Consider the following 281,506-nt stretch of genomic DNA (forward strand, 5'->3'; position numbering starts at 1 on the left):
GCAGAGAATTCCCCTTGCTCTGGCAGCAAGGCCATTTCCTCCAATATTGCTTTTCTTGCTGTGTCACGGTGACGAGACGGACACGCTGCTTGTGCTGGTTGGGGGTTGAGGACGGAACAGACTTTGCAAGCTCTCACCTCCCTTGGCTCCTCCCGCGACACGAGGGGGTTCAGATCCCACTGTGGATAGCCAAAACCAGGCGGCGCCGTTGGGTGGTGCCTCCCTTGCCGGCCAGGCAGCACGCAGAACCATGATTCGAGGCACGAAGCTCTGTCTGAGCACACCAGAGAGAAGAGATTCACACACAGACACGCACACACACACACCCCCCCCCACCCCGCTACCTCCACAACTGAATAGTGTTATCTGTCTCTTAGGCCTTGCTCATGCTGCCACCATAATATCTGAGTGCCTCCCAGACTAATAGACTGCCATAGCGAGGTCCCTACTTGACCTCATGGAGTCTTCTGCTCTCCTCCCTGCTCAGGTGTCGGGGAGCACCAGCCGGGGTAGGTTTTTGTTGTGTTTTTTTCTGCCCAGAGGGAGGCATGTACGGGGGAAGACTGCACCCATCTATAACGCCGTGGTGGTTTTGGTGAAAAGGCTTTGGCTGGATGGTGGACCTCTGCTGGTTGCTTGCTTCTTTGCAGGATGTTTAACTTCACCTTCGGTACGCAGCTTCGAACAGGCTACCTGTGTCATTCTCACCTCTCGCAGGGATCTATTCCAGGCTCAGGATGCAGCGGAAAACACAAACTTGCTCTTTGTTCCTTTTAAGGGGCTAAACACAGGTCTGGTGATGGGTGTCTTCACGTTGTCTAAAATGAAGGCTGTGGTTTTCTTCTCTTCTAGAGTCTCCCAGGGCTCTCTTTATTTCCTCGGGCTCCATCATGTCGTGCTTCACGCATCTGTGGCACTCCAACACGCCGGACTCTCCCACCAGCCCAGTCCCTGCGTCTCCAAGTGAAATCCCCATCCCCATCAGCCCCATCGTTGTCACCTCCCCAGGAGACGGCAAGAGGAAGGCGAGGTCCCCAACTGACAAGCCAGGCTCCCCGAACCCAACCTCTCCGAAGCCAGCCTCCCCTGTTGAGTGCTCCATTTGCTTCAACACCTACGACAACACCTTCAAGACGCCCAAGCTGCTCCAATGCTCCCACGTTTTCTGCCTGGAGTGCGTGGCCCGCCTGAGCAAAGGGCTGCCCCCGAACCACCCAGAGGACCAGCTCCCCTGTCCGTTCTGCCGGCAGCTGACCAGCATCCCCCTGGAAGGTGCCCCAGCACTGCAGACCAGCAAGGAGCTCCTTGCCACGCTGCCCCCTGAACTCCAGCAGGAGAAGGTGCTCTGGATGGAAGGGACCAAGCTCTGCTGCCGCCAGTCATCCGATGACCCTGAGAATCCGGACTCGTGTATCTCCATTGATGTCGCCATGAGCAAGCCAGAAAGTCCCGAGGCCCCCCCGACTGGGTTAGCGGGGAGGCTGTCCCGCTGCGACATGTGCGACGACTGGAAACGCATAGTCCTCCTCTCCGCGTTGATCATCATCCTGTTCTGCATCATTCTGTGGCCAGTCCAGTGCGCCCTGAAGACGGGGAACCTCCGCTGCTTCACAAGGACTGTTGCAATGAGCAGGCCAGAGTATCTTCCCCCGAAGCACACCACGGCGGCAGCCCCCGCGACACAACTCCCTTTCCAGTAGCAGCCAGGCAGCCCCTCGCTCCCGTCCGGCGAGGCTGTCGGCTCCCTCCCCACGGCGCATCAGGGAGGCAGGAACGGGGTCTGCTGCCCTGACGGCATTCCTTGGGTTGCTGGCAGACCCCGTGTCCCGTTCCCCACACTCCTCCTGTGCCGACACTCCAACCCCCGCATCCACCTCCGGGAGCTCTGCTGAAATCCTTGCCTGCCAAGCTTGTCTCCAGCCCAGGAGTGCTCCAAGGAGCCGCCTCGGCATCCTGCTGCCAAACTCTCCATGGAAACCAGAGCTTGGAAAGCAGCAGACAGGCTTCTAGGACTGTTTGCCTCCAGTGGCACACGGCCGTGTGCCGGCTTGGCCGGATACCAGGTGACAGCGGCTACAGTTCCTCTAACTCCCTTGGGGAATAAAGGGCTATTTTTGAAAACTGAAGGATCTACATGATTATTCCTAAGAGGAGCTGGGATTGGGAGGGTAAAGACATGTCGAAGTCGTACAAGCAGATGAAAATTATCCTTATTCCACACGCTTGAAACGTTTCCGCAGTGTTGGTCAATACTGGAGGTGTAACTGCTGCCTCCTGCTGACAAAACACGGATCGATCACTGCTACCCACCTGAGCAGCGTCACCATCCCGATGGGCTATTGAACAGAACAGAGTAGCCATTCTAACTCGTTTTTGTTTTTTTTTTTTTTTCCCCCCCTAAGAAGATGATTAAAAAAATCACTCATCCCTACCTGGAAAGCGATTTTGGACCCAGGGGGTGATTTCTGTTAGGCACGCGGCCCCAGCAGTAGAACCCTGCCCCCAAGTTACTTCATGCGCAAACTTCATTCACGCTTGTCACAGGCAAACTGTTGCCAAAACAATAAAAGTTCCACCTTTTGACAGCTTTACCCTCCTAATCTTCAAATGTGTCAGTATTAAGACACAGGCCAGTTTCTTACACTCTATTTTTATTTAATGCAGCGATCTTCTGACGGTGATTAACAAAAGTCTTCATGATGAAGGCGGCTTACAATTAAATGTTTTCTATTCAAACACATGGATGTAAGACAGTATTGTATGCAAGTACCGTACGTGTATGTATTAAATTATGTTTTATACAATGCACGGTGTCGATTTGTAGCAATTAACTCCCCATTTCCCTTCTCACTTGCCGTGGGAGGCGTTCATGTCGCAGTCCTGAGTCCAGCTGCATTCCCAGATCACGGCAGCTACACAGCGTGCCCGTACGTCAGTCCGTCTGTGCATCAGCTGCCCCAGTGCTGTCAGTCCTGCACACACGGACAGCTTTATCCTGTAAATTCATACTTACTACCATCTAGGCGGTGTTGTCCCGGGCGCAATTTCCCTCTGGGTTTACCCGATGTCGCCTGAAAAAATGAGAAGCCGCAAAGGCTGCTCGTCTCGTGCTTCTTCCCACCCGGATGAAAGACACTTCCAGTCTCCCCTTCCAGGAAATCTAATTTGAAATAGAAAAGGCTGAAGCAGCGGCAGAAGTAACTCAAGCCTGCCGCTACGCAAAACTTCTGCGCGTTGCTGCGTCTGCAAGCCCTTCGCTGGCCGGCGCTATCTGTGCCAGCCACGCGTCTGCAGCAACGGCTCCAGGCACCGTCACAGCTCCCGCCAAAGGCACGGGGATTCTCGCTTGTATCGGCCTGTCCCTTTCCCCCGTGCTTGCCACCGCAAGGATATCTTCACAGCGCCAATTTTAGTCTGTTCTTGGAAAAAAGTGACTCACCCAGACTTAAGGCTGAGAAGGCACTTCCATTTTACCCAGGGTGTGTCTGGGGCTAAGGCCAGCAAATAGACACTAGTAGAGATGAAATGCTTTGTCATTACATCTTTGTCACCCTTCAAGTCCCGCTGATGAGACCCAAGGGCAGGGGAGAGGGAAATAACATCTTCAGCCTTATAAAATCTATTGTTACGCTGGCCACGGAGATGTTCTCACTGTTCCAACCGTTCCTAATAGTCTGTCACGGCATCCTTGTGGGGACTGTCCCTCTGCACTTCCCCTTCTCCCCACGTACTTGGAAGCAAAGGTGGAAGGTTTAGCTCACAGGCAGCTGAACCTCTCACTTACGCACAGCCAAAGGGAAGGTTCAAAGCAAATGAAAACAGGGCCCTGAACAGCCGCGTTTGGTGATGGGAGACACTCAGGACGCCCCACTGTCCACACCAACTGTCAGTCACTTTCCCCAAATTCAAACTACTTAGAAAGAAAGGGGAAAAAAAAAAAAAAAAAAGAGAGCCTTGAGAATATTCAACATTTATTAAAAGTGCAATAAAAATAAACAGTTCTCCTGTCCCTGTGACAAGGGACCAGAAAGACCAGCCAGGAAATACAGCCAAGGTATGTCATTGTGCTTTTGTTCAACCCCTTCTGCTCAATGCTTGGAGCTGGTGCTCCAGGCACTAACACCCCAACCATGCAGCAAGTCCGTCCGGTCCCAGAGACCAATGAGGACCTCGGCATCAGCCATGCGGCAAGTCCGTCCAGTCCCAGAGACCCAGGAGGACCTCGGCATCAGCCATGCGGCAAGTCCGTCCAGTCCCAGAGACCCAGGAGGACCTCGGCATCAGCCATGCGGCAAGTCCATCCAGTCCCAAAGACGCAGGAGGACCTCGGCATCAGCCATGCGGCAAGTCCGTCCAGTCCCAGAGACCCAGGAGGACCTCGGCATCAGCCCCACGCATGCTCTGGAGGTTCAGGCACTGGCACTCCGACCCAAGGCTCCCCACAGAGCACACTTTTAGAGACTGACGACTCCTGCAGGAAGGGGTTCTTTGGCAGGATTATTTGCAGGTCTTAAGGCTGGAACAGCAGGAAGCACTGGCAGTCACAAGTTGAGACTCATCAACAGAGCTGGGACGCTCCACGCAACAACACACTCATCTTCGTGGCACTGGTCAAGTCACAAACACTCCTACAACACTCCTACTCAGCAGGCACAACACTTGCCTTGTCGTATAGTTGCAGGGGAGAAAAAAAATAAAGAGGTCACGCAGCAAGGTAACGGCAGAGCTGCATCAAGCTTAGAGGGGGCCCGGCTCAAAAAGTTCAGCTCAGATTAGTATCCTCGGCTGGGACTCGCTGCGGGCGGCTGAAAGCCCAGCGCACAGCCAAAGCTGCTCTCCTACTCCTCAGCACCCATCAGCTAGGTGGGATTTCACATAGCTCGACATCCAGACCCACCGGGTCAAAAATGGAGGTGCTCACCCCTGTCTCAATTCCACAAAACCCACGTGCGGAGCAGCTAGCAGGCTCTCAGGGACACACACACACACACACACACACGCACGCATCTGCTGTGCTGCAGCAGCAGCGATTGCTCGGTCTGCTTCGGCAGGGTTGCAGAGAAATCTAGGACTGGTACAAGCCATAAAGGAAGCGTGAGAAGAAGAACCAGCAGAGCTGCAGATCCCTGGGCCCAGGCAGCGCTTGCTCTCTGCTTCTCACCCTCGCAGGCAGCAAAGTTACTCCAGGATTCAGTCTAAAAACACTTCTAAGCTTAGAAATGATTGACCTAATGAAAACATTAAATTGTACTACCATTTCACTAACGCCCTAAGCGGGCAACCCTGGGAAAGCTCCTAAGCAAACAGTCACTTCCATTCTGTTTAACAATTTGTGTGTAAAAAATAAGAACCTTAAATAAAAAAAAAAAAATTAAAACTGAGCCTTGATTCCCTAATGAATGTCCAGAGGCACTTCCACATAAATATCAACCTACTGATAGGGGGGCGAATGGGAGATGATCCTTCTCATGAAATAAGTTAGGTCAAGGCATGTTCTGGGGCGCAGACTCTGCTTGTTTCTTACAGTCAGCTTCTTCCTCGCTGAATCCAAGGTGCTTGGGGAAGGCAAGACGGGCAAAAAAAAAAAGAAAAAAAAAATTGTCCGCAATTGCAGAACTTGGAAAAGGGGTGGACGTAAACACTGTAAACCCTGCATTCCAAAACAAGAAGACAAGAAGGGTGGCATGGTTTACAACCGGGAGAAAGGTGCACTGATAAGGTTACAGAGCTGAGACACTCCCGGCGCGCGCGGTCTCTCCCACTCCTGTGCAGACATAGCGCAGTCTGGTTCCCAGAGCCTGACGCGACGCTCCAAAAAGCAGATCTCCCCCATCGCTGTAAATGCGTTTCCCTGTTACGGCGCCCCATTTCCCCCTGTTCTCCCATCAGCAGCCGGCCACAGCCACGTCTTCAGGCTCCGCCACATTTCAAAGTGCAGCTGCCTTCCCCGCTGCGGGCAGAGCCGGGGAGATCTGCCTACGCGGAGCTGGAGAGGAGCTGGGTCAAACGCAACGTAAACAGGCTGCGGTGACACTCTCGGTTAATCAAGGGAAGCATTCCTACCTGCACAGCCTCCATACAGCTCACCTCCGGCTCCTTTATCGCCCTGTATTACTCATCCCTGAAACCTTTGGGCTTTTGATGTTAAGGTTCTCGTAGACGGAAGCTGACTCATCATCAACCCTGTCAAGAAACAAAGCCTTGTTATTAACAGCTCACCACTCCGGATCTTTTCCCAGAGGCAGGTGGACAGTGGGAAGCGGGCGATGGCCCAGCCAAGCTGCCTTTTTCCCTCCCCAGCCTTGTGGATAGGACGACACCAGGTTACGCGCTTTTCTCAATCTGTTTTCTCTCCCTCTGAGCCACCCCTCCTAGGTTCCAACACGGCTTGGGGATGGAGCTTTGAACCTTCCTCCACATGTCAGCCTTTCACGGATCCGAAGTTTCTGCAGGACCAGGAAATACCACAGCTCCTGGTATTTCCTACTCTTACTTTCTCTACATACCCAATTTCTCTGGATTTTCCAAAACCTCCTGGAAGGAGAGGGCTGCTCCAAAGGCCAGATCCAAGTACCTCTGAAGCGGGTTTGACACCCAAAGCTGGACTCGCGGGAGCTCTCTGGAGCCGACAGCACCAGCCACGCAGAGCTCACCTGGGCTCAGTCCCACTCAATCCTCCCCACCCTCATTTATTCAGAGCCGCACTTTCAAAGTTGGGCGTTTTAAACAGCACACAGATGTTTCTAGAGGCCAGCAGGGAAGATCCCAACATGTGACATCTCCTTATGCCCTCTTCTGTTGGGTTTTTTGTTCTGCATGAGCCCGGCAGCAGCATTTCTGCCTCCACTTTAGCACCCACGCCTCTGCTGCTGCCCAGCCAGCTCTTCTTTCAAAACCGATCCTGCAATTCAAGGTGCCCAAAAGCTCTGGTATTGTATAAGAGATGTATAACAGATGCCCCTACCCACTCACCTTCAACTTATAACCCCTTCTCCATCCCTCACTGGTATCCCACGACTTGGGGCAAGAAGGAAAAAAACATAATTTGGGGTTTTTATCTCTGCTTATGTAAGGAACTCATGCTCCTTAGCACATGCTCCCTCTCCACATGGGTGCAAATCCCCCTGCCCTGCTCCCTTCTCGTCTTCCTTCAGAGTTTGCTGTAGAAGTCCCTCAGTGGCAGCAGCAGTTTCACTCTCTGGCCGATTCTCCGGAGACATTCTCCAGAGCCAAGGATACGGGGCACAACTCGCTAAAGGCTAGCATCTATTTCCTCCTCTCCTTTCCAAAAGCGTAGCACACAAGCACGGTGAGCTGCTACCACCAGCGCTGACGGTGTGGTGGGATCGCCTGTTTATTTTCAGCCGTTCCCATACGACAGCCGGCAACCGGTCAGGTCTCAGGTACGGGAGAAGCAGGCTGGCAAAGGATAGATACCGGGGCCTTTGCTCAAGCTGTTCTCCCTCCTGCTGCAGAAGTTCTTAGCCCTGGCAGAGAGACGTTCATCTTACACAGACTGGGTCCGCGGTGAAGGGGGCTGCCCTTTGGCTCTGCCTTTTTCCATAGGAGAGTAGCCGATATTCAAGTAGTCTCGCTCTTTCCTTTTACTCCTCTGAAAGAGAAAGCAAAGACTATAAAAATCCCACTCAAAGCAGAAGAAAGCCTTACAAGATCCCGTATGCCAGCAGGGGAGCGGGTTGGTTTCCACGCGTTCGGGGCAGCGTTTGAGTTCCAGGGAGGAGGTGGGGCTGGAGGTGGTGGTTGGGGTGGCTCGAGTTCTGCCTTTGCTTTTCCAACCGAGCCGAACGGGACTCACCTGTTCTTCTTCCAACCTCTTCTGCTCAGCCTCGATGTACTGCTGGACAGCCATGTAAACGAACTTGTACTGGGCCTCTGTCTGCACCATGCCCGAACGCTGCCGGCGTACCATCTGGATAGTTTTGGGGATGTCGATATCGCAGTCCAAACCTGCTCAGGAGCGAGAAGGTGAGGTTTAGGGAGTGGGAATTAGGTTGAAAAATTATTTCCTTAAGACAGCTTTGAAAGCTTTCAGTACCTCGCTGCACACCGAATATTGCGAAAGGATTTGGTGCATCCCTGCCTAGGAGATTTTTACTTTTATTTCCTTTTTTATCCCCACCAGAACTTCTTGGACTGAGGATGGCTGAGGCAGGGGCTGACTGCCTTGGAGCAAGGGAAGGGGAATCAGGTCTGTTCCGTGGCATCTTCCTACAGATCCAGACTTACCACCCTTGCGCGGTTTATGAAACAGATACAACCATTGCTGAAGAGGGTCCACCTGCCTCAGGGCTCCTGGACCAGACCCAGAGATGCCACAGAGTGATCCACAATGGCTCTAAAATTTCAGGTAAGCGTGACAGCCCTTCTACACAAGAGAGTCTGGGGGGCTTATTTCTAAAAGGGCTCCTGGAGTAGCCAGTAGCTACTGGCGTAGCCCTTACTCAACATGTTTCCCCCCGCCCTGCTGCCCTCAATAAAGGGGGGTTGTCCAGGAGACCTTGAAATCCTGGCCCCACTGATGCCAAGGAGAAGGCTCTCCCGAGTCTCACATTACTGTCCATGGGCACACCCTTTTGGAGAGAGCTCACCTTCCATTACGATAGAGCTCACCTTTCATTACAATAGAGCTCCATCTCTTGGCCCACAGAGAAAGGGGGAACTGGGCACAGTACAAATGCCCTTTTCACCCCACGTTCAGGCTAAGGCTGTGCCCGCTGTTTCCCGGACAAGTCCAACCCACTGCCTGGAGATCAGGTACCCACTGCTTGCACAAGAGCAGGGTTCTCCCATAACTGGTCAGAGCAAGGCGAACGGTGAAAGCCGTGAGACAGGGAGACATACCTTGCCTGTGAATAATATCCACCAGAATATCTATCACTATGATGGTGCCTGTGCGTCCTATTCCAGCACTGGAGAGAGAAAGGAAGAAAATCGTTGCAGGAAGGTATATTGCCCCGAGTTAGTCAGCTCAGCTCCCACACTCGTCTGCACGCCTGGTCCATCCCGGGCGGATTTGGCACGGCTGCTATAAGATAAGCCCAGCCAAACGCTGACCCGTAGGAGATCAGAGTCTAGCAGGCTGCAGGAGAGCCACCGCCTCCAGATCAGGTCTGCTCTTCTTAGGCTGGGGGAGGCCCCATCCCTGGAGACATTCAAGGGGAATGGATGGGGCTCTGAGCGACCTGATCTAGTTACAGATGTCCCTGCTCACTGCAGGGGGGTGGGACGAGATGGCTTTTAGAGGTCCCTTCCGACCCAACACAGTCTATGATTCCCTGCGCTATCACCAGTGAGCTCTAGAGGAGGGCTCTATTTCCCCATCCGTATATCCCCATCCCCCGCCATCAGCTGACACGATAACCCAGTGTCAGGGGTGATGAAAAGAAGAGACACGTTTTTATTACCCATCCCCACTGCAGTGCCCCGCTGGTTCCTACCTGCAGTGCACTATGATGGGCCCCGTGCCTGGAATGCTTCGCTGTGCCCGATTCACTTGGTCCAGAAAGCTCAGAACCCCTCCTGGCTCATTGGGCACCCCGTGGTCTGGCCAACTGAAATACTGATAGTGCTTCACCAGCCTCGGGCGCTCATCCTGCGGGGAGCAGAGACCCACCACCCAGTCAGAAACCCCCTCCCACCAGGAGGCTTCACCTTCCTTTCCTTTTATCAAAGCTGGGGCAAAGTGGCCCAGAACTTAAGCAGTGGGACCATTAAGTTTTTTTTAAAAAAAAAACAAAAAAAACAAAAAAAAACAAAAAAAAACCCAAAAAACCCCCACAAAACCAAAAAAACAACCAGAGAAGCCACAGCTCCTCCAGCACCAGCCCGTTCCCAGGATGGTGGGCAGACAGCAGCAGAGGACTCACCCGGTCAGTCCGGAAGATCTCCAGCTCCCGAAGGTAGTAGCCCTGGGCCTCACGCTCGCTCACGTTGCGCACACAGATGCACCCGTATTCCTTGGCGCAACTCTTGTCTGGCCAGTAACGGAAGCATTTGTTCTGCGGCAACATCAGAGAGCGGCTCGTTAGTCGCGGCTGGGGGAGCTGGAAGGTGAACCCCCGAACACCTTGCTCAGGGATGCTGCTGCACTCCAAGGGCGCGCGGCCCCGGCGCAGAGGTTTAAAGGAGAGCCGTACACACGCAGCATTTCCTTCGAACTGGGGATGTACTGGAAAGGGCCATTCCTATAGGAAGGACGTGATCCCTAGGGGAATTGTCCTCCTCAGCCCCGGCCTCAGGTAGGCATTGCTTTGCCAAGGACACACACCACCTGAGCTGTTGGTCTGGTCATTGCCTAATTCCTGAGCCAAATCTCCATCCCAAGGGGCTCCATAGGCTGTCTACACCCCTCCTGTCCTCCAGCCCGTCCCCTCTTTGCTACAGTGACTTTGCCAACCCAAAGGAAGGCTCGTGAGCAGAGCTATCCTTTATCCCATCTCCGCACGGGGCTGCTGCGAGCACATCCCTCCCCCCCAACACTTATTCCTAAGCAACACTGCTCATGCCAATCATAATTAGCTCCTCTCTTATACTAGGGAAGGCTGTTCCGGCAAATGGCTCCGCAGAGAATTTCACTGTATTCCTCGGCCCGTACCAACCCACTCTTAGTGAAACGCGTACAGGAGGCACACAGGCAGGTTGTGCGATCACGTTTGTCCCGCACACAGCTTGCGACACACACTCCCCCCGCTTTCCAGCTTGCTCTAACAAGCACGCTGCCTTCTCTCTCCCCGTCTGCCACCCGCAAATCCCCACGTGAGGGACACTCCATGAATATTTACAGGCTGCGCAGAGCAGTGGTGTGCTTCTTTCATGAAGAAGAGCTAACGCAACGCCACGAGACAGAGGAGAACTGAAACGAAAGCTAGCCAGGGGCAACTTAACTAAACGCTATTCGTGCTGGTAACGTTCAGGCTGGGGGACAGCACCCTACAAGCGCTCACCCTGCCCCGCTCCACCTCCTTGGTTGTCATGACAATGACGTGACTGTTCTCCTGATACACCATGGCCCAGAAGTCATTCACCGTGGTCTGCAGGCAGCCCTGGGTGGCTATATAGATCTTGCAGTGCTCCGAGTTCCTTCTGTCTTCAGGGATGCTCTGAGGAGCAAAGGAGAGAGGCGGGGGGAAAAAAAAAAGCCAAGGATGCTGGAGTGAGGAATTGAGAGTTGCTTTAGCGCGCCTTCAGCAGCAAAGTCAGCACAACTTGCCACGCAGGATTTCTGAGCTACCCGATGTCCCTCTCCTCATCAGACCCGCGGCCATGAACCACCCTCATCACCAGCTTCAACAGCGCTGCCTGCAAAACGGTCTGCCGGCCTCCAGGGAGCTTTACGCTGCTGTAACGCACGTTCCTGCCCAACAGAGCCTCGCCGGCGGGCAGCTGGCGGAAGGCGCAGGTGGATGTGGGCTGGAATGAAGCCACCTTTGAAGGTTTCCCAAAGGCTGATGCTTAAGTAGCGCCAAAGCAGCGCTGCTGGAAATACAGCTTCAAGCAGCCCTTAGCTTACAGAGGGCAATTATAACTTGACCTCAGAGATAATGTTCAATGATTGAGAGTCTGGGTCAGTCCCCAAGGACCTCCTGAACAGGCAAGGAAAGGAGGGGATTGAGACAAACTCTTAGATAGGGGCAAACAGGACATGGTAGAATGATGAGACCCCTTGGGTTACAGTAGAAAAATCCAGCGTTTAGCCTGGACCCAGTGAAAGATACTGGTCCTGACAGGGCATTCCCTCAAGACTTACACCATTACTGCACTTACCCACCAGAAAACACAGCACTGGGCTGAAGACAGCCCCCACACGGTGCCTTCCCTTTCCCAAGTACCTTGATATAGTTGGCATTGATGTAGTCTGAGCCAGGCACGCTCTCATCTACGTCTTGGAGTGCTACCCGTGTGGTATCAACTGAAGGAGAAGAGAGTCCAGGATGAGCACGGGAGCCGGGACGGGCTCTGCTGCTGCGCAGTCACAGTGGCTCCCAGCAAGGGCTCCCACAAGGCTCCTACTATGAAGGGACATGGGTAACTACTGCAAAAGAGGGCGTAAAACGCTCTCCTGATGCCACAGCACTACTCCACACGACCTGGCTCACAGCTGTGCTGCCGATCTGGTAACTCGGATGGACATTAGCGATACGCAGTGTTACAGACTGACCCGAGCTCAAGTTTTCCAGTATTTCCTTGGGAAGCCCTAGCTCCGGCTCCAGACGACTTTTGAACCGCACTTGAGCTCTGAAGCACATTTGGACTCGCAGCACAAAGAGGGGAGAGCAATTTACCAGTTTCCCCACGCAAAAGGGACGGAACAGGTTAGAAAGGGGACGGAGAACGCCGTGAACTAACTGGACCGTCCACTAGGACAGTGTACACCTCCTTCCAACTCAGCTACGATCAGAAAGCTCTGCAGGGTTAACTAGCCCCAGAGAAGGCTGCAGAAACGACGGTGTAAAACCCAAACCAGTATTCAAGTGTCTCCTTACAGGGAAGGATGTTCTTGTAGCGATTCTTAGCCTTGTTCTCCGGTCTCTGTCCCTCCTTCCTCGGGTAGAGGAGCTTGCACTCTTGCTGCTGCAGCATCTGCGGAGGAGAACACAAAAGAACACACTGTGATGGGCAGACAAGGGGAGTCGGAGGCAAGGGCAGGGCACTCTCGACTGGCTGCTTGGCCTCCTAATGCCGAGAAGAGCAGAGGGAGGGCTGGCAGGAAGGGAAAGGGAGCCAAGAAGCAGCTTGATGAGGGAGTTAATGGGGGGGAGAAGGCACAAATCTCTGCAGGGAACAAAAGGCACGCAATTCTAGGATGAGGAAGGAGAAACTGCCCTGAACATGAGAAAAAGCAATGGGGAAAAAAAAAAGGACCAGGAAGTAACTCAGTTCAACACGGAAAACAGGGAACGGAGAAACAGTGTTGAGAAGAAATCCTCAGTGCTGGAAAACCACGACACTCCCACGCAAATCTGATGTTCTTCACCCAAAGGCACGAGTGGGACAGAGCACAGGAGCGTCCTTGTACCTCAAACTCTTCCCAGAACCCTTGCTTGGCCTTCTCGCTGTGATCTGCCATTTTGTTCAGCTCCTTCACCCTGTTTTCAATGTTAGCTGCATTGATGCGCGTGGCATTGAACGGCTGAAAGACAGGTAAAGGCAGAATAGAAATAACTTTCAATAACAGAAAGACAGATAACTTTCCCCTGGGGCGGGGGGGGGGCGGGGAAGAGTTCCCAAATCCCCGGGGATATTGGCAGGACTTGGGTCCGTTCCTGAGGCCTTGAGTGTGGGGCCAGGGACCTCTCTGGCGAGCGTGAGCCTGGACAAGGAGGACGAAGAGCCAGAGGGATGTTCTGAGGACAGAGGAGTTCCCAAAGAGCAGGGGCAGATTTATGCACTCCCCCAGGTGTTGGGGCAAGCCCAGAACCAACAAATATGCGCCAGAGCCGCTATTACCTGCTTCAGATGAACCACAGCTCCAGATTTCTCCACCATGGGGTTTTTCTTATAATGCTCCACCAGGTCTGTGAGCGTGTCGAACCGCTCACCTCCCCCCACGTCGTACTTCCCGTCTGGCTGCAGGAGAGAATGACAAAGTCACCGTGAGACTCGAACGTCACCCACCCAGCCCCTATGGCGGGGCGAGTGGGGACAGCCCCTTTCCCACCTGGTAGTGGATCATCACGTGGGTCACGTGCGGTTTGCGGTCCCCAGTCTCCATCTTATCCTCATTTGTCAGCACCGACAAGACAAAGTCTCCCGGTTTGCTCTGGCTCTCCCGCACCAGAAAGCTACCTGGCTTCCCCTTCTCTGTCAGCAGCTTCTCTGCCTCCTTGCCAGTGAGGTGCCCATGGTACCACCTAGGGAGCAGCAACGGAGAGCAAGGTCAGCCCAGAAACGCGCAGAGCATCGCTTTTAGACAAGAGCCGCCCTCGCCGCTGGGGACGGCGTTCACGAGAACCCCATTTCTGGGCTCCCAGCCTGACTGCTCTCCCCACTGGCACGACACCGGCTTGAGTTATTTTAGAAACAGTCCCCAGTGACTTTCCTTCGACGCTCTGCAATGTCACATCAATACCTTAGCCCCAGGCTGGAAGCGTCAAGCCTTTGCTCAACCCTCCAGCCAAACGTGAAATGGCATCAGTATATTAAACCGCCACGTGATGTGTGACAAGCACTGTCATCGAGGGACGGGGCTCTGACGAAGCTATGAGAAACACGATTCTGGCAGCTCTTACTTGAAGGTGGCCACGCTTTCCTCTATTTTTTCAACATGGAAAAAAAAAAAAAAAGAAAAGAACGCTTGGAGTCAGCAGGCTGCAGTCAGACGGTATCAGACACAGCGCATGGAGAACGCTGACCGCAAACAAGATGCTTTGACACAGTTTGGGAAGGATTTTGAGAAGGGTCCTCCTGGCCGTAGTTACTGCTGGTCACCAACCTCAGCTCAGGGAGAACACGCTCTCCTGGAGTGGCAAAACCTGGTTCCCCCCTGTGCCCAGGAGGCTTCTCCCCCACCAGCCCTGCCCGCGGCCACCTCTCTGGCCAGTGGCTACTGCAACGTGCAGAGTTTTGTGCTCAGCTCTTCCCAAGCCTCACTGCACAGGCATGAGTTGCTCCACCTCTCTGTCTGTCTCCAACTGGCATCCACGTGCCCCTCTGTCTCCATCTGATCTCTCACAATCCTTTCTCTTGGTCTGCTGACATACTCACACTGCAGCCCCAGGGAAATCCAGGCTCGGTCAGAAGCCTGTAGCAGCCTTGCCACAATGCCTTGGGGGTTCACCACACAATAATCTGCCCGTTCCTGGCCATGCCCTCTGCTTCCCCAAGGGCAGCACGGTTGTCCTGGCTCTGGGCTCCACAAGGCAGCATCTCCCACCTACCCCATAGCAGCTATGTGGGGCAGGCGTGCCTCGCAGAACGGTGGGGGTTGGAAGGGACCTCTGGAGATCACCCCGTCCCACCCCCTGCCAGAGCAGGGTCACCCACAGCAGGTGGCACAGGAACGCGTCCAGGCGGGGTTGGAATGTCTCCAGAGACGGAGACTCCCCCACCTCTCTGGGCAGCCTGTGCCAGGGCTCTGCCACCCTCACAGCAAAGAAGTTCCTCCTCATGTTGAGATGGAACTTCCCATGGTCAAGTTTGTGCCCGTTACCTCTTGTCCTGTCGCTGGGCACCACTGAGAAGAGCCTGGCCCCATCCTCCTGACACCCACCCTTGAAGTATTTATAAGTGTTGATAAGGTCCCCCCTCAGTCGTCTTTTTTCCAGACTAAAAAGACCCAAATCCCTCACGGGCTAGCACTCTGCTACAGCCTTCCAGAGATACAAATTACTGTTAGGAGTGAAGCAGAGTTGGGTTTTTTTTCCTGCCTGGGAGCCTTCAATCCCCACGCTCCATCGACACTCCGCAGAGGCTCTGGGCAGATGCCACAGGTCCCACTTTGAAGACGCTGGCTCCCGGCCTGCCAGCCAAAGCTGCCAGGAATTCAGAGAGGCTCAAAATAACCTTCCAGGGGCGATGCAATGGCATCACGTCACGTCTCAGCAACTTTGTCCCGGAGGACGAAGTTTATAGAACAGTGGCCAGTGACGCTGGGCCTTCTGTGTCCTGACTCAGCACGCTGCAAAGGCAGCCGTTCCGAGCCTGGCTGGGAAGACCTCTGAAGAGCACGAGTCCTTCCTGCAGGCTTCAGAAGGCACGAGGGTGGTGGGGCTGCACAAGTCGCGCTGCCCCAGAGGACAGAACGACCCGCTGCTGGTGAAGGACCTCAGCTGCTCCTTACAGCACTCGTGCTACTCAGGCCCAGGTCCTGGAAACACGGCTACCCTGACGCATCCCGCTATATTCTGACACCATCGTCATTTCGTATATTTAGAGGACTTGCACCCTTTTCCCTCCCTTCCCCCTGATGCCACCAGATGTGTGGTCTGGTGCAGAAATCTTTATGGAGCTTCCTTGGCAAGCCAAGCCAGACTTTCCTTGGCGGGAGAAGAGGGGGAAACCCAGCTGAAGGGGGGTTTCCACTTTTCCAGAGCTTTTGCTAATGTGAGCGGCTGCCCGGCCGCTCTTCACCCTGCCATCTGGAAGGAGCAAAGAAACCTCCCTGGCAACAAGGGAGCACATGAGCTGGAGGGACTTCCCAGGGCCTCAGCTGACGGCGTGGAGGGCAGCGCCTCCGCTCCATTTCAGGAACCGAGACCAGCCACGGCCTCGGCTTTACCCCGGCTGCTAAAGTTAGAGTACTCAGGAGCCTGCTTTGGCATCGCCAGCCGCCTGACCAGGCGTTCCCCTTCCCAACCCACCATGTCAGTCGCGGCATGTGACACTGGGGAAAATGAGGGGGAGGAAAAGGGGAAAAAAAAAAAAAAAAAAAAGGGGGTCACTGGAGCGTCACAGACAACAAGACCTTCACAAGGCGGTCACTTATTGCCTGGTGGAAACATCCTGAAGTCGCCCGAGGCGAGCCGCTTCTCACATCCCTGTCCCTGCGAGACAACAGCGCGTTCCTACGGGGATGAGCAGCGGCTACAGGCTGAGATGGGACGGGGACAGACTTATTACAGGGCTTTTCTACCCAGTGCTCTGCAGGCAGACAAAAGTCACTTAAATGACTTTTGTTTCTTTCAAAGCCAAAGCTGTATGCCTCCTAGGGTACACCTGTAGGACCCATTCAAGTCAGGATACATTCAAGGTTGGGCTTGATGAGGCTCTGAGCAACCTGATCTAATTAAAGACGGCCCTGCTCACTGCAGGGGGGTTGGACTAGATGGCCTTTAGAGGTCCATTCCGACCCAACACATTCTATGAGTCTATGACCCTTTACAGATGGACTCACACCTCTCACGTTCCCCGTTGCCTACCAGCTGGAGAAAGCTCAGCAGCTTCTGGGCCTTGCTAGTGTTATCTAGCCAGCTTCTGCACGCAGAGCTGCCAAGGAACCGCAACTCGCAGATATGCAGCTTTTGGGTCAGGAAAGCTAAATCACACCCGAACACGCTCTGTTTCAGGCTCCTTTCCAAACACGGGCCAGGTGCAGCTGTAAGGTCTGAGCCAGTTGGGAAGACGGTGTCACCACCGCCAGGAGAGGCTGTTGGAGAGCGGGACTTACCTCTCCGAGGTGGGGTCCTGGCAGTTGAGTGGGTACTTCAGCTCGATGACATTGCTGTTCTTCTCCCGCAGCAGCCCCTGCTGCTCAGTGTAGTACTGCACCAGCTCAGCAAGGGTGGCAAACTTCTCGCCTCCGTACAGGTCGTAGTAATCCCCCGTGTTCTGGATCTTAATGTGTGTCACCTCATCGTTTCTTCTGAGGAAGGAAGGCAAACAAGACCGTAAGAGAGAATGTAAACCCAGCACTGGCCTTCACGGTCCTCCTGAACACCACCCTCCACCTCCTTAAGCTGCACCCCGCTCTCTCCATTCACCCGCCTGTTCTACAGCAGGGGAAGGGATGGATGCTCCTTGGCCACGGGTACTCAGCCAAAAACTGACTCTGCCTCTCACAAGCTCCCAGCCCGCTCTGCTTCCCACACAACCCAACAAGGGGGTGAATAATTCCTCTTCTGCCATCCCTTCTGCTTCCTACACCACTCACCCTCCTGGCTGGATGGGGCTCTCACCTCACCAGTTTACAGTGAACAGTTTTCCATGCACAGGGTTACTCGCTATCATCTAACTAGTATTAAAAAAAAAAACAAAAAACAAAACAAAACAACAAAAAAAACAGGGAAAAAAAAAAATCACCCAAACCAATATATTGCCTGATATTTGCAAATCCTATAAACTGTCCCGAAAGGGTTAATGCTTTCTCCCCTCTCCAGTGGTGCCCTCAAGGCTCAAGGGGAATATGGCTGGGTGCCTTTATCAGCCCTCTCACCCCAGCAAAGCCCAGCCTCCTTCCTTAGAAGGCCACTTAGAAGGCTAACCTCTGAGAGGCAGGTTAATTGCATTTTAAATGCACTTAGCAGCAGCCTCCCTGAGCCAGGGAGACATGGCTGGAAGTCCGTTGGTTGACAGATGAGCTGGGTCAGAGAGGGATTCGTAAATCTGGGCAAATTTCTCGTCCTTTACCCGTGCTGAGCTGCTCCCAGCCTCTCTCAATTTGTTGCCAAAGCAACCGTGACAGTGAGATGCAGGAGACGCAAGGTGGTATAAGCAGCGTACCAGGTCAGACTGAAACGCCATTTCACGGAGCGGGGAATTAGCAAAGCGACAGCGGTCTGGGCACGAGGTTAAATGGAAAGGAGAGCTGGCAGGGGCTCTCAGTAGAGGAACTGCCCCCATTTCTGCTATCCTTCTGCAGCAGGGCCCAGCCCCTGTAGCAATGCAGTGAAAGATCAGGTCATAGACTCATAGAGTCGTTAGAGTTGGAAGGGACCTTAAAGCCCAGCCAGTGCCACCCCCTGCCCTGGGCAGGGACACCTCCCACCAGCCCAAGTTGCTCCAAGCCCCGTCCAACCTGGCCTTGAACCCCTCCAGGGATGGGGCAGCCACAGCTGCTCTGGGCAACCTGGGCCAGGGGCTCACCACCCTCACAGCAAAGAATTTCTTCCTAATATCTCATCTAAATCTCCCCTCTTGCAGTGTAAAACCCTTACCCCTCGCCCTATGTCTCCCCTCCCTGATCCAGAGTCCCTCCCCAGCTTTCCTGCAGCCCCTTTAGGTAGTGCCAATTCAGTGGCAACAGCCAACCGAGTGTGAACAGCCAGAGACAGCATCCACAGCATTACCATCATCCCAAATTAAAACCAGAACAAAACCAGCAGGAGACTGACAAACAGGCCTGAGGTGCGAAAACCTGCATCTGGATCCTGAATGGTCATGGTGTACCATGACAACAAGGTCTTGGACACAGAACCCAACTGTCTGCAACACAGGAAGCTGGTGGGTGGCACTCGTGGGTATTTAGAGAGACACGGTTAATTCTTCCTGATACATCTGGTAAGTATAGAATCACAGAATTGTTTTGGTTGGAAGAGACCTTTAAGACCATCAAATCCAACCATCAACCCAACACTGCCAAAACCACCACTAAACCATGTCCCTCAGCACCGTGTCTACACGTCTTTTAAATACCTCCAGGGATGGCGACTCAACCACTTCCCTGGGCAGCCTGTTCCAATGCTTGACAACCCTTTCTGTGAAGTAATTTTTCCTAATGTTTCTGACCTGGCCTGCCACACCAACTCCAGCTGTCCTATGGGCAGAGACTTCAAAGTTTGGCAACATTTGCATCTAGGGTATGAGCAGAACTCACTAGATGGAAATGAAAACTGGCTGTGAAATTCAGATCCCAGCCAGCGCTCCGGCGACAATGCCTCTTCTCCGGGAGGAGCTGTCACAAGAAGTGCTTTGGCCATTCACGCCAGCAGCTGGACGTGAAGAGCCTTTGTGCAGCACAGAAGGCAGCAGATGAAACTGTGTTTTTGCCACTTGGCCTGAGGCTCAAAAGCTCCCTTCTCTCCCCCAGCTCCATCCCCACATCCAACCCCATTACAGACCTACAAAGGCTCAGTTCACAGACCCACCACCCCCACCCTCAAGGCCTTTGAGCACTTCAGGGATGAAAAGCAGAGAGATAATCAGGGTCGTTTATCCCATGAGACCCCAAGGTCACGCTAAACACAAAGGGCATTGATCGATGCCCATTTCCTTCCCATTTTCTTCTCTTAAAGCTTACGTCACCCTCCAAACTGGGCAGCAGAACTGGACTGTGCAGTAGCAGCATCCATTAGTCTGTGCCCTCGACATGCTGGCTGGTGAAATAAAGCACAAAGGAGATGCCCAAAGTCCTCAGCTGCCCCGTGCCGGAGGGCATGGCCGCTTCTAACAGACACACAGCTCTCATACAGCGATGCAGCACTGTTTAATAGCAGATGCCAGGTTTTTTGGCAGTTTCGGAGTCAACAGTCGGAAGAGTGAGAGTTGCCTCGGTTCCCAGCTAAGCTTCTTTACGCTACCAGCACAACTCCTTCGCTAGATTTCCAGGAGCATTTCTTGATCCAAAATATTCCAACTCGGGAATCTGTGACCACACTGCAGTGACCACCAGCGTAGATGCAGTTTGCTCTTCTTCGCAATAGAGCACAGTCAACAAGAAAAGGACACACAAAAAACCCCCCAAAACAGACCCTTTTTTGTCACTGTCGGCAAAAGAATGACTTTAAATGTCAGAAATACCTTTGTCTGTTGCATCCCCCAAAGTCTTCTTTGGTCACGTGCTTTTCCTGCCTGTGTCAGACAGAGAAAGCCTAGAACTTCACAGCATGCAAATACGACCCTTCTGACAAGCTGCAAAAAGCGATGCAAAAAACCCCAAAAGCTCTTGATGGAAAAACCAAGAAGATTCTCCCACGGGGTTTAGAAACATCACTGAATGTTTGCTTTCAATGAAACGAGAGCTTGGGCTCCCAGAGAAAACTCACTGTCCACCAATACACCACAACAGAACCAACGAACATTTGCATGCAATTTCAGAGACACAGCCAAGTGTATTCTAGAGATTAGGAATGGGTTTCAAATTCTTTATACCTGATTCCTAAGAAGCAATTCAGCCGACTGCCTGAGCCCTACTGCTCACTTTAGCAGTTTGGAGCTCTGGAAGGTACATAGAGGAGACCAAGGACATCCAAGTGCTCGGTGAACTCACACGTTGGCACTCTTTACCTATCGGGCATTTATGCTTTTTGCATGTGTGAAGGTGCTTCTTGTTCCAAAGGGACCTAGCCTTTTGCCTGGGGAAGGGACGTAAAGCAGAAACCATTTGCCAACCGGCTGCCATCAAAAGGAAGCTTTCAACGCACTCCTCTGCCTCGCCAAACTTGTAAATAGCAGCAAACATGAGCACAAGCCAGCCATCCGTTGGTATGACATCTCCAACTAACTGAAATAAATTCACGCCACTCCAGGACAAAAGAAAGACACTGTTGTCAGAGGAGAACATGCTTGCTTAAGGGAAGAAGGATCTTGTGATAAAAGCATTTAGCTGAGATGATAGGATGATTTGATGTTCAGTACCTTCTCAAAGGCTCTCAAGGTGACTTGCCTCTGTTGGCTGGCGTACCTTGGAAGAAGCAGAATCAGGCACATCTCTCACTAAATATTTGTGAGAGGCAGGCCTGGATGACAGGGCCTTAATAGGGCTGCTAGGTGCTGTTGTGATGAGACACAAGGACAACTGTTTTAGGAAAGAGCCTCTTTCAAGCCTCCTTCCATTCTTCTCCAGATCCAACTTTCTTCTTGTGCTGCAACTGTATTTTCTGCAGGCAGCAACTCAACCGATGTAACACACCTGGAGTGCTGATTTACTCTTTTTTGCAGAGCATGTATTCTATAGGACATAAAATCCTCCTCGATTGCATGTCTTAACCTGTACCCAGCGCATATTAGTACACACCTTTTTGGGGGAAAAAACCCCCAAAAGTCCAGTTACTTACAGGAACGCTCAATGTAAGTGTTCATAGGGAAACCACTCTGGGAGACTGTAGCTCTAACAAGAGTTTGTTACCCAGAAGCACTCTGTACGGTATCCCGTGAACCAAGATAAGATCTGTTCCCATAAAACGTGACCCAATTACCAAATTAACAGGGTCTCTGATGGATGGTTCTTAACTGTCTTGGCATTTGCATTACCGCTGTGGCCACAGGCCAAGCACCACTTAGAGGCAAACTTTCAACATACCTTTTCCTTTTGTTCAAGCTACTTACCCAGACCTGGCCAAATCTGTAAGAAGCTCTTCACTTTCTTCAGAAGCCATTCTAAACACTTGGTCTTCTGGAAACATGCTCTGGCAGATCCAGGCAAGCACCGAAGGCTGGAAACACGGGGCATATCTGTGTGGCCTCACGTGTTTCTCTTCCAACAGCCCTCGCTTTCAAAGAGGTTTATTTTTTTTAAGAATCAGGGTTAGCATTTGGAAGACTCAATATCAAAAGCAAACCGAGTATCGGGTCCTTCTAGGAAGTGGGATGTGACAGAGTATACACAAACGGAAAGGAAGCTTTTGTAACTCATCAAAACTGCAACATGCAAATAAACTCGACCTCCATCCTCCAAAAATCCCCTAACTAGCAGGCTCTGCTCCCACCACCCAGAACAGCTTCCACAGCTCTCCTGTAAGCCCAGCTCCAATGTACAGCCCCTTTCAGGCTCAGAAGCTGAGGCACTCCTCCAAACAGTCCCATTTAGATTGGATATTAGCAAAAATTTCTTCTCTGAAAGGGTTGTCAGGCATTGGAACGGGCTGCTCCGGGAAGCAGTTGAGTTGCCATCCCTGGAGGTATTTAAAGGATGCGTAGATGTGGTGCTGAGGGACACGGCTTAGTGGTGGACTTGGCAGTGCTAGGTCTGCAGTCGGCCTCGATGATCTTAAGGGTCTTTTCCAACCTAAATGATTCTGTGATTCAGCGCAGGTTTTGTGAGCCACTCTACAGGAAGCACGAAGTGGTGGAGAGCGGTCACTACCTTTGGCTAACACAAGCACTCAGAACCTGCAGGAGCCAATTCCCGCGATGAGGAATATCACCCCCATTGTGACCCACTGATACAGAGCTGTCCCACTGCCTGGGAAGAGGCAACGCTGAAATTCCTGCAGAGAGCAGCGCTGCAGCCACTGCATGGAACGAAACAAGACAGCTCACGTACAGACCCAGCGGATATTCCTACGGCCTTACTCAGAATGACTCTCCATCATCACTACACTTCAGCTGCAGTTGCCAGACCACTTTCCTCCCTGTTGATGCGCTCCACGTATTTGCTGAAGTGCCCAAAGAACGAGGTGAGCCAATAAATCCAAACTCAGTACTCAGTACTGACGTGCCACCAGCACACCAAACAAAGACTCCTCAACGCAGCCCTCGTGACACTGGACTAGGGCAGGTGTGTCTGATCCTCTGGGTGGAACAAGCTCTTGAACTTATCTGCAGAGACGTCCCAAGAAGGAGCATGTTTCTGAAGAGGAAGGGCTGACAAAAGGAGTCAGGTTTGGCCGACTACAAGCTGCCAGCCGTTTGGACTGCGAGCTGAAGATTTTTTTGAAGAGTTTTTTTTTTCCTATTATTTCAAGACAGACGTCATCCGTTCATTAACCACCTCATGTCCCCTCCACAGGGCTTGCCTCTTTCTCTTAAGAGCTGAAAAAACAAAGCCCTGTGAAGGCTTGGTGCTGTAATGGTAAAGGCTGAAAGAGTGCACAGAAGTGAAGAAACAAAAAGGGAAAGCAGCCGCAGAGTTTCGTGGAAACCTTCCCATAACTTCTGCGATATTATTTCCGAGCCTCTCTTGAGGGACACGTATCTGGATAGACACCAGCACACGGCCACTTGGTGTGTGGTCTGGGTCAGCCAGAACTCCATCGCCTGCTTTCTTTTCAGCCCACATCCTCTCCGTAATTAAAAGGAGCTGCATTTCCCCTCGCTGGCTTTCAAAAAGCCTTGAAGAAGCTGAAGGGGGGGTTGAAAGAAGGAGGAAGAGGTTTTGATTGTTTTCCTAAAGGTACTTTTCTCCTGCTGCCACCTCTACCTTAGGTACTTTTTCAAAGCCTAGCCAACAATATCTATATTATTTCCTTTGAAAACCTTTTATTTCTCAGAAAGGAAAAAAAATACATGGCCCTGTCCAGTTCAGAGATAAATAAAAGCTCTGTCAGGATACAATTCTAGGTGAGAATAATAACACACTGCTCCATGTCTGTGTGCGTAATGTAACAAGGTAAGGGGAAAAACACAGGGGGAAGAAAGTTTCCCAAGTTTTCAGCTTTCACGGTGCATAAAGGTACTCGTTTTATACTCTATTGGGTGCTGCAATTCCTAAGAACATTTGTGCACCTGTTTTGGTGCCACCATCAGTGGGAAAAGAGCATATCGCTCGGATGAAGTATGAGCAAAACTGGTCGACCTAACTAGCGACCACGGCCACGCAAATATTCCACACCTGAGACTATAGGACAACCCTTGCCCCAAGTCATGGAGTGGAGATGGGATGAAGCAGGAAGGAGCGAGGACTTGCAGGTAGTCAACGAAAGAATTCTTTCCTCATCTTCAATCCGCGATGCCTCAAAACTCAACGCATTGCCTCTAAGTTCGTGTGTCATGTTTAATGTGCTTTCCTGGAACCATGGTATGTGTCACAGCTTTGGTTTACTCAGAACCGTGAGAGCTGGTCAGACTTTCCACTGAGCCACGATCTGCCCGCGGGCTGTGATGGTATTGTTCAGTGCTACGATATTAAAGCACGCCGCGTTCCTCTGCTCTTAACTTCTATCTCATTATTTCAGGGCACCCACCAGGCATTAAGGGCTCGATTTTATGGCCAAAACCATCCTGTTATTAAACATTTACTGCAACACGAAGGTCTCCCTGCAGGAGGAAGTGGTCTAAACCCCCTGCGATAATCTGACACTCGCCTCCTCCCCCCTCTCTGCCATAGCGAAAGCAGAAAGGGGCAAAGAAATGATCGCAGTAATAAAACCTCTCTGTCACTCCACCGCCAGCTGTAGTTCTTCCACGGAAGGCCGAGCTTTCCTCCACGTGCCGCCACTGGACAAGGGGAGGCAGTGGACCAGCACAGGCAGAAGGCAACAAGCCACAATGGCAGAAACCCACTGGATGAGGCACCAGGACAGAGCTACGGGAAGAAAACTACGGAAACCCGGGGCCTGACTCCGCAGCAGAAGGCACGAGCGCGGTAATGCAGGTGGGGGAACTGGCTCTCCCGGCAAAGTAATTTTCCCTGCTGTTGCAGGGTAATTATGCCGCTCGCTGGGCACCTTTCCACATCAGGACACTGTTGCCCAGCCACAACCTGCATCTGCTTGCACATCGCCTGGCTGAGCAGGGGCTGTCGGTGCTTCGCTTTACGCTCAGACGACACCCTGACTCACAAAATTACAGGAGAAGAGGCACTCAGCTCACATGAGGACAACCCCCCCCCCGTCGTCTTACACGTATTCCCTTGCTGTCATGGCTTGCTCAAGGCAGCTCTCTGCGAGTTTATTTTCCATTCTAATTAGAAGCACTTCCTGCCTCTCTCATTAACTCGCAGCCACTTCTGATCACAAGATTAGCCGGGAGCTCGTGAAGTCGGATCCAAACACTTCCCGCCCAGGCAATGCTGGGGAAAAGATGGACTTTCTCCCTTCTGCTGTGCTGCTCCAAGCGTGAGGAGCTCTGGTGGGTCAGAGCTGTCTGAGAGGTAAAGGGTTGGACGGCTGGAAGCATTAAAGGAAGCATTTAAAAAAAAATAAATAAGGCAGCTGTAAAGCCTCCCTCTTGCCAAGCTGAGAAATGGCCACACTTGGCAGAGAGGAATGCAGGCTCCATGTGGCAACAATCGCAAAGGGAGGGAAGAAATAAGGCCGAGAAGGGTTTCATCTGAGCAGCTGAGGCAACAAGGAGAGGGTGAAGCCTCACCGGCACCAGTCGGCATTGCCACGCTGCTCTGACCTGCCACTGCCTCCCACAGCCCCCAGCTCAGGGGGGGAGAGGGGCTCATGTCCCATTAGATGAGTTAGGGGGGTTCAGCCTGGAGAAGAGAAGGCTCCGGGGAGACCCTGGAGACCCTTCCAGTCCCTAAAGGGGCTCCAGGAAAGCTGGGGAGGGACTCTGGAGCGGGGAGGGGAGCCACAGGATGAGGGGGAAGGGTTTTAAACTGAAAGAGGGGAGATTGAGATGAGATACGAGGAAGAAATTGTTTGCTGTGAGGGTGGTGAGCCCCTGGCCCAGGTTGCCCAGAGAAGCTGTGGCTGCCCCATCCCTGGAGGGGTTCAAGGCCAGGTTGGACGGGGCTTGGAGCAGCCTGGGCTGGTGGGAGGTGTCCCTGCCCAGGGCAGGGGGTGGCACTGGGTGGCCTTTAAGGTCCCTTCCAACTCCAACCATTCTGTGATTCTATGTCAATTCCCTGCCAGGTGGAAACGCTCTGTCCATTCTGCCATTTGCACAAAGTTTCTCTCAACAAAGTGTTGCTCAAAGGACTTACAAACTTACTGGAGTTTCCTAAACAAAACAAGGGTTGTTTAAACTAAACAAAAGCCACCACAACAAGAGAGATCTGTGTTACAAGTGCCTGGAGAAACCTTTGCTGAGCTATTCCCCTGCAAGGCACCAGCTGAATGGTGCTCGCGGAGGGTTCATGCCTTGAACCCACAACCTGCTCCTTTTATCTCAGGGACTCATTGGGTCGATGTTACCCTTTGCCTTTTCCCTTTAGTTCACCTTCAGAGAGTTCTACCCAGTCCATCCGCTTCACCGCATCGTACGGGGCTACGCTCACAAAGACCCATCAGCAAACTGCAGCTTCCCTTTCTGCAATCGCCTTGGTCCCAGAGAACACAAGAGCACTTGAAAGGTGATGCACATGATAAAGGTGATGCACATGTCTAGGAATACGGCCCCTGTGAGGCCGGTCAGCAAGCTCACTCCGATGGAGGTGCTCCTGGGATCCCTTAAAGACACAGAAAACAAGCCTCCCCCAAAGGCAGCCACATTAAGCTCCTCTGAAATTGGAGCGAGATGATTCATCCCAGCTGGGATTGACCATGCTCTCCCCACATAAGCGGGCTCATTATCTTCTCCTCTGGCAACAACGGCTCTGGAAACACGTGCCACAAGCAGAGAGCCAGCCCTGGCAGGATAGGGGCATGTCCAACCCACAGGGATGAACAAACCTGGTGGTGGTGGGGGGGGAAGTAGCGTGTGGTTTTTAGCACAGCCTCTGCAGCGATGGGGGGAGTTCGGTGACCCTTTAACTTCAGAAGTGGTAGCACAGAGAGGCCATCTCCGTGCAGCTCCTCTCCCCTTGCACATACATTCATTGGAGCAGGGTGTGCTGGAGAGCTCGAGACCCCTTCTCCTCCATCCCTCCCCTGCTGTGTCTGCTTACCTGACCGAGAGAGTGAAGTCTCCTGGGTTGCTCTTACTGGGGCGAGCCAGAAAGCTGCCATGGACACCCCTGGTCAGGAGCAGCTTCTCTGCCTCGATTCCGCTGATGTTGGGGTGAAACCACCTGCGAAATGCAAATATGAGATGTGAAACGGTAATTAGCCTGACTGCCTGCCCTGCTGGACACCATCTGCCTATTCCTATCTCGCAGCACACCCACCCGCCTTCCTCCCCATCACCTCGCAGCAACGGCTCTCGCTCAGAAAAGCCCTCCCTTTGCATGTTACCATGGAGAAAGTCTTCTCACCCATCCACCTCGAGAGGTCTCTTCCCCAAAGGGCTTAGTCCTCCTCTCCCTCAGCTCAGGAAAAAGCAAGAGCCCCGCAAGCTTTTGGCAGGACCGACAGGAGTTTCCCCTCTCTGGAGGAAACCACTGGCTGAGAAAAGAGTTCTGACTATTCCGGCTGCAGGTCTGATCCTGGCCGGCCCCTTCCCACCCAGCACCTACCATCCTCATACCCTCCGAGCTGTCATGTTGATGGCAAACGAACTGAGCCCAAGAAAAGACCTGCATCCCTGGGGGCACTTAAGGCATTTCTTTAAGGGCTTCCCGGCATGAAAAACCACAAAAAGCTCCAGTATCAAGGGCACTAAACCTCTTGTTCTCCCCAGCAAGAACAAAAGCCTCAGGCTTTCGGTCTCTCCCATTTAAAGTCTGTTACAAAGAGGGGATGCTCAGAGCTGGAGAGAAGAAAGGCTTTCCTTTGGGACTCTGTCCGGGAAGGAAAGGCACGCTCTGGTCTGCGATAGCGACCAGCCCTTATGCTACGAGAGGATTTCTTCAGCATCAGTGCAAACACAAGGGCCAGTGCGTGTTCCAGGATCTCCCTCTTTGCCTAGAAAATAACAAAACCCAACAAGTCTGCTCCAGCCCTAGCTAAGGCAGCTTTGACTCTTCAAGTCAAGGTGAAGCAGCCACTTTTTGACTCTAACTGCCATAGCTCCGGCCACCTTTCCCAAGAGCACAGAAGAAAACGAGCCCAAGCACACAACTGCTGTGTCAGGAGCAAAGTTCTCCGCAGGGGACCGCTGCGCAGCCAGGGAAGGAACAGCCAAGGGAACGCTGCTGGAGAGCTGCGGTGGAGTTGGTGTCCGTGTGTAACACGACATAGTAGAAAAGGGAAAGAGAGACAGCTCACCCTAAGGGGAAAATCGATTCATCGTATTGTGCGCTACTTTCTGTCATCAAATCATCTCCTGACCTCATTTCTGATGCTATCAGTCTCGATCAAGTTTTCTTGATGGAATCACAAGAACCGGTGTTTCCCCAGGCTTTAACGCGTACTAAGTACGTGTCCTAGACCAAAGATTTCCCATGCGGCACCAGTTCTGTGGCTCGATTTTTCAGAAGCCACTGAAAATCCACTTTCTAAATGCCAGGCTCTTTTGCGTAATCTCACAAGCGCCACAAAGAGCACCCCCAAAAAACGGAGAGTCACCCAGTTCTGAAAATATTGCTCAGTTTTCGAGCATGCTCCAGCAGACATTGCCGCATGGGACTGCTGCAATATTTTTTTTTTTTTTCCCCCCCCACGAGCAAAGAGGAGAAGATGAGCCACAACTGACGCTGTGTGATAACGAAGCGAGCTTATTGAGTGTTTCTGGGCAAGAGAAGAGGCTGCAGACTCGAAACTTCCATCCGCGCAGAGGACGATGCTGTACGAGCTCCTGCACGGGCGGACGGGTCTGCGGCACCGCTCTGAACCAAAACGACTCAAAACCGCAACGCGTAGTTTTCCAAGCAAAGTGAAATGCGGGTTCTCGTGTCTGGAAACATTTAGTAAGCTCCTTTCTTGTAGGCAGCTGTCCCGTCCCCCCCCCCCCCCCAAAAAAAAAAAAGGGTTTGCAAGTTTATCTTGAGTGTTGCAGAGAAATGCATAGCCCGGCATCTCCCTGAGCGCCTGCATTCGGAAATACACCCGAAGACTAAACCTACAAACATAAGCACACGCACGCTCATTAGAGTGTGTTTGTCTCCCAGATACACATAGAAAAGGTCAAGAAATGCCACCATCTCCTCCACAATGTGGGATTTCCTCCCTCCCACCACAAGGCAAACAGTTTTGATTAAAGATCCTTGAATTCTGGAGGAGGAGGAGAGGTCTATTAGGGAAGGGCCATGGAAACAGATGGTAAACAGGAATCCCAGCATTTCCAAGCCTTCTATTCCTGACATCACAGGAGTGGCACCCTTTCATAAACCCACCGTCTGCAGGGCCAGCACTTAACCGTGCCGCAAAACCGCTACTGGCATCGGAACGAACGCCTCTAATGGAGCTTAATGCAGCCCAGGGACAAGGCAAAGCTGCCAAGGGCCACACATCACGTTTCCACTGAATGCCTAATGGCAATAAAACCAGCACAATATTGCTCGCCAGGACATAATAGGAAAAAAACCTAAGGAAGCATCTCCGGTAAAACAGTGGGATGAGAGGTCTCATAGGCGCATACCCAGAGCTGCCAGCACACACCGGTTCTGAGAATATCGGTGTGACAGCAGTGTCCTCCCAAGGGTGTACACTCCTCAAAGGCTGCCGTGAGAGCAGGAACCACACGCCTCCACACCGCCCCTCGGTCCCCCTATCACTCCAGGCTCCCACGGCAATACTTGTCATCCCGGGATGCAGGACCTCAGCATCCTGAGTGATGCTGAGAAGGGACAACTTCGTGCAGGTTGTCAGTGTCAGGACGAGGGCAGGGATGCTGAGGCTGGAAATCTGCCAGCATCCGAGGCACCGGGCTCCCACAGGGAAGAAGGCAACAGGAACAAAAGGACCTGACGTCCATCCTCCCTCCAGTGGAAGGCTGGGTGCTTGGGAAGGGGGGACCATCACCCTCTTCCTTTTTGGCCGCAGCAGCTGCTGACCACAGCTACAAAATCGATTTGCATCAGTCCCTTTTCAGCATCGTTTTGCGGTGAAATACTGAGAGGGAAGAGCAGGGGCCACTTACAAACTCTCTGCAAACACCAGTGGGACAACACTGTATAAAAGAGAGAGAGGAGGAGTATATTGGGGGCAAATATGGGGCTCTGTCAACCCTGATGTCGTCTTTGTTTCACTAAACAGAAACCTAAAATGCTGAACACCCTTAATGACTCCCACCGCTTGGACAGGAACCAATTCATACACGCAAAAAACACAGAGCGCTTGTTATTTAGCTTGCAAGAAGCACAAACAACGAGCCGAGGAGAAAACCGTCGCAGCCCTCACAAACAGAAGAGGGAAGAAAGGCAATTTCCAAATTCAGCGAGGGGGGCGGGGGGGAAGAAAGAAAGAAAGAAGAAAAGGAAGAAAACCCTCTGCAAGCATAGACACCTCTTCCATGGCTTTCTAGAACAAAGAAAACCTTGCACAGCTCATTTTCGGAGGGCTGTGTGTGGATGGGAGCACATGGCTTGGCACCGCCTCGCGCAGGCTGCCTTCTGCAGCCAGGGGAGACACCACGGGCCTGCGGTGCGAAAAGGGTATTTTCAAATCCAAGATCATCTCCGTTTGGGAATTCCGGTCCTGAAATTGAGCACTTGCTCCCCGGAGGCTTTTCTGCCTGGACTAAAGCAGGAATTTGCAAAACCCACGAGGTTTGTTGCAGCGCGCGGCCTCAACCCCCCCTCAATGCAGCTCAGGGAGCTACAAATGACTGAAAACGACTGAACCCCCCCCGCCTCTCCCTCTCGCGGGATACTCTGTACACCTATCAGCTCACTCCCTGTTAACAGTGGAATGAAAAACAACACCGAAAACAGCCAAAACTGCGCTGAAGGCTCTTTGGCTCGTGAAGGTTGCGCCATCCCGCTCGCTCGGCGCACACCGAGAGCCTGCCTGCTCCAAAGACAGACGTGATCAGCTTTCCATCTGCAGAGAAAGCATCTGAGAGAAAAATTTGTGACTGAACAGCAGAAGATCACATTGAAAGTAATACAGTCATCATCTAGCAATCATCTGGGCACTCTTACCACACCCTTCACCATCATTTTGGAGTGTATACTACAGGGGCCTACAGGAAAGCTGGGGAGGGAGTCTTTATCACGGAGTGGAGCGATAGGATGAGGGGTAACAGTCTTAAACTGAAAGAGGGGAGATTTAGATGGGATATTAGGAAGAAATTCTCTACTGTGAGACTGGTGAGGCACCGGAACAGGTTGCCCAGAGAAGCTGTGGCTGCCCCATCCCTGGAGGTGTTCAAGGCCGGGTTGGACGGGGCTTGGAGCAACCTGGGCTGGTGGGAGGTGGATGTTGGAATTAGATGATCTTCGAGGCTCCTTCCAACACCAACCATTCTATGATCCTATGAAAGCTCTCTGCCCCTTCATCCCAGGAATCAAGGCACAACCACTATGGCTGCTACATATCCCAAGGTGCTTTTCCCAATACAGCTTGTTTTGCCCCTGACCTGGAGTAAGCCGGTCTTGCAGAAAGCATCTTTAGAGCTGTTTGTCATTATGTTTGGGGTTTTTTTTTGTTTTGTTTTTTTTTTTACCAGCGTACATTTGTTGGTAAGCAAAACCAACCCACAACAGAGCAGACAAGAAGAAAGCACCAACCCACGCATCTCACTAAATGGCATTAACGAAACGCTACTGCCAGCTCCAGCTGAGCATCCGAGGAGCAAGCACCGCTCACTGGGCTCGGAGTCAGACCTTTTGGACCCACAGGTTGTTTATAGGAAGATCTGCAATATTCTGAGAAGGATAGCAAACAGAGGATCCAAACTAGATCCCCAGCATAGGGGAAAAAAACAAACAAACAAAAAAAAACAATCAAAAAAATAAAGGCGTTACTAATTTCACACCATAGCTTCGATGTCAGCAAATGACACGCATTATTACGCACAGGCAACCGCAAAATTGTTAGCTTTTTTTGCTGGACTGAGTCACCCCTGTAGAATTGCTTTAAATGAGAGTGGGGAATCTAACAACTTTTCATCTCTACCGCTACACGTAAATATTCGCTGTCTACTTCAGGCAATACCGCTTTCCTGCGGAGAAATGCATTTCCCTTCCATCCGTCAATCCATCTAAAAACCTGAACTTAAATTAAAAAGCCACCTGCGAGTGCCTTTCAGGAACCAAAGCTACACAAAGAAATTTATTAAAACAGAGGGAAAATGGAGAGGCTTGGGTGCAGTGTGAAGTCCCCAGCATGGACGAACAGGCGGATATCACTTGGGCTGCCGGGAGGGAGAGGGATCTGGGTAGGGTCCAGGCCAGGCTGAGCTCTGCACTGGAGCAGAAAGGTCCAAGTAGCCAGGAGAACACCAGAAAGCCCATCATGAGCGGGGAGGGGGGGAAAAGAAATAGCTCTGAAAAAGGAAACCTTTCTCTGCATTAAAAATTATAAAATAATTTCTCTTTAATTACTAAAGTCGTCTTTTCCGTACAGTATTACTCATTTCCTCCCTAACACGAGCAGGAATGCTTGCTTCTGCTGGAATGCATCCTTGTGCCCCTGTCTGGGGATAAAACAGAACAAATAGTTGAGCAACACCGTTACACCCTCAGAAATCTATAAAACAAGGCATTTTTAATAGCCTAGCTGGGAATCCCAGTATTCTGCTCCATCAACCATCCCACGGATAAAAAGCACCGTATCTGAAACAGTAGAATCATAGAACCATCTAGGCTGGAAGGGACCTTTCAGATCTTCAAGTCCAAGCATCAACTTAACTCTGACAAAAGCCATCACCAAACCATATCACTAAGTCCCCTTTTCTTCTTCCCTTCTGTCACACAGCTCAAGGAGGACACAACGCGCATCGCGCAGAGAAGAGAAAGCTGCCAAGTGAAGACCACGCTGGCCGCTGGGACTCCGAGACCTGCAGACACAGGATGTCTACCCCCCAGAACACTGCACACACGAAAGCCAGCGTCACCACCGAAGACTTGAAAGCAATTGCCACCGGGCTTGGGGAATGGCGTGCGCCCAGGGTTTCACCGCACTTATTTTGGGGCATCCCCAGAAAAAGTCCGCACCAGGTGCGCATCTACTGCGGCCCCTCAGCTCCCTGGGTTTGGGGTTTGAAGGCCAATTTAGGCCGGTGTCAGCAAGAGAATTTGGAGCATTTGTAAATGTAAAACTCCTTTTTGTTAGGGTTGGAGAGGATCAAAGCAAATGTGGCTCAAGAGACACCGCCTACGCGCTCCGTGTGCGGTTAGCGCTCTTTGGTTCAACACAAACTCCAACCCAGCAAGCGGAGGTGGCTCAAGAGACTGGGAAAGGGGGAGGAGGGGACCCACCGCCACCAGAGTCCCCTTCTGCTGTGCTACAGCCTCTCCACACCAGCCAGGAGCAAGGGTCGGCGTTCACAGCAGATGCTGTCGATACAGGGCAGACAGACAAACCCTCCCCACCTGGGTTCCACCGTGGCGAAGGAAGGGCGGGATGCGGACCCTGCCCTTGGGGGCAGAAGAGCAAATAAACAACTGAAGCTTCTCCCAGCAGAGAAACCCGGGGGCTGACTTGTGAGAGCAGGCGTGACTCGGGGCAACGCAGCGCGTTGCAAGACGAAGTTTCCTATTCAGCAAAGGGGAAGAAATCTTCAGAGCTGCTTAAAGGATCCAGACACTTACTACCCATTTAATAAAGAGGCCCATCGGTTTGCGTTTGCACACAACAGAGACACTCCTTTCGATGCTGAGCAGCCAAGGGCACGCACCATTTGAGCTCTCACAACGTGGCTGGAGCAGGAGCGAAGCTGGGACAGTCACAGCAGCAATTCGCTCTCTGTAAGGTTATTAATCCGTAGAATGGGACTAGTAGGTGCAAGCTTCTGGGCTGAGTGAAGGCTGCTGTCCTGCTCCTGTGAGAGACCTCTGGTACGGAGAAGGAAGCCCCATGAATCAGGATCCTGGCTTGGAGAGCAGAGAAGCAGCTCTTGTTTTGAGGGAGATTTACTTAGAGCGAGACTCCGACCCTGCTGGGAACAGCAGAGCCCCACGCAGCACGGTTTGCTCTCTCCAGCTCGCCTGCGGTCGGAGAACATCGTGCCCATACACTCAGCAAGGCTGCTGTGGCCTCTCGGCTGCATGGCATCGTGGCCAAGGTACAAGGTTACAGCAGGAGACCCAGTGCTACCTGCTGAAGAGACCAGAATCCACCACACTCACCGGTTTCCGAGAGGAATGAAAAAAAGCATTCCTCACTTGCGTGTTTGGGGCTTTCTGCAGGTGTGATTCAGGGTAGGAAGCAGCTCCGGCGTTACAGCTCTCCGAAGAGCAGTAGTGTGAGCTGGTGGTTTCTCACAGACCGCCTGGGGTCAAGCTGAACAACTGCGAGAAGTCGCCAGCAGAACACGTGCTGCCAGCAGCTCCTCGGTTTATCAACCTCCCCCAGAGGCTGCAAAAGGAAGAGCGGAGCTGCTAGAAACCGCTCAGGACCCCCCGCAGAACAGAAAGCATCCCGAGTGCCAGCAGTGCTAACTTCATGCTGATGTATAAAACTAAGCAAGATGCTAAAACATCGGCCATCGGCAAAAATCCACAGCAAGGTGCTGGCATGGCATTTCCTAGACCTTCTCGGGGAAAAAAAGGAGGAAAAAAAAAAAAACAACAAAAAACCGAACAGACTTTCCTAAAGAGATGGAGATAAGCAATTCCCTGTTAGCTGAGGAGAGGTCATACTTGTCCTGTGACCTTAAGGCTTAATTGAGCAATCTGTGGATTTACTACACAGCGAGGCTGCTGTTGGTTTCGGGATGTTTCCACACTGAATTAGTAGCGTTCACATCTTCATTGAAAGCCCTTCGACACAGGCATGGCTGCATACAAAGCATTTCTCAAACCCGACAGAGCCGCAACAGCCTCCTGTGTTGGTTCTAGCCTGGTTCAATTCAAATCCCATCAGAAGACTCATTCTCCCAAGCACAGCCTCAAGGGAGCGCGTTAAATAAATATACCCTGCAAATCTAGTCAGTTCTACGTACAGGTAAATATTTTCATTTTCCTAAAGCAATTAGCATCATGACAGCTAACTGTGCCAGTGCACATCATCTAATATCCCCCAAGACTTCTGTAAACAACTTTAAAACAAACAAACAAAAAAATATTCTCACTGCTTTTCTAAATCAGCATATCCATCTGCAGAGCAGGTACAGAAGCCCGTGTTGCGTTCTCTGGGGTGCAACAGCCATTTCTATAGAAACCGGCTCGTTCCTTTCCCTATGTATTTCACAGAGTATTTCCCTAACGGGTCTCACACGCCGGTGAGAACAGTTAACTACTTTCTCTGCGAAGGTACGCACCTTATTTTCACCATATTCCAGTAGAACCTAGATATGCCACATCCTTTGGCTCATTTAGAGCCCAAATTCTGTGCAAACCAAGTTGTCACCACTAGCACAAACAGCCCAAGCACGAAGAGGTGTTTATGCAGAAAGCCTGGCCCGTTTCCACACGCAGAGCTGCGGGCTCCAACACTTAAAGACAAGGAAGACCATGAGCAACAGTGAAGAGCAGATGGTTCTGCTGGTTGGGCCGAGGCCCTGACCCTGAACAGAGGTTGGTGGGACTGCTCCCAACGAGCAGATTCACGGTTTTCACCTGCTTCTCACATTGTCTCAGAGAGAAGGATGGTGCCCCCGGCCCTCCCACAGCCTCCCCCGATCACTCACTAGGGCAAGGCCTTCAAGCCACCCCATGCTCCTTCGCCAACAGGTTTCGACACCCAAAGAAAGGCTCCAGTGATTAAAGGATAGACCAGATGATCCTTGAGGTCCCTTCCAACCTGGGATTCTATGATTCTATGATAAATCTGGGACAGGGAGGCGCAGAAGTCTGGGTTGCGCAGCACAACCCATACTTCACCCCATGTCATTGAGGTCTGCTGGTTCTTGAGGAACCCTTCAAGAAAGTAACACAGGCTCTCAGAGGAACTCTACAAGAGCAGGCAGGCAAGATAAAACCTGGCCATGCCTTTGACATGAGCAACCAGCTTGAAAGCAGTATTAAACAGCCTGGATGAAAAGGCGCGCTGGGTTGGAAGAGGCCAGAGACCTTTTTCTGCTGCAAAGCAGAAGTCCGGCTCTCATTTCAGGAGGGGCAGATTGGTAGTTTTTTCCAGGCAAGGTCTGCAGCTATTCACAGGGTTTTGTCAACTCTTCTTTTCGACCAAGCGCTGTACCCCACTGCATACAGATACCACAAGAAAGAGGAGATGCGAGCAGCCCCCTTGGTGTGCAACAGCCAGCCCAGGCTGAGGACGCACGCACGTTTCCAACCACCAGCCCCACCTCCTCCAGAAAGGCCAGGTTTCCACTGACACTTTGTGAAAAGAGATGGGGTTTTGCTCAGCAGTTTGTTGGTTTGGTTTTTTTTGTTTGTTTTTTTTTTCTTCTCACCCCGTTCAATTTCAAGGCATAGGGTTAGTGAATGTGTGCGCACAGAGGGACTTCCCCAGAGAAAGCACAACCAGAACACAGCCGAGCACTATGCCGGAGAGAATCATAGAATCACAGAATGTGTTGGGTGGGAAGGGACCTCTAAAGGCCATCTCGTCCCACCCCCCTGCAGTGAGCAGGGACATCTGTAACTAGATCAGGTTGCTCAGAGCCTCATCCAGCCTGGCCTTGAATGTCTCCAGGGATGGGGCCTCCCCCACCTCTCTGGGCAACCTGGGCCAGTGTCTCACCACCCTCAGCGTGAAGAACTTCTTCCTGATGTCTAACCTAAACCTGCCCTGCTCTAGTAGAGAAGAGGTGAGGCAAAGGCATTTGGCAGAGGCTCCGGGATGTGACAGCAGTGGGCACAGACAGCTTCGGGGTGCCAGTCAGCCTTACTGTCCGCATTAGGCATGGCCAGGTCCTGCAGAACTCTTCTGCCAGGCTCAGGTCAGAGAAGGTCTCACCCAGGCCCAGCAAAGCAGCAGGAGAGCCAGAGACACAGAACTCCAAGCCCTGGCCCTGCACACCGGGCTGTTAGCCCACCAGCAAGCCCCAGTGAAGCCCTGGATGAAGCTGTTGTCAAGAGCTACCAACACTGCCATGGAGGTTGACCAGCATTGCTCAGTCGCCATGCCTTACTGCACCGCTGAGACTACTGTAGGATCTTCTCACAGCCCCTGGGCGGCTTAGATACCCAGCCCTAACCTCCGTGTCTCTGGAGAGCCACATTCCCTTCCCAGCACCCGCTGCCTTCTCCGCAGCTTTTCAAGCAAGCTCGCACATCAGAGCTCAACAGCGAGGCAAGGACAACTTTTTCCGTTTCATTCAGCCTTTCACGAGGCCATCCCCAGCCCACCGCCCTTCTGCGGGAGAAGCCACTGATGCTTGCAGCAATGGAAACCTCAGCCTACGCCTCTGCCCATTAGTGGGTGACCTTCATGAAAGGCAAAGCCGAGCAGCTTTGAGCTGCAGAGCAGCAGCGTACCCAACGCTCCTCTGTGTCATGTTCAAAGAGGGGTTTCAAAACTCACCACCCACGTTTTGGTTTGAAACTCGAATACTACAGTCAGGCATGGTTTCATATAGAGCTCTTCGGAAGAGCTTCTCCATAAATGTCACTTGCAAGACAGCACGCTGGGCAGAGCGGTTTCTGTCAAAGAAATGGGTTTTAGCTAGAGATTAGCAGCAGCCTCTGACTCCATGCGTACAATCGGTTTTAGGACTTTGTCATTTAATTCCAGTTTCAGTCCTGTCCCTGGGGGAAGGCGGCTGGACAGACCACAGCTGCCGTCCTGGGGGAGGGGGTGGCTTCTGCTGAAGCAGGAAGAGCGGAGTACGGAGACAAAACCCAGCGACAGCCGTAAAAGCCCTCCAGGAGCTCTCTCCTGCAGGCCTGACAGAAACAGGAGCAGGCAACACCCTCCTGGCGGGGAGCTGGTGCAGACAGTTCCCATTTACTGGCTCTGGAGCCTCAGCTGGCATTAATTGTTAATTCATATAAATTCACATCTGTCCTATCTCCCTGACACATGCAAGATTCTGCACTCATCTGCTCCCTATGATTCAGTCCCTTTATCTAAATTATTCTAGTCCACGCTTGCCATTGGCACCTCTCCCTTTTTTCCACGCGCTGTCCCATTCATCCACCTCCCGAGCCATCCACCCCATCTCCCCCACCTCCTCAAAGCAGCAACACATCCGTGATCCGCCACAGCCCTTTAGCAAAGGGTTTCACGCGGGTTAGGCGTCTAAAGCAATGATTTTGCCTACGAAACCAGATAGCTTGTTAAATCTGGCTGACACCAGAACAGAGAGGAATCACTCCAAGGACAAATACCACGAGAACCTCCTGTCGCATCAACAGCGGGCAGTTAAGGCATCGGTTCCTCCGCCTGGGATGGATGCGCAGGCAAACACATCATCCAGAGGACCTGGCATCCCTCTGCTTTGCAAAGCCTGCAAGGTCTCTGCTTTAATGTGAAACTGTTAAAATTAGCATTTTTTTTTTTTTTTTGACTGATGCTCTTTCCGCTTCAGAAATAGACCCCGCTCTTTTCTCATGTCTCACTAACACGAGCCAAAGCACACAGCTGCAGGGTGCCCTCCTTCATCCCTGGAGCCCGTGACCGGCCACTGAACCACAGAGATGTACCCAACAACATCCCCTTTTACTAATTTGGCTACTGTATAGCCAAGACATGGTCTGGACCCATAAAGGTGTAGCCAAGTCCTTCTCTGAGCTGCCGTCATGTTCAGAGCCTGCAGTGACACACGCAGGTACAGAAGCCCTTCATTCAAGCACGTCCAGGTGGTACTTTTTGACACCTTAACTCCCTTGATAGCACAGTCACAGTCAGGAGCAAAGCCCCACCGTCACAGATTCTGCAGAAAGCTCTCAAAGAGTGGTCCCTGCCGCAGGATCTCACTATGTGAAGCCCGGGAAGAGGGTGGGAGAGGCCAGAAGCAGCGTGGCTTGCTGAAGTTCACCCAGTGAGACCAGGGCTGGGACTCCTATTAAATGCAGCCTCCAAGCTGGGCCTGATTTCCATTCAAGCTGACCAGCCCAGCAGGACAACATGCAGTTTAAAGAACCTGAAAAGAACCCAAAGCTTGCAGGCTGACCTACTGACCACTGATGGCATCCAGCGGCGACCTTCGTGCTGGGCCATGGCTCCCTCAGCCCGGTCTCCATCCCTGCCTGCCCGCCCGGTGAAAGCGGCTCTTGCTCTACGCGAGCCAGAGTGGAAAAAACTAGGGATAGCTAGGATGAATTCCCGCTGACAGCCCAGCAAGGGCCTTCAGCACGCCATTCCTGCCCCATTTCTGGCACTCATTTAGTCACACACCTGTTTCAACGGCATTTCTATCCGTGTCCTTCAGCTCTGGTTTCAGAGACACGGCTCACCCCGCCTTCAGGAAAGAGGGAGGAAGATCAGCAGCTCTGCAAGGCAGATGCTGACTTCACAGCTACTTGTCCCAGTGATCCTTCCGGCAGCCGAGGTCAGTTTAGGCCATATCCAAGCTGAAGTGGCTGCAGGGAGCCCGATCCCCCCCAGCCTGAGCGTTCGGAGGCTCTGCCTATCGTCGGCGCTTCCTTGCAGCCCATCCCGCAACTGCTGATGTGGAAAAACCTCTCTCACCAGCACGGCTTGCACTCCCCAGATAACGGTCCTACAGTGACAAGGAAAGGAAGCCACGGACAAAAATTGAGATCCAGGACACAAAAATACATCATCGGCAGACAAAATGGACGGCAAACAGTAAGGCACTGGAGCACAGGCGTGTGACCTGGCCTTCAACTGCAAGGCCAAGCCGAGCTGCGTTACACACGTGGGTGCACGTAAAGGATGCGAAAGAGACTGGCAGCTGCCTGCTGTGTGGCTGTCTCCTCCTCTCAGCATCTCACGAGCAGCTCCTGCAACCCTCCGGGAGGCTGCCATAGACGAGGGGCTTGTGCACATGTACCAGAAATGAGAGGACTATGCCTGTGTCATTCTGATGGTCTACCATCACTCGTGGTCTGTCGTTTTGCAACCACGGCCTAACAGCTCTGGTCCTTAGAACTTGTAAAAACTCGAGCACGTGTTTGCTCAAGCTCTTCCCTCGCTAAAAAGAGTTCCTTCAACAACATCCTAATACCCAGCGTGCTTGCTTTCACTCAGCAGCGGTTCTGGGTTTCTCTTTGGCCAACTCGTGCGGCCAGAAGAGCCTACACGAAGGGTGCAGAGGGAGCAGTAGGACACAGTGGTGGTACAGGGGACCTTTACCACGCACCAGAGAAAAGTCTGACCGATCACCCCACCCTGCTGTGGAGCAGTGCAAACCGGAGTGCACCCATTTGCCTTTATGTCTGGGTGTTCTTGCACCCACATTGCCTTGTGGCTACCATATGCAACACGCCTAACCGTAGCCACAGAAGGTCACTGTCAAACACGGGGCTCCAGCTGGTCCTCTCTCGCCACAGGAAGAGATGCTTCAAACTAAGAACTGAAGGCAGGAAGGAAGGAGGAGTTGTTAGAGAGCTTGGCCTCCCACCACAAGTGCAAAGTTACATTTTCACTTCCAAAATAAGATATTACATGCTCTTGCTTGGATGCAAGAGTTCCTTCTTTAGTGCATCACACAGTTACCTATCCCACAAGGGGATCCCCAACAATTTATATGAGTTATCAACAGACCCATGTCAGGGCACTCTGAAGATCACATCAGAAAGAAGACGGTAGAAACGCTGGCATATGAGCCATAACAGATGAAAAAAAATTAGTTCAGATATTAGGAAGAAATTCTTTGTTGTGAGGGTGGTGAGCCCCTGGCCCAGGTTGCCCAGAGAAGCTGTGGCTGCCCCATCCCTGGATGGGTTCAAGGCCAGGTTGGACGGGGCTTGGAGCAACCTGGGCTGGTGGGAGGTGTCCCTGCCCAGGGCAGGGAGGTGGCACTGGATGGTCTTTAAGGTCCCTTCTAACTCAAACCATTCCATAATTCTATGTAAAAAAAAAAAAAAATATCAAAAAAAAAAAAGAAATCACCATTTTCAGACCAGCTCCTGTCAAACCTCAACCTCAAAGATACTGCTGTAGACTCAGGTAGATCTAAGCAATAGCCAAGAGAAGAGCACGCCTTGTGAAAAGGTTTCCCCTGTGCTCAGTTTCTCTGGGTGTAGGGGGGCCCTTCTAGTGTGGGCCACCGACACCACAAGGCAGCTTTTTTTGCGGAAAGTGATGTCTGAGCGTGCTCTGCGAGATGTGAGTTTTCAGCCCTCACTTCTGCACCTCAATAGCTTGTGTTCGGAGGTGGAGGATGTAGCATCTTGTCAGCCTTTCCTCTTGGCCCGAGTAACACGGTTTCTCCAGTCGCACCTGAAGCCGGACATCGGAAAGCAGCACGGGGAGTATCCCACGGAGGTTCGGCTCAAAAGAGAGAGCAGGGGAAAACAAGCCCCTATTCTACCTCAGGGTGTTCGGTCAGAATGGACTTCCCTGCCACCACATTGCAGTATGGCATTAAATCATATCTCCCGTGCTTCCCCAAAAGGGCTACGCAAAATTCACAACCCAGCAAAGTATCTCAGCATCTTGAAATACAGCAGACCTGGCACGTTAACACTTCCCCCTACATGTAAATCTGTCAGTGAAGTTTCCCGTTCTTGAGCACTGAAATTAGACGTAATATTTCCATTTGGTGCGCACGCATTTGATTTAAACACTTGGCCACCTCAAAAGCTGGTTTGGCTGCTCAGGAAATGAACTGTGCACACAAATACAGCCCCTCTTTACTGCCAAAAATGTCTGTCAGTTATGGGATACCCACATGATTTGGGCAGAGAGGCGTTGTGTAAACTTTAATTCAAATTCTATGACTAGCGTAGTGACGGCTTGGGGCAGAGACTGCAGGGGAAGCCATCTGTCCACCTTTCCTCAGAGAATGGTCTTTGATAAAGGAGAAATCCTAAACCTGCCACCTCTCCCCTTGAATCATTCATACCAGCGAAGGGTTTGGCTCTCGGCCTGCCACTGAAGTTTCTATCTGGTAAAACCCAGGTCTGAAGCAGCTGGGAAGACCACAGATTAACACCTCTCTCTGTCATCTGCAGAGAAGAACCAACGGGACTTGAAAAAAAGACCACGAGAGGCTGGAACAGGCATCAACTGCTACCCTGGGGAATGGCACGTAGTCCCGTGGGCCGGAGAGGACTTTGGGCAACAAGTGTCTTTACAGATGTTTCCAGCCAGGAACTTGGTAGCTCAGGAAAAGGCTGCTCCAGGAGGAGAGCAAGGTGCAGCAGGTGAGGAGCTGTTAGGTCGGGTAACGCTGCCCGAGTGCCTTTCCCACCTCTATCCCAGGTCCCAGAGCAAACGCATGTCCAATGGCCACTTTCAGGAGCAAAACCTACATTTCTGCCCAGTACCAGCTGGGAAATACAATCCCCACCAATCTTGCTGTGAGTTTAGTGCCCTGAAGCTCTCGCTGAGACAGTCAGGGTTTGTTTTCAAAGCCAGCGTAAAATCTCTTATGGGATACGCACCGTGTTACCTTCCCCGTTCAGACTCCAAATTATTTGCTCGCTCCAGAAATGACATTAACATTCAGCATACTCAGGTTCCTCAACTGCGTTCCGCTTCCAGGCACGTCCCCACCGGTGGTCCTGAGGTCTGTACCCTGCCTGGGGGCTTTGGGACCCCCCTCCAACCTGCACAGCCAGACCCCAGTGATGGGCAAGAAGTCGTAGCACGTGCTAAAACTGAGCCTGGAAGACGGGAAGCACAGCGCGGGACCGAAACCGCTGGGAAAAAGACACTAATTTTCCCTGATAATTCTCAGTTTCCAGCGAAAGGGAGAGGCAGGCCCAGCTGGATCAGGCCAAGGTGCATTTCAACACCCAGTTACACTCACCTGCACCAGCAAGAAACTGGCAGCTGGGGCTCTTCCAAGTTGCCCAGAGGATTTACACCCATGTTCTCTTAATTAAAAAAGGTGTAGTTCAGTCCCTCAAGCTGTTTTGAATGCATCAGGCCCCAAAGGTGTGTGAAGTTATTCTTTTCAGCTGCAGTCTTCAAATTTTCTGACTTAATTCTCTCAATAAAACTTATATTTGAATCAGCCTTTTCTACTCAAAGGATATTCCACTGTTAGGACCACTGTAAACACCGAGCTACGCTTCGACCTCAGCCAGAGAAGGCTTTACCTACTAGTCTCAAAAGGTCTAATAGTAGGAGAAATCTCTTTTGAACTCCCTCCAGCCATGGAAGTTTACTGGCCTGTATATTAAAGATGTTTTTGTTCTCATAAAGCAAGTTAAAATTAAACGGCGGGGCCCACCTGCCAGACAGTTGGGGCATTAAAAATACGTATCACCAGCCAGCACCGAAACTAGCCCAGCTGCTGTCTGACTGACAGCCTTCCTCCTGGAGCACATGAGTATTTGTTTAGCTGCTTCGCTGTGATCCAATGAAGCAGAACACACCCAGAGAAGAGAGCAGAAACTGAGAAACCAGTCACTTCTGCAACACCTGAGAGAACAGCATTGAAATGAGGTTGCTGCAAAAGCCTTGGGATGCTCCTGAGACAGAAGGGAATGCAAACTACCACCAGGATGAAGCAACTTTGATCATCTCAATCCCTGCGGAGTGCTGCGGAGTAGCCCACGCCCATGGAAGGAAGGATGGAAGGAAGGAAGAAAAACCCAAGGCACGTTACACTTGGTGGCAAAGAGCCATGGCCACTTGCACAACACAGAATCACAGAACGGTGGGGGTTGGAAGGGACCTCTGGAGATCACCCAGTCCCACCCCCTGCCAGAGCAGGGTCACCCACAGCAGGTGGCACAGGAACACGTCCAGGCGGGGTTGGAATGTCTCCAGAGACGGAGACTCCCCCACCTCTCTGGGCAGCCTGTGCCAGGGCTCTGCCACCCTCACAGCAAAGAAGTTCCTCCTCATGTTTAGGTGGAACTTCCCATGGTCAAGTTTGTGCCCGTTCCCTCTTGTCCTGTCTACGGGCACCACTGAGAAGTGCCTGCCCCATCCTCCTGACACCCACCCTTTAAGTATTTATAAGTGTTGATAAGGTCCCCCCTCGGTCGTCTTTTTTCCAGACTAAGACGACCCAAATCCCTCAGCCTTTCTTCATCAGACAGGCAGATCTTCATAATGATCCCATTGCATTTAACAGCCTCAGCCACGGCTTTGGACGCAGCCCTGGATGCATTCCCTGCCTTTCCAGAGGACATGATTGCTTTCTCCACACACCCACTTGCCTGCTGTGCCTCCCAACCTGGCAAAGGGATCGGTTCCCATCCCTTCCCTCCTCCAGCAGACCCTCTCTCATACAGCTAATTGTGGAGTTCATGCCTCGTATAACCTTCACCACTTCAAAAACTGCCCTTCCGACTGAACGCTGGCGTTTCGTGCCTTTTGTAAGGACCTACAACGTTCAGCTAGAGGCATCCAGCACCTCGAAATGACAATGCTCCAACATGGGCAAGGTAGTTATCAGCGCCTGAAAGCGTTCTCAGCCAGAGACGCGGCAAGGTAAACACAGAGGTAAGCGAGGACCTATTAACACGGCATCACTAACAAGGTAATACGAGATAAAAATCTAATAACATCACAAAATAACATACTGCTCACAGCAGGCATAACCTCTGCCAGGCTGCAGTCAGCACCAACAGCCTCTTCAGTAATCATATTAACAGTAATCATAGTAATCATATGAACGAATCTGCTAACGCGCCGTTTCCCAGTGCTGAAGCCAGCACGAGGAGAAAGTTACCATCACCCCTGTGCTGCAGAGGCATCTGAAGGGTAGTTTCCACTGGAGAATCTCACACTTCTGCAGAGAATTTGCTCATCTGTGGCTAACGAGCCCTGTTAATCACAATTCCCACCCTATTAGCGCCCACACCTCCGTAGGTGCTCTCTGTTATTAGCTCACATCCTCCTGTAGCACAAGTGGAACCTTTCTCCGCAACCTACACTACAGAGATGACCTCCGTGCCTTCTCCCCTTCGCTTTGCTCCCACTCAGAAATACCAGCTTTGTTAAAAATAGAAGCTCGACAGACACAGAACAGATATCCTACCTCACCATAACTGGCCAAGGCTCCTGAGTACACGCGGAGAGATTCGTTAGTCCACAGAAACCACAGGACAGCTCAAAAGGCAGTAAGATTCGTAGGATATGGGAGGTGGGGAGAGCTTGCTCTAGGATGCGGAAGGCAGTTTGTTGCCCGATAGGAACGTTCCAGCCTCCAGCATCCTTCAGGAGGGTTGGCCAAGGTGGTGGAGCCTGGAAAGTTTCAAGCGAAGAAGTGACAGCTAGTTATTTACCAAAAAACAGCCCAGCTTATTCTGGAAGGGAGTGGGGGTGGAGAGAAGAAAAGGAAGTCATCTCGTTCTCTTATCGGTACAAAGCCGGCAGCTGTGAATTGAGTGTTTAGAAGGGGACCGGGGAGGGTAACCACCAGGCGCACATGGTACGTGATGACATCTGTCTGTCAGCTTATGGGCAGCCAAAGCTAAAGAGAAAGAAAAAAAGAACGGCCGATGGGCAAGGTTATGCTCCCTGGAGCTGCTGTGTCTGAACAGCACTCCCTATGAAACCTTCCTCCTCCGGGCAAAGCAGCAGGAGAGATTTCTGCTCCAGGAACAGCCGTCATGGCCTTCATCGCTGGGAGAGGAGAGCATCAGCTCACGGGTCCGGGCTCTGCTCCTCTCGGGGACAGGACTGCCACACTCTTTCGGGAGGAAACTCCAACATACTCAGAAACATCTTGGCTTTTTTGGGGGGGGTTTCCTAATTTCAACTTAAAAAGCAGTCCCTTCATTTGGCGCTGACTCAGTTCCTCTGCCCTCCAAAGCGGGGTTCAAAACCCCTCACACTTGTGGCACCTTATCTCTCCGCCCTGGGAGCTCTCTGGGGAAACACGCTGCCCTGCTCTCCACGTACAGCTGTACCTCGGGCAGAAGCGTTTCTACACAGCCCTTCTCAGCTATCACCTCCTGGACAGTTGACCATGTAGACCACGTAGCTGTAAGGCACCCAAGTTAGAGTCCGATCTCCTTATTCAGGCGTGGAGAGAAATTGTCCGTTCCTGAGGGTGATGCAGAACAGAACCCGGTTCTCTCCCCTGATGGTTCACTCACCTCAGCCACCCAACACAGGTGCCTGAAGTTAGACGGCCCAAGCATCTCAACATGTCCAGGTCTGGGGTTTAATGTGGAGAGATAGCAAGGTTTACAGGCAGAGATAACATCAGGAAAATTCAGACAAGCTTTCAGGCACACGGACCTTTCCTCAGGCCACCCCTGGGCAGAAAGAACTTGTGTTCTCAGTCCTGCAAGAAGCCAAAGGCTGCGGCGACAGAGGACAACTCCACTCTTCCAAACACAGCCCGAAACCACCACCCATCTCCTTCTCCTGGCTCAGCGAACCAGGGAGGAAGACCACAACACCCAGCCCTAGCAAACTTGGGATCCTTACAGCCCTGCGACCGCATGACTGGCCAAAAATCTCAGTCCTGCCTAATTCATATTCTCATAGAATGGTTCTTCACATCCTTGCATCACCAGCTTCATACAGCTGGAGGAACAAGAGCTCAGAAGGCTGTCCTCCCGTGGGCTGGCAAACAACTAAATATACATCAATCAAGGTATTAAATAGCTGGGAAGGCGGCTGCCTCTCCAGTCCTGAGTATTTAGTCCATTATCCCACAGACACTTAGCGCAATTATGGTTGCTTTGCGGCTAGCCTGGAACGTGCCAACAGAGCAGCTGAGGCACAGAGGAGATTAGGGATTCAGCAGCAGTCCCAACCGTGGGGCAAAGCCGAGCACTCGGGAAGCCCGAGCTGGGAAATGCCGGGCAGGACTGGGGACCGACCCCGCCGGTCCTGCGGAGGGGGGAGCGGGAGGTGAAGAACAGACAGCTTGGGCCGCTTTTAGGGTTTGCCCCCCACCTCGAGTGGCTCCGCGGAGCGAGAGCTGGGCTTCTCACCCTGCTAAAGGAGGAGGAGCAGCCCTTGCGCTCAAGAAGGATGCTTGCTTCCAAGTCACTAGGAAAACCCGATGGCCCCAGAGGGAGAATCGGAGCAACTTGGGGGCGCGATTCCCGCTAACGGAGGAGATCCAGGCAGCCCTCCGGTAGCGCCCAGCTTCCCCCAATGCGGCTGGTGGGACCAGAACAACGCTTCCCGCGGGGGCCTCGGCACAACCCGCTGCTCCTGCTGCATCTGTCGTGATGGTCAAAACGGAAGGGTTCTGGGAAAGCAGTCCTAAACCATGGCTCGTGGCCAACCCCACACAGCACTTAGAGATCCAAGAGGGCTCAGCAGCCTCTTTTTTCAGGGATATTTCTGCATCTCTTCTCATAGAAACCATTGCTGCACTAGCAGAAAAAGAAGGACTCTACACAGCAATGAAGCCTCAAAAAAACCTTCTTTTCTGTCTTTGGGAAGGGCACTGCTTGGAAGTGGCACTTGAGCTCTCTCCTTATCCCTAGAATACAAACAGAAGACAGATTTTCTACTGAGATTACCCTAACAGCCACCAGGCAAACTCCTCCAAAGACATTCAACAAAATATCCAAGGAATAAAACCACGTCTTATCTCTCTCTCTCTGACATCATTCCAAGGCTGAAAGCACCACTGAAAACCAAGCCACGTTCTGCCAAGGAAGAGCTGAACTGGTGTCTAACAGTCAAGGGCATCAGCGATTTCGCAACTAGAACAGGACTTTCCTTTGTTTACTGCCAGCACTTCCGTGCAAACCTGTGCTTTAAAATATACACCCGTTTCCTCCTTAACACTCACACACTTTTTCCTCTGCTCGTGGAGGCAGACAGCACAACCCGCCAATGGCCAGACATCAGAGATGCCAGAGATAACAGCTGCAATGATGCAGCAAAAACAGGGGGAAAAAAACCCAAGTTACGCTACGCTGGCCCTCTGTGGAGCTGTGTCTTCCCACTCCGCAATACGTACATCCCAATGTATTTAGATATATGGCCCACAGGGCTCTTCTGTCGTTATGGCGTTGAAGCAAACTAACATGGGACTAAAACTTGTGTCTCGTTAAATTCATCAGTGTCCAAACCGTGTCAGCCCCGTATGCAGAGACCAGGCTTTCATTCCCTTCCTCTGCGAGCGATGCACACGATAGCAAAGCCTGTGTGTTGAAGGCATGCGTCTTCCATGCCCCAGGACATTTATCGCTTGAAAGCAGACTGCCACAGCGAGGGCCAGCTGTTCGCATGAGATCCTGGTTTCCTCAAGCTCTTTCCTCTACGCTTTGTTACCGTGCTTCATGGCTGCAGTAAGGATTCTTCACAGGGTTCAAACCACATCTCGGCTTTCTTCTGTAGTCACTACCTGACAAGATTGTGCTTTCCACTGCTTTTGAGCCATCCTTTCAAGCAGAAACCTGTTCAGTGTTCCCTTCTCCCCCAACACGCTTGCCAGAACCCTCCGCCATGAGCAAAGTAAACCTGCAGCAGCTGAGGCAAGAAGCCTTCTTCTGGGATAAATATTTGTATAAGCCAAAGAGGAGAGAAGAAATGGCTGTCTGCCTTTACGTTAGACAGAGTCACTGCCCAAACACCTGTGTGTGAAGTACGAGCGAGAAGAGGTGGGAACCCTGCCCTGGCTGATGCCGGGTCTCCTGCTGCGGGAGCTGATGGTTTGCAGGATGGCTGGTCGCATCAGAGGGACCATACGGAAACAGCCCGGGCTACTATTTGTCCCAAGTTCACCAGCTGCCCGCTTCAAGGCTCTCATCTAAAAACCAGCCACGGGAAATTCCAGCCCGTTTTCGTTTGCACTAGTCTGAAGACCCTTAATTCTGTGGTTTACGCGCAGTTCTGCTAAACACCAACTAGAGGTTTAAGGTTTGGAGAAACCCGTTCAAATCCCAGAGATGCATTGCGTCCTTCTCCTCCCAGCGGTCAGGAGGGACACCAAAACCGCGATTTCAGCCCAGCCACACACTTCAAAACTATGCCTTCCTCACTAAATTGTACTTCTCAAAGTACGCCGGTTCCTCTTAGCTTTGACCATCGAGATGGCAACACCAAAAGTTTCCACTGCTTTAAAGCTACAGCAGCAACAAGTACTGACACCCCCGCTCCCCAGCCCGCCCCGGAGCGCAACCGAAACTGGTCTGAGCCACAGACAACGGCAGGCGGTGGGTTGGTTCAGCCCAGAGAGCAAACGGGCATTTGCAGCATATCCTTCCCTCGCACAGGTTGGAATAAACCCCAGCTAAAGACATGCCAAGGAGTGGGAACCTCAACCTGTAGGATGGGTTACGACCGAAGGGCAAAGGAGAGGTTTGCAATGCGCGGGTAGCTGCGCCTACCTGCCATCTTGCTAGGACGGGCCCCAGGACAACCCTCAGCCCTGCGTCCTAGGGAAAGGCTTGGGAGGAGGAAGTCAACGGCAAGGCGCAGGTTCAGCAGTAACCCACGGGGCAGCGGTCACACCTCAGTGCCCAAGGGCAGCCCCTGGCCAAAGCGTCAGCCATGGGTGCTTTAAGTTCCTTTGCTCCATCTGGTGGTTAGAAAGTTTTCAAAGCTGTGTAGAGCTGCCACGCGCTGCGGCTGCCTCGCATGGCCCGCTCATCTTCTGGGCTGTCCCTCTGGAGAGGCTGAGGACAAGTTTGGGGTGGGCCACTTTGGTAAGCGCAGGGAAGCGATCCGAAAGAGCAGAAGGATGCTGAGTGCTCCCATGAGGGGATCACCCCCACGTTGGGTCACCAGGGTCGTTGTGAGCACGAGAACCTGGAGAGTCAGTCGGGCTGCCACGTGCAAACCACGAGGATGGCCGCTTTCTCCAGCAGCAGGCCTCAGGCTGGCACTCCAGAGAAGCGCTTTGAGAGCAAGTAAAGCAGCAGCGGTGGGGCCAGAGGCACTGCACGGTCCAGCACCTGACAACATCAGAGGGAATCGTTTGGCTCCCACCTTTCGTGTCGGATGACGCTTAAGCATTCAGACCTGGGTTGTGGGAAGACAAACGTGCCCCGCTCAGCCAGGGGTAAAACAACTTATTGTGAGGATGATGCCAAGGGCAGAAAAACCCCGACCCATTCTCTCAAGAGCAGAGAAAACCCAAAACCAGCCCCCAAGGCAAGACGGACGGCGAAGGAGCCCAGGAGCTTTCTCCGTTAACCAGGCCCTCCCTCGTTCAGCAGGTTCCTCTCCAAGGCCAGGCTGGATGGGGCTTTGGGCAACCTGGTCTCGTGGGAGGTGTCCCTGGATGGTCTTTAAGGTTCCTTCCAACCCAAACCATTCTATGATTCCAAGTACCGCAATGAAATAAATAAATTAATAAGGCAATTAGGGAGCCAGGCAAGAGCAGAGCCTAGGATGCGAGGGACCAGACGGGTGGCTGCCTGCTACGGCATCTTGGCTTCCCCAGGCTCTCTCCTACTTGGCACCAGGGCCAGCAGGAGGAGAGGAGATTCCTGCGGTGTCGCCCCTACCCTGACACGCCACCTTGGCCTGCCACGATGTGCCTGAGCCCGCCGCATCACGTGCGTTCTTGCTGAGCCCAGAAATCCTCAGCTTTCGGGATTATATAACCCGGCGAGCTAATTAAAAATGAGGAGGTTTATTTCGGACCCGGGCAGGGTGACAAGACAAAAATATAGCCCATAGCAGGCCCATGTCGCCTTTGAAGAGTCGCCAAGGCTATTTTCTACCTACATACATCATGAAGAATTGGAGAGAAAAAAAATACCACGGCTATATTTAGAATTTAATCAGTGGCAGGGCTTGTTACACTTCTTAGAGAGGAGACTGATGGAAATATTTCAGGAGGGTGGGAGGAAGAGGGGAACAAACAAACAAACAAACTACCCCCAAAAAACAAACCAAGGACAAATATAGCCCTGGCAACTACCTTACATGGCAGGGATGCTGCTCAAGGGTGTGAAGGGGGATTATTTTGTTGTTTTGAAATTAAATCTTTGTCACCTTCCCACCCTCTTGAAATCCCCAAGGCCAAATAACGCGTCCCGAGGAGTGGGCTATGACAAGTATTCATAGTTAGCCCAACTCCTGAGGCTGTCCGAGCTCTCCGTTCCCCTCTGTCACATGTGCCCAGTGTGACAGGCTGCGCTGGGGACCGGCAAGCCGCAGCAAGCCGGGGCTGGAGGAGCTAAAAAAGCCCCCGCCTGTGAGCAACCTCCCCGTTACCCTGGAGGTAGCATCCAGCAGAGAGCCCCGGCACAGGGGCTGGTGATACTGATAATTTCTCACTCTCCTGTCACCGCGAGTGGGTCTTCCCTCAGTTTCTCCAACCACAATCACTCCATTTTCAAAAATACTTCAAGAGCTCATTGGAGCAGAGGCCTGGGGGAGATGTTGCACGTTCCAATATCTTGCCTGTCCCCTATTCATCTTTTTAAGGCCGGTCTTTTACCATTGTTTTGCCAACCCAACCACTGCCTTTTTCGACCCTCTCGGCACCCACAGCACCCATCTCCTCAAAGCCATCTCGGTGTCAAGCCCAACCTGCTCAACCCTGCTGCTCCGACAGAGGTGAGCTGCACCCCAGAAGGCGAGGAAGAAGAAACTGTGATTTTTTCAAAGCTGGCTGGGAAGGGGGGGGACCAAAGACCCTTGTGCCACCCTGGAGGGAGCGCGGGGCAATGGGAGGGAGAGGGGACCATGTCCTCAGTGGTGCTGGGCATCCATCAGCTCCCGCAGCCGGGTTAAAAGAGCAGGAGAGAGACAGTTCCCTTGAAAGCTAACTGGGGCAAATTCTTTATTTAGCATCTGCTCACAAGGAGAAGCTTCCTCCTATCCAGCTGTTCTGGTGTGGGCTATCGCCAGCCCTGAAATTTATTTACTTGAAAAAATAATAATAATAAAAATCACTTTTGTAGCAGCCACAGGAGATTAGCAGACACTTAAACAGGGCCGTGGCACCGTCCAGATAGATCTAATGACTGTAGGTTGGGAATGGGAGGAATTTCCAGACCTTATTCTCCTAAGGTCACAGGCAGGTTCTGGCTCAGCTGGATAGGAGAAAGGAAAGGATGGGGTTGCACGAAAGGCCCTTGTGCCTCAACAGCACAGATATTTTCTCCTCTGGATAATATAAAAGGGGCTGCCAAGGCATGAAGATTGCCCGGACTGTAGGAGGAAACTAAGAACTCAGCCTGCCTCAGCACGGCAGCGGAGGCTGCTGCCAAAGACGCTGGAAACCCACACAGCAACCCCATCTCCGGGCAGGAGAGGGCCGGTGGGGAGGTGCTCGCTGCATTCGGCACGTGCCTTTCCCTGCTCTTGGTGCCTTTTCTCCCAGGGCGGCAAGCAGTCCCACACCTGTGCTCGCCTTTTAGAATCACAGAATTGTCTAGGTTGGGAGGGACCTTTAAGACCATCGAGTCCAAGTTCCCTTGGGAAGATCAAGAGCCGCCGGCCCCAGCACGTACAGCCTGGGAACCACCCCCACCACCTTTGTGCACAGGAAACCTTGAGCAGATACTCGCTCCGAGACGGGCTCTTCACCTGATAACGTAATCAGGACGGTCGCAGCAAACACCAGCCCAGCTAGAAAACTCACCCTCGCCTCCCCCAGCGCTTCTTTCGACACCGAGAAGCTGCAAGAAGCAAGATAAACCTAATCACCCCTTGCTGGGAGAGGCTTCCGCAGCCCTAAGCCCTGGTGAGGGGGTGAATGGAGGGAACGCAGCTGTGATTGTCCCTGGCCACCCATCCTCCTGCCACGGCACAGGTGCCAGCAGCCACGGCTGGGCCAGGGGACCTCCTGGAGGCACTGCTCATCCCAGCTAAGGGTCCCTGGAGGCCCCGCAGCCCATTCCGCGGGACAAACGGAGGGGCCAGACAGACAGGGCAGACCAGACGGGCTGGGGCTTCGGTATGAGACCACCCCATCGTTAACAACCCCCAGGGCATTTCAAAGAAGATTTCAAAGAAGATGAGGCTGATCTGTTTCTCTTGTCCACGTGGAAATATCTGGGGCTTGACGCAGGTAATCTCCTCCAAGACAGAGCCAAGGGGGGGCTGCACGGTAGAGTCCCCCTGCTCCTCCCGAGCCCCTAAAGCCTGATACTCACAGCCCCACACTCCCAGACCACCTGAGAGATGCTTTTACTGCAGCTGGATCCCAGCGACATCCTTTCCACATGGGACCTGCCTGGGACACCTGCCACAGCATCTGCTAGAGGAGAGCAGCAGCTCGGAAAGCCCAGGAGGAGATGCTGAAGGCTAACGTCTCTTCCCAGTACGTCCCTCAGCCGCTGCAAGTGGGCAGAGGTCTTCGGAGAGAACCATCGCTACAAGCAGCAGCGTGAGCTGTTTGCAGGGGGGGGAAAAAAAAAACAACCCGCCTATGCAGGAAGCACACGGTTCCTGATTTCCAGCTTGGTTTAATGCGAAGAATTTCCTCCTTCCCTTCAGGCTCATGCAGGAAGCCTGCAAACAGACCAGCCCCATAATCTGATTAGGCTCCATCCTACGCACATTTCCTGGAACATGCAATTGGGCCGCCGGAGCCGCTTTCCATCCCTCCCCACCACTCGTCTCCAAAGGCAGCAAGTGCAGCCCTGCCCAAGCCTCTGCTTGTGGTCAAGGCAGTGAAAAAGCAACGGAATAAACCCATTCCCACTGCAGAAAAAGGATTAGTCGATGCTTAAAGAACCGCAGCCTTAGGAATACTTCTCCCCCACACACCCTCAGAGGGCAGGAGCGTGTTTTTAGCTTGGAAATATTCGCTCTGTTCATCCCTCAGGGCAGGGATGGAAACCCAGATGTCAGCATTTGGGAAATAAGTTTTTGGTGAGCCATTTGGGAATGAAAGGGCATCTACACTTGCAACGGTGAGAGGGTGAACGCCACAAAGACCCTGCCGGGATAACTGTTAAATCAGTGACCCAGCTGGGAACAGAAAAGCCCTCATCTCTGGGTTCCCCACTCATAGGGCCTTCCTTAAGAGGGACCGGGCTGCAGGTTTCATAGAATACCAGGTTGGAAGGGACCTCGAAGACCATCTGGTTCAACCTCCACTCCAAACCTCTTTGCTCAGGGAGTGACTGGCACCAGGGATAAAGGAGCCCTTTGGCCTGGCCGGTCCTTTTCAAGTTGAGGAATATGTCAAAGCCTCCATTGCAGACCACAAACTTTGCCTCCAACTGCCTTAAACTGACTCCACAGCGAGAGATGTGACCACCAACATGAAAATCCAGCCCCTGGGAAAAGCTCCGGGAGAGCAGGGTTTGCCTTGCAGAGCAGAGGGAAGGGACGATGGCCACCAAGAACCATCTCCGGCTGGGCTTTGGGGCTGACGGGTTTCCCGTGGTGGTGCTAGAGGTGCTGAGCTCCCTTCCCCTTTCCGAGGAGCAGCAGCTTCTCCTGGGCCCCCACCAGCTGAGCCGTCCTTGGGGGAGAAGACACCCGCTAGGCGGGCAGCTCAGGTGCTGGGGACACTGGGAGCAGCCTCCCCCGTGCCTGCCCACTCGCTCACGGTGGCCACACGGGTCCACACCGAGCCAGACCCACACCCGGGAGAGTCCAGCTGGCCACCGCTGCTCTGCTGGCAGAGCTCCGCCGGAGCACAAAGCTCCGATTCATTCATCCTTTCAGGTGCCTCCGAGGCTCCCGAGAAGAACCATCTCCTAGAAACCCCGATTAATTTAAACCCTGCTGGAAGCAGCGGCGAGCAGCTCCGGTACCACCCAGCCACAAAGGAAACTCGCCCTCGATATAGCTTTGGCAGGAGGAGCTGGAAGAGCGATTTCCTCCTCGGTGCGCTGCGCCTTACCCCGCCGCTGCAGACGGCGAGGAATTCTCCTTGGCAGCCCGCAAAAGAGATACAGCTGCATCCGAGAAATGCGTTCCAGGGCCGAGAGCGCTTCATTTGTCTCGGGGACCATAACGAGAGCAGCTCACCCTGCCTTGGGGGGAAACCATAGGATACTGGAAAAAAAAAAAAAAATCACGGAGGGCCTGATCCAAAAAACCTCTCCTAGGCAAGGCTAGTTTTCTCTCTTTGAGCGAGGCCGTTAACCAATTCTTATTCCCTTGCTGGAAAAGGGGAGAGAACAGGACATTTACGCATTTCGGGACCTGCAGTAAGGAACTCACCTTATCTGGAAATAAACAGTAGGCTGGGGGCTTGGAATTGAAGTGTGATTTAAAGTAGCCGCCGATGTTCTCGTCCTCATTTACCGCAGTAAAGCCTGGGGAAAAAGCAGGTCTGCTCCTTTCACTAACACAGCGTTCGGCATCCCCCACCTCCCTGCCTGCCCGGGCAGCGTGTGTACGGGCAGTCTCGGCTCACGTTTGCACAAAAACCTTGGAGCTTTGATTCTCCCGTACTGCTGCTAACGGAGCCTGCGTCCAAAGACATCTTCGTACAGCCCGGCCAGAGAGAGAAAAACCAGGGAAAATCTGAGCCGAGATTCAGGTGCAGCCAAGGAGGGATGCACGAGGCACCAGCTGCGGGGCTGGGAAGGGCTGGGGAAGCCTGTTTAGGAGAAGAACCCACTGGACCCACTCAAACTGCAAGAGGGGAGATTTAGATGAGATATTAGGAAGAAATTCTTTGCTGTGAGGGTGGTGAGCCCCTGGCCCAGGTTGCCCAGAGAAGCTGTGGCTGCCCCATCCCTGGAGGGGTTCAAGGCCAGGTTGGACGGGGCTTGGAGCAACCTGGGCTGGTGGGAGGTGTCCCTGCCCAGGGCAGGGGGTGGCACTGGCTGGGCTTTAAGGTCCCTTCCAACCCAAACCATTCTGTGATTCTATGAAATGAAGCTGCTGCTGTGCCCCGTCTCCAGCTGCCCGACCCTTTTCGCGTTGGAGCTGAGCTCTGGAGCCCAGCGCTGCCCAAAGAGATGGGCACCAACAGCTCGTGGAAAACTTCCAGAGGACATTTCTGAGTTTAACACCGGGGGCCTGCACCGCAGAGACGCAGCACGATCCAACCGGCGAGACCTGCAACCCCATGCTTGCAGGCACCCTCGCCCGGAGCTCTGCCCGCGGTGTGCTGTCGGTGAACAGCCAAGACGCCAAAAACACTGGCCTGGTTTTGCTTCCTGGACCAGAAATTACCACATCCCCACCACCACCCAAGTTGCCAAAGTAAGCAGCTATTGCAAATACTTAAGGTTAATATTTACATTTGGATTCAGCGCAGGAAGCGTGTGTTTTCTCGCTGGTAAAGGGAGCGGGAAGGCTGGGACCGCGGCTGCTCGGGGGACCGGCGCCTTATTTTGCGCCACTGCAGAAGATGCTTGAGGCAGGACAGCAAGAAAGGCTTCAGGATACAGGCTGCTGGCTGCATTTGATGCCTCAGACGCGCAGCAACGTGGCCTGCACGAGCACGGTAAACCATCCTGGAGAAAGCATGTGCAGGACTTTGGCCAACCCCAATTTATGAGCCACGCCAGAGCAGCCACCGCTTCCCACCCCGGCCGCTTACGCTCGTAGTGACAAGCGATCTGAGGCTTCAAAGGGAACCACCCACAACGTGCCATAAAAATCGGCGTGCACAAAGTAATTTGGCTAAGCAGTAAACTAGGTTGGAAAACAGGAGAAAAAAAAAAAAAAAGGTTTGTCAAACAAGGGAAAAAAAGGGAAAAAGTTGCCAAACAAATGCGCTCAGAGCTGGATATGGGATACCACGGTGCAGCTCTTTGTCAAGTCTGCTACAGAAATGGAAGCATTTCACCAGATTACCAGTCCCCCCCCAACATCACTCATTGCCCTGAGAACTGGGAACTTGGTCGCTTCAGTCCCGGTGGTCCCTTCCCGGGGCAGTTTCACCCTCACGGTGCTGGAAGCTGCCTGCCACCCCGTGTTTCGCTCCCCAGGGCGGGAGGTGTGCGATCCGGCATCTCTCCAGCCCACTTTGTGCGCTGGGGACACCAGTAGCCAAATGGGGTTTTGCACAATCCCCGACACACACAGTCCCGTTTATGGCCCTGGAGCCACCAGCACCGTTTCACCTCTACGATGGCCTTGGAGCTAAGAAGGAAAGCTTCTCTCGTACACGCACAGGCAGTAAAGAAGAAGAATTGCTCCACAACAGCACCTGCTTCACCATCGGGAGCCATACCCAAAGCACCAGGACCACAGTACAGAGAGCAATGAGGGAAAGGGCCTCCACAACCGTAGACGGCCATAGACGACCTTTAAAGGTCCCTTCCAACCCCAACCATTCTATGATTCTCTACTTTTTAGCAGGGCCTGTGGCGATAGGACAAGGGGTAATGATTTTAAACTGAAACAGGGGAGATTTAGATGAGATATAAGGTGGAAATTCTTTATGCTGAGGGTGGTGAGACACTGGCCCAGGTTGCCCAGAGAGGTGGGAGATGCCCCATCCCTGAAAACACCCCAGGCCAGGCTGGCCGGGGCTCTGAGCAACCTGATGTTGTTGAAGATGTCCCTGCTCATGGTGCAGGGCTTGGAACTAGATGGCCTTCAAAGGTCCCTTCCAACCCAAACTATTCTATGATTCTAACCCACCACCCACAGGCACCAATTCTGCGACAGTACCACTCAGTCCTGCAGAACCGGAGCAACCTTTGGAGACAATCAGGCTCCGAAAGTTGGCATTTACTCATTTCCTCCAGCCTTTCCCTTCCTCCCAGCCACAGCATCCCAGCAAGCCTGGCTGGAAAGAAAAAGCCTGCCCCGCAGACAAGGGCGACGCACAAGCCAGCTGCCATCCACCTCCAGACACCGCACAACTCCTTCCTAGGGAAAGAAACAGGGCATTTGGGATCTGCAAGCCTTGGGGATGGGAGGTTTATCCACTAATATCTCCGTGTCACAGCAAAAGGCCTCTAATCACACCCGAGCGGACGTGAGCACCAAAGCAGAGGAGGGCTGGGGTTCCTCTTGGGCTCTCGCCGTTCCAGCAGAGCCGGGATTTCTCTGTCCTTGCTGGGGGGTGGCACGTCCCTGACCTCCAGACCTTCCCTGCAGTTGAGAGGTCACATGCCAGCAAAGCTGGGAGAGGGAAAGAAACAGTCATTCTTTCCACAAGCCGTTTTAAAGAAACAACGCAATGAGGCCCTGGCAGCAGCTTTGGAGCTCAGCATTTGCAAAAGCTTTGTGGTTTAGGCCGACGGCAACAACTTTGCTTTATTTCTACAGCGGGGCTTGATTCTCCCTCGTGTCACACGCGTGCACTGACACATGGCCACTGCTTTCCAGCCTGGCCCCTGCGCTCACCAGCGTGGCCTTGCAGAAGACCATAAGCGGCGTGACCAGCATCTTCTCCCAGTCCTCCAGACCTCTCCCCACAGCACGGCACGGCCACGAGAGCTTCCTGAACGAGTCAAACACCCAGAAAGAGCTTTATTTCCCCTTCCATGTGCCTGCCTTGAAAAAAAATCAGCCCACATGGAAGTCTGTTGTGGTTTGGGCTGGACTGGCCACCTCAAACCAGGACAGCATCCTAGGTGTCCCAGGGTAGGGCTGTTTCTTCTCAGCTAGGGAGTCACCCCATCTCCTCCCAGTCCCTCCACAGATACGCGGGGAGGAGCAGAGGCATTAAGCAGTGCCCAGCACTCAGCATCAGAGATACTGGTCCCAGCGCTCACACAAGCCTGGGCCTCCCATGAGCTTCTCTTAGAGAGCATCAGTTGTTAAGAGACACTTATCCAAACAGCTCTCGCACTGGTAGGGTCACAAGCCCAGGAAGAGGAGGGTGAAAAATAACCCTTGGGATTAGATATGTCACGGTCTCACCACAGGCTTACGGCCCACCATGCCACCTCCGTCATTCCCCCGATTCAGACATCCCTATTACCTTGCCCCTGTGCCAGGGCGGAAGGGAACGCGGCGTCCTTCAGTCCCAGCAGACTGTCCTGAAAGCTCCACTGCATCCACCAGAGCATCCTACCTCGCAGCCACGGGACAGTGCTGTGGCAGGGGGACAGTCACAGCAGGTCACGCACACTCCAGACCCGAGCGACAGCCCATAGTCACACCTGCATCCACACCAGCTCCAGGATTTTTGGCTGGTGACAACCTCGCAGCAGCCCACTGCCGCAAAGCGCATCCTCAGCCACAGAGGTGGCCCCTGAAGAGAGGAACCAGCACTTTGGTTGGGATGGAGCTCCCCAGAAATCACTGCCTCACAGATGCCCCTGCTTCGCAGCACCCTCTTTCCACACAATGGCCAACCATACACTGGCTTTCAGCGGCTCTACACCACCAGCCTGTGTAAGTCACCCCGTAAGGCTATTGATGCCAAAGTGCCCTTAATTCCAAGGGTTCCCATGCAAGCCTGAATGACCCGCGACAAAGGATGCGGGTACGATGCTGACAAGACACAAAGGATCCACTAGTTAGTACTCCAGTTGGGCCCCGTAGTGACCATCCCTTGTGAGGGACCACTTGAGCCTCTCAACACTCCACCAGCACAGGTGGAGGCCTCAGTAGATCCGCCTGGGCAGAAGCTGGCCACACTTTGAGCCAGAGGGAAGCCAGCATCAGCCAGGTCTTCAGGCAGAAGAGAAAGCTGCCGCACCAAGCTGGTAGGCACCCTACACGTCGCTGGGCAAGAGAAGAAAGGCTGGGGCCAAGAAGAAAAGCTGGGGCCGAGCCAGTCTTGCCACAAGATGGGGAAAAAGAACCAGGAGCAGCAAACCCAGTGCTCCAGTGGAAAGGATGGGGGCAATAGATGCTGGGAGCAACCCACCCCCAGCACAAAAGCCAACCCAGGCGGCTCTGACCCCTCCTAGCAGCAGGACTACCAGGTTTCTCAGGGCTCCTGCAAGGGCTGAGCTGGCAGCGGCATCACAATTTCGCCGTCTCCAGCAGTCCGGTGCCCTGGTTAACTGCCCGCCAGGGTGGAGCTTGCAAGGTATAGGCAGCGTGGGCAAATATTGACTTGCCTGTGGGCACAGGGAGCATGAGCAGAGCCGAGAATAAAATCCAGGGGCCCCCGAGTCCCAGCCCTCTGCTTTATACCCCCTCACCCATCAGCAAGAGTGTTTCGTAACTTAACGTGGCACCGCCCAGATGAACACCGCCTCTTCCTAAACTTCTTCTGCACACTTTGAACCAGACACGCACGAAACACAGCTCAGCACTTCTACCGGGGAGACAGGCAGTGCTGGGCGGCAGAAGAGACCCCAAATAAAACCCATAAACCAACCAAAGCCCTCAATCCTGGTGTTGCAGGAATGCACGTGAGGAGAATCCGGAGTTCAAGGGACGGTTGTGGAAACCCCACTCATGACCTGCCCACTTCCAGTCCTGTACCAACACCAAAGGAGCACTCCCTGTCCTGTAACCGATCCCGTTTCTCGGCTCGAAGTGACCGTCAGCTGGACGGCTGCTCCCGGCCACCACCCTCCTCAGGGCTTCTCAAAACACACTTGACTTCTAATAGCAACAAACGCTTTTTCAGGTCACCTTAAGGCAGCCTCCGTGAAAGGACGGACAAGAACGAAGAACCCCCAAATTAGCTATTAAGAGCCCCCTCTCCGCACCGTGGCACAGGGGAGCCCGGAGCGGGCTGGAAAGGAGCACGGAAGGAGACCATCCACCCTCCGGTTTACCGGCTATTTACCCTTTCTGAAGCCACAGCAGAGGAAGAGGAACCGAGAAGGGACTATGACCCCAAGTCACACGGGCTACTGTCCCCACCGAGGAAAAAAAACAAAACACACCCGAAGCTTTGGGAGAAGCTGGAGGAGGCACCAACGCCACACCAGAGGCACACAAGTAGTTTGGTTTTTTTTTTGCAGCCCGCAAAGATATTTCGAGCAAGTTTCAAAGCTCGGTGGCGTTCTGGCGTCCCCTCTTCAGCATCTCCACCGCAGGTCACAGACGAGATGCTTTAAGGTAGCAGCCGGCTCCCCGCGGGCACGGGGCGACCTAAACCAGCCTGCGGGCTAGTGGCCAAAGGCAGGGTGGCAGCAGCCGGGGGCGGCGAGGGGGGGCGGCGAAGGCTGCAGCTTCAGCCCGGCCACCGGAGCCCCCAGCCCCGCCCGGGGGAAGCGGCGGGAGCCGGGGGAAGGAGCCGGAGCCGGGAGAGGAGGCGGCGGCCGGTAGCCACGGGCGCCCCGGCGGTGGCCATCCGCGGGCGAGGGTTGGGCGCTGGGTCCTTACCTGCGGGAGGTCATGGCTCCGCGGAGCTCCGCACCGACTGCGCGCCCCGGCGGGGGCTCCCGGGCCCGGGGCCGGCGGGGAAACCCCTCCCTGTGACGCGGGGGAATCCCCGCCCCCCGCCCCGCCCGGACCCGCCCACGGGCACCCTCGGACACCCCCCCCCGGGACGGGACCCGGCAGCCCCTCGATCACACACCCCCCCGCTTCTTTCCCCCCCCCCCAAAAAAAAAAAAAAAAGAAAAAAGAAAGGGTTGGGGGAAGAGGGAGAAAAGGAGGGGAGAGGAAAAAACCCACCAGCTCGTGGGCGGAGATAAAGGCAGTTTAATAGAACAACGTCAGAAAAGGAAAATAGCAGTAATAACAATAATAATCAGAGCGGCAATAATAAAAATAATAACAATAACAGCAGCAGCAGCAGCAGCAACAACAACAACAACAACAATAATAATAATAATAATAATAATAATAATAATAATAATAATAATAGGGAGGTCATCCTTCCCCTCTGCTCTGCCCTGGGGAGGCCACAGCCACAGCTGGAGCACTGGGTCCAGTTCTGGGCTCCCCAGTTCAAGACAGAGGAGGAACTGCTGGGGAGAGTCCAGCGGAGGCTGTGAAGATGCCCAAGGGCCTGGAGCATCTCTCTGCTGGGGAAAGGCTGAGGGACCTGGGGCTGTTCAGCCTGGAGAAGAGCAGACTGAGAGGGGATCCCATCAATGCCCATCAATAGCTACAGGGCCGGGGGCAAGAGGATGGGGCCGGACTCTTCTCAGTGGTGCCCAGCGACAGGACAAGGGGCAACGGGCACAAACTTGACCGTGGGAAGTTCCATATCAACATGAGGAGGAACGTCTTTGCTGTGAGGGTGGCAGAGCCCTGGCACAGGCTGCCCAGAGAGGTGGGGGAGTCTCCGTCTCTGGAGACATTCCAATCCCGCCTGGACGCGTTCCTGTGCCACCTGCTGTGGGTGACCCTGCTCTGGCAGGGGGTGGGACTGGGTGATCTCCAGAGGTCCCTTCCAACCCCAAACATTCTGTGATTCTGTGAATAATGACAGAGGTCACTCACACCGCCCGGTGAATTGGCACCGTCCCTGTGCACATTCACGGATCCCTGCCACCTGGCTCAGCCCCTTTCGGTACTGATCGTGGCATCTATGGTACAGAATATTCCATCATTCTGCCTGTGCTCCCTCTCAGCTTGGAGTCAGCGGGGCACAATGTCCCCAGAGTGGCTTCCCTGCTCCCATCCCAACGTCAGACAGGGATGGTGACACCCAAATCTCCCGCTGGGGTAAGCTGGGACCAGGTGTGCTATAGGCCCGCTGTCCGCTATATAGAAATAGAGCGCATTTTGCCATCTGAAGTGTAAATTCAGAGGCTTTCTACAAACCCACGGCAAATATATGTTGCTTCAACCTAAAAGACAGAAATTAACCCAAAGAAATGCCCTGAATCTGGCACCTTTCATGAATGCTGGGTGAGAAAACAAAGCCAGCTGTCCAAGAGAGAGAAAAAGCCAGGATACAGCCAGCGAGCACCCCCCCGCCCCGGCCCTGAGTCTACCCGTAGTGGCAAAAATAGCAGTTTTATAACTATAATAAGACTCAGCGAATTCCGTGTCTATTCGGGGAATACCCAGAGAGTTGGCAGCAGGAGCCAGCTCATTTCTCAGCGAGGGGGGCTGGCGGGGCGCGAGCTTTCCTGCGTGCCACCGGATCGCTCACGGGGCAACAAGGACCACAGAGGCCAAATAGCAACCCTGATAACCATGACCCCCTGTCCTCTCCTTCCTCATCTCCCCTGCCACCGGGGCTCCGGCTTGCTGGGACCTTCTTTCGGAGCACTGAGGCTTCATTGTGAGGGACCGAACTGTGACTTCTGTGTGTGCCCGTCGCCTGGGTCGGCGCGGGGGGAGACACAAGACCCTTTCTGGGGGCGATGCACGTGGTCAGGGAGGGACTGATGTTCTGCTTCTTGATTAGAAACGGATCAAAAGGAAATCCCTGCAACAGATCTCTCCCCCCCACACCTGGTAAGGTACTGGTTTCTAGACTATGCAACTGGGACACAGATAACTGGTGAAAATGGTCCCCTCCTGCGCGATCTTAGCCCTTCTGACCATTGGAATGCTTCGATCCCATGGAAATCACAGAATCACAGAACGTGTTGTGTGGGAAGGGACCTCTAAAGGCCATCTCGTCCCACCCCCCTGCAGTGAGCAGGGACATCTGTAACTAGATCAGGTTGCTCAGAGCCTCATCCAGCCTGGCCTTGAACATCTCCAGGGATGGGGCCTCCCCCAGCTCTCTGGGCAACCTGGGCCAGTGTCTCACCACCCTCAGTGTAAAGAACTTCTACCCAGCAGAAATATCCAGCAGAGACATCCAGGCTTTGGTCTGGGAGCTCTCTGCAGCCAGAACATCCCATGTGGTCGGTGTTGGAATGGTGCCTGTCCCTCAGGGGACCTGCTGCAATAGAAACACACCACAGTGGAGGTGACAGAGTTCTGTGTGACCCCTCTGGCTCTCTAACCTGCTCGGTCTCAGCTGGTGGCCGGCTGGGACAGGCTTTAACGGTGGCTGGGCTAAATGCCACTTGCTAATAGGCAGGACGACGCTGGCAGCATGTCTAGGAGCGAAGACAAGTGAGAACGCTCCTGGGGAGGAATAATGTTTGTCTTGCAATTACAGAGCGTGTGCCTGGGCTGGAGAAATCCCAGGGGGCAGGGCAGAAGGTCCCCAGTGAGAACAGGGTTGAGGTAGCACCAAATGTTGGCCACTGCTGGAGGGGAGAAGCAGTCACAAGGGACAGGAGACTCGGGAGAAGGTTCATCAGGAGCCTTTGTGTCCAGGCTGATCCCTGGGTTAAGACACCAGGCTCTCCACAGGGAATGTCTCTGAAGTTCTGTGGCCAACCCTCCCAGATGCCTTTAATGTTGGCAGAGAGGACAGCTATGAAGATCCCATTTCAGCTGTGTCAGTCGCCCAGAGGAGCACCCAGTGCTCCTCAAAGTCACTTAGAATTGCCTCCCGAGCTGTTCATCGATATAGGCACGGATTCACACGCTTGCTCTTCCCTCTGCAGGCTGGGTACCAGGACACAGCCACATCACGCAGCTGGTGCTGGGAATGCAGAGGGAACAACTGGGATCCCAGTCTGACGGAAGGGAATTCCCCCAGGTGCGCTTTGGCCAGACACCGTGTTGTGGTTTGGGCCAGACTGGCTGCTGAAACCTCAAACCAGGACACACTAAACTAGTCCCATTCCCTCAGGTCCGCGTGGGGCCAGGACCCCCATGTTCCATCCCCCGGAGAGACGGCAGCCCAGCGCCACGGCGCGTGCTCGGCTGTGGGGAGGTGTTTGCGCTCCCAGCCACAGCCGCAAGAGCTCCATAAACCCTTAAATTCAGGGCATCTATGCAGCCCGTGACAGGCTCTGTTGATGAAGAGCCAGAAAGACCGCATTCATGGGCCAAGCTGTCTACTTACAAACATTGCAGTCCCTTTTCTCTCCGAAGAACCACGTTTTCCCAGCCAGAGACGCAAAGGTACGTCATTACAGAGCAGGGTGATGGATCATTTGGCAGGTAAGGAGAGCGCGGCGCGGGCAGTGGACGTGGCCAGCCCCGGGCACAGGCTGTGTCAGCAGAAGAGCAGGGAAAGGAATCCACGTCTCCCGCTCCCCACCACACACGCTGCGGGATGAGGCCACGCAGCCCAGGAGTCCAGATCTATCAAGAGCCACTGCCCCGGGATCCAGGGGAAAAGGGATGTGGGTCACAAATAGCGCCCAGCAGGGGTTTAGGTCTGGTCTGCCCTATTCCAGAAGGACTAGCCCCCACCAGCCTGGCTAGCAGCAGCACCCTCGGGCACAAGCAGGCTGATGGGTCCCTCACTTCTCACCAACCAGCTAAGCACGCAGGAAGCGGCAAAAAGCAAAAGGAGATACACGGCATCAAAGATCCACCAGATCCACCATGGGGCAGCCCTGTGAGACCATTGGCACGATCGCCAACGCAGGACACCCACTGCCCCTCGCTTCCCCCGCACCCCCCCCCACCTTCCCCCCCCAACCCCGCTGAAGCCTCCGCTGCAGAAGGACGGGGTGAGATGCTTTTAGCCCCGGGGTGAAGCTCCTGGGCACGGGAGATGCTCACAAGCTGTCGGGGCTCACTGTTCCCAGAGGTGCCAGAGCAAGCGGAGGATGGCTGAGACCCCCCAACCCCAACCGCCCTCTCCTCCTTGACGATGCCGCCCGGTGGCTCCCAGCGAGAGCCGACTGGGAAGTCGGGTTTGACGCACGTGTGGTGTGTTCCCGAGAGCTGCTCAGAGCAAGGGCTGCCAGAAAGCGTGGCCGGGCCATTCCCCTGAGTCACGCTTGCTGCCTGCCCAAGCGTGCCCCCAGTGTGGCTCCTGTCCTTCTCTCCTTCCTCTTTCCCCTCACAATGGGTTTTTCCAGCCTCTAGTAAAAAAAAATAAAATTAAAAAATAAAACCCCACAACCATCCAGCTGCTGGAGCTCGGCTTTTCCTTCTGGCCAAGACAACGCCAGCTTTTTCTCCTCCTGCTTTGCAGCAAGCTGGCGAAACGCCTGGGAAAGAGGTAGTGACTTTGCAAGCCCGTGCCTGTCGTGGCATAATAAGGTCATTGTCGAGAAGACGCTGCGCCAGGAGGCTGATCTTGAGCAAAACCATGGCCCCGGCTGCGAGTTGTGCAAGCCCCGTGGCTGCTCAGACACTGGCCTCATTGTTCCCTATTGTGAGTCTTCGGCATCTCATTGTCCATTGAAAAGCCGGTTCCTACGGAGCCGGCGCAGACACCAACCAAATCTGCATCGTCGCTGGATATCAAAACGACTCGCTTCGCTAAATTAGCTGCCTCCCAAAGGGCAGGAAACCCACGTTCTTTTCTCGCTTCGCACCACTTGGATGATCGTGAGCTCTCGGCTGAACAAAATTCTCCGCCTCCCACCTTCTTTTCTCGCAGAAAGACGAAGCTGCGGAGACGAGAGCGCCAGGGCTCCGGCCAGGTGGAAAGGCCCCATTAGGAAGACCTGGTTAGAGCAGGAACTCAGAGGCTGGTACATCTCAAACCACATCCTGCTTGCAGGCTTGCGACTGACTTTCCACGGCTCCTCGGCTTACAGAGGGTAAAACCCAGGGGAAACTGCTGCCAGCAGCGAGAAGGCGGACAAAGAGGCATCGCTTCAGTCTTGTTGACGTGTCCATGGGATACAGAGGCTCTTTGGAAAACGCTACCTCGGAAGAGGTGATAAAAGCACGCACGGCTAAGAAGGAAAAGCTAGTGGGTACCTGAAGAAGTGGTATGATTCAGAGCACGATCAGACGGCCACAGAGGAGGGGAAGTAAAGGCACACGGGAGTCTTCCTCCTACGGACGTTGCGTGGGTGGGATTAAGGTTGGCGTTGGTAAAGAGGCAGCGTTTAGGAGATAGAGCAGGTACCTGCATAAGCCACGCCGGTTCTACGGGAGACAGAGAGGGAGGCGCTGGTTTGACTTCACCCAGTACCAGGGCAGAGCAAGCGTGAGGCAACACCGTACCACACAGAATAAAAAAAAGCAACAGGCCCCTTAAAAACATATTTGATCGTTTTCAAACTTTATTTCATGGTGATTGACGAAAGACACAAGTTAGTAATGGTTATATCATGCTGCTCCTCTACTGTGCATTGCCCTTCAGAATTCGTACAGCAGTTCACAATGGTCATTAATTTACCCTATAAATGAAGCCACATGGACACCTTTTTTTTAAAAAAAAAAAAAAAGCAAAAAAAAAAACCCAGGGAAAAAACCAACAACAAACCTCAATGTCTTCTTTTTTTTTTTTTTTTTTTTGTACATACATGTTATAAATGCTATTAAAAATAAAGCCGAAGTTAAGTGCACAGCCCCTAGGGAGCACTGCTGAATCTGACCTTTGTTCAAGATGCTCGACAACGAGGACGCGAGGTCCCGTTTTAAGGCATTTCCAAGCCCCAGCAAAAGCAGACAGAGTTCTTGTTTTATTTGTTTAGTTGGTGGTTCGGGTTTGGTTTTTTTTTTGTCTTTTTTTTTTTTTTTTCCTTCTCCTTGCGGTGAGCCTGGCTTCATTTCAGTGGCATCCTAGAAAAATTAGCAGCTTCCTCTGCGTTTGCCCCTCTCCCTCCGGAGCCCTCAAGTCTCAGCCAACGCGGTTGCGTGGCCCGGCAAGAACTTGCGTCCTCCAAACACAGATGGAGGGTCTCCCGCTTCCCTCCCTTCCCACGGTCCTAATTAGCCCCCGTCTATCTACACCTGGCCATCAAAATACAGCAGGCCGTCCCTCTCACCACACAGTCACAGCACTCCCCACCAGGAGCCACAATTTATGTACAGTAGCCACCAAAAATGTGGTATTGCCACACGAACACCCCCCCACCACCACCACCACCCCCCTGGAGGCTCCATCGCACAGAGGGCGCAGCCCCCCGTGAAATATTTAACCACTGGATTTTTAGAGGAATGTCAATAGGCATAGACCAGGGAGAAGGGGGATAGATTCCTTTTAATTAAAAAAAAAAAAAAAAAAAAAAAAAGAAGAAGAAAAAAGCAACCCAAGTGGTTTTACACTACGTTCTTCCCCTTTGTCACGCCTGTGTCCTGAGCTCACCCTGAGAAAAGTAATTTGACTTTCCATGGCTCTGAATTTAGTGCCAAGAAACAACATTTGCAAAGGGCGCGCTACTTTGTAAAGGTACCCCACACGGCCTGCTAGAAATCTATGGCGAAACTGCAAAGTGATGGCACCCTGGATATTAATTAACACTTGTTACCTGGCGGGATCCTTCAGATTAATTCCGCACGGTCCGTAACGGCTGGTTTAACACAGAGCAATGCCAACTGCCATCCCGGGGGGGGAAAAGGGACACAGTTGTGTCCCAGTGGTAGGAGGGGACACAGATGCCACGCGGCATCAGTAGATTCTTCCCATGGAGAAGGAAGCTGAATGGAGCGGGTCGTTCCTTTCGCAGCTACAATCCATTTGTTCTTCTCCTGCTTCCAGGAGATTCCGTTTTCGCACGCAAACGCGGGGCCCATTGACAGACGCTCCCAACCACCCAGACATTCATTCCGGAACACACACACTGGCTTTGTAACTGGCACCACGGTATTTGCTTTCAAGATTTGCATGGAGGAAGAAAATACTTTAAAAAAAAACCAAAACAAAACAAAACACAACACACACAACCCTCCTCCCCAACACTCCTGCCTCACGCCCCATTTCAGCTCTTGCTGCTGGGCTGGCAGCCTCCGGAGGAGCTTTGATCCCGGCGTGGAAGACCCTGCATTGCACTGGACATTGCAAAAAAAAAAACCCCACCAATTTAAAGTCCAATTGCTCCAATAAACTCCAATTACTCTTCACGGGAGAGGCTCTAATACCAGCTCTACAGAGACCCACGTGCTGGCAAACGTCCTCATGGCAGATAGAGGGGACAAGTCGTGCCCGGAGGCTGGAAAACGGACGTGGGTCATGGAAGGACACATCCAACAGATTATTTTTTTTTCTTTTTTTTAAAGCGAAAAGGGACCCATTCCCTGTGGCCTCGCAGCCCGTTTGACGGCGCTGGAAGAGGGAGAGGACTTCCAGCTCTTGAAGACGCGCTGCAAGTTCTCCCCAGCGCCCGGGAGGGCAACGCTTGGTACACAGAAGCTCTTGGGAAGAGCAGCCAGGGCAAGCAGGTGGTTAGGACATGTCTGGATAAACACAAAGCGTGGAAATGAGGTTTCACAGCTGCTTCTGCACGTGTCCAAGAGGAGGAGGAGGAGGAGAGCCAACAGAGAAATCAACGTGTCCCCCCACAGCACCTCTCAGTCCAGCAAACAGTCATAAGACAACCAAAGAGCAATGCTTCTCTGCCTGCTCAGAGCAGACCTTGGTCTCTCTTCCAGTGCATGGCATCCCTGATTTTAACAGAGCATAAAGGAGAAAAGCACTTGAGATCCTTACACACATAAATTATAGTGAGAGGAAGGGCGGGGGGGGAGGAGGGAGACAGGGTGAACACGGGGCCAGGAGAAGGCTCGGCAGGGTGGCGATTCCCACTTCTCTGATGGCCACTGCCCTGCTCACCCAGCACCGCAGAGGGGGCTTTGGGGGCCAGGCCCGAGGTGGGAAGGCGGTGAATCCACGAAGGCCACGCATCTCGCCAGCACCAGCATCCTTTCCCCCCGCAGGCATGAACAACAACCCAAGAACGCAAGTAAGGAGAGAGAAAAACAACTTCCCCCACCTCCCCCCCCTCAAAAAAAAAAAAAAAAAAAAGAAGCTTCAAGTATGAATAAAGATTTACAATGCAGGTGCAACGGGGAAGTTCTTCTGTCACTTCTTGGAGACTTGGTTCAAGGTTTGTTCTTTGTTGCTGCTGTTTGATTATAAGAGTCTGACTGACCTGGATAGACTGCAACCGAACAAATAACCCAAAAGAAAAGGTGTTTCCTCCCCTCCCTTTCCCCCCTTCCCCCCCAAAATATAAAAAGCAATAAGTTTACAAAAATAGAAAATAATTACAGCAATAGGCAGGAGGGAGGGAAGGAGAAGGAAGGGTCCCTGGGGGTCTATTTGGCTGAGCAGTGTAATATCGTGGGGTTGTTTAAAGCGTCCTCCACCAGATGCAGTTCTTGGCGGTCGACAATCACGTCCCTTATGCAGCCAATAAAGCCGGTGCTGTAGGCCTTGGGCAGCTTGTGAGCCACGCTCAGCTTCTCCATTCCCCCTGCAAGAGACAGCCAGAAGGTCGGGTGGGAAGGCAAAGGACACGCACGAACGCCCTCAACAGCGGGGGAAAACCACCTCCCTCCTGGCCAGTATTTATTTTCACTTAAATCAGAGAAATGCCAGTTCCAACCAATATATACAGGTTTCCTCAAGACGCTTAAGCCACTAACTTGCGTTCTAAAACACCAATCCAACTTAAAATACTTCATTTCTTCGGCGGTTGGTCCCAAATTCAAACTAAATTTTCTTTCAGCTGCTGAAATGTCCAACATGGCTCATTCCAGGCCCTGAAATTACAAAAGGCTGATTGCAAACAAAGACTTTGGAAGAGCCAGTGGGGCAGCCAAGCAAAAATTCCTCATGGAAAAATTCTGCTTTCCTCATAACTTCTAGGTTGATTTCAGAATGAGAAAAGGCGTCTGGGATAGCGTCTTTTCAGAGGTAAGGCTACCTTTTTGAACGTGAACTCTTTGTGCCTTCTTTGTGACTAACTTTCAGGTTAGACCTGAAACTATGGGCTTAGACTGGGAAGATAAGAACAGATGCTTCTGAAAAGCGTGAACAGAATCCAATGCACTGATTCTTCGTTACAGATGATCGCAATCCCCAGACGAACATTTCTGCCCATTGATTTCTGTGGCCCTTGCGGCCCTTTGCAATCCTGCACGCCAGGGCTGCTGCAGCCCCTGCCTGAGGAGGAACCTAGTTGCATTTTAACGCAATTATCCTACGCTGATGGGTGCACTTTTTGCCCATTGGAGCTGTTACAGAACAAACGTAACCTCTGTCTGCGCTGACAGATCTGCCACAGGCAGCGCGAGATAGATGGAACGGGCCGAACTCTGTTTGCAGGAGCAAAATCCTTACGTCAACACAAATGGAACCAACTCTGCTGCACACACGGGCTCGTTCTGGCGTGCCTGCTTCTTCTGTTATGCAAATAAAGCAACATTTAAACTCCGGGTATTTATATATTTCCAGACAGAAGTGCCCTTCTCTCAGTTCAGCCATTTCCCCGTTGGGTACCAGAGTTACCCAAGCAAGAACCATTTGGGAGGCTCGTGAACCGACGGGGGCTCCCGCAGGTGAGGGAATCGGGCAGATGGGAGCGCTCCCGGTTTGCAGAGGGAGAGGGTGCTCCATGCCATGGGCAGCAGGGGATCCAGAGCCGCAGACCAGCCAACGGCTCTCTTCAGGGGACATGGTGACATGGAAAGGACTGGCATTTGGCAAAGCCAACCCTTCATCCCTCAGCTGTCACCAGTATCCTGCCCTAGTAGGCAGAGAACGAGCAGGGGACGTTTTAGGTCAAACTTGTCGACTCCACCTGGCAGGCAAAGGTGTCCCATTTGAACAAGTGAGGGAGCATCAATGTCCCAGCTCCGGCTCTGAGCCTCTCGGCGAGGGGCACCGAGGAGGTTCACGCTTTCCATGCCGACTTACCCAGCCACAGGGCCCCGTCTGTATCTAGCTGTGTCGCACCAAGCGGAGAAGAGCCAGCGATGGGGGCTTCATTGCCGACTTGAAGGGAGCCTTCTCTCTGTACCCTGCTCCCGGGGGGAGGGAAGAAGAAACAGAAGGTGATTAGCAACCTGAGAGGAAAAACCCAGAGCTGGCCGCGGCTTTACGCTAAACCCAGGCACTGGGCACCATCAGCCCTTCTTCACCTGGAGGGGAGCGGGGAGCAGAGGGCATCTCGCAGCCCTGCCAGCGGCCACGGCTTCCTCCAGCCCCATCCGCAGAAATCCCCGGCATGCCAGCCGCATGATCCGCTCACCGCTCCCACCACCAATAAAAATAAAAAAAGACGGCTCGGGCTCAACCCGAACAGAATGTCAAACCCTCAGCCAGCTAAAATAAAAGGCACGAACCTTTCGTACCTCCTTGAGCCTGCCCCTTTGACATTTCCAGGCGTGTCACAACACGCGCCCCTCCAACGCGGCACTGCCCACATGCCTCTCCTCTATTATTATCATCCAAGAAGAGGAGTGACCCTTGGGGATCACAGGGCACGGAGCCACGGCCATGACTCAGGCTCCCTAATCCACAGCTTGCCCATCCCAGAGCAATCCGCCACGGTCCCACTCTCCCCTCCTTCACACCTGTACGCTTTGATATGAATCCACTGGTTGGTGTTGACTGGGACCGTGGATCGTAGGATGACTGGCTTGGAGCCGAGATCGTAGGTCATTTGTACGAAGCCATCCACGATGGCGAGGGCGATGTAGTCTGAGCGCTCCAGCCCTTTCCCGCTCCACAGGATCAGCCCCTGCGTGGCTTCTGTTTTGATGCTTAGTTCAAAGTGGTTCGATTGCAAGGCCTTCTCGCTGCACGGGGAGAAGACAGGGCAGAGTTAACACACGTGGCTACAAAAGCAACAGGCAGCCAGTCAGCTCCTCAGGGCAGCTTTCTCTGACCCCAGCCAACCAGCTCACCTGCTGAGGACAACCTTCAACCAACCTTTGGCATCAGGGGTCTCAGTCCCTACCTGCTGCCCTTGAGGGGTCGTAGCCTTTGCGATAGCCCAGGGCTGCTCAGAAGGCCTGGTGCATGGTGGGGGGAGCAGATGGAAAGCTCTGAACCAGGCCATGGGATCAAAGAAATGGCCCTCTGGAGGTCTCTAACCCCTTCAGAGTAGGACCAGTGCCAGTGCTAGATGTGGGCAGCTGCGGCTCTGCCCAGCTGAGCTTGGGAACACCAAGAATGGAACTTCTCCATCCTCCTGCTGACCTGAGCGGGGGCTGCACAGTTCTCCTGGGGATGAAGCATTTGCCCCAACATCCAGCTTGAACCTCCAAAGACACAGCCTTGGGCTACTGCCCCTGGCTTCTGCCCTCCATGGAGCATGAGGTTCAGACACATCAACCCCTGCAAGCTGTGACACACAAGTCTTGGTTTTGCCTCCTCACACGCAGGCACTGAAGGAGGAGGTCTCTTACGTGGGGTGGTGAATGGTATCCTGCTGGCCCCAATCTGACCAGCAGAAGGGTTTTCCCCACAGAGCTGCCTTTGATTTGAGAGAGGTCAGAACAAAGAGGGCTCTGTTGGCCACATCGGGAGGGCTGCGGGCAGCAGCTAAGCTGGGATCAACACCATTCCACCATCCTGCTGGCAGGTGTCTGAGGCGCAAGCAGAGCTGGGGTCCCTGGGGACCACCGCTCCCCACGCCATCACCACACAGCCATCAGCCTCGGGGACATCTGCTTTACACCACTGCCTCTGCTTCCCCAAAGCCCAACGGGAACCTGAGGCTGGGGACCATGAGGTGATGAGCACCCTGCTGTTTGATGGGGATGGAGACCGTCCCCAGAGGCAGAAAGCCTTCTTTCTCCTGGACATGGTGTCTTTTCCCAAGGGAGGAATGAAGGAAGGAGAGGATTTCCCCCACATTGGCATCCCCATGTTTGCTTGGTCCCTTCTGGAACCGGCAAAAGGCTCTTGGCAAAGGTTGCCATATGGAGTCACCACCCGCTCTCCTGGGATGCTCTGAGACAATGTGCACACATAGACCAGACAACATGGGCAACACAGACAGCTTTTTATTCCCAAGGGACACTGCATCCAAAGGGCTGGATGGGGGCTCTGCGTGAAGCCCGCTGTACCGTCACGGTAACTCAGCCTCTCCCCTCTCTTGTAGCTATTTGCTGTCTCGGTCCCCAGGAGCAAGGGCCAGAGCAGGAGCTGCTGTTCCTATGCTGGAGGGACAGGGCTGGCTTCGCCTTTACTCCCATCATTTGCAGAGCTGTATCCCTTACAAATAAAAAGCTGAGGGTATGGACACACAGAACACGCACAGAGACAGAGACATGCTGAGGCAGCAACAGCAGAGCACGAGACACGAGAGCTGAGAGCCCGGCACAGACTCACCTGAGCTCCGCAGGATAGTCCGGCGCTTCGGGACTTAGATGCGGGAAGAAAGGGGAGCATGCGATAAGCGCAGGACAGCGGAGGAGACCCTTCCCTCCCACCCCGCTCACGGACCGGGAACGGCCCTGCTCCACAGCGACAGCTTTTCACCCTACACAATGTCCAACCTGAGCAAACCGCCCAGCACCAGCCGGAAAGCCGCAGCCAGGGTCCTTGGGGATGAGCTTCCTCGAGCCAGGGAGAAAAGTTTGCAAGTTGTTGCTTAGCCAGGGGGAGCAGAATAATGGCAAAGAGGGAACACAGCCCTGTCCCAGTGGTACAGGGGCCCTGCAACGCCCTCCTGGGTCAGGACCATCAGTGTTCCCCCACTGGGCACCCATTGCTGCCCTGCTGGGATGTTTATCCCAGGGCAGGACAGAGGGTGGCACTGCTGGTGGAAGGGAGCTTTTGGTCCATGAGGACCCTTTTCCTGGGCAATGCCTGCGGGGGTTCTCAGGCTGGTCCTTTGTGATGCTGCAGAACGGGCTCCCATCTAGGCAGAGAGCCGAATCCACACCTACGGCCTCTGAGTCAGCCTTGGGGCACTTGGGGGCGCAGGGAGAAGGGGAAACCCAGGACTACAGCTGTCCTGCCGGCACTGCGTGACGAGCCCAGCATTACGATCAGCTCTAACATGATGTATATATAAAAATGTACATTCAAAAAATAAAACCACCCCAAACCTACAGGCATGTCACGGCCAGCAGAGCCCAGAGAGGCAGTCGGAGTGTTGGTCCTGCCCAAGGCACACCCCGGTGTCTGCCTGGAGGCAGAAGAAACTACTTTTTATGGGCAGCCCAATGGGTCCTTTGGCCCTGGCGGGGCTAGAGAGTGCCGCTGCCAAATCCCAGCAGAGGGATCCGGGGAAAAGCGCTAAGCATCCCTCGCAGGATGGGGCATGAACAGCCAAAATAGGCTGGCGCAGGCGGGGAGGAGGCTGGGAATGGTGAACACCCCCGCCCTTTGCAGAGCACGGGGAGAGGCAGGACACAGAGGCAGCAGCTTTCCGCTCCTCCGCAGGGATGCGGCTCATGCCTGTGCAGAGGGACAGGCTGGGCACTCTGCCACGTGGCAGGGTTGTCCTGCAGGCCACTACATGCCCCTCCTTGCTGTAGGGCACCATCATCTAGCTTAGAAGGATGCTTGGCTCCTAGAATGCCCTTTCGAAAAACACCAGAGCAACCCAGAGCACCTCCCAAATGGCTGTGGACATGCAGCTGACGGGCTCTGCGGCACCCTAGGCGTTGACATGCATGCGTGCACGCAACTCAGCCTCCCCAGCTTCTGTCTGACCCCAGCTTGCAGAAAATGAGGTGAAATGGGGATGTGACCGGCAGGTATCACTCAAAGCCTCCCCCACACCTTGAGGAATACAGCTGCATCAATCAGCGCTTCTCTTCCACTCCTGCTATTCAGCAAGACAGACAGAGAGCAGGTTAACAGCTGTCAAGGCTGTTTGAGGGAAAGAACATCTGCCCAGGCCCTTCTTCTGCCCTACTGGCCACACGGCATGTTGTGAGGGGTTGGCCAGGCCACCCACCCCCGACTGGGGAACATTCTCCCAGCACCCAGCCTGGCCTCCTGGCTACGGCAGCAACGCCACGTTCATGTTGGAAAAACCAGGGCGGGATTAGCATCCCGTACTTCCATCGCCAACGCTTTTGCCGCTGATGGAAGAGTTAAGTCGCAGGAACTTTCTTCCTCTATGCTTACCCAGTTAAACTAAGGCTAAGTTGCAGCATGCTGCAGGGACAACTGACCGCTCCCTGCCGTGTCCTGAGCTGCAGTACCTGCGTCCTCCTCACCCTGGAACGGGAACGCCTGCCCGTGGCAGATCCCTGGGATAATGCCCGTATCCCCCCTCCCACCCCTGCACGGGCTGGCGGTCAGGGTGGCGATGGGAGAGGTGGTGGAGGGCAGATGGCTGGAGGAAGGACTACTTACGCGGGGATCTCATTGGTCAGGTGGCTTGAAAACAAAGAAACAAGGACATTGAGAAGAGACGGACAGACAGAGACTGACAAACAACAGCTCAAACACAGACACCCTCCCCAGGCAGGGTGTTTGGGCAGCCGGGAAGCTGAGGGTGGAAGAGGCAGATGGATAAAGCCTTATCCAGTGCCCTGTCCCAGTGCCGTGGAGCTGGGAATTAGCCGCAGGGGCTGTAGGAGCACCGGGCCAGGCTAGGATGGGTACCGAGCCAGACTGCAGTGGACCAAGAGTCTCCCGCAGGAGAAATACCCATCCCAGAGGCTGAAGAGGACCTCAGGCAGCAGCTCTGTACCGGGCTCTGCCTAACTTCAGAGAGAAGCCCCAGGGACCAGTAGAGCCACGGAGACCTCAGGGTCCAAACACGAACCCCTAGCCCATGGTCAGGGTCGAACAGATGCTGGAGAAAACTGGCCAGGTCCCACAGCAGCGACGACGGCCCGTCCCTGCTGGCAGAACCAACCCTTGCTGTGCAAACAGCCAGGGAGATGAAGGAGCTGGCAGACAGGCGTGAAACCACAGGCAGAGCTCCCTCTCCCCTCAGCACAGCTCACCCAGCCCGCAACCCATTCCTGAGCACCTGGGCAAAGGAAGGCACCAACCAGGAGCAGGGCACAGGCCACAAGAACCATCTTCATGGGGTGTACTCAGCCAGCTTCATCCCCTTCCCAAACCCAGACCATGCTAACCCAGAAGGTGGCCCACACGCTGCAGAACGAGAGCATCCAGACCTGAAGTTGGCCAGGCGCTGCCGTTGTGGGGAAAGCCCTCTGCCAACAAGGCAGCCTTAGAGGGAAGGGCTGGAAGCAAATGCTCACGGCCCCAGTTTGGCTTGCTCCTCTTTGACTTCTCTCTTTGGGCTTCTTCAGTCCTAGCTCTTTCTCCTGCTAACAGCCCTAACTCCTTGGTTTGACCTTGGTTCAGCTCAGCAGCCAAGTTACCTCTTTGTCACGGCATTGTGGTACTCCATATATGTCCTACCATCAAAAGCAATGGCCTCTGCGTCTCCGGCAGCCTTCTCAATGATCACTGGAGGTGGGAAAAAGAAGAGCTGTCAGGCAACGTAGCATGGCCTGTCTGTCCTTGGAGACTAGGAAAAATCCCCCTTTACACTGAGCATTCATAACAGGACGAAGGCATGCAAAAACCTGCCATCCCCTGGGGCATGGCAGCACTATGGCTCTCTAAGCAAGCCCCTGGAAAGGTTTTGCTGTGGCTTTAGAGCCCGTGAGATTGGATCATCTCCCTGTTTTGCAGCCAACTGTCATGAAATCTGCAGCATTGTTGGTTTTCTGGCTGAAGCTGGGGAGGAACCTGGACTTGGTGACGGCCCAAGTCCTAACCTCAGGAGGTAGCGGGAAAGAAACCCTGCTCTGGAGACAGCTAGGCGTTGCTCAGGCCCTCCAGGTGAATCTGCTACGGCACCAAACCACCTTTCCCTGCCCCAGGCTGCTTCAAGCGAGCACAGCAAGCCAGGAGGAGGTGACAGGGCTGGGTGATCTACCCGTGGGCAGCAGGATTTGCCCTGCCCCGTGCAGTGTAATGCCTGCATTTCTGAGAAACGGCGCAGCCCCGACTCCCCGGCAGTGCCAGCCTGCAAATGCCCCAGCTTGTTTCCCCTGGATCCCTCCCAGCAGCCGCCACAAGGACAGGATCTCAGGCGGTGCACTGTCCTGCTGCCACCAGCTAGTCATCGAAGACGTTTCATGGCCGCGTCTGGCTAGTGGGTGAGGGTCCACGTCCAGCCCTACCCTGCCCATCTCACCTTTCTCGCAGTGAGCCCCGGAGAAGCCCCGCTGGCAGGCACACTCGTAGCTCTCTAACCGGGGGCTGCAAGTGCCTCCGTTCTGGCAAGGATTGGGTTTTCGGGTACAGGGGTGGCCTCGGAAGGGGGAGATCTCAATGGCGCTGCGGATGTTCTGCTCCTTCAGCACAGGCACCCCCTTGATGGAGATCTGGCAGGAAGGAGCACAAGAGTGAGCCTTCACCGCCCCACCTCTCTGTAGGGCTGGCGGGGGGACAGACGCCAGCAACACTGGGGGAAAGGGGGAGATGGGAATCCAGCCCCAAGCCCCACGTATTCCTGTGGTGGACCCCCACCACCCCTGCTACCACTTTTCAACTGGGTGCTGCTGGGGCAGCCCTCTCCCAGACTTGTCTTCACCGTCCTCCAGCGATGGCAGTGCAGATGGCACGTCTCCCAGCCAGATGCCTGCCCCAGGCTGCCCAGTAAGGCCTTACCCTCTGCACAGCTCCATCGAAGCTGGTGGAGATGGCAGCTGCTCGAGCTAGCTTGCTGAAATCAGGGGCTCCCCCAACGTAAAATGGCTCCTTCAGGTTCAGGAAGGTGTGAGGCACCTGGGGAGGAGAGGGGAGAAGATGAGATGGAGAAGATGTCAGGCTATCCCAGGCAGCACTGCAGGCAGAGCGGGCACCCTTGCACAACCAGAAGCTGGGCTGGTGGGAAGGAAAGCAACACCCGCCGGTCCCCCATGCTCCCTCCCTCACGGCATGGGCTGTGTCCTGGGGCAGGGCTGGCCGCCACTAGCCAACTCTATGGAGGCCAGAGGAGGAGAGCCCCTTGGAAAGGATGCCAGGGGCAGGCAGGCAGGAGGTGGCCTTGGCATCCCGCCTGGGACCAGGTCCCCACCTTCTCCTCTGCTCCCTGTGCTGCTCCTGCCGGCCGCCCTGCCCTCCCCACCCCGTACACCCTGCAGCCTCCCTGCCCTGCAAATGCTGCTTCAGTCTCACCAGGACTAACGTCTGAACCCAAACTCATACCGGAGGGTTTCAGTTTGGGTTCATCCGGCTGCTACAGGTCCCCTATAGCAAATGGCTCGAGGAGGTTTCTCCTGCATAGACTCATCGCACGTGTTGGGTTGGAAGGGACCTCTAAAGGCCATCTCGTCCCACCCCCCTGCAGTGAGCAGGGACATCTGTAACTAGACCAGGTTGCTCAGAGCCTCATCCAGCCTGGCCTTGAATGTCTCCAGGGATGGCCATCTCACGTGGCTGTGAGTTTGGAGGAGAAGGACCCCCCTCCTCACTGTCACCCAGCAGCCCCAGTTGCCCACCACCGCAAGTCCCAGGTGAGTCTTCAGCCACACGCTTCACCGGGCACATGACAGGAGCGATGTCCCCTCCTGTGCGCCTGGGACGGACCCAGAGGCACAGCAGTGAGGCAAAGATGGAGTTATATGAATCACTAGCTAATGCTTGGTGGAGTTAACACGAGAAACATGACCGGATTAATTGAAATGCTTCCAAAACAAAATGTAACAACTGGCTGAAAATTAATGACGGAAGAGGAAACGAGTGCCTCTAATCTACAGAGATCCTAAAGCTGCTTGGTCAGATGGGAAGGGGAGTGGGTGAAACACTGAGATCTGAATGGAAAACAAAAAGGAACAACGTGCCAATGGCAGATGAGATGGAGGTGCAGTGGGTCATACTTATCTTTACCTTACGGGATTTCTGGGATCCAGACAGCAGGGGAGGGAAAAATACAAATGAAAATCAAAGGGAGAGAGAGAGAGAGAAAGACAAAAGGGAGATCAGTGGGTAACATCGTAACATGCAGGGCTGCAAGACCACGGCTGCCACCAGTGCCCGCGGTGGCCAGGGACGGGGAAGGGGAGCCGCAGAAGACCACAGGAGGGGTTGCTGCCACCCTGCCAACCAGGGGCAACCCTGCTTGGAGAGAAGCTCGAAAAGACGAGAGTGAGGGGAGGAAGACATCATCCCTTCATTTTGCAGGAATGCTGCATAACCTTGATGCTGCGCTATGTGGAGCTTAAGGATGAGTTCAGCAGCAGTTGCGGCTTTTCAGTATCAGCTTCCCCGCTGGAAAGGCGGATGAAAGGCAGGCCAGTGGCTTTGCCATGAAACCCTGGGGAACCGCTGTTTGTGTGGAGACAGAAGTACAGAGGGGACAGGACACGGGAGAAATCAGAGAGGTAAGCTGCCAGCTTGGGAACAGAGGAGAAGGCACCGATGGATTCAGCAGCAAAGGCACAACGGGGCTTTCACTACTCCCTGACCTCCTCCCGGCCGGGCTCCCAGCACTGGGGAGGGCTCTGGAGCATCACGGGCACAGGCTGAAACCCACACGGGGCCAACACAGTGGCTACCGCTTCCCTTGGCTGCAAGGGTGCCTTGCGTACCTGCCCCGGTACAGGGAGACTCGGGGACCTGCAAAAAAAGGGCGTGCGTGCATGTGTGCGAGGGGGACTCAGTCAAACACATCCCCGAGACCAAAGCCCCAAGAATCAGGGCGTGCGTGTCACTGGGAAAGGGGCTGCAGCTCTGTGGGGTGGGGGACAAGGAGGGAGGAAGAGCTGGAAGAGGTGTGCATTGCTGTCCTACAGCTGCAGAGCAGCTAAAGAGGGGCAGGCGAGCTCTGCCCTGAGCGTCCTTTTTTCCCCAGGTCTTGCCCGCTCCTCCTCCACCCTTAAAGCCACGCAACACAGGGATTAAAAGCCCATGAGCCTGGGAACTTCATTTCACACACGAGAGGAGCAGGGCTGGAAGCCCAGAGAGCTCTCCCTTGCTCATCAACGTACCGGTGACTCTCCCATCACCCTCTCGCCGTTGTTGATCCGCATTACCCCTTTGCGCCCATTCCTCTCCAACAAGACACTTATCCAGGTGTTGAGGGGAACCGGCTCTTTGCTCCTGGTGGTGAGAAGAGAGGAGAAGACACATGGGTGAGAGCTCTGCTGTCACCACCTGCAAACACGGTGCTGGAAACATCCCCTGATCAGCTTGGGCTGCCTGGGCCACCACAGCTTGACCAGCTTGGGCTGCCCCAGCTCGCAGCCATGCAGAGAGCCCGGCATCATCCCGGGGAAGAGGTACAAGCCCAGCTCTGCCCTGCCCCACGTCGGGACAGCCGACCAAGAGCCATCACTGCAAACAGCCAAGGCTGGTATGAAGCCTGCTAGCCTCTGCTTCCTTACAGTTTTCTGGGATGGGGAGCTCAAAGCCAGTGCTGGACATTGAAAGCCACCACCGTCCCTTCTCCTGCCTCCGTCACCCACCACCACCACCCTGACGAGCGGGTCCCCAGCCCGCAGCCCACCCTACCTGAGCACAGCAGCCCCTTTGCCCAGGTCATATCTGTACTCCAGGTAGCCATCGTGTAAGGCCAGAGAGACAAAGTCCCCTTTGCCATCTGTCTTCTGCCCGTTGTAGAAGATCATGCCGCTGGGGTTCTTGGCCAGGAACACAACTTCCATGGACATTTTGTCCCTGAGGAGAGAAGGATTATGGATACCCTCTAATCCAGCTGCCCATGTGCTCTCTTCCCTCCACCCCTGTGTGACAAGTCCTCCCTGGAAGACCTCTGCTTGCCTTGAGACTACAGGTATGGAATCATAGAATGGTTTGGGTTGGAAGGGACCTTAGAGATCATCTCGTTTCACCCCCCTGCCCTGGGCAGGGACACCTCCCACCAGCTCAGGTTGCTCCAAGCCCCGTCCAGCCTGGCCTTGAACCCCTCCAGGGATGGGGCACAGAGATAGGTATGGCAGAGATGCCACTCCTGTAAGGCACCCTCGCCAGGTGAGAGACACATCTGCCACGTTCAGGATGCTGCTCTGCGGTGCCTATTTCCCCAGCCCAACCCAACGCCAAGCCCCAGGGAGCGTTGCTGGCTCAGTTTGGCTACAGGGATTCTGGCGATGCCAGTCCCTCTGCACAAAACCTCCAAAACCTGGCGAAAGGGAAGACCTCTAGGGAGAGCCAGCGAGGATCAGCGCACCAGTTCTCTCCCCAGATCAGCCACGCAGGCGATGCGCTCCCCTGCCCCTCTCCCGTTCCCTGGCACTTACTGCAGGTCAGGAACGAAGGTCTGCAGCCCATTCAGCTCCAGGTAGGAGAAGCCATTGAACTCCGGGAGGAAGGGCATGGTGTGGTCCTGCTCTGTCACTGGGCACAAACGAGGGAATGGTGAGGAAGAGGAGGCAGAGCAGCTTCAGCCAGAGCCACAGCAGGCAAGAAGGCCTCCTGGCCACCCAGGCTGGGGAAATCAGCACCTTCAGTTCCACCCCCTTCCCCAGACCCGCTCCTCTGCCAGCTCCCGTCCCACCTAGCTCGCAGAAGTCTCCTTCCCGGCCCATGGGACAGGCGCACAAGGCACCTCCCTCTGGCAGCACCAGGCAGGTGGCAGAGACGTGGCAGGGCGTAGGGTCACAGGGATTCTTCTCGTCAGCACACGTTGGGCCTGCAGCAGAAAAGGCAGTCTGTCACATCAGCATCTCACACCAACAGCCACCAGGCACGATTTTGGCCAGCGACAAATGCCTCTGATGCCTCCTGATGGCCCTGACAGCATCTTTCTCCTGTCTCAGGTTGGGTTCCTGCGACCCAAAAAGCCTCCCCGCAGTGGACCCTTGCCAGACTAAGCTTTGTGCTGCCCCTAAAATGCAAGGGGAAATTTTTTTTGTGCATGAAAACAGACAGATCCCAACCCTCATCTCATGTGCGTATAGGTCTACATCCTCAATTTATGGTCTTCACTGGATGCGGCTTTGTCCTACGCTTCTCCCTCTAACCCACTGCCGGCAGTCCACACCACATCTCCCCCCACTGCAGCTCCCAGCAGGAGCCCCAGAGGCTCTGGGAACCCTCAGGACCAGCCAGTGGGATCAGGACCCCCAGCAACGTGCTGCCTGCAGCCCCCTCCCCGTACCGGTGTAGGTGTAGAGACACTCGCAGTGGAACATCTCTGCCTCCTTGACATGGCAGATGCCACCATGGTGGCAGGGGTTGGGGTGACAGGGGTCGTTGCCGCACTCGCCCACCCCGCTGCCATACAGCACATCACTGCCTTTCTCCCGCAGGTCGTACATCTGGTTGTTCACGTCCAGGAGGCGGATGCAGCCCTTCAGGCCGGTTGTAGCCGCAGTACGATCTGCCACCCTGGGGGGACGAGAGGACAAAGTGGGCCGGGGGTTTTTGTCCCCGAGGACAAAAACACAGAGTCCCTCCAAGCACCTGGGTCAGGCTGCGCTCCCCAGCAGGGCGCTAAGAGGTCCCCCAGACCCAGAGAAGCCCTGGTTCTACAACAACCCTCCAGCCTGGAGCCCGGCGGAGGGCTGCAGCCACCACGGATGCTCTGCCCGCGGTCCAGCGCCCACACTCACACAGCCATTTGGTCCTCCGGCGCTCCCCCGATGAAGAGGTCTGTGTCGAGGTTGAGCCCGTCGGTGCCCGTGGGGCTCTCCCCACTGACGTGGGGCTCCCCGTCGACAGACAGCATGCCGCTGCGGCGATTGCGGTTCACCACTAACTGGTGCCACTTGCCAGGCTCAACGCGGACCTTGCTGGTGATGACGCCCGTGCCAGAGCCGGTGTTAAACCTGGAGCAGAAGAAGGGGAAGCCTTTGTGCCACCCTGCAGAAAGGTGACATCTGTGCCACGGGGCTGCTGCATCCCAGGGAGAAGCCGGGAGCACTCGGCAGTCCCCGTCCCTCCCCACATCTGGACCAGGCTGCACTCAGGACACACAGCCATCCCCTCGCGGAGCATCGGGACCGGAGCATCTCATCCGGACTTTGCAGCCTCCAGAGGTTTGCCCTCCACCTCACTTCATTCCGAATCTGTGCCTTTGGCTTTCGGAACTGGAAAAATCATTTCAGCTCAGATTTCTGGGGCTTTTCTCCTTTTCTTTCTTCCCCCCCACCCCCCCCCACTTCCAGTACAAAAACAGTGCCAAAAAAAGACCTCTCACTTGCTCAAAAAAAAAAAAAATCAACCTCCCACACCTTTTAGCTTTTCAAAATTCAAACTGAAATAAGTGAATTAACTTTGTTGAAAAGTGCCACGGGGAACAAGTCCCCTTAGTATTACTTTGGGAAAAAACAGCCCTCCTCTTCTTGTTCACTTGATGCTACTGTTTCTTAGCCAGCAAGTTCGAGCCCAGCATCCTCCCAGTGTTCTGCAAGAACCATTCTGGCAAGAGGGGCTGCTCCTCTTCCTCCACCCCACACAGGGCTGAGGGGAAGGGCACCCACCTGAGCTCCACGAAGCCGCCCACCAGCGCCAGGGAAATGAAGTCCTTGCCTCGGTTCTGCCCGTTGTAGAGCAGGAGCCCGCTGAGCTCCACGGTCCTGAACTCCATGGCGATGCGCACGGTGTGGTACGCCTTCATCATCTTGAAGGCCAGGTAGGACTTGCCACCGAAGCTGGGGATGAAGTACCTGATAGCTGCAAGAGAAAGGAAGAGGGGATGAAGTAGAGGAGGGAAGAGGGGGACGGAGAACAGACAGAGGCCTGATGTGAGCCTGTGAACACTTTCCTACCCACACAAGCAAAGAGAGCTCTTGAAATGGCAGAAAGAAGCTCACTTTCTCCTCGGGCCCCATGCTCCTGTGCAATTATCCCCTGTCACTGCCTCCCAGACACTCGTACTGACTCCTCTCGTGATGGCATGTCCCCCGGAGACTGCTCCCAGGCTTTAGAGATCTGTGGTATTGCTCCCCCAGGACTGAGCTTCAGTGGTGTCCCAACCAGCTCCTGGTCCCAACCCGTGCTGCTGGTCCTCCCCGTGCCCAGATGTCGCCTCCTCTGTGCCCTCACCGGAGCTCTGCTGCACACACAGTTCCTCCTAACTCAACTTCCCCGCTCCTTAGATAATTTTTATCTCTCCTCCCAGAATCCCACTGGACAGATTTGCATTTATCACCCCAGGCTTTCATTTATTGCAGCTGAGATTTTCCAAGGGATCTGGAAGGCCGAGCCCTATTAAAACTAACAGGGCTGGACACCCACATCCCGTAGCATCTTTGAGCGCTTCAGCTTATAGCTTTAGGGACAAAGCTCTTTGGGAATAAGCCCTCACAACCACCCAGGGTCCCCGTCGTGACACGGAATTGCCCGTGGGAGCTCACAATAAGTACGAGCAGCTCTGGTTAAGCACGCTGCCAGTCTGCGGCTGTTTGCTCAGCAGCTCTGGGCGCTGGGGAGTAGAGCCTGAATTATCAGCACACGTCTCCTGGTGTTCGAGAGGACAGTTAGTACCTGTCTCTGTTAGACTCCAACTAGCAGTCAATAGCTGCAGGAGCTACGAGCGACAATGCCACAAGCTGAGATAACAAAAGCAGAAGCTCACACTCCCCGTGCTTTGGGACACGGGTGTATCAGAAGTGGAGCCAAGGAAGAAATCGCTCCTGGCACCTTCTTCCCCTGCAGCCTTGCCGTGCTCGCCTCTTAAACGCACAGTGCACGCGCAGCCTGTTCTTGGCAGACTTAAAATCCCAGAATCACAGAATGTTTGGGGTTGGAAGGGACCTCTGGAGATCACCCCGTCCCACCCCCTGCCAGAGCAGGGTCACCCACAGCAGGTGGCACAGGAACGCGTCCAGGCGGGGTTGGAATGTCTCCAGAGACGGAGACTCCCCCACCTCTCTGGGCAGCCTGTGCCAGGGCTCTGCCACCCTCACAGCAAAGAAGTTCCTCCTCATGTTGAGATGGAACTTCCCATGGTCAAGTTTGTGCCCGTTCCCTCTTGTCCTGTTGCTGGGCACCACTGAGAAGAGCCTGGCCCCATCCTCCTGACACCCACCCTTTCAGTATTTATAAGCGTTGATAAGATCCCCCCTCAAAAAGCCGGTTAAATTGACTCCTGCAGCGCCTCCTGCCCGGTGCCCGTGCAGTGCCAGTGCTAGTTCTGGGGCTGGGATTGCCTGTGCCCCCACGGCTCTCCATCGCCGTGCAGTCAATGTGGGATGGATAGACACGGGTCAGAGACACTTACGTTTTTCACAGACGGCTCCCCCTTTGCCTGCTGGGCAGCTGCAGGTGAATTCCTTCCCGTCATCCTCACACGTGCCACCGTGCAGGCAGGGGTGAGAGTCGCAGGGACGCGAGGGTTTCCTTGTGGTGGGGGGATGACGCGTGGGTTTCCGCCGGGTGGTGGCCGGGAGGGTGGAGGTGGGTCTCTTGGTGCTCCCGGCTCCTGCCATCTTGGCGTTGGGTCGGCCCGCGGCTTCTGGGCGCAGGACGTGGACGGTGGTGGCAGCGGCGGCTGTGGTGTACCTCCGTGTGGTGGCAGGTGCCATGGTGGTGGCCGTGGTCGTGGTCACGGTGGTGGTGAAAAGCCTGGGGATCCAGTCTGAAACACAGCAAAACGCAGGTAGAACCCGGTGCTTTGCAACCCTCTCTGGGGGCAGGGGAAGCCGCTGGGACTTTTGGGGTGAGATGACAGCAGGGAGGCACGGACCCACACTACTGCACGCTCAAAAGCCCAAGAGCCCTCTCCTCTCCGCTCTCCAGGCTCCAGGGCTCCCACTTAGAGCACGGAAAAGGTGCACGGAAAGGAAGGTGCATGGACCTTTCCTTCCTGGAAAATCAAGTGGTTTGGGTTTATCAGCAGGAGATCGCATGGACCGGGCTGGCCACTCCCTCAGGAGCACCAGGACTGTGGGCAGTGTCACATGGCCACGGTGCAGCACTGCTGCTTGCCATGGGCTGCGGAAGAGGGGAGCAATTTTACCCCCTTTATGGCCTTCCTGAGTTGAGAACAAGTCCAGGCAACATGGAGTGACCTCTGAGCCCTGGCTCTGGAGAGCACCGTCTGGGGAAGCATCGTTTACTGCTACAGATGAAAGGCCCTGGCAAGACCAGAAGAGCCAGCCTGCCCCTTTGAAAGCCTAAACCAAGAGACGGGGACTGACCACAGACAGAGGAAGCTCACCAAAATCCATGAATTTGACATGCTCCTGCTGGGGCTTCTTCACCAGGATGGTCTTCTTCTTGGAAGCTTTGATCTGCTTCAGCAGGGCTCCTTGGACATCAGCTGCCGTGTAGGAAGTGGCTGATCACAACCAGGAGGAGAAAGGAGAAAGGCAAGAGTGAAGATGCAGTCCCACCTAGCCGTTTCCCCCCTCATGACCTCCCCACGATGCATCCGAGTCATTCCTTTCCCTAGGACAATGCTTCCGGCCTTCCAGGCACCAGCTTAGGGTGCACCTCCTCCCAGCTCTTCTCACAGCATCTGAGTTGATTTTGCCGGACATCAGACATAGCCCCAGCAGATTTTAATAAGGTTTTTTCACTCTTACTGGCTGCAGGTGTGTTTCTGTGCCGGCAGCCCCACTGGGAGTGCCCGCTCCCTCCTCGGGCAGACGGTGATGCCGCAGCGAATCACCACTGGGAAGGGTCTTACCAGGGTCAAAGTGGGACTCCACAATGACACGGACAGCGCTGCTCTGCCCCAGGTCTCGGACACGGATGCTCTTGAAATCCTTCTTAACGTCAGAATTGCGGAAAAGCTCATCCAGCTAGTCAGTCGGTTGGAGGGGAAGGAGAAAAGAGAAACAAACTGATTAACGGGGAGATGCTAGGACAGAGGTGCTTTCAGTAAAATATCTTGAGTCTCAGCAAGTCACCTTGGTTTCAACCCACAGGGGTTTGCATCCAAACCTTTGCAAGACATCCCACTGACACCTGCAGGGTGATAATTTCAGATGGTCCCTATTCTTTATGGCCAGGATCCAGAAATAGCATGGGGAAAGGGAGCTATCCCCATCGTACCCGTCGTGAAGAAGAGCAGAACGGAGCCAAACCAGAGACACCTTGCAGTTCATATAGGGATTTTCTATTGTGTGGCATCTAAGTCTTACTGATCTCTTCCAAAGCCGTGTAAACCTGCTTAGGCACTTCGGAAAATCCCATAAGGCACCATTCTGCATCGTTAAGTACCTGACTGCCTTTTCAAACTTGGCTCTCAGATGTTGCAGGATTTGTCTGAAGTCACACGAAGGAGACAGTGACAGCCCAAGGCTTGCAGCAAGTCAGGGCTTTAACACCCCTGCTAGCTATCTGTCCAGCCTTGCGTTGGACCAGCACCCATCACAGCTAGAGGCCACCGCTTCCTTCCCTTGGCTTCAAGGCAAAGGCAGAAGAAAGTAATTAACTGACTAATCATCCCATGGTATGGCCCCCCCTATAAATTCAGGTACAGCGATCTCAAGAGCACATCACAGCCATGGGCATTTTCGCAGGTGGGCTGCACAGGGACAAGAGGTCTCTGCAGCACAGGGCTGTGGCAGGAACTCTCAGCCCAGCCACAGGTGGACCCTGAGACAGAGGGGTCTTCATGGAGGGTCGACATGGACCTGTTGGAGCAGCTCCGGAGGAGGGCCATGAGGATGATCCAAGGGCTGGAGCCCCTCTGCTGTGAGGACAGGCTGAGAGAGTTGGGGGGGTTCAGCCTGGAGAAGAGAAGGCTCCGGGGAGACCTTGGAGCCCCTTCCAGTCCCTGAAGGGGGCCTACAAGAAAGGCGGGGAGGGGCTGTTTGCAAGGGCATGGAGCCATAGGACGAGGGGCAATGGTTTAAACTAGAGCAGGGCAGGATTAGGTGAGACATCAGGAAGAAGTTCTTTACACTGAGGGTGGTGAGACACTGGCCCAGGTTGCCCAGAGAGCTGGGGGAGGCCCCATCCCTGGAGACATTCAAGGCCAGGCTGGATGAGGCTCTGAGCGACCTGATCTAGTTACAGATGTCCCTGTTCACTGCAGGGGGGTGGGACGAGATGGCCTTTAGAGGTCCCTTCCAACCCAACACATTCTACGATTCTATTTCCCCATGCCTTCATTTCCCCCAGCCTGGGAGAGCAGAAACCAGCAGAATTTCCTGCCTTCTCAGGGGGTGAGAAGGGATGAAGCAGTGAATGAAGCTTTTGTGTGCGTGTTTGCATCCTCAGAGAGAAGCCAGGGTTGTATTGGGAAATATTGCTATTGCGATACGGAACTGCACGAACCATATGGTCCATATGCCAGGCACACATCTGCTTATATGACTGTATCTGAGGCCTTGCCAACTTCTAAGTGCAGCTTGGAACCAGCTCTAACAACGTTGATCTCCTTGCAAAGATGCTTTGTGTTTGCTGTGCCACGCTGCAGGCTACAGGATGATGTTGTTACCCCAACCCAGCGCTTCCTTGGCGTACCCATATGTACACACTGCCACGCAAAGCCCACCTTCTCCAAGAGCTGGCAATTGCAGGGGGGTTCTCCTTAAAGGTGGGAGAACTGGATTTACACAAGCTGCTTCCCAAAGTGTAGCTGAACTAGAGGGGCAAAGGGCTTTGGGGCACGTTTTTGTCTAAGGGCTTTTCATGGAGATAAGGACACTTTGGGAAATGCAGGGCATTAAGGCAGAACCTCGCATCTAAACAGCCCCATTCCCAATATCAAGCAAATAAAGGATAATTTTTGACCCAGTACATAACAAAGGATGGGACCCACTGACGCAGCACATGGTAGAGGCTAACAACGCACGTAGATTAAAAAGAGATCGGACAAATTCACAGAGGGTACCTCCTAGACAGAAGTGGTGCATCATCTCCTTACACTTAAGTGCCCACCCCATGAAAGTGCTGGCCCTGGCGATAAGCCGTGTTCACTCCCAACTTCCGTGGGTTAAGTCCATTTAAAAAAAAAAACAAACAACAAAAACCCAAACAAGGAGCAACGCTCCTCCAAAGCGCTCAACACGCTTTGCAGATAGGTCTCTGTGCTCTCATCAATGACAAGGCATGGTCTCCCCTGAAGCCATCACGAATGAGAAGGCAAAGCAGGAGGAAACCCAAAGTGGTTCCCCCGGTGGGGACAGCGGAGCGTCTGCAGTTACAGAGGGTGGTGTGGGCGCAGGACACTGCAACACGCACCCAGGGAGCGGTGCTCAGAAAGCAAGACAGCACTTGGGCCCTGCCTTGGCAGGGTGGTGGAATGAAGCACAGAGGTGGGCAACCTTCTGGCACCTTGGAGGCCACGTGGAGGCGAGCAGGCGAGTGCGCCACAGGCTGGCTCCTTGTGGGAACCCGGCCACTGGAACGGACAAACCCGCATATTAGCAGCAGCTCGGAGAACTCCTGCTCACTTGAGAAGGGGAGGACTGTGTTTCTGGAAGTGAACATTTAGAGGTTTATCATCTGTCCACCACAGTGGGCAGGGTCCTCTCTTGTTTTGCCGAAGCCAGGAAAGCCCTAGGCAGACCCCAAAATCAAGTGCAAAGGACTCACCGCGCTCTCAATGCTCCTGGCCGTCTCCCCAAAGAGCTCTGACTTGGGGTCAGCCATCTCAGGCGTGTAGAACAGCTCCTGGCCTTCCACCTCCTCCAAGATGAGGACTCCTTGGAAGACTTTGGTAGCTATGGGAGGGAGGGTAAAGAAGACAAACGCCTTTAGTCGGCTTGCGGGCAGGGGACAGGCGTGTGGCTGAGAGCCGCAAGGAGCGTTCGAGTCCCTGGGGGGGAAAGGGTGATGGCAGTGTGCGGGTAGTGCCAGTGTTGGGGTTAGTCTGGATGGGTCTGGGAGAGCGCCATGGAGGATTAGTATCAGAGGGTGCTGGAGCAGATGGCAAAGACCAGGCTGGAGATGGCAGCTTTTACCATACGGTTTCCTCTGAGCTCCAGCCCGGATAGCAGCCCCCCTGCACCGGCTGAGTAACAAGAGAAAGACGTTAGCCAGAGCAGCACATAGTCAATACGGCAGGATCAGACACGTGCATGCAAACAGGGGACGGAGGAGGGCAAAGTGCGGACAAGGAGAAGACCTGTGCTGGGAGAGGAAAGTAGAGACCCTGCCAGCTAACAGGCTGTGGCCAGCTTTGCAAAACCAGACCGAAACTGCAAGAGGAACCCAAGGTGTGGTTCCCTTCCAGGGGAGCTGTGGGAGTGCAGAGGCAGCTACAGGAAGATCCTCACTGGGGGTAACCATATGGGAGGATCCCAGCAGCTGTCCTTTCTTAGGTTAAAAGGCGAATGCAGTATCCAGAAGAAACGGGGATGTCCTGCTGGAAACCCCAAGGAACGGGGACAGTTAAGAAGGAGCTCAGGGAACAGCGAGGAAACATTTGGATGCCTCAAAGCAACAACTTTTAGGGTAATGAGGATGTTATGTACAAGACAACCAATACTCTGACCGAGCAAAGGTCGCTCTGTGTTTCCTCAATGTGGACAGTGAGAAAGGCACTCTAAGCAGGCAAGACAGATCCTGCCCAGGTCCTGAGAGCAGCGCACACCCCTGGCAACCACAGCATGGGTCAAGAAGCTCAGACTCCCCAGGAAGCCCAGCAGGGGCACTGGGGCTACAGCTGCTCTCCCCACTGCCCTGGCACCAAACTGGTCCTGGTCCAGCCATCGATGGAGATAAAACGGGTATCCAAGCAATTCCCTCATCCTCCCTAGTGCTGGTTGTGAGCTCTGCAGAAGCTGGGGCAAAACACTGGTCATAGTTTTAAGGCTGCAGCAGTTAAGGAAGAAAGTGGTCACCTAAGTGAAGAAAACCGCGGAGTGCCCTGGCTCCCCATGCGAGCAGCGGCACGTGGGCACATCTGGTGGCTACCATGGCTCAGCACGTCCCCATGAACATCCCCTCAGGGACACGCCAGCCCCCAGACTGGACGCAGGAACCATGCTCACCGCCAGCTGGGCAAGCAGGGCACCACACTGCTCTCCCCGCCGGGCAGCTCCCCGTGGCATCTCTCCCTCTCCTGCACCCTGCAGGAGCTCAGCCCGACTCCTGACCACCCCAAGGGACCCCACGGAACCCAGCCCTGAGGACAAACTCACCCGGACAGTTGCTGCCTTCCGCATCAACAGCCGCGGTCTTGCCATCAGAGCAGCATCCCAGCGGGGTGTTGTAACACGTCGCCCTCTCGACGGCTGGGGTGGAAGTTATCTGGCTTTCCTCCACCTCCTCTTCCCCTGCAGGGCATTAAGAGGAGCAAGACCTCACCTCTGTGCCAGAGAATGAGGCCAAGACAGAGAATGTCATGAGAGACAGGGTACGGTTTAGCCCACAACCGACCTGCCAAGCCTAAGAAGCGCACACTCACCAGCAGAGCCTGCCCCACTGGATTCCTGGTCTCCACTGATGCCCATCTCTTGGTCTCCACTACCTTCTGCACTGCCCGATTCCACGAAGGGTGGCTGGGTGGTGGCCAGGACCACTGGTGCGGTGGAGAGAGGGCGGACGGTGCTCTTATACACCCCATGGGTCATCCACGGCGTAGTGGCTGGTCTGGCAGTTGTGACGCGCCTTGTTGTGGGCTGATCTCTTTCAGTAGGCCTGGCTTCCAACAGCAGGGAGCTGGTAGCCAGCTCGGTGGGTTCTGGAGCCCGGGTGGTGAGCCGCAGTGGCGGAGGAAGGATTAGCTTGTCCAAGGGCAGCGTGGGCAGCGGTGTGGGTGGCGAGGTGTGGCTTGTGTGAGTGATGGACTCTGAAAGGAGCAGCAAGACAGGGTAGGTGAGGAGGGGCAGGTCTGGGAAAGGCTGGCCGTGACACTGGGAAGCATGTCACAAACCATGTCTCACAACCCCGCAGGCGCCTGCCCTGGGCAGAGCATCTGCTGTGCCACGAAGAGTCACGGCGCAGGGAGGAACCGCAGAGGGAGGCAGCCAGAGCCAGGGTCAGCGTCAGGCCAGAGAGCTGGCACTGCCCCAGCACCGGGAGCGGCAGACACTCACCGTGGCACTGCCCCACATGCTTCACTGTGATGACTTGTCCCTGCCGGCAGGCGATGGTCTTCAGCTGGCACTGGTCCCCATAAGTGACACCGTCAGAGCCACACACCTGGGAGGCAGAGGGGAAATGTGAGCTGCACCTCTGTCCTCCCCCAAGCCCTGGGCAAAATAAACCGGCCTCTAAATGCTGGGAATGGAGGCTTTGCAGGGGTCCGTCGGAGGCAAAGAGGTGACAGTCTAGCACAGAGGGACCCGAGGGTGGGCTGTGGAAGTGCAGGAGAGCCGCTCAGAGGTGCGAGATGGGGCACAGAGCACCCAGCTCTGCTGGGAGACACCTACGACTCGCATGTCACCCTTCCCCAGGCACCAAAGATGGTGACCGAACTTGCCCATCTGCTTCTTGTGGAGGGGAAAGAGACATCAGCCTCTCGCGCTGCCTGCCCCCCCCGACGCAGCTGAGCTACCCACGCGTCCCCGCACGTGCCGTTTATCCCCCCCAGGGCTGCCTCCCCCACAAACCTTGGTCATGTTGGCCTCCGAGCAGAGCGGGGACGGGCACTCGCAGTGGGCAAAGCCGTTGACTTCCACACACGAGGCCCCAAACTCACAGCTCATTTCCTCACAGGATTTTGGGGCTGACGGGTCTGGGGGTAGGGAGAGAAGGGGGAAGAGGTGACCAACAAAGCACATAGCAATCATATAGCAACAGGCTGTGCCAAATCAAAATCCATCCCTCCTCCCAGGGGGTCTTAGCTCTCCCAGGGACTCGCCAGTTCAGACCAGTGGACAGGACCGACTGTCACCAAACAGAGACACAGCCGCTTGTGCTCTGCGTGAGTGCACAGATAAGAGGAACCCAGCCAGGAACGGAGGCCAGGGCCCCTTTCCCCCAAGCACAGTGGGTGGGAGGGATGCAGTGCTTTCATGAGCCCATGTATCGTCCCTGCAGCAGTACCCAAGCCCCCATTTTTCAGTGCCCCGCGCAATCCCTCACCTTTCTCACAGCCAGTCATGCCCAGTTTGCTGCCGTTGGGGCACTGGTTGCATTTCATGCCAGTGATACCAGTCTTGCAGGAGCACAGTCCAGTCATCTGCTCACAGTCATCGCGCACTGAGCCCACGGGGTCGCAGTTACAGGCTGGGCACGAAAGGGAAAAGACGACACCGTTTTGCTGGTGGATTTGCGGAGCCAACAGCAGAGTCACGCAGGACCCCAGCAACGCGAGAGAAGGGCGAGGAGAAGGGTCCAGGGGAGGACCACAATGCTGACTGCTACCCTGGACTTACTGACCCCACATCAGCGGCAGGAACCTGCCTCCACCCGCTTCCCTCTGGCCAAATCCTATGGCTTGTGATCCCACCCCTGCCCCGCGTTCCCATCAGCGCTAAAGATTGACGTTCACCCACCCCAGGAGACCTCCTGCCTCTCTGGTGCAGGATAAAGGAGAGGGATGGGAGAAGAGATAGCGGCCATTGGTGTCGGTCTAGCTTGAGGTCAGAGGAACTTACCTACCGATACTTGTGATTCTGCTTTTAGAGTGAGACCCCGCTCTGATTTAAAGACTACAGGTGAGAGTGAATTAAGTACAGACTCGGGAAGACATTTCAGCATGCGATGCCTTTGCTGTTACAAAGCTAACGTCCTATTTCCAGTTCAAGCTTTCCAGCTCTGACCTGCACCTACTGAATCCTGGCGTGCCAGCGTTTAGATAAGCACTCCTTGGGGAGAGGAACCCAGGAGTGTGCCCCCCTGGCCCCTCTCTGAAGCACAAAGCATCCCTCCTACCCTTCAGCTGCGCGATGGTGTCTCCGGACAGAGCTTGCCACCTCTGAGCAGGTTTCAGTCCCTCAGCCGGTGGCTTAGGCCAGGTGAGAGCCTGAGACATACCCACCACTCAGCAGACAGCTAGCCGTGATTTCCGCAAGAGATGGGTAGAATCATATTCCCCGTTGTGTGCAATCCCCTCCCAATAACTCCTTTTTCCCCTGGCTGTTGTGGCCTCTGCCTAGCTGGCACTTGCTGGATTTCTTGTGTGGGTCTCCAATGCAGTTTGAAATAAACAGAGGGCTTTTTTTCTGTTTCACATCGCTATTCCTGCTGGGGACAGCATCATTGGGCAAAAATACACTTCGTTCCTTCCACTGCCAACCCATTCCTTCACTCCTGCCGGTCCTGCCACACGCAGGGCCACCAGGGCTCATTCACGCTGGCTCTAGCAGCCCTGCAGAACATCTGTCCATGGAAGGAGACACCATCTCCTGGCCAAGCTGCACCACGGGGCAGCAACGGCACCTGGTGCAAAGCTTCAGGCCACCTTGTCTCTCTTGCATGGAGCAAGTCAGCAAGCTCTGCAAAAACAGCCGCTGGAGGTATCTTAGAATAGGGCCAACATTGATCTAAACAGCACCATGCCCGGAGGCCCACGGGGCAGCCCGGGGAGATGTGCCAGGAGAGAGATGCAGGGGATGAAGGACGAGAGATGCAGGGGATGAAGGGTGGGGGGACTCACGTGTGCAGCCGCTCTTGCTGTCGGTGACGATGCCACGGAAATTCCAGAAGCCGGGCTCGCAGCGGTCGCACTTCAGGCCCCCCACGCCTGGCTTGCAGGAGCACTGCCCCGTTGCGGGGTCGCAGGCTCCCCCGTAGGAGCCGTAGGGGTTGCACTGGCAGGTGCCTGCGAGCCAAAGGGAGAGAAAGCGCGATGCTGAGTCCTGGCCAAGGAGAAGGGGGGACATCAGGGGCTGCATCAGGGTGGAGGGACCAACTGCTGAGCCACCGAGCTGCTCAGGCAGGGCAGGAACGCGGCCTCACGCCGGGCAGGAGGTTTCACCAGCTGCTCTCAACACTTCTCCTCTGCCCCAGCTACAAGGGGGAACTAAATCCTCAGGGATTAACCCGCTTGCTTTGCTGTCATCCAGAACTCCTCTCTCATTAACATCAAAGGGGGAGGAAGCTATTAGAAGTTTATTATTAATTCATTAATTAGGAACCTGATGGAGGGAAATGATCCAAAGATAGACAGAGAGACTCTCCCTTTACCCACAGGGAGCAGAAGAAAAGGGACATGGGGCAGAGCTGGAGAGAAAGGGAGACCTTGGGAGCAGCAAGTAGAGCGTACGTGCACATCCCCAGACTGCCAGAGGCAGGGAAATGGCATGGCCAGAACAGGCAGCAATGGATAAATCTGCCCTGGGGGCTTCAAGCTGCTGGTTAAGTGGTAATTACCTCCTGATGCGTGCTTGCTGCCCACACAGGGACATAGGTGGGAGAGAAACTGGTGGGATATTGAATCCCAGTCAGCTGGGAAGCCGTGTCCCTGGGCTGGAGGGCAGGGGACAGGACTTCCCTCAGAGACACAGAGGAACATCACTACCAAGGCCACGCTGAAAGCGAAATGCTTGTTGTCTCCTCCCTAGCATCACTCTGACCAGCTTCTCCCTGCTTTGCTGGCCCCTCTTGAGCGCCCACCTTGGCCTGCAGCACACCCCACGCACCCTCTGCCAGGAGATCTCTGTACAGTCTCGGAATGCTGCTGCTTTTTAAATTATATGGCACATTAAACAGCACTACATCCTCATCAAGCAGGCATTAGCCGGGCCCAAGCAGGGCGTGAATCGTGTCTCCACGGGGTGATGTGTTTCCCTAACAGGCGGTCACAGCCTCAGCTGTTAAGAGTTCGCTAATGCCTTTCAAAATGTGCCTTCTGCTAAAGCGCTGACACCGATAATTATTTAATAAATATTAATGAAACATTTTCCAGCCCCATTTCTGGCACAGTGCGGTCACCCACTTGTCACTGGTCCTGGGGTGGCCTGCAGAAGGTCCCCAGGTGAACCCCAAAGCTCTGTCCCACCTCAGCCTGCGGTGCAAGGACACAAGCAATATTTTTGTCGCTCAGGCTGGTGATAAGCCCTAAGCCTCCAGCAATGGGATGAAGGCATAGAGGGCATGGTCTGGCCCTAGGGGTACCTCCTGGGGCATCCAGCACCGACTCAGCACCGGATAAGTTCTGAGCCACCATCCTGTCTTCCCGCATTTCAGAGGGAATTAGTCCTAGAAGTTGACTCAGGGCTTTTGAAAGGACAAGAGCATCACTAGTAGATATAGAAGGCGAAGCACGAGTGCACATGTCCATGTGTGCATGCTGTGAGAGCCTGGAGCTGGGGATAAACAGAGGCTTTTTAGCCTAGGAGGTCACTAGTTAGCTAAGGAATGAGGAGAGTTCACCTTCCTTCATTTCCCCTGGCATGGGACCCCAAGTCTCCCCTCCACTTGATCTCTCCAGCCTTACAACTGTCCTTGAAAGTCCTCCATGGCCCCCCCTCAACTGGGAACACAATATTCACTCACTTGGGCATCCAGCTGCGCCCACTCCGAGCGCCAAGGTCATGTTGTCTGGACAGCATCCATAGATGGTCTGGCTGCAGTGCACAACCAGGAGAGGCGGCGGGGTTGTTGCCAGAGCTGCAGAGGAAGGCAGAGAGGTACGGGTTATCTTTGGCACACAAGCTGTCGCAGGGCAGTATCAACAATGCATGGACCGAGCAGCTAGCAGCATCCCTGCAAAGCCACGCTGTCCTTGCAGAGACGCTGGGAACAGACGCTACCCTTGGCCAGGGAGAGCACAGGGTATGAAACGGGAATGATGCAGCGGGGATCAGCAAACCAACACAGACACCGCCATGTCCTTAGCGAGCGCTTCCTTGCTTAGCCCCAGGGAAAGGGCACGTGTGTCACTGCAGGGCACCGGGCTGGAAACCAGCACACATGGCTTGTGTCAGCCCTGGGGGGGGCTGGCTGCCTTCCGGGGGACTCACCACGGCAGGCTCCTTGGCTAGTGACATAGAGATCCTGGCGTTTTTCACACCGTGTCTTCTTCAGCTCACACTCGTTGGTGTAGGTCACACCATCGGAGCCACACACCTGCCAGGACAGGGAGGGAAGCCGCTCAGGGCAGTCCCTGGCACAGGAAGGCAGGTTCCCTATCCATGGGATGCCCTCTCCTGCCCAGGAAGCATGCGGGAAGGCCACCGGGGAGAAGAGAGGAGGGGAGGGGAGCGAGGACTACTGCAGGCAGCCCAGAACTACTCAGCAAGCTTACCGGGTTGCGCGGCACCGTCAGGCAAGTGAAGTCACACACACAGCGGTCATCCTCTGCATCCTCGTCCCACCAGCCTCCGAACTGCCGGCACCGATCCTGTTCACACTCGCTACCGTCGCCGGAGCCTGAGCCCCCTGAGCCGCACTCTGGAACGAAGGAGGACCATGATGAGAAAGGGGCTCCCACCCAGCAGGGCAGAGTCAGGAGAAAGCAGAGGGGATCAACAGAATCATAGACTGTGTTGGGTTGGAAGGGACCTCTAAAGGCCATCTCGTCCCACCCCCCTGCAGTGAGCAGGGACATCTGTAACTAGATCAGGTTGCTCAGAGCCTCATCCAGCCTGGCCTTGAACGTCTCCAGGGATGGGGCCTCCCCCACCTCTCTGGGCAACCTGGGCCAGTGTCTCACCACCCTCAGTGTAAAGAACTTCTTCCTGATGTCTGACCTAAACCTGCCCTGCTCTAGTTTAAACCATTGCCCCTTGTCCTATGGCTCCGTGCCCTTGCAAACAGCCCCTCCCCAGCTTTCTTGTAGCCCCCTTCAGGGACTGGAAGGGGCTCTAAGGTCTCCTCTGAGCCTTCTCTTCTCCAGGCTGAACCCCCCCAGCTCTCTCAGCCTGTCCTCACAGCAGAGGGGCTCCAGCCCTTGGATCGTCCTCATGGCCCTCCTCCGGCCCCGCTCCAACAGGTCCATGCCCTTCTTGTGCTGAGGACTCCAGAGCTGGATGCAGTACTGCAGGTGGGGTCTCAGCAGAGCAAAGCCCTCTCCCTGACGCAAGGCTGTGTCACAGCAGATTTAACCTCTTCCGCACAGGCAACCCCAGAATCCTGTGCCCACATATATAAGGATGGTTCTGCCTGAACCTCAGAGAAGGTCCTTCTCCCTTGGAGAAGGCAGCTTCTCCCACCGCTTTCACAAAACTGTGCTAATGAAAACTGCAAAGGGATGTTTTAGCAGGTGGCCTGAGGTCTTCCTCTCTACCGCATCACCGCAGGAGCGAAAGCAAGGATCCTGCAGCTACCAGCACCCTGGCAGGCTATGTGGAGATCAGCCAGCTAATAGCCACACACAGGAGGACTTGTCACTTGACTTAGTGACAGCTTAACTCCACGCTTTGATCCGACTCCTTCCCCTTCTCCTGCCCTCCCAACCACGCAGGGCAGGAGGGAGATTGCTGCTGCTAATATAGACATGGAAACCAGCAGAGGAAGGGATGGGGCTTGGGTTTAGTTTGAAGTCCAGTTAGGCAGATATTCTTAACAATATATAACCTCTGTCCCTAGCCTGGCTGCCTCTCCACAAGATGCTCAGAGCTCCAGCAGCAAGAGAGAGATGTGGCTGATTTCAAAGGCTTCCTAAAGGGGAAGGGGAGGGGGCAAGGAAAACCTGGCCCTTTTTATTGAGTGATCAAAGGCTGGGATTTGGCATTACACAGAGAATTATTTAAGATCTTTTCCCAGAGGGATATCAACCTGAAATTCCCCAAGGAGGGCTGTGATCAAACAGCATGTTACGTCTTCCCCTCTCCCTAAGCTCTGCCATAGCACTGAAGTCCTTTCCAGCTAGACTACATGTGCGATGAGCCAGAGAATCTCAGCTCGCCAGGGTCAGCACACCAGAGCAGCGAGGGTTACGCGCCTCCTGTATTCGGATTCAGCCAGCGTTAACCCCCAGCTTTCCCCCTGCGGTGGGAAAACTCAGCAGGTTCTTTGCTCTTAGCCCGGCCAAGCAAGGTACAGCCAACCCCGAGACCCTCCCAGTATCTCAGTCAATAGTGGCCACTGGCCAGGCCCTCGAGCAGCCCCTGGGGCAGAGGGACGCAAAGCGGCAGCCAGGCTCCCTGCCCCAGGAACTGCTCCGTTTCCCCCAGCCAAGGCCCGCGGAAGTATGAAATTAAAGCAGCGATAAATTCTTTGCCCAGCCGATTAGGCAGCATCACCTCTCATTACTGCTGGACGCAGAAAGACAAAGGGGAAAGGGAGGCGGCAAGGGTGTTGGGTGACAGTGGCCAGCTGGCCAGGAGGGAAGGAGAGGGTTGTTGGCATGGGACCTGCTGTGCTGGGGACACTGGGGGTGTCCAGGGCACTATGCCTGAGCTCCAGGCAAGGGGACACAGCAGAGCAGCGAGGGAGGAGCCAGCTGTGTGCAGCCTCAGCCCTTCCTCACCCTTTCCCCCACCTCCTGCACCCACACGGCCGGAGGAATGGCGGCCACCTACCATCCTCACATGGCCCCATCCTGGCAACTTCAATGCTCCTCTTCTGCTGGCAGGAGGCCACCTGCAGTTCGCACTGGTTGTCATAGGTGAGGCCGTCAGTCCCGCAGACCGGAGCGAAGGGCTGCCTCTCGCAGCGCGGGCACATGCACTGCCCACCCACGCACTTGCTGCCGAAGGAGCACACCGTGCTGCCGCAGGACTCTGTGGGACGAGAGGGAGGAACCACAGTGAGATGCCGTCGGGACCTTTGCAGCCAACTGCCCGGCGTCACAGAGCCGGGGACCACTAATCCTGTGCCCTCAGAGGCAAGGGGAGAAGTCCTCCTTCCCCAGAGTGGCTTGTTATTGCTTATTGAAACCGTGCAAAGACTCTGCAACGGAGAGGTGACAGTCCTAAGCATTTCTGATTCCCATCAGCACCCACAGGTGGGGTGTCCAACAGCTTTTTCTAGGACACCAGTAAGAAACCCCATTTACTCTCATGGTGACTTTGGCCTCCTCCTGCTCGCAGTGCCCATGGAGTCATCTGTCACACTCGGTCACCCTTCTCTCCCAAATTTATTGAGGGTCTCCACGCACAGTTCAGCCTTGGAACACAGACCCAGCTGGACAGGTTTTATGAGGGTCAAAGCATTGCTTTTACTATAGTAGCATTTGTCCTAATGAAAACCTAAGCAGGGCTTTTAATTCATTAATTCATTAAATTAGCACAGACGGCTCCCTGTGCTGGGGAGTGGGGAGGAAACACACGGACAAAGAGGAATTAGCCCCAGGGGACGGAGGGAAGGGAAAGCTACTGAGATGAACTGTGTGATCAAATGCTTTCCATTCCAGTGGTAGCTATTAACGTGGTTTTAGCCCAATTTCTTTGCTTGGCCCACTGGACATTAGCCCAATTTCTTTGCTTGGCTCAGGCAAGTAACAAAGCAGGCAGCTACCACTTCTGCTGTATTGCTGGGGCTAAAAAGGAGAAGCTGCTTGAGAGACTCAATTCTTGGGAAGCCGAAAGGGAAGACTATGCCGGACAAGATGAAAAGCCTCAGGCAGGGTCTCCGAGCGACCAGCCAGGAACTGCAGCCCAGGGCCAGGCTACTAGGTGCCCCTGGGCAAGCCCTGTCACTCTGGATGCGATATCCTCCCGGGAAGTCCCAAAAAACAACCAATAAAGGCACCAGGAGGAGCGCTAAGGAGACCCTCCACACGTCCCAACCCTGGGGTTTCTCAGGTGCCTCCAAGGGCTGGCAAACCCATGACTGGTGAGCCTTGGATGGCCACGGCCAGGCCGCTCGCCAGCGGAGCTGAGCATCCGCTCTCCAAAATGCCACCAGCAGGAGTGAGACGAGGGGAAGAGAGGGACCTTGCCAGACTCACTGCAGTCTCCTTGGGCAGCCACCAAAATGTTCGTCTGCTGCGTGCAGGCCCGGACGTGGAGCTCACACTCGCTGCCGTACGTGTTGCCATCTGTGCCGCACACGGGCTGCGAGGAGGGGACGCACTCCGTGGGGCACACGCACCGTCCCGTCTCCGCCTCGCAGATGGCCCCAAACTGGCACTTGCCACAACGGTCTGCGCAAGACGAAGAACAAAACCGGTAGGTTAAAACAACAAGTCAGGCAGGCATCGCTGTCTAACAAAGTGCTAGAGCAGAAATAGTGGTGAGCCCCTGGCCCAGGTTGCCCAGGGAGGTTGTGGCTGCCCCATCCCTGGAGGGGTTCAAGGCCAGGTTGGACGGGGCTTGGAGCAACCTGGTCTGGTTGGAGGTGTCCCTGCCCAGGGCAGGGGGTTGGAACTAGATGGTCTTTAAGGTCCCTTCCAACCCAAACCATTCTGTGAAATAAAAACCCCGCTGTGACATTCTCCCCCAGGCTGAGCCCCTGCAGATGCTGCCAGCCTTGTTGGGAGCAGGAACCTCAGGGCGCAGGGCAAGGGAAGGAGCGGAGGCGAGGGTTGCAGGAGGAGGGAGAGTCAGGTTTGGAGGTAGAAAGGCAATAACTACTCGTAAAAAGTCATCAGGGCTAGAAGTAACGGTGATGAAATGTCACCAGAGCTGCATGCTGTTACAGCTAAATAGGAAGCGGGAGAGAGCACTGGCCGAGCGCAATCACAAGGAGCGATAAATCACCCCCAGCCTTAGGAGGAGCAGCGCAGCATCCCAGGCGGCAAGCGGCCCGTCGCCCAGGGGAGAGAGGCGACGGGATTCACACACGGCCAGTGGGGAGGAGGTGGTCGGCTGGGAAGGGGGATACCCTCTTCTCCTGGTTTATCAGGGTGCCGGCAGTGCTGGAGGCACGTGTAACACGGCAGCGATCCAGAGCACCCTGCCGCCTCCCCAGCGGGGTCCTCAGCCTGCAGACACACACGGCACACGTGCGCACACAGGCTCAGGGCAGAGAAGACGTTTATCTTCGTAATAACTCACTTCCAAAGGAGCCATCACTCCTTGCAGGAGAAACCGGGCAGCACGTCTCCTCTCTCCTGACTCCTGGGTACTCAGTGATTCACGGCTTCATTTTCTCCTTCAGACAAACACCCCTCTTCCCTCCCTGCCATTCAATTCACCGAGAACTTGGCTCAAAGATGGTTTTTCTTATTTTTCCTTTCACACGGCAGCTGCTGCCTTTGCATGGGGGAGGGAAGATGCAAACAACCCCCTGCTCGGTTTGTGCAGGCTGTTGGCCGGGAGGTTTCTATCTCCGGCACAGAGCTTGCGGCCGTGCCCGGGCTCTGCCGGCCGGGAGAGGGGCTGCCGGGGGCAGGCTGGGTGCAGGCAAGGGCAGCTCCTCCCTACAGGGCACTCGAGTGCCTCTGTGCTGGTTTGAGCGACACAGGATTCTTTTCTTTTTCATTAATTTTACTTTTCTGTAAGATCTCTCTTCTAATGCTTGGGAAAACTGTATTTTTAGAAGACTCTAGTGTCTGAATTGGGGAAAATATTTACTTTACAGCCAGCGATGGGGTGCGGGTTTCAAGGTCTCGGTGTTTTTGAGCTCACCAGGTGCGGGGACGAGGACGGACGAGACCCGGGCACTTGACCCAAGCTGCCAACAGGGTTATTTCAGACCATGAATGGCACATTCCATAGAAATTAGAAAGTTTGCTGAGGAGTTCTCTCTCTTTATATGATGGCTGTGACCCTGAGAACTCCTTGCCCCGGTGCCGGAGCCCTGAGCCCTTCCCTTCCTCCCGCAGTGTCCCACATGGGCTGTCCCTGCGGGGAGTGCACGGCTTCTGCTGGGGGAATGGGCTGGGTGTGATCCTCGTGTATTTTATACTGGTATCCAGATAAATATTGGTTCTTTAGTGTTACTAATGTCAATTATTTACTCTTATTCTAGTCAATCTGTTTATATTTCAACCCTGGGGTTTCCTTGTTTTGTTCCTGATTCCCCTTCCCGGGTGGGGACGGGTCATCGGGTGAGAGAATAACTGTCTAAACAAAATAAATCATTGTGGGTTCCTCAAACCATAACACTGACCATCCCGGCAGATTTTGTCCCGGGAGAAGGAAGCCAGCTCAGGCTGTGCCTGTCTGCAAACACTTTTTGACTGGTAAAGCCTGAGAGATGTATGGGTCCGAGCTGGCTACATGGTGGCAACCAAAGCGCAAAGACGCCTCAACAGCCCCACGTCCCAGTGGCTGGGGCCGTGCTCATGGTTTCAAGCAAGCCCAGCTGTGGCCAGCAGCGCGAGGAGGAACCCCCCGAGATCCGCTCTTACCGCAGGGCCCCTTGTGTTTCACTTTGATCTCCCTCTTGAGGACGCAGGCCATGGAGTCGAGCTCGCAGGGGTTGCCGTAGGTGCGGTTGTCGCTGCCGCAGACGGGGTCGTAGCGGCCCTGGCACACCTGCTGGCACTCGCACACGGCCTCCTGGTTCTTCACCACGCAGGTGGCCCCGAAGGTGCACTCCACGCTCAGGCACGGGCTGGGCGTCCCCAGGTCTGCAGAGGGGACAGGAGAGGAAGGCACCGGTTTCAGTCCGCTGCTTCGCCGGCTCCCCCGGGGCACTGTGCACAGCAAGGCATGCCAGCATCCCCCCGCCTGCCTCCCCCAAGCCATGGCAAATGCACAGAGCTCCTGGCCTTGGCACCAGCCCAGCCCCTGCACCCTCCATGCCACCCCGACATGCCCAGCTCAGCATCTCCCCCATGCTTGGCAGAGGTTAGGGATGGGAAGCAGGCACAAGATCTTCTCCCTGCACGCCGCGAACAGGACTCCCGCCTCGTCTCCTCCGGCCCAGCCAGAGGTGGGGATCAGCCCTGCGGGTTTCTGCGCCAAACCCCGATGTCTGGGTCTCCCCAGCAGCTCCCAGCCAGCATCCAGAGCTGAGGGAGGGCAACACAGACTGAGGCCCCTTGTTGCCAGGAGGGGAGTTGGCACTTCTTTTCCCGGCAGCAATAGTGTCACGAGCCTGCCTGTGAAGTCGGATCTGAAGGACCAGCTCTGTGGCAGAGGGCAGGGCAGGAGGCAGCAGAAAGCCCTCCTCGGTGTGGGTCTTGGTGTCTCCAGGACACTCACTACATCGTCACGCCATAGCTGGTGCCGAACCCTCATAGCCCAAGAGCTCACACAGGGATAGCTCCCTTCATTGAGGTCCCCCATCCTCAGAATCACACTGTCCCCTGAACAGCTCATCCTAATACCCGCTGTGGCCATACCCTGGAAGATCTGGCTGGAGAGGATACCTGCAGGGACAACGCGTATGGTTGAGTTTTAGGTAGTCCTGCAAAGAACAGGGAGCTGGACTCAATGATCCATATGGGTCCCTTCTAACTTGACATATTCTGTGATTTGGCTCCACCACACAGCCTGTCTCTCTCCTCCCTCCAGCAGCTCAGCTCCCTTCCCCTCCTCTTGGCGTTGGAAAGGCCAGGGAGCTGCTGTGCGGCAGGATGAAGAGACCTGGTGTCCTTACTTCGGCCCGGGCCTCGGACATGTGGTTCTAGGAGCAGAGCCCTGAGGCTCCCTGGGGACAGGGGGGTTGGATGCTGAGAGGCAGCAGTCCCCACTGCTCACTCACTGGAGCTGCTTCATCAAAGCCAGCCGAGCAGGTGGCACCTTCCCTGCGAGACGCCTGGCAGCGACGAGGTGAGCGGCCAACCCCGATGGTGACACCAAAGAGAAAAGGCCGCGTCCCACTCCCTGGTACAGCTCTGCAGGGAAAGCCCTGCGGTTCCACCTGGTTCCCAGCCTGCTTGCCGCAGGCAGGCATGCCCCTCTCAGGAGCGTCCTCCACCATCCAGAAGCCAAGCCAGGCAGCTAAAAGGCAGAACTGGCCGTGCTGCTGGGAACAGACCCGGCACCACACGGTGACCCCTTCTTGTGACTTAAAAGAAAAGCCCTGAGGACCTTGGGCAAGGAAAGGACACAGATTTAATCCGTGCTGGACACTGACAAGGAGACGTAACAAAACGGATGTGGGGAACAGACAATGCGGCCAAGGCGAGATGGATGCAGCAGGCAGACGCAGCGCAGCCCCACCAACACCAAACAGCGAGGCAAGCACAGAGCCCGAGTGCGGTGGGGAGGACAAAGCCCTCCGGAGCCTGCTGACATGGCACAGAGAGTGGACAGGGGCAAAACAGGTCCATTTTCCTCCCCTGCTCTAGGACCACGGTGGCATATCTACAGAGCAAGAGCACGGCTTGAGCCCTCAGGAGTCTGGCTGCACGCTGCCAAGCAGCGAGAAAATGGGCCATAACATGGGCACAGGCAAGTCCAAATTTTGGAGCTGGCTCTTCGGGAAGCACCTGCCAAGTCAAAACTTAGAGCCAACGGTCTGCAAAGGAACAGGGGGACAGCTCACGGCCACTACTTCCACCCAGCTTTTTCAACCGTGTCCCCAGCTTCCCTGCAGCTGAACAGTTTATGAGCGGCTCCCAAGGCCTCGGAACCGCTCCCTGCTGTGCTTAGCCCTGTGATGCTCCTCACAGCTCCTGCTTGTGTTTAATTTTTTAAAAAAAACAGCATCGGTACCACAATCATGTCCCCCCAAAAGACAGAGACACACTCTTGCATGGAGAAAGCACCTCTGTTGGACACAATTCGGCAATAAGGATGCAACGAGCTAGGCACGAAGCAAATACAGTCGCTCAATTGAAATCCAAATTCACACTCTTGCCTTGGGGAGCAAGTGAGCAGTGAGTGAGAGCGCAGGGAGGTGGCGGGGCCGATGGAGAAGGCTGCCCTGACTTTTCTCACCCTTCGTAAGCAGGCAAACCTGCAGAGATGCAGCACACGAAGTTCCTTCACAGCCTGATCCTCGGCCTGTGAAATTTCCCAGCACAGCCCGGGGCACCTGCGGATGTCAATGGGAGTTTTGGCACCAATTTTGATGTGGGTGGATCTAACGAGGACCTACTGAGCAAGGACCTTAGGCTGTGCTAGAATCAAGACCTGCTTTGACTCCTGGCCCTTCTCCAACTCGTAGGCAGGGAAACCGAGGCACAGAGTAAAAATGCTCATTCTGCACCCCGACTGATTCAAGGGCGTGATCCCTCACCTGCTGCCAAGCTGTGCAGAAACCTAACCAAGCCCTGGGGACACTGAGCTCTCCTACAAGCCTTGCCTGTGGGGCTATGGCTACGGGGAAGAGGCTCTGAAGCTGCTTTGTAACTCATCACCCCCATTGATCTGTGCCCATGACACCCAGCGGGCTCCAGCGCCAGCTCCACCGGGAAGTAATTCTTCGAGAAGCACCACGTCTGAGCACGGACAGCTCCTCCAGTGCTTCCAAAAGGTGCTTTGCCGGACGCTGGGGAGGGGAGCTGCGATCCCTGCAGAGCCCCTGCCCACTGGACTCGCACAGACAAGCGTGACACGCACTACGGAGAGCAAAGGGACAAGCATCACAGTCCCAGGCAGGCAGAAGTCTCTGGGGAAGAGGAGGTGGGGAAGAAAGGGGGGTTAGTTGGGAGCAGAAGGAGAGGTAAGATCAACCAGGAGCAGTCCAGACTGATGTATGAGCCGAGGAGGGGCTTGCTAAGGATTGGGGGGCTCACAGCACCCACCTCTGCTCCCACTCTCATTTGCCTCGAAGGGTCAAGCCACAGCAAGCACCGGACAAGACCCCACTGCACTGCAAGGCATTTCCATTCCAGCGGGAAGTGTTTGGGGCGAGGGATGGGAGCAAAACCAGGGCAATCTCTCCATCCCAGGGGCTCTCAAGCAAAACTAGAGAGGAGGGGAGCAGTGAGAAGAGGCCAGGACTGTCACTGGCTATGGAGAAGGGGAGAAAGCCGACCTCCTAGCAGAGATGTCCGGGTAGGGAGCAGAAGGGTGCTGCGAGGACACAATTCCTTCCTCCAAACAGGCAACACTGTAAAACACAAGACACAGACGAAAAAGGAAAGAGAGAGAAAGAAAGCAGGGGGGAAGAGAGCAGAGAGAGGCAGGGAAGAAAAGACAGATGCAACTACAGACACCTTCCCTCCACCTTCTGTACACATCCGCCTCATCCCATCCCGTCTTTCTCAACTGCCCCGACACGGTGTAAAAGTAGAGAAGGATTAAAAACAAGGCCTGGCCTGTTTTGTTTGGCTTTGCCTCCTTTGGCTTGCTGCTGGAAAAGACGGCAGCAGAACTCAAGGTTCGTTAGACAGGTACGTGTGAGAGATTAAAACGCTGCGACCATACTAACGGCCCATCTTTCTTTTCCTCCCCTTCCCCAGCTCCGTGCATCTCCCGCATCCTCACAGCACAGAGGCGTGGATGAACTCGCCGCGCTCCCACCCTGGGTGCTGGGTGCAGACGGAGCCTGTAGTTCCCTCAGTCCCTGGTCTCGCCCATTGCCAAGTGTCCCACCAGTCCCGTCCCCGCATCCCAAGGAGGAGAGACATTACCGCCACCAGCGGTGCTCATGCTGAGAAGACCTGCCTTGACACACAGGCTGGCAAGCAACATCACCACCACATCCCAGTTTCTAAATCCGTTTCCCATCTTGTATTCAGTCTGAACTGGTGACACAGAGGAGGACGTGCTTTCTTCCCACTGAGCTGAGAGAGAAGATGCTTTCCTCAGCTGACGGGGAGGCCAAAGGCTTGCCCACACCTCATGGTGGCTTGCTGCAGGGCAGCCTGGAGCTGTTGTGGACTTTGAAATGCTAGGCTTTGGCAGAGCCCCAGCTTTGATTTACTTCCCTGAGATCATAGAATCATAGAATGTGTTGGGTTGGAAGGGACCTTTAAAGGTCATCTAGTCCGACCCCCATGATGACAGGCTTTGTTTGCTCCTACCCCACAAGGACGTAGCTCCTGAAAGCAGATGTGCGCATCTGCTGTCCTTGCCTGGGGGAAGAGAAGCTGGGGGGAAGCTAAAATAAAAGACAGTATGATGGAGAGAGGAACAGCAGATGCATACGGACCATATCCTACTGTCCACTGGCCTCACTCCACTGAACATGGTGGAAATGATACATGTCTGACAGCAGGGTAATTAGCAACACCAGTTCTCTGCTCGCCCTAGAAATTCGGGAAGCCTTAGCAACCTAAAGAAGGTCCAGGGAAGGGTTTGTAGAGAGCCCAGGGCACCAGAGACTGGCCACCCAGCTGCAAACCACCACCTCCTGGCCCCACTGTCCCAGGGCCCGGCCATGGACATCCTGCTTCGCCCTCATCCCCCCTGTGCCCTCGCCAGGAGCAGGCCAGGCCAGCCCCAGAGACCAGTCACGCCACCAGCAAAGCTCCACAGCGGCACAACACGGGCAGGAAAACGAGCACCAGGGTTGCCGAAGCCCACGGCTTCCTGGCAAGGCTTCTGGTTGCCATCCAGCACCAGCTCCCCCCGCGGCCCGGGGAGACAGAGGACTGAAAGGTGCCTCTGTTGCCCTCCCTGTAGGGATAACTTGGGGAACTGACTCCTAAGCATTCAACCACCAGAAACACAGTGAAACGGATGATTAAAAATAACAGTTGCGATTACATTGAGTGTGATTTTGGGAGCCTGACAAACAGTTTCCAAGCAGCTGGGCCTGGCAGCGTTAAAAAACCTACTGCAGGAGCACAAAGCCAACAAAACAGACCCACAACACGGGGCTTAATTTGCAAGTACTTCAGAAGGTTTGATACATCTGATAGCTTATAAAACACCAGCTTAAAACAATAGGACACAGTCCTAGATCTAGTAAAAAACAATTTGAGCTGAAATGAACAGTCCTTCCAACTCATACAAATCAATCCAGTGACTGCGTTTAATTTCCTTACTTTTCTGTGCAATAATTTTAAAATTGGGACGTTCCCAACCTCCCTAAGGACCCAAAGCCCCATCCTATCACAGAAGATTGAAAAAGCGTCCATTTGGAAAGGTCAAAAGCTTCTCCCAGAGACGAGACAAAGACACGGCGAGGCTTCCAGAGAGTGGGTGCGTTGGGAAGAGTTCCTTACGGAGAGTACCTGGAGCTGAGAGAAGCAGGCGGGCATGGAGGGGGAAGCATGGAAGGAGCGTGGGGACTGGCACTACCCTGGGAGGAGAAATGAATGGCGTGGGCTGCAGGGGAATTGTGTGGTGGTGAACGTGCACCTGGCCATGGATGAGAGAAACCAGCGGGACATCGACACCTTGGTACTGTTCAAACACAAATGATTCTTCCCCGTGTTACTGAGCACGTCAGACAGAGACGAGAACAAGGAGGAAGACATGCACACACACACACCCCAGGACTGCTGGAAGGAAAAAGAACAGGGAGGAACGGATATTCAGGAACGCAAGACTGAAGAGAGCCTGTGGCTTGCTCAGACGGTGGGCACCCAAGTCACAACTTACCTGCAGCTTTCCAGCATCACAGCGAGCACTGTCGCCTGCACGGAAGGGACTGACGCAGGCTGGGCTTAAAGTGGCTGCTGGGGCTGGGAAGTGAGAGGTGTGGGGGTACCAGTGTTCCTGCGGGCCACCGGCCCAGCGGCACCAGTGCTTACCACAGGGTCCACTGTGCTTTACTGGGATGGCAGCTTTCTGGTGGCACTCGGCCTTCTGGCGCTCGCAGTCGTTGCTGTAGGTCCGGCTGTCGCGGGCACAGACAGGCCGGTAGGCGCCATCGCAGGTGATGCGGTCGCAGGAGCATCGCGTGGTGCCCCGGCGGTTCAGGCAGACAGCGTTGAACTTGCACTCATCCTTGCATTTGTCTGGGAGGAGAGAGGATAGCACCGCTCACACCCGCCCCGGGAACAGGGGAAGGAGGTATATATTGCCAAAAGCACGGCACAGAGCAGCGGGGAAGGTCAGGAACCCGAATAGTCCCGTTCCCCAGGAAGCAGAGAGGTACTTACCCTGATGCTGGCACTGCCCTGAACGCACCTTCTGGATCTCCAGTCCTCGGATGGCCCCCGAGCGCCCCATCATGCACTCGTTGTCGTAAGTCACCCCGTCGTCGCCGCACACAGGCTCCCTCTTTTGGGGACAGTTCTCGGGGCGGGAGAGCAGCTCTGCCTTACGGGTGCGGGGGTTCACCCGGCAAACACGATTCATGTCGTTGAGGACGCCTTTACAAGGGTCTGCGCACAGAGCCAGGGCAGAGAGTCAGACACGCTCACGCCATGCCCAGAGAGGTGCTTCTTGGCCTCCCTCCTCCCTCCCAGCCGGTCCCAAGAGCCTCCGTACCTTTCCCAGGAGCACTCAACGCGTGCTCATCTCCTTGGGACTGGACATCTGTAGGGCTCTGCACACGTTAGGACTCATTTTTTACTGAGCTGCACACACCGAGGACACGCGACCTTTCCAAAGTGACCGCTGGATGGGATGCGCCCTGCCCTTTTTCCCCCATGCTGAGCTGCCTTCCCTCCCCTCTGTCTCAGGGACAGAACCTCCTGAGTCCAGGGGGCGTTTGCTGGGTTCGCAAGATGCTTGGTACTCCCATCCCGCTCCTCCCGCTCTCCCTCCCCGTCTTCCCAAAAAGCTGGAAGAGCCCCGAAGGCAGCCAGGGCCACACGCTGCTTTGCCCCACTGCTCCAATCTGGGATTATCCGGATCAGTCTCTCTGATGAGCTGAGCTCACATTAGCATACCAGAGAGACGGGCAAAACAGCTGCCGCTAATCCCTACTCTAGCCCTGGCTTTTTCCCTTCCTTGTCAAGCAGGTACCTGGAGAGTGCTGATTCATTTTCTGCAATTGCAGAAACACGATCGAACGTTTCCACCCTTTAATCCTACCAGCCTGAAATCCACAGTCCCGGGCTGACAAGGGGAGGAAACAACACGGTACCCCATTTGCCCAGCTTCTCACAAGCAGGCGAGGGACCTCCCTTTCGGTCACCCCCACATCCCTGGGAGAAGGCCAGCCTAGGACAGGGTAGGAGCTGAAGTCTTTTTCTTTGTCCATTTTAGCACATGCAGTGATCATGGAAATGAAGCAGACGAAGGAGCTCCCGCCAGACCTACCCAATCCATCTCCCACTCCCCCTCCGGCAAGAGCTGCCCGTGCTCGCTGCTGCCCTGCAGTCACTCCATCAGACAGCCAGGGATCTGTTACCTCCTTGGAGGCCTCTACAAACCCCACCGAAACCACACGAACATCTTGCGTGGGCTGAACGAGCTGTGGGTAAACAAGGCTGCTGTAGCGGGGCAGGGATGCGGTATAGTTGAGGAGACGGGGACCGCATCAGAGGGGTTGGGGGAGAGGGAGATGCACAGACATCTCTCGGGGACTGCGTGATGAGGACGTTCGAGATGTGCTCTGCCTACATTGCTCATCCCCTCCCTCTCCCCTACCTTGCAGTACATCCTCAAGCCTTACAGCACGCCCAACAGAGTCCAAATCCTTCAAGTAGTTTCAAGTTCCACAGCCCAGCTGCTCAACCTGAGTTTCTGCTGATGCCCAGCTAAAAATCAGGAGGACCTCAAAGGAGCAGCGAGGCTCAAAGCCTCCTCTCTGCCCCAGAAACCAGGAGCACCCGGCATGGCATCACCTCTTTTGCACCTCCCACTTGCACCCATCTCGCCCTACTTGGGACCGAGGAGCGAAAGCGCAATTAAAGCTCTTCGAGGTTTACAGCCTGCCCAAACACACTCCTTCCCCCGGGGACAAACGCTGGTCTGGCACGTGCCTCGTGCTTTTCCTAATGAATACGGTTGCTTTTAATTACAAGTATCCACCAGCCATCATTGGCCAAAGAGGAAGCCATCCTCGGAGTGGCAGTTTGCGCTCTGGGATCTGTGCCTGTCGGGCTCCTTTAATTAGAGGGAGCTGCCTGCTCGCGAGCCCCCGGGATGCCGGCTTCTTGCCAAAACCTGCAGCCGGGGGCAGGGGGGGGTGGAACTCCAGCCAGGGGACACAGCAGGAGGGAAAGGAGGTGGCCCAGATGTTGCAACCACTCTCTAGGTCAGTGGGTCTCCCGAGCAGAAACGCCCGCGGCCAAATGCCACAGGGCAAGCGCTGGCTTAGTCTGCATTTCAGCAGTCGTCACCCACAGCCTGACCTTTTTCTGCCCAGCCCGCATTTTTAAGCCGATGACAGCAGGCAAGTTTCTTTTCCCCAACCCTTGCCATTTCCCGCTGCTCTGCCCTCAATACTCCTGCCACGGGAGGAAACATTTTTAAAGCAATATCCCCGGGGAGGTGGAGAGCGGAGGGAAAAGGGACTCACCACAGGCGCCATCGAACTTCTTGAAAACGTTCTCCTGCTTGTCGCAGGCGTGCTTGTTGAGGTCGCACTCGCTGCGGTAGTCTTTGCCGTCGCTGCCGCACACGGTGCTCTCGGGCACGCCGCTGCAGGACGACGGGCAGACGCACTTGGCTGCCTGGCCGTCGGTGGAGCGGACGCAGGTGCTGCCGAAGCTGCAGGTCACCTCCGCACACGGGTCCTTGGAGCCTGTGGGAGAGAGGAGGAGGGGGCACGGCACAGGCATGAGCACAGCGGCTCCCGTGCCGCCCTCTTCCGCTCCTCTCCCGGGACAAATACGCCCAGACACACCACGATATCTACCTAGACAGCCCCAGTCCCTCCGAGCACCCAGAAATGCACACGATGGCAAGGGATGCCCTCCCTTTCCTGTCCACGGAAGCCAGTGCCATGTAGCTGGTGCTGAGCAGGGAGCTCATCCGCCCCGACGTCTCTGGAGACAGGATCAGCCCCGGCCCCACGGCAGGTGAAGAAGGGACCTCGCTCCCCACCTGGCACTTCAGGCAGAGCCTCTTCGTTTCTAAAGCTCTCCGCCTCGCTGCTGCCAGCTCCCTGCCCCGCACACGCTCTCCCAGAGCCTCTTGCTTCAGCAAACGAGCAAAACGAGGGTCCTTAAGGCACCTCCTGCAAACCATAATTAGAGGAAGAGCTCAAGGAGCAATTTCCTCACTGATGGGGAAGGGCCCAAATTTATTTGCCAGCTTTTTTTTTTTTTTTGCCTTTTTTTTTTTTCCTTTATTTGTCACTTTTTTTATGATTATTATTTTAAATAAATCACTCGGCAGTCTCTCCCCTCTGACAAGAGCCCCAGCAGGAGCGCCGGGTGCAGATTTATTGCAAGCCAGAGCGCCGCATGAGAGAAAGGTCAAGTTAATTTACTCGGAGATGAGGAGACCGGGGTCTCATTTACACAGCTCCTTGGCTCACAGCTGGTGAATGCCAGGCTGGGGAAGGGCTTTCCTCAGCTTCTGCATACGCCACATCCCTCCAACTCCAAGTCCTAGCCGTGGCAGATGTGAGCCACTCCGGGGAGGCAGAGCTGCCCAAGACAGAAGGCTGTTCCCCACTGGGCTGCCACACACCTCTTGAACATCCTTTGGCCATCGTTTTGCCTGCTTACTAAACTCTGCCGATCGCCAAGGCAGAGCTGGGGATTCTCTCAGTGTCCCTTCCCCATCAGACCTGTCCCCATCCGCCAGGACATAGCACTGCAGTGATGACATGAGCTTGGGACAAGTCTCCCTGGTCTCCTCACACAGTCACCTCCTGAAAGCCTCCAGGAGAGCCTGCCCTTGCACTCACCACACGGTCCCTTGCTGATGACTTTGATCCGCCTCTGTTGGTTGCACTGGGCCTTCTCCAGCTCACACTCGTTGCTGTAGGTGGAATAATCAGAGCCGCAGACAGGAGCCACCACGATGGGGCAGGCCGTCTTCTTGCAGACGCAGGAAGCCTGGGAAGGGTCGGTGGAGCTCCTCTCGCACACCGCCCCGAACCCGCACAGCATCCCTCGACACGCTGTGGGCACAGACATGGAGAGACGTGAGCTGTGGATGCTCCTCTGCCAACGGGAGGGCCCACGTCCAGGCACCCACCCGTGTCTCCTCTCCCCACGTCTCCAACCCCACCACAGAAACAGAGGAGCGTCCCCAGGGCTCCGGAAAGCACTTGCTCTGCCTTCTGCTCAAGCCTTTGTGATTTCTCCACAACGCAACGTGTTTTCTACTAACCAACGAGAGGAAGGAAAGTCAAGGAACGGCGAAGAAAACATCCTCACCTGTCCCAGTGCGGGGCAGATGGTCCCACGCGCACGCACTGCTTTATTCATTGCCATTTATGCAAAGCGGCCGCATCACGTGGCTGGTGTCTCTCGAAAGGAGATGCACACATCTCTTTATCACATCCACTAATCAGAGCAGCCAGCACAGACCAGTTCAGCATCTGAATTGCTAATGCGGTAGGAAATGGAATTCTTGGGTTGGAGGGAGGGAGAGGGAGAGGACAGGTGACTCCAGACCCGGCGGTCTGCAGGTGACACAGCGAGAGATGCCAGAGCTTTCCGTCCATAGTCCTCCATTCCCAACACGCGCCATCGGGCACGTCCCTACGCACCGGCGGCGCCTTGTCCCTGCGCTGTCCCTGTCCCGGCACCCACGGCCCCGCGGGCACCTCCTGCCGCCCCCAGCGCACCGTACCGCCCCGCGCTCTCCTACGCACACCGCATACGTTAGAAACGGAGACTGACCTACATAATGAGAGGAAGAGAAATCATAAAAGGCAAAATAAAATGCTCGACAGTGGCTCATTTACACTTCAATTCCCGGGCGTTTGCCTTTGACTGCCTTGAGATTTTTGAGCTCATATGCACAGCAACAATGCACCGCTAAGAGACTAATATCATCACATAAAAAAAGAACTCTTTCTCTCCTGCCCAATATCTAAAAGCAATTCATCATTTTTATGAAGCGCTCTGGATAGTCTCTCCTGCTCTTTCCATTGCTGCTCTTTTTCTCTTTCTCTCTTTTTTATTTTTTTAAATGCAGATAAGCCCGCGGAGCTCTGAGTTTAGAGGTGTGCAAGCGAGGAATGTGAAATGCAGGACAAGCTGGGATTTATCCCGTCCCCCTCCACACTCACGACCCGAGGAGCAGGTCTGCGGAGCAAAAGTGGAACTGCGTTGTGTATCATCAGCTGCCAGTCGCCGGCGAGGCGGAGATGGAGCTGTCTTAGAGAGTGGGGAAAAAGGGACGGGGGGAAAGAAGGGACAGGCGGAAAAAAGGGACGGGGGGCGGAAAGAAGGGACAGGATCTGGTGTGTGCATCAGATGCGGGATGCAGAGCCAGCTTGGAGTTCCATCAGGTGCCTGCTCATAGGCGAGGGGCGAGAGGTGCCCGTCTGCAGGCACTTGCCCTCAGGACAGGCCGGCCCAGGTTGAGCAGCACACTTGCAGATAGGGAAACCAAGGCGGGAAGCACGTCTAGGGTTTCAAAGTAGGTGACAGGGACAGCTCTCCCCTTTCTGGACCTCTTCTGTTCCTGTCTTTTGCCTCAGAATACGGCAAAGGAGCCTCACGCATCCAAGGCGAGGGTTTCCGAAGAGAACGGCCGCCCCACGGGTCTGGTCCCCCCAACACTGAGGGTTTCCAGTGGGACCCGATTCAGTAGCAAGCACCTCAAAAACCCTGTCCTAGGACCCCGGTTGCTATTTTTGGGTGCGTATCCCTTCCCATTCTGCCTTCAGCCCCTTGCCATCCATTCCTCCTCCCGAGCCACCGCAGCAGCCAGCCTGCAAACCCAGCAGGGGGAAAAAAAAAAAAAAAAAAAAAAAAACCCAAAACAAAAAACCACAACAATTTTCCAGGACTGGACAGGACTTGAGAAGAAATTAAAACACTGCTGGTGGTTTTGACTCTTCTTCAAAGAAACTTTTAAAATCTTTCATTCAGATTTGGAGCCAAACTGGGTCTTGTCACCTTTTAAGTGATCCTCCCTGTAATTATTTTGCCCACAAAACAGATTTAGAATCTCTCAGCCTGAAGTGATTAAAGCAGCGGTAAATAACAAAAAGGCCACAAAGTATTATAAAGTTAATTGGGTCAAACCACATAAAGAAAAACTGATATTTTATCAGAAGTTTCAGTCTATCCTTGCCCCCAGAATCGTATTTCATAAACACATCAGGGACATAACAGGCCAACATGTGAGCAAAAGAGATGCTATAAAGGGTATTTATTTATGCCTTGTTCCGCATCAACCGCATGTTGTAAAAATGAGCTTTTACAGCTCCGGTGCTTGACAGACACCTTCCCACTCCCTGCCAACAAGCTCCATCCCCGGGAGAGAAGCTTTCCCACCACGGTGCCTCGGAGCTCATCCCGAATCCAGGGACGGCCCGGCTGCCCCGTGGATGCCCGGGCAGGACAGAGCACGGGGATATGGCAGGGTGAACCCCCCAAACACCCCCCTACAGACAAGGACCCAGCTTTCAGTGATCAGGCTGAGAAGCCGACAAAGCGAGAAAGAAAAATGCTTCAAACCAGAAACAAGTTGTGACAAGCAAATGGGTTGTTTAAGCTTCTTTCACTTCTGATCATCGCTGGTGCTACTGGTGGAGAAACCTATTTGTTCACAGCAGATGATTTTCAAAACTCACCCGTCCGATGCTGTGATGCAGCTGGGTGATGCAAGCTCAGAACACCAACAAGAATAAAACAAAACACCTTAATTCCCCTGCCAGACCCAGGAGATGAAACGGGTTTATTACACCTGCTAAAATGACTCAACCCAACAAGCTCTGCTGCAAAGGATGAAATTCAGAGGGAGCTGCCTTCTTCCCCATCATCTCCCTCGATCTCTCTTTCTCTCTCTCTAATTTTACCTGGGAGGATGCAAGAAGCGTAACCGTCACTGACGCGGAAGGAATAAATGTTGGGAAATTAGAAGCAAAAAGAAGAGGCTATCAGCCCAGTCCCAGGGTACCCGGCACGGACCAAGCCTTCCCAGAGCCACTACAGACAGAACCGCCCTGCTGCGTCCGGCCACGATACAACTAAGGGACCAGCTTTGCCTTCACGCTCCCGAGCTCAAGAGGAGACGGGGGCAGACAGGAGTGCAGAGACGGTTCTCTGGCAAGGAATCTGCCCACCCAACTGGGACAAGCACCAGAGACCAGGGGCACAGACAGGGACCGGGGCTCTGCCTGCCGTCCCTCTACCGACATCCGTACAACATCACCAGGATAGCGACCACACGTTTTCCTACCAGCATGCCTTCTACATCACCCAATAGACATGCCAGTGCAGGGCTTGGTTGAGACCAAGCCCAAATCCTGCCTTATCCACAGCAACGCTGCAGCTGGAGGCTTTGGAGCCTTAGGCTCCAGCCTTAGCTGGAGAGATCTCCAGCCTTAGCTGGAGGCTGAGGATGGATACTGGAAGGCAGTGGTGAAGCAGAGTCAGCGTGAGCTTTCAACAGATGGAGCCCCCACTTGGGATGTCGGAGGCTGCAGCCTATTGTGCTGGTTCCCCGGTCGCAGAGGGGAGGTGGGATCTCTCAGTGCTTGTTCAGGACTGCGCGCTTCAAAACCGTCTACAAAGCACACGGCGAGGCTGCGCAGCAAGGTCAGAGAGCAGGCTGGATCTAAAGCAAAGCACGGCTCCGGTTAAATCATCCCAGCGCGGCAGAGACCAGGCGCAGCAAGGCATCTGGCAAACAATGAGAGCTCCGCTTGTCTGGAGCAGAAAAAAGCTACAGCTAGGAGCTGACCTTTCCCAAACCTCCTGAGCCGCCGAAGATGAGGGAGAGAAACAGCTAAAGTGAGGTAGCCATACAACACTTGAGCAAGCCGCACAGAACAAAAGGGAGGGCTCGGGCTTATTGTAACCACGCTGAATACCAGCCAAGCCTCTCCATGTCTCTTGGCAGCACCGGAACAGAAATGGGATAATAAATAACAATAACAACAACAATGATAATAATAAAAAAAACAAAACGCGCGCTTGCTGGAGAGGAGGGGGAAAAGCAAGAGGTGTTGCTACAAATAATTCACAGCACTGTGCTTCCCACCACAACGGAGTCAGCGTGACTCCATGGGCGGACAGAGCAGTCTCCTCTCAGCCCCAGGCTGAGCCTGCAAAAGCAAGAAAGGCTTTTAGAAAAGATCAAGGGTAAGGGAAAGACCTGAGCGGGTTCAAGAGCCTTGCTCCCGCTCAGCTATCCTACGTTCTGAGGCTCTACCTTGCATCCTCCAGTGACCACCTGGACCTTCAGGGTTGAACTAGACGATCTCTGAAGGTCCCTTCCAAACCCTGCCATTCTGTGATTCTGGATCAGGGCAAAGAGCACAAAGGATCGTTAACATGGGTTTCCTGTCCTCTGGCTAATTGGGGAAGGTGAGGGGCACACTGAAGCGCCGTGGCCTCTCCTCCAAAGGGCGCCGAGCGGAGGAAGGTCAGGGCACTGCCACAGCCTGGAGAACACGCAGCTGCATTCCCCAACAGGCCAGGGGAGCTCCCACCCGGCAAGAGCTGGAGCCATGGCTGGCCTCTGCCTGCCTGCCAGCTGCCTCCTGCCCCAGAGACGAGCAGATGGGGCACTGAACGATGCTACTGTGATATGGCAGGGGGCTGGGCTTGATGCTCTCCAGAGGTCCCTTCCAACCCCTACCATTCTGTGATTCTGTGGCGGCAGGACAAGGGGTAACGGGCACAAACTTGACCATGGGAAGTTCCATCTCAACACGAGGAGGAACTTCATTGCTGTGAGGGTGGCAGAGCCCTGGCACAGGCTGCCCAGAGAGGGGGGGAGTCTCCATCTCTGGAGACATTCCAACCCTGCCTGGACGCGTTCCTGTGCCACCTGCTATGGGTGACCCTGCTCTGGGACTAGATGATCTCCAGAGGTCCCTTCCAACCCCTACTCTTCTGTGATTCTGTGTCCCTTTACCTCACAACCACCTGCAAGGCAGACCCTGCCTGGCCCGGGGGCTCGCAGAGTGGGGTATTCATAAAAAAAACACCGGGGCAAGAGGGGTGACTCCTCCCAAAAGGCAGAGGAGCAGGCGCACCCACCAGACACGGCAACCAAGTGACAGAAGCCACCTACAGAAACACCTTCCCCAGCCCGCCAGTGCTTCTCTGGACTGATGCACAGGAGGCCAGCGTGGGATGCCTCCATCAGAGAACCACAGAGAAGAAAAGGGGAAAGGAGATGACAAACTGAGAGGAGCCTCTGGGAGTATATCTGGCAGCTGAAACTGGGGTGGGAAGAAGGAGAGTCAGGATTATAGAGTGCTTCTCACTGCAGTCTGGGCCCAGAGCTGCTGGCATTCATCAGAACTGAGCTACTCCTGCACAAAGAAGAACGATGTGAGCCGGCAATGTGCGCTCGCAGCCCAGAAACCCCCCGCACCCTGGGCTGCATCCCCAGCAGCGTGGGCGGCAGGGTGAGGGGGGAGATTCTGCCCCTCTACTCCGCTCGGGGGAGACCCCCCTGCAGTGGGCCTGCAGGAAAGCTGGGGAGGGACGCTGGATCAGGGAGGGGAGACAGCACATAGGGTTTCACACTGAAAGAGGGGAGATTTAGAATAGATATTAAGGAAGAAATTCTCTCCTCTGAGGGTGGTGAGCCCCTGGCCCAGGTTGCCCAGAGAAGCTGTGGCTGCCCCATCCCTGGAGGGGTTCAAGGCCAGGTTGGACGGGGCTTGGAGCAACCTGGGCTGGTGGGAGGTGTCCCTGCCCAGGGCAGGGGGTGGCACTGGCTGGGCTTTAAGGTCCCTTCCAACTCTAACTATTCTACGATTCTGTAACTACCCATTGCACCAGGTGTAATGACACCGGCTCAGATCCAAGCCTCCCACCCCATCCATGACACTTCCTCAGGCAGCCCCTAATTAGCACCAGGAAGGGAGCAGGATGCTTCATTACCAGGGAAGCCCCTGCCAAGGTTCAGCTCAGCATTTCCCCGAGCAGGCTGTGCGGGCACAGGTGGCTGGTACTCCACGAGTAGCTGCCAGGGCAGATGGCACCAGCTCCACCTCCTCACGTCCAACAGCGCCTGCAGATGCCCAAAACGGCTGGAAGGACAGCTGAGAATAGGACGGCTCCACTGTGGCCAACAGGGAGGGCCAGAGCCACCACGAGAACGGCTAGAAGCCACTGAGGGTCCCCACATGCGGCTCCGCTCTGCAGAGAGATGTGGGAGCTGGCGTGAGGCAGCTCAGGAGAAGACTGCTGTTGAAGCAAAGGTCCTCCTTGAGCTGGGCCCAAGAGACTGGGCAAAATGAAGATGCTGCACAGCACCCACATGTATAGTTCCCCATCCCTGGAGGTGTTCAAGGCCAGGTTGGACGGGGCTTGGAGCAACCTGGGCTGGTGGGAGGTGTCCCTGCCCAGGGCAGGGGGGTGGCACTGGGTGGTCTTTAAGGTCCCTTCCAACTCCAACCATTCTGTGATTCTATGATCCTGGAGCACTCCTGGCCCAGAGCTGGCAAGACTATTCTGCCAAGTGAGAGCCTGTGACAACACACGTATGCAAAGGGCTCTCTCTGTGCCTCAGCAACACCCTCTCTACCCCCACGGCTTCCACTGTGCCCCTCCGTCAGCCCCCTGCATCCTAAAAACCACAGCACCCAAGGCTTCGAGTTATGTGCTGCCCCCCCCAGCCTGGAGCCAGCACCCTCCACCTCTCTCCAGCTGCCAGGTGCGGCTACGCCACAGCTTGCACTAAAAGCTCCCAAGAGAGCTCTTAGGTGAACTTCTCAATCCATCCCAGCCTTCTTCCGAGCCTCCTGGCCCGGAGCAGTGAGGACAGGCAGCAGGGAGATGGCAGGCAGCTGCAGGCAGGGAGGGTGGAGAGCAGCTTCTGCTTCCAGCTTCACCTCCCCACCGAGTTCTGCACCTTGGTCCTCCCATTTACAACGAAAACGCAGATAATAATAATCACCAAACCCCCGACGTCAGTAGGTAAATAGCTCAATATATACTTGTAGGGCTTAATAACAAGCTGGCTTCCTCAAGTGCTTTGAGATCTCGAGGTGAAGAGCTCTATCTAATAAGCCCCAAGCATTCACATTAAAACGTTTCTCCAGCTTAATAACAATCATCATAAATGTAATGTCAAAATTGCTCTTTTCCACCATACATAAAAGAAAAAAAAATATAAAATGCTACTGGAGCAGCTTGCTGATTACTTATTGCACCCTGCCAGGTTCTCTGCAGCACATGCCTGCCTGCCCCGCGTCCCCTGACAGTGCCCGGCCAGGCCACCAAGAGGGACTCTGGTGGCCACATGGTTCCTCCCCCTAGAAGCTTTCTCCTCGGCAGGAATCCTGCCAAGGGAGGAGGAGGAAGAGGAGGAGGAGGAGGGCCCTGAACCCCCACAGAGGAGGGGGACGCTGGGAAAACGCGCAGGTGATTTCTGGCAAGTCCCCCCCTCCCCAGACCTGCCTGCTGAAGGCGGAACGCGCATTCGCCCAGCCTGGACCCGCTCCAGTTCCCAGGGGGGTCCGTCCCTTCTCCAAACAGGCCGAGGAAAACAATCAGTAAAGCACAGCCGGAAACTTGATTACAGCTCGTGGGTGGGAGATAGAGGGTGGGATGTACCTGCTTTCATGGCTTAAAGTGTCTCCAGTGATGGGAAAGAGGTAGGAGCGAGGAAAGGCTAACAGTACATGACAGCCACGCTGCCGTGCTCCAGACAGACGGCACCATGAATCCCTGCAGCAAGGGCTGGAGGCGGAGATGGAGAGAGAAAGACACTTCCCAGGAAGGTCAGGGCAACCTGCACCTCTGAGGACCTACTGGTAGCTGAATCGCTGGCACTGGTTAGTCTTCTCCATAGGAAGAGCCTGAAATTAAAGAATGAGGGCGTCCGTGCCAAATGTGCAAGGCGGCTGCCTTTTAGTCTAAAGAAATTGGATTAAAAAACTCGCCCTCTCTGGCAAGTGGTGGGTGCTCCCCTGCTAAAGCCATTTAAAGCTCGGGAATACAAAGGGGAACTGGTTAGGCTGGGCGGCAGAGGGGAAAAGCTGTGATGCTCGAATACATCTTTTCAATCCCTAACGCACACTGACTAGCGCCGAGCTGACGTGCACCTCTGCGTCCCACCTACCACCGGTCCCCTACTTGGTCCCTAAGGATGGGGAGGTCACTAGTGGGCCATATTAGTGACTTGTCCTGTCCCAAACCCTGCCTCAGAGCAGTCGCTGTTAAATGACAGAATCATAGAATGGTTTGGGTTGGAAAGGACCTTGAAGATCTTCTAGTTCCAGCCCCCTGCCCTGGGCAGGGACACCTCCCACCAGACCAGGCTGCTCAAAGCCCCATCCAGCCTGTCCTTGAACCCCTCCAGGGATGGGGCAGCCACAGCTTCTCTGGGCAAACATCTACGTTAGAGAGAAGCCACCATCATGGAGCAGGCACGAAGCCACTGAAATTGATGGATAGCGCCCACGGCCGCTGAGGACCTGCCATGGAGAACTCCTCAGCCAGAAGGCAAGAAGCACAAGCGAGGTAGTAGCAAGCACACGTAACAGCAAAGGACAAGGGTGTGTGCGCAATAAACGCCAGGGGCTAAAGTCCCTAATGGTAGATGCCCCATCCTGGAAACATTCAAGGCCAGGTTAGATGGAGCTCTGAGCAACCTGATCTAGTTGAAGATGTCCCTGCTCATTGCGGGGGGGTTGGAATAGATGACCTAGATGTCCCTGCCCATTGGACTAGATGCCCTTTAGAGGTCCCTTCCAAACCAAATTAGTCTATGATTCTATGAGGTCAAGCCTTCCTTCTGGAGCAGGGGCAAGGCCCCACCACGACACCCTACGCAAGCCCGCCCTGCTGCCATCCAACATGGAAAGCCAGCTCTGGTGCAAAAGGCAGGGGAAGGACGGAAAGAGGAGGGCAGAGCTGCTTTCAGGGTTCCCTTGTGCCGAAAGGGCAGAGGGAAACACCGGGGATGGAGCCGCATGTGTGTCTCAGGCCGGCATTAATTCTGCATGAGCGCGAGGCGCCCGTTGCCATGGCGACGGGTTAGGCCGGCGCTCCAGCCCAGCCTCTCGCCTGTGCACATCTACTCCTCTCGGCAGGCCCACTCTCCCTGCCATCAATGTTAATTGCATCAGCCAGGGCCTGCTCGGCGAGGGAGAAGAAGCCGCCTGCCCCGCTCGAAGGCTTCCGCCATGGGGCTGGGAGAGCCAGACACGGGCACCGGCAGCGTCCACCCCGCAGCCCTGGCTAAACGCCGCTTGGCACCTCCAAAGGGATGGTGAATGGCAGGTGTCCACCATCTGGTTTGGATCATAGAATCGTAGAAAGTTCAGATTGGAAGGGACCTTAAAGATCACCCAGTGCCACCCCCTGCCCTGGGCAGGGACACCTCCCACCAGCCCAGGCTGCTCCAAGCCCCGTCCAACCTGGCCTTGAACCCCTCCAGGGATGGGGCAGCCACAGCTTCTCTGGGCAACCTGGGCCAGGGGCTCACCACCCTCACAGCAAACAATTTCTTCCTCATATCTCATCTAAATCTCCCCTCTTTCAGTTTAAAACCGTTACCCCTCATCCTGTCATTACATTCCCTGATCCAGAGTCCCTCCCCATCCTTCCTGTAGGCCCCCTTCAGGGACTGGAAGGGGCTCTGAGGTCTCCCCGGAGCCTTCTCTTCTCCAGGCTGAACCCCCCCAGCTCTCTCAGCCTGTCCCCACAGCAGAGGGGCTCCAGCCCTTGGATCATCTCTCTGGCCTCCTCTGGCCCCACTCCAACAGGTCCATGTCCTTCCTGTGCTGAGGGCTCCAGAGCTGGACACAGTACTGCAGGTGGGGTCTCACCAGAGCAGAGCAGAGGGGCAGAATCACCTCCCTCGACCTGCTGGCCACGCTTCTTTTGATGCGGCCCAGGATGCGGTTGGCTTTCTGGGCTGCAAGAGCACATTCTGATGACATGTTCTAAGGATGGAAGGACCTTAACAAACTGAAAGAATGGTCCACCATCCAGTTTGGGAGCCTCTGTGATGCTCTCAGCTCTCCATGGATCTTACTTGCACAGGTACCTGGGAAACCAGGTATCTTCTCCTAAGACCGCGGTGTGGTAGTTCAGCCCCACAAACACACCCTGTGCTCCTGTGTCACAGGGGAAGCCCAAAAACATGGTCATCACCAACCACATCCTTAAAAGCCCAGCTGCCTGAAAAGACTCTTCACTTCTAAAAGCCACCACGACTGAAATCTAACCCGCGAGCAGCAGAGGGGTCAGCACTGGAGGGATAACACCGGCGACACGGGCAGTACGGGCCAAGACAGACAAAGGAGGAGCAGGAGAGACACCGGAACAGGTTGCCCAGAGAGGTGGGGGAGGCCCCATCCCTGGAGACATTCAAGGCCAGGCTGGATGAGGCTCTGAGCGACCTGATCTAGTTACAGATGTCCCTGCTCACTGCAGGGGGGTGGGACGAGATGGCCTTTAGAGGTCCCTTCCAACCCAACACAGTCTATGATTCTATGAGAGCTGACTACACGGTCCATAATTGGGGGTCAGGAAGGGTGGGCAGCAAGATAAAAAGTTGATCAGTTGGAAGATCTAAAAGCAAAATCATGTGCTGGAGGCAGAGAGATGGCAGTGAGCAAGGCGATGGCGGTGCCAGGGGCAGGCAGGGCAGGGCGGAGAGGGGAGGAGTTGAAAGGATCTGTGTTCTTGGGTCTAAAACATCAAAGTCAGTCTTGCAAACCAAACATCATCTCAAAAGACTCTCTCATTAATCTGTCATGAGCTCCCCCCACGAGAGCGGCCCTGAGCAGACTGTCGTGGCTCCTGATCACTGGAAGAATTCATCAACCTCCATCGGACAGAGGAGCAGTTTGGAACCAGAAGGAACCAGAGTTTGCTCCAGAAGGGATGGGAGGGAGAAGCCAGCCTCGGCTGCAGGCTCCCGACGCCCTGCCTGCCCACCCCAGCGCACCCAGACCCCCCCCCAGGCCTGCCCACCCCAGCGCACCCAGACCCCCCCCCCGGCCTCGCCAAAAGCAGGAATCTGCCCCGAGGAGCCACGCCGCAGCTAAACCCCCAAAGCTCAGCGCACACAAAGAAGGCACCCAGATGGGACGGCAGCCTGTAACATAGCCCACGCGAGGGAGGGAGGGAGGGAGGCAAGGGCAAGGAAACAAAAAATAAATACCTGGATGGTTTTAACCTGCTCCCACCTGCCTGCGGAGGCCACGTTCTGCGAAAGGGAGTGTTTACAAATCAGGGAGATTAGAAAGCTCAGCAAGGGAAGGTGGGCTGCCGCAGGCTCTGGGTGCCTGGAGGGAAAGAAGGCTGGTCCAAAGCAGGTCCAAAGCCAGCACTCAGCTGCACTGTCAGCAAAGCCAGCACGTTGTCCTTCGCCCACCTTTCCCAGGCCACCGGCAAAAGTCTGAAAGGTCTTTCTGAAAGGTCTACTCACGCTCTTAGCGAGGAGCTTGCTCCTGGCCCTGGCATCTCAGCCAGCTTCACACCTCCTGCTCTGCTTTGCTCTCCCTCTGCCCTTCATATGAAGTACTAAACGCAGCGACTCCATCCCTAAGCCCCAGGTCTAAGCCCGGCCTCCCCTTGGCTGCATGCTGCATCCCACCACACAACAGCGAGACTCCGTTGTGTCACCGGGACCTGGAGCCACGTTCCTCCAAAACCAGCGCGCACTTGGCAAGAAATCCTCGGCATCAGGCAGTATTTGCAGTGGGCTAACGCGGGAGCTGGTAGCGATGCACTAGCTCTCTCTGAAGGGTATCGCGCACCACCTTCAGCATGGCACGGCCAAGGGGAAGAGAAGACAAAGCAAGACAAATGCTGTTGCTTTGTCACAACGCTCCGAGACTAAACGCCAGAAGGATAGTCCTGGGAGACGAGAGGCAGAGAGGTGTGGAGAGAGGTAAGCTTGGGGATGGGCAACCTTTGCGAGGCCCCGATACAGGGGAAAACAGCAACACCTTAGCAGTTCTCCCATCTACTCCTCCTCTAACACTTAAGCCACGTAACATGAAAGTGCATAAATTGATCCCCAGGAGAAAGCTCAAACCTCACTGTAAATGGAGAAGAAAATGCTCTCAAGAGATCAAAAGTGGTGTCTAATAACTGCTGCTACCTTATCTACCGCTCGGCTTTTGAAGAGCTATGTTTAGCATCTCTGCTCTCTCCAGAGCAACCCTGAAGCAGTCGGAGCTGCTCGGGCTGTAGTGCGCTCTGCCGCGGTGCTCGGGGTGCAAAACCCAGGCGGGGAAACAGCGGCTCCCGCTGCGGCAGCGGGCAGGAAAGCCAGGCTGGGCCGCGGGCCGAGCGCACGGGGATGACGCTCCACAAGCAGATCCCAGTCCTGGCTCCCGACCTGTTGCCTCACTGCCATAGGATGTGAATAGAAGTAAAGAAAAAAAAAAAGGAAGGGGAAGCCAAAGATGGAACCACGGTGATTTCACCGCTGGACCCCCTGGGCCAGCAAAGGCACGGATGGCTTCTCCCTGGAAGCACAAATTGCCCAGGAGCCCGAGGCAAACAGAAGAGCATCCCGGGTCGCCCCCTGCCCGTGCTGTGGGAGCGAGTGCCGTACCGGCAGCACAGGAGGTCCATGTTTCAGTCCGTGCTGCAGCAAAGCTCCTCTTAGAGGAGGAGCAGGCACTATGTAATTAAAAGTGAGCAGCTGCTGAGAAGCTCGGTATAGAAATTTCACCTTGCGCAGGGAGAGTGATTTCTCTTTTTTTCCTGTTCCGTGATGTGTAACAAGACTCCCCGCCATGCTCCGATGCTCCGAGTCCCTCCTCGCTCAGCAACACCAGCCTTGGCCGCTGGCTGGCACAGCCAGAAGCGCAGAAACACCTCCACCGCTCACGCCGCTGGAGAATCTGCCTGTCTGCCTGGGCTACCCCAGTGCCACGCGGCCGGGCACAAACCTTTCCCAGCTCCCCATCATGCCTCTCCGCAGGTAGCCTCGGCAAAGGAGTCATTCCTCAGCATAACGGGGCTTGGGAGGGGAATACTGGCAGCACAATCAAGCAGGCGAGCACCTCCATGGAGCCACCGTGGTCCTGCGGCAGCCCCAAACACACTCCATGGAGCATCCCTTCCCCACACGCGCCTGTTCCACCTCTCCACACAGAGAGGAGAGGCAATGGCAACCCAGCAGCCGCTGTGGACCTGCAAAGCTTAACGTCAACCCCGTTGTCCCACAGCGTTTGTCACGTGGGGAGCTGACACGGAGAGGGGACACCACAGCCCGAGGCCATAGAGAGATGGATTACTGCCGGAGCAGGTCTCTTTCCCCGCTCCTGCTGCCACAAATCTGCTCCCGACATTTCAAACCGCAGGTGCGGGAGAGGGCGGGGGCCGGGAAAAGCACGGGTGCGAAAGGAGGAGAGCGTGGGTGGTCAGAAAAAGACCAAGGGCTGCGAAACGCATCTGTGGGCAGCCAAAAAAAAAAAAAAAAAAAAAAAAAAAAAAAAAAGACGTGTTCTGCAACACCTTCCCCTTCTACTAACTGAGATCAGCCCCGCCACGAAGCTCTGCGCTGTGAATTCATTTTGCGGCATCCAAGTCTTATATTGGCTTGTGTCAAAAGAGAAATAGGCTGGGATTAGCAGCCAAAGCCAGCAGGGTGTTCCAGTACTGCCACGCACAAAGGGAACGAAATTGAAGAGCTTGTGGTTTATTTTAAGTTATATTTTCATGGCTCTCTTCCCAGGGCAGCCGAGTGTCCCCTCCCCTGTCCCCCTGAGCAGGTGCAGAGAGCCACCTGGCTCCTTCGAGACACTAAAAACCCAAGGCTGCCTCCCAGTATTCCCTCCAACGAGGACTGGAGGAGGAAGGAAGGGCTCAGCGTGGATTTGGCAGTGGGAGGAGGGTACGCCAGCACACGTCTCCCCGGCCCTCTCGCTGCCATCGTGCTGCGAGGTTTAATTTCAGGGCTGCGGGACGGCCGCGGGCAGCACGAGTCCCCGGGCCAGGGAGGTAAGCCCCCCACGTGACTTCTAAGCCCAAGACAATTCTTTCCTCCTCATTACATCCGTGCCAATAGGTTACCGGCCAGAGGAAGCTGGGATAGCTTCCATAATCCTTCCATAATCAGAATTATGGGATGTTAATTAAAACCGATCAAATAAAAGGAATCTTTTCCTGGTGAAGTTCTCAAACAGCAGGAGCACGAGCAGGACCAGGCAGTGCTCTGTGTTGAAGGGCACCGTAGCCCAGTAAAGCATCTCCCCACACATCACCTCCCCGTGCCCGGGCATCCCCTCCCCGTGCATCCCCTCCTCAGTTGCCAACGCACCCAGAGAGAGGGCTGGAAGAGAGCGGAGAGGTCGTGAAACGCCACTTCCCAACACCACCCATGCAGAACGGTCCCCTTTGCGGGGCGGCAAGGCACACGCAGCCTCCAGGCTCCCTTGCTGCCCCAGCACAGCCAAGGTAACACCCAATCTGCCCAAATTTATCGAGTCATCTACGGGTGGGGAGTATTTCCTAACACCCCCCCGGCACAGATCAGATGCTCCGTAACGTGCAACACCGTTTGCGCCCAAGGAAGGCAGAGACGGCCACCAGCAAGGATGCGGGGAACCAGTCGTCACAATGCTGCAGGTGGCTGTCTCTCAATCCATGGAGAAGGGACGCTGGCTGGAGACGGAGGCACTGGAGGAAAAAGGGAGCTGGACCTGATGAGACAAAGCCATAACAGGGTGCTGAAGAGAGGGCATCCAGCAGGCAGGTGAAAGACAACGCACCGGACTAAGAGCATCAGCGGATTAATCCGCTAACTGATTTCCTAGGCGGACGTGAAAAGCCACCTGCACCAGCGTTTTCTCTGCCCAACACCACGCCCGGCCCAGTGCTGCAAACCCTGTATTTATGGGGCTGCCAGGCACAAGAAAGCGTTTTTCCAATATTTAATTTCTCAGATGTCCTCATCTCGTGCATCAACGCTGCTTTTACGCGGCCATAAATAAAGCGTTTAGCGCTGCTCCCTCGGCCTGGCGCAACGGGTTGGGCCAGCATCCCTCTATCCACGCTTCCCAAAAGGAAATGGGTGTCCAGCCCTCTCAGCCTTCTCGGATGTTTCCAAACCCAGCGGAGACAGGACCCACAGCTGGCTGGTGCCATTAACACATCTGCAAAGGCACACAGATGCCAGCGAAAGGGCTGTTTCCCCCCACCCTAGTGAGCTATCCCGACTCTCCCCCTCCATGAGGGATGCTTGCTCGAGACAGGCTGGAGCAAGATGGAGCTCTGAGATTAGGATGCACTCCAGAAAGCTGCTGGGACCAGCAAGAAACCCAAACTGGTGATAGCATCACGGGTGGAAGGCACTGCCCGGACCCTGCCAAGGAGGCCCTAGCCTCAGTTTACCCAGCGTTGCTCTGCTTTTGGCCCCAGGGAACAGGAGGAGATTAACCTGCACCAGGAACGGGAGGGCAGTGTGCGTGCAGGCACGGTGAGAGCCAAAACTGCCACCAGCGAGGCAAAGCCCTGCTCTCCTCACGCGAAAAGGACAGCTTTGTGTCCTGCTGGCTGCTCTTTGGAGCTGCTGCTGTTTGGCCGTGCCATCGTGCTCCACGTGGACCTCGCTGACAAGTACCCCAGCCGAGAAGGCTTCCCGCACCCCTGCGGAGCGCCCGGAGGGGAGGATGAGGGTGGCAAGAAGAGAGGGATGACAGGGAGCGGACCCCGAGAGCCCCATGTCTCATCCTATTGATCCACCTGAGCAGCCAGCCCAGCCCTTGCCGGCTCCGAGAGGGCTCATTGTTCTCCTCGCCCTCCCCAGAGCAAACAGCAAAACCAACCTCGCCCCCCGCACGAGGGATGCTGCAAACAAACAGAAACCAAACCTCCCATCACAGAGGCTGCGAGAACAAGGAGAAGGGAGGAGGTACCCTCCAAATCCTCCCCCCACCACCACCACCATCATTTCTTTCCCCCCCAGGGGATGCGGGGAAGGCTCGGCCCACCCCGTTTGCCCCCCGCACCGCAGCTGCCAGAGCGCTGCTGCCCTGGGCGGGGGGGGCTGCAGCTGAGCCAACAGCCGCCCCCTCCCCACCTCCCCACGCAGACACTCCCCAGGCTCCTGCCTCCCGCTGAGGAGAAAGGAGAAGAATTAGCCAGCTTGGATGATGCCGCGGGCCAGTCCCTCAGGTGGGGAAAAGGCAAGAGCCTTCCTGGAGCACCGCGTTGAAGAAAGCCAGGCTCAAGACCTTAAGAGAGCTTAACAAGCCCCCGCCCAGCTGTGGGAGATTTGGGAGCAAGCAGCGAGTCAACCGCATTAACAGCCTTATTTCAAAACCAAGCAGGGACCACGCTGTAAATCGATGCGTGGCTGAAGAGTTTTCTAGGTTTGAAATCGGTATTAGAAGAAAAGGAAGAGATAAATAGCACACGAGCGCTAATTACAGACACCTCCCCGCTGGCTGGTGAAGTCTTTCACCTCCAGCAGCACCACGGCACCCGGGAGCGGTGGTGGCTGCAGCACCTTTTGTGCCACGCAGGACAGGGTCTTTGCAGAAGAGATGCCCAAAGTGTGGGAAGCCACTTCCTTCAGACGAAAACTGAGGTCTGACATTGCCAGAGGAGACGACGATTTCTGTCCCAGCTTCGCACCACCATTTGGAAAGGGAAAGAACCACAGCAAACCTTCTAGCAGGAGGGTTTCCAGATAGAAATACCAAGTTGCAGATCCTCAGCTGGTACCGGTGGGTAGAGATCTGTTGGCTCCCGGCACAGGCTGCCAGCTGGTAGCAACCCGCTGCTCACCACAGAGCTACAGACTGGTAGAAGATGAGGATCTGGCCCAGAAGATAAAGAGGTGACAATCCTCAGGGAGCCCAGCTGGAGAAGAAGCAGTTGAAGGTCCGGCTGTGCTCGATGCTGGCACTGTCACACTCTTGAGCTGGAGCACAGCCCCTACCCCAGAGCACTCACCGCTTGCTGACACCCACCAAATCCTCGCCCACCACCTTTGTCACACCACCAGGTACCGCCTGGGGAAGGGACACGGTGTGGCGAGGCAGAGACTGTCCCCTGCCTGTCCCTCTCAGATGCAGCTGGTTAAGGGAAGGGAGGTGGGTCTGGAGGGTCCCCAACCAGCCCTCCCCAAACAGCCCAGTTGGACAGCCAGGCACAGCTCCCACTGGCGCAACACCTTGTCCCACCAAAGCCACCCTCGAGAGGAAGCCTGGGACAGGAGAGCCATGGCCCTCACCCAGCAAACCTCAGCCACATCTCAGCAGTTTACAAGTTCAAGCACTGTCTATACACAGGACCGTGTCTCCAAGCCAGCCCAGGTGATGAACGCTGCCAGTCCCTCCAGTGCAGCAGAAGCAGCGGGGACCAGCACCTTCACCCCAGAGGGAACCTCTTCCCCCTGCTCCCCTCTGCCCAGAAACGCTTCCCAAAGACAACACGAGCCATTTGCACCGTGTTAGACTTGCAAAAGGAGGCGCCTCCTTTGGCAGCCCACCAAGGGTGGTAGTTTTCCATCTCCTGTGGGGACCAGAGATCTTTTGGAGTATGTCATCTGGATGGGCTGGGCTGCTAATATTTTGGAGCCCTAAGCTAGGAGTTACACCTACGTTCGTTTTTATTTTTGCCTTTAGATGTCTTCTCTGGTCCAATTATAGATTAATCACATTTTATCTAGCATCCGTTTCTCCCCCGCCTCCTTCCCCACCCCCATCAGAGAAGGAAAGAAAGAAAGAAACAAACGTGTTATTAATTGGCTGCTGTTTTCTGCTGGGTTCTTATCTGTGCACGTGAAACTAGGGAGGCTGGGGAAGGTGACTGAACAGCCTGCCAGCAGAAAACAGGGCATTTTAAGCCTGATTTTCAGAGAAAACAAAGCTCCTATGATGAGATTATCTGAGCATGTGCTTGCCTGCCTGCATCCACCAGCCTTTATAGCCAATGACTGATAATAGCAGTCTGATATCAGCAGATATCAGCAGACTGATAATAGCTCAAAACCCAAAGTTCCTACAGGTCTGTGAAACTGGAAGGCTTTAGTAAGCCCAGAGAAAAGGCACGAGGCGCTGGTGAGTCCACTGCCCGTCAGACACCAGGGAATCCATCAGTGTGAGCCACAGGTCCCGGGAAAATGCAAGTCTATAGGAAACCCACGTGCCGTCCCACCCGCTCCGCCAGGGAAGGACTAATAACTGTGGAAAAGGACGAGGAAAGCACCATACTGCCTCACGACTGGCAAGGTCAAAATCTGGAGATGGGGAAGGAATTGTTAGGAGACCCCAGAAGCAGAAACCTGCGGGACCCAAACAAGGATGGGTGAGGAAGGAGGGCTGCGTCACAGTCCCCCAGAATTTACACCCCCTTTTTGGCAAGGGCAGTGGAGATAGCTGATGTCCAGCTGAATACCAACTTCCATTTTACTCTTGATGCTGACAAGGCTAAAACCTCTTGCCAGCTGGAGCACCAGCCCAACAGAATTTTTTTGGTAGCATTTATATAGCATTAGCAGCTATCGATCCAAGCCTGGATGGGCTGGGATGATTCAACTTTGGCTGCACAGCAGAAGCAGCAATTTAATGAAGCGCCAACACCATCTCAGCAACCTCTGCTAGCCTCAAAACTCACCTCTCCCTGAGCTGCCCACCCCACGTCCCACGTACTTGTGCTGGAGAGATTCCTACCTGCTTTGTGCCCATTTCACCTCCTGCTGCCGAGAGCCAGCACAACCCACTCCGGTCCTTTCCCAGCAAGACCAAGACCCGCTAAGGCCACAGAGAGCCCCAGGAAAACGTCACGTCCCCATCACTTCCCTGAATAAGTGTCCTGCTTGGCCTACGCCTGCTCTCAGGGCAGGGGGGACGTCTGCTGCCCAGGCCACGGCGAGATGCAGTCTCCAGCTCCAGGTTCCAGAAGCTGAAACTGGTCACCTCCCTCATTGTCCTCCTCTAGGTTGCTCTGATGCTACATCAGAAAAAAAAAAGGAGGGACCAAGGGAGGCAGAACCCCATTTCTGGCTATTTCCTCATGCTAACAGCCCATCATGGTCCTTCCCTCACCTGAGACTGCCACATACCATGGGCACACGTGACATTTGCTTTTTATTTTTCCCCTCTGTGCTCACAGAGCAGCAAAGCCTTTCTGCACCTCCTTCTGCCTCCCCCCTCCTTTTGCCAACATCCAGGAAGACACTCAGGTGGCAAACATAGAATAGCCGCTGGATTCGACACTGCTGCTTTTAAAGATTAAGGTCCCTTTCTCCAGTCCCTTCCCTTCCATGGCATCAGCAGATGAACCAGTAAAGCTCTGCAAACCGCTGGAGCACATGGAAGATCCCATCTCCCTTCCCAGCCCTTCCCCACCTCCACCACAGCCACCCAGGAAATCCTCTGCTGTTAAAGGGCTTATGTGCCTCCCAGAGAGCAACAGGGAGAGTGGCTCTGCCCTCCCTCCTCACTCCGGAGGGCATCCCTGCATCCCCAGGGCAGGGGAGAGGGCACGAGTGAGCTGCAGGACTGCCCCGGGCACCGAGAGCCGCCAGTCAGCGGCAAAATAGATCACTGGGTCAGGAGCGCATCCAGCATCAGCTGCAGGGAGCACGAGAGGCTCGAGCCATTTGCTCTCAAGTGCATCCCGAGCACAAGACCCAAGCGACGGTGTACTTACCATCTCGCGGCGTCGGCGGCGTCTGGGTAAAATAACTATTGGGCTTGTCTGCAAAGAAACAAAAAACACAGGGCTATTAGCAGTTCCCTTTTGCAAGCTCTCCCCCCTCTTCCCCCCCCAGACCTCTGTCCGCAGCTCCCCAGCAGTTTTCGGGACAGCATTTAATTCCTTCAGCACACATGCCCTGCACAAACAGGCACCCAGCGAGCGCCCGGGAGGTCCTCGAGCCAGAAGGGAGCAGCAGGAACAGGAGCCAGGAGCTCACCCCCTTGTATCGATGGAGCATCTCCGGCTTGGGATCTGGCAGCAGCCCTCTTCTGCCTGGCAGGGCTGGGGCTTGCCTCAGCCCCTTGCGTGCCATTTCACGGGGGCCGCGTACCCCTCTCACACGCGCACGCGCCCGACCTGGGCACTGTCTCACCAAGTCATTTGGGTTGAGCAGGACAGCAGCAGGGAACGCTGCAGGCTCCAAGGCGAGAAGGTATCGGTGGGAGTAAGGGGTGTGGGGCGGGGGGCCAGCAGAAGATGAAACCTCCCATACGGACATGACCCAGAACAAGGTGGCACAGCCTTGCCACCAGCCAGCCCACTACATTTGGGTAACCTCTGATTAAGCGGGGGCGGGGGGGACAAGAAGAGTTCCACTCAAGCAGGTTGGCTCCACAGAGCCTGCCATTCTGGGTGGGAAACACCCGAAAGTCAGCGTCAAGCTGTGCTCTGCTCTCTATTAAGTGACGTGCCCAGGGGCAGCAAAGCCAGGCTGTGGCAGAGGACACACCGCTCCTTACTGGCCAAGCTCTTTCCCTCCCATCTCCTGGGCGCTGCTCCTGCCGCTGCTTTTTAAATGCATTCGTGTATTTTACGGTTTTACACAGCTTTTTCCTAACCACACCCCCCCACACACACACCATGGGAAACAGCCCATCCCAAAGCTAGGCTGGAGGATTTGCCTGCCCTCTAAAGGTTTTTCTCACAGCTGGTGTTTGACACCTGCCAGCATCCAGGAGGTCAAAGACACCGCTGCACGATGGAGTCCTCCTCCACGGGCTGTGCCTAGAGCAAGCCAGGCGTTGGGAGGGTGAGCACCTGGGCAAGGATGAGGCAAGAGAGCCCAGAGCAGCCGGCGATACGTGGATGTGCCCACACCCAAGCGTGCGATCTACGCAGCCACCCCAGGGACCAGACCAACAGCCTAAGCTCAGGGAAAACTCCCTCTTGCCCAGCCCTCCGCTGATTCTTCACAGCGGGAGAGGGTATAGAAAGCAGGGACCCTGGACCAGCCTAAGAGACGCATCTCCCACCCATCACCTATAGTGACGGGGACACGGGGGTTCAGCAGCTCCTAACAAGGGAGCAGCAGAAGCCCCTGGCCAGGGCAGGACTCACAGGAGCCCATCTTCTGCCCCTCACCCCCCAAAACAGCCCTGCTGAGATCCCCATCTCGCAAAAAGACTGACTGCATTCTCCCACCACCACCCAGGAACATCACCCACGCTCAGACCTCAAGGAGCAGGTTGGGAGACGCAGCGTTTCGGGAGGGGAACGGGATACGGGGCACAGAGGGTGCTGGCGCAGCTGCGAGCACGAGCGCACCGTGCACGGTGGGGAGCTGGAGCCCACGCACACCCGCCTTCGCAGCTCTGCTGTTCTGGGCCAGCACCATCTCAGGGAAAAGTGGGGCAGGGAAAAAAGCTGTCGCCTCCCCAGCTTCTCCCCAGACAGCAGAAGGCACGCGATGAGCGCCTGGGAGCAGAATGAAACCCAAGCTAAGGCTGGCAGCGTTGGGAGGGCTGTCCCCACGCCGGAGCCCCCGTACGTCGTCTGACCTAACCCCTGCCTCTCCCTCCCCTGCTCCTCCCACGCGCCCAGGGACACCTACAGTTGTTGAGGAAGAGCAGGACGGCAAATCCCAGCGTCGAGGTGGCCAGGAGGATGAGGCAGATGTTGCACGGGATCATGAAATACCGCACCACCAAGGAGACCTTGTGCTGGTACATCCGGTCCCGCTCCAAGGCCCCCGGCGCCATGGGGTACTGGCAAGCCGTCATGCTCGGCCGTCACACTGCAGGCCAAAGCTCAACCCGCCACCAACCCATCCAAGGCAGAGCAGCCACAAGGCTCACATGGATCCTTCTTCCCCCCCCTCCCCGGTCGTCTTCGATAGCCACAGGATTTAAGTTTTCCCAGAGGTTCCCATCCCCTGCTCACAGGAGGGCAGGGCGGGCCAGGAGCACCTTCAGGAGCAAGAGTTTGTCCCCACATCTGCCATCTCAGAGGCACAGCCGAGGGGTCAGGTCCAAGCCCGCTCCAAAAAGACACCCGCGGTCCTGTGCTCAGCAATCCCTCTTCCAGCCCGGGAGGTCTCAAATCCACACCTGCCCGCAGAAAGCAAACTAAACAACCCCAGGCGAAAGTGCTGGGAGCTCAAGTTCTGCGGCCAAGCCCACCGGGATGGGAAGAAGCCGCTACCAGTGCGGGAACAGCACCGGCACCAACATGCGCTGGCTCCCGAGAGCAGGGCTGGGACAGAGACGGCGTGAGGGGTGCCGGCATGGGACCCCTCGGAGCCTCGGCAACATCCGTATCCTCTTGGCAGGGATGGGAGGGAAGGTCTCGCCACCCCGGCAGCGTGCGGCTGCCTCTCAGCTCCCCGTTCAGGCTCCGCACCACCCTTGCTCCAGCAACGCTGAGCTTCCTCCGCTGTCCACACGTCTCCTCCGGGGCAGGCAATTCCACACTCAGCGGCTTCTGACCCTCCGGGGCAGCTCCTCGCAGCCGGGAGCAGCCCAAGGGTGCCGCTCAGTTATCCCACCCCCCGGGTGAAGGCAGGCGCTCCCCCTTCCACGCCGGGGCTCCTTTCACAGCCGCCGCACATCCATCCCCGCTCGCCTCCGCTTTTCTCCAGGGCAGCTGATGCACAGCGTTCCGCCGCCGTCGCCCCTCCTTCGGCAAACCGGGAGCCAGCTCTCCGGTACCCACCAAACCCTCCGGTGAGCAAGAAGGGACGGCAGCCCGGCTTCTCCTCCTCGGCAGGCTGCCGCCTCGTAAACCTCGCCGGCGGAGAGCAACGCTGCCCAGCGCGGGGACCGTTGCCACCACGGCCGGGACAGGCCAGGTCCCCTCCTTACGCCGCTGTGACATGCCAGTCCTTCCCGGAGAGGTTCCAGCTCCCGGCGGAGCCCGGCATGGAGAAGCGTGATAGCGATGGTGATAGTGATGGTGATAGCGACGGGAGCGGCAGCCGCCCTGGGTGGGTGGGTGGGTGGGTGGGGGTGCAGAGCGAGCTCGGAGACCTGAATTCCAGCGCCCGAGGATGGCCCCACGCGCGATGAAAGGGCCACGCAGCACCAGACAAGGGAGCCAAGGAGGAAAGAAGCCCGAGCCCCAGCGCCCGCCCCACGCCCTCAAGTTTCCCCGCCCGCTCCACTGCCCCGAGGGGGCCGGCGTTGGGTCCCCCCCCTTCCCTCCCTCCCTCCCTCCCTCCGCCGGCACCGGGGCTCCACGCCCGCCCCCCCCCGGCTGCGGGCTCCGACCCCCGGCAAACTGGGGGGGGGGGGGGGGAGCCAGCCCCTCCCGAGCGCTCCGACGGCCAACAAAGGGGAGGCGAAGGCGAACGGGGCGGCGCGGTTGAAGACAAAGAGCAGGAGGCGGCGGGGTCGCGCTGCCCCGGCTTCCCCGGGGGCGATGGGGGGGGTATGGAGGGGGGGATGTGGGGGGGTGGAAGCCCCTCTCCCCGCCCGGCCAGCCCATTCGCCCACTCGAGATGCTGAGAGGCGGAGAAAGTCCTCACGCCTTCCCCAGCATCGCTCCCGAGACCCCCAGGGAGAGCCACAGAGCCAGGCAAAGAGCAGGAGCAGCCCCTAGTTATTATTTCCTAGGACGTTTATTCCAGAGGGAGGGAGGCACACCTGCATGCCCCAGCACGCCCTGGGTAGCCCCAACACAAATACCCGGGCAGCAGGACCAGGAACCCACTGCGTGCCCCGGATCCCAGCTGGACCAAGGGAGAAAAGAGGTGCTGGGACACAGATGCACCATCAAGCTGTGCTGCTCCCTTCCTTCCCTACCCGGGTATTCCTGCCCTTGGGAAGCCAGAAGTCTCTGGTCACCACTTTCCTTGGGCAGGATGCTGCCAGCAAGGACAAGGAAAGCTGCCAAGAGCAGAGCTGGGCTGAAAGCTAGAAGGAGGTCAGGGCCAAGAGCCAGATTTCTTAAGTGAAGGTCCAGCAACAGGGCGAGAGCAAAGAGCCCTGCTACAGCCCGAGCACTCCCAAAGGCAGCGATATCTCGATATCTGGTGCCCACAAGACAAGCCCAGGCTGCCAGAACCTCCACTCCATAACTTGCTCCCCACGGCATCTCTCCAGGCTGAAGCCCCGTCTCTGGTGAGACGGCATCCCTGGCAAAAGCCACAGCTCCCCGGCAAGCTGTTGCCCTGCCCACGGTACAACGCATCTAGAGCACCGTGGTCTGCCGCCCCATTTCTAAGGCACCACGGCCCTTCGCAAACAGGCTGAGATCTTCCTCACCATGGAGGAAGAAAGCAGTTCTGGAAACTATGAACAAAACCCTGTGAGAGGAAGGCCCTCTGGTTACAGAGATATGCAAACACGAGCCTGGGCTGACTGTACACAGTTTCGGAGGTTGGTTTATCATCCAAGCCATGGGACAGGAGGATCTTGCGGCTTCCTCTGTCCCCCAGGCGCTGCGGAGGGGCTGTCTGTACCCTGCTGTGGCATAAGCAAGGCAAGGAAGGAGTCCTCAAACACCCGTCCCCGTGCTCGTAGGGCGAGATGAGCACTCTGGAGATGTGGCAGCGGGCAACCCCGCTGTGGTCTAACTGGGAAGCTCCCTGCAGAGAAGCTGCTTTAAGTTCCTCCTGTCTCCCCCTGCTCAGCACCAACCGGGCAGCTGCCGCAGCCGGGGGGGAAGCAGAGCTTCCCCACGGCCACTGCTGGCGGCCACCACGCAGACCCAGGCCGTGGCGTCGCCCCATGGCTCGGCAGCGCTCGCCTCTCCCACTGGGATGTCTGGGTGCCGTGTCTCCGTGAGAGGCAGCTGGTCTGCCAGCGCCTCCGGCTGCAGGGACATCCTGGGGGGTGTCCAGATGGGCGGGCAGCAGCATTCCCACCACACACTCCTCCAAAAGGCAACAACAACTTGAGACGGGAGAATAACCCTCGCTGGCGGCACGTATCCCCATCTCCCAGCCCCAGCCTGCTCTTGCCGTGCTGCCCCTCCCTCCCTCACCTCACCAATTCACCTGGAGCCCGAGGGACACAAACACCAAACCGAATCCACCCACTCTCCCCCTCCGGCGGGGAGATGCAGAGGAGACTGGGTGGTCCTTTAGCGGGGCATCTCGGGCACCACGAGTCAGCAGGTTGCAGGGTCTCCTGGTGGGATTGGCGCAAGCTGCCCTACGGCCGCACCACAAAGCCACGCTGCTCCTCTGCTAGAGACGTGGGCTGGGAGCATCCCGGGCGTCCCAGCACCTCAGGTACAACTTGCCAAGAGCAGCACAGGGAAGAAGAAAGTGGGAGAAGGGAAGAAAGAAATCCAAGTCACGTCCCAGACATTGCTCCTCTTTAAACCTGCATCGCTCCCTCCCCTCCCCGAGGACTCGCAGAACATGATCCCAGCTTGCTGCGAGGCACGGGCTGCATCCTAACCACCCTGCCGGGAGGAGAGCCCATGCCAGCAGGGTGCCTGATGGCCTCACGTCCGAGCAGTAAGGCAGGTCGGCACGCACCCCGGGAGCCATCCTCCTCCCGACACACGCAGGGGCTGCGAAGAGCCCCCGAGAGCCCAAGCGCCATGAGTGCTCAGCGGGAAACACTCCACCAAGCCGCCTCTCCCAAGCAGATCCCTGCTAGGAACCCATCTCCAAAGCCCCCCAACAAGCAAAGCCCTCTGCCAGGCACAGTGCTGAGGAGCCAGGCGGAAAAGGGCTCCTCAGCCAGCACCAGAGGCCACCCGGCTGCCTCCTGGGACGTGCCACAACACCGCTCCCTTCACCAGGGAGGAGACATGGCTGAGCAAGTCCTGGCAACTGGACGGAGACCCCTAACCTCAGCGCACACGGAGTCCCCCCCGCCCCCCCCCCGCCTCCAACCCAGTATTTTTCCCTCAAAAGGCAAGCTCAATCCCTGCCACTGCTGCCCCATTTCCAGTACCCTCCCCAGCTACTGCAGTCCCCTGGGAATTTCTGGAGCATCACAAAAGAAGCCAAGACCTTCCCAAAAAAAACGAGCAGAGTGCCCTGGCTCTCTCCTTCACTTGGTCACCAGGTGGCCAGCTTGGCCTGGTCCTGCATCCTTCCGCCCTGGAACAAAGGTGCCAAACTCCTACCCAATGCCTTGACCAGGGCACTGCCATGCTGATGCTGGTCCAGCAGCATCCCTCTGCCCCCCTGGCTTGCTCCGCACCCCTCCTCGGGTAGGGCGTCAGAGCCATGCTCCCCTGGCAATCCCAGCACACGCGGGCTAAGGCCAAAGGCTTGGAATAAAGAAAAAAAAAAAAAATCCCAGAAGGGAAGCGAGGACATTTGCATCCTCCTGTGTGCATGTTTACACATGCAAATCAGCCACCGCACAGTCCTCCCTTTCTTCCCGGGTCTGCCAGGACTCTGTCCCCTCCAGCCATTTGGGGGCCACTTTGAGGGGCGGCACTGCCTCAGATCCCAACAGCCGCTGCGTCCTGGAGGAGGCAGGTTTCAGACTCCAGCACGGGCAGACCGGCTCATCCCCCTCTTGGGAAAGACCAAACACTTACACCGTTGCCCCTTGCGAGTCTTTCAGATGAGGCTTTATAAGCAGAAGTGCCATTTGCACCGGGGAGGCACCACACTTGCCTGGTCCATCTGTGTGGGCTGTTGGTTTTGTCCGTTATCCCGCCTCTCCCCAGAGCTGGCCGCATGGAGACATCCCTGTACAGCTCTGGCATTTCACAAATGCCCGCATCCTTTGGAGCCAGCTCCAGCACGCAGGGACAGCCAGGCTCCCCCCGCTCCCTCTGCAGACCATGCCCTTCCCTTTATGCTTCTGACACCAGCGCGTGAAGGACCAGGCAGGAAAATACAGCACGACCTGACAAGGTGAAAAAGCACATAAAAAGAGCCGCCTTTGGTCTATTACCTCGGCTCAGAAGTGAGCAGCTCGGAAAAGCTGGCCAGTGAACCCAGCAGCACCGGAGGCACACCACCAGCTCCAGGCCAGCCTGAAGTGGAAAGAGCCAAAGCACCCGAGACATGGGGACAGCCCAGTCCCTCTACATCTGGCTCAGTCCGAACTGGGACATCCCAACCCCATCCCGCAGCTGGAACATCCCAACCCAGCCAGCCCCAGGCAGAGGGGACTCGTCCCTCAGCCACGCCAAGGTTCCAGAGCAGTCCGTCCACCGCTCATCATCCCTGCTCTCGGCATTTCTCCCTTTCCTCCTCCTCGGGTCTGGACACAGCCCGGCTGAGGCTGCAGGTGTTGGGAGGAGGGCCAGCCCCAGCAGGGTGCAAAAGGCAGAAAGTCACCGCGTCTGGCAGGGAAGAAGAGGGAGGGATGGGGGACAGCGTAGCATCCCTCAGACACAGCTGCTATTCCTCTGCTACGGGCAAGAAATCATTATCACAGAATCACAGAACGGCCTGGGTTGGAAGGGACCTTTCAGATCATCGAGTCCAACCATCCACCCAACTCTGACAAAAACCGTATCTCTAAGCACCACGTCTGCCTGTCTTTTAAACACCTCCAGGGCTGGTGCCTCAACCACTTCCCTGGGCAGCCTGTTCCAATGCTGGATAACCCTTTCAGTGTCAAAATTTTTGCCTAATATCCAGTCTAAACCTCCTCTGGCACAACTTGAGGCCGTTTCCTCTTGTCCTATCGCCTGTTCCTTGGGAGAAGAGACTGACCCCCAACCTCTCTACAACCTCCTTTCTTTCAGCTCATCCATATTCCCCCCTCCCCGCCGCCCAGTTTTCTAAATGGAAGCGTTCAGTGCATCAAGGCCTCCGCGTGGTCACCAGCCAGTTTAAAGCCTGGTGCCACTAATGGGTCTGCTTCTGGGCTTTCACGGCGAGGATGTCACGGCTGCTGCCAAAACGCAGCAGGCGGGCAGGAGGGGCTGGGCTGGGTGCAGCTGGCCATGCTCGGCGGGGGCAGGACCCGAGTTTTATCCTCTTGCTTCTGAAGCACGGAGCTGGCAGGAGGCACGTCCTCCGCATCGGCGCCGGGAGCAGCACGACCCTGCGTCTCTGCGCTGACCCCGGATGGGGGAAGCATCACCTGGGACCACGCGCCCTTCGGCCACCAGTTACTCGGGAAGGGGCAACACCAGCGGGAGACACCGCTTTGCTTTCCTTCCCCTGCCCGTTTCTGCCCACCAGACGCCAGATACCAGCCCGCGACACCGAAAAAAAAAAAAAATCAGTGCCGCTTTGGGACTTGAGTGACAGCTGTCAATCTCCCCCTCCTCCCCCAGCGAGAGACCTCGCGGAAGCCCCCAGCTCCTGCTGTTGCCAGGCTGACTCCCCACCTGGCTCCCTTCTCGCTAATCCTGTTTGGCAGGGAGCTAATTGGGATTTATCTGACAGCACCCAATGCCTAGAGAGCCATTTTGCGCTTCCTCCAGGGAGGGGGGAAGAAGAGGAGGAGGAGGAGGAGGGAGCCTGCAGAAGGCGTTTGCACATTCTCCCTTCCTCATCCCCTCCTGCAGTTTTACAGGCTAATTACCAGCATTACGGAGAAAGGAGCGGGAGGGGGAGAAAGTGGGGATTTTAATTATTTCATTTAACACTTGGCAGGACCCAGCTTGACTCCTGCTGAGCGGCGCTTGGAAATAAAGAGCTTTTAAACCTCATCAAATGGGAGACGGGGGTTGGGGCGGGGGGAGAGTGGGTGCGGGAGATGGGGCTGGGGTGGCCAGCCTCGCGGCGAGGCTGGCGTGTGCGCTGGGAGCGGAAAGGGGGGTTAATTCACCCCATTCCCAATAAACAGCCATGCCAGGCAGCGCTGGACAAGGGGGGCCGCTTCTGAAGGGGATGCGGGGGGGTTCCCCACTTAATGGCTTTGTCCTGAAACAGCCCCCTCCTACCAGGCGACGCTGGAGCATTTTCCAGCCGCGTTTAGGGATGCTGGAGCATGGAGCACGTGCATCCTGGGAATACAGGTCACCCTCTCCCAGCACTGCGGGTCCTTCTCCGAGCTGGCAAACCACAGGCTGTGCCCAAGCTGAATTGCAGCTGCAAGACAGCCCCTCCGTTAACGTGTCCCCCCTACACGCACCACACAAAGCCCACCCTTCTTCCACCTAGCCGCCCACAGGCGACGGTGAATGCGTATTAGGAGGTCGATGCCTCCTCCCTTAAAAAAAAAAAGCAAAAAAAAAAAAAGCAAGGTTTGCACGCAAAACTCGGTGTTCAGATGTAAAAGGACAGGTAGCGACAGGACAAGGGGCAATGGTTTAAACTAGAGCAGGGCAGGTTTAGGTCAGACATCAGGAAGAAGTTCTTTACACTGAGGGTGGTGAGACACTGGCCCAGGTTGCCCAGAGAGCTGGGGGAGGCCCCATCCCTGGAGACATTCAAGGCCAGGCTGGATGAGGCTCTGAGCAACCTGATCTAGTTACAGATGTCCCTGCTGACTGCAGGGGGGTGGGACGAGATGGCCTTTAGAGGTCCCTTCCCACCCAACACATGCTATGACAGGGCTGCTGCCCAAAAGCAGACACGCAGCAAAGCCAAAGCCACCCAGGGGAGGGAGGCAATGCATCTCAGCACCCACACCACTCCCCCCTGTTCTGCCCAGGGAGCCCAAGCCCTCTTGGCCCAGCCCTGCCATCCTCTGCCTTCACAAAGGTAAACTTCTGCCCCAGGTCACCGCTCACACAAACTGCTGGTACCCGCAACTCCTGGCCCCGACTACCCAGCCTGCAGGCTCCCAGGCAGCTGGGCTTGCACCCACAGCCCAAGAGGACTTTCCAGACCAAAGCACCGGGCTAGGGATGTCCTGCCTTCAGCGGCCGCTGCCTCCCCTCCCGCGTGGTTCCCAGGAGAACCACCGTTTCCCAGGGGAACCCCGTTGCCCGCTGGCTCACTGGACTGTCAGGACAGCTGCAGGGCTCGCATTCAGGAGCGATGCTGAGAAGAGCATGCGGGCTGGAGAGATGCGAGCCAGGGTGATGCTGGGACAAAGCCCCCTCACGCCTGTCCCCTTGCGTTCTCCCGATGCTCCGAGGGTGTCCGGGGCTGGCTGTGTGGCCGCACAGACTGGAGGCGTGCTCCGAGCTGCAGCCCAGGCTGCGAGCCTGCAGCCCTCGGCTCCTCGGCGGGCTCACACTGCCACCTGCCGCTATCGCTAACCCAGCCGGCTGAGAGCCGAGCTGCGAGCCCACGGCATCTCCACTGCAAGCCCACGGCACCTCCGCCACGAGCCCACGGCACCTCCACCGACAGGGCATGGAGGGGGTGATGCCAGAGCAATACGAGGGTGATGAGGAAGGGAAGCCTCTCCCCTTGCTGGGGGACAAACGGACCCTTCAAACACCTCAGGGGCTACAGCCTGCCCCGAACTCAGGGTCTGCAGGAAAGATGGAGAGGGACTCTATCAGGGAGCGGAGCGATAGAATGAGGGAGAACGGTTTTAAACCGAAAGAGGGGAGATTTAGATGAGATATTAGGAAGAAATTGTTTGCTGTGAGGGTGGTGAGCCCCTGGCCCAGGTTGCCCAGAGAAGCTGTGGCTGCCCCATCCCTGGAGGGGTTCAAGGCCAGGTTGGACGGGGCTTGGAGCAACCTGGGCTGGTGGGAGGTGTCCCTGCCCAGGATGGGGAGCATGGAACTAAATGATCTTTAAGGTCCCTTCCAACCCAAACCATTCTATGAGTCTATAATTTACTTTGTCCCGTGGCTACCGTTTCCCAGAGACACCATCAACTCCCTCCCGCAGAGGAAGGGCCTCGCCTGACTAATGGAGTGGCTGAGAGGGAATCGTCCGAGCCTTCAGCCTCTCCGTGTGCCGACGGAGTTGGCTGAGCTGTAAGACATCGCTTCTGCCAAGCCTCTTCCAAACACACACCAGTTGCTTTGCAAGCTGATGTAAACTCGCTCATCTGCAAGGGGGCGTGAGGATCAGCCGGAGTGGCAGCATTCCTCGAGGATGTGACAACATAGAGGGGGTGCAAATAGGAAAAAAACAGTAGAAAACAAATGATGAAACAAAGCTACAGCACATTTCTGGAGCAAACACCCCACAGGCTAAAATTAGAGTGTATCCCTGGCACTCCGGATACCTTCCCACCAGGAAAGCAGCTGTCACCGGAGTGCTTCCAGACAATGAATGACATCCTTCGGCAACGGGGACAGGAGTATGCCTCATACTGGGTCTGCCCGGAAAACCAGCATTGGCTGGAGTTGGGGTACTGCCAGTGACCTCACTCGGGCCGCAGAGTCCTAAAATCACATCAGCGGAGCCCAGCTAGTGAGAAAACACATCATGCAGAGAGCAGGAAAGTAAATATACCTCAGTTAAGTAAAAGAAAGTAAAAACACCTCAATTCCAACCCACGCCAGGAGCTGAGCAGTGGCGGCGGGGTGACTCCGGAATGGCCAGCACGAATCCTGCGCGAAGGCGAGACATCCCGCCAGCAGCATCCCTTTGCCGCGCGCCGGCCGTACGGAGTGCTGCAGGCAGAGGGAGCGCTGGCAGCAATATTCAGGGAAGGAAAAGGGCCTGCCAGCCTTCAACCAGAGCTGCTCCAGAGAGCAGAAGCCGAACGCCACCCCTCGGGGCAGCTCTCTGCCATCTCCTCCCAGCCAGGGTTCCGCAGGAGAGCACCCGCTTGCTCCCAGTTCAGCCGGACATCTCAAGCTGCTCCCAATCCTGGACCGAGAACCGAGTCGCGCCAGCCAAATGCTCCCAGTGCACCTCTCCCAAAAGGCAGTCCGGCCACAAGAGAGCCCGCATCGGCTAGAAATTACACCTGCGCCCTCAAGTGATGCTGCGCCAGCCAGCACCAGTGCCCGCCATGGGGACAGGGCACGGGGCTCCCAGCGAGTGGCTCGGCCGTGGCCGTGTCTGACACCCGTCACAGCCAAGAGCATCAGCCCCGGGCTCTGGTCCAAGCCGAGCTTTGTTAACCGCTTCCCATAAAGCGGACAAACCACAGGCGGTGCGAGACAGGCCTCCTGGGAAGGCGCAGAGCCAGACTTACCAGCGTGGCATCGTCCCCCGCCGCGGCGCAGGGGGGGGACACGCAGCCCGTCGCCCAGCTCCACGGCGGCGCGGCGCAGACAAACCCAGGGCAGGCTGCGTCCCTGGGGAGAGCAAAACTCCTCCGAGCTGCGCGGTGAGGTGAAAAGAGAGAGAGCTGCAAGCATGTCATTAGAAAGGAGAAAGGAAAGACGGCCGGCGCGCTCCTCGGGGAGGAGGGCAGCTGCTCCAGTCGGATCGGGAAGGCAGGGACAGCCGCAAATGCCTACGGGATGGAGAGGAAGGGAAGGGACACCCTCTCCTCTGACCACCTACGGTCCCGCTCGGGGACCGCTCGCAGGCACTGCGGAGGGGCCTGAACGTCGGATGGGGACACAGCAAGGGGGAGCGGGCAGCCCCGGGGACCCAGAGCCTTTTTTCTCCTGCCCACTTGTTGGCTGCGAGAGCCGAAAGCAGGCGGCGTCCAGCTCTCGCGCTGTCAGCCGCAGACGGCTGGAAACAAAACGTTTGTGCCGGTGGTGAAAGCAGCGACCAGCACCCAGCCGGTGGCACCCAGGAGGAGAGCGGAACGCTCTCAGCTCGGCTGATGCGCCTCAGAAGCGAGAGGCACGGAAGCATTAACCGGCAGGGGATGCTGTCGGCTTGGATTGCTTCTCTCCTCGCTCCTCCCGGAGCCAGAGAGGCCCAGGGTCCAGGCCAGGAGCAGGCGGCTTTCAATAAAACTTTTATGTTCCTCTGTTCCCCCTCCAGCGCCTTTGCAGCAAGGGCACATGTCCAAGCACGCCCTTCGCCTGCCCCTCCCGATCTGCGCGCTACAGTCTATATATTATACATAATGAGGGGCACAAAACAGGGAGGAAATACAGCAGCAATGGCTTTAAACAGCTCACCGGCCGCAGCTGGTCCAGTCCTGGCGGGACTCCCTTTTCCTCGGTTCAGCGGGGTTTGTCACAGCCGGCCGTGACGCCCAGACCAAGGTGAGCTGAGCCGCCCCGGCTCCGTCCTGCCCCACATCGCACCCAAAAGCCAGCTCTTATCCAACAATACATGCGTGTGGGTCAGCGGCGAACCTAAAGGGCTGAAGACGAGCACAGTGCGGGCGGAGGAGCAGCCCCAAAAATCAAAGCTGGTGCAGAGAAGCGGTTGGATACCTCTACACCCAGCCCTGGCCGTACACGCAGGGGACAGCTGCCTTGTCCATGGCAAACACAGACCTGGGACCACTTGCCACGGCAGAGCGGGTGCCCGGGCACACTGGAGAGGGGCAGCAGCACGGGGAGACGCCGTGCTTGCCCCATCCTCCGTTCACACAAAGGCTGGTGCATGCAGGGGGAGGGCGCGAGATGAACCGCCAGCCCCAACCGCATGCCAAACGCCTTCCTCACATACGCTCCGTATCCACAGCCACCAAACAAAGGAGCTCGGCCACGAGGCTCCCGGGATGCCAGGATTCCCAGGCACCGGGGATCACGGGGAAGCAGGCACCCAGCCAGCCCGCAGCCACGGACACCCTCAACCCGCCAAGGGCTGCTCTCGCCAGCCGGGGCACGCACACGGTTTGTTTTAATGACTGGGATTCACTGTTTAAAACAACTGTCTGTGCAGATGACGGCTGAGGAGGAGACGAGCCACAGTGCAAGGCAAGTGAGGGGACAGAAGAGCAGGGACAGGAATACCTTGGGGGCTTTACCCGTGCCCACACTTCACTTGTTTTTGCTAGAAAGATGCCCAGAATGGTCTGTGGTGTGTTTGCCCCACACCTGCAGCTTCACAGCTCAGCCGGGGCACACACAGCCCCTGCCCTCGACCTGCTGCCGGCAATCCCAGAACGGTGGGGGTTGGAAGGGACCTCTGGAGATCACCCAATCTCACCACCTCCCAGAGCAGGGTCACCCACAGCAGGTGGCACAGGAACGCCTCCAGGCGGGGTTGGAATGTCTCCAGAGACGGAGACTCCCCCACCTCTCTGGGCAGCCTGTGCCAGGGCTCTGCCACCCTCACAGCAAAGAAGTTCCTCCTCATGTTGAGGTGGAACTTCCCATGGTCAAGTTTGTGCCCGTTCCCTCTTGTCCTGTCTCCGGGCACCACTGAAAAGAGCCTGGCCCCATCCTCCTGACACCCACCCTTTAAGCATTGATAAGGTCCCCCCTCAGTCATCTTTTTTCCAGACTGAAGAGACCCAAATCCCTCAGCCTTCCTTCATCAGAGAGGTGTTCCAGTCCCCTCAGCATCTTGGTCGCCCTTTGCTGTCCCCTCTCCAGCAGTTCCCTGCCCTTCTTGAACCGGGGAGCCCAGAACCAGACCCTGCGCTCCAGATGTGGCCTCCCCAGGGCAGAGCAGAGGGGGAGAATGACCTCCCTCCACCTGCTGGCCACACTCTTCTTGATGCCCCCCAGGATGCCATTGGCCTTCTTGGCCACAAGGGCCCATCGCTGGCTCTCATGGTCATCTTGTCGTCCACCAGGACTCCCAGGTCTCATTCCACAGAGCTGCTCTCCAGCAGGTCACCCCCAACCTGTCCTGGTGCAGGGGGTTATTCCTCCCCACGTGCAGCACCCTGCACTTGCCCTTATTAAATTTCATAAGGTTTCTCTCCGCCCAACTCTCCAGCCTGTCCAGGTCTCGCTTTATGGTGGCACAGCCTTCTGTTGCGTCAGCCACGCCCCCCCCAGCCTTGTATCATCTATCCCTTCATCCAGGTCATTGACGAATATATTGAACAGGATGCTCTGCCCTCCTTCATTAACTGCATCACGCGCGGCCACAACCCGCCCCTGCCCAGGCCAGCCCAACAGCCAAACCCGGCCGCTTTACCCCCAGTATGAGCTGGGGCAGTGCTTTCCCCACCCTCCCCAGGCAGCTGGTGATGGTGAGAGGCTGAGGATGGAGTTGGACATGAGACAAGCACTAGGTGAGAGGTGTTCTTAGATCACAGTTTTTGGTGCCGCACCAGCCGGCGCTTGCTCTGTGCCAGGACAGCCGCAATCCAATTGAGCCCAGGCAACGCTATCAGGCCGGGCAAGGTGTAAGCAGCGGGGAAAAGCAGTTTTTCAAACTGTGATCTAAAAGCAATAGCTCCCTTCCAGGCACACCAGAGTGCACACCCTCTGCAGCCAAGAGGCCGCGGGGATGGGTGCGCCTGTTCCCACCTCCGGAAGGTTTCTATTGCTCCAGCGCATCCTGGGTGGATGGAAGAATGACACGGACTAGCCAGCGAGTCTGATGGTGGATGGAAAAAATGGTTTTGGTTTTTTTGGGTTTTTTTTTTTTGCATGACACACCACCACTTACCAGCAAGAAGCTTCCTATGTTCTTTAGAAAGCAGGGGAGGGGGAGGAGAAAAAGGAGAGAACAAAACAGTTAGAAACAAGAAAACAGCCAGCTAACCCAAAGCTTTCCTCCCCTCTCCCAACCCCCTCCTCCAATGCTCCATGATCCCCACCACCTGGGGCAGCTTCCATCCATCTCTTCCAGCCCTTTCCAGGCAGCATTGGGCACTAGCTCCCAATTCACCCCAGAAGACCATGGCTGGATCGCTGGCCTTCTAAGCCCGTTGATTTAAACACGTTTTCATGGCACAACGGGCTCCCAAATCTCCAGATATCCAGAAAACAGCAGGAGCCTGCTGTTCCTGATGGTATTCCACACTGCAACAGCACAACAAGGTAAAAAGCAGGGAGCCTCCGAACCTGACCACTAAATATGCGCAAACGGCAACAAGAAGAACCCCATCAGGAACATCTGGGGCACCCAACACAAGCTTGCCGGATCAGATACTGCAGCTGATTTGATCCACGGAGAAGCCTGCACTCTCTCCTTACAAGGATGACTGAAGGAGGTCCTGGGGAACGTAACAAGCGCAGCCGAAGACTCAGAAGCCAACACGCACTCGCTGCTAAACTTCACGGGTTGCCTTGTCAACAGATGATTTTTCTGAAACCAACCTCACAATTTGGGAGTATTCAGGCCCCAAGCCTGGAGCTACGCGCAGCCACGCCAGCTTCCCGGTGCAGCCTGCCAAGGGTCAGATGTTTCCCATTCAGCTCAAAGGGGCACATCCTTTACCCATCGCAGCTTGATGGGTACCCACCTCCCTACCCAAACGCGTCACCTGGGCTGGAACTACTTTTGAAGGCTAGGAAACCAGAGCGCAAGATGAAACGAGGTTCCCAACACACATAATGAAAGGTTAACAGTTAAACGGCTGAGCATTTTAATAGTTGTTATGGAGCACAGCTTATTTATCTGTAATCTATGGCAGTACAGAAGTCCTGTAACCATTATGGCATTCATTCTAGATGCCTGTGGAAATTGGAGCTGCCGTCACAGCCAGGTCTGTGTCCCACCAGGACATGGGTATCTCCTAAACCGACATGCAACTCTTAACCCCTCTTTTCTATTCCCCCCCAAAACGGCTCTGTCTCCTCGCGGGACCACACATTCGCTACCAGATAGTTAAGAGCGGGGTGGAATTTGGAATACACGGTGCTTTTCTCAGGCTGGATGCTCAAAGGCTGCTGCCAGAGGACAGACACTGAGCCCCAGAGGAAGCACGGCCAGAAGGGTGGGATGCTGGGGACGGAGGTGGGTGTCCCCAGGGAAAGGGAGGGTGGTGCCGGGCCACAGAGCAGAGGAAACGGAGGAGGAGGAGAAAGGCAAGGATGCAGCTGGAACTGAGATCCTCACCCGCTGCCCCGGTACCCGGGCTGAGGGGCGCTGAGGCCTCCCCCCGTGCTCTGCATGCCACGTTAGCAGCGGCTCCCACAATGGGCTGCGGGACATGGGTAATGCGACACTGTGAAGAGTCCTGACAGCTCACTGAGACTATTAGGGGAAAAAAACAAAGTGAGCATTGAGGGCTGGAGACGGCCCCATGCCAAGGAAGTGACGTGCAGCCTTCTCCATTGGCAACCGGGAGCCCTCTCAGCTCTGAGCTGTTGGGAGATGCAGGGAAGAAAGGAAGAGGGGAAAACAGCTTAAAAATATCCCAAAGCAGCACAGTTATTTTGGGGTTTTAATTTATAAAAAGAGGAAGAAAAACAGAAACGAAAGCCAAGCCCCCATGGCCAGCTCTGGTGCAGATGAGACATTAGTGTCTGGCTGCAGGACAGCAGCACTCCCTCCCTTCCTTTGCTCTGATGCCTTTAAATTAAAGTGACGTGGATTGTGCTATCTCCATCACGTCCTTTTGTCACCGCGCAGAAGAAACTGGTAGGACTAGAGGGAATGGATTAAAACTAGAGATGGGGTGATTCAGATTGGACGTTAGGAAGAAGTTCTTCACCCTGAGGGTGGTGAGACACTGGAACAGGTTGCCCAGGGAGGTGGTGGAAGCCCCATCCCTGGAAGTTTTTAAGGCCAGGCTGGACGGGGCTCTGAGCAACCTGATCTAGTGGGAGGTGTCCCTGGCCATGGCAGGGGGGTTGGAACCAGATGATCTTTAAGGTCCCTTCCAACCCTGACAATTCTGTGATTCTATAAATGGCTCTCCTGGGCCCCTGGACAGCACGGTCTGGGGTTGCCAGGGGGAATGGAGCCCACCTCCTCTTACTCTGCTACCCCTTCTTGCCAAGGCAGCATCTCTGGAGAGCCCTGCTGCCGGGGGGAAAGGAAGGCACGAGAGCAGCAGCAACGCGTCTGGGACAGAAGAACAGACTTAGTTTTGCCACTGTGCAGGGAGGGGTCAGGGGCGTTCAGGCACAGAAGCCCTGGGGACACGGCGTGCTGAGTCGGGGTCTCTACAAAGCAGTCTGCCCAGCGCGTTTCAGGGGATTCAACACGACCACCCACCCTCGCCAAGGGAAAGGAGGTGACCGCGGGTGCAAGACAGAGGCAGTCACTGCAGGGAGCAGCGTGGGCAGCCATTAGGCGCTGCGTGTTTTGGGGGACGTTCCCGCCGAGCAGGGGAAGTCTGGGGTCCCCCCACCCTGGCTGCGCGGGTGCGAGGTGGCTCAGCCCGGGCGGCGTGGCAGGGAGCCAGCAGCTCCCCGATGGCGGCAGCCGCCGCACAACACGCGGTCACACATCATTTACCGCGCACGCAGCGCTCCTCACCCCGAGCAGCGCAGCCCCGGCACCCCGGGGAAACCCCCCTGGCAGGGCACCACGTCACTCCACCGCGCTCCAGCAGACCACATCCCCCCCGGGGTGCAGAGGGCAAGTGACATGCCCAGGGCCACCGAGTGAGGATCCGCGGCAGAGGTGTACGGCGCACACGGGAGAGAGGGCAAGTTGGAAGCAAAGACCTTGTTTCCCATGTGCCAAAGCACGGCATTCCCAAAGCAGCACCTCCTCTTTCAGGTCCCCCCGCGGCACCATAAGGCGTGGAGACCCTCGGGTCCAGCTGGGGCTTTGTGCTAGGTAGAAAAGTGTCACTTCTGCCCACTCCAGCAACTAAAGCTTTCATATGCAGATACCAAAACCTGATGTTCACTGGGACTGTAACAGCAGCTGCTTTTCAGAGTCCGGGGAAAACCAGGAGGAGCAAAGATGGTGACAAAGAGAAGATGAAGTTGCCTGGCGAAGACCCCCGCAGAGCTGCCAACTTCAGTGCTGCAGCCCTCAGGAAACGGGAACTGCAGCGTTGGAGCACCACGACAAGAGCCACGAGTGCTGCTTCAAGCCCAAAGCCCACCTGGCTGCAGAACAACGGGGAAGAGCACATGGGATGAACTCCACATGGATGGAGAAGCGGGTCAGCGTCCCCTGTGGGTGCTGGCAGCTCTAGTTTACGGGTGGGGAACAGAATCCCAGAAGGGTTAAGGGACTTGAGACGCACCCACTCGGGCTGGCGTTGCCCCAGCAAGACTGAACACTTGACCCCGTGGAGTCAGAAGTCGTCTGTGACTCACGGAGGTCCCCGAGCCCAAGGCGGCCCCGCACCGCTCTTCCGCTCAGCAACAGCCAGCCAGGCACCCACGCAGCCCTGCTCCAGCGCCAAGGCCACCCGACGGAGTCCCGGACAGCCCAGCACCTCCCCACACCCGCTGACCTGCAGAGCCTCCACCCCACGGCTCCTGCTCCTTCTTCCCAAGGCTCGGGACGTAACGCCAGCCCGGCTGGGTGCACGCATTCCCCTCTCTCGTTTTTTAGAACAAAAGTGCAATTGAGATGAGTAACCCTGGAGCCTGACCTGCCTTTCAACTCCAGCAAATTTCACTGGGCTTTGATTTCCCCTTCATCGTGCCGTGGCTCAATGCGGCAGCTGTTGACATCAAGAAGGGGAAAATAAGTTTGTTTTGCTATATATTAAATAAAACAAAAAGGAAAGGAGAGCAGGAAGCTCTACTCCAAGGTCAGGCACTTGACTGCAGAAAGTTATCCTGGACAGAAAGACAGCTGGAGCAGGGGAATAAACTCGAGCTTTGCAGAGAAGCAATGAGGAGCGGGACGCTGGTGCCGTGCCATTCCACGCCTGCAGAGCGCAGGCCAGGCACGCAGCCACGGCTGGAACAATGCAGACCTATCTCTCTGGAGCACCCAGGACATGCTTTTTGAGTTACTCCTGCTAGGAGCTGAGCCATTACATCATGAAAAGTGGTACTTCTGAGAAACCACGTGTGTCTTGGACAAGTCACCCAACACAGCTGTTGAAAGGCCGGAACTATCTCCTGCTTAACAGCTCAGTTCCTGAGATACTCGACCAACGCATATGCCAGACCGTTTCCCAGAAAGCAGAATTTTCCAGTCAGAAGAACTCACCAAGGCAAGCTGTGGGGGAACCCTGCCTGGAGATCTCAACCTGAAGAGGAGGGAGGACCTGTGAGTTGGCCCTTGCAGAAAGACCCCCTCTAACCCAACATGGGCTCTATACAGGACAAGAGGGTTCCTCTGCGAGTCTTCCTCTGAAGCAGGAGCCCACATTGTGCTGGTGAAGGACATGGGCATGGACATCACCCACCTGCACCCCAGGTGCACCCAGACAGTGCACCCAAGGGAGGAAGCTGGACCACCTGAAGAGCCGAGCTCTGAGGAGCCAGGGAGGATCCTTGAAGAAGTTCTTTACACTGAGGGTGGTGAGACACTGGCCCAGGTTGCCCAGAGAGGTGGGGGAGGCCCCATCCCCGGAGACATTCAAGGCCAGGCTGGATGAGGCTCTGAGCAACCTGATCTAGTTACAGATGTCCCTGCTCACTGCAGGGGGGTGGGACGAGATGGCCTTTAGAGGTCCCTTCCGACCCAACACAGTCTATGATTCTGTGATCCCTGATGGATCCCAGGAACCCGACAGCACCATGTTTTCTTTGCCCTCACGCTAATGTCCCCGATAAGCCTGTCAGTGAGGTCCAGGTTGGACTGTCTCATTCCCAAGGAAACAAGCCAAGGGTTCCCACGCCACCTTCCCGCTGCTCGGTGCACAAAAGCAACCCAGACTTCCTGAAATCCCTCTCTCCGTCACCCTCCCTACTGTTTCCCTGCATCCTGCTCCGAGGCCACACTCTGGACTGAGATAACAAGGCACTCGGCTGCCAAAACCAGCAGCCAGAGGGGCCCGGGCTCCACGCAAATCTGCATTCAAACAAAGACCTGAACTGAACCATCAGAAACCGGAGCTGAAGCCCCTGCGGCTTGGGGTTACCTAATCCACGTTAAGGCCAGCGTGGGATCTCTGGAAGAGCTCTGGGGACCGGGAACCGAGGTCCCGCTGGAAGCCAGGGGCACGTAGGCACCCGTCTCCCAGCCGGCAGTGGGGCTGACAGCTCAGCCCCGCAGGAACGGGCGGTTCTGCCGCACCTCCGGCATCCAGCGACCCCGACGAGGGGCTGGAGGAAGTCAGAATAGCCAGTTTCCATCAATTTAATATTGAATCCCTACGCAAAGAAACAAAACCCAAGCAATCACACGTTAAAAAAAAAAAAAAAAAAAAAAAAAAGAAATTTCTCCATTGGCACTTAATCAAGAAATTTTCTTAAGTCTGGGGCATCCAGCCGTCCCTGCATTTGTAAATTACACACTAATTAAACACATTACACTCTCTCTCAAAAAAGACATATCAATCAATTGGCATGCGATCAGCATCCAATAATTGCTGCTGCTGAAATTCAGCCTCCCCGGAGAGGTGCAATTTTCTGCGTTAATTGTTTAGGTTTGGCAAGCGAGATGGGAGCTTAACGAGCAGCCCAACTGCCACCTTGGGAGGAGGGTGCTGCTGGAGGGAGAGGAGGAGGCAGGGATTTTCCCACCTTCCTCCATTCCCAAGCTCCGATGAGCCAGTCCCCAAAAAACACTGCCAGAATTGAAACCAGATGTGTAGGAAGTGTCTCATTAGCAGTAATTGCTTTGCAAGGATTTGAGGTTTCCCCTCTGTGCCACCACCAAACACGCTTTTAAGAAGCTGCCGTGGGTTGGGTACTGGGACACGCTGGTCGGGGCAGGGAGAGGGGGGAGGAGGAGGAAAAAACCCACAGGGCAGAGTCTCTACTACACTAACATTTTTATTGAAGCCAGGGAAAGTTTATTCAGCCCGGGCTGGCTGTAGGCACCAGCACGTCGAGCGGCAGAGGATCACCGCTCGGGCAGATTAAGCTGAAAAAACTCAGCATCTCGAACCCTCTCTTTCTCGACTGCGGCTCATCACGGCCAAATGATTCGTGAAATAGCCTCATGATTAGCTCCCTTGCACCCTCCCTGCTTTCAGGAGGGGGGGGAAAAAAACCAGGCACGAGACACTGCAGGAACTCGTCTCCTTCCCCACAACTCGAGGCTGATTAGAGGATCTGGCAGGGACTCTCGGCTGCCCTAACCCCTCCATCCCTGCTTATAATTTTACCCGTGGAGTGATTTTCCTTGGATTACAGGGCTGAAGCCAGAGCAAATCAAAGGCAAAGACACAAATAAGAACAGGTCAATCAGGTCCTCGCACAGAACTGCAGAGCTGGTTCTGTTCTCCGGAATGAGGAGACCCAAAACCAAGGCAGGATAGCCACGAGCCGCCTCAGGGACCGGACCAGCCCCCCGCTACTCAGCCCTTGGCATCGAGAGCCACTATTTCCTCCATGCTGCACCAGTTTCCCCCCGTCAGGTGACAACTTACCACCTATTCATTTTACTAAATCATCCCTTAGGCTGAATTTCAGCTTCTTCAAACAAAAGCGCGGGCAGAACCTCTTGGTTTGTAGCAGGCTATCTTCATAATTCTGCCTTCCTGCACCCCACGCCAGCTCTGAGGGAAGAGGAGGGTGGTTGAGCAGCCAGCACGCCGTACTGCTGCCCTCCACGGCCGGTCCCATCCCCTGCCGGGGGGCCGAGCTGGCCCGCAGACCCACAGCCCCCGCTGGGGGGACCTGGGGTTTATTATCCCGAGAGAGAAAACCCTGGGAAGCAGCTCCTCGTGCTCTCAAACCACACCAGAATCGCCCCCGATGCATCCCTCAGCGAGGGGAACGTGCTACAAAGCCGAGCGGGAGAGGGTGTTGCCTGCCGCACACGGGACGATGTTCACCAGCGCCTTTGTCGCCTCGCTAGAGACGGGGGGAATCCATGCCCAAAGCGAATTCCCTGTCCCTACAACCCGGGTCGCGTGAGGGACCCCAGACCCAGCTGGGGTGTGCTCCCAGTGGGAGACCCTTACTGTGGGACCTCTCTTTCCCCCCCGTTCCCTTCTCCAGCCCGTGCCAGACAAAGGACCCAGTCTTTGCTAGACATAAACTAACTGTAACAGCCACCCCCGGGGCCAGGGTGGAAGAGCGATTCGAATGTCAAAGGAGGAGTAGGCACCCGCATTATTTTTGGTGAGACGAGCATAATGGAGAGCCTGCAAATCTCCCCTATTCCTTGGGCTCCTTTCTCAAGTCCCTTTAGCACGCTGTATCCCCTCCTAACGCCAGCAGAGCTCAGATGGCAGTCTCCGGGGCTAAGACAATAGCTGCTTATGTTCTAAACCGGCGCTGCTTTCTGGGAAGGGAGCCAGGGCTGGCAGCTCTCAGCAGCGGGGAATAAAAGACGTGTTTGTGCTACGGAGCCCCTCCGCACCAGTGGGGCACCCTCAAAGGGAGGCAAGGCATCAGCCGGCCGGGGAGCCGAAAACAGAAACGCCGACAGATGCCCTGGGCTCAGCCAGAGGAGAGCGAGAAAGACCACAGGAGCTAGAAGCAAGCGTCTCCTTGAAGGAAGCGAGCTGCGCAACCAGCAGCAAGCAAGGCACGGGCAGACGCACAGCATCCCCCACACACACACACTCCAAGAGCTCCGAGAGCCAGGACCGCAGCACGTTGGGCTGCTCCAATGGGTGGGAACGGAGGATGCTCTGAACAGCGGGGCCACTGGAAGGAGGAGGCAGGGTCACGGCAGAGCACCGGCGCAGTCCCCACGCCGAGAGCAAGCTGCATCTCAGCGGGTCCCGGCTGAAAGCGAACAAGAGGGATGTCGGCTGCACGGCGAGGAGCGGGCTCCAGAAGCAGGATGACAGCCCTGCGTTTCACCAGCCATTTCTTCACGCTCACTGCTGCTGAGCCTGAGCACGCGGTCTCGGGGGATCTCCTTCTCGGCAGCGTGGCACTCTGAACGCCTGTACTGTGGGCTGGACGACAAGAATGTCCTTTGCTTCCCCGAGAAGTGCCTGGAGAGGCAGAAGGTCCCACCACAGATGTCCTAGTGGTACCCAGGCCCTGGCAGCAGCAGACCAGACCCACCCGAGAGCTTGAACGTGGCTCTGACTCTGTCACGCCTTGCACAGAGCTGGCCAGGAGGTGGTGAAACCGCACACTTGTCCTCTTCACCATCACGGCCACTTCCTCAGCGGGATGGAAAGCCCACCACAACAGGGGCATCCCCGCTGTGGAAGGGCCCAGGGCCAGAGGCACGGGCTGGCATCATGCTCGGTGCAAGCCACGGCCTGGCTCATACCTGCCTGTCCCAGGTCAGAAAGTGGAAAGGCGTTTCTCAGGGCAGGACTGTGTCCCCTGCCACCAGCCGGGGGACACGCAGCTGCTAACAGAGGTATGGCGCGGAACTGGGGAAGCTAAAAGCACAGGGAACCTTCTCACACGGGCAATTTTCTGGGTTGAGCAGCAAGCGCCAGCCTGCAACCCCATCAGCTGCCCAGGATGGATACTGTCGCCCACGTCCTTGGTGACACAGCCTTTTGCCCCACCGGGCTCTTTTGGTACCTCTAGCGTGCCCCGGGCAGTACATAACTCATTTCCTGATACCCTTCCTCCTCAGCACTGCTGTCAGATGCAGTCACCAACACCAGTGCCTTTAAAACGCCCCTGTTTCACTGCAGTGGAACAAAAATGCAAATCAATTAATCTAAAAAATAAAATAAAATCTCTAACTGGCCTCTTATTTTCCTTTCTTTTTATGAAGCTCTAAAGTTGCTTTTCGACTGTCCTGAATAATTGAAGTTAACATGAAAATTTAAAGTCTTTCAAGATTTCATTAAAATTCATTCTCTTTCCCTTTGGAGAATTGTCATTGCCAGAGTCCCACGTAGGGCAGACAGCACACGTGGCTGCCCGCGTTCACAGCATTTAACTCCCTTCTCTCTGGCTAAAGAAAATTCTCTCTCCATCGTTTAATGGAGACCCTGAAATAACATCCTTCGCTGCTCCCCGCCATCGGCCTACTAATCCCGCTCCCACCCGATTCCAGCACAAATCCCGCATTTACTCGACTGCCTCAGCTGGCAGCTGCCCTCCTCCTTCCTAAGGGTGAACTGGAAAGGTTGAAAAGGACCTTCGGAGATCATCCAGTCCAACCCCCGGACAGAGCAGGGTCAGAGGCGGGTTTTGAATGTCTCCAGAGACGGAGACTCCCCCACCTCTCTGGGCAGCCTGTGCCAGGGCTCTGCCACCCTCACAGCAAAGAAGTTCCTCCTCATGTTGGGATGGAACTTCCCACGGTCAAGTTTGTGCCCGTTGCCCCTTGTCTTGTCACTGGGCACCACTGAGAAGAGTCCGGCCCCATCCTCTTGCCCCCCGCCCTGTAGCTATTGATGAGCATTGCTGAGATCCCCTCTCAGTTAACGTCCCCCAGGAGACCATGGGCCTTCTTGGCCACAAGGGCACACTGCTGCCTCATGGCCAACTTGTTGTCCGCTGGCCAATTAAGTTTCTCATGAAGAGAGCGCCCCTAACCCAGGAAACCCAAGACAAATGGCAACGTTTTTAGAAACGTGTATTTTTCAAACTGCGGGACTCCAAGTTGCCTTTAAAAGGCCAAAACGTGCCTCCCCCTCATCCGCAGCGCAGAAGGGGTGGCCCTTGGTTAGGCCATCAGATAACCTCACGCACAGAAGGAAAACAGCAGAGACCAGAAAACACAATTAAAGGCTAGAGCTGGTGTTAAGCGCTCTTAAAATGACGATGATGAGGCCCATCAAACCCTGGTGGGCTTTTCAGTGCGAGTACCCCCGGCCGCTGCTCCGGAGGCTGTGGGGAGAGGGTCAGGTTGCCTATTAAATCACAGCAGCGGACTGGAGGCACTGTTACCAATTACGCGTTATAACCTTCGGCGAAGCTCTCCCAATTTACCCCACTTGACCAACTGACCCTGAAGATTTGGAACAGCCTCTATAAATCCTATTGATCTTTACCGAAGTCAAACCCCACGTGGGTTTGGTTTCCAGAAGGGAAGCTACCAGGCAGCGAGAGTGTTGTGCTCGCACTGACCATTAACCTCACACTTTCCTTTCAAGCGTAAGCTGACCCTTTTCTCCTCTCGGCAAAGGAACGAGCTGGCACTTCAGAACAGACATCCGCTGAAATAATCCTCCCAGCAGCAATACTAGCATTGAACGTTCACTTCTCCGCACGTTTATTCTTGCGTATTCCCTACGAGGAAAACCACTGTCCCTCCTGGTGCAAGGAGAGCCAGGGCAGAGGCTGCCTTCCCTCTCGGGGCTCTCTTCTTGCAGGGGGGCTGGTACATCCCCTCTTCCGAGAAGATGTAACGAGGAGCAAACTACAGCCATCGTGCCCAGCAGTCAGTGCCAAAGCTAAGGACAACGGCATGAGTCCAGGCAAAAGACAGGACATGGGGCAAGGATGCAACGCTCCAGTCCCCAGGGCGTTTCCTCCCGATCTACCAAGTCCGGCACACGAGCAACTGGGAAGAGAAGACCTGAAGCAGGACATCTCCCACTACCGGGAGATCTTCTGGACGAGGAGCGGCAAACCGCCAGAGATTTATAGTCCTTTCCAGGTACCTGATGTACTTAAGGGTGCAGCAAAATCTCAGAGACAGATGCCAGGATGCAGAAGAGCCTCCCGCTGCGAACTGCGGTGAGCAAACAGGGCTATTCTAAGGGATCATTAGCATGAAAGGAAACAGGCTGGGAGACAGCATGGCACAAAAGCCCACAGCCAGGTAAAGCAGGATTAGAGAGGCAGCAGCCAGTCATTCCAAGAAAACAAGTTTCGGGCCAGCACCAGAGGCCGGCAGAGCTGGCAGCAAAGTTCAGTGAAGGACTTGTGGCTGCCCACTCCAGAGCCTTAGGGGTAAAGCAAGGACAAAAAACCCCAAATAAACCTCATTAAAAACTGCCCCCTCCCTACTCCTCTAAGCCACCATACTGCTGGTGGCACAATGCCCGAGAGTATCCAACGGCACTAGCTCCCTTCTGCTTCAGGGCCCTGCAACTCACGGCATTTCCTCTCGCCAGCCCCTAACACGCTCTCCTGCGGGACTTCCGCAGAACTCGAAAGGCTCTGCATCATTTCTGCCCGCAGGAGGGCCAGGAAAGCAAGCTGGGGTCTTCTCTGTGCTCACAGAGCATCAATGGCCCTAGCAGGAAGCTGAGAAGGCCAAGAATATTTCACTATAAGATTTAAAACTGGACAGAGAAGGAAAGGTTCAACCCATCCAGAAGGGATGTCTGGCGTGGGTGCCAGTCACGCAGTGGGAATGCGGGAGCACCGAGAGAAGCCAGCCCTCCCACCTTTCCTGGGATGGAAAGCATCACTACCAACTCCGGCTGCTGGCGCAGAGATGCAGGAGAAAGACACCCCCCAGTTTAAAGCACTCCAGGTATCCTTATCTCCACCTTCACGATCCCTCCCCAGCCACCGATGCCTAGTCAAGCAGTTGATGCTCAGCCACAGGCCCCATCCCACTCCTGGAAAAATGAAATTTTATTCACGCTCCCCTGACCACGAGGAGAAAGGGGCTAAGGCAGTTTCTTTTGGAGCAGCGGGAAAATGGGACAAGCCCTTTCCACCCTCCCTCCCCCTGTGCTCTGCCCGCCCTCAGCTCCCTCTGCCCCAGGAAGCCCCCCCAGGCACCCAAAAACACTCTGGGGCTAGCGACTGCCCAGGAACAGGCTGATCCAAGGAATCGGCCTCCCACGCACACGCACTCCGCTCTCTGGAAGCCGTAAGTTCCCATCGCACAAAGCATCCTTGTGTGTCAAGACCAAATGCATCCCAGCCTCCCCTGCCCCGCTTTCAGGCCAAGAAAGGAGATAAATGCTGTTCTTACCTAGTAATGAATAATCCAGAATCCACGTGGGAGAGGACAGCACATGCGGGAAAAAAAAAAAAAAAAAAAACAGAGCAAAAACAGTTGGTCAGACCGGAGTAAACTTGCCCCACTCCTCCCCGTGCAGCGCAGGCTGGTTCCCCTGGCCATGGAAAAAAGCTTGTTGGAGTCGGAGCGAGGAAGGGGTCACTGCGCTCAGCCACCCCCCGGTCCCACTCCTCACCCCCTACCCACGAGGTTCCCCACCCCTGGAAGCCTGGAGCCCCCCCAAGAACAGCCAAGTGCTCAGTGGACCGGCAGAGCATCATCCCTCACCCACCCCGACCCCAAGGCAGAGAAACGGTACGGATCGAAGCCCCGTGAAGAAAAGCCTGGATAAAAGCAAGGGAGAAACCCTGACCCCTGCGGATCTGCAGGGACGCTCCAGCAGAAGGCAGACATGCCTTATCAGCGGCGCAGAGGACAGACAAGTCGCCCTTTTGTGCCATTCTGGTGACAAGCGGCTCAGGGAGCATCCCTGCCCCCTGCAGAACTGCCCCCCGGCCCCGGCACCTCCTCTTCTGCGTGCTACGGCCAAAGTCAACCCGATACAGGCGAAAGCAGACGAAGTGAGGGAACAGTGTGATGTGATGCACTTGCCCTTCCCCAGGACAGGGAGATATCTGAGCAGGGATTGAGCCAACCAGGCAAGGAAAGAGGTGCCCACCAAAACCTAGGCAAAGAAGGTAAGTGGTGGCAGGGAAGAGGCAGGGCGGTGTGAAGGGTGGTGACATCAGTCAGCGCAGGGTGAAATGGGTCACACACCTCAAGGGCAAAGGATCCACCTGCCAAAGAAACAGCCGAGTGGCACCTAACGAGGAGCCCTGCCGGGATGGAAGGGGTATCGCCAAGGGTAGCCCAGGACACGGAGCAGCCAAAGGATGCACACGTGCAGGGATGGGGAGGAAGAAAGCAGCAACCAAGTTTATTTCTCTTATAGCAACTCCCCTCCGGCTAGATTTCCACAAAGCCTCAGACCTCTCCGCGCTGAAGGCGCAGGCTCTGCACCTGGCAGCAGCCAGGGTATTACACGGCAGAGAGAAGAGACAGAGACGAGCGAGTGAGCGGATTCTCCCACCCCGGAGTTCCCGGGTCCATCTGTCTCACACCACCATGGGCACCAGACACCCGGCTCCTTCAGCGGAGGCTAGCGGGACCTCCGAGGGCTGTTGGTGGCAATTCCATTATCACCTCTTCTTCTACAAGAGCTTTCTGCAGTCCCTTCCGCGGGCTGGGACCAGACGGGCAAAGCACAGGAGGCTTGAGAGAGCCAGTGAACCACCATCAGCTGGAGGAGCTGGAAGCAAGAAACTACTGCTGGCCCCCGCTGTGTCCCTCTCATTTCCTAATAGCAGCTTTTAATCTCCTAATTGGGCTGCAGCAACGCTGCCAGCGCAGGGACAGGGTGATGCAGCTGAAGTCACCGGGATGGCTCGGAAAAAACCTGGGCAAGGAGCCAGGGCTGGAGAAGCCCAAACACCTCCACCAGTGTGCCCAGGACAACCCAGCCCTCTCAACCACCCTCCCCTGCAGACAGAGGGACATCGCTCTGCTGAAATCAGGGGAGAAACCATGGGACAAGAGGGACTCACCTGAGGCGACCTAAGGATGTAAAGGGGAGGCATGAGAAAGGTGTGCTCCTGGTTGAAGCGAGCAGCTGGCTGTCGGCACGCAAAGCCCCCTCCCCACCCAGTGCTGGCATATAAAGCCACAGGAACAAATACAGTTCTTGCGTTAATGCACAGAGAAGTGACAACGGCAGAGGGGACTTGGGCCCTGAGCCTGCCCCAGCCCTGATAAAGCCGTTATGAACCCTGCCATGTCCCCTCGCCACCTATTCCGGGTGACCACATATTCCCCTGCCCATCCCATAAAGACGCAGCGCGGCCCTACTTTTCCGGGCTGAGAAGATGCCCGCAGAGGGGCAGCTCGCCCTCCCCACAGGACGGGGATGGACCCGGACTAACTGTCCTCTGGAGAAAGGCAAGGGGGTCCTCTGGGACCCCAAACAGCCCAGGAAGCAAGACACCAGTAGCTGCTCCCCAGGTCCCAGCGTGGCCCGGCTGCTCTCTCCTTGCAGCTCCGACTGCCCCGGCACAGAGCACGGAACACCACGCTGCAGCCAGGAGATGGCTGGTGCTGTGTCCCAGCAGCGGGACAGTGCTCTGCCCCGGGGACAAGCCCACGCAGTCGGTCCCTCTGGGCTATGGTGTGGCATAAAAATGCTGGAGGTCAGGAGCCACGTCCCACCCCAAGAGTGGGCATGCCTTTGGGTCGATCTCAATCCATTTTAACGTAAGGTCCTAAGCTGAGGGTGTCGTTCTTGCAGCTTCCCTTCCTAGGGAATGAGGGGATACCCCTCTGAGAGGCTGACGAGGCTAAAAATGCAAGATAGAGGTGCTCCTAAATTCCCTTGAGATCATCACGGTGGACAGTAGAGACTCAGAGAGGGGGTAGAAACACCAACGTAAAGCGCCTGGAAGGGGTTTGGGAGCAGTGACGTACCCGTAGCACATACCCTGGCTCCCGGAGCGAGGGAGCGGGCATCTCTCCCAAAGCGGGAAGGCCAAAAGGGCAGCGAGAGCCCGGCAGAGCCGGGGAACAGCAGCAAACAGCTGCTGCCAAGGCTCCAGCCAGCGAAGGGTTGCCAAGGCTGCTGGGCTCTGTATATGCAGCAACAACCTTTGAAGTCAGGGCAGAGGAATGCGCCCTGCTCCGCTCCGCCAAGGCAGGGCAGGAGAGACCCAGGAGAGACCGTCCCCCCGCAGCCACCTCTCTGCGCTTCACCTGCCGCCTGCCCTGGGACCCCGCTCATGGTTCATAGAGTCACAGAATGGTCAGGGTCGGAACGGACCTTTGGAGATCACCCAGTCCAACCCCCCGCCAGAGCAGGGTCACCCAGAGCAGGTCAGACAGGAACATGTTCAGGCGGGTTTGGAGTATCTTGAGAGAAGGAGACTCCATGGCCTCTCGGGGCAGCCTGTGCCAGGACTCCAGTACCCTCAAAGGAAAGAATCACAGAATGTTTGGGGTTGGAAGGGACCTCTGGAGATCATGCCGTCAGAGCGGGATGATCCCGTCAGACCCTGCCAGAGCAGGGTCACCCACAGCAGGTGGCACAGGAACGCGTCCAGGCGGGGTTGGAATGTCTCCAGAGACGGAGACTCCACCACCCTCACAGCAAAGACGTTCCTCCTCATGTTGAGATGGAACTTCCCATGGTCAAGTTTGTGCCCGTTGCCCCTTGTCCTGTCGCTGGGCACCACTGAGAAGAGTCCAGCCCCATCCTCTTGCCCCCCGCCCTGTAGCTATTGATGGGCATTGATGGGATCCCCTCTCAGTCTGCTCTTCTCCAGGCTGAACAGCCCCAGGTCCCTCAGCCTTTCCCCAGCAGAGAGATGCTCCAGGCCCCTCAGCATCTTCACAACCCTCTCCTGGACTCTCTCCTTTAGTTCCTCTGTCCTTCTGGAACTGGGGGGCCCAGAACTGGGCACAGTGCTCCACAGAAGCACGGGTCCATGCTCTCCATCTTCAGCCAGCGAGCCACAGCAGGCCAGAGGGAGCAAGCTGTGACCATCTTGCCCTCTTAAGCACTTGCTTCCTAGGAATACAGCACTCGGGAGCCGGAGCACAGCGCCCACCAGCCTGGATGGGTCATGCCGCTCACCCCATGACACCAGGTGACGGCTGTCCCCTCTCCAGCCCCACGACCGTCCCGTCTCTAAGCTGCTCTGACAGCCCCATCTCCGGGGGAGGGAGCCCACCACGCACATCCCTTAGTGATTGAGGCCACAGGCTCCTTCTGAACAAATTCCAACAGATTTTGGGTGTTGATTCCCACGTAGGCAGCTTTCTGCCTGTAAACAATTATTCCTGTATTTTGACACCCCCGTAGCGTAGTCAGACCATCTGTCTGAGCTGCAAGGCTGTTAACTGGCGTTAAACCGCCATTCGCTGCAGATGCAGAGCTGGCGCTAGGATCAGTTCGAAACCACCACCAAAGCCCCCGAAACGCACAGGCAAGTCCAGATGCAGCTGAAACGAACCGGCAGAGCCAATTATCTCTCCTTTACGGGTATTAAGTGCCACGCAGCCCCACCACGCAGCCTCCCCAGGCGGATTTTGCCCGTCCCGTTGACCAAGACTCCCACGGAGCAAAGCCAATCGGTTCCCACCCGGCTTGGGAGCAGCATCCCAGCTCTCCCACGCCGTACACAGGCGTGATTCCTGTAACAGGTCAGTGTTACAGCGGCCAAGTTTCCAGCCCGGCTCCAGGGCAAAGAACGTAACCCGTTAAGATGTAGAGACATGCAAGATTTACTGTGAAGGGAAAGCCTTTAATCTGAGGCAGCCTGCAAGCAAGTGCCAGCTCCTTTCAACTCTACGCAAAGCTCTGATGGTGCCATGCTGTGCCTGAGTCCCTCCTGCAGCAAGGATAAGCCGTACACCTGTCCTGTCCAAGCAGAAACGATGCAGGTCCCACAAACACCGCGCACATCCCTGGTACCCATCCACAGCTGCTGCAGCATCCTTCCTCCTCTCCCAGTGCACGGTCCCAGCGGGGAGCTCCCAAACCTCCCCTTCCTACCCCTGGAGCTGCAAGAGGCAAATGGGTCTCCTGCATAAAAGCTCCAGTAGCCTCATCCTCCCCTTTCTCGCCCGGACAGGCCAGCGGTGGCCACATCCACGCCCCTGAGAGCCCTCTGCACAGACAGACCGACCCGCAGGGCTGCGGGAAATGATGTGTTCTGCCGCCAAAGTCCTTGCAATTCTGCGTGCGCAGGGTCAGCGTGCCGACCTCTGCGGTGGGGGAGAGGGAAAGCCCCCACTGGAAAGCGGAGGAAAAGGCACAGAATATGTGCGAGGGGGCCCGCCGGCCACCGGCCTCCGCTAGAGGAAACAGAAGGCCCCGAGCGGTATTTTGTCTTATCGGGACAAGACGCAATGGCCAGAGGGTCCCGAGGGGCTGGAGGTTCGCTGGCCGGGTTCACAGGGCAGGGGCTCCGCGCTGCTGCTTCCCTCCATCCGTCGGCAGAGAGACACCAACGCGCTCGGGGGAGCGATTTCCGCAGACAGCGCTTCACCAAAGGGTTCCCACGCTCGGGCTGGGACATCCACCATCCTCGCTTTGGGGGAGGGAAAAAAAAAAATAAAAAAAAAAAGCGCTTATCGCACGCTCCTCTTTCCGCAGAGGCGGCGAAACACAGCGCACGCTGGCAAACGGCAGCTCCCTTTGGGAGAGCCCAGTGCTCCCAGCACCGCCACCAACCGTCCCCACCAAGCGGGATGCTCCTGGAGAGCGGGGACAGGCTCTGCGGGAGCGCAAGAACGCCGGCACGCTCGCCAAGGTGGCACTTGCCGACTCAGGCACGGCCACTGGCCCTCGTGCCATGAACGGCAAGGGAGCAGGGGGGCATAAACACAGGCTCCCGCTTTCGGGGGCAGCTTGCCCACTGACCCGCAACAGCAGGAGTGGTCCAGCGGCCGCCTTAAAGCATCTCTTTCCTTTTGTTCCCTCCACTCTCCTGGTCACGCTCCTGTAGGTGGGGTTGTGAAAGCCCAGCCTGAAGCACAAAGGCAATGCTCCATGTTTCCCTGAGGGGGAAGATGGGCTCAATCCAGATGGACCTGCAGTTCCCGCGCTGGACTCCGCACCACAGTAGCACACGGGTGGGCACGGTGTCAAGCTCAGACGAGTCCAGAGCAGCCACGCAACGCAGAAGGCAACACCGCACACCCTATAATCCCACTGGCAAGGCTGTTCCCAGAACCATACCCCCTGAGTAGAGGATGCTTCCAGCTTTTGGAAGGCTGCACATCACCAACCACACGCCCTGGAGTCACAGCCGGCTTCTCCCACCCGTCCTGCCCCCCTCCCTTCTGCCTCCGTGGCGTTTAAAGGCAGATGCCACAAGCAGAGCATCACTCGCAGCCTCAAGGGAACCAGGCTGCACTTCACAAGGCCTTCGCAAAGTCTAGGAGAGACTCCCTCGGGCAAAGAAAGTGCAAGTCCAGCTGGCTAAGAGTCTAACCGAGAGCTGTCTGGGAGAAATTATCAGTCTAGAAAAACAATTCCAGCCTGGGTTTCTTTAGATTTCCTCTCCTGCTTCAGTGTCTGGGAACTGGGTCCCAGCCAGCAGCTCTGAGCTCAGCAGCGATGGGTTCTCATGAGCCCGAGGAGCATGAAGGAGATCAGCTGGTGTCAGTAGGAAGCTTGGGATGAAGGCAGAGTTTAGGAGGAATTTGGCAGATACCTTCCCCCTTAGCTTGAATCCAAAGCAGAGATGCTCCCAGGCAACCAAAGTTTCATCCTCTAACAAATCTCCGAGCTATTTCTATCTCCCATCAGCTTCGCTTTCACCCGCAAATGGAAGGGTCGTGTTCTGTCCAAACCGATTTGCCCACGCTGCTGTGAAACCCCGCTGAAAACAGACAGGCTCCTAGTGCTTTCCCCACCAAGATCACTCGAGATCTGCATATCTGCCATTCCCGTGCAGCCCTCTACAGCGAGCGGCTGTTTCTCTCCCCTTTGCTGGGCAAACAAGGTGTTCCCCTGGAGGAGGCAGAGCAGGTACCGGGGCACGTCTGCAGCAAACCTTCAAGTGTGCCCAAGGCGACGAGACCAGCGAAAGGAATGGCAGCTTTAAAATAACCGGCTAGCTCAAGACGTATGCCTACCATACCCTTCCATCCCACCGAGGCGGCTCGGGAATCCTTCCTGCGGTTCGTTAGCAAACACAGCCTGGAACGTGATCTGGCCTGGGAACTGCCCTGCCGAGGAGAGAAACGCCCTGCCGGAGCCCCAGCCGGATCAGAAATTGTGTCAGGACCCTGCAGGGAAGGAGGAGGAAGCAAGACGGCTCCTTTCCCCGGGGATGAGACTTCAGTGTCCTCGGAGAGAGAAAATAAAATAAAAGTTCATCTGAAAAGAGAAGCCGCAGCGTGAGATTGGGAAGCACACGTTCACCCTGCGCCACGGCAGCCAGCTCCTACGCAGCACCCTTCTAGCAGCAGCGTGTTTGGTTTTTAACTGGAATCGCAGGCTTATAACGATAGTAAAATCAGGATTAGCTAGCTGGAAAGCCAGCTTGCAGCAGGGAAACAAACTGATGGAGGACCACAGGGAGCGCAGCTGCATGGGCTGCCATAGGGAGCACCGCGCATCGCCGCCGGGGAAAAAGACCGAGGAGGTGGCAGGTGAACCTCAGCCAGCGCAGGGCTTGATGAGCAGATGCAAGAAGAATGTCTCCCCGCAGGTGAGGTGGGGAGAGGCAGCAATCCAAGCCTGTGAGTCCGCGGTGCCAGCCCGAGTCACCGCCCCAGAGCCTCCTGGCTCCAAGAGCTCAGTTCGGAGCCCTCTCTTCTCTCCAGCGATGGGAAAACTGCTGCCTAGAGCTGGGGTGAGGTTGGTTGTCGGACCAACCTGGGTTGAAGACCCTCTCAGGTCTTGCCATCCATCCCTTGTTATTCAGAGGAACCTCAGTAGCCAAGAGATGCCACCTCAGATGCCACCATGAGAATCAGCGTTCTGCCAGGAGCAGGGTCTCCAGCCCAGCGCTGCTCAACCGCTGGGGCCAGCTCCAGATTCTCCCCAGGCTGGCAAGCGGTGGCCCTTGCCAGGCTCAGCAGTGACAGCCCCTGTTGGCCCGAGGAACCTGCCCCAGGTGGTAAAGTGGCCTCAGATGCCGAGGGATGACCTGGCACCCGCAGCTCTCATCCCTCTTGCCCCACCGGGATCAGTCCGACACCAGGACGTGCCATTCGATCTGGGGGCCAGGAGTTTCTCCGAGGAGTCCAAGGGCTCAGCTTTTCAGAAAGCAGTGAAAGCATCCGATCCCTTTAATACAGGGTCTAAACTCTGACATTCTTTCTCTCCCCCAGCCGCCCCATTTACTAGAGCCACTTCTGGAGGCAGAAGCTTCTCTCTCACATTCCCGAGCTTGAAGGCTCGCCCAGGACTCCTGTCGGTACCTTTAAGGTCGGCCTGGGTTATTGCTCAAGATGCCTCAGCGCACATAGAAGCCAAGCGGGCACTTGCTGGGATGGAAGCTCTCGCTCCACCATAAAGCGGCGCTACCCTTAGGCTCCCCCAGCCGCGTACTTCCCCGAATAAGTGGGTGGGAAAAATCCAGCCTTTGATGTTCCACCGAGCGGCTCCAAAACAAAGATGGACTACGGGAGATAAAAAAAGACACCAAACAAACTTCACGACGGGATACATCCGGTAGATAAAATGGGAAAGAATTTCATTTCCATGGAAGGCAGACTGCATGTGGTCCATGGAATAACCAAACGGCAGCTGTTTTCCACTCCCAGCACACACTGCCTTTTACAGACTGGGTGGGACAGACAGCCCGAAACCCGCGTTAGGGTGCCAGGAAAAGCCATCCCAACAAAGCTGCTCCCAGCAGTTTCCCCGCAGCCTTATCTCCGCCTGCCCGGAGCGCCAGAGCCTCTCCCAGGTACCTGCAGCCGGAGATCACCCAGCTCATCGTTCGCATCGGAAGCACAACAGCCATCGGGCACAAGCGAGCAGGTCGAAAAATGCAATTCGAAAAACAGTAGCAATCCATCGCCAGCATGGATTTCTGTCCTAAAAACCAGAAGCAATGACAAAGTAGCGCAGCCCAAGAGCCGTGGCTGCTCAGCTGGAGGAACAGCGTCGCAGGGGAGAGGGGACCGATGCTCTCAAGCACATAAGCAGCTCCTAAGCAGGGAAGGGAGGAGGCAGTTCTCCATATCAGGGAGGACAGGTGAGATGCTGATTCAGACAGGCCACCCCAGAAAGCAAGTTTCCATCATATTTCTGTAACTAGTTCCCCACCTTTAATGATCTTTGCAGCCAGGGCACTGAGAAGATAAAGTTTATCTCCCTCTTAGAATCACAGAATGGCCTGGGTTGGAAGGGACCTTTCAGATGATCGAGTCCAACCATCAACCCAACTCTGACAAAAACCATCACTAAACCATATCCCTCAGCACCACGTTTGCCTGGCTTTTGAATACCTCCAGGGATGGAGACTCCACCACTTCCCTGGGCAGCCTGTTCCAATGCTTGGCAACCCTTTCGGTGTCAAAATTTTTCCTAATATCCAGTCTAAACCTCCCCTGGTGCAACTTCAGGCTGTTTCCTCTCGTCTTACCACTTTTTCCTTGGGAGAAGGGACTGATCCAGCCCATGACACCCTCCCAGGCAGCACAGTGAAGAGAGGAAGGTGTCTGCATCAACACCACACTCCAGATGGGCATTTTCTGGGTTGATGGGGCAGCCTCACAAAGCTGCTTTTCTTCCCAGCTCCCACGGCTGCCCCCTCCCTCTCACCATCCTCTTCCCCCTGAAAAGAGCCCCGGAGCTCCACAGCGACACAGATGAGCCCAACACGTGGGGTTTTGCTGCTGCAAAGCCCAGCTCAAGAAAGACATGGACCTGTTGGAGCGGGGCCAGAGGAGGGCCATGAGGATGATCCAAGGGCTGGAGCCCCTCTGCTGTGAGGACAGGCTGAGAGAGCTGGGGGGGTTCAGCCTGGAGAAGAGAAGGCTCGGGGGAGACCTTCCAGTCCCTAAAGGGGGCCTACAAGAAAGCTGGGGAGGGGCTGTTTGCAAGGGCACGGAGCCATAGGACGAGGCCAATGGTTTAAACTGGAGCAGGGCAGGTTTAGATGAGACATCAGGAAGAAGTTCTTCACACTGAGGGTGGTGAGACACTGGCCCAGGTTGCCCAGAGAGCTGGGGGAGGCCCCATCCCTGGAGATGTTCAAGGCCAGGCTGGATGAGGCTCTGAGCAACCTGATCTAGTTACAGATGTCCCTGCTCACTGCAGGGGGGTGGGACGAGATGGCCTTTAGAGGTCCCTTCCAACCCAACACAGTCTATGAGTCTATGATCCAAGGCAGCAGGGAGGGAAGAAAGCACTAAGGAGTGACAAGCATCATTTGCCGTCCGGCAGTGCCACCTCTGCTACCTAAGCTGCAACCGGAGAGCCCTCTGCCACCGCATCTACGTGATAATTAAAACACAAAAAACTGGCCGAAAAAAAGAAGTTTTTACAGAGCTGAAAGAAGGGCTGCGGTGTGGACAAGTCTAGATGCAGGAGCTTTGTGCACACCGCTGCCAGCCCTGCCATGGTGGGCCCAGGGCTTTGTCCCACTGGGACACAAGGCGGGGACCAGCTGGCATAGCACATCACCGTGACCATCAGGGCTTGCCCAGGCAGCACAGATCTCTCCATCCCACGCAGCTGCTATTTATTGCTCTAGTCCACCTGTCAAGAGAAGGCTGCAGACAGCCAAGATGCTGGCGCTGCTCCATGGAGCATCACGTCCCCTGGGGTACCACATCTGGCCACACGAGACGGACCAGGAGGCTCAGCCTTGCAGAGCCTTTTCTGTATAAGGCAAGAGTTCTCAGGAGGGCTATGAAGACAGAGTAACCTCCATCACCAGAAGCAGCAGGACCTTGACCATTGGCACCCCCATCACCCCCGCTCTCCACTCATGCCATGAACAACCTCACACCTTCAGCTTCTGTGCGCCAACAGGGCGCAAGGCTGGGAACAAGGGACCACCTGAGCTCAGCTTAAGATAGCCAACCGATTTGGACCTTGCAGTTCTTCTGCCTCGAGTGACAGCCCAGTCCAGAGGCAAAGCTGAGCACTTGAACCACCCAACACAGAAGATTTTGGTCCAAGCAGTGGAGCACGGCCCCAGCCAACAAGCCAGTGCCACGAGCAGGAGACTTGACCAAGCAGAGCAGAATTCTGGGGTTTTATGAGAAGTACCTCCAGGGGCACGGGGTAATCCTTCAGCATCCTCCAAGGAAACCGGCTCCAGCCATCCTATTCCACCAAGCAAAACAGGGCTTGTTCCAAGAGCTAAATATATGCGCCTCTCTCCCCAGGGTTTACTGCCAAACCCTGGCAACGGGACTGCAGGAACCCTGATAATATTGTAGGATTTGCCCAGCCCTCGAATAACAACTGCACCGCCCAGGAGAACATCACAGGAATGAGCTCCCTCCTGCCCACTACACCCCTGGTAACCAGGCAGGAGCCAGGAACCCGCTACTCCAGGGCAGGCACTGAAAGACCATGGATTTGCAGACTAGCCCAGCATTGCCTCAAATGGAAAATTTGCCCTTTTTTTTTTTTTTTTTTTTCTTCTTTCTACAGGATTAGAAGTTTCACCCTCAGCTTCCTGCAGAGAACAGTGCAGCGCTGTGCCTGGCGCAGTCCCGCCTGGGTCTCAGTGGAAAATAACCAGCAGTTCTCTCCATAAAGAGATTAAAACCATTTTTTTTTTTTTTTTCTCTCCCCCCCGCCCCGTGAACAACAAGCGATGAGGGAAGGACAAGTGGAACTCTGCGGGAAGCAGGACATCACACTCATCAGGCATGAGCTGCTAAACTGGGGACAGCCACCTTGGGAAGGCAGAGCCTGACCCTTCCCCGACAGGGGCTGCCTCAGTTTCCCCAGTCGTTCCAGGGGAGCTGGAGCTCCGCAGGCATTCTACAACCCCAGCTCCCCACCCCACGGCCTCCCGTGGAGGGAGAGGAATGGCTCCCGGCCTCGCAGCGCCCGAGCAAGTTTGCACAAGACATCCCCGGCGAGGCAGGGATGCCAGCTGCTTCCCAGCAGCCTCCCACCCTAACCAGCAGCTTTACACCAGCACTTCAACCGGGCGCCTTCCCCGGCTCGGCAGAGGCGCTGCCTCCCTAGCATTCCCCTTTGACAAGCTCTGGCATCGCCCAAATTCCCTCCGAGAGGCACCGGTGCCGCAGGAAAGCTACTGGCACGTTACAAGCGGGTGTCTGCCTCTGCATCCAGGGGATGCATAGCTGGCATTCCAGGCTGGCAAAGCTCTGCCCTGCATAATCCACCTGACCAGGGCACATGCCAGAACAGGTTATGCAAACAGAGCACAGGAACGGAGCGAGGGAGAGCAGCCTTGGCCAGGGAAAGGGGGGGAAAAAAAGGCTGGAGAAAGAGCTGTACCTTGGTACGCATTTAAGGGTCCTCAAAAAACAAACAAACAAACAAACAAAAATCCTTCCAGGTGGGGCGCAGAGCACTCCGACCCTTCCAGCTCACCACCAGTGAGCCAGTATGACAGAGCTGACCCTTTTCGTGCACCGCAGAGGGAGAAAGAAGGGATTCGAGCCCATCTCCTCGTCTTGTCCCAGTTCCCCCAGGGGGAGGAAGGGAGCAGGGCTGTTCCGCCAGCGTGGCCACCCTCGCCTGGGCACTGCCGCCACAAGATGGGACACGGGCTCAAATGGGACTCACTGGGATACTGCTGCATCCCCTTTCCTCCCTCCTGACCTGCAGCGTGGAGCAGAGCAGGGAGAGGCAGGCGGAGGATGGATCGCTGCCCACGGTCCACGTGGTCTAAGGTACATTGTGGCCAAGCCATCGCTCACCCCAAAACCTGCAGCAACGCAGGGGAGGACAGGCAGAACTGAAGGGAAAGCGGGCCAGGAGGGGACTGCGGAGAAAGAAGCAGCTTCTTTGGCAAGTTCTTGCAGCAGAAGGACCTGCCCAGCCTTGCGCTGAGGAAGCCGGGCGCCCGAGCATGCACACGCAGGCAGGCGTGCAGCCTCCTCAAGGCTGGGGCACCCCAGGCCATCCCAGGAGGGAGCGCTGCGGGGTGGGACAGGAGCCTTGGAACGTCCCGGATGAGAGCCTGGCTTCACATCCCCCTCCCCGTGCCTGGGGACGGCAGGCAGCGTGTGACAGCCATCGCTCCCACACTGCGGCCCACCTTCTCCCAAGGCTTACGGTGACGATGCTGGAGGAGAGAACGAGGGAGGACACTGGGGCAGGACCTACCATCCTTCTGGTTCACGTCCCGCTGACGGCGGCGGATGTTGAATGGAAGAGTGCCAGAGCCAAGCAAGGGCCGGGCAAGCGCGCCTACAGCCCGTATCGATCTGGAGATCAGCTCTTCAGGGACTCCCTCCGCCAGAACTGCCTTAGCTTACACAATTGCCAAGCACCCAATTGACCCACCCATTGAGATTTTGCCTAATTCCTTTTCAAGCCCCTTAATATTTTCTGGCTCTTACACCATCCACTGGCAACATATTCCTCTAGTTCAACTCATCTCCACATAAGAGCCTGATGGCTAGTTCCCTCCAGCCTTCCTCAGGAGAAAACTGACCTCCCAGACACCGATCCGCATCTCACCTCTTTACACTCACCTCTCTAAAGTCAAAGCCTGCCCCGAGATGGGAGGCCCCAGGACCCGCATGGGCAAAGCTGTGGGCTCCCGGTCCTGCTGGGACATGCCCACGGTGGTGCCCAGAGGCAGGGGAGATGGACGGCGTTTAGAAGACAAGGACTGTCCTCTTTTGAGCAACGCAAGACTAATTTCTCTTCTAATGCTTGAGGAAAATGCATTTTTAGAAGACCCTAGTGTCTGAATTGGGGAAAATATTTACTTTACAGCCAGCGATGGGGTGCGGGTTTCAAGGTCTCGGTGTTTTTGAGCTCACCAGGTGCGGGGACGAGGAGGAGCACTTGACCCAAGCTGCCAACAGGGTTATTTCATACCATGAACGGCACATTCCATAGAAATTAGAAAGTTTGCTGAGGAGTTCTCTCTCTTTATGTGATGGCTGTGACCCTGAGAACTCCTTGCCCCGGTGCCGGAGCCCTGAGCCCTTCCCTTCCTCCCGCAGTGTCCCACATGGGCTGTCCCTGCGGGGAGTGCACGGCTTCTGCTGGGGGAATGGGCTGGGTGTGATCCTCATGTATTTTATACTGGTATCCGGATAAATATTGGTTCTTTAGTGTTATTGATGTCAATTATTTAGTCTTATTCTAGTCAATCTGTTTATATTTCAACCCTGGGGTTTCCTTGTTTTGTCCCAATTCCCCTTCCCGGGTGGGGACGGGTCATCGGGTGAGAGAATAACTGTCTAAATGACAATAAATTGATGTGGGTTTCTCAAACCATAACAGGGACTTTTCTCTTCGAAAGCAGGGCTGGAAGCCCCCACAGTGGGCAACCCCTGTCAGGATCTTCCCTCTCCCCGCCGTGCCCAGAGCCACCAAAGCTGGGACCTGCCAGCGACACAGCAGAGCTGGTGGCCCCACTCCCTCCTCCCTCGGCCCATAGCCGCGGGCACAGGGGACCGCGCACTTGTGTCCCCAGCAAGAAGCCATACGGAGTGACCAGAGATTTCCCTCCCCCCTTCCCAAGCTTGCGAGAATCCAGGAATTTGTCACCCAAGGTGGAAACTGAACCCAAGGTGAGGGAAAGACACCCCAGAGAGCTGCCGGAGACAAAGGACAACCTACGGCACAGGGGTCTCTGCCTCGCCGGGGTTACGTCACCCATCCCAGCATGGGGACAGCATCTCGGTGCCATTGTTTGCAGGCAACCTCACTGCCCAGGAATGCAGCAGCCCGTGGGGGCTGGGAGACGCGCCGAGGGTGGGAAATGCTTCCTGCACAGCGGAGCTGGCTCCTCAGCACGTCTATTAAACAAAGCCACAAGCGACCTGGCTACTTATCCGAGAAAAGGCCGGCCGCCCCCGCAGCGGAGGGCTGCTAGACAGCAGCGGGTCCCAGCCCCAGGACCCCACCATGGGTCAGGTCACAGATGCAGGAGCCGTATCCGCGCACATCCTGGGCTTCCCCGTACCTAAATCCACCTTTCATCCAAATCCACTTAGTTACACAACCTCCAAGATCTTCAAATACCAAGCTGATGCTCTGCTTGCTGCAGAGATGCCCCGTAAAAACCACCTGAGCTTTGGTTTATAGCTTATTGATGAAGGCAGCCCCCAGGCTTTCACGACACATTAAAAATACTGGGGGGGGGGGAAACAAACCAAAAACATATTCTGCAGGTTGTTCCCTGCAGAGAAGCAGGGATGGGGTGAGGGAGAGGGAGCAGCAGGCCGGGGGGGGCGGGTATGGGGCAGGCATGGGGCTGCAGGCCACTCAAGAGACGCGGCCCATGGCCAGCCCATCCCCACCCGCCACCCCAGCACAGGCGAACACCTGTCTCCCAAGGCCCTGCACCCATCAGCGTGCACCGGTATTCCAACCACAAGGGCAAGGCGGCAAGAAATAGGGAATTCCTGCGAGTCTTGGTCTCCGCGCTTGGTTTGGGACAAGCCTTTTTGGAAAGGAACCACGCTGAAAGAAGGAGAAGCGCTCACCTAGACGGAGCTGAGATGGCTCCTCGTGACAGAGTTTCCCCATGCAACTGCCAGGAGCTTCCACTGATCCTAGTTTATCTCTTAGATAAACAGCATCAGTTAAAACAATTTGCTCAGGGATTTTATCGCTACGTAAACAGACAGCCCAACGTAACAAGGAAAGCCGAGAGAGAAACCGGCTGTAAGCAGGAGAGGGACGAATAAAACAGATGAAGAAGCTGCCTTCCCCAAGAGCACAACTGTCCAAACGAAGCTGCAGCCTACCCAAGCTCTCGCCAATCCCAAGCCACACGAATGGCTCCCAAAAGGATTCGCCTGGGTAATTAACTGAGGAAAAAAACCCCACCACCTCAGTTCTGACCCCACAGATTTGACAGATCTGTTTGTCAGGGAAGTTTTCCAGTACCAAAAGAATGAGAAGTGGCAGAAAAAGGATTCAGCCCAAACAAACCCCCTGGCAAAAATATCACTGGAAGAAGAGTTGGAGCCACGGTACAATCCTGCACCGCCTGTAGAGGAAAAACGCTCCTTGGTCACCATGATAAAAATGCCACCGAAAACACTGAAGAGGATCCAGATTATATAAAACGTGTCAGTGAAGGAGCCGTTCCCTCTGGGAAGGCACACAGGGAAGAGCAGACTCCCCAGACGCTTGCCCCGGACTGCGGCATCCCTGGGCACGGCCAGGCGGGAGGTGGGGGAGGCACGGCCAGGCCACTCCAGCTCCTCTCCCACCGGGTGTCCATTTCAAATGCAGCCACCCAGGAGTTACAGGATCAGTCCCAAGTTCAAAGCAAGGACCTTTCTGGTCTGGCTGCACAATGCCAGTCGCTGGGTTTTCCCCAGCAATCGCTGTACTAGCATCTAAAAATCAGTGCGTGCCCTCTCCTAACAGGACAGGAGCGGGGCCAGAGGAGGGCCATGAGGATGATCCAAGGGCTGGAGCCCCTCTGCTGGGAGGACAGGCTGAGAGAGCTGGGGGGGTTCAGCCTGGAGAAGAGAAGGCTCTGGGGAGACCTTAGAGCCCCTTCCAGTCCCTGAAGGGGGCCTACAAGAAAGCCGGGGAGGGGCTGTTTGCAAGGGCACGGAGCCATAGGACGAGGGGCAATGGTTTAAACTAGAGCAGGGCAGGATTAGGTTAGACATCAGGAAGAAGTTCTTTACACTGAGGGTGGTGAGACACTGGTCCAGGTTGCCCAGAGAGGTGGGGGAGGCCCCATCCCTGGAGACATTCAAGGCCAGGCTGGATGAGGCTCTGAGCAACCCGATCTAGTTACAGATGTCCCTGCTCACTGCAGGGGGGTGGGACGAGATGGCCTTTAGAGGTCCCTCCCAACCCAACATGTTCCATGAGTCTATGACAGCCACCAAGAGAAAGAAGGTGACACTGCTTAGCGTCACAGGAGCAGGGACCCAGGAGAGGATCAGCAACCAGAGACCACCCCACCCACTCCAGGGAAGGATCACAGAATGGTTCAGCTCAGAAGGGACCTTAAAGACCATCTAGTTCCAACCCCCTGCCCTGGGCAGGGACACCTCCCACTGGAAAGGATGCCACCCCTGGGTGGCCAGTGTCACCCCTGCTGCTGTTCCAGTGCCCCAGCACAGCTGGGAACCCCTTACTCCCCAAGCCGCCCCTTTCCTGTGAGAATGCTGCTTTTCCTACACCTCGCTCCGCAAATCCCATGGAGCAGGCCTTCTCCTGCCAGCCTACCTGGCTGAGCTATGACTGGAATGCCGCCCCTGGCTGCCCGCCCGGCTGCTGCCCGTTAGCGCAAGAACAGATTAAGATTTATCGGCAGAAAGGTACTGCCAGCACGCAGCGCCCAGCCAAGCCCAGGGAAGCACCTCTCTCCCGGGCTGGCTGCGCAGAGGGACAGGGAAAGGGTTTCCAGATGGAGAAACCCCAGGAAGGGGTCCAAACCCATCCCTGAGCACCGTCTGCTCCTGCTCTTGGGGGTGCGAGACACACACCTCGCACTGGCACTTTGTTCCCTACCCAGAGGTTTCTCGCTCAGCCTCCGCTGGTACCCACGGGAAACGCTGCCTTGGAGGCAGGGTGAGCTCCATCCATCCTGCCCTGGCCCTCGGGGACCGTCACAGACACCCAGGCAGAGCCAGGTTGCCCAGAGAAGCTGTGGCTGCCCCATCCCTGGAGGGGTTCAAGGCCAGGTTGGACGGGGCTTGGAGCAACCTGGGCTGGTGGGAGGTGTCCCTGCCCAGGGCAGGGGGGTGGAACTAGATGGTCTTTAAGGTCCCTTCTCACCCAAACCATTCTATGATGAGGCAGGGTGAGCTCCATCCTGCCCTGACCCTCGGGGACAGTCCCAGACCCCCGGGCAGAGCCCTGTGTGTCCCTGCAGGCGCTGGGAACAGGGGGCTCCGCACAATGGAAAAGGCAACGGGGGAGGCAGCCCACCGTACGGATGAAGGGAGCCCCAGGTACCGAGGCACAGCCCCCAGAACATGCTTGAGCCTCTTTTGGTCCTCTCTTTTCTTCCCAAACTCGCGTGATTGTTGCCTTCCACAGGGAACCAGGAGTCTCCTAGAATCATAGACTTGCCCAGGTTGGAAGGGACCTTTCAGATCATCGAGTCCAACCATCAACCTAACTCTGACAAAAACCATCACTAAACCATATCTCTAAGCAGCACGTCTGCCCAGCTTTTAAATAACTCCAGGGATGGAGACTCCACCGCTTCCCTGGGCAGCCTGTTCCAATGCTGGATAACCCTTTCAGTGTGAAAACTTTTCCTAATATCCAGTCTAAACCTCCCCTGGTGCAACTTCAGGCCATTTCCTCTTGTCCTGTCGCCTGTTACCCCATTTCCAGCTCTGTACGTTCTCTGTTAACACCCCTTACAGCTCCAACCTGCCAAGTCAGTTTTCCATGTCCAACCCGATCGCTCCCAGCTGCTTCCTGGGCCACACAAATCAGGGAAGTTTGTTCGGGGCCATCCTGCCCGAGGTGGGAAGCCAGGGTCCAGCTTCCCTTATGCAGTCAGAAGATCCATTCGGATCACTTTTTACGCTCCCCCTGCCCCACACACTCCTTTGGGGCTGATGCTTCCTTTGCAGTGCAGCCATTCCTTGGTTTTACAGAAGTACCTGAAGGCCTGAACCGATCTAAAGCCCCAGAGTACCGGGTTTTTTTGCCAGAAACAGAGTGAGATACGGTGCTTCTTGGCCAAGGAGAACAGCTTCAGAGCCAAGGCAATCACAATTTGGCAGCTGAATTAGAGTTGGCAAGCGATGTATTGGTTGGGTTTTCTCCCCTCCCCGCCCTCCGGTGACTTCTCTCCTGCAGTTTGGGGGTTCAGAAGCTCTGCAAGGTCTGGAAGGCCACAACTTACTCAACCCTTTGGGTCCCAAAGCTGAGCAACCTGGCAGTTTCTGCTCCAGCAGGAGTTAACATGCACCCAACCAGGCCCACGGCTTTGGCTGCCGTCCTCCACCTGCAACAAACATCGCCACCGCACAAGGGGCTGGGAGGAAGTTTAAAGAGTAGTTTCGAGGACATGAATTTAGCCTCAGAGGGGGGTTTTAGTTCCCCACGACACAGCACGCGCGCACCAGTGGCAAGCGGCTACAAATAAACCCTTGAGCATCCCTCCTGGCCTTCGGGATCTGCAGCACGAGCTGTACTTCAGAGGAACGGATAAATTGCATTGGTGGCATTATTGCTAGAAGGGAGACATAGCTCCAGCCACGCTCCTCTTTAGCTAAAAAGCTGAGGAAGTCTGATTTCAACACTCTTATCGGCTTAGTCCTCCCGACCAGCGGGGATGCTAGGATTTTACGCAGGCAGAGAAAAGAACAAGCCAAGGTATAAGGTCCAAGAGCAGGTTTGGCAGAACCCCCCCCACCCCGGCACCACGCATGCGTGATCAGCGTGCGGTGCTCACAGCAGCCCTGCGCTCCCGCTGATGGAGTCGGGAACAGGCAGATAAAGCCCGGAAGGCTGAAGGAAAAGGCGGCAGGAGGAAACTCAAAGCGCGTCGCCGTTGCTGGTGCATCCAAGGGAGCGTCGTAGCAGGGAGAGTCCCACAAGTCACAGGGAAGAGCCCACAGAGACTCGTTGCTGTGGCCATGAGGAATCTCAACAGCCCCACAAGGGAGATCTCCCCCCGCCATCAGCTCTCCTCCCGGTTTAGGGCCAACACCCTGGCTATCTATCCGTAAAGCTCTGCTATTCCAGCTGCAGCACCAAGTGTCGGCCCGCTCCGTTCCGAGTCAAGATGCGGGTGGGTGACGGCAGTTATCCTGGTGGATAACTGGTGGGAATCTGCCCATGGGGTCCGGACTCCCGGCTCCCATTCTCTGCTCGGTCACAGCTGGGACCATACTGCTGGACATTGTATGGACATTGTATGGACCCAAACTGGGACCATACTGCTGCTTGCTTACCGTACCTGTCTCAGCCTGCAGAAACGCTGACAGCACCCAGGGGAGTAAAATGACTTGTTAACACGGACTTTAACGCACTTAAAGGAAAGGTAACCCCTTCACTCTGTTCTCAAAACAAATTCTGAGCCTCCGCACACCCTTCCCTCTCTCCTCAGGTGGAACAGCTTGGATGAGGCCAATTCCAACCCTGCGTGTCCAAAGAGAGTTGCAAGCTGGTCGGGCTCCGCTCACCTCAACCACACAACTGAGGACTGACCACCAAGAGAAGCACCGCGCTCAGACGCGCAGAGCTCAGCAAAAGCTCCCTCCGCCTTTTTCTGTTCCCCCTTCTTTTAATTGAGTATCACCCACAAATCAAAGACGCCGAGGCACAGCCAGTCCTCCCATTCACTTAAGCTAATTAGCAGCCCGGCGAGACAGAGAGAGCACAGTGCTCTAATATTAGCCAGAAGATGCACTTAGAGCCCATCAAGATGACACAACGTCCTCCAGGAGCGTGCAATTCCCTTCCAACATCCACTACCACGCCAGCAGGGCGGGAAGAAAAAAAAAAAAAAAAAAAAAAGGAAAATGGGATAGGAATAGGCAGTCGGTCACAGAAGATGTTAAGGTTTGTCTTCTGAACGTGGAGAGGGGCAGCAGAGCCATTTCCACCGGCTTTCCTTCTCCCAAAAAAGGCAGCCCAAGAGGAGACACTGGGATAAGCAAGTTACAGAGCGGGGCTATAAGCAAAGCTCAGCTGTGAGAGAGCACCACAAGCCTCTAAACAATTAGTAGCGGTGCCAATCCTTTTTTGGGGGCGGAAATCCATTAAATCCAAGAAATCCAGCTAAATCCACGTGGCATCAGCTTGAGGAGAAAACCCACTGCCCGGTTAGAATGACACAGGCAGGCTCCGCTCTGCAGCACACCAGGCAAACACCAGCCATCGCCCCTACCCCACCAGCTGCTTTCAACGGAGGTAACAGACACCGATACGGCAGTTTGTGTTGCAAAAGACCTTTTACCAGCAGGATCCAGGAGATCTCCCTGCCCGGCACCACCTCTGGGACAGGACAAAGCCTCTGTGTGTCACCGCAAGGCGATGCCAACAGGCGAGGCAGCACACGGCAGGGGGTTGGCACTAGATGATCTTTGAGGTTTCTCCCAACCTAAACCATTCTATGATTTACTGACCCCAAAAAAGAGCAGCTTTGGGGTGAAGCTGCAATATGGGCCAAGGGAGGGAAGGGGAATCAACAGGGCTGGGATCCACCCCAGGCACGAGAGCTCACACAGAGGTACTGGGGTCTCAGCAACGCTGATGGATAAAGCATCCGAGCAAGAAGAGAAAGTGGGTGAGACACCGGGTGGGTGAGTGCAAGCTTAGGAAGACCAGGAATTCACCTGGGCTGGAGGTAGGACGGTAGCACACACTTGGCCACAGAATCCCAGAACGGTGGGGGTGGGAAGGGACCTCTGGAGATCACCCCGTCCCACCCCCTGCCAGAGCAGGGTCACCCACAGCAGGTGGCACAGGAACGCGTCCAGGCGGGGTTGGAATGTCTCCAGAGACGGAGACTCCCCCACCTCTCTGGGCAGCCTGTGCCAGGGCTCTGCCACCCTCACAGCAAAGAAGTTCCTCCTCGTGTTGAGATGGAACTTCCCATGGTCAAGTTTGTGCCCGTTCCCTCTTGTCCTGTCTCCAGGCACCACTGAGAAGAGCCTGGCCCCATCCTCCTGACACCCACCCTTGAAGTATTTATAAGCGTTGATAAGACCACGCTGCTCAGCTCACGAGATTAACGGAGGCCGAGGCGGCTGCTGGACACAGGTAGAGCCAGGGGAGTAAGAATTAGAGGCGAATAAGAAATTCTTATTCACTTTGTAGCCTGCGCTGCAGCCAGACTGAAATTAGCCAAATTGGGTATGAATTATTGAAAGCACTAGAGTCCCATTTCCTTTGCTAATCAAAGAAAATGATTTCAGGGAGCTGAAAGTACGGGAAGAGCAGCAGTTTTTCAAGGGAAGGGGAAAAAAAAAAAAAAAAAAAAAAAAAGAAAAAGGTGCTGCTCGAGTGGCTTCTATAAGGAGGGAGCAGCTTGCGGAGCACCACTCACCTCCTCCTCCGGCCCCTTCTCCCCGCTCAGCTGCCCACAGCCCACCAGGGAGAGGGTCCATCCAGTCCTGGGGGCCCGCTCCGTCCCCACCCTGGCCACCCAGCACATCAAAGAGCTCTCCTGGCTCCTGGAAGTCATCCCGAAGGAATGCAGGATCTTTGCAGAGCGTTTAATAAGATAAACAGACCGAAGTCCCACTCCGGGTAAGGATTAGCAGGGAGCAAGCCCGGGCGGGTGCCGGCAGTCCCAGCGGGCGCCTGGCAGCTCTGAAAGCAGAGCCCCACGGGGCTCACGGGCAAAGACTGGCCCACCCCATGTTGCCCATCGCCCCCGGACATCCCAAAGGCTGGAGAAGGTCAGCTCTGTCCTCCCCACCAGCAGAGCCCAGCTTCTGGGCTTTGTTTGGAAGCCAGATGAGGACTGAGCCATTTCATAGAGTCACAGAATGGTTTGGGTTGGAAGGGACCTTAAAGATCACCTAATTCCACCCCGTTGCCCTGGGCAGGGACACCTCCCACCAGCCCAGGTTGCTCCAAGCCCCGTCCAACCTGGCCTTGAACCCCTCCAGGGATGGGGCAGCCGCAGCTTTTCTGGGAAATCTCTTCCAGTGTCTCAGAGTAAAGAATTTCTTCCTGATATCTCATCTAAATCTCCCCTCTTCCAGTTTAAAACCATTACCCTTGTCCTAGCCCTACACACCCTAATAAAGAGTCTCTCCTCATCCTTCCTGGAGCCCCTTTAGGGACTGGAAGGGGCTACAGAATGCTGCTTCCCGGGGCATTCCCACCAGCCAGGAGGTGATGGACCAGCCCCAGACCAGCACCGATGGGTACCCAGCAGTTCAATGGAAAACACAGGGCAGGAGGCGGCGCAGACCCCACCAGAGCAGCAGCGGCTTCTCCCCTCCGTACCACAGGGAACGGCAAGCCACCGTCCCCCTACAAGTTATTAGCGGAGCAAACAAAAAAATAAAAAGGAAAAAGCAGAACGAAGAGCTCATGGCCAGGGCCCAGCACTTGTCATAACCGCAGGGCCGGCACCCCCGGGAGATACGCCGTCTGTGCTGCGGACCAAGAAGCCCCAGCCGAAGCTGTGGAGAAATGCGGCAGGATGCGCCAGAGCGGGAAGCGGGGCCAAAGGAGCCTTCCCAGACCAGTAGCCTCCCACACCAGATTAAAATTCCATAGGAATTTGCTAAACAAATCGACTCTCTTAGCTACCGCCATAAACCCGTGGGATGTTTTGCATTACTGCCACACAAGAGAGGGAGGAAACAGACCCTCATGCTTGGCCCGCGCACAGGGCCCCCCACAGCAGAGGCTCCTGCAAACACCGGTCCAGGCAGAGCCAGGCTGGATTCTGCACCACCAGCCACAGCACCCACCTCCATCCAACCCCTGAAGTCCCGGCTCTCCCCACTGCCCACCTCGGAGGTGGCAGCCCCAGGAAATCCGCTGCGATGGGGCCCCCAGGATTGTCTAATGATGGATTCTCTCCTCTCCATTTACTACATTTTACAGCTGCTGGCTAACTCTCTCACCCTCCCGAGACGGAGGTGTTGATGCTGCTCTCATTATCTTCAATTCAAAACAGAGCCAAGAAGAGGAAGGAGGGGGAAAAAAAGAAAAAAAAAATCAACTTATTTAAGAAAAAACCCACACACTAACCCTCTTCCAGCCCCCTCCCTCGCCTGTTCTGAAGCACAATGAAACGCCAGGGATGGATTAAGAAGAGAAATAGTTGCAGGGGTGGAGAAGGGCTGCAGAGAGAGCGGAGCATGGGAAGTGACCACGGCCCAAATCACCTCAACACAAACCCATGCCAGCAATTTCCTTGCTGAGAGGAGCCCACTGTGCGTGCCTTACAGTCCCTGCAAGGAGCCTGAAAAGAAAATTTTGCATGGGCTGGTTTACAAGAACAAAACGTCTCAGTTCTATGGAGGCAGAGACCTAAAAAAGAAAGAGAGAGGACAGAATAGAGGCGAGCAGGCAGAAGACAAAACAGAATGGACAGGGTATAACTTAAAGGGAGATGCTTTCAAAGCAGTCCCGCTCCCCAGCAGACGTGGGAGAACGGAGCCTGCAGGATGGGATGCAATTATTCCACAGGAGTAACTAAAAAGGTTGCCACAGAGATGAAAAGTCACAGGAGAGTTCTGGACTGGCTAGAATTGGGATTTCAATAGGAGCTCAGTGACATTTTTAAACATATGGAGCATCTGCAGCACACTGCGTGTTGAACACAAGCCAGAGTCGCTTGACTATGGGCATCTATACGGAAAAGCGTTTCTGAGACCAGTATATGCTGGAGAGAGAGCTGGGGGGGTTCAGCCTGGAGAAGAGAAGGCTCCGGGGAGACCTTAGAGCCCCTTCCAGTCCCTAAAGGGGCTCCAGGAAAGCTGGGGAGGGGCTGTTTGCAAGGGCATGGAGCCATAGGACAAGGGGCAATGGTTTAAACTAGAGCAGGGCAGGTTTAGATGAGACATCAGGAAGAAGTTCTTTACACTGAGGGTGGTGAGACACTGGCCCAGGTTGCCCAGAGAGCTGGGGGAGGCCCCATCCCTGGAGACATTCAAGGCCAGGCTGGATGAGGCTCTGAGCAACCTGATCTAGTTACAGATGTCCCTGCTCACTGCAGGGGGGTGGGACGAGATGGCCTTTAGAGGTCCCTTCCCACCCAACACATTCTGTGATTCCATGCTGTCCTCACAGCAGCGCCCCGAGACACCACGTTGCCCCCTCCAGGTCCCAGGCAGGGTGACACACAGCACCCAAAGGTGACCGTGCCAGCACAGCACGCACCCGCCTTGCCGCGTACCCAGAGAAGGCACCGAGTGCCACAGAAGCACGAGCGCAGCAGCTGCCACGACCATGCTTGGCAGCCTGGAAAGCTAACGGATAGCCCAGAAAGGGTCTGGGACAGCTGCTACACGTGTGCATAGAGGGTCAGTCCTCAGCCTTGCTCTCATCGCTGGAATTGTTCAAGTATCACCCCCAAGACAGGCAGATCCATCCTTATCAAAAGGCCTACTAAGCCCCCAGACTTTAAATCACAAAATATGATCAAGAACGCCCTGAAGTCCTCCTTGATTGCTCTTGGTCTACAAGTCACAGCTTCGTCTGGACTTGATCCACAGGCCCCCTTTTCCACGTCACCTGAGCAGCTGAGCTGACACCGCACTAGTTAAAGCCCAGAGCAAGAGTTTCTTGAAGATATATTGGACACACTGCCCCAGGACAAGGGTCACAAGCCACCAGCAGGACCTTCTCTTACAACAGCGTGTGCTTATTGTACCCAACACTTCAGGTTTCGCTGTGGCCCTTACTTGTAAAGCCAACGTACGTGGCTTTTCCCAGGAGGTTCAAAGTCCACGCGCACCTCCAGAGCCAGCAAAGCAGCCTCGGCTGGGGCAGCTGCACCAGCGTCAATGCAAATCACGCCACAAGCAAGCCACTATTTAAAAAGGAGCCTTGGGTTCTCATTAACCAAGGCTCTAACAAAGGTTTAATCTGAACTTCCTCCCACCCAGACGGCTCAGCGTGGAGTCAACACGCAGCCCCTCCCACACCATACACACACAAAAAATATCTTGATTTTCTTTAAGTGCCATCGCGATCAAAGTGAAATATGAGACACACACACACACACGGGAAAGAGCTCGCGGGGATTAGTCAGCTGTTGAACTCCAGAAGAGCGGGCGCGATGGCGAGGAAAGCGAGGAGAGGAAAGCACCCGGCACGGAGCCTGCTGGTGGTGTGCCTTGGGATGCTTTAACACCTGCGCGGTGATTCCGGCCCTCTTCTTGCAGTTCAAGGCACAAATACAGCGAGGCTGCTGCTTATCAGGCTAATTCTTTCCCCAGGAAGCATCATCCAGATGTCCTGAAGAGGAAATCCACTCCTGCTGCTACACAGCTCCGCAGGCTGCTGGGAGCTGGTTCCCTTTCCATGCATTCCCCCGCAGAGGCACCGGAGCAAACATCCTCCTTCACCAGGCACCCAGGTCCAAGCCTGTGTCCCAGCCTCCCAGAGCTGCTCCTCTGCCCCCCAGCACCCAAAATCTTCCCTCCAGGCACCCTCTGAGCTGACCCAGTTTGCAGAGCTCAGCTGGAGTCTTGCATTTTGACTACAGCTGGTCAAAGCAATTTTTTTTTTTTTTTTTTTTACACTACAATTAAGTGTAATCAAAATACACGGGGTTTACTCTAACCTGAGCTGTTTCACAGAGCTGCCCTGGTTTGAACTCCTCTCTTAGACAGGAAAGATTTTGATGTCTAGGATTTTTCCAAGCTGGAGCGACAGGAGATGAAGATACTCAAAACATTCATGTTTTTCCACTCAGCTGCCACCATTCTTCCCATTCTTTCTGCAAAAGCACTCAAAGGTTTGTTTTTTAAACTTAAAGTGCAGCAAGAGAGCAGCGTTCTGGGCAGCTTTGCTTTGAACCCTCCTGTGGGGAGCTGATGGGAAACAAGTCCTGGAGCTAAATTCTCAGACTCGGGAGCTCAAAAATGCTTCCCAGGGTGACAGGAGCAGGTTCTCATGCCTGGTTTTGCATCGCCTCCCAGAAGGGACTTTCACAGACCTCAGGAGAGGCCTGAGCTTTGGGTAGAGCTCAAGGGAAACCAAGGTTTTGGGGGTCAGTGTGTTCCGTGCTCACTACGGCAAACCTGCTAGCACCCAGCGCGTAGGATACTCACGCAACGACCGGGTTTCCAAGATGCGGGAAGAAGAAAAGCCAGTCCACTGGATATGACAAGCAAGGTGGGTTTATCAAGGCAAGCGAAACAGCTGCCAAGTCAGGGGATACCAAAATAAGAACCGCTGCATCTCCCCCGAGCAACGCTCTTTGACCTACTCAAAATATAGTAACTCAAGGTTGCCTTGGTTTTTGTCATTTCTCAGTGACACAGTCCGAAAAGGGCTCCTCCAGTTTGGAGAAATCGGCTCCACCACAGACGGCAAGCTGTCCGCAGGCTGTTTTCCAGCCCTCTCCAGTCCCCACTCTCCCAGCACCAGCCCAGTGGCCCTGAGCCACCAGCCAGGCTGCCAGCCCACCTCTGCATGCCAACAGCATCCCCGGCAGCTGCCGGGAAGAGGGGCATAATTAGTTAAAGCAAGCTATATATATGAAGCAAGCTATTCAACAAGTGTTCTTCAGAGAAGAGGGGAGTCCCAGAAAGAACTATCCGCCACCTGGCATCAGGAAAGGTTAACATCACAGGGAGGAAAGGTAAACCCACCTATAACTGCACGGACCTGGAATTTAAGCACACAGGAGGGAGAGAGTGAGTTTGGACATGCCCAGCTTTGGCACCTCTGATTCTCTTGCACAACAGCATGGGAGCAACACCAAGCAAGTCTTTCCTACCGTCCAGCATCAGAGGACATGCCTACGGACACACGCATCCACCTACTGCTTGGTGCACACAGGCGCTTCCCACCTCTCCCCTCCTGGGACAGGACACCGGTACGGCTGTAGGGTATAGCGCACTGGGAATGACAGTCCCGTCACCACCCTGGCCCTCTGCAAAAGCTGTCCCAAGCTGGGACACATCCCCGACCGCAGCAGGTCCCAGCCCAGCTCACCAAACCCAGGCAGCCCTGACACAGCAGGAGCTGTAACGAGCGTTACACCAACACAACACAGTTTTGAATCTTCCCCCACAAAAGGCAAAAGCAGGAATGGGTCCCGGTGACAAATCCTACACGGAATCTACAGCATTAGGAGGAAGACTTCATCTCTCATCACCTCCCAGGGGCCTTGAGGGACAACATCCTTCCCCACAAAGGGGAACCATGTAGCTCTGCCACCCCAGCTCACACCCAGTGTCTGCAAAACGAGCAGGCTAAAGAACGCAGCCAACGAGGTGAAGACAGAATTCTTCCCAATGTTTGCCCAGGTTTAACAGAACCAGCCACACACACACTCTTCTTTCTCCTCCCTCCCTCTCCACTCGGTGCAAGGAAGGAGCCAGACTGATACCATTCAAGTGCAAGACGGAATATAGGCAGAATATCTCCAGTGTCCCACCCTTTTACAAAAACCACTCGAGACGGGTGCCTCTTGTGAGCCACTTGGCTGAACCAGCTCTCTCCCAGCCCGAGACTTCGGTCATTTACCCCGTCAGCATTCACAGCTGGAAAAAGGGGGTTATGGCCTCTCCTCTGCACGTCCAAGGGGGAGGAGGGAGCCAATCTGCATGTTTATTTGTTGTCTGCGCAGAATTCCTGCATTCCTTCCCTTGTTTACTCATCTGCTCTCAGGACACACTCAGACCCCAGCCAAGGGCTTTTGGGGCACCGCGTTCCCCTATGAGCTCGGAGCTCTCGCTGGAACACAGGGCAAGCACAAGGCGGGAAGAGAGAAGCGAGCAAACGGGCAATCACAGAAGGATGTTTTCAAGGTGGTTGGGCCACAAGTAGAAGAAGTATCAATGCTCCTCTCCATAGACGCGCATCTCCACACCTGGAGGTCTAAGACCTTAGTAAAGAGGACATATGGACTGTCTTCCCCCTCAGCCCTTCCCAACAGCTCTGTTGTTGCACCCACAGCAGCGCTAGTAACTCAGCCACCCTCTTTGGCAGGGGGATGCCAGCGCTCCTCACATTGTCCCACGGACAACTACAGGTCAACCCACAGCCCCTGCGCTGAGCATCAGTGCGATGCACGAACCTCCATGGGCACAGCACAACCCACCTCATCTGAGCTCTTCTGGGAGCAGACACAGAGGCTCCAGAGAGGTTAGGGTGCAAGGGCTTCACCAGGACAATACAGAAGCACAGCTCGTACCCCCCAAAAATCACTTAGCTCTTTGGGTTGGTTCTGATTTAGTTGTACCTCGGAGAAGCAACCTTCACCCCCGAGCAGAACTCAGCTGGCTTCTTGGATCCCGGCAGGAGTCCACGAGGCTGACTTCGCAAGTGAGGAAGCTAGGTGTGACTACCAGGAAGGACAGGCCTTCACCACAGCATTAACCCATTAACTTAATTAGCTCTAAACCTACAGGAAAATCTAACTCAGGTGTGTAAGGAGTCTAAATTCCCTGGTAAGTGCCTGCCACACACTTGTGTCAGGACAGGACTTGCCACGGGGATGCTCCCAACCACACAAGGCTCATTGCAGAGGGGACTGAGAACCTGCATCAAATCTGGGGCACAAAATAACATAAAATACCTTCACTTGGCTGTAATCACTGCCTTTGACAACAAGGTCAATGCCAGGCACTGTCCCCGTGACAAGCGAGTCCACAGAGCAGTATGACTCTACCCTGGACACGCGTAGAACGGCAGGATTGATCCGCCCCATCACCAGCGAGACCGTTTGCTGATCAATCATTTACAAGCCAAGTGCACAAGGTGGCCAACAGAGCCAGGGCTTGGCCACTGCTGCATCGGGGCGCTCAGAGCACCCCCGGGGAAAGCCAGGCACCCTCGCGCCATCCAGCCTCACCTTCCACGCAGTGCTCCACCTCCTCCAGGTTGCGCAGCGTTATCCGCATGAGGCTGGAGTTCAGCATCAGCTCGTTGCGGTGCGCCGGCCACATGTACTGAGGGGCCGGGTTGACGAAGAAAATCCGCGTGTCCCCAGTCGAGACTTGGTTGTCGCAGATTAATGGGTCCCCGAAGCCACCGATAACCACCTTGTTCCCACCATCCAAGAGGATCTCGTGAGTGACGATGTCTTTGCCTTTCAGGTAACGCCAGACTCTCACCTTGAACGAGAGGGAGAAAAGAGCACATGAGACCATTTCGCAGCCACAGACCGGCACCTTCTGGCCCAGTTAGGTTTTTGTCATGTTGTCACCAGATGCACCGGAGTGGCTCAGGCTGGCAAAGCCGTCCAGCCGAGCTAATTCCATTAGCCATTCCTCTAAAAGCACAAAGTGTGTGGGCAACAGACTAAAGCGCATACTCCTCTTCCTGCCAAAGCTGCACCCAGCTCTCCACCCGTCAGTGCTCCTGGCAGCCTCGTGTCGCGAGGGGTCCCTCAGCCACACAGGTTCTCCAGCAAGGGACAGAGTCCTCTTTGCATGGTGACACACCACCCTTGGCGCTGAGACCCAGGATTTGCTTTCCCTTCCCACTTCTCTTCCCTTGGAAGCAGGCTCCGGGCTCAGCCGAAGCCAAGCGTGCCACCAGCCCAGTCGTTGCTGTTTGAGCCTCAAGATGAAGGGTTGCCCCGCGCCAAACCCTACCACGAGCTGCCTTGACTCACTTCCCCGGAGGCCCATGAAACCAAAACATCCTTCTCCTTCCTCTTCTCTCATCACCAACCCTGGGGAGGGCTCGCCTTCCCCACCCCGAGTGCAAACATGGGGCTGGAAGAGGATAGCGATGCCCCTTTCCTTTCTTCCTGCAAGAGCAATCCTAGAATGGTTTAGCTCGGAAGGGACCTTAAAGCTCCTCTAGTTCTCCAGCTAAGCAGCCACTTCCCAGCAAACACTGGAGGGCCACCAGCAGGCATGGCTGCTAGCCAGAAGCCAGCCTCCTGCACAGCACAGAAGAGCCCAGCAGGGCCAGCAAGGTGGTGGGTCCCACGGGAGAGCGGGGCAGAAGGAACCGGGCAGAGGTAGGGTGGGAAGAGGGGCGAGCAGAGCCCGGCCGCCTCTGCGACACGGCTCAACTCCGACCAGAAGCCTCTGCCGCCGTCTTGCCTCTGCTGTACACGACCAGTAAAGCCAAGGATGAGCTCATCAACCTTTTCCCTCATATTATTCTAACCTTTAGGCCCACAACAAGCCATTTCAGTCACAAGATGACCGGCTGCGGCAGGGAATGCTGCGCTCCGACAAGGGACACCGCACATAGCCAGGGGAAGCTGGCAGAGACTCAACCAGGAAAATAATTTATATTTTAAAAACCATAAACCGTAACTGACCTGGTCCTGCCCACGATTAATAATGAATTCAAATTCATAGCAGGAGATCCACCTCTGGTTCCCGATGCTTGGACAGGAGTGAGAGCCGACTCACCTGCACCGACCCTTTCCACATACACGAGCTGCAGACACTGGCCACAGGGCGAGGGACACGAGTCCAGCCCCACCAGGGCAGCAGACAAACCTCAGCCTTGCCAGAGGAACCCCCTTCTGCCCCCAGCCAGCATCATTCACGGTGACAGGCTCCAGCTGGTCCAGTTCTCCCACAGGCACCCCGACTCGCAACAAAATCTCGGTGGTGAAATGTATCAAAGGAGGAAAAAAAGAAAAAAAAACAAAACAACCACTTCTAAATAAAAACAAAAAAAATTAAATAAGCTTTGAAGGGAACGTTAAATGGCTGGAAGTCCCCAACCGGGGTAGGCGAGCAGTGTCCATCCATGGGGGAGACTCTGAACGGCGGCACAGGAGCCTTAAAAGAGGGGCAGGAGGAGGTAAGTGGGGTGGGTTAATTAAAAAAGGGAGTCTTCTGGCTCCGACAAGGCACTGGTACCTTGAGAAGATGAAAGGCCGAGCAGATACACTCCACGTAGAATTCTCAAAGGCAACTTCAGTTCCTATAAACGACTCAAGAAAACCCCCGTGGATTTGCTAAAATACAGGGCAGGATTTGGCAGGAGGAGCCCGATTTCCCTTTACTCATCCAAACTTCAGGAAGAAAAATAAACCCTGGCCGCAAGAGCGAGTGCCGCTCTGTCCCCAACCGCTGCCAGTGGTTCTAGAGCAGCGCCCTGCACCTCGCTGCTGGCTCGTCCCCTGGCCCAAAAATTGCGAGAGATCTGCACAGAACCGCAAGCCGTCCTCCCTCCGGAGCCACGCTTTCCGCCCCGAAGAGAGGGACACCCGCACAGGAGGGAAGCGGCAGCCCTAAAATGACACTTCAGCGCACGCGGGACACCAGAGACGTGTCCCCATCCACTCCCGATGGGTAAGGAATCCTCCCGCCGCTGCTGCCATCCTGTCGCGGGGGAAAAGGGACAGGGAGCCGAGTCGGCGAGTTGTGTGTAATGGGAACAGCTCATCAGAGCGCTGCCTGAGGTTTCGGCTCCGAGCGAGGGCGGGCTCCCTAGCCAAGGGTATTGCCGTGACCGCAGGCATCCCAGGGCTGGCATGCTCAGAGCGTGCTTTATCATGCTCTCTGCCAGCAACTCCCCTCCTACCGCCCCGCAGAGCGCGTTCACCTGCATTCTCCAGCTGTCTCCGGGGCCCAGAGAGCACTTCAGCACACCCTGCCCAGCGCCAAAGCACCCGGGGAGGGGGCGGCTCAGAGATAAGGGGGCTCTCGAGCCCCTCTCCGGAACAGGCACGCACGTAGGTCCTTTCAGAGCGCAATTCCGAAGGGAACGCAAGGGGCAGAGGAAGGATGCTCGGACGCGTGCGGGCAGACAGGTCTCTCCCGACCTTTGGGGACACGGGGGTGGCAGGGAGGCAGCGAGTCGTTGGCACTGCAGCTTCTGTGCTTGACACAGGGGTTGGGGCGGGGGGGCTTGTTGCAGGTGAGGAGGAAAGCACAGAGCAGATGTTATCCCGCTCCAGAATGAACCATTTTTATAGATAGCCGCAACTGCGGCTCGCTGGCCTCTGCCTTGCACGGCCCTTCAAGTGCATCATGTTCCCCTCCAGGCTTCTTTGAGGCCATCCAGACAGACTCTTTGCCAAATACCCCCATCCCATTACTCAGTGACTACGGAAGACACACACCAAGATCTGACGTTGCGAAGTTCACATAAGAGGGTAAAAACATGTCAGGGGCTAGGGGGGAATGCAAGTCTCGTGACCTTTAATCAACCTTGTGACTTTTCAAAGCCCTAGCTCCAGAATTTCAGGGGTGAGAGCTCAGCACCGCCTCAGTCCTCAGCAAGAAGTTTCAAGGTCCACGATGATCTTGAGCTGAATGCTGCACACGCTGTCCCTACCGCGACTAGGAGCAGGCAGCTACAGGTGCCGGGGCAAGGGAACGGGGCCATTCCCACCGCCACAGGAGCCAGCAAGCTGGGGCAAGACCCTCCTGCTCACTGTTGGAGACCAGCACAAAATTCACCTGTCCAGCAGAAAAAGGGAACGAATTTAGTGTTGCTTGTACTCCACAGGTGCGACTGAAGGTTAAGAACAAAGTTTAGGAGTGCATTTTATTCTCAAATCACATCTTCTCCTTAAGGTGTACTATTTGCCAGCCTCGGAGAAGGACTCTGGACTTGATGGGTCTCAGCTCCCATCCAGCCCAGCAGCTCCCGTCATCCCAATAGCAGCCACCGTATCTCACCGAGGTGAGCCCCGTTCTCCTGCATACCTGAGATCCAAAACCACCCCAGGTGTAAAAACCACCGTGACAGCTCCTCTTGGGAAGCCGCACATGCCCTACCTGCCCCAAGACATTGTACTCACATGCTCGCACCCTCTTCCAGCATGAAGGGGGAGTCACCTCCCCTTGGGCCAGCGCTACACAATGCCACAGCAACCAAAAGACAAGCAATAACTTATCCACGGGCTACCATCCCTCCCCACACAGTCCAAGTCCAAGCTGCTGGGGAGGGGTAAGGGCCATGAGGATGATCCAAGGGCTGGAGCCCCTCTGCTGTGAGGACAGGCTGAGAGAGCTGGGGGGTTCAGCCTGGAGAAGAGAAGGCTCCGGGGAGACCTTAGAGCCCCTTCCAGTCCCTGAAGGGGGCTACAAGAAAGCTGGGGAGGGGCTGTTTGCAAGGGCATGGAGCCATAGGACGAGGGCCAATGGTTTAAACTAGAGCAGGGCAGGATTAGGTTAGACATCAGGAAGAAGTTCTTCACACTGAGGGTGGTGAGACACTGGCCCAGGTTGCCCAGAGAGCTGGGGGAGGCCCCATCCCTGGAGATGTTCAAGGCCAGGCTGGATGAGGCTCTGAGCAACCTGATCTAGTTACAGATGTCCCTGCTCACTGCAGGGGGGTGGGACGAGATGGCCTTTAGAGGTCCCTTCCCACCCAACACATTCTATGATGGGCAGAGAAAGCAAAGCCTTCAGAGCCGATTCCAGCCCGAGAAGAAGGCTGCTGGGTTGTACACAGCCCTGTCACCAGGAGCTCTTCTCTCTCGAGAGGTGGCACTCAACCAGCAAACAGAGGGAGCTTCAGATGGCAAGGAAGGGTAGCTGTGACAGGCAGCTTTTCCCTTGTGATCTGACGGGAATCGCGGTGTTGACACGGAGACATCTGCTCCGCCATGTGCCGGCGGTGCCACCCAAGGCAGCAGCCCCCCCCTTCCAAAGTGCCACCTGCGAAGGTGGCACCCCAGGTGAGCCCAGGGTGCGAAGGAGCACAGCTTGCACGGCTTCAGCCCAAGCTTCCCCCAGCCGGCACCAGCTGTTTTCTCCAGCGTCTCGCAGCACCTCAACTCCCTGGGGTTGTGCTTCTCCCCACAGTCAAGTCCAGACACCTTCCCGCAGCCCCACCAGCTCCACCTCCGCTTCCTTCGGCGGCGGCCTGCGGGGCAGGCGCTCCATGCGAGGTGTGCAAGCAACCAGGGCAAAAAAAAAAAAAAAAAAAAAAAAAAATACACACACCCAGGAATACAAAGGAGACAAAAGAGGAAAAAAAAAATAAAATAGGAGAGCCAGGCAGAGAACACAGCCTGAGGCTTGCGCTGAAAGGTGGCAGTCGGGCATTTTCACAGCTAGGTCTAAGGGGGAAGAAAGGCTAAAGCCTACCCTCTCTTCTGAAGCAGATGGTAATTTGAGTTAATTAGCATGGCTGTTCTAGTCATACACCTCAGAGCCAGGCCACAGCATTCACAAGCAACATCAGAGTCCACCAGCTTTCTCCCCACCCTTATCCTCCATAATGAATGGATGTGAAGGCACCAAAGACCAAGCAATTACCTGTAGGGCATCCCATTCATCATCACACACAATTAAGACTTTGTCACCGGTGACTCACCGGCTACATCAAGGATTGGGGAAGAAAAGGGAAAGAGAGAAAAAAAAAAAGATTAGGCTGGAACCAAGTTCCAAGAGGTCCCTTCCCTATAGCAGACTCACTCTTTTGCCAGCGAGCCCATAAAATACTGGATTAAGGCTGTTTTACAAGACTCCTGGCAGCTACAGGGAGGCAGAGCGAGAACAGCGAAGACTTTATCTAAGCAGATCCTTGCAAGGGTATATTTTAAGCGCAGTACAAAACCCCAAAAAAGTAAAAGGATTTTCCAATATGCCATGGGGGCAATCCCATGGTAGGGAATGGGACCACCTGTACAGGCACGTGCAGTGCCCGCGAATTCCTGCCAGGGAGACGCTTCGAGAAGTCTCAGGCTTGGTCTTGTAAAGAAAGATGAGAAGTTAGAGCGCAGTCTCCTCGGGAGGAGAGCTGTCACTCTGGACAGAAGTAAAAAAGGTCACCCCGAGCATCGGCTCTGCCTGTAGCTTCACGCACAGCTCTGCCAAACCCTTCCCTCCCCACCGCACGCCGTCCCTCTCCCCTTGCCGGTCACTCTCTGTCCCTTTCCCTGGCAGGAGCCAGCAGAGCACCAAACCCACCTCCCCCAGCAACTTCCACATCCAGCCCTGCCTGGAGAACGGCCACCGTTATCCCCCAAAAGAGGGGCTCTATTGTCTGGAACAGGATCCACATCCTCTACACCACTTCCTATAGCACATATAGAACCTGTATGTGTCCTATAAATAGATGTTCCCTTCGTAAATACCAGGTCAGACCAGAATAAGGCACGCCAGAGGACTCCGAAGCAGGAAGGGACAATGCCAGGCTGGATGAAGTTTGGGAAGAGGAGCCAGCCCAGCACCCCGGTTCCCCCCTCAAATCCCTCGGTGAAGCAGCACACCTCAGCCAGTTTCAATTTCGGGAGTTCTCTCAGCCTGTTCTTCCTTATTATTCATCTCCTCCAGCAGCAAGCGAAGGGCTGGTGGCTATTTACAGGTGTTTATCTAACATTAACTTCGCATTTCTTCTACATTGCAATGTGCTTATCTTCATCTATCAAAGGCTTCGGCTGGGAGGGTTTGGAGTGTAACTAGGAAGAACAATACGCTAAGGCAGCGCTGGCGGAGAGTCAGGTGCCCGCTCCCTCGCAGACCACCCAGCGCCGATAACGCTCGCGATTTCGGGTGTGGGCTCTAGGGAACTCCTACCGCACAACCCGGCCCTTGCCTTTCCTCTTCAGATAAAGAAGAACCCGACAAGAGATAACGGTGGTATTTGTAGGCAACCCCAGGGCCTGGTTACTGGCATACGACAGCGAGGAAGCGGCCGGTGAAGTTTTCTCACCAGTTAAGCAGCGAGATCCCTTCTGAGAGGGCACCCGAGTCGGTGCGAGGCCAGCAGGAGCCAGCAGGGTCGGGTTTAATGCCCCAAACTACCCTTTTGGAATCTGGGCGCTTGGTAAAAAAAAAAAAAAAAAAAGAAAAAAACCAAACCACACCACAAAATAAACCAAAATGCAAGTATGTATAACCCAGCGTTAGCAGAATTTCAATACTTTGAGAGATCTTAGAGCGAAACAGGCCAACAGCTGCCACAAAGCTACGCATTTGCGAGTCGTGAGCACTACGCCCCGCTAAGTCACAGTTGGGAGAGATTTATCTGCTTTCAGGTCCTTAAGACACTCCAAGTCCCGTTTCAAAGCTTTTCTTCCCTGCAAACACACGATGAACATACCATAAAAAAAAAAATTTAGAAAGAAGAGACTGATGCGGAGGTAAAAGGACCGAAGAACCGCGGTTCTAAGAAAACTGCTAAATGTCACAGCGTAAGCCGGGAGAGCCAGCAGCGCTGCCACAATGGGATGGGATGGGATGGGCATTTCCATCCAGGGTAGGAGAGAAGGTGGTTTTTTCTCCTTTCACTTTCTTTTACAGGACTCTAGGACTGGAAAGGTATCTTAGGGCCAGGTTCCGGCCTTCAGGTGCTGTTATGAAACTAAACCAAAAACCCAGAGTTAACTCCCCAGTGAGCAGCACGAGCCTTCTCCACAGCATCGCACGGGATAGCTCAGGGAGAGTCGGGCCAAAGACTCCCTTCAATGCAAACTGCATTTCAGATAAAGCCACCCACCGCCTGCGGACCGGGTTCCTCCCCACACCTGGCTCCCTAGCTGCTCTTCCTCGGACCCCACGGCACCCTCTCAAAGGCAGAGCTGCTGAGCAAGCAGGTTTTTCCCATCGCATCCCAGAGTCTTGCTCCGATGCAGCAAGACGAAGCCTGGATTTTATGCTAGCCGGACACTGTGCTGCGTGTCCGCAAAGAGACCCGTTTCTCAGCTGAGCATTTCTGCCTCGTCACTAGCCTTCCTGGACCACCTCCTGCCTCCTCGCATGGCAACCCTTGCCCCGGCATCAGGTGGCCCGCATCCATTCGGCCATATGCGCCCCAAGCTGCCGCAGGACACCGGCTGCTCGCAGCAGCTTATTAGTTTTCTAGATAGCACCCAGGATGTGCCAGACACTTTGCAAACATACGGTCTCTGCGCTAGCCTGGAGGGTCCGTGATTTAATTTACGAGAGCAGGGTACAGATTGTACCACGCAGCATCGCATGGGGCAGAGCGGTGGGAGCCAGCGGGAAGCAGGGAGGCACCAGCTGGGCAGACAGAAGCTTTTTAACTAGTTTATTGGGCTGAGAGATGCTCCAGAAGAAGAGGGCATGGTATAGAGTAAACCTTCCTCTGCACCGGCAGACCTCTCCCACCAACGCGCTGCTGCACATCACCCCAGGCCCTGCTTAGCAGGAACCACAGGCAGGAACCGCAGGACTTTTGAAGGATAGGAAGAAGAGGGGATGGGGAGAAGAGGAGAGGGTGGGGTGGGGGGGGTTAAGAAAGAAAAAGCAATGTAGCAGCATGTCCTCACAAGCGAGATTCCTGCCCCGGGAAGGGTTAAGCCATACAGCACGTTTTCTGACAACCAGGAGGATGGTATTTCAGGTTGCTCAGTACTTTGCCGTCTCTCAGCTTAAGGTGGGGGGGGGGAAGGAAAAAAAAACATAGCCAGAGGCCAGATTCGTAGTTAAACAATAGCTTGAGCTAGAGGAACTCAAGATGCTGCTAAAGTAAACAGGGAGCTACACGTAAAAAGCAGCAAGCGGCTCCCGACACCTTCCCCGGCAGCCCAAACCCTGCCCGAGCAGAAAGTTGGGAGTCAGCTCCGCATGATGGAAAGGAGGGAAATGCCCATAAAAAGCAACCTTGAGAGATTCCCCCTCCACACAGCTGTGGGAGCTCTGGCGGGGAGAGACTCCGCAGGCTAAAAATACATAATTACACACCAAAGCTCCGGCGCATACAATAAAAACCACATGCGCCCGCCCGAGATAGGCGCCTGGTGGGGGCCGAAAGTTTCTCCCCCCCCCTCACCCATCCACCCCTTACCTTGCAGGAGTAGGTATGGTGGACGGGGTCCACGTTCATGATCTCCTCCACCGTGCCCGTCAACACCACGTTGGCCTCCTCCTCCCTCCGCTCCAGCTCCCGTTCGGGGCAGCTGGCCCCGCCGCCGCCCAGCGCTAGCCCCAAAAGGGCTAACAACGCCCGGGCCACCGCCGCTCGTCCTCCCATAGCCCCGGCCGGCCGCGGCGGGTTCGGCTCGGCTCGGCTCGGCTCGGCCCGGCCCACCCCCCCCCACCCACCCTTCCCCGGGCAACCCCGACGGAGCGGGCAGACAAAAGCGAGCCCGCTCGCAGGCAGGGCTGGCGCAGAGAGAAGGGCTACTTTTGTTCGAGGAGGTGAAAAGGAGGAAAGAAAGAGAGGGAGGAGAGGGGAGGGGAGAGCAGGGGAGGGGAGAAGGAAGAAAATCCCAAGAGGAGGAGGAGGAGGAGGAGGAGGAGATATCTCTCCCCAGAAGCCGCGGCCGGGGAGAAGCGCTCGGTCCTCTGCCTTGCCCCCGTAAGAAAGCCCGCAGATTTGCATGCAATCTGAATTGCTGATAAGCAGAGAGCGGGGGTAGGGTGGCGGGGGGGGAGAGAGAGAGAGAGGGAGGGAGACAGGGAGAGAGAGAGAGAAGAGGGAGGCAGGCAGCCAGCCCTGCTGCCGGCTCTTATTGCAGCGCTGCCGCGGACGCCACCCCCAGGAAAGGGAGCCCGCATCAGGTTAATGGATAATCAGCGCGCCAACGTGAGGAGACTTTTAAAGGTGTAGGGGACCGGCGCCGAGCGGCAGCCTGCCTCCCCGCCGCCTCTGTGTCCCCCCCGCCCCCCCCCCCCCGGCCCCTGTCCCCCACCCCTATGGATGCGCGGGGCTCCCCGGGGTGCGGATGCGGGAGGGGGTCGGAGCCCGGCGCTTCCCCGCATCCCTCCCTGCCATCCCCCAGCTCATGGCCGAGGTGCGGGGGGGGGGGGCTGCTCCCAGGGCTGCTCCCAGGGCTGCTCCCGTTTTTCCTACAGGGAAACTGAGGCCCGGGCTGGCCTTGCTCCGCAGAGCTCCTACGAGTAGTCCCTCCCGGGACAAAGTCACCCACGCCTGCTCCATCACCCACACCTGCTCCATCACCATCTCTTGAGGGACACGGCGCTCAGGGCTTCCCACACTTTGCCCCCACCCACGGCAAAGCCACCCTCCTGTGGAACGGCCTGTGTCTGCCCCTGGACCACCGCGACCTCCTGCCCTGGCTTTCTCCTGGGGCTGGATGGCAATTTTTCCAGATGTCACGTGCAATTACTGCAAATATAAAATGAAAAGTTAAATGGCACCAAGGGAGGGATATTGTTTCTCCCCTCCATAAATTAGCCATCCCCCCGGAGGCATTTTACAAGGCTGTTTTTACTTGACGGCCCTAAACAAGTCATGTTTGTGACCGAGGGACGAGGGGGTGATTAACCGATGGCCGGGTGAAGTTTAACCACCCCAATGCCACCGTGCCAGCAGAGGAGATGACGCGCGCCCCACGTCGTTCTCTGACGAGCGTGTTTCAATACGCAGCAGCATCCTGCACCGTGAGGCTCTGCAGATGGCCATCCATCCTCTTCGTCCTCTAAGTGTTGAGCAGTGCTCTTTGTGCTCTTTACCCCTGCAATTGTGTATGTGCCAATCCTTTTTTTTTTTTCCCTCTCCCCTGGAACATAAACAGAAATTAACTACAAGATAGGAATAAATGAATCTTCCTGAGTGTTCAAAATGCTGTCCAAGCCTACCTTCTACCCTGAAGGGGACGAAACACCAGCGATCGCATAAATCTGTCTGGAGATATCACAACTGCTGTGGGTTTTACAGGGAAGGCATACTGTGCATATTCTGCCTTAAATCGTGCGCTTGGCATTTCCACAGCAACTTTGTTCTCATCACCAGAGCTGTTCTCGTAAACCCTACACCCTCTCCCGGGTCTTCTTCTGCTCCAAGCTTCAATTTCTGTCCCGTTAAACCAAGTTCCAAGTTCGGCACTGAAGGAAGGCTGTCTATTCACGAGCGTGAAGGTGTTTAATCACCTCAGTGATGACCTCAGAAATATGATTTTCAGAAGAAAGTGGCCCACAACATGCTCAGGTCTGCAGGAAACCTGGCTTCACCTGGTGGGGGCTTAACCCAGGCAGGAATAGGGATCCCCGGGCTCTCCCCTACTGAGAAAAAGGTGCCGCAGGGCAAAGGGACCCAATGCAGGATACACAATGTCACGTTTTCTCCCTCTGCCAGTGGAAAAACTTCACCGAAACATGCGGTTTCTGGATGAGGGGCAAGGGAGCAGCGTCCAGCTGCAGTGGGAAGGCTCCATCACAAGCCAAGAGCAGTGCGGAGTCCAGCCGTCACCGTGACACGGCGGAGCTTTAGCACAAAGGACTCCATTATTAAGTCGCTGCTATTCTAAACTCCAGCAATCAGCTAAAAATATTTCAGCCCCTGGCAGATTATTTTTGCTATTTTAATTATTAATTTTTATGGTATTCTTCGAGCGCTGCTCAACTGTAAATCACAGGAACGACCTCGGTTCAAGGTGGAAGAGACCAGCTGTGACGTTCCGCTCCCACCCTTTGCAAAGAGGAGAGGGGGAAGGAATTATTTACGCTGCGTTCGTACTATTTTCTGTTGGTTAGTTCTCTCCTAGCCCCACCCCGCCATCTGCTTGTCAAAGCTGTGAAGAGAAAAATGGGTTTCACCAGCTTTTTCTGATGTATTTACCCCTGTGCGGGCAGTTCTTTGGGTGGATTTACTCAGCCTTGTAGGCTTTGCGGTGGAGGTGCCACACAAGCCCCCCAGGATCTCAGCTCTCCTTTTCATGTGGAGGTTTAATAAAGGAGAAGGCAGTTGGTTTTTTTCAAAGGACAGTACCAAAAGGCAAGCGAAGGAGCACGGTTACTCCGAGCGTCCCTCTTAGAATCACAGAATGGTTTGGGTTGGAACGGACCTTAAAGATCACCCAGTGCCACCCCCTGCCCTGGGTAGGGACACCTCCCACCAGCCCAGGCTGCTCCAAGCCCCGTCCAACCTGGCCTTGAACCCCTCCAGGGATGGGGCAGCCACAGCTTCTCTGGGCAACCTGGGCCAGGGGCTCACCACCCTCACAGCAAACAATTTCTTCCTAGTATCTCATGTAAATCTCCCCTCCTTCAGTTTGAAACCGTTACCCCTCATCCTATCATTACACTCCCTGATCCAGAGTCCCTCCCCAGCTTTCCTGGAGCCCCTTTAGGGACTGGAAGGGGCTCTGAGGTCTCCCCGGAGCCTTCTCTTCTCCAGGCTGAACCCCCCCAGCTCTCTCAGCCTGTCCTCACAGCAGAGGGGCTCCAGCCCTTGGATCATCTTCATGGCCTCCTCTGGCCCCGCTCCAACAGGTCCATGTCCTTCTTGTGCTGAGGGCTCCAGAGCTGGACACAGTACTGCAGGTGGGGTCTCAGCAGAGCAGAGCAGAGGGGCAGAATCACCTCCCTTGACCTGCTGGCCACGCTTCTTTTGATGCAGCCCAGGACACTTAGGACAAGGATGCTCAGGGACAAGGTGAGCCAGGAAGCCAGGAAGCTCCGTATTTCTCACTGCCAGGCTGAAGCATCCCCCTGAGAAGAGGAGAAACTGGGCAAGAAACTCATCGTACTGGGGGAAAACCCAACCAAACCATTTGGTAAATCAGTGCACAAAATAAACAAACTGCACAACTGATAAAAGTACGTAAATCACTGGGGGGTTGTCCAGGCTCTTTACAAGACAGCTCTTGTAAACCTTGGGGCTGGCAAAAACTTCCCTTGAACTAAGTGGAAAGCCAAGTAGCTCAGTCAGGCTCCGAAAAAAAACAAGAGATCTTGGAAAACTGACAGGGATTTACGCAGTGTTTGGGTTTTGACACCTCTGTGTGTGTTTGGATGGCATTTCCATGGTTTGCTTGTGGGAGGAGAGGAGAGGAGAGGAGAGGAGAGGAGAGGAGAGGAGAGGAGAGGAGAGGAGAGGAGAGGAGAGGAGAGGAGAGGAGAGGAGAGGAGAGGAGAGGAGAGGAGAGGAGAGGAGAGGAGAGGAGAGGAGAGGAGAGGAGAGGAGAGGAGAGGAGAGGAGAGAGGAGGCTGTGATACTTGGGATTAGGTGGTTACAGCAGCCAGGGGTTTCCTAAAACGTTGTGAGACCATCGCTAGCACTCTTCAGCTGAGCAACGCTGACCTTTAGACACCTGTTTAGCTCCCAGCCGTCGGCAAGCTCCAGCGATGTCCGCGGCATTTCTTACACATCTGAAGTTCGCTGCCTGGGTAAGGCTTTGCCTGATGAGGGCCCTTCCCTCCAGCCGCAGCAGCTGTCACATTTTCGACAGGACTGTAATTTTTTCATGTCCTTTGAAGATTTTTCCACCCCCCCACCCCAATTTTAACAACTCGTGGCGCAGGCAAATGAGCTTCTTTTAGGATGGGCTGAGTAACTCCGTGAAGGTCTCTCATTTATTGCACGTTATTGCCTCCTCAGGATGACTGTACAGACACTCCTGCTGCACTCAGCAGTTTCACGCCAGCATCTCTCTGCCATTTGACCCCAAAGCACTTCCCTTTCAAGATATTTGTTATTGCAGCTCCCGGCCAAGGCTATCACAAGTGTCGTACCTTCATTCTCCGGCTGCTTCCCTTGGTGGGGCCCCGGTGGGCAGGTGCTTGCTGAGAGCAGATCCTTTACGGTGTATCGGGCCAGGTATTCAAAAGTCGCACAATATAGAATCACAGAATGGTTTGGGTTGGAAGGGACCTTAAAGATCATCCAGTGCCACCCCCTGCCCTGGGCAGGGACACCTCCCACCAGCCCAGGCTGCTCCAAGCCCCGTCCAACCTGGCCTTGAACCCCTCCAGGGATGGGGCAGCCACAGCTTCTCTGGGCAACCTGGGCCAGGGGCTCACCGCCCTCACAGCAAAGAATTTCTTCCTCAGATCTCATCTAAATCTCCCCTCTTTCAGTGTAAAACTGTTCCCCCTTGTCCTATATCTCCCCTCCCTGATGCAGAGTCCCTCCCCAGCTTTCCTGGAGCCCCTTTAGGGACTGGAAGGGGCTGGAAGGTCTCCCCGGAGCCTTCTCTTCTCCAGGCTGAACAATGGGGATTCCAGGCTGAACACGGATACCCACGGCGTAAATACCGGCGTCTGCTCACCTCCGAGTGCAGCCAGGGCCCGAAGCAGAGCTCTTCATTCGCACCGGTTACGGCACCCACGTCAGAGCAGGAAACCCGCAAGATTTCAGGCCAAGCCTTCAAAGCAAATAGAAGACCGGTGTGAATTCCCCGGCAAAATGAAAAAGAGCCCCGATGAGAGACAGTGTCCCCGTCCCTGCTGGGGCTGGCCCCTGACGTCTTCCCCAGTTGCCTCTACGTCCACCGGCTGGTTTTTCTGCTCTGAGGCTCTCCAGCTCTGATAAGCTCCAAGACACGTTTTAATGTGGTTTCCCCACACACACACTTTTCTCTTTTAAGTTAATCCCTCTTGGTGGTTCCTGACATTGTCAAATGGCTTTTGTGTACTGTCAGGAAAATCTCTTGATGTAGCTACGGAGCAGCTGCTAACAAGTTGCCCCTGGGATCCCACATCTATGAGGCTGTCTGCCTGTATAATGATTTTCAAATAAGTAAATCTATTAATGAGATCTTGGTGGGCGTGGGGCTGAGGGCCGGGGAGCCGGTCCCTATGGAAGGACCCGCAGAAGAGGGACCAGCAGCAGGTTCCCTTTGGCCATGATGGGCAGTGCAGCATCACTTGGGAGACATAGCGCTGGGGGACACAAGCCACTTGGATCAGTGGCCACCACTGCCTGCAGCCCAGGTACACGGCAGCGCCCCGCACAGCCCCTTCCCCTTAGTTATGGGGGAAAGGGAAGGAGCAAATGGGGATCTGTCACATGCTGTAGATAAGATTCAAGAGATGAACTCAAGAAGTCAGCCCCTTCCTGCCCAAATCAGGATGGCAGCCTTAGTACCGAGTTAAAAAATCAGAGCTGGTCTTCGGGATTTATCAATGCAAATCTCATCATAGAATCACAGAATGGTTTGGGTTGGAAGGGACCTTAAAGCCCACCCAGTGCCACCCCCTGCCCTGGGCAGGGACACCTCCCACCAGCCCAGGCTGCTCCAGGCCCCGTCCAACCTGGCCTTGAACCCCTCCAGGGATGGGGCAGCCACAGCTTCTCTGGGCAACCTGGGCCAGGGGCTCATCGCCCTCATCCTACTTTCCTGTTTTAAATTTGAAGGTTTAGGATCACGCTGTTGAGGAAAGCTTGGATCCCGGTAGCTCCTAAACCTTTGGGCAAAACTAACAAAACTAACTGGCCCAGGTTGCCCAGAGAAGCTGTGGCTGCCCCATCCCTGGAGGGGTTCAAGGCCAGGTTGGACGGGGCTTGGAGCAACCTGGGCTGGTGGGAGGTGTCCCTGCCCAGGGCAGGGGGTGGCACTGGGTGGGCTTTAAGGTCCCTTCCAACCCAAACCATTCTGTGATTCTATGATGAGATTTGCACATATTCACATGGCTCCTGGAGACACGAGTATAACAGCCCGAACCACTGAGCCTCACAAGCGCTGTGCTGCGACAGCAGGGGAGGAGGAACTCAGCCTGGACACATCCAATGCCCGCACCCCGGTGCGCGACGGGGATGAAGGGCTGCAGTCGCACGGGGAGGTGGCCGTTTTGTGCCCGTATGGGGTAGATCAGAGCAGAGTCTCCAGACTCAAGGGACTCTGGTGAAGCCCCCGTGGGTCTGACCCCAGCACACGGGTACTTTCCCCCCCCCAAGTCAGCCACGAGCCCCTGCCCTGGCTCCGTACAAGGGGGAGGCTTCATGCTGGCAAAGATGGGCTTGTTTTAGCCTCGCGAGAGGGACGGGGTATCAGCACAGCACACAAACACACACACACAGGTGCCATCTCCCTGTGTCTTCAGCGGCCGTGAACCTCCAGCGTGGTTTAGGACTTAACCTAGCAACCTCTCAGCTTGGAGGCGAAAGCATCCAGTGAACCACAATGACTCTTTTAATTAAAAAAAAAAAAAAAAAAAAAAAAGGAAGAAAAAAGAAGCAGAAAGAAAATTCAGCGTGAACTTCAGGGCAAATGATCCTCCATTATCAAATCCCATCTTAAAAAGTGCATGGGGCTAATTGAATTACTCTTGCTGGATTTCTATGTAGCCATGAAGGCTTCTTAATGTGGATTGATAGCATAAATCTGTTCTCCATTGAGGAAAAAGTGAACACTGGCCCCTGACATCTATCTTTCTTTCCAGAAATCCCATCTAACTGGACGTCTCCCTAGGCCACTTCCAAGAGAAAGATGTCTCTATCCATTACCCCTGACACGCAGCAGCAAAAGGAAGTGAGGTTCGTTCACATCTAATTACTCCCATTCCTGGATTTATTACAATCATGCCAGGATTAATTGAGAAAGTAAAAATGCTTAGTTGGGTGATCAATCTTCTCCGAGTTACTTACCTTGTCACTCGCTAATAACTGTAAAATAAAAATGCCCCTCTTCGCTGCATCTCAGCAAATGGATTTCTATAATACATCGCTAGGAATCTTTAAAAGGCATTTGAAAGCAGTAAGGAGACAAATTGGATTAGCTGGAGAGAAAGTGCAACCGAAGCATTTTTTTATATTTTTTTTTTTTTCATTACCATAAAGCAGAAATTTCAGCTCCCCGACGCTCAGGTGGCAACGCAGAGACTGTGCTCACCCCTGCGACGGGCTCAGGGATGCTGGCGGGAGCTATGGGGCAGGCTTTGGTACGGGGGGGGGGTCACGGATACAGCCGTGGGGGGCTGAAGAATACTCCGAGTGAAACACAAAGAGCCTATCCTGGTTTAAAGACCAAGGGTTTTTTTGACACCAGAGATACATGTTCTTACGGGCTGGGGGTTTCGCTCAGCTGAATCCGGACATACCCAGTCGCTGCTCTCATCTTGCCCGCTCCCCGCCATCGAGCCGTAGGATGGCCCGGGTTCAAATAGACCTTTCAGATCATCGAGTCCGGCCATCAACCTAACTCTGACAAAAACCACCACTAACCCATGTCTGCCCGGCCTTTAAATACCTCCAGGGATGGCGATTCCACCACTTCCCCGATTCCACCATGGGGCTCCCTGGGTTGCCCCCGTGTGTCCTCGGGAACCAGGACAGCTATTTTATTTTAAATCTCCTAGCTAGCAAGGCCTGGTTTCCCCCAGATGGCCACCCTGTGTCCAGGCAACTCAAAGGATGCTAATATCTTTGAGACCAGTCCTCTCGAATTTAGCCCAACCTTTATTGCAAGAAGCCCACAAGATGCACGGCGCTAATAACCCAGCCCCCTCCTTTCACAAAATCGTGGCCGAGAGAAACATCCCATTTTCCTTCTGCGAGAAGCTTTTTAAAATACCAAATACCCAGGAGGTCCCGCAGCCCAGACAGTCACAGTTGGTACCATCGCATCCCCTGGGCCGGGTAACGCGCTGCCCTGGGTGTGCCAGCAGGATCCCAGCTGCAGTCCCTGGATGCGGAGAGATGCAGGAGAGCTGGGATAGAAAGCATCGAGGATGCTGGGAATCAGGACTCCAGCTGAAAGAGAAGAGATTAAGATTCAGGGCATGCAGGGACCCGGGTTTTTTTTTGGTTTGGGTTTTTTGTTTGTTTTTTTTTTTTTTCCCCTTTCCCTCCCTTTTTGGAGGAGCCAAGGTTTTAGCATTCGGTTGGAGGGCCCTTGGCAACCCCTGCAAAGCTGCTGGTGGGCCGGAGCTGCTGCCCGGCTCCTCTCCTCCGACAAAAGGTCTGCGTGGTGCCCAGCGAGACTGCGGGGCTGGAATGTCCCCCGGGAGGGACCCAGCCCTCCCGCCTCCTGGTTTCACACTCCCCTAAACTCATTTCATAGTTAAAGGCAGGATTTATTGGACCAGACTCTCGGGGAGATAGAGGCTTTTGTGTTGAATTTTATCCAAAACAGTTAATGCAGCTGCCGCTGTTGCCATTAGCGTGGGCAAAAAAAAAAAAAAAAAGAAAAGAAAAAAAAAAGAGGAAAAAAAAAGAGAGAAAAAAAGACATTGAAACTATCAGCTCTTAAAAGATTTCTTCTTCTATCCGAAAATCAATTTCTCAGTGCACACGCATCGAATGACCAGGAAATATTTCATCCTCTCGGTGCCAAGCTGAGAGAAGCCAGCGCTGGGGCGATGCTGCCTCGCATTGAATCTCCCAAACGCTCTCCCCAGCCTTCATTATTCCGAGCACATGCTTGGAGCGGGGACTGGGGCTGAGTTAACCTCTTGCTGCCTGCTCTTGCAGGGCAGAGCGAAGGGATGCTGCTGAGACAGAGCAGGGCCACCCAGCCCTTGGGCACCTGGGCATGTCACTGCCCTTCCTTGTCTTACCTTTCCCAGGGTGTAGATGGGAGATAATATCGAGGATGCCGTCCTCTGGATGCAGCTCTAAGTGAATCTTGATGGCTCATCAGACTGGTGCGGGCAAGGCAGGGGGGCACCAAAGGAGGAGCTGCCAAGCATGGCTGCCGGCAAGGGGCATCGGGGATGTCCTGCTTCAGACTACTTTTAATCGAGCAAGATCCCGAACGCCGCTTGACGTCCTTCTCCATCAAATGTTTCTTTGAGTCTGCAGGGCACGAGCTGAGGGCTGTGTGGTGGGAACCCGTGCCCAGCTTAATGCCTGCTGGCTGAATTGAGGTCCTGCAGGGAGAAGGGGCAGGAGACCCAGGAGCGGAGGCTGTGGTCCGCCTCCTGGCCAGGGGATGAGCTGTTGGTAGGAATCTCTTCCCAGTAATGCAGCAGCCCAAGCTCCAAGTCCTCAGGCAGAGCCCAGCTGGAGCTGGAGTGCGTTGCCAGAGCCATTGCCAGCCCAGGGTCCTGCTGTCCCCAGCAACACGGTCAAAGAGGATGGAAGAAGGCAGCCTGCTCTCCGAGTGCCCCTGCCCAGCTGGCGCCTAACGGACTCGCCAGAATTCTCCTTTCCCCAGATCTGTCTGTTGGATGCACTGCAAAGAGCTGGAATCCAAGTAAAAGGCCTGGCGTCATCAAAAAGTGACAAGGGAGGGAGAGAAAAATTAGCCTGAGCTGAGGGGAGAGTCAGCATCAGGCCATGTACCAGGCTGTGAGAGATGGATGGGGCAGGAGCGATGGATGGACACAGCGTCGTGCCTCTCCCCAGCCCCACACACCTTGCTGGCGGGGCTTTGGCAGCCCCCTGCCCCCCACCCTGGCCAAAGCAACCACCGCTCCCACAAAGCTGCCGTATTGGAGAGCTGAGCTCCCTTTCACACCTTTCTCTTTGCAGCTGCTCCGTGAAGCGGCTCCTGCACAGTCACACGCGCCCTTGTCACCCTAGGAAGCACCGGCAACACTAGGCAACTGATAATGATAAAGGAATGAAGGAAACGATAAAGGAATGAAGGAAATTCCAAGGGCTGGAGCCCCTCTGCTGTGAGGACAGGCTGAGAGAGCTGGGGGGGTTCAGCCTGGAGAAGAGAAGGCTCCGGGGAGACCTTAGAGCCCCTTCCAGTCCCTGAAGGGGGCTACAAGAAAGCTGGGGAGGGGCTGTTTGCAAGGGCATGGAGCCATAGGACGAGGGCCAATGGTTTAAACTAGAGCAGGGCAGGTTTAGATGAGACATCAGGAAGAAGTTCTTCACACTCAGGGTGGTGAGACACTGGCCCAGGTTGCCCAGAGAGCTGTGGGAGGCCCCATCCCTGGAGACATTCAAGGCCAGGCTGGATGAGGCTCTGAGCAACCCGATCTAGTTACAGATGTCCCTGCTCACTGCAGGGGAGTGGGACGAGATGGCCTTTAGAGGTCCCTTCCGACCCAACACATTCTATGAAATGATAAAGGAATGGAAGAATTGATAAAGGAATTCTGTGGCACAGCATCCACCAGGAAGATGCTTTCCCCTCCAACCTCCTTTGCTAACCCAGCCTGAGGCGAGGACACCACAGCCGTCGTCCTGGAGCCCAGCAGGTCTCTTCGCACCATATAAATTGCTGCATCCATGGGCGGGGAGCAGTCAACCCCCTCCCTCTGGCAGGGCAAGAGCCTGTCTAATGGATGCACGGCCATGGGGCCACTGCAGCAAGAGGCTGCCAGCAAGGAACCGCCTTCACGCCAAGGCAACTCAGCTTGCTGCAGGGAGCAGGAGCCGAGCCAAGGAGCCCAAGACAGCAGGGATGGGGACTGAGCCTCCATATATTGTGTCATCTACTTAGGGCCTGTCAGGGGAACCACATTCCGACTGCCTTTGGCAGCAATAGGCAGCGCCTTTCAATTAAACAAAGTGCTTCAGTGAATTGCCGCCTCATCCATTAGGCTCATCTGACTCAGGCGCTTGCAGACTGTCTGCTCCCCATTGCACTGCATTTGGGAAATTGGTTTCTAAAAAAAAAAAGGGGGAAAAGGGGGGGAAACCAAGGGGGGAAAAAAAAAAGCAGAAACTAAAAGGAAAGGATTAAGTCTGTGCAAGGGGAAAGAAATCACCCCCTCCATGACAAACCAGATCCTGCAGGCTGGGCGTTTAGCTCTCTAACAGCAGAGGCAGCCGGTGGCAAACGGCCGCAATGTTCGGGTCAGGGGGAAAAACCCAGCAATATTTTCAGCCGAGTCGGGCAGGCAGGGAGGCACAGGACGCCAAAGCAGGTGACGTTGCGCGTTCAGGCGTGTGGGCCTCCCCTTCCGTGGGTGCTGTCACTTCCCGCGGCGTGGGGCGGCACAGGGCTGGCGGGTCCTGGGCGATGCTTGCGGCAGGGCGCGAGGTCCACCTGCCCTGAGGAGCATCTCAGCCCCTCGGTGGGCTGAGGAGGGGTTGTCCCTAAGCCACGCTGCCCTCAAATCAGATGGCGGGTACAGAAAAAAAAAAAAACAAACCAACAAACCCAAGTCCTGCTCTTTTCCTGGAGTCATAAAAGTTTTCTTTGTTAGGCAATAGCTGGAAAACAGCTGCTCCCGAGCTGAGGGCTTGTTCAGACACATAATCCTCGCTAAGGAGCCAGGCCATTGACGAGGGTGAGCGGCTCTGTGCTGAGATCTCACAACTGAGCGGCTCCTCGTGTCCTGGCTGTCTCAATGCGCCCATGCTCTCGGCTGCCAAACCGGAGGCAGCGGGGACAGTGCGTGCATTCACCCCCCCCGGGGACGCCGGGCTGCGATTAGGTCCCTGGCAGGCAGCTGGGTGACGGGGACACCCCCCTGACCCGGCACTATCACCGCGGGGAAGCCAGCAGCCCCTGCCAGCAATGGCTGGGCTCTGCTGGGAGAGCTGGGCTCTGACAAGGGTAGGCCACTTGCCAAATGGGCCACAAGGGTGGAGATTTTGGGGGCAGGAGGGAGGAATGGTGAACAGCCCCGGTGTGTGTCTGGGGCTGGAGGAACTGACTGCAGCCGCCGCGGCTCTGCCCCCGCTAAAAGGAGGGCTCCGGGCTCTTCTCACCCCCTTCCAGAGCTGTGGAGAGCACGAGGAATAAGACGCTGCATTGCAGAGCTGTCAGAACTGGGGCTGACCCCGTCTTACTGGTCAATAAGGTAGAACGAAAGTAAAATGTGCCAAGATAGTGCAGAAACAGGCCAGAGCCAGAAGTTTTAAGTCTTTTGTGGGGGGAGGTAAGGGAAGCTAATGGGTCTTGTTGCTCTTGGTTTAGCAGTTCAAATCCAAGGTCAGGCCTGGGACCAGAGATTTGCCCAGGGCTTGCTTTTAGACTAGTCAGGCAGGATTTGTTGCAAGCAACTTAACTCTGTTTTGGCTTTATAATTCAGTCGGTCAAAGCTACTTTTGGAAACCATGAGTGCCCTGGATCCCTCCACAGGAAGCAGGAGATGTCTCCCTCATGGATGCTGAGAGCTACAAGAGCAGCAATGGCAGCGCCGACCTCAGCCTGGCGTAACCCAGCCGCTTCTCCCTGGCAAAGCACTATTATTAATTGTACTTACGCTTATTATAGCCAGCGTGGCCAAAGCAGGTTTGCTGGTGCTGGCCCCTGGACAGAAACAGGGCTCACAAGTCTCAAACCTTAGAAGTCCTCTCGCATCACTCTGATGCCCTGTTATTACAAGACCTGCTTCACCTCAAGCCAGAGCACCCCTCCAGTCAGGACCAGTTTGAAGCCAAGCCAATCTTTCCTCCGGAGCTGTGGTTTTCTCCCAGCTCCGGTGGTCTGGGGAACGTCAGTCGTGCTGGCAGGAAAGAACAAGAAGAGCTGTAGGGTCTGGAAGCAACATCTCTCTCCCCTCACCTCCCACCAGTGTGGGGACAAACACTGCTGAAGCCAAGGGAGATGCTTCAAAATGAAACCAATCCCAGTGCTGGTCCTGGGTCGAGGATCAGAATCACAGAACAGTGGGGGTTGGAAGGGACCACTGGAGATCACGCAGTCTCACCCCCTGCCAGAGCAGGGTCACAGGAACGCGTCCAGGCAGGGTTGGAATGTCTCCAGAGACGGAGGCTCCACCACCTCTCTGGGCAGCCTGTGCCAGGGCTCTGCCACCCTCACAGCAACGAAGTTCCTCCTCATGTTGAGATGGAACTTCCCATGGTCAAGTTTGTGCCCATTACCTCTTGTCCTGTCTCCAGGCACCACTGAGAAGAGCCTGGCCCCATCCTCCTGACACCCACCCTTGAAGTATTTATAAGCGTTGATAAGGTCCCCCCTCAGTCATTTTTCCAGATGAAGAGACCCAAATCCCTCATCCTTTCTTCATCAGAGAGGTGTTCCAGTGCCCTCAGCATCTTGGTAGCCCTTTGCTGTCCGGTCTCCAGCAGTTCCCTGCCCTTCTTGAGCCGGGGAGCCCAGAACCAGACCCTGTGCTCCAGATGTGGCCTCCCCAGGGCAGAGCAGAGGGGGAGGATGACCTCCCTCCACCTGCTGGCCACACTCTTCTTGGTGCCCCCCAGGATGCCGTTGGCCTTCTTGGCCATCAGGGCACATTGCTGGCTCACATGTTGTTGCCTGCTGTGGCCAGGCAAGTCCCCCTCACTTCTCTCCCACTTGTTTTCATCGGGACCTTCCACTTCATTCCTCCCCTGGCCAGGGAGATGGTTCCACCGAAGGTGGGTCCCTCTCACAAGTGCTGTCCCTGGGTCAGCCAACGCTTGGAAGAAAATCAAGGCTGAATTCGCAAAAGTCAGACAGGAAAAGAACGTTCAATTAAAAACACAATAAAAGTAGGGCTGACCCAGGAGAATTGCTACAGCTAAAGTAAAAGGCTGGCTTGAGGCTTTGGCAGCAGGAAAGCTTCTATGAAATGAAATGCCATAAACCTTTACCAAGGGGGGAACAATAACAGCGCCAAGATGCAGCACTTAGATATTACTCGCACTGATTGAGTTACGGAGTGGCTATTGCAATGCAGCCTCAGCGACAGAAAGGAGGAAATCAGGCCCTAAGTAATTAACATGCCGGAATGGGGAGGGAGGGGGGGAACTCAGGAGAGGAGAAGGGAGGAGCCAGGAGGACAGGAGTGTGGCTTTCTACCACTGCATGAGCACCAGCCCAACCTCCTCCTGCTCCCCAGCAGGATTTCCCAAATAGACGATCCACCACAGAGCAGCACGCGATGGCGAAAGGCACTTAAGAGAGTCTCAGCCCGTTCCCCAAGAGCAAAGCCCGTGGCAAGCGCAAGCGGCTCAGATCTTTCTCCAGCATCGTAGCCACGGGTTCTCCGGCATGGGGGAGACCGGGCGCACAGAGGCAGCTTAGTGATTCTCGTCCCGGTGTTGTTGTGGGCTGACGAGACCCAGACTTTAGGGTAAGGCTGGTGTCACACTGCCTTGTTCTGTCCCCTGGCGCTGGCTGCCAGCAGAGCAGGGCGCAGCCCCTCACGTAGCACCCGGTCCTGCTCCCTTCCCGCAGACAGGAGGTGGCTTTTCCAGCTCTAGTGCCCTGCGCTAGGGTGAGCCTTTCTGGGCCGCCATCCAGCTGCGCGGCTGGAAGAGAGAGACAAGCGCAGAGCATCCCTTTGTGAGTGAGCTGAAGCTCGCAGGGCCCTGGGCTATTTGCCTTTCCAATTAACCAGCCTGTCTCCTTGCCAAGAGCTGACCCTGCAGCCTGCCCAACAGCCGATGGCCATGGGTGGCCGTCAGGCTTTGAAGTGTTCCCACTCAAACCTTCGGTGCTCTGCTGAAAGCCCTTCTTCACCCCTTTGGCACCCCCTAAGCACAAAGCCACATTGTTTACCGGCTCAAAACAGCGAGATGAGCGAGTTGCCCTCCCATGGGTTTATCCCCGCAGGGCGCAGTGGGAAGTGCGGTGGTACTGACATGAGTAGAGCCATCACTGGCATCAGAGGTGGGATGCAATGCCAAGACTGGTCTGTGCTGCTGGGTCTCTGGTCCCACCTGCTTCTCAGGTGCCCTGCAAGGCAGGCCTAAGGTGTTATCTAAGCCAGCCAGGCTGGAGGTGTTGTCCCAATAAAAATACCAAGGGTTTCTTACCAACTGCTTTCTTGCTTGCATAGAATCACAGAATGGTTTGGGTTGGAAGGGACCTTAAAGACCATCCAGTCTCAGCCCCTGCCCTGGGCAGGGACACCTCCCACCAGCCCAGGCTGCTCCAAGCCCCGTCCAACCTGGCCTTGAACCCCTCCAGGGATGGGGCAGCCACAGCTTCTCTGGGCAACCTGGGCCAGGGGCTCACCACCCTCACAGCAAACAATTTCTTCCTCATATCCAACCTAAATCTCCCCTCCTTCAGTTTGAAACTGTTACCCCTCATCCTGTCATTACACTCCCTGATCCAGAGTCCCTCCCCATCCTTCCTGTAGCCCCCTTCAGGGACTGGAAGGGGCTCCAAGGTCTCCCCGGAGCCTTCTCTTCTCCAGGCTGAACCCCCCAACTCTCTCAGCCTGTCCTCACAGCAGAGGGACTCCAGCCCTTGGATCATCTCTGTGGCCTCCTCTGGCCCCGCTCCAACAGGTCCATGTCCTTCTTGTGCTGAGGGCTCCAGAGCTGGACACAGTACTGCAGGTGGGGTCTCACCAGAGCAGAGCAGAGGGGCAGAATCACCTCCCTCGACCTGCTGGCCACGCTTCTTTTGATGCGGCCCAGGATGCATGAAGCAGTGGAGAAAAGCTGGGAAGAAGCTTAGGCAGAAAATCACAGCCAGCCACTGGAGGAGACATCCAGCCCCAAGCCTGGGACGGGGTCCTTCTGCTCCTTTGCCCAAGTGAGCGCACGTCCTTCTTCCCAGCCTTTCCCTGGCTGGGGAAGGTTTTTTTTTTTTTTTTTTTTTGCTGCAGGAAAGTGGCCTCTCGTGGATGAAAGCTGCGATGCACCGTGCGGCGGCTCCGCACGGAGCGCATCATCCCGGCCCCCCGCATCCCGCGGGAGCCGGGGCCGGTCCGGCGGTACCCACCGGCACCTGGCCCCGGCCCCAACGCCTGGCACAACCTCTCTGCCACCGGGACCCCAGAAGGGATGCGAGCAGGGAATCCTGCACACCGTGAGCCTCCTGCCATGCCGCCAGCACCGGGAAGGGGCCGGCAGGGGGCACGAGTGGCCCGCGGTACCGGGGTACCGCGGGGGAGCCCCAGTCCGGCATCGCCTCCCTGCGCTCCAGGCTGCCCCGGAGGGATGGAGGGGACTTTATCGCCTTTTGCATCCATGAAGCTCCAACGTTAGGTCAGCCACCTTATTAAACCATCAGAAAGGACGTCCAGTCAGCAGGAGACAAACTGGTGGAGTCAACGAGCCGTACTGGGACAGCTCTGGCTGAGCATCGCCTGCCTCTGCGCTCCCAGACCTGCTCGCTGCTTTGTGGAGGGAGGGCGTTTGCTTTGTCCAGGTTGGAGTGGAAGGAGAACGCGGCCGAGCCCTGCATTCTGAAATCGTTTTGTCCCGAACAGTGGGACAGTGCTCTGGGAAGAAGGTTCCTGCTGGTGATGTTGCCGCTCGTCGCAGGGCATCTTTGGCGAGGATGATCCAGGTTGCAGCAGCCGTCAGTGGGAAGACACGATATGCCACCAGCATTCTGCTGTCCCAAAAGTTCCCAGTACCTCCCAGCAGCGCGAGTGCTAGAGGGTGGTCAAAGCACAGGGCAGGGACACGACCGTCCTGCACATCCCAAGCGAGCCAACAGCAGAGCTCATTAAAGCACAGCTCACAAGACACTGTCATGCCATGTGCCTGCCCCTTGCCGGGGTGCGCAGCGCCTAAAGAAAACACACTGGGTTGCAAAACACAAATATTTGGCACAAAGGAGTACTTCGCTGTTGGTTCCAGACCGCGGTGACATTCCAGCCTGAAAGCTCCTGTGTTGGCATTTCTAAGAAAGCGCCACAATTTCTTATCCTTCCCTCCTCCCCTGGCACAGCCAGCTGCCAACTGGGATGAGGGACCGCGGTCCCGTAAGGGGGGTGATGTGGTGGGAAGGGGCTGGCGCTGCCAAACTGGAGAAGGATCAAACCTCAGTACCCAACCCGGATCCCACCCCCCGCCCCCCGGCACAATACGGGCCGGCCCCGCTATTGTCTGGGGGAGGCAGAAGGGGTCCATAGCAAATATTATTCTGCTGGCTGAGATTCATCAAGTCGGTGGCTCGCTCATGGGCATAGAGTCATCAAAGCGTCCATCAGCGCTAACCGGCACTGACAGCCGCACAGCGGGAACAATGGGGCCATAACACTTATTAATCATATCCCTCCCCATTGAACCCGACCCATCAATCAGTCGCCTTGGTCTTGTACTTTGAATTCCCCAAGCGGCGAGCTGCCGATCCCATGGCTCTCCCGGTGGGGGACCAGACGGAGGGACACGCCGTTGCTGGAGCAACGCTTGCCGCCGTTTCCTGTTTCCCCAGATGTCAGCCATGTGTTTCCATAAGAACGGGGATTGTCCCCGAACCAGATGGAGCCACAGGGCGCTTTCACGGGCACTGCGGCAGCTGTGGCAGCCCCTCGCACACAGATGTTGTCGTGCATTCCCTTACCTTGGCTGTCCCCGTATCCTGGTTGCCGTTCTCGCTGGCCTGTGCTCACTCTTGCCGGCCTGTGCAGTAGCACGGGAGGAACACGCAGGTGCTTCTAAGAGCCTCCAAAATGCAATGACTCCTCACAACACCTCACGGCCGGTCTCCGTCCCACCTGCAGATCTCCAGCTGAGGGTGCCACAGAGCACTGGGATGCAGATACTGAAATATCTCCTTCTTCACAACTTCCACCTGCAGCGGGGACGGGGGGCTGGATATCCATTTGTCAAAGCTTTGGGCCTTTCCAAGAAACTGGAAGTTCTGGTCCCGCAAAGCTTCAGCCCATCTGCATCAAATAGCCCAAGGTCAGGCTGAGTAACGCATCAAAGTGTGGAAGTACGAGGTCTGACTAAAGCTTTTTTCAACACAGGCATTCAGTTTTGCCTTTTTTTTTTTTTTTGTGTGTGTCCCTTGGCTCTGGAACCACTCCCTCCGTGTGGTCGAGACATATGAGGAGCACATTGCATGGGAAATGGCACAAGCTCCCCACGTGGATGGCTCCAGCGCTCCCCAGGGGAGCAAAGGACAGTCCAGGCGCAGCCGGAGTGCGCTGCCGGGGCTACTGTTTGCCTTATTGAGCTGGTCTACGGCCGCCTGCTCCCCGCGCCTCAGCATCAGAGGCTGAGGGGAATCCACATCCCATTTTAATCACGCGAAGGAGCCACCTGTTTTCCACTCAGCCATCCCCCTTCCTTTGCGCTTTGTCTTTTGGGCTGCCGAGACTCTGGTTCAGAAGATGCTTGAAGCCTCCTTCCCCGCGGCCATGGGGGCAGGCTGGATGCCCAGAGCTGCGGAGAAGGGAAAGCCGTGCAGCAGGCTGAAGGCAAGCAGCTCAGATAAATAAGAGATATCCTTGCCGGAACCTGTAGCACTCTTTTTGTTACAGAGAAAGAATTTGGCCCCACCGAAGGGATCTCACCATCCACCTCCACTCAAATCCCCTAGGTGGAAATCTATGAATACTGTCTCTTCTTTCTGCCTGAAGTCAAACCAAAAGTGTTGGTCCAACGCTCAGAACTCAGGAGACAGTCCTCCCGCATCCAGAAGTTGTGCCTTGGCCATATTTCCTGTTGGGAGTGTCCCAGGAAAAGGCTCCCCAGAATCCTGCTAAAGTTTTGAGGGCTCCTGAGGGAGCTCACCCCTCCGCTGGCTCGTTAGGGAAGGGCTGTCTCCCAAAGGGCAGGGCTGGAAAGCTGATGGTGGGGGACACACGCAGTCTGGTTCCGTCTCCGAGTTACTGTTTGGCTCTTTCTCTCTTTCCTCCATCTGTTTACTCTGGAAGGACGGGATTTTGGGAGAGCCGCCCCCGGACTGGACTTTGGGACAGCCGCCCCTTCGCGCTGCAGCGGCGCCGATGGAGCCGAGAAGTCTCGCCTTGCTCCTGTGTGCCTGCTGGAAGGATGCTGGCTTCAGGTGATGTTTAGTCCATGGTGGTGGCTACAAATGAAGCTTCTTTGCAGCCCGGGGTGGTGTAAAAGGGCATAAAGCAAGCTGAGGAGCAGGCTCCAGCACCCAGCATCACGTCTGCCCAGCCACGGCATGGATGTGTGTGGCCAAAAGGGGTTGTGAGTCCTGGGTGGAAATAAAGCTGCTGAACTTGCCTGATTCTCCTGCCCGCAGGCAACGCTGGTGTCTCCCCCGGTCCCGGGCCCTTCCCCGCAGCCCTCACCCCCCTCCCAGAAGGAACCCCCCTCCCCTTGATCCCCGAGCAAGGCGGTTCCCGGGTTAACCGGCCTTTTTGTGCCCGCGGAGCGGAGGGTGCCGGGGGCCAGCGGAGCGGAGCACCCCCTGGCCCCATGTGCGGGATTAGGGCTGGGGAACAGGTGGCTAATTCCCCCCCGCACAATGCAGCGTGGCGACCCGGGCAATGCCGCCGCTGACCCACGGGCCGCAGGAACATGTTAACAATTTCCAGGTCAGCGGAGGGAAGGAATGGCAATTTTTTCTGCTCCAGAGGATAACAGGATATGGTTTTCACAGCCCCCACCGCAGCCCAGAAGGCAGATTCAAGGAACAGCAACGTTATCCTCGCCTTCCTTCACCCTCACCCCCAGGAGGGCTGGTCCCCTCTATGTCCCCAGGCGTAAGGACCAGCCCGGCACTCGGCTCCCAGGCTGGGGAAGGTCTCACGCTGTCTGCAGCAATGGCTGGTGGCCATCCCTCCTGCCTAGAGCAGGGCAGAGGAAAGGCAGAGGCAGTGCAAAGAGGTGCTCCTGAACACCCCATCCACCCCTTCCTCCCAGAGACCTCATGGCGCTGACGCCTTGGTGGTACCCAGACACCGGCTGGTGTCGGCATCGTTCCCGCGGAGCCACCCGCCATGGCTGCGGCCACCCCTCTGCCACGTACCTGGTGGTGCCGCAGCCCGCCCGGACACAGCCCGCAGCCCCCGTCCCTCCGCTCGCAGCAGCCGGGGATTTCCTTCAGGTCACGTTCCCACGGAGCCCTTGTGAAAAGCTCTTTCATTTCCACCCGCCCTTCATGCTTGAGCTGGCAAGCAGCAGCCAGGCCAACCCTCAGCCCGGTCGTTGTGGCTCCCTCACTTCTGGTTTCTTCTCTGGAAGGAGCTCTTCTGGGCAGGCAGGGCTGAGGAGCAGAGGGAAGTTTCTTAGAGGAGGTGAAAACCCAAGACAAAAACCAAACATTACTCCATTTCCTCATCTTGCTGTACTCTTACCCTGACTTACACCAGAATGTCTGCATTCTTGTGTAATTTGTGAGGGTCCTGTCCCTCCGGGCAGCCACACGTGAATGTTATTATCAGGTTGGCCGGGAAATAACTTTGTAATGCTCCAAGCAATAAAGCAGTGGGGCTCAGAGGAGAGATAATGAGAGCTGGTGCAGTTTGAAGGTGCCAAGAGGTGACCATGGGCACCACAAGTCCTTTCCCTAGGTTTGCTTCAAGGATAACTTACGGCTGCACGCATTGCATCCCTCAAGCAGCCTGCAGGGGCTCTCTCTGACTGCAGCCATACAGTGTCCAGGGAGGAAAATCAAGGGATTATTCCCATCCCTGTCATCCCTGCAAGCCAGCAGGCCACGAAGGCAGGGCAAGGGCAGCCTTCTCCCGGCACCAGGAGAAGCACATGGGCAGAATCCCAGGGGGACTGCAAGGACAGACGCCGCCCAGCTTCTGTCTCACATGGTTTGAAGCAACAATGTTTTTTTTCTAGCATTTTTTGAAGAAAATGAGCTTAAACAGTGCTGCTGCAAGGTCACGACCCATCTCTGCCCTGCCCAATGCCTGGCTCCGTGAGGCTGCGACACCTTTACCTCTCCAGCCCTCCAAGCAATCCCACTCTCCGGAGTGATGTGGGAAGAGAAAACGGCAGTGGGAGAAGGTGTAAGGAGGTGCCGACCCCCCAGGTTCAGTTCCCCACTCTCGCAGACCTGCTGTGCGGCCTCAGCTACCCTCCTCCAGGCCTCTTTTCCCCACCTGGAGCACAGGGATGACGATACTTCGCTCCATTGAGTCCAGTGGCAGAAAGCGACTCTGGAAAAGCATGGAGCAGCAGTTCTCCTCCCATACCCTGCATTCCCACACTCATTTTTCTCTCTCTTTTTCCCTTTAATGAGGCTCAGTGAGAATAAATTATGCAGAGCCCACCCCTCTCTCCTCACCCCCACCCCCAAGAGGCTGCCCTGCGTGGTTTCTAATTAGCATCATTAATAGGGGTGGGGGGCAGCCTTGCTGCCACAGGGCTTTGACAATCAGAGCTGTCAGCGAGGCCCTCGGTGCTGTTAAAGTGTCCCGGAGCTTTTGTCCCCGGGCAGAAGGGAGCCCCGGACTTAAGACCACTTTGTGTTGGGAAGGGGGAGCGGGAGGGGAGGGTCTCCTTTCCCTGCCTTGTCCCTGGGACCACCAGCAGAGAGGGAAGGATGATGCCACCAAAGTCCCCTCTCCATCCAGGTGACACCAGCTGGAAGGGGATGCCCACGGCTCCGGGCAGGCAAGGGATGGTATCTCTGCTCCCATCTCTCTCCATCCTGCGTTTTTCCATGGGATTTCAAGCTCGGCTTGGCCTTGCCAGAGGATGAATACAAGCAGGTGGCCCTGCCCGGGTCCGTCCCGGGGGTGGCACGCAGCAGCGTCCGTCCCTGCCACGGCCCCTAATGAGCAGCAGAAGGGGGCACGTCGGGAGCGGATGTGTTAACGGTTTCTGGTTCAATGGAGGGAAAAATCCCCACAAAGGAAGGTGTACAAATATTGTGGGAAATCTATTGGCCCCTTAATATTTGATGAAGGCCCGGGCCATTCAGGCAGGGTGAATTCCGCAGCAAGGTCTCATTCAGCCGGCATCAATGGGAAACTTTTAATTGAGAGGCACTTCATTCAGGGGCTGTGGGTCATTCAGTGTGAGGGGCTTTCAGGGAGAACAGAGAGCCATGTCTTTCCAAGTCGCACCAGAAGAAAAGCCACTGTTTCCTGCGCTGGGAGCTTGAATGCTGAGGGCTCTAATCCCCCCAAAGGGAAAACTGATGCCGTTTTTTAAAATTCATCCCTCAAATAACAAAAAGGGGAGGAAGGACAAAAAGGGAGGTGGCAAGGGATGGGGCTGGGCAGTGGAGTGATGCCCTGCAGGGGTGGCTCCGTTGCCGGGATAAAGGCTGAATGCCCTCGGATGCCCTTCCCTGGGGAGCAATCCCTCTCCCCTGCTCTCTGCCAGCTTCCAGTGCCCGGACACCTCCGAGGTTCGTCTTCCCGGAGCCACAAAGGAGCGGAGCACGGCGATACAGCCCGTCTCCTTTTGTGCCCCATCCCCAGGTGGGTGCCCCCGGCCGGAGGACAGCAGAGGGACGCTCATTTGGCAGGAACGTTTTGCTTCGCTTTCAGTCTTTTCTCTCCATTTTCGGGGGGTGGGGGGCCTTACAGGAGGCATGGGGGTATCGCTGAGAGAGGTGGCGACCGGGTCGTATTTTTTTGTCGCGTGGTGGGAGCAACCAAAGGGACAGCCGAAGGGCAGGACAGGCGTCTCTCCCCCAGGAGAAGGGACACCAGGGCACCATCAGCCTGTCCCTGCAGCAGCCAAATGCCAGCCTGGGCACGCTGCCTCCAAGGGGCAGGAGGTTAAAGCTTTGATGCACACGAAGAGGCAGCAGGAGCCTTTGCTTCAGCTTCTAAGAGCTTTGGAGCAGGATTTAAAAGGCAGCAGCTTCCTCCATCCCGCAAGAACCCGCGGTGCAGAACAACGTGTCAGGGCAAGGAGGGAGTTCAGGGGTCAGCACATCCCTGGGGGAATGGTACTGGGTCCAGTTCTGGGCTCCCCAGTTCAAGACAGAGGAGGAACTGCTGGGGAGAGTCCAGCGGAGGCTGTGAAGATGCCCAAGGGCCTGGAGCATCTCTCTGCTGCAGAAAGGCTGAGGGACCTGGGGCTGTTCAGCCTGGAGAAGAGCAGACTGAGAGGGGATCCCATCAATGCCCATCAATAGCTACAGGGCGGGGGGCAAGAGGATGGGGCCAGGCTCTTCTCAGTGGTGCCCAGCGACAGGACAAGAAGTAACGGGCACAAACTTGACCATGGGAAGTTCCATCTCAACATGAGGAGGAACTTCATTGCTGTGAGGGTGGCAGAGCCCTGGCACAGGCTGCCCAGAGAGGTGGTGGAGTCTCAGTCTCTGGAGACATTCCAACCCCGCCTGGACGCGTTCCTGTGCCACCTGCTGTGGGTGACCCTGCTCTGGCAGGGGGTGGGACGGGGTGATCTCCAGAGGTCCCTTCCCACCCCCATCGTTCTGTGACTGTTATCCCTGAATTTGAACCTGTCTTCGGAGCGTACGAACATATGTGCGTTTAGGCAGCACAAATGACTCTGTCTGTCATTGCTCTGTCCCCAGCGTGCCGTCGGATGCTCCGGTCTTGAATGCATCAGTTCGATGCCATGCTTGTGGGAAGAGCCAAGTGGGAACGAAGTGGGAGCCCACGTTTTTTTCCCCCCTCTGATTTTTTTTTGAGGGTCCCTTCTGGGACACGCAGCACCCTTTGCATGACCTCCTTTCTTGTCCCTCCCCCTCCGCTCCCAAGCCGTAACAAGGCATTGCAATAAGTTATAGCGGCAGCTGGGTTAAAAAAATGTGCTTTTCTAAGGCTAGGTGTCATAAACTCACAATAGGCTGGGCTGAGGGGGACACCCTGCCCCGCCGCTCCGCTCTTCACTCCCCCGGCTGTAAAGAAAGATGAAGAAGGAATTAAAGAGGGGTTGGAAGGGAGGGACACTCCTCATTATGTCTCCTACGCTGCGGTTTCCAGGGAGACGGCTCCTGGCGCTGCATCCCTCTCCCATCCCGCTGCGGCCCTTTGCAAGTTACAGTACCGGCGGCTGCTGTTTTCCCTCTGTTCCCAGCTGTCTGCCAGGCGCTCTCCCAGGGTCTCCGGCCCAAGGTGGGCTTGAGACCATATGGAAGAGAAAAGAGCCCCCCCCGCCTTCCCCTCGGTACATACGTCCCACTCGGAGGGAGAAGGAAAGGGAGGTCGAGTTCAAAGTGAGTGCTCTCCGCGTCTCTGGATGTACAGGAAAAGGCAGGTCAGGCATCCAGGAGCCCAAGGAGTAGGTCACATCGCATGTGGAAGATGTGAAAGGGCATCCCTCTGCTCTAGAAAATATCGAAAGGGTCACAAATGGACAGACTGCTCCCGCGCAGCCCTCCCCGAGCTGGGAATTAGCTGCCTTCAGTCAACCGCAGCAGCAACCCAGTGCCTGTCATGCAGGCAAAGCCGGAGAAAGTGTGTTAATTATACATTAATTAAATGTAATTTACTGGGTTTTTTCCTCTGCATCCTCCCCAAGTGCCAGCATGCAGAAGGCCAACCACATCCTGGGCTGCATCAAAAGAAGCGTGGCCAGCAGGTCGAGGGAGGTGATTCTGCCCCTCTGCTCTGCTCTGCTGAGACCCCACCTGCAGTACTGTGTCCAGCTCTGGAGCCCTCAGCACAAGAAGGACATGGACCTGTTGGAGTGGGGCCAGAGGAGGCCACAGAGATGATCCAAGGGCTGGAGCCCCTCTGCTGTGAGGACAGGCTGAGAGAGCTGGGGGGGTTCAGCCTGGAGAAGAGAAGGCTCCGGGGAGACCTTGGAGCCCCTTCCAGTCCCTAAAGGGAGCCTACAGGAAGGATGGGGAGGGGCTGTTTGCAAGGGCATGGAGCCATAGGACGAGGGGCAATGGTTTAAACTAGAGCAGGGCAGGTTTAGGTTAGACATCAGGAAGAAGTTCTTCACACTGAGGGTGGTGAGACACTGGCCCAGGTTGCCCAGAGAGCTGGGGGAGGCCCCATCCCTGGAGACACTCAAGGCCAGGCTGGATGAGGCTCTGAGCAACCTGATCTAGCTACAGATGTCCCTGCTCACTGCAGGGGGGTGGGACGAGATGGCCTTTAGAGGTCCCTCCCAACCCAACACATTCTGTGAGTCTATGATCCATGCTTGTGTGTTTCTGTAGAGAACATTTTTAATCACAGATGCCTGAATACAGCAAAGTCTTTAGCAGTTACTGACGTATCTTGCATACACGAGTTTGTTTATGTATCTATTCATGAAGAAGCGATACCCAAACTCACAGCTGAGACCTGGCCTTTCCATCGCAGGGACAGGCTCAGGAAAAGGACAGTCCAGAGCCTGGCTCAAGCCCCACTTGGGAATTGTTGCTTGAAGCTGAACCAGCTGCAGCTTTGGGGGCTGAAATCTCCTGCCATGCACCCTCCCTGCCTTGCAGAGCATGTGGGCACGCACAGAGGGGGACCCGTGGCAGGGTGTTTTGGTTTGAGGAACCCACATCAATTTATTGTCATTTAGACAGTTATTCTCTCACCCGATGACCCGTCCCCACCCGGGAAGGGGAATCGGGACAAAACAAGGAAACCCCAGGGTTGAAATATAAACTGATTTAATAGAATAAGACTAAATAATTGACATTAATAACACCAAAGAACCAATATTTATCTGGATACCAGTATAAAATACACGGGGATCACACCCAGCCCATTCCCCCAGCAGAAGCCGTGCACTCCCCGCAGGGACAGCCCATGTGGGACGCTGCGGGAGGAAGGGAAGGGCTCAGGGCTCCGGCACCGGGGCAAGGAGTTCTCAGGGTCACAGCCATCATATAAAGAGAGAGAACTCCTCAGCAAACTTTCTAATTGCTACGGAACGTGACATTCATGGTCTGAAATAACCCTGTTGGCAGCTTGGGTCAAGTGCCTGGGTCTCATCCCTCCTCGTCTCCGCACCTGGTGAGCTCGAAAACACCGAGACCTTGAAACCTGCACCCCATCGCTGGCTGTAAAGTAAATATTTTCCCCAATTCAGACACTAGAGTCTTCTAAAAGTACAGTTTTCCCAAGCATTAGAAGATAAATTAGTCCTGTGTCGCTCAAAGCGGGGCAGGGGACATCTGTAGGGGGATCCCAGGCAGCCCCCACCGACTCCATCCACCCCTGGGCATCTCTGCTCCAGCTGCCACAGGAAAGAACCACAACTCCCGGCATTCCCGACAGGATCCTGGAGTGCCCAGACAGCCTCCCAGACCGAGTCCTTCACACCTCAGCACCCAATCGGTTCATGCATGAGCACCCGTTTCGTACATGCATGAGAGCCCAACATGCTCATGCATGACCGCCCAGCTAATTTATGCATGAGGGCCCAATTAGCGCACACACAGCACCTGATTAGTTTCATGCAAGAACACCCAATTAATTTATGTTTGATTGCTCAATTACGTCACACATGAGCACCCAATAAGTTCACATCTGAGCTGCCGGCTCATGCCTGAGCTCCCAATTAGAACATGTGTGAGTGCACATTTGCATCACACCTGAGCACCCAATTAATTTGTGCATGAGCACCCAGTAGCATCATGCCTGGGCGCCCAATTACACCCTGCATGAGTGCCCAATCGGTTCTTGCATGAGCGCCTGATTACTGCCTGCATGACTGACTAATTATTCAGGCATGGGTGCTCTGTTAGCGCACACCTGAGCACGCAATTAGCTGGTGGATGAGCCTTGTGTTGGACATCCAGGGCAGGGCTCAGCAGCTGGGAGGCGATGGGTGGGAGGAAGGCATGAAGTGCGTGTTGCCATCACAGTCAGCTCAGAAACCAATGTCATGCCCCATCGTGTGAAGAACCATCAGCCCAGCAGAGGACAGGCAGGTTGAGGAGTGTCAGCCACGATGGGAGGAGACATGCAAGGAGGTGCAGGGAGATGCTGGAGGAGATGCGCTGAGAGAGACGGTGGAGGAGACCTACTCCAAAACCCAGCTCCTAGGAGAAGTCTGATTAAGAAGGGCAGAGGTCTTACCAAAACAAGCTAAAAACCATGCCAGCTTTCTCTGTGTTTCACTTTTCCTTCTCCTTTGTGAATGGGATAGTGGAAAACACAGTCTGGTGAGAAAGTGATAAACGAGGCCTCGGTCCCCGATGTCCACAGAGCTCACACGCAGACCCCGAGAGCTCCCTTTGCTTCCAGCCATGATGTTGCAAAGAGGATCCCTCATTTAGCAACCCGACCAGCTTTGCCCAGCTTTTTTTATTGCTCTGCTTTTTTACTTTTCCACTCAAAACACCTTTGCTGCAGCTCCTGGGCAGATGTTTAACTTCATTCTTTCTTTGGGGATGCTCTGGTGAGAAGGATTCCTCTTGTCCTCGTTGCCCCAGGGTCAGCCCGATGGCCCAGCTGCCACACGTCCACCCCGTCTCCCCTCGCCACCGTTCCCTGCGCAAAAGGGGATTGCAGCTTTAATGAAGTCAGGATTTATGCAAGTTAATCTGGAGGTGACCCGTCTGTGTTAAGCAGGTTGACATCCACCCGGTGCCTCCCACTGGTTTTGTCTTACAGCTCGGCACATGTAACCTGAGGGGGGGGTCTGGCCCTGGGGGTCCACAGAGAGCTGTCAGTCGGCCACCCAGAGACCTGTGAAGAGCCAGGACGCCTCCCCGTGCGTGGAGCTCAAGAGGTCCTCCAGGATGTCCCCAGCACCAAGCCTCAAGCTCGTCCTTCAGCCTCTAAACACTTCCTCCTCCCACCCCACTGGCAGCTGCATGCCCAGGGGTCTCCGGGGTAAGAGAAGTCTCTCTTCATCCATTTTTACTGATCGACACATGCGGTCAAAGCCCTTTTTGTCCCAGGAGGTCTTGAGCCATGTCCAGAGCCCTTAACCCCCCTCCCCACCAGTGGCAGAGGGTGGCTAGGACACCCTCGACTATTAACACCGATGGACAGAGCAAGTCACTCATCAAATCTCTTCCCTAGACTGATCCAGCGTTGAGCTTCTCTTCTGCTGCCAGCACAAGGGAAAGCCCCCGGCCATCCCAGCTACTGGCAGTGCAGGATTCCCCCCGCCCCGGCCAGCCTGCATGGGAGAGGGAACACAACGTCCCAGCCGCTGGGAATCAGCGCTTGCCCGGGTACCGGGCAGGTAGACAAGCCTGCCCAGACCTGAGCAGACCTGCCCAGGTGCTTAAACAGAGCTCCCGGGTCTTAAACTGCAGGGGGGGGGACACAGCCCTGAGCCTGGGCTTGGCCGAGCCCATCAGATCCCACGAGAGGGCAAAGCTCAGCTCAGACTAGTTTGCCCAGTGAGAAGCCAGCTGTATGCGCAGAGGCGTGCGCTTCTCCAGCCGCTTGCTCCAAACACATGGACGCTGGGGTAGAAAAGCACGAGGGGCATCAGGGCAGGCAGACGCAGGGGCTCAGTTACCTTAATTTCAGGTTCCCCTGAAGCAGGTCACGCGTCCTCTGCAAGCTCCCCCCAGGGGCCTGGGAGGAGAGGTCTGGGCGAGCCAAAAGCCGACCGAAGACGGCCACCAAAGGGCTCGCTGGGAGGAGAACAGGGCGGAGGGAGGCAACGGAAGGCCACTGGAGAAAAAAGGTGCAGGGAAAATAGAGATATGAAGAGCATGAGAGAGAAAAACGGGATACATAAATACTAAAAAAAAAAAAAAAAAAAAAAAGAACAAAAGAGGATGGAGGAGGGAAAGTAAGGCGAGCAGAGGGAGGGATAAAAGAGCTGTGCCAAGTGTTCCCCGTCTTGTCCCTTAAGCCCTAAGCTGATCCAGCAGTGGCAGGTATTTACAGGACGGGCTCAGCTTTCCCAGCTTGTTCCCAGTCTTGGCACAAAGGCCAAGAGCAGACGAAGGAGGAGGACAGAGAATGGCAACAGGGCCCATGAAAGCCCCCGACAAACCCCATTGAGGTGGCTGTCCTGTTCCCATCTGTCAGCAGCCGCTCGGTGAAAGGGTGTGAAAGGGAGGGGGGCAGGCGGTGTGAATCAAGGGCTGACACAAAGAGGAAGAGACTGATTATGCTGTTATTTCTCCACTTTCAAACCCCATTAGGGGACATGCCGGGCTTTTCTCAGGGTCTTTGGGATGCTTAAGCTGCCCATTTAGCAGCAGGAACGGTCCAATTAAAAGAAAGACAAAGGCGTAGCCCAGCCTGTCTTAATTGAAATGGGTTTCAGTCTAATGAGGATTAGGTTCAAGAACAGACCTAAGGGAGCAATCCAATACCCATTACCCTCCTGGACTGTACCACTGGCCATGCCGCCAGCCTTTTAGCCAGCGCACAGCGTGGCAGACCCTCGGGCTCAAGCTTGGTGCGAGGGGAAGGGGAGCAGCCCCTTCCCCAGCCGCCAGCCTCAGGGGCAGCAGCTCAGGCTTCCAGACTTTGCTCTTGCCCCACTCTTTGGAGGCGAGCATCCGGAATTTACCCATCCCAGGGCCGAGATGCCGAGCAGGGAGGAGGGCAGTGGGCTTGAACAAGGAGCGTTGCCCACCTCCCCTAGCACCCTGCAGAATGGGCATGACACTAAACTTCACTGGGAAGCCTTGGCTGCTGCTCCGGGGGCTGGGAAGAGGCTGAGGAAGGGGCGGCTTCCCCATCCCAAAGCTCAGCCGAGCCCATTTGTCCTCAGCCTGCATCCCCTTCCCCGGCAGCTCTCTCACAGCAGAGCCCGGAGACAGACGGGGCTTCCCCCGGCTCCCCATCCCAGCGGCTGCTCCCGGCCTTTCGCTCCCAGTCGCCCTCTGCGCGGCTCATCCCTTTGCTGGGAGCTCTGCCCTGCAATCACATGCACCTGCGTTGCCAGGAAAGTCCTATTTAACTCGGGGTGGGATGTGCATAGTGCTGCTTCAATTGGCAGGCTTTTTAGTTACTGAAATCCTGCAAAATCTCAACTCTACAGCCATGGAATTAAATTACATATATATATATATATATACACATATAGAATCATAGAATTGCCCAGGTTGGAAGGGACCTTTCAGATCATCTAGTCCCAACCATCAACCTAACTCTGACATATATATATATATACACACAAAGCTTTAGCATTGTCTAAATTAGGTTGGATCTTCACAGGGATGGCAAAAGCCGTATCTCTGATACCGGGTTCTTTCTCCATCCTCTCCCCTGTCCCGGTGTAAAGTTGGAATGTCTTGCGACAGGCCAACAGAGAAAAGCCAGCAATACTTTTTTTTTTTTTTTTTTTAAATTTGTGCAAAACCTGGTTCCCCCCCTCTAAGGGCCATCTGAATGATTTTGACAAACGTTTTTTCCAGCAACCCTCCTCCTAACCCAGCAGAACAAAGCGGAAAAAAAAAAAATTATAGCCCAGATGTTAAAAACCCATCAAACAGTTGCAAGCGGGATACGTAGTGGAATATATAGCATGGATGCGCTGAGTTACCTGCCCTGCGGTCCCACACCAGCAGCACTGGGTCCAGCAGGCAGCAGCAGTGGGTCTCCCTCCTCTCCTGGGAGGTGCAGAGCCCAGTGGTGCTGGGGACCGGGAGAACTGTCCCATCTGGGTGATTGTCATGGTTTAACCCCAGCCAGCAACTAGGACCACGCAGCCGCTCGCTCGCTCCCCCCAGCTGGGATCTGAAGGGTAGGATCTGAAGGGTAAAAGTGAGAAAAAAACCTCATGGATTGAGATAAAGACAGTTTAATAGGTAAAGCAAAGCAAAGCAGAACAAGGAATTCATTCCCTGCTTCCCATGGGCAGGCCACCTCCAGGGAAGCAGGGCTCCGTCACGTATAACGGTGACTTGGGAAGACAAATGCCATCACTCCGAATGTCCATCCCCCCTTCCCTCTTCTTCCCCAGCTCTATATATCGACCCCATATGTCATGGAATATCCCCTTGGTAAGGTGGGGTCAGCTGTCCCGGCCGTGTCCCCTCCCAGCTCCCTGTGCCCCCCAGCCCATCGCTGGGGGGGACGGTGTGAGGAGCAGAACAGCCCTTGAGAGCTCGGCAACCACCACAGCCACCAGCGCGCTGTCCCACTGTTCCCACCCCAAACACAGCACCGAAGTCAGCCCCATCCCAGCCGAAACCACGACAGTGACCCTTCCACCCCCGAGGGGGCTCCTCTCCCCGGGTTTGTCCCCGCCGCCGCTCCCGGCTCCATCCCCGGCGCCGCGCGGGGGCACTCGCAGCCCGGCCGCGCCGGGAGCCCTCGGCTTCAGCCGCTCCCTCCGCGCATTCCCGGGATGCTCTTGCTTCCCCGAGGATTATTCGCCGGCTGCACCCCCCGGAGAGAGGCCCCGGTTCCCGGTGTGGGGCGGGGGGGAGGAATCCCCGCCCCGGGGGGCAGAATGCGGCATGCCGATGAACTTCACTCCGGGGGCTGGGAAGAGGCTGAGGAAGGGGCGGCTTCCCCATCCCAAAGCTCAGCCGAGTCCACTTGTCCTCAGCCTGCATCCCCCTCCCCGGCAGCTCTCTCACAGCAGAGCCCGGAGACAGACGGGGCTTCCCCCGGCTCCCCATCCCAGCGGCTGCTCCCGGCCTTTCGCTCCCAGTCGCCCTCTGCGCGGCTCATCCCTTTGCTGGGAGCTCTGCCCTGCAATCACACGCACCTGCATTATCAGGTGAGCGGGGAGAGCCACCAGCACGGCCCGGAGGAGGGTGACAGCCCTGCCTTTCCCCCTGCCTGCAGAGGCAGAGCCCCAGGACACCAACCTGGCGGGAGCTGGTGCTGCTGTTTCACATGGGGGGATCTTCAGAAGTCGCTTATATTCTCCTTAACGTTCCAAACACAGGCAGCAATGGGACGGAGAGGAGCTCGTAGGCCAGCTGGGACGGGCCCGCTCACATGCTGCGTGACGCTCCGCTGCCCATAAAGCCCCAGAGGGAACCTGAGCTCCTCTCGCACCGAGATTCCCTGCCTGTTTGGGCTGGAAGCAGTTTATAGCTGATGCTATCTAGCCGTAAACAGTAATAAGAAGGGCAGGACCACTTATTGCTAATATGCCACTTAATTCTGCTGCCAGATCCTGTAAGGGTGGACCAACGCAGGCAGCAGAAGCGCAAGTGCCAGCGCTGAGTATCCCTGAGCTGCTGGCTCTGAAGCTCCTCTTCGCACCTCACCCTTCCCCTTCCCCACAGCTGCCCTCCACCCCCTCACTGGCAGCTGCAGAGTGAATTTGCAAGGACCCGGCTCTCCAGAGCCCCAGGAAGCAAGGTTTTTAGAGATCATCTGGATTCTTGCGCGCTTCACCTCTCAGCTGCCAGGAGCCGGGAGGGAGGGGAGCAGCAAGGAGGCTGGGAGGCAGCTGGGATGAGAGGCGCATGATATTTTCCATTTCCTCATCTGAATTACGAGCTCCGATAAATAACGCTGGAAATCTCACGGAGCGGGAGCGCTGGCCTCCCAGGTATCCCATGGTTTGAGTCAACAGAGGTGGAAGCAGGTGGCACGCACAATTTATCATTTCCTGGGGGTGGTGGCGGGGGGGAGTTTCTCTCGGTGACTGACAAGCGGGTCCTTTCTGTTATTGTCGTTCGTCTCTGTCAGCCCTCCCTTATCGGCACATTGCTCGGTCTCTCTCTGCCTCCCGCCTCCCCGCCACCACCCCCCGCCGGCATTAATCATTCTAGCGATGCTGCCCACGCCTCTGCTGGAACCAGGTCGTGAAACTCTCATCCCACCCACTTACCACAACCCAGCTCCAGTCACGTTTCAGCCTCCGGCGAAACCATGTGGGGCTCTGCGGGGCCGCTGCGGAGTGGGAAAATCCCGGCTTCTCTTTAACCCGTTGCCACCCCCAAGCCAGGCGTCCTGATCCCAATGCCCGGCACGGGGGGTCCTGCGGGTGGGAGAGGGCCAGAAATGGGGCAAGGAATGCCGTCCACCCACGGAGACGCCATCCCTGCTGCCTCCGCCGCCCAGCCAGGCCGCTGGCAACGCCGAGACCAGACGACAAGTGATTATTGTCTCTGCGTGTGGCCACAAAATGTGTCTGAAGCTGCCGCCTGCTAAGTAGCTGCAAACCCAGAGCTGCAGGCAGGGGTGGGAGCCGGAGGGGAGGCCACCGGGGACCTCCTGGGGACCAGCAGGGAGGGAGATGCTCTGGGGTCACCAGGGGTTACCTGGGACGGGGGGTCCGGAGTGTTGCCAGGAGGGAAAGATCTGGGGACCAGGGACCTCCCGGGGACCAGCACGGAGGGAGATGCTCTGGGGTCACCAGTGGTTCCCTGGGGGTCTGGAGCGTTGCCGGGAGGGGGAGATCTGGGGACCTGGGACCTCCCGGGGACCAGCACGGAGGGAGATGCTCTGGGGTCACCAGTGGTTCCCTGGGGGTCTGGAGTGTTGCCAGGAGGGGGAGATCTGGGGACCGGGGACCTCCCGGGGACCAGCACGGAGGGAGATGCTCTGGGGTCACCGGTGGTTCCCTGAGGGTCCGGAGCACTGCCGGGAGGGGGAGATCTGGGGCAAAGCTGGCATCAGCCTGAGCCCCACCATCCTTCTCCCTCCTTGCAGCTGGGCTTGGGGTCCCTGCTCTGCTGGGGGAGGAGCGCGTGAGGGGTGCGGTGTCGCAGGGAAGTCTGTGTTTAGCACCCAGAAGTCTACGTCAGTGAGGAAAAAAGCCATGTCGCAGATGCAGGGGACATGGCCAGAGGACCCTGGGCTGCTCCTCCCCCTTCTCTGGTGGGCTCCACGCTCCCTGGTGCGCAGCTCCCCGGCTTTCTGGTGGGAAAACGCCCTCCATGGGGTCAGGGTTTAAAATAAACAGAGGACGGGGGCCAGGGCGTTCTCACCTGGGCGCCCCCCCCCCCAGGGAGTGGGAGCTGGAAAATGAGATTAAAGTAGCGATTTGCTTTCCCATGCTGAGAGGAAAATAGGGACAAGGGATTAGCCCTGAGAGCGAACATGTCGCGCCACACCTGCTGCTGCACGGCCAGCGGCGCCGGAGCCAGGGACCGGAGCGAGGGATGGGGACCAGGCTTAGCACCGGCTTCCATGTCCCAGCTCCTCATCCCCATCCTTCCACCCCCCCACCAGCAGGTCTAGCACCGCACGGCGCAATGCCGCAGGGCTTTTAGACCACTACCTACCCACGGTGCCGGACACTGGATCCCAGCATGGCCACACTGGGCAATGGGAAAAGAGATTTTGGGGCAGGCTGTCACCGCATGGGCAGGTGCCGCCTCCCTCCAGCTCAGGACGGAGCCTGGAAGGATGAAAACCTCCTGGAAAAGGGAAGAAACTCTGAATTTTAGACCTAGACTCCGGTGTTGCTCCGGGGTTGAATGGAACCACAGATGCGAACGTGAATTTCCAGATCGCGACCTCGTGGCCCAGACTTTGCTGGGGCCAGTCTGAGGGAAGCAAGGCTTCTGGATGGTGAAAATCCTTTCATCACATCCCTGGTCCCAAATTTGTGTTCTGCCTATTTATTTGGCCAGAACACGGGCCCAGCAGCGTTCCCAAGCACGCGGGAAGGCCTGGAAAATGTCTCTTTCCAAAGGGGGTATCAGGCTTTGCATTAAAATACAGCAAGAAGCTGAGAGAGGGCAATAAAAGAAGATGAATGATGTGCAGGTGCTGGCTGGGATCCCCTGGAATGAGCCGCACTAAGTCCCCGGCTCCGCTCACCATCCTGTGTGCTTTTCCCACTGGTTTCTTTAGCAGGGACTTTTTTTTTTTCTCTCTCTCTTTTTTTTTTTTTTTTTTTTTTTTTGAAGTGTGTGGCTCATATGCACCAAACGTGCTGGGAATTTCCACCCTCTGGTCCCGAGTTAATGGATCCAGCTGCAAAGATGCTGAACGTTCTGGTCCGGGGTTTGCTTGCTCAGGTCTGTCTCTCATTTCATTGTTAAACCAAGTGAAATGTGACAGATTTAAAAGTGAGACTCAAAGCGAAGCTTGGTGGGGAAGAACCTGTGGAGGTTTGAAAGCTGAGTAGGAAGTAAATGGAGCTGCAAAGCTAAGTTTTGTGCTCTACAAAAAAAAAAAGTCTGCCTTTTCCAGACCTGTTTTAGTTCCAAACCACCGTTGGTCACAGCCCCTAAATTATAGTCAAAGAGAACTTTTGAAACTCTAGGACATGGGAACACAGCAGCACGTCACTGATGCTATACTGTAATACACACAGTGCAGCAACGCGAGATGGAGACACCAAATGTTGCAAAGAAATGAGACACTCCGGCAGGTTTCCAGAGCGCTCCCACCTGCATCATCGTCACCCTGAGCTCCCCCCAGCCCCATCCCTGGAGGTGTTCATAGAATCGTAGAATCATGGAATGGTTTGGGTGGGAAGGGACCCTAAAGCCCACCCAGTGCCACCCCCTGCCCTGGGCAGGGACACCTCCCACCAGCCCAGGCTGCTCCAATCCCCGTCCAACCTGGCCTTGAACCCCTCCAGGGATGGGGCAGCCACAGCTTCTCTGGGCAACCTGGGCCAGGGGCTCACCGCCCTCACAGTGAAAAATTTTTTCCTGATATCTCATCTAAATCTCCCCCTTTCCGGCTTGAAGCCATAACCCCTCGTCCTATCGCTACGCGCCCTTGTAAAAAGTCCCTCCCCAGCTTTCCTGTAGGCGCCCTTCAAGGCCAGGTTGGATGGGGCTTTGATACCAGTATAAAATACACGAGGATCACACCCAGCCCATTCCCCCAGCAGAAGCCGTGCACTCCCCGCAGGGACAGCCCATGTGGGACACTGCGGGAGGAAGGGAAGGGCTCAGGGCTCCGGCACCGGGGCAAGGAGTTCTCAGGGTCACAGCCATCATATAAAGAGAGAGAACTCCTCAGCAAACTTTCTAATTTCTATGGAATGTGCCGTTCATGGTCTGAAATAACCCTGTTGGCAGCTTGGGTCAAGTGCCTGGGTCTCGCTCCTCCTCGTCCCCGCACCTGGTTAACTTGAAAACATCGACACCTTGAAGTCCACATAGGATAGTCGGCTAGAAAGTAAATATTTTCCCCAATTCGGACAGTAGAGTCTTCTAAAAGTGCAGGTTTCCCAGGCATTAGGAATGAATTATTCCTGCGTCGCTCAAACTAGGACAACCCATCTCCTGTCCCTGATGGATCCCGGCAGCCGGGGGACGGAAGGGCCGGGCGCTTGGATGGGGATTGGGCTCGGCGCCACCGCCAGCAGCCGCCAGCCGACGGCCGAAGCCATGGATGTATCCGCAGCCCGTGGAAAGCTGCACGCGTGTGCCGGCGCATCTGCAAATTAACCCCGCGGGTCCCCCACGTCACCCTCGACGCTGGCACTGCCTGCCCATCTGCGTGGGTTTGCAGAGCAGCCAGGGGAGGGGGGGGGATTATCAGCGTCCGAGGATGCTGCGGGGGGCAGGAAGGGGCCCCGGTCCCCTATCGCTCCGGCAGCAGCCTGGTCCCTGGTCGCCTGCCAGGCTGGGAGGGCGGAGAGGGCTGACTCAGCAGCTGGATGGAGCCTGATAATGCAGCGTTATCGCGCCGAGACCCGATTTGGTTGATTGTTGCCTTGGGTGCTTTCCAGATCTTGATGCTTCAGGGAGCTGCAGTGACTCACCGGGCGCGCCGGGAGGAGGGCACGCGTCCCGCAGCGTGTTTCAGCGCGGATTGCCCCCGTTTCGGTAAATGAGCAGATTTTATTTATCGTCAAGTCGTTGGTGCGCTGCCTGCCACCGCCGCGCATCCGAGGGGAGCGTGCCTGCCTGACAGAGACGTTTCGAAATGGATGCTGACACGAGCCCATATTTCAAGCCGCGGCGCAGGCGCCAGGGGATCAAACAGCCACCTCCCTGTCTCTGTTCGTGCAGTGAAGGCAGGGACGTCGCGCATGTCCCGGGGTGACATTTATCACCGAGTGAAGGCAGAGCAGCTCCACGACACGTTCTCAGCCCTCTGGAGAGTCTCGGAGGGTCTCAGCTCTTCTTTCGTGCCCTTTCTACACGCGGTGCTGCTCTTTGGCGAAAAGGCTGGATGTTTGTCCTGGGGATGGCTGCCCTTTGCCTGCCTCCAGCCGGGGTTTGCTTGTTCAGCAGGGAGAGAAACATGCAGAAATCATAGAATCATAGAATTGTCAGGGTTGGAAGGGACCCTAAAGATCAACTGGTTCCAACTCCCCTGCCATGGCCAGGGACACCTCCCACTAGATCAGGTTGCTCAGAGTCCCATCCAGCCTGGCCTTAAAAACTTCCAGGGATGGGGCTTCCACCACCTCCCTGGGCAACCTGTTCCAGTGTCTCACCACCTTCATGGTGAAGAACTTCTTCCTAACGTCCAATCTGAATCACCCCATCTCTAGTTTTAATCCATTCCCTCTAGTCCTACCATTACCTGACATCCTAACAAGTCCCTCCCCAGCTTTCTTGTAGGCCCCCTTAAGATACTGGTAGGCCACTATAAGGTGTCCTCGGATCCTTCTTTTCTCCAGACTGAACAACCCCAACTCTCTCAGTCTGTCCTCCTAGGAGATGTGTTCCAGCCCTCTGATCATCCTCGTGGCCCTCCTCTGGACATGTTCCAGCACCTCCATATCTCCCTTGTAGTAGGGGCTCCAGAACTGGACGCAGCACTCCAGGTGGGGTCTCACGAGAGTCGATGAAAGCGCAGACCCCCTCCAGGTGGGATTCACCTCTCAGGTACTCCCACGTAAAAACGGCACTGCTCCGGGGTGAGCCAAGAGGTCTGAGCGCGCTCCGGTTTGGATAGCAAGTGGCTGACTCACAGTCAGGAGCAGGTTTGCTGGGAAATTGGTTCTTTTTTAGCCGTATACAGGGGGCAATGCCTCCCTCGGGACCTCCGCTGACACCAGCCAGCCTCTGATGCCCTTCCGCTGGCCTGCCTGCATGTTAGCCCTGAGACGCAACCGCCTTGAAAACTCCCCCGGGGTGCCCTGGGCAGACATCAGCAAGTAAAGCCTTCCAGGAAGGCTGGTATTCACGGCCCCATCCCTCCTGCCCTTTTTTTTCCCCCACAAGGCAAGATCTGAAGATGGGTTTTTGCATGTGCTGAGCACATTCCTGCTGTTTCCTTATCGAATTTCATCTCATCGATCGGAGGCACGACTGCTTAGCCAAACGCAATTTCTTCTTAATGCATTTCTGGTGGAGAGAAGCGTTCCCAGCAGGAGGCACCCAGCCAGGACCTCCCCAGTCCTGTGGCTCTGCCCTGCGCTCCTGTCCTGGTTTGAGGTAGAAGAGAACCACCTTTCTGTTCAGTAACGCTACCTGTGTGCCCACACACTCTTGCGTACTCCAGGTAGGGTGGCCAGCACAACTTCATCATCCTTGCCACGTGCGGCAGTGCCAATCCTGAAGAGAGTCCTTATCCACATGCAATTATTGTACCTCCTCTTGTCTTTTCTGTCCAGCCCCATAGAATCGTAGAATCCCAGGCTGGATGGGGTCTCGAGGATCATCTGGTCCAACCTTTCTTGGCAAAAGCACGGTCTGGAAAAGATGGCTGAATCTTAAAAGTGTCCAATGATGGGGAATCCGCCACTTCCCTGGGGAGATGCGGGATGGTTGTGGAGCTGCACCTACAAGGAGCCACAATGGGATGGCTTGGAAAAGTGCTGGCAGTCGGCAGCTCTCACCCTTCATTGAACCCTAACTGGGAAAATGGGTTCTGCCTCCCCAAGTGGCCTCTGGCTGTGGAAGCCACCAGCCAAACACCTTGAAGCTGCCCTGGGTTCAGCCATGGGGATCTGTTGGATCTCCCCAGAAAGGGCACAGCTCCTGAGAGAGCTCTTTGCGGAGCCCATTCCCTTCCCAGCTGGGTCAGCCAGGGTTTGCCACTTCTCACCTGCACCTCGGCGAGATCGGGGCTGGAAGCTCACAGGCAGGAGCATGTCCTCCTCTCCAACAAAACCTGTCGAGCCCCACGGGGTTGCCTCGCAGGTCAGCAGCTGAATCACTTCTTTCTAGTTGCATGCCTGCTGGAGCAAATCTCTAGCACAAGGACAGAGCCGGCCTGGCTTGTCTGAGCACCCCGCCTTCATGGTCCTCTCGGAAAATTAACCTTTTTGTGCCTGCCACTCCCCTCCACCCCGTGAGCCAAGTTATTGCAATGGGCAGGGCATGGCTGACGGGGCGCGTGGTGTCCCCGGGGACCTTGGGAACATCCGTATGCGTAGCCTCGGAGAGCAGGGGCGCGGGGTGTCATAAGGATGTGATTGCAGGGTCCAAACACGGGCCTGGAGACCACAGAGCCCAAAGGGCCAAGCTCATCGCCCGCGTTAACTCCTGCCCTGACGAGCAGGTCGTGTACTGCTCTGCCGAGACACCTCGGAGGCCTCGTCGATACCAGCCACAGCCAGAGACGGGATACGGAGGGTCAGGGAGTGAGGAGCTGAGCCCTGCTGCAGTAACGGTGGTCCTCCCGTTGGTGTTGAGCAACATCTTGGATCAATGCTGGGGGGGGAGAACTCCTTGTTCCCACACCCTCCAGTTGGGAAAGGCACAGGAGCCGCGAACCATATAGATTGACCAGCCCGGAATGAGCACCACAGGACCCCCCCAGCTCTGGTAAACGACCGTTGCAGCCCAAAAGCCTCTAATGGCTCTCTGCCATTGAGAGAGGAGTCTTCATAAACCTCAGAGCATCCGTGCCTGATAAAATTTGGGAAATGCAAACCAGATTTGGGAGGGGGGTGGGTGGGTTATTTTTGCATCCGGCATCCCAGGGCAGACGTCATCAGCAAAGAGTGCAACACAGATGTTCGTCTAGCAGGGACAGCAGCTGGGGATTGTCTGGCTGTCAGAGTGTTTATCGCGAACAAAAGGAAGGAAAAAGAAAAGGGGAAAAGGGAAACGGAAAAGGAAAAGGAAAAGGAACTGCCACAGACTCAATCTCAGACAATCTGCTGCTGCTCTTCACAGCAGAAACACCTCTCAGGACCCCACTCCGGTCCTTGGGGTATTTTCCAGTGGCTGCTGAGAGAGTAAACCAGGCTGTGGTTGAATTTATTTCACCTGAACAGAGCGAGATGAGGTCACTTAGTTTTGAGCCCCCTTAAGACAGACATCAGATGGCGACAGCATCTGGCTCCCGGTGACCTCAGCTGATCTGGCTACCGCAGCGTGGAGGGCTCCATGCTCTCCCACTGCCCGAATCCCGCGTTAGCCAGCGCAAACTTCACGTCCCTCTGACAGGACATCTGACTTCGTGGATGAGGCAGTTGCCACCGGACCAGCAACCCCAGGAGCAGAGATCCAGCTGTGCCTCTGGGCACCATCCGAGGGCTGTCCCTGCCCTTCAAACAACTCCAGCATCTCCCAGTGGGGCTCTGCACCCCAGGCATCCCTAAGTTCTCTGCCTGTCCCTTCCTAACATTTTTTGGGTGAAGCGTTTGTTTCAAGGGTCGAGGTCCCAAAGGAAGCTCCCAAAGCTCAGCAGCCAGGCAGATAAGGAGCACTGCGCTTCACCTCCTAAGCAATACTGAGCATCTCAAAAGAAGCCTTGAACCCCCCCCAAAGGCAGAAGATATCATTAGTCGCAGGTTGCAGAGAACAGGGAAGGTGATCCCTTTAGTCCTTCATTTAGGAAATGGTTTGGCTGGAAAATAATGGCTCTAGATCCCTGTATTTTATGGTGAGGAACGCCGCAGACATTCACAATAGCTGTAGTTTTACTGGTGTGTCCTCTGGGAAGAGGCAAACCTCAGGTACCAATTTTAATCAGAAATTAGCATTCACTGCCAATGAATGAAACTGCATTTAGCCTCTGAGTCGGAGAATCCCTGAACTCCTTTGGTCTCCGTGTCCCCCCGGCCACCTGGTCGCGGTCGTCATGCCAGGTCTTCAGCCACCCAAACGCTGCTGATGGCAGCAGCTAAAGCAAGGAGCACAGCAACAACAGAAACCACCAAGTCGCTTTTGCCTGAACAGAGCAAGAGGAAATCGCTTAGTTTTGAACACCCTTAAAACAGACATCATCTTTTTTTTTTTTGCCCTTGAAGGTCTGGGTTTCCAGCGGAGTCGTGTGTCGGGGCTGAGCCTGGGCCAGGCTGCAGAGCTCCCAGATGTTCTCTCCAGAAAGGCCACTGCTCTCACACGCCTTGACCTGCTCCAAAGTGGGCTTTTCGAGCCGTTTTGCTGAAAGAAACAGCGTGGCAGATAAGCAAATGTCAGGACTGGGGTTAGGGCCTGTCCATTTACCACCTCCCTGCCTGGACACGCAAAGAAAAAGCAGTTAGGAAAAGGTGGTGAAGGCAGTAATTCTAAATTAGGAGCAGGAGTGGATTTAACTACTCAGGTTGGTGGTTAGTTGCCACTTGGAGGTTTCTCGGGATAAGCTCCCATCTCCCAGAAGCCCTGGCTTTCCTACAGTGGCTCCGGGAAGGCAGAAATGGCTCCCAATAGCTCTCTGGCGATACCCCCGTGCAGGGGGATGGTGCAGGACCCCTCGCACCCCTCGGAGGTGACGGGACTCCAAAAGGCTGCGTCCACGGAAAAGGCCGATTGCAACGTGCGATCTGCTAATTTGTTCTCAGTGGTGCAGCCGCGGAAGGAATTCCAGCTGAATAAAGTCCTTTCTGCTCTGATTAATTGTCCCCCCCTGGTTATGAACAATGCAGAACAAAATAGGGATAATATTCGTGCTAGGGAAATGGGGAAGACAGTCACCCAAACGCAGCCACTAACGAGGCCGAATAACCAACGCTGATCCTGAATGCATTAAAGTTGTGGAGGAAGTCCTGGGAGGAAAGAATGTCCCCTATTAGCCAAGCTCCTAGTGTCTCGGGTCTTACAATAGCGGAGCGATTCCTCGCTCCTCGCTGCCTGCTGCTGCCCTGGGTTCAGTTAAATGTCAGCTCAGCATCGACAAACTACAAATTACCAGAGGGCGTGTAGCTCTTTCAGTCCCACTGAACCCTATCAACGGGGAAATAATAATGTGTCCCCCAGGCTGGCTGGGATGGAGGCACATCCCTGGCGGGACGGGACCGGGACCGCTGCCTCCTGCTCCGGGCGAGGGAGGAGGGAGCATCCCCAGCCCTTCCAGTCTTCCCAGAGAGCAGGGAGCTTCTCCCTTCCCGGGAAAATGTGGTTGTCGGGAGAACCATCCTGGAAGAACCCACAACCCGACCATCTCGGACACAGGCTCCGGTTCCCTGCCCAGCAAGAGGAGGGAGCGGTGTTACATGCCTCCCCCAAAACAGAGAAGAAAATGCGGAAAACTCAGTGCTCCTTTGCCCCCCCAGCAGCACCGGAGCCGATACGAGGCTCAGCCTCGCCAGGGGGACCACGGTTGTGGCTGGAAAGCTTTGGCTTTTCCTCGCTCCCGAGATATCATCCGCTTCAGTTTCTCCAGAGACTTCATTTCAGCAACTGGCAAACGCTGGGAAGTGGAAGCCAAAGGAAATAATAGCTGTTTGCTTTCCTCATGGGAGAATAAACCCAGCCATGATGTTCCCACGTGCAGGTCAAGCAGATTTGGGGGCAGGTAACAGAAAAAAGGCTGGAAAGCTTGGCCAAAATTGTGGAGCCTCCCTGCAGACACGGAGTCCCCCGAGACGGAGCTGGGATCCCCAGAAATCGGTGGCTTCATCCACGGGTACCTGTGGGGCATGAGGAGTCCTGGGGAGCCGGAGCCGAGCAGCCGCCCGTGCCCCCGAGTCCCGGCTCCGTAATAAAAAAATGCACAATTTAGAGCAGCCCGGGGGAGTTCTCAGGGGAAAAGAGAGGCTCCAGGCAATAGCTGGTCTCATCAGGAAAGCGAAATATGCTGGCCAGGGCGTTGATACACTTATTTTGCCATTGTCCCTGGAAAAGGAGCTGTGGTGCTTCCCTGCTGCTGGTTTTAAACTAATTACATTCCCTTTAAAGCGGGAAAATAAAAGGCGCTTCGTTTACTGGGAAGCCTGGTAGCGTTTTACAATTGCCGCCAAAGAACTCAGCTTTTAACCACAAACCCTTCCTTAAGCTGCCCCTACCTCAAATCGCCTTCGGGCAGCGACCTCCACGGCAGGGGAAATCTTCCAAGCGGTTGAAAAGTGGTGTAAAGATCTGCGCTTTATTTTTAAATGCTAGTTTTCAGCGTGTAATCTTTCCTTCCACTGGTCCCGACAGCTCGCCCTGGGCCAGCCCCTCTCCTTGCCCTCACCCATTGTTTTGAGCTGTTTATTAGTTTTCAATAGATGCGTTTTTAACTGATTTGCTAGTATTTCCCCCCACCACCACCCCTTTTGTATAGGAGCACCCAAAAAGCGCTGAGCTATCTCTCTACGGCTCTGGAGCGTGTCTCACCTGAGTTGTCCACCTCTGTGTCCCACGCTCTGGCTTGCTCCAGAGCATGCCGAGGGTAGGTGGCCATGGATTTGTTAAGCTGCGGTATCATCCATAGGTGTAGAGCTGAGATGTGACCTCCTTGGGAGGAGGACCAGGGTCCCTGTGTCCTCCCAAGCCGTGCAGTGGAAGTGGCGCCTGAAGGCAAAATGGCAGGAGGAAGTCACGAACTTGCCACCACCGCGTGCACGTGGTACCTGGCACAGGCAGGGTCGGGCTGGACGTTACCCAAGGGGTCCTCCTAACCCTTCCTTGCTCAAGGCCAGGTTGGACGGGGCTTGGAGCAACCTGGGCTGGTGGGAGGTGTCCCTGCCCAGGGCAGGGAGGTGGAACGAGATGATCTTTAAGGTCCCTTCCAACCCAAACCACTCTATGAGTCTATTATTCCTCCTTCCCAAGTCAGTATGGCAACATGTCCCTCGCGTTCATGTTCTCTACCCAATGTGGTTCCTATTCCAGCCCTACCTGGATACAGGTACAACCGTTACCAAGACCTCGGACAAGACAGCAGTCACCAGTACAATGTTCTTCCCATATTTGCCCGCTCTTTCCTCTTCTCTGGGCCTTGGAGGAGCCAACTGCTTTGAGTTCGTGGTGACTCCCAATGTTGTGTTAACGCCTCTTCTGCAAACCATTATGGCGAGTCTCTAGAGACCCAAACCTTGCTGCTCAGCCTCGGCAAGAAGGAGAAACTGGGTAAACAACAGCTTTAGAAAGCTAGGGTGAGTGGGAAGGGGAAAGGGAAGGTTTATGGCGAAGCTGGGGGACTCTGGTGGAGGGCATCTGTCACGCAGAGAGGGCTTTGCTCTGGCATTCCCATGAGAACGAGTTTCTGTGCCAAAATGCCTCGACCTCCCCTCCCCGCCTCTCTCCCCTTCTTAATTGGTTTGCAAATGTTAAATGTTTTGGCTCTGTGTTCAAACCCCTGTCTGGCTCCTGTAGATACGGCCTAACCCCAGGAGTTCACCCGGGGCTCCCGGCCCCTCCGGCTCCCCCCTCTTTGCCATAGCAGCCAGCCCCCGCCGGGCTGGCCATTGTGTCCTCCTCCCCTCGCCGCAGCACCTGGAGACCCTTCTTGTAAAAACTTCATTTGCCGGGGAAAGCTTTGATTAAAACAGCCTGGCAGGGGGCTCCCCCTCCAAGATTCCGAGTCAATATTGGTTTTGGAACAGATGGGGGTGAGGACGGGACGGGACGGGGCAGGGAGGGGGGAAGCGGAGCAGCCCCAACCCGCAGCCCCGGCGGTGCCAGCGCTGGGGACCGGGTTGTGCCGTGCCTGGATGCCTGTGTCCCCAGCGCCCGGGGAGTGACGGCAGGCCCTTAGCAGCGCTGCCGAGATCAAAGCGGAGCAGCCACCGAGAGAGAGAGAGAGAGAGAGAGAGAGAGAGAGGAGAGAGAGGTGGAGCAGCCCTGTGTGTGCTGGAAACCTCGGGGAACAAAAGCATCAAAGTAAATCAAAATGAAACTAATTGAAGCGCTTTAACATTAAATAACGAGGGAGAGGCTTTCATGAAACGCCAGCTTCTTCCCGTCAAAATCGAGGGACGTGCTTCCAAGAAAACCAAAGCGACAGCCCTCTCCCCGCCCCCAGCAACAACAACAACAACAACAACAACAACAACAACAACAAAACCCCGAACCCAAACTTCTCGCACAAAAGGGCGAGATAATTCCAGCTGGGTGGCTGCGGGTCCCCCCGCCCTGAAGCGCAGAGCCCCCGGGCTCCTGCGGCTGAGCCGTCCCCGGCGGATGCTGGGACACGGGCAGCCCTGGGCACACACACACGTGGCCCAGTTTCCCAGTCTCCTGCAATCCATGGGATGGGGGAAAAGCACCTTCTCCTTGCCCTGGATACTCCACAGGTGGCAGAAGGAGGTGTGCAGCTCGGGTGCAGCACACCACAGGGCTCCACGGGTGCCACGGCAAAACCTCGCCTCTGCCAGGCACGAACGGACCTGGCAACCTCTCAGCTTGTGAGGAAGCCTGTCTCTGCAACGCAAAAGTCTGAGAATTGCTGGGACTTAATGTTCGACCTGGCCTCCAGAGGTTCCCAGGACAGCGGCAGTGGCAGTTGCCGTGACCTGCGTGCCATTGCCAGAGAGCAAAGGGAGGACGTGGCCAGTCCATTCCGTGCCGGCTGGGAGCAGAGGGCTCCAAGGAAACACCTCTCATTGTGGCTTACCTATTTCTGCGGCTCACTGGCTCCGGCAGCAGCAAGGAAGGACATTAATGGCAGTTTCTCATCCTTCTGGCCAGGGCTTAGGAGTTGCATGTTTGCAATTACTCCCAGCTAGGCAAAAGGTAGAGCTGTTTTTCCTTCCCTGCTCCCTGAGAGCAGAACGTGAGCCATCAAGAAGAATCAGTGATGGGAGCTATACCAGCGCTCTCCCACCCTTGATTTGGTGGGTGCTCAGCCCGGGTCTTCCGCAAAGTATCAGAGAGCTCCCACCAGCCCTGCCCTGGGAAACTCAAAGAGAAGGACGCAGCAGAGATGGACTAGCCCGACACCCATTGAAATGTCCTTGTTAGCCGCTGGCTAAACCGGATTGTGGCCATGATGAAAGAAACCCACATGAAGACAATTAGACTAAATTATGTCCAGTCGCAGAAGACAAGTTAGCAGTGAAATGTGAGGCAGTCCGACTCCAGCCAGGCTCAATGTCTGGCTTGCCCCATCGCTGCCACTCATACATCACTGATCAAGGGAAGCCCCTGCAGGTTGTTTTAAACCAGGGCCAGCAGGAGGCTGGGCTAATGAGTAAAATCTGAACATTCCTCAAATTTCCCATCCATCCCGAGGGAGGGGAGGGTGGAGGAGGGGGATGGGGACAAAGTGCCTCTCTCCAGAGACAGGCTGATCCTAAGGGAGGGACAAAATGCTTGCACTGAGAACGGGGAGCTGCTAATCCCAGGCCTGACCCTGGCCAAGCCACCCTCGGTCTGTGGGATGCCATGGTTGGTGAAGATCTCCTCGAGATGGGGACGCAAACCCCGCTCCCCTTTCCATCCATCCTCCCACAGAGTCCAGTCCTCTCACAGCTCTGAAACCAAACTGGAGGGCGGCTGGGAGACAACCCCGTGGTGGGAAGCAGGATGCTCCATCACACCCACGTTATCCAGCACAGCCTCCTCCTCCTCGGAGCATCCCGGGAAAATAACCCAGGTCCAGGCTGGGGGCGGCCAGGGGCTGAAACAAGGGCTGCCCGGGAGCAATAATTGGGCTTTTCAGGCTCTCCCAGGAGAGCAGCCCCGGCCCCTCTTATTGCATTATTCCCCCAAAGATGACTTACTCAAGGAAGAGGCTGTTCAACACCCAGCCTCATCCATAGCAAAGCCAATAAATGAACCTCGTCCACCTATTCAGAGTTCTTTAAAAGGGGGATGTGGAGGAGGGGAAAAGGTAATTAAAAGACATCAAAGAGGTGGCAGGAAGAAAAAAGCCATTTTAAAGAGAAAAGAAGAGGGAAAACAACTATTCCTGATCAATACAATTACAGTGCTTCAGAGAGCTGCTTTAAAGCGCAAGCATCCCAGAGCCCAGCACCCGGCAGCTCAGCTGCATCCCTCTGCTGAGGACACACCGCGTTTCCAGCATCGCTCGGGATCCCGGGGCTGCGGGGTCTGTGTGAGCCCCGAGAGCTTTAAAAAGACCTCCAGTAAATGAGTGCCCTGAGGTTTCTGTCCCCAGCCGGTCACTTGGCAAGCTGAGGGAGCTTTTTAAATCTCAGCTTGGCTTCGCAGCCAGCACTCAGCAGCAGCTCCCCTCCTTTCGCGCCCCTGCACAGTTACGGTGGCAGGGGCTGGAGCCAGCCTGCTGCAAGGCAGGCGAAGGTGGCTTTTGGCTTCCTAAGGATGAGAGGATGGCCAGCCCATTGGGACGTGGGGGACCAATTGGACCGAGAGCAAGGGGAAGAGCCGGAGAGAGCTGGGCTTGCTGGTCCCGTGGTTGCCGAAGGGAGCGGAGAGACACAGGACAGGGTGAGAAGGGAAGGTCTAAAGCTGTCGCTGCTGCCAGAGTCCTTCTGAAAGTGGCTTTCTGCTTCACGTGGGGCCAATTCCAGCAAAGCTGCTTTCTGCTGAAAAGCTCCTGCCCCGGGTTCCTGAGCACTTTGAGCTCATGCCTGTGAGGCAGTGCCTGACCCCAGCCTCCCTCGTACACATAGAACCATAGAATCATAGAATGGTGGGGGTTGGAAGGGACCTTAAAGACCATCCAGTGCCACCCCCTGCCCTGGGCAGGGACACCTCCCACCAGCCCAGGTTGCTCCAAGCCCCGTCCAACCTGGCCTTGAACCCCTCCAGGGATGGGGCAGCCACAGCTTCTCTGGGCAACCTGGGCCAGGGGCTCACCACCCTCACAGCAAACAATTTCTTCTTAATATCCAAAATCCATCCAATCCATCCCCTGATATGCACGTGCCCCTGGAAGAATCTGAGAGGTGTCTCCGGCGGATGTCCTGCAGCTCAGCACCTGAGGCCTGGTGCCTCTTAAACCAGGGATGCTCAGAGGACAAACATTCCGTTAATCCACAGGCAGCGGCGTGGAGCTTCAGAGGGCGAAACCTCCTATCTGGATGCAAAGCCCACCAGGGCTGGATTTACGTATCAGGTCAGACTGGATGGTTATACTTGTCCTTCAGGCTTTAAATCCATGATTTTTTTTTAAAAAAGCCAAGTAGAAAAGAGGAAAAGGCAAGAATTTATCTATAATAAATGTATACCCTTTTCCTCATTAATGAAATCAGCATCTGGTCCCTATCCTGAAGACCGGCCGCCTCCTGTTACTTGGTTCCTCGCCCTCCGCCGCTCTCTCTCCCTCCCCTGCTCTTCTGTGTGTCTCCGTCTCCATCGCGCTCGCCCTGGGATTTTAATTACATTCATCTATTTCCACTCACTAGGTCTGTCACTTTCCAGCAGGACTGCTGTAATTATATTGTGGGAAGCACCGTTCCCTTTGCTGAAGCCTGAGCGGATTAAGGATCCTCCGCGCTTTTTCCCACCCCTCTCTGCCAGGTACCTGCACAAAGATGACAGATGGTCAGGGGCCATTTATTTCCCCTAATGAGCTGGTACAAAAAGGAGATGGCTCCCAAAACACATGTATATTTGCAGTTAACGAAAAATGTCCCAGGCTCCCAGGGCTTTGCCTGAAAGATGGGAAGGGTCTGAACCCGGGAAAGATGGAAAAAGGGGTTTTCAGGCCCGTCAGGAGGAGCCCAGCTCTGGGTTGAGCCCGGACCGCGGGAATGTGTCCTGCCCTGGGGTCTGTCCAGCACCAGCGTTACTCCAGCTCTTGGGGGCTAAGAAAACCTGACCCATAGAAGGGTGTGAAGCAAAAGGACAGGACAGGGAACTGCTGGAGAGGGGACAGCAAAGGGCTACCAAGATGCTGAGGGGACTGGAACACCTCTCTGATGAAGAAAGGATGAGGGATTTGGGTCTCTTCAGTCTGGAAAAAAGACGCTGAGGGGGGACCTTATCAACACTTATAAATACTTCAAGGGTGGGTGTCAGGAGGATGGGGCCAGGCTCTTCTCAGTGGTGCCTGGAGACAAGACAAGGGGTAACGGGCACAAACTTGACCATGGGAAGTTCCATCTCAACATGAGGAGGAACTTCTTTGCTGTGAGAGTGGCAGAGCCCTGGCACAGGCTGCCCAGAGAGGTGGGGGAGTCTCCGTCTCTGGAGACATTCCAACCCCGCCTGGACGCGTTCCTGTGCCACCTGCTGTGGGTGACCCTGGTCTGGCCGGGGGTGGGACTGGGTGATCTCCAGAGGTCCCTTCCAGCCCCCACCATTCTGTGATTCCGTGATCCTGTGAAAAGCTCTGAACCCTGCCTGCACGTTGGGCTCCTCTTAAAAGCAAACCTTGTGTTCCTCTCAGGTGATAAGGAAGAGCTCTCTACACTTATCTCCACACCCCTGTGGATGTGGGATGAGCTCCGGTGTGGTTTAGCTTTCCTGAGGACCATGAGACACGGGGTATGTTCCATGGTGGTCCAGCAGAAGCTAACACAAACATGAAACTTAGGCCGATGGGGATGAGAGGGGGCATCAGAGGATGTCAAAGGATGAAGGAGATAATTCCAAGCATAAGCATGTGCGGAGATTACAGGATGAAAAGAGAGGATGGCTGCCCATAGCCTGAGCTGATGTAAAGCACCAGAGCTTTGCAGGATCCGCGCAGATTTATGCCAGCTGAAAGCTTAGCCTCAGGAGCGGATTCAGTTTTAACCCTCTGGAAGCACGGCATTAGACTGCGAGGCACTGGAGAGAAGCGAGGCACCGTGTCCTCCCAGTCTGCTGTGGCTGGTGTCTTGACCCTAACCCAGCTGAAGCCTAACGGTGGTTTAAAACACATATATTGTCTTACGGAGACAAGGCCTGTCAGTGGTGGGGATGGAGGAGTTCCAACCCCGCACACGCTGGTTGCCCCATTTCACCCCCCACTGCCAGTACAACCTAGTGCAGGTGTTGTCCCCCCCCCCGTCGCTACCCAGCCAACCGCATTCACACCTGGACTCTGAGGTTCCATGTCCAAGGTGTCCTTCCCTTTGCCGTTGGGAGGAAAGAGAACCTCAATTGTCCCCTCGCTTGTCTGTGAGCACAGCAAGGAGGTGGCTGGGATCTGCCCTTCCCAGGCTGCCTGTGGGAAGGGAGGGAAAGCCGCCCAGGGAAAAGCTTTCCTGTTGCCTTCTACACAGCCGCCACTTAGCCCTGCTTTCAAGGCGTGCGTTGGACAGGCATTGCTTCCCCTGGCTATTTCCCAGGGGAGAAAAAATAAATGAACCTAGAGTTTAAATTAAATCCCATCAATTGAAAAGTACTTGCAGGGCTGAACGTGTCTCTCCCAAGTGTCTCCAAGTTCTCCGAGCTCTACCGAAGCCCACAACGTGCAGGTGGAACCAAGACGTCAACCTGCCTCTTCAACATGAGCCGTCAATGTGCGCTCACAGCCCAGAAACCCCCCGCACCCTGGGCTGCATCCCCAGCAGCGTGGGCAGCAGGGCGAGGGGGGGATTCTGCCCCTCTGCTCCGCTCTGGGAGACCCCCCTGCAGTGCTGCCTCCAGCGCTGGGGCACCAACAGCAGAAGGACACGGAGCTGTTGGAGCAGGGCCAGAGGAGGCCCTGGAGATGCTGGGAGGGCTGGAGCCCCTCTGCTGTGGGGACAGGCTGAGAGAGCTGGGGGGGTTCAGCCTGGAGAAGAGAAAGCTCCGGGGAGACCTTCCAGCCCCTTCCAGTCCCTAAAGGGGCTCCAGGAAAGCTGGGGAGGGACTCTGGAGCAGGGAGGGGAGCCATAGGGCGAGGGGTGACAGTTTTAAGCTGAAAGATGGTCTTTAAGGTCTCTTCCAACTCAAACCATTCCATGATTCTATGAAGCCTTCCCATTTTTCTCTGGCCATGGCTTATATGGGAACTACAGGCTCCAGCTGCTCAGCATTTCCCACGGTGAAGGCAGGCACCAGGTTCTGGAAACTGATCTCCACATGCAACTTTTTCCTGGGACAAGAGTGTCCTTTGTGCCCCCAGATCTTTGGCCCCAGTCACGGAGAGATGCTCCAGGGAGTCGCGCAGCTGTGGCAGAAGCTGCCTCAAACATTTACCTCCAGCCTGTCTCCTCCGGGGATCTGCAAAAAAAGATCCCTGAAGCAGCAAGCCCAAAACCCGCTCCTGAGATAATGCTCGTTTGCTGCTTCTGTGGATTTTCAAGAGGCGGCACCTGTAAAATCGGCAGGATTCGGTGCTCCAAAGTTAACTCTGCGGCTGCTGCCAGCGATGCTGTCTTAGAGATGAAATGTGCTGGTAAAACCAAGGGTCTTGACCCGTGGCGGTAATTAAAGATCCCACAGCAGTTTTTGCAAGAGTAAGGGAACTAGGCCTGCTGTCCTGGCCAAAATCCAGCTTGGGTAATTATATTCACCCCCTCGACCCCAGCGGGCTGGGTCCGTGGCAGCTGTGACATGACATAGTGTGTGCTTGGGGCTTCAGAGCCCAGTGGGAGCACGGCTGGCCGCAACTGGGGGGACCTGGGAGCAAGATAAAAGGTGAGTTGAGGGTATTCAGCACATAACCCTGCTGCTAGCTCATTAAAAGACAACATTTGCAGGTCCCCTTTAAACTGTTTATCCATTATTGAAAATACCATATGTTACATGTCCATGAAGATCAGCTTTCAGCCGCAAGATAAGCTGCCTCCATTTATTGTTCTTCCCTCTCTCCCTCCTCCCTCCCTCCCTCTGGGCTTTTAATTACATCCATCACCTCCCACCCCTCTGGTGGAGCTGCCTTCTTGTCTCATCAGCCCAGCGAGGGAACAAGGCCCATTTTTATTTTTTTTTTCTCTCGGAAGGGAGCAATTGTTTCGCTTCCCGCACACAAGTCCTAGAGCGAGAGACATTTAGCAGCCGCTGTGAAATTTCAGCCAGGATTGGAATTTATTTTAAGACGCCGGCCTTTAAATTTTTCATTAAACCTTTTCCCCCTGCGACGCGGCAGGCTTCTGCGGGGACCAGGGGAACGTCGCGTTGATATGCCTGGCACGTCGGGGAGAGGAGGGAGGATTTCACACCACCATGGGCAATGGCTTCCCAGCGTGGTGCAAGGGCATGGAGCCATAGGATGAGGGGCAATGGTTTAAACTAGAGCAGGGCAGGTTTAGGTTAGACATTAGGAAGAAGGTATCTTCTGAAAGAGGGGAGATTTAGATTGGATATGAGGAAGAAATTCTTCACTGTGAGGGTGGTGAGCCCCTGGCCCAGGTTGCCCAGAGAAGCTGTGGCTGCCCCATCCCTGGAGGGGTTCAAGGCCAGGTTGGACGGGGCTTGGAGCAACCTGGGCTGGTGGGAGGTGTCCCTGCCCAGGGCAGGGGCTGGCACTGGGTGATCTTCAAGGTCCCTTCCCACCCAAACCATTCTATGAGTCTATGGCTCATGGCCACGGTGTTAAGGACACAGAGGTGATGAGACGGGGCTGCGTTCTCAAGCTGAAGTAGCATTTCCAAAGCGCTGCATGCCTGACTTTGCAGCCTTGACCAAGTTCTCTCCTTTTGGCATGCAATAATTTTCTAGTAGCAGCTCTTCTAGATTATATTTTCCTGAATATGGCTGGAAAAAACAGCTGTGAGGGAGTGCAGGGTCTCCTGACTGTGCAATTTCATCAAACCAAAAGGAAAAGCCTGACCAACCCCCTGTTGGAAGTCTGCTGGCCCAAATTCGGCTGTTTCAAACCAGGGCCAGCAGGAGGTTGGGATAATGAGTAAAATCTGAACATTCCTCAAATTTCCCATCCATCCCGAGGGAGGGGATGGGACACATGGACGGGACCGAACACCCCCCCCTCCACACAACCAACGGTCCCCATGACCAAGGAGAGTGGTTTAAACATAGCCCAGTCCCACCTACGCACCCAGAATGCGTTAATAGGGATTTAATTTCACTTGCAAACGAAGGGTGCCTTCCCCATGAAGCATCCCAGTTCGGAGCCGGCTTCCCACGTGCCATCCCGCACTTAACGAACCGATGCGCCCGCACCCAAGCGCTGGGCCAGGTTTTTGCAGGGCCGCAGGTTTCAGCTGCGAGCTGCCGTTGTGTTTCACGTACAGCAGCGAGGTGTATCATTAATTTATTAATTATTCACAGAGCGCCAGACGGGCACGCGGAAGATCAGAGAGGACGAGCTGGCTCCCAGCGAGCTCCCGGACTCTCCTTATGTCAAGACTCGCTCTTCAGTCACGGGCACGTTGTCACTGGCCACCTGCACGTGACGGGACAATCTTTGTTAAAATCCCAATTAGCAAATAATAAGGTAGGCACAAAACCTGACTCTCCCAAGCCAGACGGGCCCCTGCTTCCCTTTCTTTCCCCTTTTTTAAACAAAAGGCTTCCTGTCGTTAAAACTTCGGGGTAAGAACACGGCTTTGGGTGAGTCAGGGGGGGATGTCGGTGGGGACGAGACCTGCTGTGTGCCCCAAGCCCGAGGCCACAGCTTGCCCCGTGGTAGCCCAGGGAGGCTCTGGGCTGACTGGCCAGCCCTGCAGTGGCCACTGGGACACTTGGCAAGAGCCTGGCAAGTGGCAGTCCCCCAGCATCCCTTTGAGCTGGCCAAATGGCCCTGGCATTCTCCAGAGGGGCTGGTTTTGTTCTCCGTCCTGCAAAATGAAGAGGGTCGCTCAAAGGCTCTCAGCAGCCAGAGCGGTTTCCCTTTCATCGCTTGCTCCCAATCGCCATAAACCATTAATACCGGGCGATAAAGGGTGAGTACGGCAAACAGGCCAGACGGCAACCGCAGCCCTTTCATCCACGCGTAACCCGGAGGCTGCAGACTCCCTCCCCGTGATCCAGCCGGAGCAGCGACAAAGCTGTTTGGCCGGACACATCAGCAGGGACATGGCAAGGGATGGGAGGAGAAACCTTCCTGGGCAGTTCCGGATGGATGGGGAGGAGCGGTAGAGAAATGGGGGGGTCTCCAGAACACTTCAGGTTAGCCCTGGTCCAAGCACAGCACATCACCCCTTGGCTGGAGCTTCTTGGGGCCCCACAGATTAATTGTACCAGGATCACAGAATCACAGAATGGTGGGGGTTGGAAGGGACCTCTGGAGACCACCCAGTCCCACCCCCTGCCAGAGCAGGGTCACCCACAGCAGGTGGCACAGGAACGCGTCCAGGCGGGGTTGGAATGTCTCCAGAGACGGAGACTCCCCCACCTCTCTGGGCAGCCTGTGCCAGGGCTCTGCCACTCTCACAGCAAAGAAGTTCCTCCTCATGTTGGGATGGAACTTCCCATGGTCAAGTTTGTGCCCATTACCCCTTGTCCTGTCTCCAGGCACCACTGAGAAGAGCCTGGCCCCATCCTCCTGACACCCACCCTTGAAGTATTTATAAGTGTTGATAAGGCCCCCCCTCAGTCCTCTTTTTTCCAGACTGAAGAGACCCAAATCCCTCATCCTTTCTTCATCAGAGAGGTGTTCCAGTCCCCTCAGCATCTTGGTAGCCCTTTGCTGTCCCCTCTCCAGCAGCTCCCTGTCCTTCTTGATCTGGGCTACTTGTCTCCGGATCTTGGCTACTTGTCTCCGGTTTTGTCCATTTTCCTTCCTCTTATGCCTCACACACATTGAGCAACCGGTTAGGTTAAGTGTAGGCTTAAGAATGCTGCCTTTGAATTCTATTTCCTGCAAAATACAAATCCTAGGCTCATTTTTCTCATTCCTTATTTTCAAGCAGGCTTTAATCCAAACATAATGTCTTGAGCAAGAAGAGCAGGCGGGAACCAGAATGAAAGTTAATCTTTCGCCTGTTCAGAGGAAGTTTGGAGCGTTCAGGTTCCAAGTACGGAGAGAAAAAGCCACGCGAGAAATTGTCTGGAGATGTGACATTGTCTGTGATGCTTCGGGGAGCAAATGCGTCCTAAGACCCTGAGCTGGCCAGGGACTACGGCTGTCACTGTTGGGTGACAGGGGCTGGGGGGTGCGCCAGATTGGGTGTCCCGTCTCTCCCGCCCAATTAAGACAAGTCTTTTTGCCATTCAATGCAATTTTTAATATAAAGCCGATACCATGAAAAATTATGGTCTTCGTCCTGGAAGACAATCGGGTATTTTTCAGGGAGCTGTTTTGCTCATTGTGTGCATTGTAGAGGCTTCTTTGCTCGTTTTTAAGTGGGGCAAGTTTTATCAAAGACATGAAATGACTCTAAGTCACAGTGACAATGGCGGGGGGATGAAGTCACAACGTTAATCTTCTCTGTGCCACTCTAAAGAAGTGGAAACTTCCACTGAATGCCATGAAATCCTCCCCACAATGAAGTTGTTCAGACATGCCAATCACAAACTCACAACAACTACAGGAGAGAAAAGTTCTTCTGGGAAGGAAAAGGTCTGGCGTGGTGCTAAGAAGAGGATCCCTAGATGTTGAAACGGGTGCCTGGATGGGGTTGTTTTGCCAGGCACAAGCGCCAGCACATACCTGTAGCGCAACGGGAGGTGGGGAGGAGAGTTTGGGCTCCCTGCTTTTCCCGGCTTTGCGGGATGCCCCGTTCCTGTGCCCGCAGGGATGCACGGGGAGATGGGCCCTGCACCCACCAGCCGGGTCAGGCTGGATCCTGGCGGTGCCCCCTTTTCTCTTCACAGGATCACGCAAAATGACAGGGGTTAGAAGCGACCTCTGCAGCCACTACGGCTGCTGAAGCACCGGCCTCTGGGTGCTGCATTGGGGCTGGCTGTGGCGCTGCATCGGGATGGCTGCGGTGCTGCATTGGGATGGCTGCGGCGCTGCGTTGGGGTGGCTGCAGCACTGCATCGGGGCTGGCTGCAGTGCTGCATCAGGGCTGGTTGCGGTGCTGCATTGGGATGGCTGCGGTACTGCATCGGGGCTGGCTGCGGCACTGCATCGGGATGGCTGCGGCGCGGCATTGGGGTGGCTGCAGCACTGCATTGGGGTGGCTGCAGCACTGCATCAGGGCTGGCTGCGGCACTGCATCGGGATGGCTGCGGCGCTGCATTGGGATGGCTGCGGCACTGCATCGGGATGGCTGCGGCGCTGCATTGGGATGGCTGCGGCACTGCATTGAGGTGGCTGCGGCACTGCATTGGGGTGGCTGCAGCACTGCATCAGGGCTGGCTGCGGCACTGCATTGGGATGGCTGCGGCGCTGCATTGGGATGGCTGCGGCACTGCATTGGGATGGCTGCGGCACTGCATCGGGATGGCTGCGGCACTGCATTGGGGTGGCTGCAGCACTGCATCAGGGCTGGCTGCGGCACTGCATCGGGATGGCTGCGGCGCTGCATTGGGATGGCTGCGGCGCTGCATTGGGATGGCTGCGGCACTGCATCGGGATGGCTGCGGCGCTGCATTGGGATGGCTGCGGCACTGCATTGGGGTGGCTGCGGCACTGCATCAGGGCTGGCTGCGGCGCTGCATTGGGATGGCTGCGGCACTGCATCGGGATGGCTGCGGCGCTGCATTGGGATGGCTGCGGCACTGCATTGAGGTGGCTGCGGCACTGCATTGGGGTGGCTGCAGCACTGCATTGGGATGGCTGCGGCACTGCATTGGGATGGCTGCAGCACTGTATCAGGGCTGGCTGCGGCAGTGCATTGGGGTGGCTGCGGCGCTGCATTGGGATGGCTGCGGCACTGCATTGGGATGGCTGCAGCGCTGCATTGGGGTGGCTGCAGCACTGCATTGGGATGGCTGCGGCACTGCATTGGGATGGCTGCAGCACTGTATCAGGGCTGGCTGCGGCAGTGCATTGGGGTGGCTGCGGCGCTGCATTGGGATGGCTGCAGCGCTGCATTGGGATGGCTGCGGCACTGCATTGGGATGGCTGCAGCACTGTATCAGGGCTGGCTGCGGCACTGCATTGGGATGGCTGCAGCGCTGCATTGGGATGGCTGCAGCGCTGCATTGGGATGGCTGCGGCACTGCATTGGGATGGCTGCAGCACTGTATCAGGGCTGGCTGCGGCAGTGCATTGGGGTGGCTGCGGCGCTGCATTGGGATGGCTGCGGCACTGCATTGGGATGGCTGTGGCGCTGCATTGGGATGGCTGCGGCACTGTATCAGGAGTGGCAGGGCGGGGGGTAATTTCGGGTGACACCCCCCCTTAGGCCACCCCATTCTCCCTCTGACAGCAGAGGACCCTGCGCCGGTGGCTCCGGTGGGACGGGATCAGGCTCCCAAACCTGCGCTGGTGGCTTCAGTGGGACAGGATCAGGCTCCTGAAGCGCAGGGAGAAGGTCAATCCGCAGCAGCATCCCAAAAACGGCATCAAGGAACTTCCCATCGGGATCAGGAATAGCTGTGCAGGAAGGTCCCAAATACAACCTTTTCCTGGCGCCTGCCAAAAAGCAAAGCGGCACGAACACCCAGGACCGTAAAAACCCCTCAAGAAGCTGTCGCTTTGTTTTCTGCCTTCTGCCGAGCTCCTGGGGGGTTTGTTGGAGGGGAAGGGTGGGCTGGGCAAAGAACGAGCCACCAAAGCGTGTGTCGGAGAACCCGGAGAACTTCAGAAGAAACCGGCTTGATTTCATTAGCCTTGTAAACAAGGTGGACTTTTTCAAAATATTTATTTTGGGAAGCAAATGAAATGTTCCAGCTCTTTGGGAATTCAATTCTCCCTTTCGGCGGGCGCTGGTTCAGGGCTCCCAATGCATCAGTGCACGGCTTTAAAGGCATTTCTCCCCTCTTTTGGATTAGTGACCCATTCTAACAGGTCTTCATTGACGGGGAGCGTGGGTCTCTCAAAGAGTCCATTGGATACAGCTTACAAAAGAGTTTAGCCGGAGATGAAGAGTTTACAAAAAGTTTGTAGGAAACCGTGGAGTCCTTTTAAAAGAGAATAAACTGCCACTGCTGTGTCTGGGTTGAGTTAATCTGATTAGGCCAAGCTCATCAACAGGCCCACTGAAAAGAATGAGGCGGGGGGAGGCGGGGGGGGGGGGGACCAAGCTGTGGATGGGCCCAGGAAAAAAAAAACTGGGGACCTTTTTACCAGAGAAGTCAAACAAAACCCATTGTCGCTGAGCATGCTTGCCTACAGATGGCAAAATGACAAATCTTTTCAAAGGCAAAGCAAATATAATTGATGGCTTTTTTTTTTTTTTTTCTTACCCCCCCCCCCCCCAGGTATGGGAACGAACACTTAATGAGATTAAGGGAAACCAAAATGAAAGGGGGTGGGAAATGCCGCAGATACTTGTCCTGGTTGTTTGGATGGCATAGGCCTGTGGAGTTTACCTACTCTACGTAAGACCTTGAGAAAAAAAAGGACCCTACCGGCTATCCTTTCTTTTTTTAGGATTCTCTCCTTTTTTAGGAAGTGGTCACGTATCATTCCCCCCACGCTTAATTAATGCTTGTGGCTCTTCCAAACTCTAGGAGACAGCAGCACCCAGCCAAGGAGAGGAGGAGCAGCCTGATGGGACAACACACCTTCCCCGGGAGAGCTGGAGCCCTTGGGAGATGCTGCCATCCCTCCAGCCCCACCACCTCCGCCTCTGCCCCGGGCTGCGGAATTCCTCCTCTTCCTCCTGCTTTAGCCCAGGCAGCCGCAGCCGGAGCAGAGGGAGGCAATGCAGCCCCCGTCCCGATGGCGTTCAGCAGCTCTTTTCTCCCCAGAAAAGCAGAGAACCAGCAAAAGGGCAGGTTTTCAGGACTCTGCACCGAACCTGAGGCAGGTCCTGGTGGAGCTGCTCTGAGTCACCCGCTTCTGCTCCCCATCGGGCACCCTCCCGCCGGGGCACTTCGCCCCTGGCAGCGTCCTGACCCCGTTCGGCTTTGCCCAACGCAGGGCTACCATGCGCCGGCAATGCCCCAGGACCCGACAAGCAGCCCAAAGCCCCGGTGGGCTCGGTACTGGCACGGTGCCGCATCCCCACCTTCGGCTGGAACCTTCATCCCCTCCCAGGAGGAAAGGGACTGGGCAGGGTCAGGCACCCCCGGCAGAGAAAAGGGGCGATGGCATCATCACACCCGCTCGTGTGGGGATGTTTGTCGCGGGCAAAATAAAAAGCCTAATTTAAAGTCCTGCCGGAAAGTTCCATCACCGCCATTACCTTCTCAGGAGATATTTTAGGCTCTATATTTAGAGCAGCTCGAGCTGCGCTTGGGTTTAACATAGGCAGCTCCTTAGCCAATATAATTAAGAACAGTATCAGTGGAAGGCATGTAAGGAGATTTTCTCCCCAAGGCCACCTAATACAGATGTAATTGACTCTATTTTCTGCTTTCTGCACACAGATTGCCGCAACTCAGCCCCTATTATCCGTCAACAAATGAACAGGATCCAGTGAAAGGGACCTCTTCAACCAGGACCGGCTTGAGAGAATGGAGCACTGGGCTGTGTTAAATCTGGACACAACGCGGCTTCGTTCCCTTCCTTTTTATCTCTGCCGCCTTTTCAAGATGTTTTCCAGTTAAGGGTAAGTCAGCAAATATGTGTTTGGGCAAAGCGTTGGCACTTGCTAAAGAAGAGAACATCTGTCTCAATCAGCTGGTCTATTCTATGGCTGCGGCTCCACGGAGGCTCTCAGCGCTGAAAAGACAAAACCGGGGCAATATCTTCAGAAAGAGGTGGTTGGGTTTTTTTTTGTGGCTGCGGTTGCAATTTTCTTTTGCGAAAATTTCCCAGGGCGGGGCGGGAGGAAGGGAGGTGAGAAAAGAAATTAAAACCCATTCGCTTCCCTGCAAAAGAGCCCCAGAAAAAAATGAAATAAAAAAAATAAAAAAATCTCCATTTCTAATGTTGCAAAATTCCTCCCGCCTTCCCGGCGTTGCCTTCCTGCAGCCCGTTCTGCAGCCCTGAAAAGGATGCCCTTAATAGCAGCGGGCGCAATGGTTTATTGGGAATGATGGTTTATCAGTGCAGAGATGGTAATTTTCTTAGAAATATCTTCGCGTTCGGCTGAAAGAGGCCTGACGTTCCCTCGGAGGGGAAGAATGCCTGGGGTTTATTCTAATTTGTGCACAAAACGAGGATGCGGCCCGAGCGGTCAGCACGTGTCAGATGCCGGGAACGTGCCAGGCTCCGTGCAGGAAGCGGACGGGAATCCCGGAGCGTGAAACCAAAGCAAACGGGGAAAACAGGGAAACCCTTTTGTGACACCTCCAGACACAGCCAAGGAAGAGCCGTTGCCTCGCCGGACCCTGCCTCGAAGCCCTTTTCCGTCCCTGGGCTTGTTTTTTGGGGGGATTATTTTTCCAAGTCATCCGACCCTGATAATTAATTTCAGCTGATTAGAGCGGCAAGCTCCAGAGGGACAAAAGAGGCCGTGCTAGGTTTGAAAAGGATGCTCGGGGCAGGCGGCTGTACTGTAATTTGTTACACATTATAGTCCGCTAAAGAACCTCCTCGCAATCTGCCAGGCCTTAATGTCTTAATTTCTCCTCCAGCATTCCCTTTGACACACTATCCAAAGTGATGGATGGCGGCGGGGGGAGGATTGCACGGGATCAAGCCGAGGGAAATCCAGGAGGGATTACAGCCCAATCCCTGGGCAAACAGGGGCTGGAGTGGCTGGAGACAACCACAGCTGTGGGCCCCACAATTCCCAGAACAAACAGCGCCCGGGGGACACGGCACGGCCAAGGGGCGCAGGCAGGCAGGGCTCGGGAAGGAGACAAAACCTGCATTCAGCCCCCCCTTGGGACTTTTGATGAGCTTTTTTCCCCCCCTCGGCTGCAAGCTTTTGAGTCGCGCTTCGAAATTTTAGGAGGCTGGCTGTAATCAAATTGGGTTTAGCGATCAAAGAGAGCTGGAGATGCAGGGAATATCCGGGCTGGGCAAGGACAAGTGGGGACCGCCATGAGCACTTTGTCCTCTTCTGTTCTCTCTCATCTCCCCAAACACCGATATTAGGATTAATAACCTGTCTCACGTTGCCAGTCTTCAGGCCGAAAGAGCCTTTAAGCTGGTGGTTTGGTTTTTTTGGTTTTTTTTTTTTATAAAAAAACAACACAACATGTATGAACAGGATGGTTTTTTAAGGGATCAAGATTAAATATATAGGCCATGCCCACAGAGGAATCACGGAGACTTTTCACATAAGGCTTAAGAAGGAAAATCCCAGGTTTCCTCCATCCAGAGACAGTTTAAGGCTTTCACTTTCCCAGTGCATGTTCAGGACTGGGTGCCGGTGACACAAACAGCAAACCCCAAATTATTCCAAGCCAGAGTAGTACTAACTGCAAGTGAATAATTGCCCGTGAGTAGTGTTAAATGCAAGTGAATAATTGCGATTCCAGTTGTACTGGAATTCGCCCATCGTGCTTTTTTGTTTCTTTGGCATCTCCTAGGGACCTCGCTAGTGAACCACGTCGCGACAGAACGGGACGTAAACAAAATGTGCCTGACCTGTGGTGGAGAAAAGCCATTGGGAGGAAGACTCTGCCCACCCTCTGCTCAGCACCACTCTCTGTCCTGGTGTCCCACCAGCCCCAAGTGTCTCTGACATCCCACAGGCAGCCGAAACCCCCAGGGATTTGGCACCGTCTGGCCAAACCTGATGGGCTCTTGCACATCTCCCCCAGGCACAAAGCCAGGCTGGGTGGGGAATGGCTGGAGAGCAGCCCTGCCGAGAAGGACCTGGGGGTGTTGGTGGATGAGAAGCTCCACACGAGCCGTCAATGTGCGCTCACAGCCCAGAAACCCCCCGCACCCTGGGCTGCATCCCCAGCAGCGTGGGCAGCAGGGCGAGGGGGGGATTCTGCCCCTCTGCTCCGCTCTGGGAGACCCCCCTGCAGTGCTGCCTCCAGCGCTGGGGCACCAACAGCAGAAGGACACGGAGCTGTTGGAGCGGGGCCAGAGGAGGCCACAGAGATGATCAAAGGGCTGGAGCCCCTCTGCTGTGGGGACAGGCTGAGAGAGCTGGGGGGGTTCAGCCTGGAGAAGAGAAGGCTCCGGGGAGACCTTCCAGCCCCTTCCAGTCCCTAAAGGGGCTCCAGGAAAGCTGGGGAGGGACTCTGCATCAGGGAGGGGAGCCATGGGGCGAGGGGTGACAGTTTTAACCTGAAAGAGGGGAGATTGAGATGAGATATTAGGAAGAAATTCTTGGCTCTGAGGGTGGTGAGCCCCTGGCCCAGGTTGCCCAGAGAAGCTGTGGCTGCCCCATCCCTGGAGGGGTTCAAGGCCAGGTTGGACGGGGCTTGGAGCAACCTGGGCTGGTGGGAGGTGTCCCTGCCCAGGGCAGGGGGTGGCACTGGATGGTCTTTAAGGTCCCTTCCAACCCAAACCGTTCTATGATTCCATGATCTCCTGAAGGTGAAGCCAGCTGCAAACAGGACACTCGATTGCTCCTCACCCCCTGGGCAGTTTCTGTGCTCCTTAGACCATGGCTGAGGCCGGGGGGGTGGGGGTGGGGGTAGTTTTCCAGTCCCTGTGCGCTCTCTGCCGGCACGGGAGCCTGCCCCGGGGGTGGGAAGCTGGGAGCAGGAGCAGCTGGACACAGCCGTGCACTTCCATCTCTCTCGTCCATGCAGAACACTGGGGCAGCAGAGGGGAAGGTGTTGGTGTCCCATCCTGTCACCATCGTGCAGGCTAAATAGCCACCAAAGGGATGTCAAATACCGCTGGGAAATATCCCTACGTCCTTCAAACAGCCCTTCCTCGAGGGACGGACGGATTACAAAGCAGGGGGGGCAGGACAGAGCCTTACATTGCACCCACAGGGTCCAGTCAATGAACCAGTTCAGCCACTGGGCAGCTGAGCGTTACTGGGCATTGCGAAAACAGGGTCCCAAACCGCGACTGGGTTTTCCTCACAGTTCCAGGAGGGGTTTGGAGTCGGCCTCTGGCTCAGGTTTGGAGCTGCAACACGATCGAAATGGGGGCCGAGAGCAGGAACGAGACTCGGTGCCGAAACAACAGGATAAATGTGATAAATGTGCGACGACAAATGCCCGTCCCGGGGTAAGGGGGAATTCTGGCTTAATCTGAAGTTACTTAAGGAAATGCGAGTCTTCCCCCCCCAGATTTCACTGACCTTTGAAACCTGAACACGGTCGGAATTCGAGGAGAAAGGCTGTGCATTATGTCAGAGGTTTAGAACGACAAAAATTCTCCCAACTTGTCCCATGGAGAAGAATTCTCTCCGGGGAGGAGCACAGTCAATAATCACTGCTCCCAGCCTGGGAATTGCACCACTTGATGTACGTTCTGTTGAAAAACTTGCTCATTTAATGTGTTGCTTTTTTTTTTTTTTCTCCTCACTGTAATCATGGAATTAATGCATTCCGAATGAACCGTCAAAGGAGGGACGCTATTTTTGTTATTAGTTATTTCCTCACAGGGTTCTTCCACGGGGAAGGGAGATTGCACAAAGGGCTGTTGTTCTGCCTTTTATTGGTCTCGTAAGGAACCAGATCCCTCAACCTTTCCAATGAGACTTATAAAGCAAACATTTATTATCCTTCATTAAGGATACGCACCTCCGTGCGCTTTTTCCAAAGGAATAGGCTGGACTTTGCGGCCATTTAAAGAAGTCGCGCTTACCCAGAAAAACAACAAATTCCCCCCCCACAAATCCCAATTCAGCCAGGAACTGCTGTTTGTGTGCTGAGGCGGGTGCCGGGTGCGATGGAGGAAAAGGAGCCAGAAATCAATGTATTCCCTGAGATCCTTTGATGTCTGCAGGAAGATGCTGCTGCTTCAGACGGCACGTCCTTACTCGCCTGCATTTTGCAGCCTGGATGCACCAAATCACCTGAAATTGCACCCGAAATGAAACCAAAGGCCCAGAATGTGACACAGCGACGAGAAGGGAAATGTTTCCTGGAGTTTTCCCTTCTTTTTTCCATTTCTTTCCTTCTCTTTGGCCTCCAGCACCCCTCGTAGCCGTGCCACAGCACGCGGCGCTGCCTGCAAGGCCCACGGAGGGCTAGCCCCTCCACGGAGGTTGCTTGCCAAGAAGCCACTGGCCTCCTCCTGCTCCACTGCGGGAGATGGGAATTGGGGACGCATTCCAGGGGCTCATCCTGCTTCTGGCATCCCTTTGCGAGGTGCAGGTGACAAACCCCAAGGATGGAGGGTCTCTCCCGCTGCCTGACACCTCCATCTCTGGCCGGTCCCTCCCGCAGCTCTGCAGCCCCAGGACCTGGGGCAAGGCTGAGGCCGGCAAACTCGTCACACTTGTGCTTTCAGCCCAGAAAAAAAGGCTCTTTGGAAGTGCGCTCGCAGCAGGGTGCGGCCACCCCAGCTTGGGGTGCCCCGGGGCGGCAGCAGCAGCAGCAGGTGGGTAAGAAGGTGGCACTCCCGAAGGTGGCCCTGTCACCGTCCCCCTCAGCCCAGCGCAGCAGCGGCCGCACCAGGAAAACCCGCAAATCCCAGCCCCGGCTGCAGAAACGGTTAAAGGCAAACGGGAATGATTCATCGGAGCAAATGAAAAGCAAAGCACGAAGATGGGGTGGGGGGTGGGGGGGCAACAATAGGGATTAAAAGTAGTAGGTGGTTCCGTTCTCCTCCAAAAAATTCTCCCCCCAAATTAAGCCACGTCGCACTCGGTTTTCCGGGGGGCGGCGGTGGGGGGGGGGGGGGGGGGGAATCGAATGCGTTCTCATGCCGGAGTTTTCTAAAATTTTACCAACCGACTTCTTTCTCCCCGCTTCAGGATGAGGAAGAAAAAGGTAAAAAGAAAAAATAAAAGAAAGAAAATAAAATAGGCATCATGGGTTTCAAATCAAGATACCATCCGGAATTTCAGATGTTGGCCTACGGCAGGCTAATACCCAATTTATGATTATTAAAAGATTTAAGCCCGCAGCACAGAGATTTAATCCATCCTCTAAAAAGGGCCTTAAATAGGCAGGGTTTGAAATTAGCCAGGAGCTGGAAGAGCTGCTTAACGATCCCCGTCCCGCGCTCAATGAAGTTATTATTTGGGTGCAGAAGTGAGGGATTCGGGGCTGTGCCCAAGGTGGGGGGGACCCCAGCCCGACCCCACGGCACCGGGACCCCCCCGCAGCTACCGAGGGCTCGGTGCCCGGGGTGGCGGCCGCGATGTCCCCAACCCCTCGTCCCGGTCACGGAAGGGCTGGGGCTCGTGTCCCGGCTCGGACACACGGTGCCACCCAAGGGACCCCCCGGGGTCTGTCTTGGGGGGGGGGGGGGGGACACGGACACGACACGGGGACGAAAAGGAGGGACGTCTTGCACCTTGCATGACGTCACGCTCTCATTACGGTTTAATGTCCCTTAACGAGGAACAGCAGCGCAGCGGGGTGCGAGGCCGACTGTCCCCTTGCGGGGGCACGGCGGGGACACCGGGGGGTGACGCTCACCGCCAAACACACACCCCCCCCGCTCCCCGTCCCGCCGTTGGGGGGGGAACCCACCCACCCGGTCAACGCATCCACAGGGACAGGCAGGGACCCTCCTCCCCCGGGGGGGGGGGGGGTGTGTGTGACAGAAAGGGGGTGTCACAAGACCCCACGGGGGTCCTGCCCTTCCCGGCCCGTCCCCGTGGGAAGGCGCTGGGGGCTGCGGTCCGCCCCCCTCCCCGTCCCCCCCCCGCGCACCGGCGGGTCGCCGAACACCCGGCGTAGCTTCCCCCCCCCATCAACGCCGCATTTGATCCCTCCCGCCGCCGCGCAGTGGGAAGGGGGGGAATATGTGCTTCCCGGGGACCGAACGGGGGGGACGGGACCAGAGGAAGGGGGGGCTGTGTACTTCCCGGGGACCGGAGCGGGGGGGGACCGGGGTGGCGGTGGGGTGTATGCTTCCCGGGGACCAGAGATGGGGGACACCTGGGGGGGGTGTGTGTTTCCCGGGGACCAGGGCGGGGGGGGCACCGGGGGGGGGGGGGGGGATGTTTCACGGGGACGGGGACGGGAACGGACACCCTGGGGGGGGTGTACTTCCCGGTGACCGGAGGGGGGGGACGACAGCTGGGGGGTGTGTTTCCCGGGGACCGGAGCGGGGGGACACCTGGGGGGCTGTGTTTCCCGGGGACGGGGAGGGGGGGAGCGACAGACACTTGGGGGGGGTGTGTGTTTCCCGGGGACCGGAGGAGGGGGACACCTGGGGGGGCGGGGGGGGGTGGTGTGCTTCCCGGGGACCGGAGGTGTGTGTGTGGGGGTGCGTTACCCGGGGGACCGGCGGGCGGTGGCGGTGCTCCCCGGTGACCGGAGCGGGGTGTGTGCGTTTCCCGAGCCGGGGGGAGGCGGGCAGCACGCCCGAGCGTCGGCCCGATGCCCCCGGCGCGGCGGGGGCGGGGTTTTCCCATGGCCGCCCCGAGCGGCGGCGGCGGCGGCGGCGGCAGCCGGGGGAGCGCTCCGGCACGTGCTCCGGCGGGGGGGGGGGCCGGGGGAACGCGTCCCGGGGGCGGAGGCACGAGCGCCGCCGCCCGCCTGATTGACAGCGGGGGCGGCCGGCAGCCAATGGGCGGCCTCGCGTGCCGCGCCAGCCGCCGCCGCCGCCGCCGCCTCCCCCGGGGCGCCCCCCCTCCTCTTCCCCACGTGGCCGGGCGGGGAGGGGGGGGGGAGTGGGGTGGGCGTGGCCGGCGGAGGGCCGGCGGACCAATGGGCGAGCGGGCGGCGCGCAGGGCGGGCGCTGATTGGTGGGCGGGAGTGTGGGAACGGCCGCGGCGGCGGTTTCACACGAATGGGGAGCCGCCGGCGGGTATAAAAGGGCGGGGGGGCGCCGGCCGCCACCACTGCCGGCCCCGCCGCCGTCGCCGCCACACGCGCGATCCCGCAGCCGCACGCGCCCCGTTTCCCGCCCGCCAGCCGCACGCGCCCCGTCCCGTCCCCGTTTCCCGCCATGCCCGCCGACACGGGCATGGAGAAACCCACCGCCTCGCCCATCGCCGGGGCGCCGGCGAGCGCCAGCCACACGCCGGATAAACCCCGGAGCGCCAGCGAGCACCGGAAGGTAAATGGAGGGTGCTGCCGGTCCGGGCGCAGCGACGGCGGCGCTGGATGGCGGCGAGCCCGCGGCCGTGCTGAGGTCGGTGTCGGAGCCGGGGTGGTGGTTGATGGTGGGGGGGACGCACACGCGGGAGCGGGCCCGCTCGGGGGGTGCTGACCGGCTCCGCTTTCCCCGCAGTCCTCCAAACCCATCATGGAGAAGCGGCGCCGGGCGCGGATCAACGAGAGCCTGGGGCAGCTGAAGACCCTCATCCTCGACGCGCTGAAGAAGGATGTAAGTGGGGATGGAGCGGCGGGGGGTGGGGGGGCTGGAGGGGGGCGGTGGGAAGGGACACGGGGGACACCGATCGGCGCCGGGCAGCCCTGACGGCGCCGTTCTCCTCCCGCAGAGCTCCCGGCACTCCAAGCTGGAGAAGGCGGACATCCTAGAGATGACCGTCAAGCACCTGCGAAACCTGCAGCGGGCGCAGATGACGGGTAAGTGGGTCGTGTCTGCCCCGGGGGGGGGGGGGGGGGGCGGGGGGCTCCGGGCTGGGGACAGGGGACCGAGGCCAGGTTGGATGGAGCTTCGAGCAGCCTGGTCTAGTGGGAGGTGTCCCTGCCCATGGTGGGGGGGGGTTGGAACGAGATGGTCTTTATTAAGGTCCCTTCCAACCCAAACCGTGCTGGGATTCTATGATGGGGGTCCTGCCGCTCACCCGCCGCCCCCTCTGCTCCTCCAGCTGCGCTCAGCGCCGACCCCACCGTCCTCGGCAAGTACCGGGCAGGATTCAACGAGTGCATGAACGAGGTGACGCGGTTCCTCTCCACCTGCGAAGGGGTGAACACCGACGTCCGTACCCGCCTCCTCAGCCACCTCTCGGCTTGTTTGGGCCAGATCGTGGCCATGAACTACCCGCCGCCGCCGCCGTCCAGCCAGCCCGCACATCTGGCGCAGCAGCCTCTGCACGTCCAGCTGCCCCCCGCCGCGGCCGTGCCCTGCAAACTGAACCCCGCCGAAACCCTGTCCCCCAAAGTCTATGGCGGCTTCCAGCTCGTCCCCGCTACCGACGGCCAGTTTGCTTTTCTCATCCCGAACCCGGCCTTCCCTCCCAGCTCCGGACCCGTTATTCCCCTCTATGCCAATGCCAACGTCCCGGTGTCGGCAGGCAGCGGCTCGGGGAACGCGGCCGCCACCCCATCGGCATCCCCGGTGCAGGGGCTGACATCATTTGGGGGCAGCATTGTTCCAGCATCCCAGGCGGGGAGTCCCATCGGAGAGCGCAGTGAATCGGTGTGGAGGCCTTGGTGACTTGCCTAAAATGATTCCTTCCCCCCCCACAACCCCAAAAAAAACCAGCCCTCTTCTGTTGGCTCCGTTGTATGGAGCCCTGTTATGTTTTGGGGGTTGTTTGTTTTTTTTTTTAAGCAGATTTAAACAGAAAGGAAAAAAAGGACCTCGCTATGAACGTGCTATTTATTATTTTCAGAGGTTGGGATCTCGACTTGTATTTTTACTCCTTTAAAATGCCTTTATTTGAGATACTTTTTTTTAAAGAAAAAAAATAAATGAGAAATAGTTTTGTAACAAATATTCAAAAGTATAATGCCAAAGTTGTTTGTATCCCGTTTGTCTGTGTGTGTGTGCGTGCCTGTGTTGAAGACTTCTGAAAAAAAAAAAAAAGGAAAAAAAAAAACTAATGCAGGTGTTTAAATAAATAAACTCTTTGAAATAGATTTATTTTTTTTCCCCCCCTTCCTTTCATTTTGCTGGGTGAGAGTGGGCAGGGACAAGCTCATCCTGTGTGTGCAACCCCCTCAAAAAAGTAGGAGCGGACTTTATGGCCTTAAATAAGGCTGTTGGAAGGGATTCCTGTGAAAAAGAGGTGGGGGGGGGCGGGAAGGTGATGAGGTTAAGGGGGGATCTGGCAATGTTGAATGTCTCCTGAGCTTTGCAAATGTTTTGTTCCAAGCAGAAGAAAAAGATTCCTAAAAAAAGAAAAAAAATCTGCTCCTGGAATCTGAGGAAAAGGTGTGCTACCTGCCCAGAGCTCCTGAAATATCTCTTCTCTGCTCTTAGATTTCATTCCTTACCCCCTTGCTGTAGGGATCTTGCGTTGGTGGGGGTGGGCGGTCGGCGCAAAAGTTACTATCTCGCCTACAAAAGAGGCAAGAGAGTCTGTCCCTATTGTGAGGAGGGTAATTAGAAGGTATAAAGGGTCTCATCGAGTATGCAGCGGGCTCTTTGGGAAGTTGGGAACCCTATTGAAACGCCTGGGAACTCGGAGCTGAGGGTTAATGTGTGTCTTTTTTTTCCTCGCCACTCTCATTGACAGGGCCAGATAGACTCTGATACTCAATGCTGTTGTAAATTCAATTGCCTGGCCTCACAATGCCTACCTCATAAAAGAGAATAACTCGGGGTTGTGGCTTTTTTTTTTCTCCTTTTTTTTTTTTTTTTTCTTCTTCTCTAGCAAGCAAGGGAACTGAGGAAAAGACAGTTTTGCCACCCATTCTGACTCACCCCCAGCACTTGAATCCTGGCCAAGTGGAAGCAATTGCAGCCTCACACACAGAGAATTAACCACTTCCAATTGTCACCAATTAATAAGGCCGTGGTGTGGAGAAAGACCATTAAGAGTGAGTGCAGGGTATGGAAGGGAAAGCTTTGTGTGCTTTGCTCCAAATTTATGAGGTGGGGCTCTCCTGTAATCTTGGAGAGCAAAGCCAACAGATGACATGTGTGCATGCCAAAGCCACGTCCAGAGGCAGAACCCATCTTGGCTGGGCTTCCTCCATCCTCCAGCCCATGGGATCTCCGTAGGAAAAGCCAATTCTCCTGCTCCCAACCCCCGAGACCTCGTTTTTTTCCTGGCAATTGGGCAAGGTGGGCTGGGTTGTGGTGGGACCGGCAGCTCGGAGACTGGCTCGATGTTGGCGGAACATCCAATTAATTCAACGGGCCTAGGGATTTTTATTTTTTTTTTTTGGGTGGAAATGGCAATTTCATCTTTCAAGCTCTAGTTCGATTAGCAAGCAGCTTCTGTGAGAACGTGGCATCGTGTATGTGTGTGTTTTGGGGGCGGGATATAAAGCAGATTATCCTCTTCCGAAGGCTTTCTTGCACCTTCCGGAGGTTTTGGCCAAGGTTAGGTAGGGGAACGCAGGCTGCTTGGAGCCTGGTACCGTTCCAGTCCGGCAATTCCTCCGCACCTGAGCGTGGGCAATCGATCAATGCTGAAAGTCCGCCATCGCCCCACCAGAACTAGGGATCCGTTTGAATCAGGAGGTTCCCAGGAGGTTTTGTTATGCAATCACAGGCAGAAAAATCATGTTACAGCAATTCTCTTCCATCCCCCACAGCCAGCCGCTACCCCTCCTCTTCTGTCTGAAGGAGGTTTGGAAGAGCAGATGAAAGCCTGCCTGTCGCCTGCCTGTAACCGTATCCCCCCCCCCGGGGCAGCACCATGTCTCTGGACTTGTCCCTCGCTCCCCAGGCCCCTCCAGACCTCCCTTAGATTCAGCAAATTTCTTTTATTGACAAGGCACACGGGCCAAAAGCGAGCCTGCCAAAGCTCTACGCTGCTGAGTTCAGGCACATTAAAAAAAAAAAAAAAAAAAAAACCAAACCAAACCAAATAACAAAGGCACCCTCTTTTCTGAGTGGGTTTTGAATGATGGCAGCCGTGCAAACATGACACGCGTTCCTCGGGGACGCTCCTCTCCCGGGACGAGGGGAGCAGTCACTCACTGCTCTGCCTCTTCAGCTGGACCCTGAGATGAAAGCACGGGTGCCACCGTCATTTCAGCCTCCATATAAACACAGCACAGCTCCAGCACCCGACTTTTAGGTCCCACACAGCCGCCTGCTCTCTTTTTGGCCTTGGGCGGGTCATAGACTTCTCCGTGCCGAGGTCCAGTGGTCCAGAAGCTGGGCACGAGGTGCACGGCACCAGTGAACTTGCATGCCAGGAGCTCAAAATCCTTCTGCAGCGAGGTTGGGCTGGATGAGCTTAAAGGTCTTTCCCAGCCTAAACCATTCTATGATTCTAAGGGACGTTGTTGCCCTTCGCTCCAGACGTACAGCTCGGGTTCAACCCCTGTGTCCGCCCTCGGGTTGTACCCGGATCCCGCACTTCTGCACTGCTCTTCTGGCTCTGCCAGGCTACTCCTCTACAACTCAGGGGCTCCCGTGCTCCTTCAGGGCTTTCCATACAGCTGCTTTTCCAACTTGTGCTCAATTTGGTCTTATCCCTTTAAAGGTGCGGTACAAGAGCAAAGCGTGCTGCTGCTGAGAGGTAAAAGTCCAAAGGGATGGACACAGCGCCAAAGCGATAACGGTTAGGCAGAGTGCAGGCAGCCAGAAGTCCATGGGTGTCACGGGCATGAACTGGGTGCGGTGGAGGAAGGCGAGGTGGAGGAAGACAGCGGTGAAACCCAGCTGGCATCCTTCGGCTGAACTTCATTGTGAGAGCTCTACCATGTTCCAAAGAAAAAGATAGGGGCAGAGCTGTTAACTAGCCATTTCCAGAGCCGGCAGAAGGCTAACTGGAACAGGGAATTTAGTTCCAGCCCCAAAAACTCAGTGAAATACTTAGCGGTAGTTCAGCTACGGCTGCACAGCACTGCGGCCCCACCAGGCATCCCCTAAGAAGTCCTGTTTGGTGCAAGAGAAGTCTCACGGGGCAAGAAGCAAAGCTCCTTTCAGCTTCTGGACTGGCCCAGTTGACCAGTCGGCAAAGAACCACCTGGGAAAAGCCCCTGAGGCTTCGGCTGCAGTCTTTTTCCCATCTGCCCGGTGCCTTTGCATTCTTCTGCTTATGGGTTTCGCAGCGAGGAAATTTTCTGGGCTTCTCCTGCTGCCTGCACCCCGCTCCCTGCCTCGCACAGCTCTTTCCTTGCCCTCCGTCTCCTCCGTCTCCAGCTACGTCTCCTTCTCTGCTGCTGCTTGGCTGGTCCCCTTCCCTGTCCGGGAGTGATGCAGCCCACAGCGCAGGAGAACCAGGGGGGGTAGAACCAAGGCTGGGGGGTGTGCGGTAGCTGCCCACGCCTCCCTTTCCATGGGGTGTCACCCCCTGTAATGTCCCTGACCCCCTCGACCCGAGGTGGCCAAGGCGGGCATGCCGGCACCCACCGCCTCGTCCCCTGGTGTCGTGCAACCCCAAGAGCGGCCGAGGAGAGGGAGCGGTTCCTCCGCCTCAATGGATGCAGCCAGATTTACTCAGGCTGTTAAGTTGATTAATTGAAATGAAGTTCCTCCAGAGAATCGGCGTGTTCTTTGAGGTCAGGGTCACAACACTGAGACGCTTAATCAGATCTTTCCATTTAGCCCCTCTTAGGCAGGCTGGAATGCAGGCTCTTTCAAAGCAAGGCACTTGGCGCCAAATTTCTGCTCTGCTATCTCGCCTCTTCCATTACATTTAACCAGCACATCCATCATTATGAAATAAAAAACCCAATGCCACACATCCAGCTCAGGTGATCTTTCCGCAACCGAAGCCGGTAGGAAAAAAAAAAACAACACACCAAACCACCCCAACTGCGTCCAAGCTTGATATCGCTGTTGTTTTTAAAAAGCGACGCAGAATGGTGGGGAAAGGGTAACTGTCACTCTAAGTCGGTCCTTTCGGAGGCAGGGGGCAGATGTTTCTGTGCGGATAACAAATTCCTTTATCTGGCTGAAGCATTTCTCTGGGGAAGGTGGCGGAGGTTATTAAAAGGTTACCCCGAACTATTGTTAAGGAAAGGGTTTTTTTTCATTGCAATTCAAGAGCCCCATCATATTACCCGGAGATAAATCACTCCTGGATGGCTACGGAACAGCTCTTATGCAGCAGATCTGGATCCCACAGGCATTAAAAGCACTGAAAGCTTGTCCGTGGTATAAGTCATCGGCCATAAGTTAGCGTATCTAATTAGCACGTACACTTCTGGGGACCTCCCCGTTCCTACTTCAGTCCCTGTCAGCAGAAGGACGTTTCTTACATCTGGATGCGTCGATTGAAAATAAAGTAATTGCTCCTGTTTCTTTACTCCATCAGATGATGCGGGGCCAGTATCTCCATTTCGCTGCACAGCAAGGTGTTTCTATGCAAGATAGGTGTCAGACACGCAAGACAGATAAAATCATCTAAGCAAGATGATTCTATGATTCTATATTTATGATTTCGGTGGCAGGATTGGAAGCCCGATAGATGTGCGTCGCATCTCCAGGCAGAGCTGCGTAAGCGAAGAAAGAATCCCCCAGATCTTGGCAATGCTGGTGTGTGTGTGTGGGGGTTATTCCCCCCGAAACTTCCCAACGCTTTCCCATTCACCGCTCTAAAGTCCAAGCCAACAGCCACAAAGTGTCTGTATCGCAGACACCGATGGGATGTGGCTCTTCACCCGTCACAACCAGGCTCTGCAAAAGCTTTGAAGGGCTTTAAGGAAGTCTGATCTTCAAGAACTGCTGAGTTTGGCTCTTTAAAATAAATCAACCTCTTTCAGGCACCTTAAACCAAAGAGCAACATTTAGTTTTTAGCAAGTCCCGTCCCATTGAGCTCCTCCATCACCCCTTTGCCAGGCGGGGCTGCCCCCAAATTGGGCTGGCCCCAAACTGGGTGGGAAATGGCAAAATCCCTGGCTTCTCCCCAAGTGCCTCCACTGGAGAAGGTTACCTTCCAGCCTTTTAAGTAACCTAAAGGGATATGGAGTACGTAGGAACATGTTCTGGAGTCATTTTCTACCAATAACTACCCCGTCGTTTATACTTCTTGCCTAGTAAAAAAATCGACCATGCAGCCACAGTTTATTCCGTACTGCATCAGATAGCAAACACCTCACATCTGTCTTTGCTCTTCTTTTTATTTTCTGATTTGTTAGCAGGCAAAGCTGAGCCAGCCTTTCTCTTACAAACCAGGCCTTCATGCGGGATCACACGCGTCTGGATGTATACGCGCTCCACGCAGCCATGAGCAGATTTTCTTTCTGCCCGTTCGAACCGCGGAGCTTTTTCTGAGGCAAATGTTTGTAAACGGGCTTGTTTTCAAAGAAGAGAAGGATTCCAAGGCCAAGACGTAAAAAATAGACAGCAGCAGACGGGCAGAAGGCATGAGCATCCACTTTAGGTTTAACAAAGGTTTAAATCAGGGGCTCTGGGCACCCTGTGGGGTTTTTTTGACAGCATTTGGGTGCTAAAGCAGCTGACAGATCCCGAGAGAAGAGGCTCCGCTACCGATTCCCCACCTCTTACGGAGCGACGGGGGCAGGTGAGGAACTCTGGAGCCGCGTGGGTGGGATGGTGTGAAGGCAAAAGCTTTCCCCAGACATCTAAAATCAATTAGCGGCATTTAGAAGCTATATTTAACTCTGCTTCTGAAAGCAGGCGGGCAGATCTTGGTTTATAGTTTTCTCATTAAGGCTGTTTACATGTCTAGAGATTTTTTTTTTTCCTCTCCCCCCAAAATCTGGAGAGAAGATGAAACAAGGATGAAGTACTCTGCTTACAAAGGGGCAATTGCTGGAGCACAGATTTTCTCTGGGAAGACAAAAAAGCATCAGTTTGGGGAGAGCGGGTCAGATTCTGCTCTTGCGGTCAACAGAATTGAGTTTAGAACCTGTCCCCTTGTAGAGGAGGAGGACACAAATTATACCAAAGTTCCAGCTTCTCTTTGCGAACCGTAAAAGAAAGTCCTGACCCGCTGTGCCGCGCTGTGTGTATCACAGTATTTTTCACAGGAGCGACGGTGTAAGCCACAGTGACCCCCCCCAGATCTGGTCAGAATAGGGGCATTCCGCATCCCGGTTATTCCCCTTCCATTTCCCCTGTAACCATCTCCCCTCTCTGGGATTTGGTACTGCACCGGTGCCACCCACGACGGGAGGAGGGCTGAGCTGCCTGGGTTCTGCGGGGTCCCCTCTTGTATCTTCCCATCCCACTGGGGCAAGAGATGAAGCAGCGAGAAGGTGGAACAAATCCAGGCGCTAATAGCGAAGGCGGTGACCTGCCCTATTGCTGCTGTGAGCCGCACGGGGTACGTGAGCACCAACTTAAACCTCCAGTCAAGGAATGGGACCCTGCTCTGCAAGACACCAACACGCAAAGAACTTGGAGAGGACGTGAAGAATGGCCACAGCCAGCAAGTGATTTTTTAGCATGTGTTGCTTGGTGAAGAGTTTTTCCAGCTCTAAGTCCAAACGGGAACGATCTTTCCATCGCTGCTGACCATCAAAAGCTTCGTTGCTTTCTTTGCACGGCAGCTTTGGGAAGACAGCAGCGCAGAACTGTGCGTGGGAGCTACGGGACGACGCAAACTGCTATTGAAGATTCAAACAGACCACGACACATCTATCGCCTGGTTATTTTTAGTGGGGAGCAAAGTGCAGTGACCTGGCTGTGAGGAGGGTAAATTCAACTGCCTTGGAGCAACTCGACTTGACTGGAAAGAGCAAAGCTGTTAGAAATGATCCTGGCTGGTGCTTCTTTCACCTACCAATGTGACCTGCGCGACAGACCTCGCTGCCTTTCCCCCTGCTGCCAAAGTGGACTATCCTTCAGTCCCAGCATGTTTACACGTCTTGAAGTGCCCTGGCCCCTGGCTAGAGGAGAACTGAAGCCGATGGTGCCCCTTGCACACTGGAAGCGCAAGGTCAACCCACTGAGAAGAGACGCAGCGACATCCTTTAGAAGCTTTTTCTTCTCTCCCGTTGCCATCCACTTACTACTGTCAAAACAGCTGACAACATCTGTTAATGTACGGCAAGGTAGCGTGACTTTGCTGAAAATGGAGGTCTGCCCTCAGAGGAGTGGGACTCAATCCCACGGCTATGGATCTTGCTTGCGTCCTGCAAGGGTACCTAATTAAAAATAAGCAGCCCAGAAAACACACAAATAGATCTGTTTCCATAATTTCTTTCTCTGTATAGAATCATGGAATGGTTTGGGTTGGAAGGGACCTTAAAGACCATCCAGTGCCACCCCCTGCCCTGGGCAGGGACACCTCCCACCAGCCCAGGTTGCTCCAAGCCCCGTCCAACCTGGCCTTGAACCCCTCCAGGGATGGGGCAGCCACAGCTTCTCTGGGCAACCTGGGCCAGGGGCTCACCACCCTCACAGCAAACAATTTCTTCCTAATATCTCATCTAAATCTCCCCTCTTTCAGGTTAAAACTGTCACCCCTCGTCCTATGGCTCCCCTCCCTGATCCAGAGTCCCTCCCCATCCTTCCTGTAGGCCCCCTTTAGGGACTGGAAGGGGCTCTGAGGTCTCCCCGGAGCCTTCCCTTCTCCAGGCTGAACCCCCCCAACTGTCTCCGCCTGTCCCCACAGCAGAGGTGGCTTTTGAGGGGTAGGATTTCAAGTGGCTCAGTGCGAAGGGGAAAACAAAGCACTACTGAATGCGTCGTGCAGCTGTGGCGTGGACACAAAACGGGCTGTCGCCTGCAAGCACACGGTGGCACGGGTGACACTGCTCCCTGCATCCGTGGGACCTGTGTGTGCTCCTCACCAGTGCCAGCAGCAAAACCTGCCCTCCAGAGCAGATTCCAGAGCAGCAGTGCACTGCGAATTCCCACCCATGCTGGTAAGGTGTGCGTGCATCCCTCTACAGAGTTCGTGGAGAGGCTGAAGCATCTGCACCGCTCTCAGAAGGTGGGTCCTCATCCTGCGGGAATGCCCGCAGCTCGGCTTTGCTCTGACTAGCAGTAGTACAGCAAGTTTAGGACAAGAGGAAATGGCCTCAAGTTGTGCCAGGGGAGGTTTAGACTGGATACGAGGAAGAATTTCTACACCGAAAGGGTTGCCAAGCATTGGAACAGGCTGCCCAGGGAGGTGATGGAATCACCATCCCTGGAGGTATTCAAAAGCCAGGCAGACGTGGTGCTGAGGGACATGGTTTAGTGGTGGTTTTGGCAGAGTTAGGTTGATGGTTGGACTCGATGATCTGAAAGGTCCCTTCCAACCCAGGCAGGTCTATGATTGTAAGTCCGGGATCCTGGCTGCATCTTCCATGGTTGAAACCCAGGCTGTTGGGGCTTTACTGTTCACATCCAAGCTAACAGACTAAAGATTCTGGGGTGAGGGGAAATGCAGACCGGCCCATTTACTCTTCTTTCCCAGCCCTATACATTTCCTTATCTGTCCATTCATCTATTTACCCAGCTAGCTACCCATCCATCTGTATTTGTGTATCTAATAGATATACTAATACACATGGGATTTTATAAAAACTCGCCCTTACTCAGTGTTCAACTAGAGTGTTTGGAAAAGAGTCAAGTATCTTTTTCCTCCCCTCCACCTCACTGGAAATCCACGTCTCCAAATTTGGTCGCTTTCAAAACGTAGCAGATCAAAGTGTTTGCGAATGTTATTTTTAAGCGGAGAAATATAAAGCCAGTTGCGGATTCAATTCTGCATTTCCCGGGTTTAAGCTTTTCCTGAGCCAAACGAAGTTGTTATGATTGAGTTGCGAGCATAAACCTCACTAATTACAGCCCAAACAAACTTTTGGGGCTCTTCACCAGGAAATCAAAACATGAGGGTTTGTGTGGGATGAAGGAAGGTATTTTTATGATTTGCCTTTTAATATCTCTTTGATACACAGTGCTATAAGCTGACCTCTGTGTTCATAAACTAATGTATGCTTGGCTTCCAAAGGTATCTCCGTGGTCCAGTCCCATTCCTGGGGTGACAAAAAAGTCCAGATACAGGTATCATTCCTCTGTTGTATCCAAGCAGGGATGCAGACGGAGATACCTCCCAGGTGCTGTGCAAGAGGCCGATACACATTAACGCAAAAATTCCACTGGCTTTAGCAAGAATCAAGATCCAGCCCCGAGTCGCTGATGCTGTAAAAAGGATAGAAAAGTTCGCAGGGGCCCCAAGATCAAACTCTTCCCCAGCCCCATTGACTCCAGGCCGTGAATTTGCTGGTGGCTATGCTTCCTTGGAGGACAGAATTTCTACCCCAGAGGGCATGTAGCTTTTCTACCACACTTTCAGATGTCATTTTAATTCCCAATCCGATTCTCAAAGGTCCTCGCAAAGAAAACAGTTGCAAAAAAAATTGGTTTGGAAACAACCTTTTTCTCTAAGATCTGTCATAATAACACATCTCGGCATGAAAGCATTCATGTAAAATAATATTTATAGTATACAAAAAAAAGAAAAATAAGCTTAAACCAATTAATTTATCAAGCCATTGTGTTTTCATATCACTTGAAACTGCGTGCTTTGTGTGCAGCTGCTCTCGGAGCATTGGGTCCTGAAACATGCACCTCTTTGGGATCACGTTGCCCCCAAGCCGTGGCTCAAAGTTTATCAAGATTAACTGGAGTCTTTCCATTCCGCTGATTTCTACGGCCACTGAGCTAGAATGTGAAATCAATTAAGTGGGAACTCAAACTTTCACTCGGAGCTCATCCCAACTTTCTTTTGACCGTCAAGCATGGGTCGCTCTCTACTTATCGTTTCCTTTTTCCACACAGGTCTTTGCAAAGGAGGATTTGGGCTGGTTCTTATGGAAAATAAGAACACGAGAAGCCAAACGAGAGCGCTCTTTTTGAGCTCTCGCAGTCTGCGTAAACATTTGCTAAGCCACCGTATCTTGGGGCTTTCTAATGAAAGGCCTTCAGAGGTCTGCTCCTCTACAGCGATTTTCTTCCCATACTCCGTTTCTTTGCCAACCTGCTGCCTCAAATTCCTTCAGAAGAGTTAGGACAGAAATGGATACAGCCTGGTTTCATTTGCTGACCCTCCAGGATTTGTCTGACCAAGGTCTGTCGGCCTCCACCCCCTTCCACTGTCAAATCCTATATCTCAGGTTAACGGGGATGCAGAAGAACGCGAGTGCCCAAGACTAGCTGAAAAATGATTTGTTCGAACCATCTCATAATATATGGATGATGGAAGTCTCCCACTGATGACCTGTCAGGCAGCACTCCAGCACTGGGTGCTGGATGGGATGACACATTCACAGATAACAAACTTTGCTGTCAATCACTCGCGTTGTTAGACGTGGACTTGACGTGACAGCTATGGCTAACAACAGTTTTGATTGACGCGTATACGAATTGCAGAATATGGAATGTGAATAGCAACAGGACTCAGCTCCAACTGGACACAGCCCTTGCACATTTTAAAACCCAAGGCAAAAAGCGAGCAAGTTTTAAGGTATCGTGGGCCGAGCACCTTGCCATAACGCTGCACTGGCCTTCGCTTTGATTACCTGTTGGGGAAGATTAAGCTCATTGGAAAACAATGTTAGGGCTGTTTCATCGCCGTTGCTTAATAGGATCCTGATGGAAAGTCCAAGCGCTGTAGGTGGCAGGCAGGCGAGCACCAGCCCCGTGTCGTTGCGAGACAGTCCTGTGCTGACACTGCAGACTGCTGCAATACGCCGGGTTCCTCGTGTCAGTCACCCGATAATGAGTTGTCTCCTAATCTGACTGCTTCGCCCCAGGACTGGCTGCTTCCTCGAAAACCGGAGCAGCTCCAAAAACCGCGGAGGGCAGGGGACCCTCCTGGGGTCTGCTGCCACCCTTGGTTTCGCATGTGGTGGCGGTGCTGCCCTCTTTGCTCCGTTTCTTCACACCTCTACCCCCCTCGGTAGGTCTGGCTTCACTGTCTGGGGCCACCTTTATGGTCAGGGGTCCCCAATTTGGAGAGCACATAATTCTCTAGAGCAATAAGTGATGCTGCTCCCCTCTGGCACCAGAGCTGGTCCCCGCGCAAACGCAGCTGAGGAACTCCATCCGAAGCTTTAGGTTAAAGCAGGGAACACAAGGCCAGGAAGGATGGGCAGGGGCAGCCAACTAAAGCCACTTCTGCAAGTTTTGCTGGCAATACCTCAGCGGCTCGTCCTCACCTGGTTGCCACTTCTAAAAGCCCCACTCAGACAACGCGTTTCTTCGAGCTCGCAGGGCTTGCTCCACGCTCCTCTGCGCCTGTCCTCTCTGCTGCCTTTCCTCTCCTCTCTGAACCCGCTCAGTTATTTTAGGCGAGTGACGGAATCCAGACAGGTCTGTCTCCCGGGAGGGGAGCGGAGGGCGGTGGAGCAAGGCAAAGGAGGGGAAGTCAGCTGGTGAATCAACAGCAGGCCAAGGCATGCTCTGGGACGTGGCTTCAGGGAAGTTATTCATCTTGTAATTCACCCTTGGGTTCTCTTGGCCTCATTTTCCCATCGCTGGGTCTATTATTTCAGTCATTGTGAAGGTATCCTGTCGGAGCTGTCAGGCGGGGAGTGGCCCACCTCCCCGCTGACAGAGGGCAGAAGGCATGGGAAAGTGTCAGCCTGCCAAGATTGCGCGCTCGGCGCGGAGGCTGCTCGCCTCCCGCTGGAAACTTGCCGGTGGCAGATTGTTAATGTCATTACGACACTTAACACAGGAGCAGCAGGTTTCGCCTATCAACCTGCTGCAGGGAGGGAGGAGTAGGCGCCCACAGAGGAAAGGCGGCAGAGAGTCACTCGGGAGCCCGCCGACCTTCTGCTTTTGGTTTAACAGCATAGAATCATAGAATGGTTCAGGTTGGAAGAGACCTTAAAGATCATCCACTGTGCATCCAGGCTGTGTCCACCTGCAGCCTGCATGGAGGCATCTGGGGCAGAAATGCTTTAGAAAGAGGATCATAGACTGGTTTGGGTTGGAAGGGACCTTAAAGATCACCCAGTTCCACTCCCCTGCCCTGGGCAGGGACACCTCCCACTTCACCAGGTTGCTCCAAGCCCCGTCCAACCTGGCCTTGAACACCTGTCCAGGTGGGTTTGGAATGTCTCCAGAGACGGAGACTCCACCACCTCTCTGGGCAGCCTGTGCCAGGGCTCTGCCACCCTCACAGCAAAGTTCCTCCTCATGTTGAGATGCAACTTCCTATGGTCAAGTTTGTGCCCGTTACCTCTTGTCCTGTCACTGGGCACCACTGACAAGAGCCTGGCCCCATCCTCCTGACACCCACCCTTCAAGTATTTATAAGTGTTGATAAGATCCCCTCCTTGGTCATCTTTTTTCCAGACTGAAGAGACCCAAATCCCTCGTCCTTCCTTCATCAGAGAGGTGTTCCAGTCCCCTCAGCATCTTGGTAGCCCTTTGCTGTCCCCTCTCCAGCAGTTCCCTGTCCTTCTGGAACTGGGGAGCCCAGAACTGGACCCAGTGCTCCAGATGCGGCCTCCCCAGGGCAGAGCAGAGGGGGAGGATGACCTCCCTCCGCCTGCTTGCCACAAGCAAGCGCACATGGCCACGAGCCTGCTGTAGATGCCACGATAACCAGGGAGAAGGGCTGGTGCGTGGGACCGGCGCCTGGCACGCCGAGCCCTTCCTCCATCTCCTGAGCATCGCTGCAGGGGAGAGAAGTGCCTGCACCCTGCTCCGAAAACCCCGGGAGCCTTCAGGGCAGCACTTTGAGCGGTTGAGCAGGTACCTTTTCTTTTCCTTTGAATGCTGAGCCTCTTAAATCAAATCTACCTCAGGTTCAGCGCAAAACTGACGAGGGAAATCCGGAGCTGCTTGGGGCAAAAGCTAATGTGTTAAGCACTGAGATATAGTCCAGATGTAGAACTCTCCAGGGCCACAACGGGTCTTTGAGCTGCTTGTTTGACACCTCTGGTTTAGACATTAAAAGTCCCACCGGGGAGGAAATCCTCATGGCCTGAGTTATGTGCTATTTACGGATGGGGCTCTGGGCAGCCCTTGAAAGAGCTTGTAATAAAACCTGGAATAATAGTAAATTATTAGCATAGACTAGGAAAGGGCCTTTATATTTTAAAGCAGCTGGTTTTATGGATTTTATTTTTTTTTTTAAATGCTGGATGAAGATAAAAATCTTTCTGCCTCTGAGGAATAAGAGAATGCAGAAGAGGCAGAGAAGTGTGTGAAAGCTCCAGGTCCCATTTGGAAAAGCACTCGGCAGGCAATAAAACCATGTTTCTCGAGCTAAATTGTTTGCATGTGATAGCAGAGGCTTTTTCCCCCCTACACGTCAGATCTGGGGCTCACGCAGCAGTTACTGGCTGGATGCTTCAGTTTCCCATTCGAAGTCCTGTGAATCTCTCCCTTTCTCTGCTCCTCACCAGCTCCTAGGTTTTTCCTTCTGTTGCCCACCTATGAAGTGCCCTCCTCCAGGTAACTCCTTCCTGGGTCCCACGTTCTGCCCTGCCAGGTGACCTCCCGCAAATCACTTCTCTCCATTGAGGAGCCCTTCAGGGAAAGGACTCCTCCCGCAAGGTACTCTGCACTGTGGGACCTGGGAGTCCTGGTGGACAACAAGTTGGCCATGAGGCAGCAATGTGCCCTTGTGGCCAAGGCAGCCCATGGTCTCCTGGGGTGCATTAAGAAGAATGTAGCAAACAGGTCGAGGGAGGTCATCCTCCCGCTGTGCTCTGCCCTGGGGAGGCCACAGCTGGAGCACTGGGTCCAGTTCTGGGCTCCCCAGTTCAAGACAGAGGAGGAACTGCTGGGGAGAGTCCAGCGGAGGCTGCCAAGATGCCCAAGGGCCTGGAGCATCTCTCTGCTGCAGAAAGGCTGAGGGACCTGGGGCTGTTCAGCCTGGAGAAGAGCAGACTGAGAGGGGATCCCATCAATGCCCATCAATAGCTACAGGGCGGGGGGCAAGAGGATGGGGCCGGACTCTTCTCAGTGGTGCCCAGCGACAGGACAAGGGGCAACGGGCACAAACTGGAACACGGGAAATTCTGTCTGAATATGAAGAGGAACTTCTTTGCTGTGAGGGTGGCAGAGCCCTGGCACAGGCTGCCCAGAGAGGTGGGGGAGTCTCCGTCTCTGGAGACATTCCAATCCCGCCTGGACGCGTTCCTGTGCCACCTGCTGTGGGTGACCCTGCTCTGGCAGGGGGTGGGACTGGATGATCTCCAGAGGTCCCTTCCAACCCCCACCGTTCTGTGACTCTGTGATAAGTGGCAGCCATAGTTTGAGTTACCAGGTAAATCCCAGGTGTGGTCTGCTGCCACCCCCACATCTCCCGCAGCTTTCCCAGCTCGTCAGATCTCTCTCTCCTCGA

At 55.5% G+C, this 281,506-nt stretch overlaps 4 protein-coding genes and 1 long non-coding RNA gene across 18 annotated transcripts; 2 read left to right on the top strand and 3 right to left on the bottom strand.

Annotated features, from left to right (window-relative positions):
* Positions 1-457: 457 nt before the first annotated feature.
* Positions 458-1,700, top strand: RNF223 (ring finger protein 223). The gene is made up of 2 exons (XM_074609568.1): positions 458-509; positions 853-1,700. The coding sequence occupies exons 1-2, from the start codon at positions 458-460 to the stop codon at positions 1,698-1,700; spliced, it is 900 nt and encodes a 299-aa protein (XP_074465669.1).
* Positions 1,701-3,953: 2,253 nt separating this feature from the next.
* Positions 3,954-61,036, bottom strand: LOC141732052 (tyrosine-protein phosphatase non-receptor type 11-like). Of its 9 annotated transcripts, none has more exons than XR_012583944.1 (17): positions 60,909-61,036; positions 26,891-27,013; positions 17,126-17,320; positions 13,679-13,871; positions 13,468-13,587; positions 13,037-13,150; positions 12,504-12,600; positions 11,850-11,929; positions 10,965-11,120; positions 9,888-10,019; positions 9,459-9,613; positions 8,863-8,930; positions 7,817-7,968; positions 7,512-7,612; positions 6,088-6,183; positions 4,326-5,650; positions 3,954-4,221 (listed from the first exon to the last, which is right to left on the bottom strand). XR_012583944.1 is itself a non-coding variant. In XM_074560351.1 (16 exons), the coding sequence occupies exons 1-15, from the start codon at positions 60,920-60,922 to the stop codon at positions 6,099-6,101; spliced, it is 1,785 nt and encodes a 594-aa protein (XP_074416452.1). In that variant the 5' UTR covers positions 60,923-61,036; the 3' UTR covers positions 3,954-5,650; positions 6,088-6,098. The 9 variants fall into 9 exon arrangements, 5 of the variants coding, with proteins under 5 accessions (XP_074416452.1, XP_074416451.1, XP_074416449.1 ...); XR_012583943.1 differs by having other exon boundaries at positions 4,326-5,555; positions 6,064-6,183; XR_012583941.1 differs by having other exon boundaries at positions 6,064-6,183.
* Positions 61,037-66,511: 5,475 nt separating this feature from the next.
* AGRN (agrin) lies at positions 66,512-198,914 on the bottom strand. Of its 5 annotated transcripts, XM_074609563.1 has the most exons (38): positions 198,697-198,914; positions 189,863-190,124; positions 148,575-148,595; positions 133,082-133,129; positions 113,263-113,478; positions 111,925-112,149; positions 109,613-109,837; positions 109,262-109,468; positions 103,070-103,291; positions 100,724-100,918; positions 99,354-99,554; positions 97,136-97,281; positions 96,852-96,957; positions 96,385-96,498; positions 94,544-94,708; positions 93,028-93,171; positions 92,553-92,677; positions 92,037-92,142; positions 91,406-91,789; positions 91,140-91,274; positions 89,590-89,717; positions 86,729-86,843; positions 86,258-86,377; positions 85,319-85,675; positions 83,577-83,769; positions 82,707-82,922; positions 82,253-82,482; positions 81,650-81,784; positions 81,393-81,489; positions 80,647-80,811; positions 80,124-80,235; positions 79,024-79,035; positions 77,803-77,919; positions 77,327-77,516; positions 76,503-76,590; positions 71,769-71,993; positions 71,110-71,213; positions 66,512-69,664 (listed from the first exon to the last, which is right to left on the bottom strand). In XM_074609563.1, exons 1-38 carry the CDS (start codon positions 198,880-198,882, stop codon positions 69,507-69,509), a joined length of 6,195 nt encoding a protein of 2,064 aa, XP_074465664.1. In that variant the 5' UTR covers positions 198,883-198,914; the 3' UTR covers positions 66,512-69,506. The 5 variants fall into 5 exon arrangements, with proteins under 5 accessions (XP_074465664.1, XP_074465666.1, XP_074465665.1 ...); XM_074609565.1 differs by lacking the exon at positions 148,575-148,595; XM_074609564.1 differs by lacking the exon at positions 79,024-79,035.
* Positions 198,915-224,539: 25,625 nt separating this feature from the next.
* On the bottom strand, positions 224,540-231,914 carry LOC141732065 (uncharacterized). Its single transcript, XR_012583946.1, has 4 exons — positions 231,610-231,914; positions 229,357-229,564; positions 227,368-227,525; positions 224,540-226,382 (listed from the first exon to the last, which is right to left on the bottom strand). It is a non-coding gene; the product is annotated as an uncharacterized LOC141732065 (long non-coding RNA).
* A 33,292-nt stretch (positions 231,915-265,206) lies between these two features.
* Positions 265,207-267,253, top strand: HES4 (hes family bHLH transcription factor 4). 2 transcript variants are annotated; one of them, XM_074560506.1, is made up of 4 exons: positions 265,207-265,616; positions 265,716-265,811; positions 265,927-266,014; positions 266,260-267,253. In XM_074560506.1, exons 1-4 carry the CDS (start codon positions 265,431-265,433, stop codon positions 266,826-266,828), a joined length of 939 nt encoding a protein of 312 aa, XP_074416607.1. In that variant the 5' UTR covers positions 265,207-265,430; the 3' UTR covers positions 266,829-267,253. The 2 variants fall into 2 exon arrangements, with proteins under 2 accessions (XP_074416607.1, XP_074416608.1); XM_074560507.1 differs by having other exon boundaries at positions 265,207-265,541.
* Positions 267,254-281,506: the final 14,253 nt, after the last annotated feature.

Source organism: Larus michahellis, chromosome 16 (genome assembly GCF_964199755.1).
Source record: "Larus michahellis chromosome 16, bLarMic1.1, whole genome shotgun sequence".
Classification (NCBI taxonomy): Eukaryota; Metazoa; Chordata; class Aves; order Charadriiformes; family Laridae; genus Larus; species Larus michahellis.

Bases quoted from the DNA above. Each gene is read 5' to 3' on its own strand.
- RNF223 (XM_074609568.1), top strand. From the start codon at position 458: ATGGAGTCTTCTGCTCTCCTCCCTGCTCAGGTGTCGGGGAGCACCAGC. The intron at 510-852 runs GTAGGTTTTTGT...CTTCTCTTCTAG, and splicing joins GTCGGGGAGCACCAGCCGGG to AGTCTCCCAGGGCTCTCTTT.
- LOC141732052 (XM_074560351.1), bottom strand. The intron at 13,588-13,678 runs GTGGGAAAGGGG...TCTCTCCTGCAG, and splicing joins ACGTGATGATCCACTACCAG to CCAGACGGGAAGTACGACGT. The intron at 6,184-7,511 runs GTAAGATGAACG...GTTTCTTGACAG, and splicing joins TCACCGCGGACCCAGTCTGT to GGTTGATGATGAGTCAGCTT.
- AGRN (XM_074609563.1), bottom strand. From the start codon at position 198,882: ATGGGAGGACGAGCGGCGGTGGCCCGGGCGTTGTTAGCCCTTTTGGGG. The intron at 190,125-198,696 runs GTAAGGGGTGGA...CTCTCGTTCAAG, and splicing joins ACCATACCTACTCCTGCAAG to GTGAGAGTCTGGCGTTACCT. The intron at 96,499-96,851 runs GTGAGTCCCCCG...CTTCCTCTGCAG, and splicing joins TAGCCAAGGAGCCTGCCGTG to CTCTGGCAACAACCCCGCCG.
- HES4 (XM_074560506.1), top strand. From the start codon at position 265,431: ATGCCCGCCGACACGGGCATGGAGAAACCCACCGCCTCGCCCATCGCC. The intron at 265,812-265,926 runs GTAAGTGGGGAT...CTCCTCCCGCAG, and splicing joins TCGACGCGCTGAAGAAGGAT to AGCTCCCGGCACTCCAAGCT. The intron at 266,015-266,259 runs GTAAGTGGGTCG...CTGCTCCTCCAG, and splicing joins GCAGCGGGCGCAGATGACGG to CTGCGCTCAGCGCCGACCCC.